The sequence below is a fragment of the Adiantum capillus-veneris genome, chromosome 5 (assembly GCF_014529385.1).
Source record: "Adiantum capillus-veneris isolate H3 chromosome 5, ASM1452938v2, whole genome shotgun sequence".
NCBI classification, from domain to species: domain Eukaryota; kingdom Viridiplantae; phylum Streptophyta; class Polypodiopsida; order Polypodiales; family Pteridaceae; genus Adiantum; species Adiantum capillus-veneris.
In genome coordinates this window covers 107,285,791-107,574,148 of record NC_140935.1, presented here as the reverse complement: position 1 = coordinate 107,574,148, position 288,358 = coordinate 107,285,791, and the positions used below count along the sequence as shown (strand labels likewise).

General features: G+C 42.9%; 1 protein-coding gene across 7 annotated transcripts; it reads right to left on the bottom strand.

Moving 5' to 3' along the window:
- Positions 1-86,035: 86,035 nt before the first annotated feature.
- LOC147457885 (putative sodium/metabolite cotransporter BASS5, chloroplastic) lies at positions 86,036-206,492 on the bottom strand. Of its 7 annotated transcripts, none has more exons than XM_086512666.1 (8): positions 206,220-206,492; positions 206,031-206,155; positions 199,775-199,905; positions 157,858-158,051; positions 126,568-126,820; positions 86,780-87,033; positions 86,527-86,620; positions 86,036-86,381 (listed from the first exon to the last, which is right to left on the bottom strand). In XM_086512666.1, the coding sequence occupies exons 1-8, from the start codon at positions 206,362-206,364 to the stop codon at positions 86,147-86,149; spliced, it is 1,431 nt and encodes a 476-aa protein (XP_086368792.1). In that variant the 5' UTR covers positions 206,365-206,492; the 3' UTR covers positions 86,036-86,146. The 7 variants fall into 7 exon arrangements, with proteins under 7 accessions (XP_086368792.1, XP_086368796.1, XP_086368797.1 ...); XM_086512670.1 differs by having other exon boundaries at positions 199,775-199,936; positions 206,330-206,429; XM_086512671.1 differs by having other exon boundaries at positions 199,775-199,936; positions 206,220-206,233.
- Between the last annotated feature and the right edge of the window lie 81,866 nt (positions 206,493-288,358).

Here is a 288,358-nt window from a genome sequence, read left to right as displayed (position 1 = left end):
ATCCTTTGAGATGGAATCAAGCATGATCCTTTGTCGCTACTCTCGCTCCTCTCTCTTCTCTTTGGCTAAAGGAGATAGGATATTGCAACCGTTTTCCACCTTCAAACATTCCATTTTCCTCTATTAGTCAATGTAGTATGTAAAATATGCAAGACTTTGTGCCTTTGGTCTATCACACCAGCTCTTTCTTTGTCTCTAATGCCCATCTCCTTGTCCATCTTGACCTTCATCTCTTCTTGGCATATCACTTGTTTACTATATAGATTGTGGGTTGCATACTACTTCTCTTCACACTTTATCCACAAGGATTCTAGCACTACATAGGCTTTGGTATCATCAACAACGACAAAGGTGGGCATGCTTAGTTCCCAAATTTCTAGGATGTTGGGTATCTTGGTGAAATTTCTTCTACTTGTCTTTATGCTCTTTTATTGAGGAGAGCTTGATGCTTTTCTTAATCTTTTGTACATAAAGATTGCATTTTCTAGTGGTGATCTGCATGAAGAAATGTATATAGAGCATGCAACTTCGTGGCTTTTTTTTCCAAAAAGAACATAAAAATAAAATTTTCAAGCTTAAGAATCCTTTTTATGGTTTGAAGATAGGTCAATTTGATTTGTCTCTTAGCTAATCTTGTGTGCTATCCACTATTCGATGCATCTTGGGAGTCCGATGAGGAGGATTTTTCTAGAGACTTGATGTATCTGTTGAACTAGGGAGAAAAACAGAGACAAGAGATGAGAGAGTGAGAGAGAGAAATACAAATCTAGATATTCAAACCACAAAGTATGTAGACTCTACACGCTGAAGAAGTTTGAAATCCAAAAATTGTAGTCACCAGTTCATTTGAAGAAGTTTGCAGTAATAGCAAACTCCCACTATTATAATCATTGACAACCATCATCAAAAACATTTAGATAGAGGAATAATATGAGTATTTTTCACTCTTTCTTACATTGACATCAAATAGCATTCCAACCTAAAAATTACACCAATATTCATCAATTAGCTCTTAGATATGCAAGTTAGTTGTGTTGCCATTTCTCTGCGATTCAACAGTAGGAAAACCACTATGAGCGAACATAAAAGTGGAGATTATTGTTAGCAAGGGTAACATCCTTGAACATGTCTTTGAAATAGTCTCTAGATAGTTGCATCCTAACTTCCTAAGCCTTTAGATGTCTTGGACTGCTACGACAACATCACAACACTATGCTTGAATAGTTGTGACGAGTAAAGATAGAGAAATCTCACAATACTTATGAAAGCATGTGAAGAAATCCAAAATATACGTTGATGGAAGTACTAGATTTATTGAATAGTGCTAAAGATAGCACAAGCGTAGACGAGAATCAAATATGGCTAAGTGCAAAAGAAGGCCAAGCACTAAACATATCTAGATGATTGCTTTTGGTTAACGAAAGAAGGAAAGTGCTATTCGCTACCTATCTACGTGCTTATCATGGAGCAGAGGTCTATGGCGAGTGCATTTTGTGTTGCTAGCCACCATATACCTCCATTAGCCCCATTGATAGCCAGCTATGAGAGTTCGGTAGAGGGTGCCACAAGGATTCTAAGGATAAAATGCACCATACCGTGTCATGCACGCTCGTCACTCTAAAAAGATAAAAAGAGCATTCTATTTTGAGCATATCAAAGTAACAATAGTGGCATTGTTGCATTCCCTTTGATCACTTGGTTGATATACATGCCAAATATGGTGTACCCATAAGGGCTTGAGAGCTACCTAAGCAAGATCGCCCTCCATATGGCCACTCAAAGGCGCGGTCCCAAGGGTTATAAAATGTGAATGGGGAAGAGGGAGCATGGAGAGCAACAAACAACATCACTGAAGGGGAGAGATGGACTCCCGCTAACCTGTGTCTTGCTCAAATAGGCTCGCCCATGAAGCAAAAATTGCATAACAGGCCATGGTGTTGCTTTTTGGGTATATTTTTGCCACGTTTGGTGTTGCTATAAAATTGTACTTGCCATGTCATCATGCTTGTTTCCCACGACCCTAGAAACAAGATTGTGGTTGTTGCTTAGGGAGGGCTATTTTAAGGGGGTTCTTTTTAGCAAAACGGAGGTAACAAGGGGGATAAGAATGCGAAGGGAAAGGGAAATGGCATGCAAGGGGAGGTAACGAGCAAGGGCATGACCTGGAAGGGATTGACAAGGAAGCGGATTGGAAGAGAAGGAAAGAGCTTGGAGTCGAAGGGAAGGTGAGATCCAAGGATTGGTGGAAGAGGAGAGCTCCAAAGAGGGGCAAGAGCTTCGAGATCCCTCACATGTGGAAAGCTACGGCAACAAGAGATTCCTGACAGGGAGTTGAAAGAGGATAAGGAGGAAAGATGGAGCTCACTCTTGGGAGGGGATGTGAAGCTCTTTTGAGCTTGCAAGGGATAAAAAGCTCTCTTCAGCTTGCAAGGTATTAAAAAAGGAAGCTTTTCTCCCTCTCTCTCTCTCTACTTAAGGGAGCAAGAAGCAGAGAAGAGCACTCATGGATGCAAGATCAGGATCTCTCTCAATTTCAAGAGGGGAGAACAAAGAAGAGTGGCATGCAAAGGGTGTGGAGAGAGGAGGAATTTGGAGCAGAAAAATAAGGCAAGCAGAAGGACAAATACCGGGATTTCTTTTGTATTGGGAGGCTACTTGAAGTAAATAAGCTCTTGGAGGTGGCTATAGACATGGAAATCAAGCAGTGCAAAGGAGATATGTTCTATAGGTTAGAGAGCAGGCATATATTAGATCACAAAGGATGAAAGGAAACATATGGAAACTAAAGAGCGCAAAATTTGTACAAGGTGGGGTTGGGTGATTACAGTTTGCATTCATCACATTGGAGTTTCTGATTAGGGGTTTGAAAATCAAAAGGCATACGAACGACGTGACGTGACACAGGAGAGAGAAATACATTGATAATAAAAAGTACAGAGTACGCAAAGAAAATAGAGGAAATAAGCAGTGTGTATTCATAATAGTTACAAGAAGAGCATAGCTCGTTCCATAACCTTTGATCACCCCCAAGCTATCTCGATCTCAATCTCAATCACACTCTCACTCTCAATCTCAATCTCAATCTTGTGCACAATCTCAATCTCAATCACACTTTCACTCTCAATCTCAATTGATGGCAACAACGATCATAATCGGAATCGCAATACGATCACAATCTGAATATCATGACACCTTGCACAGATCCTGCTTCACACATTGGTTTCTGCATCGTTTACAAAATAGCCAAAAGAACATACTCGTGAAACCAAATCAACATGATAATCAAATTAAAAACATCGTTTTGTACCATCATAAAAGAGTGCAACCACTTCTTGATTGGATGAAACAAAAGAGATATTACCTGTGTATATTTGTTTGTGAGCTAACATGTTGTTGCTTGTAGGTTATCCTGTTGCTGCATACAATTTGTTTTTGATATAATGTTGTCATAAAAACTCAGAATATAGGCTTCTAGATACTCAAAATGACAGGAACAGATCTGGTCTAAAAGGTTGCGTAGACAAAATTGCGAAAAACCTCTTTGTGTGGCTAAAAACGCAACTTTTAGGTCTCGACTCATAAAACCACTATTTTTTTGTCTCCGTTACTTTTTCAACTTATTTTAAGCTTGTCCATGTATTTTAAGCTAAAACACATGAAAATAGAACATTGATATTGATAAAAACAACAATCTTTTGAGTACATGTTTACTTTACAATCTATAGCCAAATGATATTTTATTCAATAATTATTACTAAATACATCGTTAACGTATTGTGAAGAGAATATATTTTATCCCTTGATATCTTGAACTCATTTGCGTACGACTAATACTCTCTATCTCATAAACTATTCAACAATCTTTTAGACCATATTTAACGAAAATCTAACCTATTGCATTCTTTCTAACTTTAAGAACTTGGAAAAATAGTCCTAATACATTCTCCCCTTATCAAAATTAACTCTGTCCTCAGAGTTGGAAGGAGGGATTTTTGGCATACATAATATCGAAGTCAACCCAAGATGGATCTTTTACATGATACATCTGACTTAACCAAAACTTCAAGAAGAGTCTTGTTTCTAAGCTGTCTAGCTCTACAATCAAACTAATTTCTAGATCTGCCTTCATAATGATATTTCACTATCTCATATCTTTTTCTTAGAACAAGATTATCCAAAATATATATATATTTTGGCATTCTCACAAAATTTGATGTTCCAGAGAAGAATTTATAGACACACAAGCAATCATGATAATACAAGGTACCCTTGTGTAAACAAAATTTCCTCTCAAACATCTCTCCCATATGAAAATTTGGATAAGAGATAATGCTAGGTAGAGACAATCATTATTCACTTCACATCAAACTTAATTAATCAAATCACTATGGACCACATAAATGATAGTACATATCAGTCTTTGACTAAAGGTACTGGTGACCTTGTCTCTTTTCTAGCCAAATATTTCAGATCAAAATCATACTCACAGAGTAGCTAAAGCCACAGCTTCTGCCTATTATTAAGTAATGGCTGAGTGAAAATATATTAGGATCAATATGAATGCCCTCTTTTAAGATTACCCTTCCCAAAGATTCTTTTTTTTTGGGGGCAAAGAAACACTTACTCAACTTGGCATACAATTGACGTTCACGTAGTACTTCGAGAGTTTTTCTTAGATGCAATTGATGATCCTTTTCATTCTAAATAAACAAAAATATCATCCAAAAAAAAAAAAGTCGTCAAGAAATGGATCAAATTTTTTGTTCATTAAACACATGAATATCGCGGGTGTATTGGATAAACCGAAAGTAAACTCAAAGTGTCCATATCGTGTACGAAAATCTATCTCCTTCCTTAATTCTGATCTTGTCATCGGAGATAGGCTCATTGATGCTCCTGCGCGCTCCCCTCCCCCCCGCCTGCTCCTGCTCCCCCGCGCCATAGCCCCTCCTTCGCCCTCGCCCTCGCGTTGCCCCTGTTGTGCGCTGCCCCCTGCGTGCACGCTATCTGTCCGCACGCGCTACTGAGCTTACATGCAGCCTGTGCGCAGCCCAGCCAGGGTGCAGCCTCGCCCGCTACCCCCCCTATTGTTCGCTGTTTGCTACCCTCGCCGCTCTAGCCCCTTATCCTCACGCCCCCCCCCCCCCCCCCCCCCCCCCCCCCCCCCCTCTGAAGGCCTCGTTTGAATTTCTTGGCAGTGGATTCTAGTTGGTTTCTCCTTGCCGAGATCTCAAGCGTTAGCCTTCTCGTCCACCTTTCTCCTTCAGAGCAGCAGACACTAATGGAGGCTCATGCTCCACCCTAGAGGGACGCCTCCGAAGCCCCCTCGCCCAACACCATTGAGCCCACCATTCGACTTGCACTTTCACCGACAGAGCAAGCGAGCCTAGTCGCAAAGGTAGAGTGTCTGCAGGCGACCTCAGTCATTTGCAAGATTCTCAGCACCCGACCCAGCAGAGGAGAGCTGCGTGACCTTCTCCAAGCCCGCCCTCTCGCAGAGGTGGGCAAGATCTTGGATGTCCAGATTCTCGGACGGGGGTACTACCAGATCGAGTTCGAGACCTCCGAGATGGCTTCCAAGGTCATAGCTATGAGTCCACTGGCCATCCGAGCATCACGTGGCCACTTTCGACGGTGGCGACATGGTTTTGAACCAACTTCGGATGTCCTAGTAGAGGAGGCAGACATTCCCATCTCAGTCTGCTTTCCGGGTTTATGGAGGGAGTACCTACCACTTCTCTCCAGGATTGGCTCCGCCATTGGGACTGTCCTGGAGACACCTCGTACGGAAGCATCAGTAGCTCCCAAGGCGGCTGGCATCCCCTTACTTTGACTTTTGGTCAGAGATACCCACACGCTCCCGAAGGTCATCCTTCTGCCTCGGGTGAGTGGGGGTTGGTTTAGACAGAGTGTGGAGTACTCGGGTCTTCTGAACCAGTGCTTCATTTGCAGATAGATGGGCCACCTAGCGCAGGCCTGTCCACGGAGGAGACCATGACCTGCACCTCAGCCTCAGCCCCAGCCTGCCAAGGCTGGGCCACAGCCATAGCCAGCGGCACAGCGCACAGATTCAGAGTCACCCTCCGAGCCTGGGACTCCAGCGGAGGAGGGGTGGCAGCAGGCCCGTGGCCGTCGACGCCAGGGGCCACAGCGACATCCTGACACTCAGAGTGGCCCTCAGGTGCCTACTCAGCAGCAGTGGGTTCCCACGGGGAATCGCTTTGGTCCTCTTGAGCAGGAGGAGCTCCCTACGCCAGCCTCCACCTGCACTTCACCCTCGCCAGCCACCCCCCCCTTAGAGTTTCCCTCCTCCTCCTCATCGCCCCCCCCCCCCCTTAGAGTTTCCCTCCTCCTCCTCATCGCCCCCCCCCCCCCCCCCCCCCCCCCCTGCTCTCTGCTCCCGTCCACTACCCACCTCGCCCCTCTACCTCTTTCACCCCACCCCGCTTTTCCTCCCCCGTGCCCCCTCCAGCTCCTTACCCCCCCCCCCCCCCTCCTGCTCCAGTTCCACAGTCGACTCAGGAGATTGTTCCCTCGCCGGTGGCTAGGAGATCTCTTGGCAGCGCCTTTGCCACGAGTCACCTAGCGAGAGAGGGTTAGCCCTTCTTACGGACCCCTCTGCAGATTCATACATCTTCCCTTGCAGCTATCCCTTGTGGTCTGATGAGCGTTGACCTCCGACGTCGCTGAGATTTCTTTGACTACGGGTTCACTCGCTTTCTCGGTGATTCCGCAGCATACCATGAGGCAGCCTGCTTCAGGGTCCATGCTTTGTTCCTCGCCGCTAGGGGGACAGAGGCCTTGGACTCAGTAGTTGGTTTCTCCTTCCCCCTCTATGGTAGGACCGAGACAGAGTGGTCCCTCGACTCAGTGGTGGGATGGTTGCATACACAAGTTCTCGAGTTCTCTCACCACATTGGAGAACTTGGAGTTACAGATTTACTGCAGATATTGTGGCCACTGGCCAAGTTTGCGGTGACACCCCCAAACTCAGCAGGATGTAGTCACATTGTGGTGTACTTTTTTGCTGATATGCAATGTTTGCCTTGCTATGTATACATTCATGAGGACTCCTGGACAGAGGAGGTTGCTTTATGCACGGCTCGCTCTGCTTGAGCTTGGACTAGGCACTCACTACAGTCTCGCCTATCTAGAGGACGCTCGGATGCGGATTACTCCCCATCCAAGCCAACCTCGAAGATAGCCCATCTTGCTACTGCGGCAGCATCTGTTCTCTCTCGCTCCCCATGAGGATCGTCTCGTGGAATGTACAGGGACTAGGTGGGCCCTAGTTTCAGCGACAGCGGGGCCGATTGCGTCAGGAGCTTCAGCGTTGCCTTGTGGGAGGAGAGATTGATATCCTTATGCTACAAGAGCACCATCTGTCTGAGAGCCGCATTCGGTGATGTGGTCAAATTTTGTGTGGACCATATGATACCTTTTGGTCAGCTACTTTTGGACCTGGAGGCATCCAGGGTGGGGTATGTATGACTATTGCAGACTCATTGCATCAAGCCATTGTGGGTAGAGGGATTATTGTGCCAGGCAGGGCTCAGTGGATTAATATGCACGTTCAGGGTGGCCTTGTGGGCTTCCTGAACATCTATGCGCCCAATGTGGTGAGTGCTCGTGTCACAGATTGTTGAGTCTTTGCCACAGGCTGACCATTGGTGTGTAGGGGGGGACTTCAACATGTTGGAGGACCCTTCTGATAGGATTGGAGGCAGCCATGCTACTATGCATGGAGTCGAGTTAGCATCTTGGGAGAGGTTGTGTATGACTTTGAGGGTCTCGGATACATGGCAACACTCTGGCTTTGTGAGGTCTCTAGAGAGTCTTGCCTTCTCTAGGTCAGACCGCAGAGTGGGTGGAGTGAATCTATCGCGGATAGATCGCTTCTACACCAGTGACCACTTCAGTGACATGGGGGGGTCAGTGGGCATCATGGCAGGGACATCCTTCTCGGACCATGCACCAGTGATCCTCACAGTGGCAGACAGGCAGAGGAGTGGGAGCACCATGCTTCGCATCCCAGAGCGGGTCTTGTTGGACTTAGCACTCAGAGAGAGGGTAGAGGCTCTTTGGACAGAGGGCATGGACAACCAGGATCTACCTGCAGACAGAGTGGCCTTAGGCCTAGCTCAGCTTAGCCACTTTTTTCTCCAGGAGTCTCTGGCTCGACGGGCTGCAGTGAGAGAGGAGGAGCAACGTCTCAGACAAGGCATTGCTTCACTATAGAGGATGCAGGAGCAGCATCCAGACATTCCATAGTTAGAGGAGCAGTTACAGCAGGCTCGACAGGAGCTTGCTTGCATAGAGGAGAGGCGTCATGCGTTTGCCTTTCACCGACAGGCATCTCAGTGGACTCAGGTGGGTGAGAGAGTGACAGGTGCTTTTTTTGAGACAGTGGGACCTCGGCACTTGCATGCCAAGGTCAATCAGTTGAGGAGACCCGATGGGTCAGTTGTTTGTGAGCCAGAGGATATGCGTGCAGCTTCTACTAACTTTTACCGTGAGTTACTATCGGCTGAGCCGTGGTTTGGGCACAAATGCCTTGTCTTGTGATTGAGGAGTTGCGCCAAAGACTAGAGATGTCTCTTCAGCTTGAGGAGCTGCACACGGCTCTAAGGGCCCTACCTCATGGTAGCTGTCCAGGTGAGGATGGGCTGACTCCCAGTTTCTTCTTGGAGTATTGGGACCTGCTTGGCCCAGATCTTTGTAGTGCCTTTCAATACATTCTGCACACAAGAGTGATGTCGAATAGCATGAGTGAGGGCCTGATTTACCTCATTCCAAAGGAGGGTGGCTCCTTGGATGAGATTCGACAGTGGCGTCCCATCACCATCATCAACTCAGCCTACAAAATTCTTGCCAAGGCTCTGAGAATGAGGATTCAGCCACTTTTGGAGAGCCTTAAACATGGGACTCAGACAGGTTTTGTCAAGGAACGCAATATCCTTGACAACATCTTCACTTTTTGGGAGGCTTCTGCCCTGGCACGGCTCCGTGGGGAGGACCTTGTGATTCTTCTTCTCGATTTTGAGAAGGCATACGACAAAGTTGGCTGGGACTTTCTGGAGGGCACTCTACGCAGGATGGGTTTCTCAGACGCTTGGATCAGAGGGATGTCAGCTTTGTACAGACAGGCTCACATTCAGGTGCTTTTGGCAGGAGGTAGAGGTGAGCGCTTCATGCTCACACGATCTGTCAGACAGCTTTGTCCTCTTGCCCCCTTTCTCTTTTTGTTCTATGCGAGGCGATGAGCATATTTTTGGTGTCACAGCAGGTTGGTCTGAGGGGCTTAGCACTCCCTATACGGGGAGGTGAGCTTCTGGACGCTGAGTTTGCTGAAGACTCAGCCTTGTACTTAGAGGGCCAGGAGGCCAATCTACACAGATGTGAGCAGGCTTTGGAGACCTTCTGTTGTGCATCGGGTGCACTGATCAACTGGAGAAAGATAGTGTCTTTCTTGGTTGGCAGTGCTCCTCTGCCAGATTGGATGCCAGGAGAGGGTTTCAGGTGGATTCCTCTAGGGACTGGAGTTCGGTACTTCGGTTGTCAGGTTGGTTTGGACTTGTCCCCCGAGAAGCAAATTGCTCCTCTTCTCCTGTCCATCAGGAAAAAGCTGTTACATTGGAGCTCAGCACGACTTTCGTTGGCTGGTAGAGTAGTAGTTGCCAACCAGGTGTTGTTGGCAACTATGTGGTACATCACTTCTTGCTGTATCTTCTCGAGTTCTTGTATCAGCCAAGTAGAGAGGCTTATCAGGAACTTCCTTTAGTCAGGTCGAGACACTCAGATTGCCCGAGCCAAGGTGGCTTGGTCAGTCATCACACTTCCTTGCTCTCAGGGAGGGCTTGGGATCATTGATCCAGCACAGCAGAGCAGAGCCCTTCTTGGGAAATAAATTTTTCAAGCTTAAGAATTCTTTTTATGGTTTGAAGATAGGTTAATTTGATTTGTCTCTTAGCTAATCTTGTGTGCTATCCACTATTCGATGCATCTTGGGAGTCCGATGAGGAGGATTTTTCTAGAGACTTGATGTATCTGTTGAACTAGGGAGAAAAACAGAGACAAGAGATGAGAGAGGGAGAGAGAGAAAGACAAATCTAGATATTCAAACCACAAAGTATGTAGACTCTACACACTGAAGAAGTTTGAAATCCAAAAATTATAGTCATCAGTTCATTTGAAGAAGTTTGCAGTAATAGAAAACTCCCAGCTATTATAATCATTAACAACCATCATGTAAAACATTTAGATAGAGGAATAATATGAATATTTTTCAGTCTTTCCTCTTTCTTACATTGACATCAAATAGCATTCCAACCTAAAAATTACACCGATATTCATCAAATTAGCACTTAGATATGCAAAGTTAGTTGTGTTGCCATTTCTTTGGCATTCAACAGTAAGAAAACCACTATGAGCGAACATAAAAGTGGAGATTATTGTTAGCAAGGGTAACATCCTTGAAAATGTCTTTGAAGTAGTCTCTAGCTGGTTACATCCTAACTTCCTGAGCCTTTCGATGTTGATAGCCGTTTTTCGGCTCTCCATAATTGCCATACTAAGTTACTCCACCCTACCAAATTCACCCAAACGCTATGGCTATCCCTACCATTTCACTGTACATAGGCGTGTGTGAGTTAGGGGGCTTTTCCCATATCTTCTTAAAAACCCTCAGCTAGCCAGTCACTGGGCTAGTTGAGCCAAAAAAATAAAAAAAATAAAAAAATAAAAGTATATTATGGCCTCTTTGTGTGTAAATATTTCATTGTATATATGGCCTAAATATAGGGATTTTTTATAATTATTTTGGTATTTTATTTAAATATTTCTACTTAGGTGTGTGTTTTATTAAACCTATGTACACCTTCTTTCATCCTCTTACACCATAATTATATTTTTTGCCAATATGTACATACTCTAACCTCATATTTTTCCTTTATACAAATCACTCCCACATTTTCACCCTCATCCTCGTGAAAACAAAAAATTGATTTCTACTCATTGGTTACGTTTATTATATTATTTACTTGCATACCTTTTCCTCTTTCACCCAAAATAATTCAAGGAGGGACCATATCATATGATTCCAATATCTTTCCATATCCATAAATCCTCCATATTTTTATTATTATTTTTACTCATTATTATAACACCATGTGCTCATTGAGCTAAAGTCCATGAATAGTCCATACACTAGTCCCACCATGTATATATTTCTTATTTCACCAATAATCCTCCTCCATGCATGGGTCAAGGGCAACTTGGATGCTTTGTATTATAATATGACAAAGGAGGGGCTCACTCTTGGATGCATTGTACAAATTCAACAAAGGACGGGGCCACTAAAAGACTTTTGCAGGCATAAAAAACAGGCTTTTTGGTGAGAATTTTTTCACCTATCTCCACTCTGAATTTGGAGCGGTGGTCAAAAGAGAAAATGTAGCCCACGCTCTGAATAATCACCTCAAATTTTTTCATGATTTTTGAAGCTACCAGCGGTGAGCTATGATTTTTTGAGTGGACCCCAGTCTGCCCATTTTCTCACAAGTAGCCCTTAGTCTTCTCTCACCCTTCCACACACCTACTCACTCTTACACATCCCTCCCTCTCCTTCCCTCACTCAAACCTGCAATTTCCATGGCTTCTCCCACCCTCTTCACCATTAACCTTCTCTCTCATCCCTATAGTTCTTTTATGAACCTCTACATACATACACCCTCTCCATGTCTCTCTCTATTGCTTCTATGTTACAATTTCATTTACCTCTCCTAAAAATATCTAAAATTCAGCATCTTAACCATGATAACTTCTGCAAATTGAGGATTTTTCATCAACAAATCCTCTTTTCATCGTGGTGGTCAACCGTGGCGGCGGCGTAAAGAAGCGAAGAAAAAGAAGAAGACCAGCGGTCATTTTTTCCACAATCTATACAAGGGTGAGTTCAAGCTTCTTCAAAGCTTCACCATCTCAATGATTCTCTTTTAATTCACCCCTCTTCCTTCATCAAATCAACTCACTCTACCCATTATAAATGTAACATTAACTTTCTAGTGATTACTAACGACTAACATACTAACACAAAATAGCATTGACCTAACCATAAAAGACACCTCACCTCAAGACATGTGTATAGTAACACACTCTCTCTCTCTCTCTCTTTCTCTCTCCTTACTTACTTTCACCTTATCTACCATCAATAATGCTCTCTTTTGAGCCCACACCCATGACTCAAGCAGACAAAGAAGGCCCGCAATGTTTTGATATTCAAAAAAATCATAATCCTGATTTGTTAGCTTGTAAATTAGGATTTCTAATAATCTTTATGAGGGGTCTCCAACCTATAAATAGACCCCTCTCCTTCTTGTAAAACAACCTCCAATATCTCACATAGCACCCCAACACTCTATGCGTGAGGAGAGACTTAGGTGTAGCAACCACTTGTGAGCTTCACTCTTGGTGTGAGAGAAGCCTTCAAGCTACACATTGTAAGTGAGAGAGCGTGAGTTCCACAAATCTCAAAACCACTATTGTATATGCTCCTTCATCATCAATAAATTGAGGTTTGGTGCATCAAAGGCGTGATTCGATGTTCAAATCTTCGTCCTTCCATTTGTGCAATACGGTTTGGTGAATTCAAGGTGACTTGTGTATTTTGAGTTTTTATCGGTTGATCTTGATTTTAGAAAGTGTTTTAGTGTGTTTTTCATTGCCATTTTTTTGTCCATTGTAAGAGGGTATTGTGGTGAGAGGTCTCCCACACCCTAAGACAGTGTGTGTGTGTTTTGGCAATGTTTAGCAATCACTAAGCATTGAGTGAGTTTGTACAAGCTCTATGATAGCATCATAATGAACCATCTCCATTTCCAAGTCACAAATAAGGTATTACGCAATATCCTTTCCTCTCTCTCTTCCCTTTGCTCTAGCTCTCTCTGGTCCATTTCATGTATGTCTTGGTGTGAGGTTTCTTGTGTGTGTTGTGTGGTGCATCTTCTTGGTTGTGCCAAAATCTCTCTTGCGTCCTAGCTCGCATACCATAACTAGGTGGTGCCCCTATCTTGTTTGGGTTTGGTTGTGGGTTTGTTGTTGTGTTGTGCTTGTGGTTGCCCCAGCCCCAATTGAGCAGCACGGGAGCCTTGAGGGGTGTTTAGAGGTCGCCTCTCTTGTTGCCCGCCCCAGACCGCCTCAATGTCTTGGACTGCTACGACAACATCACAACACTATGCTTGAATAATTGTGACGAGTAAAGATAGAGAAATCTCACAATACTTATGAAACCATGTGAAGAAACAAAAAGACAAAATATACGTTGATGGAAGTACTAGATTTATTAAATAGTACTAAGGATAGCATAAGCATAGACGAGCATCCAATATGGCTAAGTGCAAAAGAAGGCCAAGCACTAAACATATCTAGATGATTGCTTTTGGTTAATGACACAAGGACGAGCGCTAATAATATTCGCTACCTATCTATGTGCTTATCACGGAGCAGAGGTCTATGGCGAGCGTATTTTGTGTTGCTAGTCACCATCTACCTCCATTAGCCCCATTGATAGCCAGCTATGCGAGTTCGATAGAGGGCGCCACAAGGATTCTAAGGATAAAATGCACCATACCGTGTCACGCACGCTCGTTACTCTAAAAAGATAAAAAGAGCATTCTATTTTGAACATAGCAAAGTAACAATAGTGGCATTGTTGCATTCCCTTTGATCACTTGGTTGATATATATGCCAAATATGGTGTGCCCATAAGGGCTTGAGAGATACCAAAGCAAGACCGCCCTCCATATGGACACTCAAAGGGGGTCCCAAGGGTTATAAAATGTGAATGGGGAAAAGGAAGCATGGAGAGCAAAAAACAACATCACTGAAGGGGAGAGATGGACTCCCACCAACCTGTGTGTTGCTCAAATAGGATCGCCCATGAAGCAAAAATTGCATAACAGGCCATGGTGTTGCTTTTTGGGTATATTTTTGCCACGATTGGTGTTGCTATAAAATTGGACTTTCCATGTCATCATGCTCGTTTCCCATGACCCTAGAAACAAGATTGTGGTTGTTGCTTAGGGAGGGCTATTTTAAGGGGTTTTTTTTTAGCAAAACGGAGGTAACAAGGGGGATAAGAATGCGAAGGGAAAGGGAAATGCCATGCAAGGGGAGGTAACGAGCAAGGGCATGAGCTGGAAGGGATTGACAAGGAAGCGGAGTGGAAGAGAAGGTAAGAGCTTCGAGTCGAAGGAAAGGTGAGAGCCAAGGATTGGTGGAAGAGGAGAGCTCCAAAGAGGGGCAAGAGCTTCGAGATCCCTCACATGTGGAAAGCTAGGGCAACAAGAGATTCCTAACAGGGAGTTGAAAGAGGATAAGGAGGAAAGATGGAGCTCACTCTTGGGAGGGGATGTGAAGCTCTTTTGAGCTTGCAAGGGATAAAAAGCTCTCTTCAGCTTGCAAGGTATTAAAAAACGAAGCTTTTCTCCCTCTCTCTCTCTCTCTACTTAAGGGAGCAAGAAGCAGAGAAGAGCACTCGTGGCTGCAAGCTCAGGATCTCTCTCAATTTCAAGAGGGGAGAACAAAGAAGAGTGGCATGCAAAGGGTGTGGAGCAAGGAGGAATTTGGAGCAGAAAAAATAAGGCAAGCAGAAGGACAAATACCGGGATTTCTTTTGTATTGGGAGGCTACTTGAATTAAATAAGCTCTTGGAGGTGGCTATAGACATGGAAATCAAGCAGTGCAAAGGAGATATGTTCTATAGGTTAGAGAGCAGGCATATATTAGATCATAGAGGACGAAAGGAAAAATATGAAAACTAAAGAGCGCAAAAGTTGTACAAGGTGGGGTTGGGTGATTACAGTTTGCATTCATCACGTTGGAGTTTCTAATTAGGGGTTTGAAAATCAAAAGGCATACTGACGATGTGACGTGACACAGGAGAGCGAAATACATTGATAATAAAAAGTACATAGTACGCAAACTGAATAGATGAAATAAGGAGTCTGTATGCATAATAGTTACAAGAAGAGCATAGCTCGTTCCATAACCTCCGATCACCCCCAAGCTATCTCAATCTCAATCTCAATCACACTCTCACTCTCAATCTCAATCTCAATCTTGTGCACAATCTCAATCTCAATCACACTTTCACTCTCAATCTCAATCTCTTGATGGCAACAACGATCATAATCCGAATCGCAATACGATCACAATCCGAATATCATGACACCTTCCACAGATCCTGCTTCACACATTGGTTTCTGCATCGTTTACAAAATAGCCAAAAGAACATACTCTTGCAACCAAATCAACATGATAATCAATAAAAACATCGTTTTGTACCATCATAAAAGAGTGCAACCACTTCTTGATTGGATGAAACAAAAGAGCTATTACCTATGTATATTTGTTTGTGAGCTAACATGTTGTTGCTTGTAGGTTATCCTGCTGCTGCAGACAATTTGTTTTTGATATAATGTTGTCATACAAACTCAGAATATAGGCCTCTAGGTACTCAAAATGATAGGAACAGATCTAGTGTACAAGGTTACATAGACAAAATTGTGAAAAACCTCTTTGTGTGGCTAAAAACGCAACTTTTAGGTCTCGACTCATAAAACCACTAATTTTTTTATCTTTTGGACTTTTTCAACTTATGTTAAGCTTTTCCATGTATTTTAAGCTAAAACACATGAAAATAGAACATTGATATTGATAAAAATTGATATTGATATTGATATCCATATGAAAATTTGGATAAGAGATAATGCTAGGTAGAGACAATCATTATTCACTTCACATTAAACTTAATTAATCAAATCACTATGGACCATATAAATGATATTACATACCGGTCTTTGACTAAAGGTACTAGTGATCTTGTCTCTTTTCTAGCCAAATATTTTAGATCAAAATCATACTCACACAGTAGCTAAAGCCACATCTTCTGCCTATTATTAAGTAATGGCTGAGTGAAAATATATTAGGATCAATATGAATGCCCTCTTTTAAGATTACCCTTCCCAAAGATTCTTTTTTTTTTTGGGCAAAGAAACACTTACTCAACTTGGCATACAATTGACGTTCACATAGTACTTCGAGAGTTTTTCTTAGATGCAATTCATGATCCTTTTCATTCTAAATAAACAAAAATGTCATCCAAAAAAATGAAAATAAAGTCATCAAGAAATGGATCAAATTTTTTGTTCATTAAACACATGAATATCACGGGTGTATTGGATAAACCGAAAGCTAAAATTGTAAACTCAAAGTGTCCATATCGTGTACGAAAAGAAATTTTGACAATATCTCCTTCTTTATTTCTGATCTTGTCGTATCCAAATTGAAGGTCGAGCATTGAAAATACTTGCGCACCGCTAAGTTGACTAAAGTCAATGCACAGTCTATAAGTCCCATCCTTCTTCCTCTAAAAAAGAATAGGGTTGTCCCAAGGAGATACATTATGCCTGATTAACCATTTCTTCAACAAGTCGTCAAGTTTGAGTTTTACTTCCTTAAGTTCATCTATTTTGACTATATAAGGAGATCAAGAGTACAATTCGGATTCCAGATATAGACCTATCCTACGGTCTAATGATCTAGGAGAAGACATCCATGGCAGGACATCAAGGAAATTAACATCCCTGAATTCATCTAGAAGCTTTTCTACATACAATGTTTTATTCCTTAAGTTCATCTTTTAACTCATTTGTAGAAGTTATAAAAGAATCACACTCTTGTTTAAGTCACCTTATCAATTTCATGGACAAAATTAAATTTAGAATCTCTTTCTTTTCCATGAAGAGTGTGTCTATCGTCTTCAAATGATTACAGAGAGATTTTTCTTTATTCACAATCAATCAAAAGATGATTTTTAGTCATCTAATTGATGCCAATAATTACATCATGCATACCTATTTTTATGATATAAAATCTATATTTATGCTTATGATAGTTCAAAGAAAATGACAAATTTTCAATTAGTTCTTTCGTGGAACTTTTATTGCCACTAGATAAGTCCACAAGTCTTTTAATTTCTTAGTTTAATCTCTTAGTCAATTCAAAGGATGAGAAATAATGTGTACTACCCGAATCAATTAAGAAATTTAATTTTATTTTTTTGTTTTTTACGCATAAATTTGATCACAAAAGCTTTTGAATGACATACCAAAGAAAGCATCACAAATAAGGGCTAGATGATTTACCTTTATCATCCACATCGCTAATAGTCTCCAATTGAGCCATCTTGGTATGTATTGCCTTATCGGTTACTTTGCTCGAGCATTTGAAAGCCTAGTAGTCCTGTTCTCCATCTTGAAAGCGTAATCCAAAAGCTTCAATTTCTTCAATCTACGCTTTTAAATCTTTGCATGTCTTCCTTATGCCATCAAACTCATTGAGCTTAGATATCTTGAAGAATTATTTAGATGCCATTTCTCCCGCATCAAAGTTCTCATCATCGTTATCGATTCTTTTTTTGCTTCTTCTCTTTTGGTCATTTACCTCCACTTTTATCTTTTTCTTTCTTTAATTGTTTCTCATATCCTTTCATGGATGTCTTTGAATCAAAACTGCTATGATACCACTTGTGACGCAACACGAGAGAGCGAAACACATTGATAAGGAAAAGTACAGAGTACGCAGAGTGAATAGATGAAAGAAGGAGTCTATATGCCTAATAGTAAGAAGAAGAGCATAGCTCGTTTCATAACCTCCCGACCACCCCCAAACTATCTCAATCTCAATCACAATCACACTCTCAATCTCAATCTCTTGATGGCAACAACGATCATAATCGGAATCGCAACACGATCATAATCCCAATATCATGACACCTTGCACAGATCATGCTTCACACATTGGTTTTGCATTGTTTACACAATAGCCAAAAGAACATACTTGTGCAACCAAATCAACATGATAATCAATTTCAAAACATCATTTTGTACCATCATAACAGAGTTCAATCACTTCTTGATTGGGTGAAACGAAAGAGATATCACCTATGTACATTTGTTTGTAAGCTAACTTATTGTTGCTTGTAGGTTATCTTGCTGTTGCATACAATTTGTTTATGTCCTAACTTTGTCATACAAACTCAACATATATGCTTTCAAGTACTCAAAATGACGGGAACAAATTTAATCTACAAGGCCCCATGGCCAAAATTTTGCAAAACTCTTCGTGTGGCTAAAAATGCAACTTTTAGGTCTTGACTCATAAAACCACTACTTTTTTGTCTCCACGACTTTTTCAAATGATTTTAATACTGTCCATGTATTTTAAGCTAAAACACATGAAAATAAAACATTGATATTGATAAAAACAACAATTTTGACTACATGTTTACTTTACAATCTATAGCCAAATGATCTTTTATTCAATAGTTATTACTAGATACATCTTTCATGTATCGTGAAGAGAATATATTTTATCCCTTGATATCTCGAACTCATCTGTGTACGTCTAATACTCTCTATCTCATAAACTATTTAACAAACTTTTAGACCATATTTAACAGAAGATCTAACCTATTGCATTATTTCTAACTTTAACACTAGTCCTGTAAAAAATCAGTCACTTTTGTGGGTTCTTGAGACTTTTGTAAAAAAATTCTCAACACTGTGTTAGTTATCTAAATAGAAAATGGTTTCAGGGAATTATGACCAACACTCAATATGAGTTGATAAAAAATAGTACAGAGCTAAATAAAGGTCTAAAGGTGTCTTTCCATTGCCATCTTCTACAACTAATTTGTGCGGATGGACAAAAAAAAATTATTTTCTTTTGAAAGTAAATCAAATCATTGCTAATCAGGCCCAAACTTCTTTGAAAAATCCCTCAATAGGTATGTAATAGATGTACCCAGCTTTTTTAACCCATATACAATGACTGCCGACATTTTCTACTTCTCCAAGTTAAGTGTTGAAATGCAGTTTTATGTAAAATATACTAATTTTAGAAAAGTACCTTTTTTTGTTTTTGAGATTTTCATGTAAGTTGTGTATTTAGAAACCTTTTTCATACCTTGAACCCATATTTAAGAAGTTTCATAAAATTTTGATGTCATATACAAAAGTTATGTTTCATTTACTAGGATCCTGACGTGAGCCCCATTTTTGTGGCTTCAGCCAGTTTTGTGGCTCATTACGGGTCTAGTGTTAAGAACTTGGAAAAATAATCCTATTACAGACGATGACATATGTAACCGGTTTATAAAAGAATTATTGGAGATTAAAAAATTAATAATTTTGGAAGCAATTGTTGATTGCCAATGCCAATTAAGTATCAATATCTTGTCTCAGTTTGTTTTTAGCCATAAATTCTATTTTGATATGTGATACTCTTCCACAATTTCTCTGCCCCATGAATTGATTTGCATGCATGGCACTATTAACGGACAATGTGTTCGTATTTTAGTGAATGATGGTGCAACTCATAACTTCCTAAACTATAATCTAGTCAAGAAATTGAAGCTTACATAGACTCCCTGCTCCCACAAGTATGTGGTAGAACACATGTCTGGAAATGATAAAGAAGTATGGGACATGGTAGGTCAAGGGGTTGAACTTATCATTCATAAAATGACCCTGACTTTCAATTTATGAAAATGGCCCATGCCGATGTAGTTTTAGGACGGGAGTGCCTGTTTGGTTTAGGAAACACATTGCACATTAGTTACATACACAACTCCTTATCCTTTATGGACAATGATAAACATGTGCTCTTGCTTGGTGAGAAAAATATATTATCTGCACCTCTTGTATGTACATCCAAGCTTTCTATTTTACAGAAAGCAAATTTAATAGATGAAGTCTTTTTGTGGTACTGCTTGTCTCCAAGTCTTGTGAATTCTCAAGAGAAAAGTGTTATGGATTCTAGTTATGGTATGCAGAGTGCAATGAATTTGAATGAAAAGCAAAGTGCTAAGGGAGTTCTAACAATTCTAAAGATCAGAGTGCTCTCAATTTTGATTATGTTGAGCAAAGTGTGACTATTGTAAAACAAATATTAAAGGAATTACAAGATTCTCCATCCCAGCATAACTCTAGTTTAATTTCTCCATTTGCACGGTAAAAGCTGACTCACTTACTTGTGGAGTATAGTGATGTATTCTCAAGTGATTTACCACTAGGTTTACCCCCTACACCTGAGGTGTAGCATGGCAAAGGTATCCTGTCAGGCACTAAACCGGTGAGTAAACCACCTTATTATATGAGTGTTAGTGAGGCCAAGGAGGCTGCGCGTCAGATGTCTGACTACTTTGCCCTTGGTTTCATCAGACCTAGCACCTCGCCTTGGGCATCGCCAATTCTATTGGTAAAGAAGAAACATGGTACTATGCGCACATGCATAGATTATTGCAGATTAAATGCCATAACCATAAAGAAAAAGTATACTCTACCTCGGGTGGATGAGTTGTTTGATCAACTCCATTGGGCAAGGTACAATACAAAGATAGATCTTCGTTCAGGATACCACCACGTATGTATCCTTTTGAAAGATATCTCTAAGACTTCCTTTAGAACACGGTTTGGGAATTTTGAATGTTTGGTTATGCCTTTGGTTTAATCAATGCTCTAGCTACATTTTTGACACTCATGGATAGTGTCTTACGTCCCTATCTTGGAGAATTTGTTGTGGTCTTCCTTGATGACATTCTCATTTACAGCAAGACTGAGGATGAACACATAGAACACTTACGATTAGTGTTCGAACAGTTATGAACTCACGCCATGTATTCTAAGCCAAGCAATTGCAATTTCTTTAAAACAGTGATACATTACCTTGGCCATGTGATCTCTTAGTGTGGCATCAAGATGGGCACCGACAAGGTCGCGGCCATTCTTCGATGGCCACATCTCAACACAGTTGAGGATTTGTGATTATGGAAAAATTATTGTGCCTATAAGTATACTCTTAAAGAAAAAGGTAAGACCTTTTCTTGGGAAGAAGCCCAAAATAGTATTTTTAAATAGCTCAAGGTAGTTGTAGCCACTACTCCCATCCTAGTAATCGTTGACCCACTTAAGTTGTTTATGGTAGAGACTCATGCTAGTGTTAAATCAATTGGTGTGGTACTTCTCCAGGAGGGAAGACCTATAGCCTTTGAAAGTAAAAATTTTGACAAAGCTCAACAGAATTATTATGTCTATGAGAGGGAGCTCTATGCCATAGTCCACGCTAAAAGTGGTTTTTGACCATGAGAGTATAAAATGGTTTACTACTCAAATGGAATTGAAGGGTAGTAAAGCTAGATGGACGAAGATCCTTCAAGATTATGATTGTAAGCTACGATATCGCAAGGGGTGATATAATGTAGTAGCGGATGCACTAAGCTAGATGCCTCAAATTAATTAACTTGCTTTCACGGAAATAAAGAGTCAATTTTTGGAGTCATTTGCCAAGTGTGAGAGAAATCATATGCTAAAGTGTAGAGTATCGCTTTAATAAGGGATCACTCACACTCACATGTCTCTGCACAGCCAGATCAACATGTTTCTGCACGCTAGATAAAAACTCCCACACACTACTCATGACGAGCTTAAGAGATGGAAGAATTTTTTCATTGACGGTGGCTACTTACTCCACAAGGGTAGAGTATGTGTGCCAAAGGACTCAGACACCAGGTACCAGATATTATTTGAGCGTCATGATAGTTCAAGTGCTAGTCATCTAGGTATTTGTAAGACGTATTTCTTAGTTCAACAAAAATTTTATTGGCCAGGCTTACATCACGATGTTCAAGAGTACATACTAAATTTCCAATAGTGCCAAGTTAATAAAACCGAGCGTCTCAAGGTAGATGGCCTTCTACAATATCTTTTAGAGATTCCACAAGATATTGTAGATGGCCTTCTACAATATCTTTTAGAGATTCCACAAGGTAAATGGGAGAGTATCTCTATGGATTTTGTAGTGGGACTACCTAATACAAATCGTGGCTATGATGCCATATGGGTAATTGTAGACCGTCTAACAAATGTGTTAATTCATCCCCACTAAGACTATAGTTAAGCCACCAACATTAGCACGGCTATTTATAGAGCATATATATAGACTCTATTGTCTTCTAGCTAGTATCATTAGTGATAGAGGTCGAAAGTTCAACAATCACTTCTAGAGAGTTGTGTTCCTAAAGTTGGAAACTACACTTAATCTTAGTACGACTGATCATCCAGAAACAAATTGTCAAACCAAAAGGGTTAATCAAGTTTTAGAGGGTATGTTACGAGCATACATAAGCAAGAAGCAAACCAATTGGGAAGATTACTTGCCTATATTGAAATTTTCTTATAATAGTTCAAAGCATGTGACTACAAGGTTTAGTCCATTTATATGCTTTTATATGGTTTCCAACCTAGATCAACCATGACGGTGGGGTTGGCTACGAAGACAATACAAAAAGTGTTGATATGCTTGGAGTTTCTCGAAACAATGTTAAGCGAGCTCAAGATCGATATAAGAAGTAACCAGATGAGCATCGCTATCTTGCTACTTTCCAAGAAGGAGACAAGGTTTTCCTCAAGGTTTTGGAGCATTCAAAAAGTCTGAAGATGGGAAAAGTGGCTTAATTTTTATCATGTTATTGTGGGACGTTTACCGCTCTCAAACATATAGTCAAGTGGCATATAAGCTATCTCTTCCCGAGCACTTACGAGTTCATCTTGTTTTTCATGTTAGCCGTTTACAAAAACACCTAGGATAGAATGGTAATGTCATTGACACAGGTTTGTTAGTTGACATTATAGAACCACCAAGCATCCCTCATGAACCCAAAAAGATTTTGGATCCTCATGAGCTTCGCACCAAACATCATGTAAGACAACAAGTGTTGCTAAAATGGCTAGATAGACCTGAAGAATGTTCTACATGGGAGAATGTCTCTACAAGTAAGAAACATTTTTCTACGCTTGTCCTTTAGGATGAAAACAATTCTCCAAGGGGGGGGGGGGGGAGGGGATAATGTAAAGACATGGGTCCTATGGGCAAGGCCACCGACACGGCCGAGACATTGTGTACGCTAGGGGGAGGCTATAAGATAGCATGGTTGGGTGGAGACTAGCACACTACATTAGTCTCCTCATTTTAGATTATGATTGATGTTGAGGATGAATTGACACATGGACCAGAGTACAATGAAAAATCACGTGACCACACAACACATGGAAGGCCAAGGAAGATCATTTTCATGGAAGATTCAGGGATAATAGATGGGAGTGAGAATTCCAAAGAGAAGACAAAGTTTTGTGTTTTGGAACAAAAGGTCAATGAATCTATGTGGGAAATCAAGTGAACCCCTCTCGGCAATTGTGTGACATGCAGTGCCCCCCCCCCCCCCCCCCCCCCCCCCCCCCCCAGCAGTGGAAATGATGTGGACAAAATATAGTGTCATTTAGTAAACGGACTCCTGCACCATCCTTTGAGGGGTATAGAAAACATCCAAATGGGCTACTCAAACAATGGTTTTGGCTCTATCCAAGACATGTTATTCATTGCTATGTGGTGTATCATAATATAGAACCAAGGCCAACTCCTCCTCCAACAATTTGGTCGGTTAATCTAGAAACAAATCTCACTGATGAAGAAGTTGAGGTTCTACTTAAAGGAGGATTTCAAGTGGAGACAGCTGGAAAAGATTGAGAGAGTGCAACAACAATGCGAACTCCTCCTAGGGGTGGAGGTGATTCCTCTTTTTCATCAACAAAAGCAGGTAGCAGAGATTCAATACTAAGAAATGACATAGGAGTCAAATTTCAGACTTCCATTTCAGAGCCGGAGGCAGCTAAGAAAATTGGTCTCGCACTTTGTTTAAATTCTAAGGTGATTGAAGATAAATGCATTGTAGACAAAGCACATGGAGTCTTCAAGGTTGAACATCACATAGTAAACGGACATGTGGGGATGTATGAGCTACACCTCAAGGATGAGCCCTAATGCACATGCCCTAATTTCACTGACAGGGAGGCCAAAAAGAAATCTTATTTGGCTTTCAAGCACTTGTACTTCATTTTCTTTAGAGTTCTTGCATTGAGCCAAAATGAAAACATGTTCATACATCGACCCGTGCTAAGCAAAGTACATGTCTACAATGCTCTTAGCCATGAACGCACATATCCAAACTAAGAGTAAAGCCCCATGATTGTACAATTTGTGACACATTTTTTGCCATGTATTGTAGCCGATGCAGTTGATATGGATTGGATAGCAGTGCAGAGATTTTTTGGATTATCGTAGTTTATAAATCATTTTGAGAGAGAGAGAGAGAGAGAGAGAGAGAGAGAGAGAGAGAGAGAGAGAGAGAGAGAGAGAGAGAGAGAGAGAGAGAGAGAGGGACCATTTATGGGTGGTGTAATGTATGATGCGTGACCCACCGGATTTCTCTTAAGCCGTATGTCATAATAAATAATATCTAATTCTCCTAAATGATTTTCTCGTGTTAAAATGATCATTTAATATGGGGACATTCCAGGGGAGAAAAAGTTAGAATATTGGTTAAGCTGGAAGACCGGCCACAGTAGGGATCCAAAGGAGGGAAAATAGGGATCCAAAGGGGGGGGGCTCTACAAAAGAGCAATGTGCAACACTAGGCTTTAAAGACGTTACGGTTCAGCCCATTAATACTTCCAAAATGCTAAGGTTCCGAAATTCAAAGGTTGTGTCCAATGGTCTAAGCTTAGTTAAATTGGATGCTTAGTGTGTGTATCAAAAAAGTCTTCACAACTCCTACAAAGGAGGGGGAGACCCTTGCAAGTAGGGGATGAGAGAGAAACACACACACACTCACAATAGATGCCCACAAGGTGTACTAAAATTCTATTGGATGGCAATGCAGGTGGACCAATGAGAATTATCCTAGAGTAAATCTAGTTTAATTGATTTAAAAACACTTAATAAAAGAACCAATAAGAATTAATCTCTCTAGAAGACTATTGGACAGTCTTCCAAGGGGTCCCGTGAGCATTCAGCAGCCAAGATTCAATGCATGCTCGTCTCCTCTACCATGCTAATTACTAAGCCATGCTATGCTAATATGAGTGATTATGTGAGGAGATGTACATCTTTCTCGTAAGACTACTCCTTCTTCCTCTCAATCTACTCTCATACCCTGCTAGCTCTCACCATCTTCGAAGGTGTGTGAGGTCTTGGGTCTAAGACCGTGAGGGAATTGATGTTGTGTTTTATAAGCATTTTGCTTAGTGCTTGAAGCTTCCATCTTCATTGCACTAGCTAGTTATTGAAGGAACACTAAGAATTGTATTGTAAAATGTCTCTCTTGATGGGAGAACCTATAATACAAAGCCTTTTGGAGGGGGGACTAGATTAATTTCTCTCTCTTTTGAAGTATTGTTCATGCCTATCTAACTAGGTGCTATGCCTTTTGTTGCTCTCTCCACCCAAGCACTCTTGTTATGCTCATTTAGAATCTATTCTAATGAAACGCTCACTATGTTCATGCTATTTTACCCTACACACAATTTACTAGGCCATTAAATGTTACACCGTAATACATTAGCTTTGTAGAAAAGCTTCATTCACTTGGGAGTCAATTCAAGCATCATGTAGCAAGTGTAATGCATCCCATCTCCCAAACCACTTCTTTATGTCTTGCATCCATCCCATGCTCAAGATTTTGCTTTTATGAGGCTTTTGAACTTTTTTGCTTGCTTCCCATGCAATTGTAGGAAGGCGATGTGAGGGGTTTTGACGCATCATTATCATGTACTCCACAACCCTTTCCATGCACATAACCTCAATTGGAAGAGATCTGGACTCAAGAAGTAGGAGCATATATGGTGTTTGTGTCAAGTAACTTGGAGAAAGTTTGTAAGAAAATGGTTTTGGACATTCTCATACTCTTTCCAAGTAGACTTTGAGATGTTCCCACCCCATACTTCAACTCCATAAAGATGAACCGGTTTCAACAATGCATCAAAAAGATACTGCTTGAGAACCCAACACTTGATGTTTCTCGCATTACATATGTTCTCAAATATGCTCTCGTCCCCGCTTCTAAACGACGTATAGCACATTCGTGCCACTTGTGCTTTGACGGAACCTTAAGGCCAAGGTACTTAAATCTCTCAACAACTTCAAGAGTCTCATTCTTGTACACAATGCATGGCTTCTCCTTATGGTTGGTTTTCAAAAGTTCTCAAGGACAACCATAAGCTTTTGTGCATCTTCTAAAGTGTATGCTAGAATCACTACATCACCCTCATACAATAAAAGCATGATTACTGCTTTGCAAATAGTGACCTATTCAATGCCTTCTTCTTGCATAAAGTCAAGTACCATTTGTTTCAAATGATCGATGCATAGACCAAAGAGAGTTGGTGAGGACGGACATCCTTGTTTAACCCCAATAGTGCTTACAAAAATTTCTGAAATTTCTCTTCCCATGCGCAATTGACAAATCACCTTCTCATAGATTCAAGAAACCGGATACATAAACTCACTTGAAACTTGGAGTTCCTCCATCCTTCTCCACAAATTGTTACGTGGAATCATATCAAAGGCTTTCTTAAAGTCCACAAAACAACAATACAATCGCTTGCCTTTCAACCGACTTTCCTCCATGAGAACACGAAGAGTGACAAGATGATTAATGGTGCTATGGCATCACCAAAAACCCGCTTGTCCCTTTGCACGCTTGTCATTCTCTTCAACCCAATCGCTCAATTTCATCTCCATTATGCACCCAAGCAACTTTTCCATAAGAGATCCAATCATTATATTCCGGTAGTTGTTTACATTCTTTACAGCCCCTTCTTTATGCAAAGGCTTAACCCAATTAGTACTCCCATAATAAGGCATACCATGTTGAAGTGCAAGGCTGAACATATCACACATCCACTCATGGGTAAAATCTCCCATCCATTTGATCATCTCCGGCTTGATACCTTGGAGATCTCTTGCTTTGCGACTGGCCAACTTTTCAAGCCCACCACATACATCCTCAATAGTTAAAAAAGAGGACATACATGGGATTGAACCATAAAATGGCATTTTTTCGGTGTTTGCTTGCTCATATAATTGCCTACAATGTGTGTACATATCCACAAGACTCAAGTTACCAAAATTCTCAACTTGCTTGCCCCTCAAGTTTCTCCAAAATCTTCCACATGCATGTACCTTTTCTTGGACTTGAAAACATTGTTGCTTTACTTTGAATCTCCTTCTCTTCTTTTGAATCAATTCCTTGTATGTATGCAAATGACTTTGATAGTTTTCTTAGTCCTTAGTTGCGTCAAGCTTTATCAAGGACTTTCGAGCATCTTGACATTCTTTATCAAACCACCTTTTGTGTTATCTATCTTTGTTTATACCATGGAGATGCTTTATGGCAAAGCATTCTTCTGCACAAGAACAAATAACTTTCTTGAAAGATTCCCATTTAGTTTCCAATGGTGCATCATATTGAAGCTTTGTCATCCATAATTTTTGCTCAACCATTTTGATGTACATTGGAGCCCGTTTAAAATCCATACATAGTGATAATTTTTCTTTTCTTTGGTTGAGATTATCATGCTTAGTTGCTTCTCCACATGAAAGGTCAATACATAAGGTGCGATGGTCGGATTCCAGAGTCCATTGGCCAAACATAAAACTCTTTATGCGATACATGATGGCTTTGGAGAGTAGCATATAGTCAATCACATTGTCCCCATTATGTCTACTATATGTAAATCCATTGGTTCCACTCCACAAAGATACACCATTGGCAATGATCATATTACACAAGTGCTATTACACATGTGTAAAAGTAACTTTCCATAGTGATCCGGATCTTTCTCATCCATTGAAATACAATTATACAAGTGAAATTCCTCCAACTCCCTTGAAATGTATGGCATATCAAATTTGTTGAGTATCATGTTGCAATGTTTTTGTGCGAGCATTCATATCCCCAAATACAATAACATCACCTTCACCTTTGAAATAAGCAATGCCATCTTCTAAATCAAAAAATTCCTAATCACTATCCATGCAAGCATAAAAGGGGAAATCATGATGAAGAATGTAGCAACCGGCTACAAAAATGGGTGCTCTTTTTGGTGTCATAATTTTGAGCCATATATAACGTTTGTACTTGTCATCTTTCACAATTGATACAAAAACTTCCAATCCTTTCTCAACCATACATGCTACCCCTCCTTGTTCTCTTCATTGCTTAAGATTCTTTGACCACATCAATGAATGCATATCGTAATCCTCCAAGCCGTTAATCCTTTGTGTATCATGCACCCAAGTTTCAACAAGAAGTACAACATCGGATTTGCTTGTTGTTAGTTCATCAATGCCAACCCCGCATTCCATGGGTATCCATTACAATTCCAAAAGCATATTTTCAATTGTAACTCGGTCTCATAGGTCACGCATCCCTATTTTCTCGAGGAACTTGCCTCCTCCTTGGACACATTTTCTTCATGAGAGATCTCCTTGTTTTTCTTATTCTTTTCCTCATATACCTTGCGACGCATATTTTGTTGCTTGATAGTGCGATCTTCACATACAACACATTTTGTATCCCTCTAATAGATCTAGCTATTATCAAGGATAATCTTTTTCTTGGTCTCATCCGGCATGGTGCATACAATTGGCCGTTATCCCAAGCAAGGAGCTCCTTGCTTCCCCACTCTATGTGCTCCATATACCATACCTCCAAACATGCCAAAGTGGGTTTTGAAGAAATATTTGATAACAATGGCAAGAGAAGGAGGTGTCTCTAACTTGTCTTTGGGAATTCCATGAATAACAATGTTCTTGGAACGTCACTCCCATTCCTTCAACTCCTCCACATCCACATTCTCAACATTCTTTGTTTGAACCATAGCTTGCATGAGTGAGGAATTAGAATCCACATTGCTACCACATACATAAGCCCAAGACTTGTTTGTGCATACATTTTTCATGTCGCATACATCCCGGATCATGGTGTCAAATTTCTCCTCTTTCAATACATGGTCATGCTCTACTTTGCTCATCCGCTGCTTCAAAGCATTCAAGTGCACAAGAGAGCATTTACATTCCTTGACTTCCTCTTCAAGTTGCATCAAACGTGTTGTTTGCATCTCAAGTTTTCTCTTGAGATTCTCATTCTCAACCACAAGTACCCTTAGTGTTCCATTCTCCTTTGCAAGTGTCCGTTTGTCTTCACCTTGTTTGTTTATGGTCTCTTGCAATGATACCAAGTATACCATGATCCTGGTTTCCGATGTCGTTGGTTGGGTGGTTGGGTTGCTATCTCCACACTTAGGAGATTTTGGATCATATTCCACAATGGTTGTGGACCTTGTTGAGGAAGAAGAACCTTTACGAGTGCCGGGAGACATTTTATGTAAAATAAGAACCTCTCTCTCTCTCTCTCTCTCTCTCTCTCTCTCTCTCTCTCTCTCTCTCTCTCTCTCTCTCTCTCTCTCTCTCTCTCTCTCTCTCTCTCTCTCCGCGGTCTCCATTTCACTGAAACAAAGGGTTTTGTAAATACCATCTTGAATCAAGTTTGCCCTCACTTTTTGAAGGGTTTTCATCTCCTCCATCCACATCTCTCTCTCTCTCTCTCTCTCTCTCTCTCTCTCTCTCTCTCTCTCTCTCTCTCTCTCTCTCTCTCTCTCTCTCTCTCTCTGTGTGTGTGTGTGTGTGTGTGTGTGTGTGTGTGTGTGTGTGTGTGCGGTGTTAGTGTTTTTTGAATCATTGATGTCCGCATCCTAGCCACTCAAATCTAGGTGATGCCCCTTATTCTTTGTGAAAAAACTTGTGCTACTACCCTTGCTTTGTACTTTTCCAATGAGCCATCAGCTTTGTGTTTGACTTTGTAAACCTATTTGTTATCGATGACCTTCTTCTTTGGTATAATATCCACTATTTCACATGTGTCATTCTTTGTTATGCTTCCATACTCTAACTACACTGCTTCTTTCTACTTTGGATCAATCATGGCCTCTTAAATGGAAGATGGCTTCTTTATAGATCCCACAATTTCAGTCATTAGATCCATGATGATGATGTGTTCAGAAGCTCATTTTTTCTCCTTTATTTTCTTTGACCTTTGTAAACCATCCTGTTCTTCATGAGGATTGTGAAAATGAAGATTGTGATCATCATGAGCCCACTTTGGTGGTGGCTTCTCCTGTGATGCTACAATTGGCTGGTTAGTTTTGTTTGAGTTATCAACAGACAAGTATTCCTCCTCAATTTTTACATGACTTTGATCTAGCGCAAGCTAGGTTATTTCTTCAATTGATGAGAAAGAGGGCGAACCTATTTATAGACTAAATGTGGCCCTTTTACAAATACTACATTGTGAATAGTGAGTATCTTCTTTACCTTTGGATCATAGAGTATGTATGCCTTGCAATGATAGATGATATTTGACATGCTTAACCAAGATTTGCTAATTGTTTTATGATCAATTTATTTTGCTAAATGTAAGGCAATAAAACAAATAGTATCAATTTTTCCCACTACTTTCCCTCCCCTCTCAACCAATGCTTTAAAGAAAAGTATGTGGTAAAATGGTGATGATCCATAGGGTCTCTTCCTAGCATATCTGATGAGAATATATTTGCCTAATCTTCAATCTTGGCATGAATAATGGTTGCCTCCTATATTATCCTACCTTCCACCTCTATCTATACAGGTGAGGGATTTTCCTTCCCTCACTTAGCCTTGGATATTTTTTATTTTTCTAGTTCACACACACACAGCGTGTGCATGGATGCAGGCATGCCAATGTACGTGCGAGAACAAGAGAAGGAGAGAGTAACCTTGTGTGGGTGGAGCAAGACTCTACGAATGAGATGTGCCTTATTATTTCTATATAAAAACAAGAATAAGGTGTCAGTGGACGGGCGTTCGGGCAAGGCACATGCGTTTATACCCCAAAAATCTCCCAGTTAAAGGAAAATGTGCTAATAAGTGGGTCCTACTAGCTAAACTAATAGTATGTACAAGAAAACATGTGAGAGACTCTCTCAAACTATGCCCATGGACTCCCTCACTCGATCTACATGTAGTCGTACTAACATTGGTGGTGCATGTAAATCCTGCAGACTACTCTATATGATCTGCAAAAATCCACTATGCATCATGCTAGTGTCAATGATTACATGACTCACAATCCCTGCGGCAAATGCTCCCACTATAGCTGCTAGGTCGGGCCTCAACATTAACAAGTCGTACATGAGACGCCCAAACGCTAACAAAACCTACGCAATCCTGGCTATCCTAGCCACCTCAATGCTATGTGCATACTTTGCATCATTGGGACTAGCTGTCACAAATGGATGTGTTGACTCTAACTCCTAGAGGACCACCTCCCCCTTGTCCATAGGGACTCGATGCGTGTGTCTTGATATCACCTCATCAACCTCTAGCATGAGCATATCGAAAAACTATATATTTGTCATCTTGTCATGTGCCTTTAGGGAGCATACCCATTTTACCTCTGTATGCACACAATCGGATGATGCCTAATGTGTCTCACTGGAGAAATCCCGCTCCAGTGACATATCATGCACAGCTAAATGCCTTGTCTCTTGAGCATACTGGAGCTCACTCGCAAAGAAGACACGTTTGGTCTCTCGCTCCTCACATGTCATGGTAGTAATCGATAATTACCACATGGATTATTGTGCTAGGCAGGGTCCAGTGGATTACTATGCAGGTTCAGGGTTGCGTCATGGGCTTCCTGAACATGTATGCACCAAATGTGGTGAGTGCACGTGCAGAGTTTTGGTCCCATATTGTAGAGTCTCTGCCGAAGGCAGAGCAATAGTGCATTGGGGGTGCCTTCAACATGTTGGAGGACCCCTCTGATAGGATTGGAGGTAGCCATACTTTTGTGCATGGAGCTGAGTTAGCAACTTGGGAGATGTTATGTATGACTCTGCGGGTCTCATATGTGTGGCAACATTCTAGCTTTGTGAGGCCTCCAGACAGCCTGGCCTTGGACCGTTGAGTGGGAAGAGTGAATCTATCTCGGATATATCGCTTCTACACTAGTGACCTTTTCTATGACTTGGGCGGGTCAGTTTGCATTCTAGCTAGGACCTTTTTTTCAGACCATGCAGCTGTGATCCTCATAGTAGTGACACATAGACCGGGGGGGGGGGGGGGTCGCATCCCTGAGAGGGTGTTGCTAGACTTTGCGCTCACAAAGTGAGTCGTGGCTCTTTGGACAGAGGGCTTAGACTTGCAGGACTCTCCAGCGTGCGCGCACACACACACACACACATGCATGGATAGATGTGCATGGACATGTTTGCATGTGTATGCGCCATGTGCATGCATGGATTGCATGTGCACACATGTGGAACTAAGTTGCATTATACGTTATACGGGAAACATCTAATACATCATATACGGGCGTATTTTACCTGACCCCATATTATACAGGCATATACGGTGACACATCAACAAAAATGGGCAACGTTTTTTTCTTAGTTTTTCAATCGAAGTATCTTTTGATCAAAAAATCTTTCGATCGAAAGATTTTTAGGACAAATCATTTTGCAATCAAAAGATGTATTGATAAAAAAAAAAAAAGTATGCCGACAACGTGCCTTGTTGAGACTAGTGTTCCTCACAGAAGGTATTCCATGTCAATAGGAGACCAAAAAAAAAAGAATTTTGTTTATAGTTAAAAAAATAAAAATTAAACTTTCTTTAAACTTTTGATTAAATCTAATTTAATGTTTTGTTAAAATTTTATTTATTATTTGTTTTAAAATCAAATCATGTAAACTTTGTATGTTGTCTAGAGCTCAAACTCTCACTCATACAAGGAGTGTACTTTTTAGGAATCACTTGCTACGTGCTCAGTTTACTGACACATGGAAGGGAATTAGTGATATAATTTAGAGATTACCGTTGTGTGCAGAGTGTACTCTCACATGAGGTTATCTGTCAGCAAAATATAATAGAATAGAGGTCACTTTTATTTAGGTAAGTTCGATTTTGATGTGCAAATACTTTCTCACCTCAAAGTTAACACAGATAGAAATTTTGTTGTCCTGTGTAGAGCCATCACACTATCCTCTCACTGAATAAAAAATTAGGAATCTCACGTGCAAATACATTGATATTACATTATTGTTATTTGGATTCCTATGTCTATCATAATGTGTGATTGTACACGTGCATCAAATGCAGATAGATAAACTTTCAAAGATCTACTGTGGAGTGTGAGAACTTCATGTTCGCACTTCAAATAGATATGACAATCGTCAAAGATTACAATTAATCCTCATTTTCAATGATAATCAATTGCAAGATTTGATCTATATTATCGATTGTCGTAACGTGTGAAAGCTTTAAGCTTGCACTTTAGATAAATTGATATAGTGCAATGGATTAAAATTATCAATTATCGTAATGTGTGAAATCCAAAAGCTTGCACTTTATATGAATCAATATAGTGCAATGTGATTGAAACTTTTCATTTGAAGTGATGAAATTATTTAGTGCATCAAAATATGATTTGATTGACATGAGCTTATTGAAGAATGCAAAGACTATTTTTTGTCTATTGTTAATTGATAATGTAGGGCAAGATTAATTGATAATGTAATAGATTTTGATCATTATATTGATTAACAGAGCATTGCTTGTGTATTTTGTTGCTTTGAAGTAATTTTGACCTCAAAATTAACAAGTGGAGTTGTTGATCTGGCAACTTAAATTTATCTGTCAGCATGGTGAAAGTACATGAGTGGAGTTACGTCCATGATCTGCATGCTAGAAAGAATACATCTCGATTGAAATGCAAGACATTTGGCCATGAGTTCAATGGTAATGCAACTAGAATCAAAGAGCATTTGTTTAAAGTTTTTGCTAATGTGTCCAAGTGTACGGTGCTGCCAAGAGATATTCATGCTAGATTGCCAAAGTACTCTCGCATTGTAGAGAAAATTCTTGCAGTAAAAAGAAAAGTGTTAATGCCAAACAAACTGCAATGGATTTTGAAATGTCTTTTGTCAATGAGAGGACAGAGCATGTGCCTACAGAAGCAAATGATCACACTCCCTAGTCAACTCCTTTCCACGGACATGCTTCAACGCCCGTTCGACATCAGCAGCAGCAAATCCTAGCTCAACTAAAGCTAGTAAAGCATCATCCAATGGCCAAACGCTCTATGAAGCGATAGATAAGAAATGGTTGCTTGAGTTTCACTTGAAATGGACGCAAGCTTTTGTGGCGTGTGGTATAACATTCAATGCTATGCACAACCCCATATTTCAAGATGCTTTGATGAGCACAAAAAAAGGGTTTGTGCTTCTTGATTGTAATAAGATGCACACAGAGTATCTAGATGAAGTGAAACACAATATTCAATCCATCCTCAACCACATGGTTGTGGACTTTGTTCCTGCATATGGTTGCACCATAGTGTTGGATGGATGGACCAACTGTCAGAAGAAGCCACTCATCAACGTGATGCTTATCAATCTATGTTTGTAGAAGCCATTGACACCTCTTTAAAAGGGAAGACCGGTGATTATCTAGCAAGGATATATGAGTGTGCCATAGCAAAGTCAAGTGGACCAAAGAATATGACTGCAATTGTCACAGACAATGCATCCAGTTACAAGGCTACAGGAAGGGCTATCTAAGTTAAGTATCTGGAAATTACTTGCGTGCCATGTGCACTGCATACTTTTAATTTTCTATTAAAGACATTGGAAAATTGGCCGTTGGAGAGGGGGAATGAGGTTCGCACGAAACACACAACACAAAGCCTCCTTACAGCTCAAGGTATCCACAACACCCCTAACCTCTCAAAAAACACCTTCAAATTGGCTAATTTGCACTAACACACCCACCTTAGCACACAGAACAACTATCTCATACCTTGCAGAAACACCTTTCAGCACAAATGCACCCACACTGCTCAACTCACCCTTTTCAGCTCACAAAACACCCCAATTCTGCTCTCTTGGTAACACACTTCAGTTGTATGCATACCCTCTACAAGCACTGGCAAGTACACAAAGAGCGAGAGAAAAGGAGGGGGATGGGTAGAAGCAACACGAGAAAGAGGGTCAAATGCTTAGTAGTACTGCATAGGGAGATAGTACAATCAAGTCTACAGATCCAATGGCAAGCTTATAATACACAGGCTTGCAAGCCTCCAACAACTCTCTCTGGCCAAAAATCCCCCCGAAAAATTCACTTCTCTCCCCTTTTATAAGGCTTGGGTAAGGCTAAAAAAGAAAAAACAAGGAGCTACCAAGCTCGTGCAATCAACTGAAGCTTCATTTAGATTTTTTCTTGCATTGCTACCACTTGGCACACTTGATTTTTTTGGTAATTGCATGTACCTCTCTCTGCCCAATTTGGCCGCCTGACTCTCTTTGCATAGCCCTTTGGGAACGCTCTTTTCTCTCTCTCTCTCTTCACCTCTTGCTCCACTTGCCTTTGTGGCGGGTGGGGCTGTCCCTTTGCCATGCCCCTGGAAGCCTTCGAACTCTCTCTGTCTGTCTCTCTTGCTGTCGGACACCTGTCGTGGGGCCCTTCCCCTGCCTGAGCAATAGGGACATCTCTATTGGGGGGGGGGAGGGGGGGAAGGGGGGTACCCCTTTACCTTCAAAAGAGTAGGCCCTTAGCGGGCGCCGGAATAACCGCTTCTGATTGAGCCACATCAGCACACCAACTACCACTCGCTCAGCGCCACTGGCCACCAGCCCTTGACGCCACCGTGATGCACACCACCTCAACCATCAAAATCCACTGCCAGAACGGTAGCACGGCCGCGCAAGTCACCACGAGCAGCGCCCAATGCGGGCCGCCATCACTAAGGAGCTCCAAGCTACCTTCACTTTCACACTTTACAAAGGGCTCATGGGCCATGACTTATACCCCGGATCCCCCTCCTTGAGCCCCGCATGTGGGACTTCTCGCATGCCACATGGCGGGCAGGGGAAACATAACCCTCCAAGACCTTTAAGTTTCCAAGACCTCCCCCACAAAGCATGTATATAAAAGAATTTTTTTGTGTTCCTCCTTTTCCCGGCTCCCATGTCCTGCTCCAATGTTGAATTGCCAAGCCGCAAAGCCCAGTCAAAATTTCATCATGTTGACTTGAAAACCCCCAGCTCTAGCCGCATTTCAAAACACCTCAAGACCCCAAACTGAGGCTGCAAAAATTGAGAAAACCATTTGTGGCCACCCTCGGACAAATGCATCCAACTTTCGGCCTCTCTAACTATCTGCTCCGAGTTTCGTTTGACAAGCAATCAACTCCTACTAGCTCCATACACTACATAGCACCTTCTTGAACTCTGCTATGGTCCTAAAAATGCCAGATGGCACGACTCCCCATGTGGTCAAGTGGGCACTAACCTAGCCCCCGGCAAAAATTCAATTGGCCATAAACTGCAATCCATGGCTCTAATCTACAATCTGAAAAGATAGGTAGGCTCCATAAACTGAGCACTACACGCTTATACACTATCACCACTTGGGCCACCTGTCCTCAGCTGCCATTGATGAATGATACTAGATTTTCCTCGGTCAATGCATCTCAAAGCCACATAGCTCTATGATTGGTCACTTCCTGTGAAGCTCATGCAAGTATTGCCTATTTCAGTGCAAGCTTAGACAAAGGAGTTCATTAGCACCGGTCTGCTCTCAGGATTAGCACTCTTTTAAGCTCAAATTCAATCATCTTGATGAGCGATGGTGGTGACCCAATGCTCACCTTCTCGCCACGGCTCTACACCCACATCAAGGAGTCTCTCTATGCTTCTTATGCATAGTGCATAGCCTATTGACCAAGTCGACGGCTCGAGTCGAGACTATCGTGGAGCAGGAAGGTTGAAGGCATGCAAAGAAAGAAGGCCAAGTGCCAAAAATTTAGTGCGAAGCCACTCAAACGTACAGTGGCTCTCATAGTGAGTCTCGGCAAGGAAACTAGGAAAAGGGCATTCAAAGGGTAGAGGGCTGTCATCCGAAGGATTCTTGGTGGGAGCCCGACCTTGGTTGGGGTTTTTAAAAAAAAGAGAATGGTTTTAAAAAATAGTTGTTTACGAAGTCTGCAGGGAGATGGGCTTGCACGTTGGCCGCCGCCAGGGCTGAGAGGAGCTCTAGAACTGGAATGAGCGTGGGCAGCTAGTGGACGAGGGGGTGCTTTCGAAGCCAAGCTCGGCACGAACATAAAGGGGAGCGGCCAGGGCAAGTCCACGAAGAACGAAAGAGAGAGAGAGGGGAGACCGGTTGCAACGAGGCCGCTGTAGAGAAGCAAATCCACGAGCTCACAGGCAGTTGGAGGGGCTGGGGGCTCCCGAAGCAAGCTCAAAGATGCAGCAGTAGGGAGCCGTTCAGAAGCGAGAGCAGAAGAAGCATTGGCAGCTTGTAGCACCAAAGAGCTGGCCATGAAAGCTGGCCGGGACTACGGAGTAAAAGGACGCTGAAGGAGCTCAGCTCGCCTGGAACAAGAGAAGGGAGGCGAGGGTGGCTATACTAAGCAGGGGCTGCAGCCGTGCAGGTACCAAATTTGAAGGAGGGGATCTTGTGAGGGAAGGAGGCCATGCCGAGAAGGCTCTGCTGGCCTGCATCGGCTCATGGGGTTTGAGAAGGAGGCACACCAGGTGAGAGCTGGGGGTGGGTTGCAGCGAGGGCCAGGAGCAGGAAAACGGTGGGCTCTGAGAACGGCATTGTTGGGCCAGAAGCCGCAAGTGCTTGGCCAGCTTGAAGTAAAGGAGGGGTTCTCTAAAGCGGCCGCCTCACTACGAGCAGCTGCTCGGAGCTGCAGACAAATAGAGGGCAAGGTTGAAGGGCGGCTCTCATTACATACTGAGAAGGGGACAGCTTGCAAGGTGGAGCAGAGAGCTTGAGAGAAGCTGGTAGAACTTGATCAGTGGTTGAGAGCTTCAGTTGAAGTATAATCCTCAAAGGGAGGAGGTTCGAGGAGCACTAAAAAAGCATGAGAAGGGCTTTGCCGTGGGCTCACAAGAGGCAATTACTGCAAAAGGGCAGGTTCAGTCGAGGCCGAGAAGGGGCTCTCATTATGTTACAAAGGGGGGACCTCATAGCGCCACAAGAAGCTGGGGAACCATTGAGAAGCATTCAGGGGAAGTTTCCATTGAGGAAAGCAGGCTGCAATGCCAGATCAAATGTTAGACGTTTGGTAGAAGGACAACACCCATGCAATCAAGCATTTAGCTGAAAGTTCCTTCCACATGAGTTAATGTTTCTATGTAGATTGTGATTATTTCTGGTCTCAATATGCCTCGTAATATGCTTTTGGTTTAAGCACAAATGTTGTTTTGTATAAAGCTTGAGCATGAGGTCTATCGGGATGATCTGCACCTTGTGAGTGTGTGCAGAGAGAGAGAGAGAGAGAGAGAGAGAGAGAGAGAGAGAGAGACTCCCTTGTGTGCTCAAGAGTCAGAGCTCATTTGTTGTAAGGGTTTTCTTCTATAAGAGCCACCCAATGTGAGCGCTCAGGCTACGAGAAAGAGTGTGAGTGTTGTGTCTGGGTGTGTTTGCCCGAGCCCCATCATCTTCTGGTAAAAGGTTCAATATCTGTATTAGTCAGCCTTAAGTGAGAACATTTTGTTGGGAGATTTAGTGGGTGTGTTCTGGGTGTGTTTGTTCCGAGTCTCATCCCTGTGTCTGGCTAGAATCTGCAACACACTGATTCTTTAACCTTCGATATCTTGGGCTCCATAGCTCTGTTTGATGAGCCGTCTGGACTTGCTCCTTCAGCAACTTAAGCTCTACATTCTTGAATCCAAAGACTATATCTCGCATCTCCTTCACCTATTCCCCAAATTAGCCCTTTCTGGAGCCTTTCTTGGCCTATAGACCGCATCAGTCATACATCTCCATCCGCTGCTACCTGTCAACCCATGATCTTTCTAGCTGCTCCAGCCTTTTTCCATGCCTATGCTAGCCTGCACATATGTGTCCACTCTATCTTCTATGGTCGACACACATTGGTTGTACCATCATTGCTCACCCCTTAGTTGAGCATTTATGCTCAACCATAAAAGAGCTTTATTCATCTTCTAACTGCAAAACCTGGCACACACTATGAGAAAACCAACCCATATATACATAGTCTTATTCTGCCTACTGCCAAACCTTCAAGTGGGTTGCCCCACCCCCTGCATCACATAGCTTCCGCCTGCATCAAACACCTGCCTTTGATATCTTCCACCCATCTGTAACTGCTCATGATAGTGCCGTACCCCAGCACATAGACCACCATGTGTGTAGGCTACCCATAGCCTACCTTCAACTCCCCATGCATCCCTATGGAAATTGTCTACTCTATACCAAGAAGCTTCAAGCATTTCATCAAAAGAACATGTACCTGGCACCGAGTTCGAACACATGTCTGACCCTCCCTTCCAACCAAATAAAGAGGAGGCCTCAACCATAGACCCCTGAACCTGTTGAACCATCCACTACATAGTTGTATCTACCATAGTTTTCATCAACCATAGCTTACATACCTTCACTGGAAGTAAAACCACCATTTGGGATTCTCCTTTATCCACCATTGGACATGTCTGTTGCATCAGAATCTCCACAGTCTTTGGCAACACAACCTCCTCTTTGGCCACACACTCAATTCCAGCATCATCGAGCCCTTCCGCATCCACCGGCCCTTCAAGGTCGATCAACATCGTCTGCTCTTTAGTTTCAACCACCTATTCTTCAATCAACTCTTCTACGCATCATGCTCCACTTGGGAAGAGAGAAACTCGTTCTCTTTTGCACCCACTTCTTCTTCCTCCATAGGCACAGATGCTCTATCTCTTTTGGCAAAAATATGCACCTGTTGCACCACCATGGAACATTCCACCACTACTTTTATCAGCATAGCCATTAGCATGGCACCACACACCACCTTTACCTGCATACCATCATCTGTTGGCCTAGACCGCTCCACTTGGTATGTAGCTTCTCCTAGTTGAAAAGCTCGTCCACCCTCGATATGGAGCTTCTCCTAGTTGACAATCTCGTCCACCCTCATTGCATGCACATCACAAACTGGAAACATCCAAGGAACATAACCAACCATAGGCCTTACCTCAACAGGCTCTGCACTTCGAACACTTGGAATCACCTTTGGTCGAACCACAAGAGCACTTTGCTACCTCCACAACAGGCATATAATCTATCAGCTTCACCACGCCCAACTCCAGCTTTCGCTTTACCTTTCTGCTCTTCATCTTTGCCCGATAGACCATGTCTTCATAGGTATCCGCACAATCTTTGACCTTTTCTCTAATCCTTAGATGCAAGTACTATAGCAGCTTTGACAGCTTCAAATATTGATTTCTTTTTACCCTAGTAGCAACCTCTAACTGCTTCCAACAAACTTCAAATTGCTCAATGAAAATAGAGAATCCTTACTCACATCTTGGCGTACTTCCTTTAGCCTTGCACCAGCTTCCTCCGCCGTAATCACCTCTCAAAACCAATCAAGAAATTGACTTTGCAATCTTGGCCATGATTCACTACTCTTTAAACTCTCAAACCACGCCTTGGCTCATCCTCGCATCAACAGTTGCACCGTCTGTAGCCTTTTCGCATTTGTCCACATACGCATCGATAGCAGCCATAACTCAAAGTTTGCTAACCAGTCCTCGGGATCTTCAACGCCCGTAAATATGGGGCCAGGACCTGGCTCCACCATCTCTGCCAGCTTCAGATTTGACCATCAAACACCTCAACCATCAGCCAACAGCTTTGTTGGTTAAAAAACACAGCTTCAAACTTCAAATTGGAGGATCAAACAGCTCCTCAGTGGGGGCACTAGAAGATGAAGAGGGGGAAAGAGGTCCACACCCAACACACAACACATAACACAAAGCCTTTCTACAGCTCAGGGTATCCACAGCACCCCTAACCTCTCAAATAACACCTTCAAATTGGCTAATTTGCATTAACAGACCCACCTTAGCAGAATAACTATCTCTACCTTACAGAAACACCTTTCAGCACAGATGCACCCACACTGCTCAACTCACCCTTTCTGGCTCACAAAACACCCCAATTCTTCTCTCTTGGTAGCACACTTCAAGCTGCAGGGATACCCTCTACAAGCATTGGAGAGTACACAAAGAGTGAGACAAAAGGAGGGGGATGAGGAGAAGCAACACGAGATAGAGGGGCAAATGCTTAGTAGTACTACATAGGGAGATAGTACAATCAAGTCTGCAACTCCAATAACAAGCTTATAATACACAGGCTTGCAAGTCTCCAACAACTCTTTCTGGCCAAAAAATCCCCAAAAAATTCACTCTATCCCCTTTATAAGGCTTGGCTAAGGCTAAAAAAGGAAAAACAAGGAGCTATCAAGCTTGTGAAATCAATTGAAGCTGCATTTCTTGCATTGCTACCACTTGGCACACTTGATTTTTTTGGTAACTGCATGGTACCTCTCTCTGCCCAATTTGGCCGCCCGAGTCTCTTTGCATAGCCCTTTGGGAACGCCCTTTTCTGTCTCTTTCTTCACCTCTTGGTCCACTGGCCTTTGTGTTGGGCGGGGATGTCCCTTTGCCTTGCCCCTTGAAGCCTTCGAACTCTCTCCCTCTATATCTCTTATTGTCGGCCACCTGTCGTGGGACCCTTCCCCTGCCAAATCAATAGCGACATCGCTATGGAGAGGGGGGGGGGTGGACCCCTTTACCTTCAAAAGAGTGGGCCCTTAGCGGGCTTGAGAATAACTGCTTCTAGTCGAGCCACGTTAGCACACCAACTACCACTCGCTCAGAGCCAACGGCCACCGGCCCTTGATGCCACCGTAATGGGCACCACCTCAACCATCAAAATCCTCCGCTAGGACGGTAGCGCCGCCACGCAAGGCACTTGCACCAGGAGCGCCGGATACGGGCCGCCATCGCTGAGGAGCTCCAAGCTCCCTTCACATTCACAATTTACCATGGGTTCACAGGCCAGGACTTATACCCAAGACCACCATCCTTGAGCCCTGCATGTGGGACTTCTCACATGCCACGCGGTGGGCAGGGGCAACATAACCCTCCAAGACCTTTAAGTTTCCAAGCCCTCCCCCACAAAGAATGTATATAAAAAAACTTTTTTTTGTGCCTCCTTTTCCCGGCTCCCATGTCCTACTCCAATGTCAAATTGCCAAGCCGCAAAGCCCAGCTGAAATTTCATCATGTTGACTTGAAAACCCCGAGCTTTATCCGCATTTCAAAACACCGCAAGACCTCGAAGTGATGCTACAAATCCCAAGAAAACCATCTGTGGCCATCCTTGGACAAATGCATCCAACTTTCAGGCTTCTTTAACTTTTTGCTCCAGGTTCCGTTTGACACGTAGTCAACTCCTACTAGATCAATACATTGCATTTCACCTTCTTGGACTCTGCTATGGTCCTAAAAATGCCAGATGACACGACCCCCATGTGGTCAGGCGGGCACCAACCTAGCCCCCCACAAAACTTCAACTGGCCATAAACTGCAATCCGTGGCTCCGATTTGCAATTTGAAAAGACAATTAGGCTCCAAAAATTGAGCATTATTCACCTATACTATGTCACCCACTTGGGCCACCTGTCCTCAGCTACCCTGTCCGGCCAGAATCTACAACACACTGAATCTTTAATCTTCGATATCTTGGGTTCTGTAGCTCTGTTTGATGAGCCGCCTGGACCTACTCCTTCAGCAACTTAAGCTCTACATTCTTGGATCCAAAGACTACATCTTGAATCTCCTTCACCTGTTCCCCAAATTAGCCCCTTCTTCTGCAGCCTTTTTTGGCCTATAAACAGCATCGGTCATACATCTCCGCTGCTACTTGTCAGCCCATGATCTTCCTAGTTGCTCCAGCCTTTTACCATGCTTCTACTAGCCTGCACATATCTATCCATGCCATCTTCTATGGTCGATACACTTTGGCTGTACCACCGTCATAAAATAAACATTGCTGGATGCTAATCATTTGGTGAAATTTATTAGAGAGAGTCATTTTTTGTATGCTCTTTTTCGATTAAAATCACCTAGAAAAACTTTAAAGATATTTTTTGTGACAAGGTTTGCAACTGCATATTATTTTTCTTGCCACCTTGTAAAAAGTGAAGCCTGCATTGATTGAAACAGTAGCTGATAGATGCTGGGATGCATGGCTTAGCAAGTATCCTAGCTACGAAGAGGCAACTACAAGGTGTGTACATCTTGTGAACTCGCAATTTTTTTGGTGCAATGTAGAGAGAATTGTCACCCTGGACAAACCATTTGTAGATCTTTTGTGAATAGTAGACAAAGACGCTTTTGTCTTTGATCGAGTCTATTGGTATATTTCAGAGGCATTGCACAAAGTAAGAGAGCATGTTGGATTTGGTGCAAAGGACAAAGCTTCCATAATCACAATTGCAAAAATTAAGTGATGGGTGCAATTGCATACGCCGTTGCATGGTGATGCATTTGTATTAGATCCTTAATTTCAAATGCACCAACAATCGGCCATAAAGAAGTCATGAGTGACTTCAAAATAGTGTCCTCGCAACTATTAGGACAAGAGGATGGAAAGACTGCTTTTCATCAGTGAGTTGATTAAATGCTAATAGAACTGGCATGTTACAGCCGATCCATGGCATATAGATGCCATTGCACACACAAGTGCACCTCTATGGTGGAAGGAGTATGGTGGGGAGAAAGTGGAGCTACAACACATTGTTGTTAGGGTTCTATCTATTGCATCATCAAGTGGAAGCTGGGAGAGGAACTAGTCGGATTTTGACTTTATGCATACTAAGAAATGAAACTGGCTTCATCCTCAATGTGCTGCTGATTTGGTTTATGTTTTCTGCAACATGAGACTCATTCATAAGCCGATGAACATTGCAATAAGAGCAGCACAAAAGCACTATGGTGTTTTTCACACCCATGAAGCTATAGCTGCGGAAGAAGACGATGATGATGATATGGCATGGGAGATAGCTTCAAAGTGCTCTAATATGGATGGAATAGATGATATGATTGGTGTGTTTGATGGAGATGAAGATGTATGACTTAAGGTCTATAAGTTTTTCCCGCCGTGAGTATGTGAAAATTATGACACATTGCCATTTTACACTACAACAAGTTCACCTCTCTCTCTCTCTCTCTCTCTCTCTCTCTCTCTCTCTCTCTCTCTCTCTCTCTCTCTCTCTCTCTCTCTCTCTCGCTCTCTCGTTACTTTTGCAATAAGAGTCATAATTAAAATTAGATACAATACAATACAAATTGTTTGATCAAGAATACAAAAATGGCTAGCTAAGGGGATAAATGATGAACTATGTTTACAAAAACTATAGCCCTTTGCCAAAATAGATAGGGGTAAAGTGAGCGAAGTGCTCAACCCAAAGATTGAGTCAACTCATTGAGTAGTTTGTCTATGTCAAACTCAATACTTTCAAGCATAAGAGATGGGCCTGGAGGTCCTTGCTGCGAAGGACCAGCTTGATCTAGCAATGGCCCGTAGAGTGTTTCATACTATTGCATTTGGCTTGGGCCTCTGAATTAGCTCTATCTCAAGCTCAAGGATTTTGTCGCGCAAAATATGAAGAGTCTCTCCTTGGCTTGCAAGATCTTGCCCTTGGCTTGCCAATGCAATGAGTGCCTCTATTTCTTTGAGAAGCAGAACTATGGGCCATTTGCGTGGAGGCACTGGATTATTGGCGTGACTTGTAGCCACTTTCTCTGCAATTTGACCATGCCCAACGCCAGAGTTCTTGGGACGGTCTGACCAATCCACACATCGCCCAAGAATGTAGTGAACATAGCATTGTTGTATAAAGTAGAGTGCCATTTGGTTGTTGTTTGGAATAACTATCTCTCGACGTATGAATCTTTGTAGGAAACACTTGTGTGAGTCCTTTGTGCTGCAAATCTGATAGCTTTACAGGAGCTAATTCCTTGGCATGCCGCTGATTTGAAATAAATGTTGGCACACAAAGTGGATTGGACATAGCTTCTTGCACTCCTTAAGGGTGAGAGGCTCGCCTTGCAACCCGGACTCGTCCTCCTTGATCCGTGCAATATCTTCGAGATCTTTCTCCTGGCCATAACGCTCTCTCTCTTCTTTGTAGATGGCATGTGCTTCAATGTGGTTAAGTTCTTCTTCCATATTTGTCAACCAATCGAGCAGGTCATCATGAGAGATATTTGTTGTAAAGCTAACAGGTTATCACTTTCAAATCTTCAAAGAAATAGACATGATAACTTAATCTTGCAGCAATAAAGAGACATGATATTTATCACCATGTCGTTGATAAAGAGACAAGATAACTTGATCAATTATATATTTTACAAGCGCAACCAAACAGGATAATAAATAATTCATTACTTCAATCATCAGTTGGTCGTAGACCAGAAATCATTCAATGTTATATTCCACTCTTTGGGCACCGTTTAGACATAGGGAAAGATCAAAAGTGCTAGGTCAGGCTAAGGGATTGTTTCGCTTGCCACTCTCAAGGTGGGTAAGTACATTGCCTAAAAAATCCCTTTTGTTTTGCTCTTGTGGCACTTCAAGATTTGTTTACAAGTATGACACATGGAGTAGATATCCATGGCTGTATTCTAGGGAGGGAGATTAGTAGATATGCATTCTGGGGTAGCCCATGGAAAATCTCTCTCACTCTGCTTTCTAGTTTCTATTTGCAAGCTGCAGGGAGGAGGAAAGCATGCCGTTTTTCTGGTCTTTGTACATGACCCCCAACATCCACAATGCCTGCATAGACCCCCCTCTGTCCAAAGTGAAGCATCATGTTGCAAGAGTGAAGCTCATTGTGGAGATATTCGTGTACATGTAGGTACTTCAGGGTTCGAAGAAGAGCATTTATTATCTTCAAAATGTTATTTTGGAATAACTCTATTGTTCCTTCTGTGGTTACATAACCGCGAATGGCAGTTTGATTGTCAGTTGTAGTGCACTCTCCTATCCACTGCTCTACATGGCCGCTATTCCAAAAACATGAAACGAGCATTGGATGCTCTATGTGGCGGACCATGGCAAGTGGATAAATAATGCCGCGATGAGCAATGTCCAAAGTTGTAACTCCGTCCTTGACCTGGTGGTCTACAGTGGATCCATGCAAGTGGACTTTGAAGATTTTCACCGCATACAGTGGCTCTTTAAATGCAGGGTGTGTGACACCTACACGATTCACGTATGCCCATCTCCCTTATCCCAGTTGCGGAGCCTCTATGTTGAAGATTACAATTTCTGGCAAAAGATGTAATACAGAGGGGAGTTGAGAGTGATCAAGAGAGAGAGTGGCACTAGCAGTAGACTCTATTCTAATCGTAGTTTCTAGCTCTACAGTAGAATCAAAAGAGTTGACTTCCTTTCTCATGCGCTTTCCTTCTCTTTCTAGCTTTCCCTTGCTCTTGAACTCAGTATACAATTGTTGCACAAGTTGTATGCGAGTAGCTATGCTTGGCAAAGTAATGATTTCAAGATTTTTTAGATCCTGGAAAATCTTCGCAATCTATCCAATAGACTGCTTGACCATGTTCAATAATGAACCTGATGTCATTAGAGATATGTCAAAAGCAGCGGGCGTAAATGGATGTTGAAGCTGCTCAAAGACAGACTTCGCTAAGGCCTCTGTGAACTGGTAATACTGTTTCAGAGTAGAGGGATTTAGATAATGATGAAGCGCAGGCTCTAACATGTGATGAAAGTGACGTACTATCACTTCGAAGGCAGATTTTTGTTGATGTTTTGCGAGCTTAATATCCGCCATATCTGCGATATAATTTTATAACATAAGTGTTGTTAGAGAAGAGGGGAAACTATCAAATTCATTTCATGTTTGTTAATTCAAATTCCATACACAATTTTACTTAATTCATAGCAAATGATGATATATTATGATTGCAATACATTGTACAATAGAGAGGAGAATACACAAAGAGAGAGATGGAGAGAGGTAAACAGGCCACGAGTGTGAGGTACGCTCATCACAAGAATTGGACCTTGTTATGTGCATTACATAATACACGTAAACAATTGGAGTGTGAATGTGAATAACCCATCTTGCGGGAGGTACTCTCAACACAAGTCCTGGACGTTGTTGTAATTGATAGTTTAATCAATCTAATCCCTGATGAAGTGTGTGGAACGCACAACAAAACCATCAGTGGACAATTTAAAAATCTTGGATTGTGGTCAAACATCATACATTTTTACATCCAAGACAACACCAAGTCATCTACTAATGAGTGGCGTATCTACGGATCAGAAAAAAGTACAAGGCATATCATGCTAAGATGAAGAGGGCATAGGTATGCATCTCTCCACTCTTAGGTAGAAAAACGTATCCCTCATTTTTGTATGTAGTAAGAACGATGATGTGACATAATCCAATCCTTGATGAAGTGTGTGGAACTCACAACACAAACATCAGTAGACAACTTAACAATCTCAAATGCATGTCTGCTTAACAATCTCAGATGCAGGCCAAATATCGTATGTATCTACATCCAAGTCAACACCAAGTCATCTAGTGATGAACAATGACGTGTCTTTGGAGTTCAAAACACAAGAGTAACCAGTGCGTCACACAAAGATGAAGAGGGTATAAACTATGCATCTCTCCTCTCTCTGTTTGACGAATAGAACTCTTGTGTGTCTACATGAAACAAACGATAATTTGAGCTGATCTAAAATTGAGCAATCTATAGGTCTCTGGAGTAAGAGGTGTAGCATCATGCCTACTGCACTCCACGAGTCAACCACTAAACCCTAAACTCAGCCCTATGGTGAGAGATAGACAACTGCACCACATGAGTGAGAATCTAAGTTTGCCCTAAAACCCTTCTCTGCAGTGAGCCAAGTGGATGCACAATACGAGAAAAGTGACTAGTTTCTACACACTTATGGAGTGAGTCGGATGGCTACACATCAAGAAGTGTCCTATAACCTACAAGGCAACTCTGTGGTCAATTGAAAATTTTACCTCAAGCTCTATCTGTCCCAAAATCTTCCTCAAGCTTTGGCACTGCTTTTGATCGAAATCGATGACGATGGTTCTTATATAAATTATTTTTTGATCAAAAGTTTTTTGGATTAAAAGATATTTCGATCAAAATATCTTTCGAGCAAAAAGAAATAAAACGGCTATACAATGATTATACGGGATTTCGACGTATAATGGCGTTTTATACGTGTAATTTTTTTGGTACGGGCGTATAAATGCAATGCAAATGTGGAAGAAGAGATCCACAACCATTGAGGATCAATTCTCACTATTTTCACATCCTCAATGGTCGTTTGTAGGTTTTGAAGAACAAAGACTACATCCATGTGCAAGCTTATGCACATTGCCGACATTCATCTTCAGCCAAAATGAAACTAATGTATTCAACCTTGCAATGTAATTTAGCCTTATATTTGAGACTCGTTATTACCACATCTTATGTAGGGTTTTGAGATGTGAGCTAGAAAAGTGTACTACTTTAAACAGGCTGATACCAAAACTTGTGGAGATCAATATCCACTCAAGCGTTATTTGCTATTAATAATTCTCTTCCATTGTTCCATGTTCTTATGTGGTTGGAGTGCAAGGCCTCATTGATGAAAATGTTGATAGATTGTTAACATTTAGAGTGAAGATTTTTACCCTTTTCCACCTTTTTACTATGTGCATAATAGGTGTGTGTGTGTGTGTGTGTGTGTGTGTGTGTGTGTGTGTGTGTGTGTGTGTGTGTGTGTGTGTGTGTGTGTTTTTAAGAATATTATCTAGCAATAGTTTGATTGTAGAAACTATTGAACCATACAATGGGACTAGAGACCAGTTAATTTGTAAATAATTAAACCTTATGTGTACATTAGATAACAAGTAGAAAAATTTAAGATAAGAATTGACATTTAAACCAGATACTGATGTATAGTGTATTACATGTTTTTATCAAAGAATCCCATACAAGAGTCATCTATCACTAATCATCTAACCAAACAGTGGACAATCTTCACTTGCACCTACCACTAGAAATGTGAAAAATGCCAGCATCCACTGCAAAAAAACCATCTAGTAACAGGAAGTTTGAATCAGGTAGTAACCACCAAATGATTGACATAATTAACAAGCAAGGCAAACACCAGTGCCAATGGATACCCCAATCAGTTCTACCAAAACCATGTTGCGAGGAAAATGTTTACTTTGTTTTGTAAAGTCAACATACAAAGCCTGCAACAATTATTATTAAAATCAAAGAGAGGTAGCAACAAATGTGTGTGTCTTATTATGTATTCACATCCCTGAATTTAGCATAGATTTCTAAATTCCTTTTGTACAGCTAGTCTACAAAGTTTTCACTTTATTATGCATACCAAGAGTAGCAAAAAACGTTTTTTATAACCACAGTACTTCGAGAATCGGTATCCCAATAACATGCAACTAGTATGTATATACATATCCCATCAATATGAAAAATTCAAGCATACATTATGGATGGTAGGGAATCATCCCCAATTTCCTAGCTACAGGAACCTGATTTTGGTCGACAAAGAAAATTTAAGTAATCATGTCTGCCTATCCTCCACGGAAATATAATGTCAAAGAAGATGAAGTATGTTCAACTCGAAAACCAATTGGATTTCAATCCTAATTCAATGCATTCATATCTCAAAATCCAATACCCAATCCAAAACCACATATTATATGTAAGGCCATTTATATCTATATGTTGAGCTTATATGTGAAGCTATTCAATATATGGCTTCTCTATATATGGCACCCAGGTCCCCTCTATATATACATCATCTCATGTGTGTATTCTACACACTTTGGGGTTCTATTTCTGTGCTCTCTCCTTCTCTCTCAACACGGTATCAGAGCAGTACGTTTTTGTTTTCAATTTTTCTCCTTATCTAAAAAGATTCTGCAGAAACTACTTGCGAGAGGGATCGGAATCGATGTGGTCTACAACTTTGCAGAAGGAAGTTTTTTCAAATTCTGCACCGATTTTGAGTTATTGTTCGCGGATTGCGTACATACCTGAAAAATAGTTTCCGTTTTTTGTTTTTGATTTTTCTGCTAATTGAAAACGATTTTGCAGAAACTACCCGTCCAAAGGACTGGAATCGATGTGGTCTACAACTTTGCAGAAGAAAGTTTTTTCAAATTCCGCACTGATTTTGAGTTATCGTTCACGGACTGCGTATATACCTGAAAAGCAACTTCCGCTTTTTGTTTTTGATTTTTCTGCTAATTGAAAACGATTTTGCAGAAACTACCCGCGAAAGAGACCGGAATCGATGTGGTCTACAACTTTGCACAAGGAAGTTTTTTCAAATTCTGCACTGATTTTGAGTTATCGTTCACGGACTGCGTACATACCCGAAAAATAGTTGCCGCTTTTTGTTTTTGATTTTTCTGCTAATTGAAAACAATTTTGCAGAAACTACCCAATCGGGGGATTGGAATCGATGTGGTCTGCAATTTTGCAGAAGGAAGTTTTTTCAAATTCTACATCGATTTTGAGTTATTGTTCACGGACTGCGTATATACCTGAAAAGCAACTTTCTCTTTTTGTTTTTGATTTTTCTGCTAATTAAAAACGATTTTGCAGAAACTATCCCTCATGAGGACCGGAATCGATGTGATCTACAACTTTGCAGAAGGAAGTTTTTTCAAATTCTGCACCGATTTTGAGTTATCGTTCACGGACTACGTACATACCCGAAAAGCAAGTTTCGTTTTATGTTTTTGATTTTTCTGCTAATTGAAAACGATTTTGCAGAAACTACCCGCGAAAGGGATCGGAATCGATGTGGTCTACAAATATGCAGATAAACTAGCCGCTGCAGGCATCGGAATCGATGAGAAACTATTCGCTTGAGCCATCGGAATCGATGTGGTCTATAACCTTGCAGAAGAAAGTTTCTCTAAATTCAGCACCGTTTTTGGGTTATCGTCTCGGACTGCGAATATGTTTGAAAATCAAAATCTTTTTTTTTTTTGCTTTTGATTTTTCTCATAATTGAAAACTTCTCGATTATATTTTTTCTTCATCAATCATATATTTGTTACTGACGTAACTTTGCTGCAGAAGCCAATTACACATCGTTCCGATTCAGTCAAGCCGTTGATAATCGTCCAAATTCTATCGAGCTACTGTTGGTACATGATCTTTTGTTATATGATATACTAGTTCATTGATTCTCGTATAATTATTCTTTTAAGAGATATAGTTTACTTCGTTTTATTGATAATTTCTCATTGAGGTTATTCTCGGTGATGCCATGATGATATTTCGTTAATACCATGGTTATTCTCGGTGATTCCATGATAATATTTCGTTGATTCCATGGTGATTTTTGTTGATACCATGATGATGTTTTGTTGATACCATGGTTATTCTCGGTGATGCCATGATGTTGTTTCGTTGATACCATGGTTATTCTCGGTGATGCCATGATGATGTTTCGTTGATACCATGGTTATTCTCGGTGATGCCATGATGTTGTTTCGTTGATACATTGATTATTCTCAATGATATCATGATGATTTTCGTTGATACCATGAGGGTTTATTCATTTTTATTGATACAATGATGATATTTTGTTAATACTTTGATAGTATTCATTGATCGCTACTTTGATAAATATTGTTTTATGTAGTATATCATTTGCATCACGTAATCACACATTTTGTACTTTTACGTTCATACTTTATGTACTATATGTTGTCGTGCGTATATATGTGGTCAAAAGAGTGGCGTCGCGAACCATCTCTTATGGCATTGTGAACGTAATTATTTCATTAACGATGCTAATAATTTTCATGACTATGTTTTTTTTGAGTCTATGATCTATGTAGGATTGATCAAAGAATTGATTTTATGAAGACAAACTTGGTGAAAATAAAAGATTTATGAAGATATGTTTGGTGATGCCATATTGATGACAACATGAAGACATGTTTGGTGATGCGATATTGATGACATACTACACAGCAGATTCACGGAGACACTTTTGATTACAAGCTAATCGATAGCCTTTACACCTCTTTATTGAACCTTTGTATTCATTATTGTATTTGATAGGATAGGAGTAATGTACTCCTCATAAAACATTCATTGTAAAAGGAGTGATGTAGCTTCTCATAAAATATGTGAAGCTACTCAATATATGGCTTCTCTATATATGGCACCCAGGTCCCCTCTATATATACACCCACCGTTATATTATAAAAATCATTGAATATACATTCATTGTAAAAGGAGTGATGTAGCTCCTCATAAAATATTCATTGTAAAAGGAGTGATGTAGCTCCTCGTGAACATTTGTATATTCAATGATTTTTATAATATAACGGTGGGTGTATATAGAGCTGTGGGTTTTTCCCTTGATCCCCCAAGGGTTTTTTCATCCACAGTTAGGGACCTTATTTGAGCGGGGGTGTTGAGCTTATATGTGAAGCTACTCAATATATGGCTTCTCTATATATGGCACCCAGGTCCCCTCTATATATACATCATCTCATGTGTGTATTCTACACACTTTGGGGTTCTATTTCTATGCTCTCTCCTTCTCTCTCAACACCTAGCATGAGGCCCGTATTCCAAGCTAGATTCAAAATGTGTGTGTGTGTGTGTGTGTGTGTGTGTGTGTGTGTGTGTGTGTGTGTGTGTGTGTGTGTGTGTGTGTGTGTGTGTGTGTGTGTGTGTGGGTGGGTGGGTGCATGCAACACCTTGTGAGCCATGCACATGAGAGGGAAGAAGAAGAGGGTGATGATGTAGGTACAAACCTGCGAGGGCAGATTATACAAGAGGAAAGAGCTCGAGATCTGCAAGACCCAGCTTGCGAGGGATAACCAGTTATGTACTCATGATTGTATGTGTGTGTGTGTGTGTGTGTGTGTGTGTGCGCACGCGCATGCGTGTGTGTGTGCGCGCGCGCATGCGTGTGTGCTAACCTACCACACAAGGTAGCTAAAGTGGTTAGAAATGTATTAGTATCAACTTGGTGGATGATTGATGTGATGCAGATGGGTTTTGAGTTTAAAATAGAATATACATACTATACCACTAGCTATAGGTTGTAATCCAGTTAAAAGTATATAGTGTTGTGTATGTATGTGTGTGGTGTGCAAATTTTCCATTCATAAGGAAGTTGTGAATTGAAGTAAGCGAGAAGGGAAAAATCTCCAAGGATGTCGTGAGTCCCCATATTCAAATGGGTTGCATGTATTCATGCATGTGAGGTTCATTTTTTATAAGTGGAGTAAGAGATATAAGCCCAGTAAAGAAATATATAAGTTACTGCTTACTATTTTGACTTTTTCCCAGAAAAAGAAATATCCTTTATGTTAAGGAAAACGTGTGAGCAAGTGTATGAGACAGAAAGCTCTCATCTATTAATGATAAAAACAAAATGTCATGTATAAAAGAGTGTGTGTATGTGGGGCCCACCCCCATACTTGAAGAGAGGATCCACATGGTGCGAGGTAGGGCCCACCATGTGGAACCCTACCCCTAACCAAATATGAACAATTTAGCGATTAAAAAATCCAAATAATCAGCATGAAGTGTCCAAAAAGGCATTTATCATATGGAAAAATGTTACCATTTTGGTAAAGTGGTGCCAATAGGGATAAATTATATATGCATCACATCCCTAAAATAGCCATCTGATTAAGTATACTTAGTCAAGTATAGAGTCAAAGAGACTCTGCCAATCTAAGGTAATCAAACTATATGATATATGTGCTTGACCAGAATAGGAGCCATGGCCCCAACCCATCCCCTTGGATTAGGTGGGTCAAGTCAAAAGATTATAGCAGATCTAGGCCCATTGTATGGTGCCAACCCAACCAAAGGCTAGCTAGAGACAAGTGTGTGTGTGTTTAAGAAAGATTATCTAACAATAGTTTGATTTCACAAACTATTGAACCATACAATGGTACTAGAGACCAGTCAATATGTAAATAATCAAACCTTATGTATACATTAGATAACAAGTAGATAAAGTTAAGATTATAATTGACATTTAAACTAGATACTGAAATATAGTGTATTACATATTGTTTTTATCAAAGAATCATATACAAGGGTCATCTATCACTAATCAATTAACTGAACAGTGGACGATCTTTAGTTATTGCTGCAAATGTCATTGTAATCTCAAGAAAAGAATCTCTTACTTGTCACCATCCAAGAAACACAAGCCCGTCAAAATTGACATTATTTGGGAAGACAGGCCTAGGTGTCAACAACTCCCTCCCCTTGTTATTGGTGTCAAAAGTTACAACAAAAACTAGCACCATAACATAGATCAAATATTATGTTTAAAGAATGAGCCATTTATTTACGATAATGTTTTCATCATTTACTTCTAGAAAAAATCAGACAGCATCTCCTTTGTAAACTGAATCAATTTTCAAAAGTCCAGTCCAATGCCATCTCAACTGAGACCCTCACGTGAGAATTAAAGCTCTTTTTTTAAAAAAAACTTTGGAGTATGTTCAAAGTAAAACACTAACGCTAATTTCAAAAGTTATGTATCTATTCATCAAAGAGAAAAGTTTTGAAAAATAGTTCCTAGTACCGAATTTACTAAAGTGAATATACTTAGCTATGACCATATAGTTATAGTCTTACATCAACCACCAGAAATGTGAAAAATGTCAGCATCAATTGCCAAAAAACCATGTAGTAACAGGAAGTTTGAACCAGGTAGTAACATCTTGCTCAAGATTTTTCATTAACCAAATGATTGACGTAATTAACAACCAAGGCAAACACCAGTGCCAATGGATCCCCACATCAGTTCTACCAAAACCATGTTGCGAGGCGGATGTTTACTTTGATCTGTAAAGTCAGCATAAAAAGCCTGCAGTTATTGTTAAAATCAAAGAGAGGTAGCAGCACATGTGTGTGTCTTATTATGTATTCACATCCCTAAATTTAGCATAGATGTGTAAATTCCTCTTGTGCAGCTAGTCTACAAAGTTTGCACTTATATTATGCATACCAAGAATAGCAAAAAAAAAAAAAGACCATAATACTTCAAGATTCAGTATCCCAGCAACATGCAACTAGTATGTATATACATATCACATCAACATGCAAAAGTCAAACATACATTATGGATGGTAGGGAATCACCCCCAATTTCTAGCTTCAAGAACCTGATTTTGGTCGACGAAGAACATTTAAGTAATCTTGTCTGGCTATCCTCCACTGAAATATAATGTCAAAGAAGATAAAGTATGTTCAGCTTGAAAACCAGCAGAATTCCAATCGTGATTCAATGCATTCTCAGATCAAAATCCAATACCCAATCCAAAACCACTTCCATAAGACATAATATATGTAAGGCCATTTATATTTATATGTAGCTATAACTCAGATACCCAAAGGATAGTACTATATGTAGATGTAGAAAATTTCCTAAAAGTATTCAAAACGATGAATTGTACTGGCATATAAACCCATTTTCAAAGTAATTGAAACCAATCTCCTGAAGTATAGCTACATCACAAAGGAGGTCTACAGATCAGCCATAGCATGCAAAATTTACTCTCAACATGTATGTGTTACACTTTCTAAAAACCAAGCATCAATATTTATGATCAAGCAGGATTTGCAAAAATAGTTGGTTTGTTGCCTAAACAGAGACAACCACCACAATTGTTCATCATCTACATAATTACCATTCTAACACTATAATTAGTTTGTAATATCCAATTGTGTCTTATCATTCTCAGTAGGGTTCAACTACCCATATTATTCAAGGCCAAAACTCATCAAATTGTCGTATGCAAACATGACTGAATATAGATCCAAATGATCAGTTAAAAACCGTTTTCCGCAAAAGGGTCACCAATGTCAATATCCATTATAAATTATAGTTAGACTAGCCATGAAACCCAATCATAAACCCAGTTTTTAAATCTCAAAATTAACCAAGGTTTGATTGAATAGGTGCAACGGCACCTACTTATACTGTTGTTGTCAATAGAATAGTCAATTGGATAGTAAGTCACAGTACTTCAAGATTCTTCTAACACCATTTAGCTCGATGAGGTCGAGGCTATGTTATATGGTCACCGATTGCAACTTCATGTATGACATGTATTGTCACAAGCAGTCCAAGGAGTTATTGTTGGCTTCCGAGTTGCAAATGCCAGTGAACACAAATGCAGGTATGGGTACCCCTTAGAGAATAATACTAAGAATGCATATGTCCAGCATTCCTAGCATGAAGCCCGTATTCCAAGCTAGATTCAGAATGTGTGTATGTGTGTGTGTGTGTGTGTGTGTGTGTGTGTGTGTGTGTGTGTGTGTGTGTGTGTGTGTGTGTGTGTGTGTGTGTGTGTGTGTGTGTGTGTGTGTGTGTGTGTGTGTGTGTGTGTGTGTGTGTGTGTGTGTGTGTGTGTGTCTAGCCGATAGGGATTTCCTTAACGTAATCACGATCGGGTGATTACATAAATAACTATAGCATTTACACAAAAACATCACATGATCACGTTAATTGTTAACGTGACTTTGATGATGACATGCAAAAACCTATAGAGCCGGTCAGCCCACCGGGCTTCCATCCACAATTTCCCTGCGGGCACCGTCGGGCATTTGCGTTATACCGGCGGGCCCGCCGGGTAACTGCATTAGGCCCGCCGAGAAAATGAAAAAACCCGGCGGGCTTAATTATATATAGTAAATAGTGTGCTAACCCCGGTTTTTTATCTAGGCAAATCCTTGGGGATTGTATCCGAGTGCCAGGTATTGTCATCTCCTTGTGATTTGACCTAAGGTTACAAAGTCACAGGTCCTTTTTTGGGTTGGACATGATTCTTAATTCGGTAACCACTTTTAAAAAATTTTAATTCGTTTACCGACATAAAGGTACGAAACCAAAACAACTAAAAACTTGAGGAATCATGCTCATTGCGAAGAATCCATTGGTCCAAATGAGGGCTATAATTGGTTTTGGAAGATGGGCATATGTAAATGTCTAGTCGATATTCAAGGGTCGGATGTCCTCTACTAGTGTACCGGGCATATAAAGATCCTTGAAGTCTTATATTTGAGTTGATTTACAATATAAGAGCTATAATCCTTGATTGGGTTAAAATAGCTGTTATATATTGAATTGGTTGCATGGGTGGGCTACAATCCTTCACTGGGTTCAAGTAGTCCCCAATTGGGTGATTATATTGAAGATTTATTTGCATTAGTTCATGCATTGGTTTATATATTCGTTTGCATTATTTATTATGATAGATTATTAGTGCATGAAATGACCAATTATATATTTTATTGCTTTCGTTTGTTTTTGTAGCAAATGAAATTAGATGTGTCTTATTGTTTGCAAATCAAAGTGGATATATAAATAATCATTATAACAATAATTGCATAGAGAGATTTATAGTATTGTTATGGTTATTACACTATGTATAGATTACATTGCAATGTGTATGGTTGCTCACAATATAGGTGATTGATATGTGGATTAACTAGCGTGCATTGAAAATCTCATATTGTGCATCATGGTTACTTTCGTATTGAATGGTTTTTAAATTATAATATATATTGAAAATAAAAAAATTGTTTTCAGTTTGTAACATCTTGTTCTTTTCTCTTCAGTTTTAATTTAAAAGCAATGGAGCAAAATGTGGGCACAAGTTGTACAAAGAAGCCAAAGAATAAAAAAGCTCATGGCAAAGAGTGGGATTATGCTCACAACATATGCGGCCGATATATGGAGTGGCAATGTAAATTTTTTCTCACAACAAAATCTGGCGGTGCACCACATATTAGGGATCATTTCCTGGGTAGCGCTAAAAACAATTGTAGAAAATGTGAACATTCTCAGGCACCTGCAGTTGCAAAGCGTTTGAGAGAAGAGCTTGCCAAAAAGGGTGGCAAGAAACGACAGATATATAGCTCTGTGCCTTCGAATCAAGAGTTCCCAGAGCCAAATATTAACTCCGTAGATCTTGTAGTGACGCCAACTAACCTTGGAGAGCAACCTGCGCAAGGAGAGGAAATTCTAGGCAGTATTCCTTTTAAACGTCACAATGAAGGTGGACTTTGTCAAATGCATCAAAAATCATTGCATCAAATCTTTCGAGTGCAGTCTCTAGAAGAAGCACAAACAGCACTCGCCAAAGCAATATTCTTTACTAGAAGTGCTTTGGTCATGGTAGACAGTAATCATTCGAAGGCTGCTTGGAAGAAAATCGGTGAGTTTGGTCTAGGATTTTCAGGTCCTTCTTATCACACGATAAGAAATGTTTTCCTGGACAAATGTTACATCGAAGTCAAAGAGCGTGTTGGCAAAATAATACTTGGGAATATTTCACTTTCAGGGTGTACGATTGTGAGTGATGGCTGGTCAAATGTTCAGAGAAGACTGTTGATCAATTTAATGCTTGTTTGTCCAAGGGGAGAAATGTTTATAAAGGCGATTGATAGTTCTGGTGCAATTAAAAGTGGCAAATACATTTCTGAGGTCATGATTGATGTAATTAAAGAAATTGGTGTTGAACATGTCGTTCAGGTTGTGATGGACAACGCAAAGAATTGTAAAAACGCCAGTAAATTCATAAAGAAGTGCTTTCCACACATTTTTGCCAATGGTTGTAATACGCACAGCTTGAACTTGGTGCTGGAAGATTGGTACACTACCGAAGAAACCACATGGTTCGCTAAAATAATTGATACAGCACGTCAGGTTGTGAAATTTATCTTGAAACGATAGAGAGTGCTCAATTTGTATAGGATGCGCATGTGAGTGATGTTGAAACTTCCTGCTAAAACTCGGTATTGCACACACTTTTATACCTTGGAATCACTTCTCCGTAATAAATGTGTTGTGATTGACACATTCAGTTGCGCGTCCTTTGATGAATGGAAACTTGAGCAGAAAGAAACAGTGAAGGATAAAATTACATGTCTACGTGCAGGCAATGTAAACAAGGTTTCTTGGTGGAGGAGTGTAATGGATGCATACCATGTAATGATTCCCGTTATGTTTGTGATCCGCAATCTTGATCAAAGGGCGCCAAACTTGGGCAAAGTGTGGATGACATGGTGGTCAGTCCAACAGAGTCTTGAAAGTCCTGAAGAGCTGAAAGAGTCTATAGTAGATAAGGAGTGGCGATTACCATTCTCTGGCAAACAACAGAAAATTTTGGCTAAGTATTTTTATCTAAGGTGGAAGAGCGCTCATAGTCCACTCCATAGCGTGGCTTACATGCTAGATCCAGAGTATTGGAATTTAGATCTGATGTCCAATACAGAGGTGGTAGGAGATTTCTATCACGTGGTCAACACGTTCTACTCCAACGTTCAGGACCGAATTGATTGCATCAAAGAAATGAGTGCATTTAGATTAAAAGAAGGTCCTTTTGCGAATGATTTTGTACAAGTAATGGCAAAAGAGCAACCTGCATGGAAGTGGTGGATGATGAATGGTAGAGAGCATTACTCTACCTTACGTCCTCTTACAATGAAAGTACTCGCACAATGTGCAGCAAACTCTAGTTCAGAGAGAAACTGGAGTATGTACAAGTATGTTCACAGCACTATTCGCAACAGACTATTAGCAGATAGAGCAAAGAAATTAGTGTATATGTATTGCAACGAAAGGATACTGAATCACATAGAAAGTGCTGGCTACGAGGAGGAAATGCCAACCTGGTTGTATGATTGTCAAAACGAAAATGAAGAAGATTTCAATGTTGGTGTATCTCAATGCATTGTAGAAAAAATAGAAGATAATTTGATAATAGATGTGGAGGCTGAATTACAAGGAGAACCACAACACTCAGACTTAGAACCAGATAACAACTCAATTGATTCAATATAGCTTGAGAGTAGAATGAGCAAATGTCAAAAACCATTGTAAAAGACCTTGTATTTAAATGTGTTTTGAGTAATTACAATGCTTCATATTCTCGATAGTACATAGTTTTTCGGTCTCAATTGGGTTGCCCTAAAGCAGCATCTTGCTCATCAAACATATTTCTAATTGTGCTAGGGGTATCTAGGCGTACTTGCTTGAATTTATATTTGTTTGCCATGTCAAACGTAATATACATTCCTTGTGGAATATCTCGTGGACAAATTCCGCATTGACTATTGTTTTGCATCAAACGAATAAGACAAACTAAATGATAATAGTGACCACATGTCAATGTATAGTACCCACTCCATCCATCAAAATTCTTGAAGCAAACTGGACATTGGGAAGATGAGGATGCATCTGAAGTAGACGAAGGGACCAACTCTGGATGCAAGACAAGGTGGTTGATGTGTGTCCCTTGTACAGGTTTTGGATTCACTCATTGTGTTAGGGTTTGAACATCCTGACTTAAGCGGTGAATGCTTTTCTCCATCCGTATTTGTGAGGGTTGCGGTGTCTGGGTGGCTATAGAAAGATGTGTTATTTTTGCATGTTTCTCTGCCAACTGTGGTGTGTAAACATCCTTCTCTTTCTTTAACTATAGGTTGGCGCCTTCCACTATCAATGCCAACTCATCTCGGGTAAAAGTGATGCAACTCTCCCTTAAATCATGAGTGGCAACAGTTGTCTCCTTTGACGAGAAGTCTACTGGTCGCGGTTGCACAAAGTGAACGTATAACATTTTGGCAAAATATAGCAAACAATCTGCATTGTGCAGGGGATGGCCATAAACCTCCAAATAAATCCTCTCAACGTTATCTTTGATACCATCATGCGTGCACTTCGAAACCTTCCACCTTCCTTTCTTGATCTCTGCATCCTCACATGGCCATATTGTCTTGATCATGTCCTTTGTCACTTCTTTATTGATCTCTTTCCACTGCATATGGTTTGGATTTGCCCACTTTGAGAGTCAGCGAGCAGTACGCGTCGCTTGTTGTGACGACATGCCGTGTGCTAGAGACTTCATGCGCTAAAATGCAACTGATACGAAGGACTTTGTCATTCCTACTATTAGTGCTAACATACATTGTATTTGAGGTTTCATGTAACAAATCACCTTGTTGTTGCTTGTAGTAGCCATTTGCAGTGCTCCTCCTTTGCACGTAGTGTTCAAGGTAATGTATCCCTTGCCACTAGTTTCCTCGTTATGGTATTGATACTGCTCCATTCATGGTATCAAAAAGAAAAAAAGTTGAACAAAAACTGTGTACTTTTGTTATTCCATTTATAATATGTATACGCTTTCTTACGTTTGTCTGGCCATGTACCTGTTGGTGAGTCCTATCTTAAGTGTAACATTTGTTTCTTAAGCTCATGCATAAGTGTATGCGTGTTTGTGTGTATACCTCTTACCATGTTTTTTCCTCAACCACCATAAGTGCATCGTGTAATTCTTTTAGACACATTTATTCTAATACGAATTTCCAACAATGAAGCAGACAGTGTGTATTTGTGGAATCGTTTACTTTCCTATTAAGGTGCATGGTTTCTTCTATAATAACTTCGACATAGTATGAAAAAAACAGCTCTATTACCTTGTTGTGTTGTGCAATCAGAGCCTCAGCAGCGTTCGGTCCTTGGGGTGAGGAGTTGTTGCTTGTAGAAGGTTTACTCGTATTGCTTGTTGTCGGCACCGTGTGTGTGTGTGTGTGTGTGTGTGTGTGTGTGTGTGTGTGTGTGTGTGTGTGTGTGTGTGTGTGTGTGTGTGTGTGTGTGTGTGTGTGTGTGTGTGTGTGTGTGTGTGTGTGTGTGTGTGTGTGTGTGTGTGTGTGTGTGTGTTGTTGGCTTCGGCTTGTGTGTGCGAGTGAGAGAGATAGAGAGAGAAATCACCGGCCGTGAAAATCTCCTGTAGCTTTGGCTTGTGGGTGTGTGTGAGAGATAGAGAGAGCGCAGGTTTGCTGAGAGCGCAGGTTAGTGGTTACTACAAATAGCGCAATTTATTCACGCAGCAATAACTTAACGCTGCCTGCATTGTTTATTGCCAATATCGCAGGCTACGGCCTATTGTCGCAAGTGTTGCAACCGCAGGTTCCTACCTAAAGCTTTTTAAAAAAAGCTTATAGCAAGGATGTAAACTCTGTAGATTCTCTTTCTCAGCAAGTGCGTGCTTGCCATAGGAAAACAATCACTCCTATATAGGTGATGGGGTACGCGGCGCCTTAAAGGCCCTTGGGTGGGTTGCCATAATGGCTTGCAGGAGTGCAACTGGACGAAGGATACTCGCCATATAATATCCACCCTCTTTTCTTTTTAAAAAAACCACCGACTCTAGGTTTATGCTAAGTATAGAAGTGTTGTATTTTACTTCTTTATTGCAATCTTTTTTCCTTTTTCTATATTATCAAATTTGTTTTAATGCTCCAAGTGGTACTGGGCTAATTCCCATACAGGGAGTCCGATTGGAACCGAATCTAGTAATTGTGCCAGTACCCGACATAGGTCCGTGTACTCGTTAGTTTTTCGGATAACAACACAAGTATTTGTTATTGCCTAGTTACTCTTACTATATGCCAGGTACACTTGAGAGACATTAATTATTTACTTAATGTTGGTAAAAAACAGATACAATCCAGGGTGCATACATGCTTCCGAAACTTCTAGATTTGTTACAAGATAAAAAAACTTGTTTATAAAAAGAGGGGGTTGTTTTTTGAAATCCATCATGCTTTGGCTGTATCCGTCCTTCCATTATTCCTCCGCCAATGATGTTGTAGCCTGTAGCATGGTCAATGGAGCCATTATTAACACATTTTACTTCAATTATTTGGTTAGTACTATATGAGTATGTGTGTGTTTTTTGTGTGTTTATAATATCACAAAGTGTATCTTATCCTGTACCATGTGTTTTTCATATTATGTGTGTGTGTGTGTGTGTGTTAAAAGATGTATAATGCAGCCAGAGAACCAAGTATGTTAAACAAAGGGCCGAACCAAAAGACTAGGCCTGAAGTGCCAATCATATGCCAGAGGTCAATCTTTCCATCATGTGTGTGAGAGGGGTGGGAATTTGAGTGGGTGTTATGTGTGTAATATCCCGTCCTGCCTTCTGTGTTCCAATCATTATGTGTGTGTGTGTGTGTGTGTGTGTGTGTGTGTGTGTGTGTGTGTGTGTGTGTGTGTGTGTGTGTGTGTGTGTGTGTGTGTGTGTGTGTGTGTGCGCGCGCGCATGCTAACCTACCATGCAAGGAAGCTAAAGTGGTTAGAAATGTATTAATATCCACTTGGTGTATGATTAATGTGATGCATATGGGTTTTGAGTTTAAAATAGAACATGCACTATACCACTAGCTATAGGTTGTAATCCAGTTAAAAGTATATAATGCTGTGTATATATGTGTGTGGTGTGCAAATCTGCCATCGTAAGGAAGTTGTCAATTGAAGTAAACGAGAAGGGAAAAAACTCCAAGGATGTCGTGAGTCCCCGAGAGGGAGAGAGAGAGAGAGAGAGAGAGAGAGAGAGAGAGAGAGAGAGAGAGAGAGAGAGAGAGAGAGAGAGAGAGAGAGAGAGAGAGATGAATGAAATGAAATAAAATGACATGAGATTAAATGACATGTCATACTAATAACTTCAAGAGGCCAAAATGACTCATAAGACAAAAGTTACATCCAGATGGTAGAGTATCAATCTATGAGAAGTACAATAAATAAAAAGTATAAGTTCTAGACAACTTTGTTTTAGGGAACGACATGATACTAGTCCCAATGAGGTTGGAGGATCACCAAAATAGCCCCTAGAGATGATAATTTTAGTTAGTCTCTAGGTATAAGGAGTGGATAGGTCACTACATACAATCCCACTTAGGTCATTGAGGAATATCATTAATCTCCTTCATTATAAGTAGCTTTTTTGGTTTCTCTCTTGTCCATGTAATGATATCATGTACCCTCTTGTGCAACCTATGTCAGACTATGGATAAGCATCCTCCAATTCAGTATTCCCTCCTCCCTCTCCTTGACATAGGGAGATTCGTAAAGTTTATGGAAGCTATTCTAGTTGTCTCTAATCCCATGTAGGTGCACCATCAAGGTTATCATCATCCCTTGCTACAAAGATCTTGTTCTGATTTGAATATGATGTTCTTTCCTCCTCTTCTTGATTAAATAATTTAGTAGTCACTCTTTGTATAGATCTTTTGTAAACTTTTCTTTTTTCAATATCCACGTTTTTTCATTTGAATCCAAAACATATATACTCCAAGACATCTTTGATCATTGTAATCCACGATTCACACAAGTGGTCCAAAACCCTCACAAAATCGGTCATGGAAGGGATCATTGATCTCACAGTGGACGGGACATCTACATATGTAGTATTCCTCTATTTTAGGCTCTAAGTGAAAACTTTAACACTAGAATGGTAACAAGACACTTTTGTGTCCTTGGACACTTTTGTGTCCTGTTATGTCAGGACACCGGCAAGGCCGGACTAGACAAGGCAGGGCCAGGCTAGGCGGTGTGGAACGGGGAGTCCAACTAGGGCAAAGGGCCAGGGGCATGTCTATATAAAGGGTGGTTGGGTGGTGGACTCTCAGGCTCTAGTCACCCATGTCTTACATTGGTATCAGAGCATGGTCTGTTTTGGGCAAGAGGGCGTGGAGCCACTGAGAGCTTTTTGCATGTGAAGAGTCGCCTGCTAAGGGAGGAGCTGAAAAAAGCCAACGCGTGCAGAGCCGCTTGTGCCAAGGAGGGAGGAGACCTCGACCTCCGCCATATCACGAGTGGCCGGGCTTGGCGGATGCGCACTACGATGGGGAGCATATCCCGTCACTGTAGCGACGCCCGGGATGCAGCGGCAAAGCATCTCTCTCTCTCACTCGCCCTCGCGGCGCTAGAAGTCCAATTAAATCAAGCAAGGGTGCATGCCCACCTGGGCACACACCCCATACACAAGATTTTTGACGGTTGTCGATCGAGATTCGACATAAGCATCGGCACGGAGACACGAACTTCTTTGGTAAGCCGTCACTTCTTGGAAAATTGTCAAAAGTTCAAAAATTGTAGAAATTGGTAGTGGTTAAATTTTGAAGGAGTTGAAATTTTTGAACAAAGTATCTATTGCACCTTCTTCCTTCGAGAAGATAAAGTCGTCTAAGACGTTTCAAAGCGAACAATTACGTCTCAAACAGTACAAGTTTTTGTCAGTATCTTCAAGCCTAATTGATTCAACTATCAAGAGCTTGTGGAGTTCAATATACGGCAGACTACTCTCAATTTTGACGAAGTTAGCACGGCTACTATACTTTGCGAGTGCTTCCAATATCAGGTATTTTTTATGAGTACTTCTTTCACCGCACTGTGTAGCCATGGATTCGGATATCAATATGACATTCGATTTTGAGCAAAGTACTCCTGTTCCTACCAATGATGGCCTGCGGCCGGATCCTCTCAAGGAGAGTACCCGTGACTCTATGGCAAGAGAAGATACTTATGAATTGCTCGATATTCAAGAATTTCGTGCACTTCAGACACGCATGACAGTCATGGATGAAAATTTTAAAGCTTTAAATGAAAATGTTACTAAACTCTCCACATTAGTAATTCAATTAATGCATCAGCAGTCTGAGAGTCCTACTGACACCCACATGCATGAGTACGTTGGCACACAAGGGCAAGGCCCAACTACTGATGCATTGCATACTCTCACTGCCAAAGAGGTGAATGACTTGTTAAAGAAATTTAAACCACCAGTCTTTAGGGGAGAAGACCGAGACCGCAATAAGGATGCAGTGAATATCTTTCTCAGCAAGTGGGATGGAATTCACGCCTTACGGTGTACTCCGGACACAGTCAGAGCTCTATAGACGAGCTTAACTCTGGAAGGCAAGGCCTACAAATGGTGTATGTCTCTCAAGGAGAAGAACATCATACCACAGAGTTGGGCAGCCTTTGAAGCAATGTTTAGCAAGGAATTTTTTCCTACAAATGAGGCCAATTGGAATTGGACGGCTTGGGACACATATTCCATGCACCAATACCCATCACTCCTTGAATATATCTCTCACTATCGGGACGTTATCTTCAAGTTGGAAGGCTTGGATACTTTTCAACAAGTACAAGGGTTTATACGAGGTCTGACACCCGAGCTTAAGAAGTATGTCAAGACCCAAAACCCTAAAACACTTGAGGAAACCATAGTGAAAGCACATATTCATGATGACCCTGATGAGAAGAAAACACAAAATAATAACGTGCTTGCTAGTATACATGGTAATACGCGCACTCAGTATGGGCACAATAAAAGAAAATTTCTAGTTTCTAATTCAGATGCATCTAAAAAACCCAAGGGGTCCAGGGGTCCTCTCTCTCCTGAGGATTTTGATAAAGCCAAGAAAGAAAAGTTATGTTTTCAATGTTTAGGAAGAAGTCATGGCAAAAAGGATTGTCCCAAGGGGAAATCTGCTGCTCAGGGGAAGGAGAAAACAGTGCACACGGTACAAGTACTGCCTCTTGAGTCTTCCTCAAAATTCTCCACAGTGGAAGTAACACACACTGAGGTGGTGCATTAATGCTGTCTCATAGCTTCCATGTGGCAACAAACCTTTGTACCACATGAGTTAGTATGTATGCATGGATATTTGCAAGGGCACAAGGTGCACATCTTGGTAGATGACGATGCTACTCACAATTTCATCAATTATGGATTGGTGAAAAAGCTCAAACTGCCTCAAACTCCTAGTACCCACCGCTATAAGGTAGCAATGATGAATGGACATGATACTGAAATATGGGATACTCAATGTCGAGCTGTTTCAATGGAAGTACAAGGGTACTCTACTTGTTTGGATTTTCAGGTTATGAACATGGAAAGGGTTCATGTGGTTCTTGGTAGGGAGTGGTTGCATAGCCTAGGACCATCACTGAAGCGTAGCTACGAGCACAACAGCTTGATGTTTGAATCCCATGGCGCACATGTGTTGTTGTTAGGAGAAAAAGATATACCTTCATCACCACTGATTTGTACCGCTGAGCTTATGCAGCTCGTTTCTGATAATGAAATAGATCAGGTTTTCTTGTGTTACTCATTGTCTCATTTTCTTTCTAACATTGAGTTTGTTGAACATTCCTCAATGCCGCATGCTTCTCTCTCCTCTATTCCACCAATTGCTAATTCTAAACAATGCTAGTCAATTACAAAAATTATTAAAGGAATTTCAAGATGTGTTTCCTAATGATTTGCCATCAAGATTACCGACAACACAATCAGTACAACATAGCATTGACGTGGCTGCAGGCTGTAAACCTGTTAGTAAACCACCTTACCGTATGAGTTACTCAGAGGCTGCTGAGGTGGAACGTTAGCTTGCTGACTACCTTAGCAGAGGGTTTTTACAACCTAGTTCTTCACCATAGGCTTTGCCTATCCTTTTAATGAAGAAAAAGGATGGCAGTATGCGCATGTGCGTAGACTATCGGTGCTTAAATGAGGTTACAGTTAAGAACAAATACCCATTGCCAAGAGTAGATGAGTTATTTGATAAGTTAACTCATGCTCGCATTTTTACGATAATTGACTTGCGGTCAGGATATCATCAAGTCCGTATTCAGCTTGCCGATATACCTAAGACTGCATTTCGAACAAGGTTTGGACACTACGAGTTTTTGGTGATGCCCTTTGGGTTAACCAATGCGCCCGCAACATTCATGACACTTATGGATAGTGTTTTGAAGCCATATTTGGGCAAATTTGTCATTGTTTTCCTCGATGCCATCCTAGTCTATAGTGCTTCTGAAGAAGAACACTTACAACATCTCAAGCAAGTGTTTGAGTTGTTACGTACAAACAAGTTATATGCCAAGGAATCTAAATGTGATTTTCTAAAAGATGAAATTCATTATTTAGGGCATGTTATTTCAACTCACGGCCTATACATGGATCAATCCAAAGTGGATACCATCAGAAAATGGCCTCCTCCTAAAAATCTAGAAGAATTACAGATATTTTTAGAATTTGCATGTTTTAACCGACGATTCGTTAAAAATTATGCTCAAATTGATGTTCCTATGACGGATCAACTAAAAGGCAAAGGAAAAGCTTTTCAGTGGGGATCCGCTCAACAGCACAGTTTCGATACGCTCAAGGATGCATTAGCTACAGCTCCTATACTGGCTATTGTAGATCCTTTGAAACCATTCATTTTGGAAACGGATGCCAGTGATCGTGCTATTGGAGCAGTCCTGTTACAAGACGGACGGTCGATTGCATTTGAAAGTAAGAAGCTTGATGCAGCTCAGTAGAACTATTCTGCTTACGAACACGAACTCTATGAAATAGTGTCTGCCTTAAAAACATGGTGGCATTATCTGTATGGTGCTCAGTTCGAGATTGTGTTTGACCATGAAAGCATCAATTGGTTTACACAACAAACAGATTTAAAGGGTCGAAAACCCAGGTGGGTCGAGATCCTTCAGGAATATGACGCCAAAAGGCCGATACAATGTAGTGGCAGATGCTCTAAGTCGAATGCCAGAGATCAATTCGCTCTTGTTCATGGAACTTCGTAGTGAATTTTTAGATTCTCTCAAGGGCAAATATGAGCATGATGAAGCATATTCCAAAGTGTGGAGCCATGTTCAAAAGAGGGATCCTTCTCACTCCAATGACGGTAGTGTATAGTTAACCTCCACACCTAGTTCTCTTTTATCAAGTGATGAACTACAACGATGGAAGCATTTTACCATCGACAATGGGTACCTACTCCACAAGGGGAGAGTTTGTGTACCAATGGACACGGACATTCGGTGCCAAATTCTTTATGAATGTCATGATAGTCCAAGTGCAGGGCACCCGGGGATTACAAAAACTTATGCTCTCGTACAACGACAGTTTTACTAGCCAGGTCTACATGGTTTTGTGCAAGCTTATGTCTTGCACTGCCAAAATGTCAGGTTAACAAGGCAGAGCGCCTGAAAGCAGGAGGACTCTTACATCCTTTGGAGATTCCCCATGGAAAATGGGAAAGTATCTCTATGGATTTTATTGTAGGTTTACCAACCACTGTACCAGGTCATGACTCAGTATAGGTGGTCATAGACAAGTTTACTAAACTATGTAAGTTTATTTCGACCAAATCCACAGTTAAGACACCAGAACTAGCCAAGTTATTTGTGGACAATCTATACAAATTGGATGGTTTGCCAAGTAACATTGTTAGTGATCGTGATCCCAAGTTTAACAGCCACTTTTGGAGAGCTGTATTTAAACGATTGGGTACACAACTAAACCTCAGTATAACTGATCATCCAGAAACGGATGGTCAAACGGAACGGGTTAACCAAGTGCTAGAGGATATACTAAGAGCATACGTCAGCAAAACACAGTCAGACTGGAAAGAATACTTACCTATTCTCGAGTTTGTCTACAACACTGCTAAGCATGTCACAACAGGTTTTAGTCCTTTCATGCTCATGTATGGGTTTCAACCTAGGTCACCAATTATGGTGGGGTTGGCAACCGAAAAACTCCAACAGGTTAAGGATTTTCTCCAAGACCACATGGATAAGCTGAAACTTTCTCCTCAGAATGTTTGGCAAGCACAGGATCGGTATAAGAAATACGTTGATGAGAAACGTCGGCAAGTTATCTTCGAAGAAGGGGAGGAAGTATTTTTACGTGTGCCAGAACATTCAGAAAGTCTAAAAACTGGACCGACACCTAAATTATCTCCCCGATATTGTGGGCCTTTCAAAATGCTCAAGCGAGTAGGTGATCATGCCTACAAACTATTACTACCTTCACATTCTCGCATTCATCGGGTGTTTCATGTAAGCCGTCTATGAAAGGGGTTACATGGGGACGACAATGTCATTGACCAACAGGTTCTGGTTGATTACATTGAACCTCCTACCTTACCGCATGAACCTGAACGTGTTCTTGATTATTATGAGTTGCGTACACATCATCACGTACGACAACAAGCCTTAATCAAGTGGAAAGACCGACCTAAAGAAGGTGCCCCTTGGGAAAACATTAGTGTTCTTAAGAAGAAGTTTCCCACTTTTGTTTTCGAGGATGAAAAGTCTTCTTAAGGAGGGAGTAATGTCAAGACACCGGCAAGGCCGGACTAGACAAGGCAGGGTCGGGCTAGGCGGTGTGGAACGGGGAGTCCAACTAGGGCAAAGAGCCAGGGGCATGCCTATATAAAGGGTGGTTGGGTGGTGGACTCTCAGGCTCTAGTCACCCTTGTCTTACATGTTAAGTGACCATTTTGCTTCAAGTATTTGAAGACTATGAAAATTAATTTCTAGGTACTACATATCCACAAAGTTTCCTTATGAGCTGAAAAAACTTGAATTTTGTTTTGGAATATCAATCTCACCATTAACCTTACTCTTGCACAACATTTGTGAACCTAAACTGTGTGAAAAAACAGGTCCTGTTTTGGCTTTTTCTCAAGTTTTTGCAACTATACCACTCTAAACTTCATGTTTGTGAGGTTTATATTGCTAGAGCATAAGCCTTGATAGTTCTCAAAACATGTTTTGATTCTTCTAGGGAGGACTAAGTGTTAAAATTGAAAGTTATGACCAACTTACAAGAATTGCATTGTCAGGTTTTTTTGGTCAAAATTAGCACTCTTATGATTTATTTGGTGCCTTTCTTGATATACAAATGTAATTTTGATTGTCTAAGTGGCATGTATAACATAAATCTAATCTTCTTTGAGTTTTGGGGGACCCAATACGCTATATAGCATAATATATGATGATGGTTCAGTTTTTTGATTGCTGAAGAATACGATACATTTTAGTGTAGCAAGTATAGCTTTCTCAATACTGCTAGTTTCTTAGGCCAGTTGTGTGTATATTGTAGGTAGTAACTATATCTAATCATAAACTATAAATTTGGCTAGATGTTGAGTAGTTTCTATGGGATTCTAGAGGCCGTGATGCTAAACCCAGTTTTGTCATGTTTGTTGTATTTAGCACTTCATCATTCTTCCCAAGGCTCCACTTAGTAAGAGATCCATTATTCTTTTGACACACTCCATGGATTCTTTTGAATCCAATGGCCCAAAGGGAACTAAGAAAACATGGATATAGTATCAGTATTGAGCGTGACTATAGAAACTCTGATGATAGGTCTGTAGAATGAAAAAAATGTGACTTTTTGTACCTATTTTTTTGCCCAAAAAAAAATTAGTGAGGCAAAAGTTTGATCACCAACCCATTGAAGTTAACGAGGCATTTTATGTCACGTCCTACAAAAATCCCCACTCTTATTTATATGCAATCAACTGTAAGAAATAGCTATTTTGAGAAAAATGCATTGGTCCATCAACTTTGGAGGCTTGTTGTAACAAAGAGATGAGAAATTTTACAAGTTTCTCATTTTTTCCATAAGTAGTAGTCCTTGTACTATAAGCTCATGAAAGGATTTTTAGAAATGAGCAAATCTACTATGGTTTTGGAATTTTTTTCCAAAACCCTGAAAGAACACTTTAATGTCCTGTTAGGTTACCAAACTAGTGTTAACACATGGTATTCCTCTGATTCTACCTATCTCAATCTCGAGTTGGTGTAGTGATGTACGTATCTGGCTAAGAGTATATTTTAGGCCATGAGATAGGTGATTCATGTCCATGTAACTTGGGCATATACTCCTCATTGACGTGAATAAACTTGTCTCTATAAAATGTCATCTTCATCCCCAATGCTTGTGTAGGCATTAGCTATGTCTCGCTAATGTGAAACTAAACAAGATCTTGTCTAAAATGCAGTGTGACAATCTCAAAGCATGAAAAAAGGTGAATGATGGAGGACTGAATGAGTACTAGAAAGGAGGCAATGAAATATATCCATGGTGAACCCGTGTAGCTCAAACCATGAGGACATTTGTGCATACTAGCATGAAATGTTTCCCATCTCTCGCTATTGGCTAGAACAATCTAAATCTAGCCATGCACACTTGTGCTTGGGGATCTCCCATAGGCTATGGATGAAGGATATTTCTCTTGTTAGAGTCTCCAATACAATCGGGGTAGCTGCAAGCCCTGCAATGATGATGTCATGTGGAAATGAAATCTTAGCCCTGATCATCCGAGATATCATGGATATGAGTAGATACTCATTGGACCTACATCCATCATATGTACAACCAAACCTACTCTAATGATCTAGGCCAAGTCTGCAAATCTACATTTCAAAAGAAATCTTCGTGCGACCAATGTAGCCATAGGTTAGTACATGGCTGATGAAATTGCCCAACAAGTGAACACATCTTCTCAATGCCCCCTATAGCTTCATAATCTCAAGTCAACCGAGAGTAGCAATGTTGCATCCCTTAAAGGAGAAAGTAGGGCTAGAGAAAAATACCCCAAGGTATGTTTACAATTTGTATACTCAATTACATCTTGATGGTATATGAAGATCGATACTAACTTGTGTGCCCATTGTGAAGTAGTATTAAACACCATGTACTTGGTTTTGGCAAGATCTAATGTGAGTCCACTATCTTTTGCAAATTTTTGTAAGACATATAGGTGTCATTGTAATCCTTCTAGCGAGTTGCAATGAGTAAAGTGTCATCTACATATAATAAGAGGGGTATCCAAGTGCATAAGAGGGGTATCCAAGTGCATGATAGTTGAACAGTCAAGCCTCTATCTCCAACGATGTCATTAGCAATCATTTTGAAACATGTCAAAGAGTTTAGTGATAGTGGCTTCATTGCTTCACTCCAATAATATAGTGAGTTGGTGTTGAAAATCCTTATGGAGTACAAAATCTTCCCGTCACCATCTCATATACCAAAAAAATCCCCACATGATCTCTTTGGCTCGCGCGCGCGCGCGGCGCGGGGGGGGGGGGGGGGGGGGGGGGGGGGAGGGGGGTTGTTCACCCCAAAAATTATAACGCTTTTCAAAATTAGGGGTTTTTAATTGAAAAAAATATTTAGAGGTTAGCATAATTACATTTACAAGGAGGGGTTTTTATTGCATTTTGGGAGAAAATTCACAAGTTCTTAAAAGATGGGTTGTTTTATTACCTTAGCATGTAAGTATAGGGTTTTTAAAAATACCCTTTGAACGCATGTGATATATGTGATTTTTTGTAAGTGAACCACCCCCCCCCCCCCCCCCCCCCCCCCCCCCCCCCCCCCCCCCCCCCCGCCGCCCGCCCCGCCCCGCCTCTCCATGCGCGCGCACACACACACACACACACACACACACACACACACACACACACACAAAACACAGGCATGGTCTATAAAGGGACCCTCAAGTCTTATGAGCTACGCATCAACTTGGCTTGAGAAACTACATCAAAAGCATTCCGAAGATCTACAAAGTAGCAGTATATCCAGATTTTATTTGCTCTTCCTTCTTTGTGATTGCTCTAAGACTAAAAATGTGGTCAAGTGTAGAAATCCCTCGTCTAAATCCTACCTTCCAAGTTCTCTAAGCCCTTGTCCTTCTGCCCATTTACTTCAATCATGCTCAAGCATGGAGGCATACAACTTATATAGAGTGTGGACAACCATGATGGTTCAGACATTGTTAGATCTACAACCTTGAGTATGGGCACAATTTAGTATTGCTCAAACCCTTCACACAATGCCCTATTAAACATATATGTCAATAACTCTAGTGTGACATATTTGGCATGTGTCAAGTGTTCTCCTACCAACCCATCTTGATCGTGTGACTTGCCCGCGTGTAATCTGTCAATGGATGCACAAACCATACTACATGTGAGAAAGGTAAATGTCTAAGAAGGTGATTCTAAGGGTGATGGTATGGAGGATCATAAATTGTATATAGAGTGGTCTCATATTGCTCCCAAGTATCAACTGACATGATGGCTGTATTTGTTGGCTCGGAGAAGTCTCCGTGCCTCTCTTAAGTCTTCTCCCAAAAACTTTTTGATATAGGTCCCTCTCAAGCTGGACTAGCAAAGCTCTCTTCTTTCATCAAACTAGATGACCAAAGAGTTTCTATGATCAGCAAGGAGTATTTACTCCAAGTGTTACCTACTTTTGTAATCTAGCATGTAACTCCATGCATGCATCATCATACCAATGATTGATTGTGGGGCAAAGTAATGGGATACAAACTATTATGGGTCATATGTGGGAAAAGCGAGCAACCGTCGTGCACTTGTCAAATGTCATGTAACCTCTGCTAAGGATTGGTTGTGCATAATTTATTGTAAATGTGTATACTCCTATCTATCTAGAAAAGCGATATCATGGAAATCGATGAGGCACCTCACTAGTCTCCTCAATTGCACTATGTAAATCAACCGACAAGGAAAGATAAGAATAATCTTGACATACTTCGATTGGATGAGGTGAGATTGTGACATCTTGAATATGAGAAATTGGTGTTGTTGATGGAAGCATTATAATCCACTTTGATAGATCCATGTCTGTGTGGAAAACAAGTGTATTTTTTAAATGATGGATATCTATCCACGCCGTGAATAATTTCATGTACAGATCTCAATGAAATATATCCCATATTATGTATACTCCTCCTCACGTTGTGATCTCCTCATCATAATGACCTCATTGATGTCCACCTCTTATGTCATCTTTAATAAGTCAAAGAGAGAGGATTGGTGATAGTGTGTCCTTGCGTTGAAATTTCCAAGAAAAAATAGTTCTTCATTCCTAGAGAATTTCTATATTTCTGCATCTAAAATCTCATTTGGTGAGTGTCCTCTAGCTGGAGCTTATAATGATGTATTAACAAAATGCAATATTTAGTGCTCTACTCCCAATTGTACTCGCTCTAATCCACATGTATCGGGCATTATCTATGTAAACAACTTGGATCATGGTATGTAGCTCCTCTTTGAATAGCACTACACCACCACCCAATGTTCGGGAAAAATGTGTCTCAGCTTAATGTCGTGCCGTTTTCAATTTCAAAATGAAGGTTGAGAGCAAGGGGAAAAGGAGAAATTCCACTCCAAAATAGAGAAAAATAGAGCAACAACCCAAAAAAATAACTTAATTTTCTAAAATTTCCTTTTGGCAAATTCAAGGAAAGGAATTTGTATGTGTGGAAAAATGGACTTTCCCAGACACTGCCACCACCTGGTGTTGTGTTTCTTTTCTACAAACAAAGTGCCACTTATACCCTACCAGGCTACCACTTTTGGTAATGTGCTCTTAGGACCTGGTCGCCTTGGCCTGCTTTCTGGCCATCCAGCAGCATTTCAGTTCTCTCTCTCGGTCACGAAAAGCGGCGGCTGGACTAATCTTGGCAAAGGTTCAGTTAATCATTTCAAGCAATTTCCAGCGATTGGCAGCAAGTGTGGAGGGCACGAAAAGTCAGCCACTATCAAGGCTAGTTCCTGTCTCCGTTGTCAGAGAAAACGACAAGGGTTCATACTCTTCACCTTTACTAGACTGGTGACCAGACAGCAAACTGGACGGCAAGGCTCACACGACCAAGTCCTTAGGCTTTGGTGTAAAATGCAATGTCTCTTTCTTCAAAAATTCTTGCATCCAATGTCAATGCCCCATGACAATCAATCGAAAAAAAACCTTTAACTTTGGCTCATTAGTCTTGCACCATCATTTGGTGCATGTGACTATATTTTTATTTTTTATTTTATTTTTTTAGAGAGTACGAGAACTTTGAAACACACGCACACACCTCACGGGTAGGGAGAGAGACATCCCATCACACGTACACACCCGCATATGGGAGCAGTCCCTAAAGACTTAGAACATGTCTTCAGGTCGCCAAGGGGGATTGAACCCAAGACCTTAGGCACATAGGCTATGAGTCTACCAACTGAACTAGCACCCGTTGACACATTTGTCTAAAAAATATACGAGATGTTTAACTCTTCCTCTGCTTCATCCGCCTTATTGACACCCATGACCCTCACATGCATACCAGCACATGCCTTTCTCTTCTCCTCCTCTTCCAATGTAATATTGATAATGTGGAGGTTGGGGTAGCTTCCACTGCTTGCTCTTTGACCTCTTTTACCACCTTTATGCATTTCTATGGTTCCTCAACCTTCTTTTGAGTTTTAGTTAGTATTTGTTCAGATGTTGAACCTTTTTAACTCTTCTTCCATAATCTTTTTAACGCTATATTATTTATCCTTAATTTTACTAAGGTATTCCCTCCCTCTAAGCAAGGTTTCCATCCTCAAATTTTCTTTTTGTTCAAGATTCTTCTAATTCTTGTATCAATCGCAAAATGTCTTCTCATTACTGTTTATTGTTGTTGCTTTCTTAATCTCCCTCTCTCTTTTTGGCCTGTCCAAAGGGCTAAGGCCATAGTGATGTGTTCCCTTTTTGTTAGTGAAAAATGTCATATATATTTTTAATTGTTTTTTAATGCATTTTTTCTTCATTGGGGAGAAGTTAGTGGGCACTCATTGTGAAGCAAGAACATTATCCAGGAAATGATGAAGCACCGAGGAAGAAACAAGAAAAGCGAGAATGAAATATGAATTCTCTCTCTCTCTCTCTCTCTCTCTCTCTCTCTCTCTCTCTCTCTCTCTCTCTCTCTATATGTATATATATATATATATATATATATATATATGTGTGTGTGTGTGTGTGTGTGTGTGTGTGTGTGTGTGTGTGTGTGTGTGTGTGTGTGCACATCTATTTCCATGCACATCAGTTGTTCTTGAGTAGAGACTCAGGCGAGGCATGGCGACTCTTCCATGAGCACTCCCCTCCCCCAGTGATTACTTCTCCTGATGTGTGGGGCCAGTATGCGACATCGTTATATACGGTTCCTGGGCAGGATCCCCTTCCAGATCCTACAGAGCTATGTCCACCTACGAGCACCTTCTTTACCACTGAGATGGTAAAGAGAGCCATTGACAGGATGAGGACCAAGAGGGCTTACGATCATGACGGTCTAGTAGCGGAGCACTTTATACATGCTAGGGATATGCTGATGGAGGTTCTTGCAGTGTTGTTCAATCGTGCCATGTGTGAGGGATTACCTGAGACTTGGAGGTTGTCTACTATTGTGCCTATATTCAAGGCAGGTGATCCTACAGAGCCTGGAAATTACCGCACTATTATGGTTGGACACACACTGGCACGATTGTATGCATCCATTATTGAGCAGCAGTTGAGTAACTGGGCAGAGGGTGAGGGTGTACGGACAAAGGGACAGGCAGGTTTCAGGAGGGGTTTCTCCACTCTTGACCATATTCTGACACTCAGAGCTATCATTGAGGAGGGCAGGTCACATGGGAGACGGATTTATTGTAGCTTTGTGGATTTCCGCAAAGCATTTGACATGGTACCGAGAGCTCGACTGATGCGCAGATTGCAGGAGATGGGGGTGCCCACAGTGTTGATTTGGGGGATTATGGCTTTATACAGATCAGTGATAGGACATGTACGCACCCCAGAGGGGATATCTGACTTAGTTCACTCCACTATCGGGGTGAAACAGGGTTGCCCATTGTCTCCTACTCTACTTGGTATGTATGTTGATGAGGTGTTTGATTACATTGACAGAGAGGGTGATAGAGGTGCCCAGCTGGCAGGGACGTGGATCCCATTGTTGTTATATGCTGATGATATTGTCTTGATCTCTGACTCACCAGAGGGTATGCAGCGACAGTTGGATGCATTACACAGTTTTGCAGAGGATAGTGGATTGTCTGTAAACCTTGGTAAAACCAAGGTCATGGTGTTTAACACCACACCGCAGTGGATCAGGAGATCGGCACCGACCTTCACGTATGGTCAAGAGATTGTGGAGTATACAGATGCATACACTTACCTTGGGATAGTCTTCACTGGGCCGAGGTTTTCTTTGGGGAGAGCAGCAAAGACTAGACTGACCAGAGCTTATGCGGCCTTGGGAGGCTTGGAGAGGATGTGTTCGCAGGTTCAGTTCCAAGAACCTCGGACAAAGTTATGGCTCTTTGATACTTTAGTAGCCTCAGCTATGATGTATGGGGTACAGGTATGGGGACCTTCTGTAGGCCAGGATGGTTGGAGACGTATGGAGAGGCCCTTGGTATCTATGATCTCCCGATTGATTAGAGCCAAGGCCTCCGTACCTCACGCGATCATTCGAGCAGAGCTAGCTGCCCCCCCCATGGAGATTGAGGCGCTTACCAGATCAGTGTCCTTTGTGCACAGCCTATGGGATACTACTAGAGACAGATATGCTAGATTGGCCCTTGAGTCTTCCAGACAGTTAGCTCTACAGGGGGACACTTCATGCTGGTATGCACAGATGACTTCATGGTTTCAGACGCATGGCTTCACCATGGACAGGTTGCCCCCTTTCCAGTATTCTCTTCAGGCACCCTCGCTGTCTCTTACACGGGTGGAGATCACTAGACTCATTCGTCATGACCTGATCCAGCTCGACACCAGGAGGACATGGATAGAGCCGCCTCAGGAGTTGAGCACGAAGATGGCTTTCTATAGAGAGCATCTTCTCCACCTCACAGGAGATGGGTTTGTGATTCGACCCAGCTACATGGACACACATATGTCTCATGGTTTGCGTTGTGCCATTGGTCAGATACGCACATCCTCACATCAGCTCGAGATTGAGACTGGTAGATTCAGAGGGATACCAGCAGACAGCAGGATATGCCGATTATGCCAGAGAGAGCCAGAGACAGAGTTGCACTACATATGTCATTGCACAGTGTTCTATGAGATACGGGGGCATTTCCACTGCTTATTCAGAGAGGGTTTTGGTCCTCTATCTAGGGTCATGAGTTATGAGGATCAGAGATGTCTTGGACTATATCTACTTGAGTTACACAAGTATAGAGACACTTTACTGGGGAGAGCTAGAGAGAGGCAGTCCCAGAGACACATTACAGATTTCTTTTCACTAGATATGGGACAGCCAGAGGAGCAGCCACCACTGCAGAGCTCGTCCCACACTCATTCGACCACTACTGGCACTCTCATCGACCGAGCATTGGAGCTACAGAGATACAGACGACCGCGACTGAGGAGAGGAGCTACACAGCATCGACGAAGACTACAACAGAAGATTCGAGCCATACTCTCTCGACATCCAGAGTGCAGATGAGGATGGATCCTCACCATTTCTTCCATCTTTGTTTCACACACTGTTACATCCAGTTTACCGGGTACCTATTGTATCAGCTGCTACACCCACGTAGTTTTAGATTGTAGTAGTAGTAGTAGTATTTTGTTCCACTTCTAGTTCTTTTCTAGTTCTTTTGTACCCAGACATGGTATTAGATTCACTATTTTGTAACTGATTGGTCTCATAGGTCATTTTGGCCTTTTGAAGACGTTAATATAACATTTCATTTCATTTCATTTCATGTCTGGAATCTGCACCTATCCCAAGGGAGAGAATGAGGAACTCTGCTTAGGCACTGAAGAGAGCTTCCCACGATGGACAGAGAGAAAGAGGGGTCCTTGTGACCTTGTTGCTCTTTGAACACTGGGGCCTTGGGCTACCCGAGTTATCGTTCCGCAGCTCACATTGAAGCTTTAGAGGCAACTGGCGTTGGAGCTACAGATGCAGTCCATAGACCTGAATGAAGCGACAATGCCCCTAAAAAAGATTAAAAAATAAAATCTGACATGCAATATATCCACAGAAGCATAACACCGTTCTCCAATAGCCTGCAATGAGAAATCTCTGCTCATGCTTGGTAAGCAATTGTGCATGGGGGTTCTTTGACTTGCCTTAATGTATGCAAGCATTGAGCAAGTCTCTTCATGTGCCTGCCGCTAGGAAGATCTGTTATTAACCCTCCACTACGCGACACACACACACACACACACAGAGACTGGAAGCAAGCCACAAGGCTCATCAGGGTTTTAGCTTCTAATCTTTCTCTTGTAGGTTTTGTGCATCAACAATGGCAACCCGACCTCTCGTCACACAGACAGAGATTCCATGATATAATTAGCACCTCTTCTTGATATTATGCTTAAAGCTCCCGCCCGCCCTAACATCGTCAACTATGTGCGTGCCAATATGGCAAAAGATGAGCACTAGTCGTATCCTGTGAGTAAGAAGGCTTATCATACCTCTGTAGAGTTGTGGGACACTGGTCAAGGTAGATCTCCGAGATTCCACGTGTTCCTGGTGGTGGAACTCAGAGATTTGAGCGAAGTGGCAGTTGTTCGCTCCTACCAAGATTTGGTGGAAGTGGCACCGGAAGATCAACAACATTGGAAACATTTATGCAGTTGTATCAGCCTTCGTTGCACCTGTCATACCCTCCCTCGTTCTTGCACGTAGTCACCGAATTGAGCAAGTTCTCTGAAGTGCCCCTTGTTTATCTAAAATAGTAGGCCCAACTGTAATCATAAATCACCTTTTCACTGGCTAGGCACTGTGTTGGTAGTGAGCATCAATTAGAGTACTACCAATCTAGGAATTCAGTTGGGCTTGAGGCAGCAAAAAGCGGACATAAAAGGCCCCCTTGAGAAATTTGGAAGACATAAAAGGTCCCCATGGAGCTGATCAGGGAGGGGATCGTCACATGTATGAGAACAACATGCGTCCCGGTGTCACGTGAGGCTAATCAGAGCGGCACGGATGAGATAAGGAAGATTGGAGATGTTGACTTCAATGTGGAGAAAGAGATCACTATTGATCGACAAGGATCAGATTCGGAGGTAGCCAATGCGGTTATTAAAGGCGCAAGTGCAACAGCTCTTTCGATAGTACATATAAGTGCAAGTGTAGGGTTGGGCCTCACTATTGCAAAAGAGTAGCAGCAAATGTTAGAGGTATACTAGTGAAGAACGTGCCATTGATGGGTGCTTGTTATGGTGGTCTTATTCATTTCAACCATTGTATTTGTGTTGCCTTAACTAGTTAGTGTGATTATTCCTAGTTTCATGCATTAATGCTATTTTCGGTGCCACAGGTTGTGGACAGGTCTCAAATTTCACACTTCACTCATTTACTAACCATATATTCTCGCTCCACTTTTTGCCATTTTCTCTACCTAGTGCCTAACATTTTCCAATTGAGTGCTCAATACTTTTAGCAGCATGCGGCATGGCACTTGCAGATCTTTGCATATGCAAGGAGGTAGCAACACCTTTTTGCTAGGGCTAAGAGTCAGCACTACCAGGCCGGAAACGTCTGGGGCCAATTGTCTACAATAGGTTTACATTTTGTCCTTGAAGGGCTTTTTGAACATTGCTCTCAGCTAGTGTTGCATGCTCACAACATGTTTATCCTTAAGGAAGTCGAGTTTCTGATCACTACATGTCGCCCTTGAGGGACTTTTTTGGATTGGATGAGGGCAGCACTAGAGGGGCAAGTTTTTCTGTGCTCCCTCTTCGTTTATGGTTTGCATCCCTTCCTCCAGAGTCAAAAGCCCTCTCCCCTTTTTGTAGGCAAGTCTCGTGATTACGAGATTTTATCACTTGTTTTTCATTTCAATATAATCAACGCAGTTCAGCTGGCATTTATTTTACCTTTCACTGTCACTCGCAAGTGCAGGCCTCGTGATTTTATCTCTTTTTCCCTTGTTGATATTAGCCTTTAGAACACCACTCTCCTAAGACTTATATTCTTCCTTTTGAGGAATGCATTCTCTTCCTCAAGAGACTCTACTCATGCCTCAACTAAAGAAAACCTTTTGGCCATCCTGATTATCTCAAAATTCGACATCTTTTTGGTATCTTTAATTGTTTTTCCGACACACCAGAGGGCCCACAGAGGGAGGTGCTTGTCCCTTCCAAATATTAGCCATGTTACATGGTCGGGCAAGGGCCACGTACCATCGGGCAAGAGCCAAGCGTAGGCATCACCATGGCCACCTGATTTTGGTATCTTTTTTTTTCGACACACAAGAGGACCCACAGGGGGACGTGCTTGTCCCTTCCAAATATTAGCCATGTTAAATGGTCGGGCAAGGGCCGCGTACCATCGGGCAAGAGCCAAGCGTAGGCATCACCATGGCCACTTGATTGATGCACCACGTGCTGGGAAAGACGGAGAGAACTTGTAGAAATCAACTACGAACCTCCTCCTCGGGTGACCCACCCCAAGAGAAGGATGCACTCGAGTGTCCAAGGACAAGAGCCCTAGCAACGTGAACACCAAGTGAGCACAAGGTGTCCCTCTAGCGTGTGACCCAGCGGGGGATTTGAACCCACTACCCCTAGGTTGAGAGGCCAAAGCCTTACCGTTAGACAAACCATTTGGGGACTTTGGTATCTTTATTTGTTCACGCCAAACCAATCTTACATTCTTTTGAGCTTATTACCTACGAGTGGGTTCAGACGAGGGCGCCGGCAGCTCTCGTGGAATTCTTGGGCCTCCACCCTCCTGTTCACAAGACGCGGCACCACCTCAGCTTGCAGCGAATCAGCTGGGCGAGCAACAGTGTTAGGATTTGACAGGCAACTCAAAATGTCAAAAGACAGGTATGTAAGAAGTATGTCCTTTTGGATAAAAGGGAAAAATTTAACATTGCCCTTCCAATGACAAAAGAGTAAAAAATGTCCCCTTACACAACACAGAAAACTTAAAGAACAAACATTTTTCAGCACTACCAAATACTTGTTCATGACAAAGGCCAGCAAAGACTCGTAGCAACATTCATTTGTACAAATGCAAATTGAACGTCAAGGCATCCATTTTCCATACAAGAATCAAGTAGACTCTATTGGAGAAACTAATCAATTCTTACATTGTCCAAGGCTGAAGCTGAATAGGGGGCAAACTGAGAGCTTGAGAAGAGTCCGAAGGTTGCTCTTTTTCTGCAATTCCTTTGTTGTGTGTGGGGATGATGTTAGCCCCTTGTGACCATCGACACTCCATATGTTTCCAAATCCCCACAGGCACCTGCACAGAGGGGCTGAGAGCAAGAGTTACACTCGCGGTGCTCGCAACACGGCTCTGGAGTCTAGCTCGTTCAAAATTTTGTGTGAGCACTGAGTGGCCCATTTCCCATTAGGTTAAGTTAGAACTTAGCAATGGCCACTGACCCATTTCCCATTAGAATGTAGGAAATTACCCAATTATGAATGGCTTAACCCCACACCCTGATCCCCCTCATCTACTTTTAATTCTTGTCAATATGTAAAATGCGAATGTGAGTGAAAATGTCTCCACTCCTACCTTTGGTGGGCCTTGACCTCAGTTCAAGTCCAGGAAGGGCTTTCCTAAGGGATGCCCTTCTAATGACAGGAGAGTGGGATTAGCATCCTTCCATGAGGATGGGCATATTTTGCCTTCTCCCTTCAAAACACCGGTGTTGCCTCAAAGTGGCCTTCATACAAAGGGCTCGAGAGTCAAAGAAGGGAAGAAGGGCGTCAAATCCTAACACTGGAGAGCAATAGGCTATGACGGGCTTTGTCAGAGCAAAACATGCATCTCCGTCATTCCCGCTAAAAAGGTGAGCGGAAGTCCTCATCTTCCGAGGGGGAGGGGGAGGCGCCTATTTTACTGGTGGGGCCGGAGAACCCTCCCTTAGCTTTGTCCAATGCTCATGTGCCACCTAGCGAAGACGCCCCTGTTCATTGTTGTGTTGCCGCCCCGTCTGAACCCAGCCTACATTAAGCTGCTTCTTTTGCTTTCCATTTGATTTTTTAACTTGATGGAGTCCACATTCACGTTATCAAGTATTTTTTGTGCCTCTTAGCCTTGAGTAAACTTAATAACAGCATCTCACTTGTTGGAGAGTTAGGAGCACCAAAAGGTTGAGGGTCTTCTGCCCTATCTCTTTCCAAGTCCTCCCCTCTTTCCAATTGGTGCTCTCTCTCTCTCTCTCTCTCTCTCTCTCTCTCTCTCTCTCTCTCTCTCTCTACACACACACACACACACACACACACATCTGTGTATTTCAATTATCCAATTTGTATATAAAAGGGGTTTTTCATTTCTCACACACACACACACACACACACGCACGCACGCACGCACGCGTGCGTACGCACTAATGGAGGCTCTATATGCACAAAGACATTTGTCTAAGAGTGGCTCTATTCTTTACTTAGAAATGGCATGTAGTTGATCAAGCTTGTTTCTTGTTGGAAAAACAAATATAGAAAGGGCAATCCAACCATTCTAAGCGGATAATATCTCAAAATTGCAAAGGTATCACAATTTGATGTTGACCATCAAGTTGTATTTACCCATGCTATTGTAATAAGACTCTTGAATGCCAATCATCAAGCGCCTAGCCTAACACTTAACACAAAATATTAGCAAATTTACCAAGGTAACACTCTCCACAAGCTTCAGCTTGAAGGCAAGGACCCACACAAAGAAACTTAAGATTTTGCTACTAGAAGACTATCCTTGTTCACCTTCTACTGCCTTGCTTTTCAACAAGGCTCATTCTTGGATGCCAAGACTCTTAACGCCCCCTCCGTGACATCAATAAAAGGAACTTTTACGGGTCGCAGCTCTTTGATTCACCCCTAACCACAAGTATGTTGCCACATATGTGAGTTGAATCGTCCAAGGTCACAACAATTTCACGGGGGACACTAAGTTCAAATATAGGGGCTTGAGGCATATATGAAGTGACGGGATATGACAAACTTACCTATATGGTACTAGATGGGAGGGGGTTCAGCTAGACTGAAAATACAGTAAGGTATTTGTGAAAACAAGGAATCTCAACCCATTATTGCAAATACCTGTAAAATACAATGCCGAGGCTTTTAGGAGCTCCGTAATCGCTTGCTAACATTATGACAGCTTGCTAGTGTGATGGTAGAAGCCTTCCTGATTGTAGGAGTTACTAGTTGGAACTTGGACTAAAGTTTTGAGCACCTGTAGGTATTGCTTCTATTCCAAATGCATGTGACTATCTTCTACATGTCTGTTTCTTTTCCCGAGTGTAGAGACGTACTGGCAATTTAACATGTGTGAACTTTTTAAGGTGTAGGAAAAGGTCATTGGCCATGTAATCTAGGTGACTCATAGGGACCGGCGGATGCCAGAAGCCATGGGGAGCGTGGAGTGCAGGGAAAGGTCAACCAATGACCTTTCCCAGCCGTCAAGTGTTGGGAGAAGGGGGACGGCCAAAACTGCTCTTTCATACAGTGCATCGTACAGAGTTCAGGTGATCGCTGCAGCATCCAGTGGTGATGTGGAGCTTGCTTGATCAAGCAGTTGTTGCCATCGAACATTCTCAGCGCTGACTTGTCAGCACCCCGTTCCATTCCCAGCGCTGACTCGTCAGCACCATGGCGACTCTCAACCGCTCAGCCTCAACATTCCGTGCATTGATAATTAGCATCTCTGCTCATTGTGTGTTTGCGTTGACGTGCCAAGCATCGAACAGTGCCTCAAAGCATTATGACAGCTCAAAGCCTGCTGATGAAGGGCTAAGACGCTCTGCCCCCGGACTCCTGACCTTGATGGGGTAGGGAAAGGTACCTTTCCCTGTAATGTGGGCGACTGCATGGCGACTGGCGGAGGCCAGGAGCCATGCGTGAGCACACATTGCAGTGGAAAGGTCACTAGGTGACCTTTCCCATCCGTCATGTGGGGGGAGGTGGGCCAGATGGCAGCTAGCTTATGCAACTGCTTTGTTTTGGTTTGAGCGAAACTGGCAGATGGCAGCTACGTTGACGTCTGAACAGCGCACTGCATGACTGCAGTCACAACTGCGCTAACAGTGGCGAGACAGCACTGCGCTTTTATGATCGATGCTAACATGTTACAAATTCTCAGTGCTTTGCATGGGATGCATGGCAGAAACTCAGATTCCGTGAGCTGATGTGTCGGCCTGTGCAGTCATACCAGCAGCTGATGTGAAGAATATTGATTGGGCAATAGCTCAAATTTTTCAAGGGCTGACATGTCGATGATCGAGCAGCTGCAGCAGTGGATTCTGCAGAGGAAAGCCTACGAGATGGACGGCTGTAGTGCACTCCTGACCCTGTGACGGAATACAAACTTTGAATTACAGCAGCACATACAAAGCACGCTATAATGCAGAGAACGGGATAACTAATCACGAAACACTTCTTCTACACCACCAAACGAAATTCTCCGTTGTCTCAACTTCCCTCAAAGATAATCTCTAGAGTACATTCTAGGCTGCTTGTTGACAGAGATATGAGCTTCATGTGGTCGTAAGGAACAGTCAACGTAAAGGTGTGCTTGCATGTAAAGAATTGCATATAGACCTGGACATTTCAATGGGAGACCTGTGAAGCATCTCAAAAACCCAAAGGAGCATGCCTTGAGCCAACAAATAACTTCAATCTATTACCAAATTGACAATTTTTTCATATCAAGGCAACAAGAACTGAGAAATTACAAATCATATTATTGCTACAAATGGAAGTAAGAAAACATTGTATTGTTCCTGACAACGTTCTAATCTGAATTGAAGACTTTTTTTTTTTTGTTTTGGGGTGGGGGGGGGCGCCCTTTGAAATGCTGCTCATTAAAACCATGGGTTCCTCTGTGATGCATCCAATCAACAGTAAAAACAGCATAAAATACAGCATTCAAGTCGATTGCTCTGCATTTAAGGCCCATAAGCAGCTCTTTCTTTCTCCTTATTCCAATAAAGCACCAGTGTAAACCCCATAAGTGACATAAGAACAGTCTGGAGCACATAAACATCAGAACAAGTACTTAAAAAGTTTTCCACACGTTTACAAAAAATGCACACATCTGTTCATGCTAAAAACAGACGTGGCCACAAAAAATATGTTTTGCAGTTCTACTCTATACACAGTTCAAAATCTTACTGAGATTGCTGAAGGTAGACCAACAAGAGGGTCTGCAAAAAACCTATTCGCAAGAGCGAGGCCGAGAAGGCTGCTTTGCATACCTGCATACATGCTGCGACAGCCGTGAGAAAGCAAAACTATGAACATAAAACCAAATACACCCCCCTTGCAGACACAATTCACAAGCTCCCCAATCTAGAAGTGAGCACACAGAACAAAACACACACCACAGCATTAGGGTGCAACAGCAAAAGCCTTTTATCAATTGTACCTGTCTCAAAAGAAATGGTCTTCTGGATTTCCAGCACATCTGAAGATTTCCAAAACAAAGTTTTTGCCAATTGGAAGCCTAGCAGAAAGCTAGCTGCGTGAAACCCAAACACAAGCACGAGAACAGAAAATCCAAAAGGAGACTGCACAGCTTCAATATTCATTGCAAGTGGAGAGCCTACACACAAGCTGGTAACTATCACTGAAAGCAGTGGCATAACGGGCCTGATGCTTCTTGACAATCTATCTGCAAATCTGTACCACAACAGCTCTCTCTCTCTCTCTCTCTCTCTCTCTCTCTCTCTCTCTCTACTTCCCCCCGAGTATGTCAGTATATGCACCACCCATAGGACAGGACCCCTTTTCTATTTTGGATGATGACATATGGGAGTTCTCTAGAGATGGTGACATCATCATTCTATGGGACTTCAATGCTAGGACTGCCCATCATCAAACAGTATTTTATGATACTGCAGAGGAGATGCTGAGAGAGCTGGATGTTGCAGAGACGGGCCTATCCAGACTATCACAGGATGGGGAACATACTGAGTATGGACGACACTTGATAAACATGGGGACTGCACATGGATTGGCCATCTTGAATGGCCTACAGCGATTTCCCGCTACGGGGAGTTTTACATGCTTTCCACACAGACATGGAGCCAGCACAATGGATTATGTCATGACACAGCCGAGCCTCATCTCTAGTATCCAGGATCTCATGGTTGGACCCAGACTTGTTGATGTGGCAGTGGATCATGCTCTTGTGTCGTTGACCATCTCTTTCCAGTTTAGTGTAGAACACAGGCTACAGGCAGGCAGCAGCCCCTACTCACTACACCTTTGCGCGGGAGACGGACTCTGTATACATAGATGGGATCTATAGACGCCTGTGCGCAGAGGAGCCAGGGCGACCTCTGGAGGAGCTTACTATTATACTGACACACACATTACATGATGCAGCAGCAGAGGCATACCCACACACCCAGCCTGAGCAGAAACGCCGTTCTGTGAGCATGCCCCAGAACAGCTGATATGATGAGGAATGTCGCGAGACTAGAGCTAGACTTCAGAGGGACGTGCTTTTGGGGGACATCACTCACAGACAGTCACAGATTGACTTCTGACGCCTAGTACGGCGGAAGAAGAGGGCATTTTTGGCTCACCTAGAACAAGATCTATACCAGCTATTTCTGAGTCAGGATTCACGTGAGGCATGGCGGCTCTTTCATGAGCACTCCCCCCACCCCCCCTGCCATTACCTCTACAGAGGCCTAGGGCAAGTACGCATCATCTTTGTACAGTCCTTGGACAGCCGCCCCTTCCCGACCCCCCCGATCCATGCCCACACACATGTGCTTTTTTCACCGCTGAGATGGTGAAGAAGGCCATTGAAAGGATGAGAACTGGGAGAGCATATGATCATGATGGCTTAGTGGCTGAGCATTTCATGCGTGCCAGAGATCTACTAGCAGAGCTTCTAGCAGTTATGTTTAACCGTGCCATGTGTGAGGGCTTGCCTGATACTTGGAGCCTATCTACTATTGTACCTATTTTCAAGTCGGGAGACCCTATGGAGCCTGGAAATTATCGCACTATCATGATTGGACACACATTGGCACGGTTGTACGCATCCATTCTTGAGCAGCAACTGAGTAGATGGGCAGAGGGAGGGGATACGCGTAGCCAGGCAAGCAAGGTTCAAGAGAGGTTTTTCTACTCTTGACCATATCTTCACACTCAGAGCCATCATTGAGGAGGGCAGATCACATGGGAGACGGATCTATTGTAGCTTTGTGGACTTCCGCAAAGCATTTGACACAGTACCCAGAGCTAGATTGATGCGCAGATTACAGGAGATGGGAGTATCCACAGAGCTCATTTGGGGGCTCATGGCATTATACAGGTCAGTAGTGGGGCATGTACGCTATCACAAACTGATAACGTGTCAAAGCCCTGAAGAAGGGAGCCAACATGCAGATGTGGGCCGAGGGGCCGAAACCCTAAGTGAAGAGGCAGAGCAGTAGGAAATAAAGCTAGGCTCACACACACACAAAAGAACTTGCGAAGCAGGATGATGACGTGGCAGATTTCCAAAAATCACGCTGGCTGATGACGTGGCAGAACTGTACGGATTTCCGCTTTTTCACGCTGGCGGTGCTGACGTGGTAGGACTATACGGATTTTCGTAAATTGCGTTGGCAGCTTTTTGGCATTGCTTTTGGACCAGAAGCTTTTGAGTTTGAAGGCTTTTCATGTAAAACAGCTTTTGGTGGGGCCTAGGGCCTTTAAATATGAGGCTAGGACTCATTCTCTGGAAGCTTCCTGGAGAAGGTGCAGAGTTTGGAGTACCGGCTTGTACTGTGTTGATGCAATATAAAGAAATACCGAAAGGGGCGCCAAGGTTTGGGGCCAATACTCTCTGGGGTGGAATTCCACCACTCCATGTCACGTGTCGTCTCTCTCTTTCAGTCCAGTTGTTATTGAAGTGATAAAAGTCTGTTCAATCTGTTCTTTTCTATTGGCACGTGGTGCCCGTCTTGTGAAAGTGGTATCAGAGCATCAGGCGTGTGCTTTTCTGAAAGCATACCGGTCCTACAAAAGAGCAGACAGAGCTATTGGAAATTTATTCGAGGTATCTTCGCTCTTCAACCCGGACTCATTAGACACTCCCACCCTTACTTCATCGCGCATTGGGCGCGCTCCCGTCTTCATCGCTGTGTCTTACAGGGCATAAGCCATAAAGAACCCAAGACTTGGAATTCATGGATTCAACAGAATATTTACAGTTTCTGCTCAAAGAGCTTGACGACATTCTTTCGCGGCATCCTCAATAGAATCTTGCGATGTTGCAAAATTTTCAACAATTTTTGAGCTACATGTTACCCCCTCTGATGCCCCAGGTGATACCTCCTCTTCCGGCACCAGAAAGTATGAGAGCTTCCAACCGGCAATCTTCTCAGCCGTCTGTTCCAATCGGAGGAGTCTTCAAGAATATGGTGCACCCATCTAACCTTAATCCAATGCAACCGCCTTTGCCACCGCCATTGCCCCCACCTCTACCACCACCACCCCCAGGCTACAATGGTTGGAGCCCATATGGATACCCTTATTATCCATACCCGGGATATGCGCCTAACCAACCGAAAGATTTCAAAGATGGTGGCACGACAATCAAATTTTTCACTTTTTCCGGGGTGAAAGATCGCAAGAAAGCATTGCAGTTCCTACAGCAATTCGACAACATCTATGCTTTGGGGAACTATATAGAAGAATCCAAGATTTCTCGAGCAGCGGGATTTCTTAAAGACAATGCTATGCAATGGTGGAGTTCAATCGCGACACAACCGCATGCTCCAAGGACCTGGCAAGCTTTCAAGACAGTTTTTGCACGTAGTACATGACTTCGATGTTTGAAGTTCGGATTTTGGCAGAGTGGGGCAACTTGAAAATGCTTGCCACCAAAACCATGGACAACTACAACCAAAGGTTTCTCAACGTGTACCTTCCGGTGTCCTTCTTTACGTTCATTCCCTTGGAGGACCAATGCGCGCTACACCATTGGACTACCATCACCATTGCAGGAATATTGTCTCTCCAAGCAAGTCTCTACCATGCAGAAGCTTATGGACCATGCCGTAGTCGGCTACAAGCTCATGAAAGGAAAGTTAGAGTTTACCACAGAAGAACCTCCCAGAAGAACCTCCGGCCACTGACCATAACTCCCGGCAACAACGAACAAATTCTCGGGAATCCCGTGAAAACCAACGTCAACGGCCTCGTCTGACACAACGTCAACGAGACGCCTTGTTACAAGAAGGCCAATGCTTCGAATGTTTCCAAACAGGGTATACGTTCAATACATGTCCTGAGCGAGCCTCGACGTCCTCAGTGCAACTTCTGCTCCCACGACAAACAGATCCCAGGGGTCACCTCCGGCCAAGAAGGCTAGACCTGCTATTGGACTAGTACCCGATATTTATGGTATACACCTCGAGAGTTTTAATGAATTATGTAGAGCTTATGGAAAAGTCAACGGCTTGAAAGCCCTTATTTTCTTTGACCCCGGAGCTATGGAGAACTTCATCCATCCAGAATTCTTAAAGCAGATGCACTTTGATTATGATGCAGAGGGTGGAGAAATTGAAGCTGAGCTAGCCACGGGGCAAACTCAGAAAGTAGTACCGCTCATTGGTGCACTTCCAGTGACTATACAAGATTATCATGGAAATGCCGGTTTCCACATCATGAAGTTAGGCAATTGCGACGTTCTCTTGGGCGCCCTAGCACGACAAGAATGATGCAACTCTCCAAGTCCGGAACCGAACCATCACCGTGATGCAGAAGGGCAAGCCTGTTGTCCTTAAAGTTCGGTTGTTCGAACAAAACCATGAATGACCTCTCTACTTGTTTTCTAGTTAGATACTTTTGAACATTGTTTGAGAAAGTATTGTTTGAAATTTGTTTGAAATGGATGCTATCTGTTTTAAACTTGTCTTGGTGCTGATTTGAATTGTTTGACTCTCGTTTTAATACTGGTTTCAATAATGGGTGATTTTACTTCCGGTGGAGAAGAGAGAAATACTGTTTTGGTATTGTTTGAACCTCGGAACGACGCAGGCCGAAGCTTGGGGAGCGTTCTGTTGTATGCTAGAAAACCTCCGAACGACGCAGGCCGATGCCTGGGGAGCGTTTGGTTGTATGCTTGAACCTCCAAGCGACGCAGACTGCGGTCTGGGGAGCGTTTGGTTGTATAGTCCTCTGAGCTCATGGGCCCGGACCTTTTTAGGTTATTTGCGAGGGGAGTGACGAGGTAGACGTTGAGTAGCTTCATACCGCAGACCGTTCGTCTCAGGGAAGTGCTCAGCGGCGCTGTTTGTTGTGTCTTGTTGCATGCATATGTAAGCATTTGTGTTGCATTGTGATGTGACTAACCTGAATATTCCTAATTGGATGAGATTGCCTGGGTATGTAATTTTAGTGTATCAAGACACCCGTGGACGATCAGTATGGTCTAGGTGTGATGGCTAATTTTACTACGCCACAATATCAAGAGTTCCGATCTGGACGAAAGGAGAAGCTAACTCCTTGATCAAAAGAGTCGAAAGGAGAAGCTAACTCCTTGATCAAAAGAGCCGAATGGAGAAGCTAACTCCTTAAGAAAAAGAGCAAACTGATTGTCCCTCGGAATGTCCCTCGGGAATTTTTTTTTTGAGCTAACTTGAGTTGTTTTGCAGATATGGTGTAATCGCGGACGATTACTCTCTTTCAAGAAGGGGAGATATCACAAATTGATGACGTGTCAAAGCCCTGAAGAAGGGAGCCAACTTGCAGATGTGGGCTGAGGGGCCTAAACCCTAAGTGAAGAGGCAAAGCAACAGGAAATAAAGCACGGCTCACACACACACACAAGAACTTGCAAAGCAGGCTGATGACGTGGCAGATTTCCGTAAATCACATTGGCTGATGACGTGGCAGAACTGTACGGATTTCCGCTTTCTCACGCTGGCGTTGCTGACGTGGTAGGACTGTACGGATTTCCGTAAATTGTGCTGGCAGCTTTTTGGCTTTGCTTTTGGACCAGATGCTTTTGAGTTTGAAGGCTTTTCACTATAATTGCTTTTTAGGCCAAGGGCCTTTAAATATGACGTTAGGGCTCATTCTCTGGCATGCTTCCTGGAGAAGGTGCAGAGTCTAGAGTACCGGCTTGTACTGTCTTGATGCAATATAAAGAAATACCGAAAGGGGCGCCAAGGTTTGGGGCCCATACTCTTTGGGGTGGAATTCCACCACTCCGTGTCGCGTGTCGTCTCTCTCTTTCAGTTCAGTTGTTATTGAAGTGCTAAAAGTCTGTTCAGTCTGTTCTTTTCTATTGGCACGTGGTGCACGTCTTGTGACATACGCACCTCGGAGGGTCTATCTACACCGGTTTACTCCACTATTGGGGTGAAGCAGGGCTGCCCGCTCTCTCCTACTCTATTTGGTATGTATGTGGATGAGATTTCTGACTACATTGAGAGAGATGGTGGCAGAGGTGCATAGCTGGCAGGGACATGGATTCCACTATTGTTATATGCTGATGATATTGTGTTGATCTTTGACTCTCCAGAGGGAATGCAACGTCATTTGGATGCTTTGCATAGGTTTGCCCATGAAAGTGGTTTGTCTGTCAACCTTGGTAAAACCAAGATCATGGTATTCAATACCACCCCATAGTGGATCAAGAGGTCAGCACCCGCACACATGCGGCCAGGAGACAGTGGAGTATACAGATGCTTACACTTACCTTGGAGTGGTTTTTAGTGGAGCAAAATTTTCATTGAGGAGAGCAGCAAAGACTAGATTGACCAGAGCCCATGCAGCATTGGGTAGATTGGAGAGGATGTGTTCACAGGTTCAGTTTCAGGAGCCTCGGACAAAGCTCTGGCTCTTTGACACTTTGGTGGCTTCTGCATTGCTCTATGGAGCTGAGATATGGGGACCTTCATTGGATCATCACGGGAGGACGGGTCGCACTGATGGATGGGGAGACATGGAGAAACCTCTGGTCTCTATGATCTCGCGGCTCATTAGAGCCAAGGCTTCAGTACCACGTTCCATTATCCGAGCAGAGTTAGCTGCCCCCCCCCCCCCCCCCCCCCACCAGTGGTTGAGGCACGCACCAAATCTGTCTCCTTCATACACCGCATGCGGGAACTTCTCAGAGACAGATATGCCCGCCTTGCACTTGAGTCCTCTTGACAGTTAGCCATGCAAGGAGATACAGCATGCTGGTATGGGGAGATGACATCATGGTTTCAAGCGCATGGATTCAGCATAGACAGATTGCCCCCCTTCCAGTACTCATTGGATGCACCCTCTCTAACTCTTGCACAGTCCGAGATCACCAAGCTGATCCGCCAGGACTTGACTCAGCTAGACACCAAGAGGACATGGATACAGCTAGTACAGGAGCTGGGCACAAAGATGGCTTTCTATAGAGAGCATCGTCTCTAGCTTACAGAGGACGGTTTTGTGACGAGGCCCAGATACATGGACACCCACTTGTCTCATGGGATACGATGTGCATTTGGCCAGATACGTACATCTTCACACCAGCTACGAATCGAAACTGGGAGATACAGTGGAGTACCAGCAGAGGCCAGGACATGCCCCCTGTGTGACATGGAGCCTGAGACAGAGTTGCATGAAACATGCCACTGCCCTGTCTACTACGAGATATGAGGCTGCTTCCACTCCTTGTTCAGAGAGGGAATTGGACAACTCTCCAGAGTCATGTGGTACGAGGACCAGAGATGCCCGGGTTTGTTTTTGCTCGAGCTGCGCAGACACAGAGAGAGCCTGACGAGAGGAGAGGCTACGCAGTCTCAGAGACAGATCACAAACTTCTTTAGAGCAGACAATGGACACTTGGAGGAGCTACCACCACAGCAGAGCTCGTCGCCTCTCACCAGAAGCACATTGATCGATCGAGTGACCGAGATGGGGAGATCCAGACGCCCATGACTACGGAGGACTACACAGCATCGATGGAGGCTGCATCAAAGGATCCGGATCACGTTGGCCCCGACATGCACGACGCTCGGTCAGACTACTAACCACGGAGGAGATTGATGAGATCCGCCAGCCACCAATGCTGGATCTCTTGTGATTTAGCTATCCCAGCTAGCTGCTTAGTTCACACCTAGCAGTTTAGGATTCCATAGCATAGTTTTTCTTTTGGTCATTTTGTTACTTTTGTTACTCGGACTTTGTATCAGATCCACCACATCATAACTTTCTGGTCTCATAGGTCACTTTGGCCTTTTGAAGACGTTATATAACATTTCATTTCATTTTCATTTCTCTGTGTGTGAGTGTGTGTGTTTGTGTGAGACAAAATTGCACTCGGCATTGCTTGCTCTTGGCAAATTGCGTTCGCCTGGTTGGGACGGGCTCACGGTGGAATTTTTTATCTCCTTTTGGGAGCCTCTGAAAGAACCTATGCTTTACATGATGAACATTGCATGGGCTAAGCAGTGTTTGCCGATGTCTTGGAAAGAGGGTTTGCTGAAGTTATTGCCCAAGCAAGCGCTTCGTGAGCAATTCTCGCATTGGCGGCCGATAACTCTTATGCCGGTTATATATAAAATCTTGGCTAAAATCATTGTGAACCGTATAAGGAACCTCTTATGGCTGATATCCACTCCGTGTAGTATGGCTTTATTCCTCGTCGCCAGATTTTGGATAATCTGGCTAATGTATTGATTGGAATGGAATATGCAAAGTATACCCAGCAAGATGTTCTTGTGATGCAGGTAGACATTGAAAAGGCTTTTGATACGGCACAATGGGAGTTCATTGCTGTCACGATGCGCGCCCTTGGATTTGGTCCTAAGATGGTTAATGTGGTATACTTCTTGTATGCTCACAGTACATCTTCAGGCCTCCTTGATGGGGAGCTAACAGAACCTTGGCCTCTTGGATGCTCTGTGAGACAGGGTTGCCCGCTTAGTGCCTTATTGTATGCCATTGCCACCCACCCCTTGTTACTGCATTTGGATCATTTAATTTCGCTCGGTCGTCTTCATGGGCTGCAATTACCGACTAGCAAAGACTTCGCAGGGCAAGCCTATGCTGATGATTCGTTGTTCATGACCCGCATTAACCAGGATGATGTGCGTGAAATTATGCAGGCATTGGATACATTTGGCCTGGCAGCAAGCCACAAATCCAAACTCTTGCCTCTGGATGTTTGCGACTAGCATCATCTTCTGTATCCTGGTAAGATTCTTAATCCGCATGTGGTGATCAGGCACTTAAGATACCCTATCGACTGGCAAGTAACCAATACACAGCAAATTGATTGGGTTATGCAACGATTAAATGTCAAATTGCACTATTGGAAACTGTCTACATGGCCGCTACATGTTCGACTTCGTATTGTGCAAAGTATCATGATGGCATATGTTCAATTTTACTTGCCGTTGTTGCACTAGCCTCGCTCCCGTCTCTCATTGCTTATGTCTTATATTTTTTATTTGTAAATCTTGATTTGAATTTACAAGTGGGAAACCTCAAACCGAGGAACAAATAAGAGGTACAACAGACAAAGCACCATGATGCTCCCAAAACTAGAAACAATTAAAATAAATCCTATCAGCTTCAAGACATATGTCTCCCGCAAAGTGAAGTGCTTGTCCAAGCGAAAACTTGAAGGGAAAGGGACAATTTCCATGCCATGAAACATTTGGGAATTACGTTTATGCCATATAGTCCACATAACCCAAAATCTGACCCAACTCGAGAAGACCTCAAATGAAGCCTGTGGCTGTTCGAGCACTCCAAAAATCCAGAATTGTCTGTGAAAGATGGCAGAGGGAAACCTAAGGCGTAGCGCATGGGACACTTGTATGATGAAAGTCCTGGAGCAGAGGCAATCCCAAAGCAAATGCGTCACTGACTTGCCAGCCGCATGACAACGGACACAATGAGAGGAAGCAATGCGCAAACATACAACATAGTACCAACACGTAACGCACCCCCATGCATCTCCATAGGAAAATGGGTTCTTTGAGAGGGAGATGATTCTTCCAAATGCGAGACGGCATTCTTTGCCATGTGACCACAGCTAATTACCATGAGACACAATCCATGCATCAGACTGCAACAAAGCTTAAACTGAGCCAGCCAATATGTAGTCCAACCTGGTATGTGCAAGATTCCAATCCGAAAGCCAAGAATCCGCAAGCAATGGCGGCACTGAGGAAAGACTAGCAAGCAACTATTGAATTGGCTACCACAAGTGGCGATAATGTGGTCCCATCTCATATCGAAGAGCGGCAACGGGAAAGGAGAGAACCTGCCCTGAGTCATCCATCACTTGATCTGTAAGGTGCAATGGAAGTGAATGTTGAACTTTGCTCAAGATGAGTGCTCCGAACTGTGCTCGAGGGTTCCTTTTACTTACGGAAGGAAGAGCCTTCCGTTCCTTTAGTGAGAGAGTGCAATGGACACAAACAAAGTGGATGAACACTGTGAATGAAGGTGATCAGACTGAGAGATAGAGAGAGAAGAATACGACACCAAAATGTTCTCAAACCCTCCTCCGAAGGCCCCACTCTCTATGGCGAGAGCGGTCTACTATTGATTGCACAAATCTCTACAATGCTTGGACTTGCCGACGATGTCGATGATGATGAGGACGACGACGAGACGGGCTGAAATCTGAAAATGCTAATGGCTGAAATCTGCAAATCTTTATCTGCTGAATTCTGACTCTATGTCGATGACGATGTCGATGGCGACGATGCGACGACAATGCGCTGAAAACACAGATGCTGAAATCTGCGTTTTCCGGGCTGAACTTGCAAACTTCGCAGGATCTGAACGTGCGACGAGGATCTGCTGCGGGAAGGTGAGATCTGCGAGGTTCGGGACTTCTTCTGCGGTGTCTAGGTGCTGAAAACTGAAAACGTTGGTGCTTCTGGTGAAACCGTCGCGAAGAATCTGCAAAACGCGAAGGGCTGATCTGCAAACCAAAACGCTAGGGCTAAAAATTGTTCTGTTACGGGGAATCTGCTAACGCTAGGGCTGTTCTGTGGTCTTGCTGTGGCCAGGCTACTACAATGCAAAAACGGTGGGCTGATCTTGGTCTTGGTGCAAAAACGCTAGGCTTTGCAAATGACTGAAAACACTAGGTCTTGGGGGTCTTGCCAAGAAGGTGCCTGTTGAACCGAAGTTCCTACTGCCTCTTCTTCGAGAAAGTGCTAGCGCTAGGTTTCTATATATACTTGCTTTGCAAAATTGCCCTACCTAGTTTTCAATAAAAGTCACTTAAAAATAATAAGTGAAAAATGTCAAAAATAGGGAAAATAGGTCTATGCACTGTAAAAATGCTACTGATGGGTTTTGATGGAGATCTGATGATCATGCTGTGTTCAACTAGAGGATATGCATCTAATCTAAGTGTCTGGACATGCACGGTCTGCGAACAGACTCACAAAAGTGCCAGAACACTTCCTAATCTAGACTGACTTGACTGAACTGAACCTTGGTCATGTTGTAGCTTGTCCACGAACACATAGGGTTGGATGTGTCACGTGACATCCCCTCCTTTCCAAAGTGAGGTACTGGTAACGAACTGCATGGCATCGAGGGAGATCGCCAATAGCAGCGGGAATCCTCGAAAGGACTCTTCGCCAGTCCATTCTGATGTGTGGGCCGTGCGATACTTGAACTTTATAAAGGTCTGCAACGCTTGCTTCTTTGGGCCAGGCCGAAAGAGACACAAAGTCCTCTTAGTCTCCTTCAATGCTTCAACTTTGTCTATGGACGTAGGTCCGTCGTCTTCAAGAATCTCCGAGGTTGAAAATTCCTGAAACCACTTCCAACACAAAAACATGAACATACCTATTCCATGTAAAGTGACTGGAAAAGCACTTGTCTTCTCTAAAGACTGTGCATGCAATGTACATGAACATAGAGACGGAGTGTCAAACCGTTCATCAAACACACGCAAACAATGAAATCGAAACTTGTCTTTCTGATCTGAATCAATCAATTGTGGCAAATCACAATGGAAATGCCGATGCTTGATACTCAATCCTTCTTGTGCTCTTTCTACAACTGTGTCGTGCCAAGGAAGAGACATGAAATGTGACTTCCGTGAATGCATATTTTTCAAATTTCCATGAACAATCCGCATACATTCGTGCTCATTTATGAGTGAAACGTGCTCAACGTACAATATGGCATGCCTAGGTAAAGGGATCACATAAAGACGCTGACTAAAATACACGAAACGATCACGAATGAAACACTCGATCAATGTGTGCTGACTAATCATGCAAACACATAATAATTCCTGTGAGGGTTCTTTGGACCTAGGCTCGAGAGCCAAAATCGGTTCCTTGTGATCGATCGAAACTTCCTGTGGAGGTCTGTGGACCTCGACTCGGAAGCCAAGATCGGTTCTTCGTGATTGATCGAATCTGCAACAAGGTTAGCTTCGCTAGAAAAAGCATCAACTAAACCGTCATCCTTGTGAACAATCACAGTTTCTTCCTGCAAATTATCATGCTCGTGAGAAATCACATCTTGATCATGCAAATCATCATGCTTGTCATTGTCATCCAAATCATCATGCTCATCATTATCATTCAAATCCTCATGCTCATCATTATCATGCAATTCCTCATGCTTATCATCATGCAAATCCTATGTGTTATCCTTTGGAGAAGAAGAGACTGAGAGAGTCCCTTTTTCCCAATGCTATTCAATCTGCGCTTGCACATTAGAGAATAGTAGAACAAACTCTTGCATGCGTTGGTATGTCTATGCTTCACGCTCTAACCATCTTTCTTTGCGCTCGCGAGCCAATTCGGCTAGTCTTTCTGTGTGCTCGCGATCTAATTCTGCGTTTCTTTCTGTGGCTGCCAACATAGTTACCAGGAACCGGAAACCGGAACGGGAACGGGGCACGGGAACGCGGAACGCGGAACAAAATGCCATTCCCTGTTATGGGTACTCACGTTTGAAACACGGAACGGGGATTCAGAACGGGAACTTGGAATGGGAACGGAGAACGAAGACTTGAAAACGGCCATTCCCTGTGACTATGGCTGCCAAGCGTGCTTGCTCGCACTCACGCTCTATGGCTGCCATTCTTTCTTCGTGCCACACTTCTCGTTGTCTACCTTGTCGTACCATCATGTCCATCATCGACTTGACCAAAGCCTCCATAGGAGTTGGTGCAATCCGTGGCGTAGATGGGGAAGGAGGAGGGTCAGAAAACCTCCTGGTGGAGAATATTCTTCTTTGTCTCTTCCAGGCTCATCACCTCCATGCGAAGTATCCATTCCGCTTCAAGTGATGACCATACACTGAAGTCTTGGGTTCTTAAGTTCACGAGGAACTTGGGTCCTTGTGGGTCTTGGGAGTCTTGAGTTCTTGTGGTTCTAGAGGGTCTTGAGGTTCTTCTTTAGCTTGCAATCTGTGTTAGAGAAGAATCTTCTCCACACCCGCGTTCTTCTCTTTTCCGCGGGCGCACCCCTTGGTGGCCTTGCGCTCACACCAAGGTTGCTTTTTCCCACCTCACGTCGATTGGCCGATCGCTAAGTGTACGATCCGCTCTCAATGAGTGAAAAGAGGCACAAGGGGAGGCTGGACAAGCCCTTCTTTCTTGGGTTTCCTATCACTCTTTAAAAACACGATTAAAATCGACACACCCAAGTGGACTTGGGTTACGTGCGATCGCAACAAGCAAAAAAAGTTTCTGTGGTTCTTTCCTTGAGTGATACAGAACACTGTCAAAGCTCTAATACCAATGTAAGGTGCAACGGAAGTGAATGTTGAACTTTGCTCAAGATGAGTGCTCCGAACTGTGCTCAAGGGTTCCTTTTACTGGAAGGAAGAGCCTTCCGTTCCTTTAGTGAGAGAGTGCAATGGACACAAACAAAGTGGATAAACACTGTGAATGAAGTGCTGAGACTGAGAGATAGAGAGAGAAGAATACGACACCAGAATGTTGTCAAACACTCCTCCGAAGGCCCCACTCTCTATGGCGAGAGTTGTCTACTATTGATTGCACAAATCTCTACAATGCTTGGACTTGCCGACGATGTCGACAACGATGAGGACGACGACGAGACGGGCTCTCGTGCTTCTGGTAAAACCGTCGCGGAGAATTTGCAAAACGCCAAGGGCTGATCTGCAAACCAAAACGCTAAGGCTAAAAACGGTTCTGCTGCAAGGAATCTGCTAACGCTAGGGCTGTTCTGTGGTCTTGCTATCGCCAGGCTACTGCAATGCAAAAACGGTGGGCCGATCTTGGTCTTGGTGCAAAAACGCTAGGCTTTGCAGATGACTAAAAACGCTAGGTCTTGGGGGTCCTACTGAGAAGGTGCCTGTTGAACCTAAGTTCCTGTTGCCTCTTCTGCCAGAAAGTGCTAGCGCTAGGTTTCTATATATACTTGCTTTGCAAAATTGCCCTACCTAGTTTCCAACAAAAGTCACTTAAAAATAATAAGTAAAAATGTCAAAAATAGGGAAAATAGGTCTATGCACTGTAAAAATGCTACGGATGGGTTCTGATGGAGATATGATGATCATGCTGTGTGCAACCAGAGGATATGCATCTACGAACAGACTCACAAAAGTGTAAGAACACTTCCTAATCTAGACTGACTTGTTTGAACTGAACCCTGGTCATGCTGTAGCTTGTCCACGGACACATAGGGTTGGATATGTCACGTGACATGATCCACCTAGCACACCCTTTACGAGAAAGAAAACATGCTTGTCGAGAAGAGCTTTGAACCAAAGTGAGAGAGAACGCTTTAGTCCAGTGAATGCTCTTCAACCCGAGGGAGTAATCCTGAGAAGACTGGCGACCATGCCACAACAAGCGCAAGGTAACGGACTTCCAATCAATAACAAGAGACAAAGTAAAGGGACAGTCCGGAATACGACAATCAAGCTGCCCAAAGATGCAAGGTTGTTTCAAACCGTACGTACAGATCCATTCCATACCGTACGGCCGTACTCCAATCAGTAAAAAGAGACGAAGTAAAGGGACATCCCGGAATATGACAATCAAATTGCCCAAAGATGCAAGGTTGTTTCAAACCGTACGTACGGATCCATTCCATACCGTACGGCCGTACTGTACGATTCGTGTAGTACAAATCAATCCGTACAAGTCAAAAAATAATAATTTTGTTTTACGGGAGATAAAGCCATCGAGTGATTTCGTGAGGGTTTTCGAGCCATTCTGCACTTTTGAGCACATAAACAGAGATGTCTTCAAATGTCTCTAAAAGCTAATGCATGTAATCTTGTTTTGAATTGGAAATGTCCTAGAAAGTTAGATAAATTGAGGTTTTTTTTACAAGAGTAGGTATTTTTACATACATAAAATTTTTTATGTATGGAACAACGTACAATGCGTACATATCCGCCACGTACAGTACGTTAAGGAACCACCTTGCAAAGATGACATCCCAATATGAAGGGTGCTAGTGACCAAAAGAAGGCATGACAATACCACCACATAAAAGCGAGACCATAAGTGTCCAGGGATGTTGTTCCACCAAAACAGGCGAGAACATGTCGTAAATCCAAAATAGTAAGGCCTCCCAATTGCTTGGGTGTGCATAACTTATCCATAGATAAAAACCGTAACGCTTTCTTATGAGTGGATGTGCTCCGGAAATGCTCCAATATGTCAGACATAAGAGATAGTAACTTGGATTTACGAAAGTTGACTTGCAACTCAGCTTCCAAACCAAATAAATGTAGGGCATGCATAATCTGTTATACATCCTCCTTATGGTTCTGGGTATGAATAGAGAATCATCAATATAGACTTGTCCTATGAGTTGTTTCTCAGAAGGTAATGCCAAACCGTGCAAACGACTAGAAGAAGCAAGGGCCTCAAGATGCAACAAGGGGTGAGAAGCAACTGCATAAAGTACAGCACTAAGTGGACACCCTTGTCCGACCGAACGTCCCAAAGTCGAAGGGCCTGTGAGAGAACCACCTAGCACACAAGCAGAAGTACTTTTGAGCATACAAAAGAAAGACCACCTGTGAAATTTTTGGCCCAAATCCTAGCCTTAGCATTGTTTCCCCAATATAATCCCAAAACACAATATTGAAAGCCTTTTCAATGTCAACTTGCATAGCCAATACATGTCGCATATTCCATGCCAGTGATAACATTCGCAAGATTATCAGTTATGTGTCGACGCGGTATGAAACCATACTGGGATTGGTGCAGTCCTTGATGCAATTAATTTTAATGCGATTGACTATCATTTTGGCCATCAATTTGTAAACCGCCGGCATCAGAGTGATGGGCCACCCGTGAGAAAACTACTCACAAAAAGCTTGCTTTGGCAATAGCTTAAGCAACCCTTCCTTCCAACAAAGCGGAACATCCTACTTTTCCATGCCTTATTCATCATATCCAGTAATGGCTGCTTAAGGTGATCCCAAAAGTAGAGGAAAAATTCGACAATAAGCCCACCCAACCAGGAGACTTCCATCTACCCAGGTCCAACAAACTAGTATGCAACTATGCCTTCGTGAAAGGAACCTCTAAATTTTGCGCCTGCTATACAGACAAGATTGGAGCCACATGCGATAGAAAAAGATTGCGTGCTTATCTGGCTTCTCGTGTAAGAGGGGGCAGAGCTTCGAAGATCTTAACAAAATGAGTAACTCAAGCCTTTGCTAACTCCTGTAAAGAAGACGACCACTCCCTAGAGGGGGACTCTTTTAATATCCTACGATTGACGAGAGTAATGCAAATGCTTGAAGGACTGCTTGGAAGCACAACCCCTATCAACAAAAGCATGGTGTCCTGCACGAGTCATACATTTAGCCAATTTCTGCTCATTATGTCGTATAATCGTGCAAGTTGAAAGGAATGCATTAAGTTCACCCTCCGGAAGCCGGAACTCATTAGCCATATGTATTAATCATTGACATGCATCTCTTGCACGTTGAACATTGCCCCACAGCTGAGACATATAGTACTTTCCATAATCACTTACGACACTTTGATCACGCATAATGAAGCAGAACCACGCAGCATCCATATCCATATGCATCCGGGAGATCAACGGCATAATTACATCCATAATCTTATTGCGGAAAAGTTTGAACATTGTGCTGGAAAGTGAATCCTGCATCTCCATCGTGTAACAACAGCCACAAGTCTAATGCATTGCAAGAGTGCATCATATGATCCCGTGCCTGACATTCCACCCGCAACATATGCCATTGACGAGTAGTATTATCCACATGATTTGGAGCATTATTAAAATCTCCACAAAGGAACGCATCAGAACGCCAGCAATAAGAGATGTCACACCATAATCTCGCTAGATCGCTAGAGGCTGTGAAAGGATATACCCCTCCAAATTTAAAGGCTTTCCCATTAACAGTACATTGAACCACCATCCACCTACCAGCTGGGTCATTAAAAGCAAGAGTCAGCCGTAATTCATGACGAATAAGCATAAGCACTCCTGAATAATTAGCATTGCTTGCATAAGCTATCCAGTATCCCGCAAAGTAAGATGTCCGACCCACAAATTGATGTTGGCTATGCTCTTGAAGAATTACCACATCTACCTTGCATGTATGTACATAGTGCCAGGTTAGCCTCCACATGTTGTGCTTGCATAACCCACGCACATTATAGGAAATGCACCTCAAAGAACTATGCATACTATAAGGTATGTACAAAGGGCAAAGGAACAAGAGAATTAAGTGTTGGTGCCCATTGGCACATCCTCATCTGCTGAAGAAGCAGCCGTATGTACATCCTGGCAAGGGCTAGAAGACATGGCTTGAAGTGCATTCGGCAATGAAGGTAGTTCACCTGTGACCGCTTCCTTATACGAACGCACCACCTTATCCCATGCCTCTGCCAAGGTTTTATTGTCATTATATGGTAGCTTCGTTTGAGATGGAGCCTTCAGAGGGGGTACATAATTACGGGAAGAAGCCAAAGTACAAACCTTGACCGTCTTTTTGGGAACGATCCAGACATCTTGTGTTGTGTCCTTATCCTTGCCTTTCCCATTTCCCTTTCTTTTCCTTTTGAAGCTATGGATTGAGGTCCCGTGGACACCAATACCTGCTTTCCTTTCCCTTTATCCACAAAGGAAGGTGTTGTAGAAGTCGAAACACTATTATGCTGAAGTTCCGAAGAGGACTTCAAAGGAGGAGAAGGATATGGAGGCGGCAAAGTAAAAGGGGGAGGTTGGAGGTGAGGCTCCGGACATTCTGATTGCATATGACACTGTGGTGTTCTTCCTGTTCATCTCTTCCGTCAAGAGAGAACTCTCTACATCTGCATACTTAAGTGACGCACTTGAGTTACTAAGAGCTGTCCGGAATACATCCCAACTCTCGGGCAATGTGCATAGCAGAAAAGTAGCTTTGAACTCCTCATCAATCGTGAATTTCAGCTCTGTCAGTTGGCTGAAAATAGAATTGAATTCATTGAGGTGCACTGACATGTGCGTGCCCTCCTTCATGCGGAGATCCATAAGCTTCTTAAGCCAATACACTTTACTGGCAGCACTCTGCTGTGCATACAACTCGTCTAAACGCTTCCACATGTCCCATGCTGTCTGCTCATTCTCTACATTGAAGAGTAAATTGTCAAACACCGAAAGCATGATCGTGGAGCGAGCCAACTCGTCCACTTCTTCCCATTCTTCAACCTCCATATCAACCGGTTTCACACCCTGTAACTTAATAGGTTTCGCCTGTTTCTTCTGCAACATCACATTATAACATTGCTTCTTCCATATAGCAAAGTTATGGGCACCTTCAAGCTTGCGAATGTGCAACAAATTGCCACTTTCACTGCTAGAAGCCATTCTGAGTGATTGCAAACACTGAAACCCTGTTTTGCCGACCTAAACACGCCCAAATGTGCGCAATCGGGCAAAAAACAGCTTGCTGTTACAGAAAAACAGCGAGCAAATTTCACGCGAAATCACCCCAAAACGGCGTACATTCACTGCCAAACCCTTACCAAAGGTTTCCACAAGGTGTATACATCATTTGCTTGCTGAAATTCCCTGTTTTAGGGCAAAAATCAGACCTGTAAACACCTGTTTTGCTGAATTTTCAGAACCTCGTTGGTGGAAACACCTGTAAGATTGACCTGTGAGACTTGCCCTAATGAAATTGCATCAAATTGACCCCGAAATTGGTCAATTTCAGCAGAAATAGGCTGCTGTTCGCCAGTTTTTGAAACCCTAATTTTGGGGAAACTGTCACCGGAGGTCGATTCTACACGGTGAGAGGATCCCTTCGCGACAGAGTTGATCGAAAACGGTTGAATATCCTTCCCGCAGCGAACAAGAACAGAATTCTGATCTGTGTTGCGAGAATGGCTCTCTTGGAAACCCTAAAGCTCTGATACCATGTGTGGGGGAGCAGGAGAGAGAGCCCACTTGCTACTCTATGCAATGAGAGTGAAGGAGAAGAGGAGAGTGGCGCAGAAGAAGCACACGCAGAGAAAACGTGAGAGAGAGAGAGAACGCTCGTTGGAGTTTTTGGGAAAAGTCACGCTTATTGTTTTGGGCTTGACCTTTGAGTATATGAGTAAGTGACTAGGGGGCCATTCACACTTGGGCCCCCTCACTTATAAGTCTTTTAACTTATAAGTTAATAAGTACAAGGCACTTAGGCCTTTATTCCCTAACAAAAAGAACACACACTACTATTGATACACACTCTCACACACGCACTCACCCGCGCACACACTTTTCTTTTTGTAGGCTCACGCGCGTGCATAGAATAGAGAATGAGAGTTGTACACACACACACCCACACCCACACTCGCACCCTCACACACACAACTATATATGCCGAAACCTAACCTGCGAAAACCCACAGAAAAGATAATGTACCAAAGCACGAACACAGAAGTGTTCATCTATGAAAGAGGGCTAAAAGAAATCATAGAAAGCTGATGCATCTTTGAGGTGATATCACCAACTTCCCAGGCAAAACGTAAAGATTGCTTAGAGAAAGCTTGAAAAACTGAAAATGATCTGCATCCAAGCCGAGGAGCATGCAGCTGTTACATAGAAGTCACATGGTCCAATAGACCCAAAATCTGACCCACATAAGAGGAACGCAAGAAGGTGGGAGAATGCCAAAAGCCCAAAACCTTTTATGGAAGACCATAGAGGGGCCACGGAGCCACATACAAGCTGCTATGTGGCAAAGAAAACCTCTAGTAATGGAGCAATCCTAGAGCAGATGACTAACAATCTTTTCCACATTCGAGCAACGGACACAATGAGAAGAGCAGATATGACGTGCATTGAAAAAAGAGCCCATCGGGAGAACTCCAAGCAAGCATCGCCAAAGAAACAATCGCTCCTTCAAAGGCAAGCGGCTCTTCCAGAGAGAAAACAGTGGCTTCTTCCACCGGGTATCAGACTTGTGCATTGACCAAAGGGCATTACAGTGGTCAACAATCCAGGGTTGTGGTAGAAGAAGAGCATAAACCTGACTAGCAAATAGAGCCTCATAAGCCGTATCCCAGGAAAACCAATCAGACATGCGAGCCCCATCAACCAAAGGTGGAATGGGCAAAAAGTCAACCAGCATGTGTTGAAGCTCTCTCCAGACTAATGGTAATGCATACCCAATCCAAAACGTCGAGAGGCATGGGGAAATTGAACAATGTATGCCACAACACCAACTACTCGAATGCCATGACGAGAGAAAGTATGCCTAACGAAGCGAACGGTCGATTAAAGTAAGAGAGAATGCCTAACTCCATTGAAGACTTTCCAAGCGAAGTGAATTCCCTTCCCTTTGCGGTGGACCACGCAATGATAAATGAATTGTAACATCTTTCCAAGCGGAAGAGAACATCTAGGAATGTGTCCTTCCATCTTGCCAAACACGACCTCTCAGAGAGATGGTTGTCAATGACCAAAGGAGGAAGTAACGACATGCCAACACAAGCAGGCAAGCCGAAGAGCCAAGGCTGAGTTTGTTGCACAAGAGTAGGCAACAACATTGCTTTCCTAGCAAGGACATGCCGATGCAAGTCCAAGATGTTGAGACTGCCAAAGTGCTTAAGAATGAAAAGTTTCCCAATCGACATCAAATGCAGGCCTTTTTTGTGAGCATGACTTTGCCATAAATGAGACAAAATACTTTGCCATAAATGAGACAAAATCGATGACATAAGAGAATTGAGACAATGGCGAGGCCAATGCAACAAAGGCAAATAAAACTGAACATAATCCATCAAGATATTTTGAACAATTCGCAAGCGAGCATGTAATTACTAATGGACATGTGGATAATTACCAATAAAGCAATTTAACATTCAAGCGCTGCATAATTCAATCCACTTTTTGAGTGCGAGTGACATTCCATCCAATTGGATACCCCAAATGCCTGGCAATCACATTCGGAGGAACAATCTCTCCTGGCCACGACAAATCATGCCAATCACAAGGATTCAGCCACAGAAGTTTCGATTTGCGGAAATTGACTCTAAGACCAGCCGCAAGCCCATACAACTCCAAAGCGTCGATAATCACTTGAACATGTAGCTGCAAACCATGAAGACGACCAACGGAAATCAAATGATTGAGATGCATCAACAAACGGTGTGTGGCAATAGCATACAACAATGCACTAAGGAGGCAACCCTACCTATTTGAGCATCCAAGAGGCCAAGATTCCGTCAATTCACCTTCAAGAATCCCCGAAGACGAACTGCAAGCATACAAGGAATAAACGATGTTGGTTAGTTTAGAACCGAACCCAAGACACCGCATCGTGGCGGCAATGGAGTCCCACTACAAAGTGTCAAAAGCCTCTTTCAATGTCAACTTGCATAGCAAGTACATCTTGTTGCCTGTATTTTGCAATAATCCATGCCAATTAGAACATTAGCCAAGTTGTCGATGATTAGGCGACGTGGTATAAAACCATACTGAGCATGTTGAATTCCTGAAAAAAGGTGATCTTTCATCCGGTTCACCAACAACTTTGTTCTTGTAAACGACAGCCATCAAAATAATTGGCCGCCAATGAGAAAATTGCTTGCTTGGCAACAATTTAAGCAAACCCTCTTTCCGTGATACTAGCAAGTCTTGTTTCTCCCATGCCGCATTCATCATGAAAAGCGAAGGCTCTTTAAGAAACTCCCAAAAGGAGAGGAAGAACTCCACAATAAGCCCATTTCAACCAGAGGATCACCAAATGCCCAATGCAAGCAACACACAATGCAATTCACAATCAGTGAAAGGTTCCTCAAGGCATTGTGCATCCCGAGAAGAAATGATTGGTTGTACATGAGAGAACAACAACTATCCTGCTTGACAAACTGCTATAGATAGCCGAGAAGGAGCAACAAACACATGTCTATAATGTGAGACCCAAGGCATCAGCAAGTTCTTGTTTGGATGATATCCAAGCACTTGAAGGAAGCTTTACACGCTTAATATCTTGCAAAACGCTCGTGTTATGCAGATGCTTTAAGAATCGTTTCGAAGCACAAACTTTATCCACAAAAGCCTATTGATGAGCACATATCTGCCATTTGTCAAGCTTTTGCTTGTCATTAAGCTGTATACATACCCTAGCTTCACACAACTCCAATTCAGAGTCAGATAACCGCTATGAGTCAGCCAATACCTGCAACTGTTGACAAACCTGCTTGGCATCATTAACATTTCCTCAAGTCCAATGCATGTACTGTTTACCATAATCCTAAATAGCACATTGCACCCGCATCACAATATGAAACCAAGCAACATCAAGATCAAGATGCATGTGAGCAAGCAAGGGTGGGATAAATCTAGAGATCATATCTTGGAAAACCTGATGAGTAAGATAAGCATTGTTGATATGCAAAACAGACCCTTTCGAGAAAGAGGTCTATCACAAAGAGATTGCCCAAAGTACAAATTCAATAAACTATGGCGATGATCTGATAGCTCCAAAGTGTAATCCATACTCATATCGCATACAAAATCCTCGTACTGCTATGAGTTCATTACATACCATCTATCCAGGCGTGCACGACATGAGTAATGAGCAACATGTTGAAAAGTAAATCCCGAGACATCGAGATACAAATAACACCATAAATCAAGCATCTGTACAGAAGCGAGAAGATGATCCTATGCTTGCCTCTCCACGAGCAACATATGTGAGTTGCCTGTGGTGCTATTTTTCATATCAAGAATATTGTTGAATTCACCACAAAGGGGTGCATTGGAAGTCCATGGATAAGAAGAGATGTCTCACCATAAGGTGGCCCTTTGCCGAGAGGCTGTATATGCATAGATGCCTCCGATTTGATAAATCTAACCACAACAAACATTGCACATTCATCCAGCGACCACGTGGGTCATTACTCATAAGAACTGGTTGAAGCTCATGCCGAACCATCATCAAGACTCACGAGTAACCATGCAAGCAAGCATACACAATCCAATACAGTGTAACCGTGAAACATTTCAGACCCGGAACGTTTCACTCCGAAACATGGCGTTTCACCCCGAAACATTTCACCCTAGGCTAAGGCCTTACTGAAACGTCTGACCAAAACGCCAATTTTATGTATATAGAGATATGTATAGACAAAATAGGTGTTCATGGTGCAGTGAGTAGAGACACATGCTATGTTAACCTTGAAATAGCATATACATAATAAATAAATAACTTTTTAATGGCTAAATTCTCTAGAGGGGATTTTTTTTTTAGGCGTTTCACTCCAAGCATTTCACCTTGCAAGTGAAACGTTTCGCGTTTCATGCTTGATGAAACCGCGTTTCGCGGTTACGCTGATCCAATAACCCGCAAAATAGGAACATTGACCAATAAACTCGTGTTGATTGTGTTCTTGCAAAACAACTATATCTACCCTACATGTATTTACATAGTGCCATGTTAGCCGCCAATTATAAAGGTTACATAACCTACGCACATTGTACGAGATGCAACTAATGCAAATATGCATGGGAAACCATATATGTACAAGTGGAAAAAGAGCAAAAGGAATCAGGTAGACATATCCATGTGCACGTCTTCCTCCACCACATTTGTGCTAAAGCCGATCCGTTGATTCAATGCAGAAAAAGTTTCCATAGAAATTACATGCGAGGTGGAAGCCTCACCAATGAGTACATCTTTGTAAGAATGCATCGCTTTTTCCCATGTGTCAATCAACGTGCGATTATCATTACATGGAAGTTGCTTGAACGACACATTCTTAGCGGAAAATAGTTATGAGAGGAGAGTGGAGTGCGAATCTTCACTTTCTTTTTAGGCACCTCCCAACCACTAGAATCATTGGACCCCACATTCTTACCCTTCACAGCATGGCCATTACCAGGAACTACAGACTGGGGAGGCTTGGCTTTCCCTTTTGCCGCATTGGGAGCTACATTAACAATTGAGCCTCCATTTTGCTTAGCCTCACCAATAGGTTTACTCGTAGGGACAGGAGCAGATAACGGAACTGTTGATATAGAGGGCTGCAAAACGGATTCAAGGCATTCAGATTGCATGTGCCCAAATTTACCACATCAAAAACATGAATTTGCAAACTTACCCCATTTAAGTTTTAATGGGCACTTGACGGGTCCCCCAAATCAACCATAATGCCTTCTAGAGTAGGTTTGCCAGTATCCCATAAAACGCAAAACATTCTGGTGTTTGCATCCAATTTCAGGGGAAAGATCACCTTCCCAAGTTGTGCAACCAACAACCGTAGAAAGTGTCTCCACGTGCGAGGGACGTCCACTATTTCCACCACACCAGACATTTATGACGGATAAGACTTTGATAATCCTTTGTTAGTGCCCACGGCAGAACCTGTGTCACCTGCGTGCTAAAGAAGAGTGGAGACATTTCCACAACAAATTTCTCGCTTTGGTATCCGCCAACAGGACTTCGTAAAATCCACAAGCATCAAAAAAAACACCACCGATAACCTGGTATTTGAGAAGAAAATCGACCCAATGCCCAACATCTTGCACAACATGCATTTGCCCGAGGAAAATCAAGATGACTGCATTTATAGCATACTGCAGAATCGTGTCTATGAGTTCCTACACAGGAATATGCACTTCGAGAATAGATTCCTAAGCTTTTCGGGCCTCCTCAAAGTCCTCATACAAACAAGTCTTGATCTCAAAAATGGCCTCCAAGAAACTTCCTATGGCTTTCCCACGCTTAAACACACAAAGATTCGGACATAAATCAACGAAACCCTACCCAAAGAGAAAACGCCTAGAGAAATAAGCACTCCAAAGAAATGTGGATTTTAGCAGCCAAAAGCTCAGTACAAAGATCACAAAAGTATGTACATGAAACCACAGCGAGCATACATCAAACGGACACGACCCCTTCCACAAGTGTGTACAAATTTCACACTATGTATTCTAGCAGACCTCGCTTGAGCACTGATCCTGTGGCAATACGCAGATGACCATGCACCCTCTGGACGAGGACCAGAACTGAGCAGAACAATCCATGGGCTGATTGCAGTGAAACTGTGTGTTGCAACCTAAGTTGCATTTATAATGATTTTTACACATAAAAAACGGAATTAAACATTGTATTCCTATATTTCACTCATTTATCCATATAAAGTATAGTTCGATCGAACTATATTTCGATCGAAAGACTAAGCTTCACAAGGCTAGTGGCCGCTAGAGTAGCAAGGTCGCCCGATGTGTCCAAACTCGCTGTTCACAGAGCCACAACGTGCTCTCGGAGCTCTGTATCTAGCAAAATCCTCTTTGGGATACATAGCATGAGAGTACCACTTCATTGTCTGTCTGACAAAGCAAGAATCACTAGCACATGATCTCAAAAAGTAGTCCCTGCCAAAATGCAAACTCAACCGCACATGTCACAAATGCTATCACTAACCTAAAAACAATCTATTCCTGGATAGATTCATCTTTCCTACTCTAGGTCTGACCGAGAGAAAGAGAGGTTGCCTGAAGGCCGCACAAAGCCTACATGCTACCATTCTAAATCCTCAAAGTCATACATAGGCACTCCCAAGCAGCCAACTCAACTCCGTGTACAGTAGCATGGCTGCCCCCAATCCTATCCGAAGGGTCCTCAAGCACCTAAAGTCACCCCCAATGCACCATTGCTCTGGATGAGGCAATGACTCAACAACATATGACCAAAGCTCAACCCATGCACTCACATGGTTGGACACATAAATGTTCAAGGAACCCACAAAGCTACCTTGAATCTGCATGGTGACCCACTCGGCCCTACCTGGCACAATGATACCTCTGGCCACATTGGCCTGTTGCCAAGAGTCTGCAATAGTCATACATGCACCTCCCTAAATGCCTCCAAGCCCAAAGACAGCTGGCCAAAATGTCTCATAGCACCACACAAAATCTGTCCTTAACGCCAAATACGGCTCTCACAAAGATGATGCTCCTAAAGCATAAGAATATCTATCGTGCCACCGACAAGGCATCTCTGAAGCTTCGGTCTCAAAATATCTATCGTAGCACCCACAAGGCATCTCTGAAGCTTCGGTCTCAGTCTATTCCTCTTGCATATAAACTCGAGGCCACCAAGCCCTTGTACAATCCAAGAGACAAGCCTCATGGGGTTAGTAAGAGAAAATCGATGCTACCACAATAGCCAACGTGGCAATCTTTGAGGCCAGCTTAGATGGGGAGTTGTCTGCATCCCAAGCGACCCTAAGATAGGCGTGCCTGAAGGGTATGTCCAACCCATGCCCAAGATGAGTGTGCAGTCCGTAGAGCTACTTTCCCGTCCAAGAATTTTCATGTACATATAGATAGCAAGGTGCACTCTAGGTGTCAGCAAATAAGTATACCACAATGTGTTTACACCTTGCTGCATCACGTGGAGTCACATAGAACATGGCCAATGGCGTTAGGGTCTGTATCTACTATCAAGCTTGTCACACCCACGTCCCCGTGTGGTGAGTGTTGGGATCGAAGAGCACACACACAGAGAGCCAGCACGAAGAAGGAGATAGACACAGTGTGTGGCGGGGCGGTACTCACACTACAATGTGTAGTTATGAGTATAGTTCTTATGAATGAGTAAATGAATGGCTGTACATGGGCGGCTGAACAACGAGCATCCAGGCACACGGGCCTTTAACCCAACAATCTCCCACTGAAAGGCAGTGTGCCTTTAGAGTGGCCAAAGTACAGCAAAATAAGTCAAGCCATACCCATCAACGATCTGCAGTGTGCAAACCGTTGTGAGGCTAACGACTTCGTGAGTAGATCAATAGGGTTATCGTCAGTGTGTACCTTGACAAGCTCTATGCGCTTGTCCTCTAGCACCTCTCATATGAAGTGATACCTCACCTCAATGTGCTTTGTCTTCGCATGGAAGACAGGATTCAGTACCAACGCTATGGCACTGTGGCTATTAGAATGTAGAATCAGAGCATCACCAGCCATACCAAGATCTCCCACTAGTCTTGAGAGCCATACGGCCTCCTTGGCAGCCTCAATGGTAGCCATATATTGAATATTCAGCCTCTGTAGTGCTCAAAGCAACGCATGGCTGTAAACGTGATGCCCACGAAACCGGTCCACCTGCAACTGTGAACACATAGCCGCTAGTAGACTTCCTCGAGTCCACTGACCCTGCATAGTCTGAATCTGTATATCCGCAAACAGACATATCCTTCTCACCATAACATAGGGACAACTCTGAAGTCCCTCTCAAGTATCTGAGAATACCTCTCACTGCATCCCAATGACGCTTGCCCGGGTTAGACATGTACCTGCTAACCACACCAACTACATGAGCAAGATCTGGACGCGTAGCCACCATGGCATACATCAAGGAACCAACAGCTGACGCATAGGGAATCTGAGACATCTCTGTAGTCTCCAAATCTGTCTGAGGGCAGTCATCATGGCTGAGTTTTACATATGGAGGCAACGGGGTACTAATGGCCTTCCCCCCTTCCATATGAAAACGCTCAAGCACCCTGTCAATGTACTCTTTCTGACTAAGAAAGAGCATCCTGCGAGAACGATCACGAGTGATCCGCATACCCAAAATATGACTGGCATCCCCAAGATCCTTCATGGCAAAGGTCTCATGTAGCCTATGTTTCAAGGCATCCACATCAGAAATACACTTCCCTGCGATCAGCATGTCATCCACATACAAAACCAAAACAATAAGACTACCATCTGCAGCCTTGCGAGTATAGAGGCATGGGTCCTCATAACTGCGTACATAGCTTAATGAACTCATGAATGCATCAAACTTACGATACCATTCACGAGATGATTGCTTCAGTCCATACAAGGTCTTAAGAAGCCGGCATACCATCTTCTTTGAACCATGAATAACAAACCCACTTGGTTGCTCCATGTACAAATCCTTGTGCAAGTCCGGATGTAAGAAAGTTGTCTTTACATCCATTTGCTTCAACTCCATGTCTTCTGTAGCTACCAAAGCAAACAACATACGCAAAGTAGACATCTTCACCACTGGGGAGAAGATCTCATCAAAATCAATGCCCTTCTGTTGCTTGAATCCTTTAGCCACAAGCCTTGCTTTGTACCTAGGCTTTGCATCCATTGAACACAATTTTATCTTGTAAATCCACTTACATGGTAGTGCCTTCTTACCCTTTGGCAAAGGAGTAAGCTCCCATGTTTCATTTTGGATCAACGAATCCATCTCTGACTGCATAGCCTGCTCCCACTTGAGCTTGTCAACACTAGACATGGCCTCATCATAACATGATGGCTCCCCGCAATCAGTCAACAATACATAATCCATAGAAGGCACAAAACGCTGAGGCTGTCTTGCACGCCGCTCTGAACGCCTCAAAGACTGTGCAGGAGGTGCATCTGGCTGTCCAGCATCTACATGATCTCCCAACAAGGGCTGATCTCCCACTTGAGGGTCAATGGGCTGCCCACGAGCAGCCATGGGACCATCATACCGATGACCATCCTCCTCAAATATCACACGCCGAACCTCAACCGTTCGCGGTGATGCTCTATACATAGAGTCCTCATGAAAAACAACATCATGGCTGCGCACAATCTTCCCGTCAATAGGATCCCACAATCGATAACCCATCTCACCAGAGCTACCATAACCCAAGAAGATACATCTCTTGCTCTTTGGATCCAATTTGCTGCGTTTTGCCTTAGATACATGTACATAAGCTTCACAGCCAAAAACACGAAGGTGACCATACGAAGGTGGCAAACCTGTCCATACCTCTTCAGGCACTTTGAAGCCCAAAGGAACACTAGGTGAACGATTTATCAAATGCATAGAAGTGGCAACTGCTTCAGCCCAAAATCCATTTGACAAACCAGCCATAGAAAGCATACTACGGACTTTCTCCTGTATAGTCTTGTTCATGCGCTCTGCCACACCATTTTGAAGAGGTGTATAGGGAGCACTAAGCTCACGCCGTATACCCTTCTCAACACATAATGTAGTGACAGCATGAGACATAAATTCACCCCCATTGTCCGTACGTAAGCACTTCAACTTACCACTTGATTGGTTCTCAACAAAAGCCAACCATTGCTTAAATATATCAAACACCATATCCTTCTTACAAATGGGGTATGCCCATACCTTCCTGCTAGCATCATCAATGAACGTAACAAAGTACATAGCACCTCCAAGAGAAGCATTGGGCATCGGCCCACATACATCACTATGCACCAAAGCTAGCTTTTCCAAAGATCTGTGTGAAACACTCTTCTTATGAGAAGACCGAGCATGTCGACCAAAAAGGCAATGCTCACAAAACTCAAAACCACCAAAATCTGAAACGGGAATGTAATCCGCACGTGCCAACAACTTCAAACCTTTCAGTGACATATGCCCCAAACGCTGATGCCATAAAGAAGCAGAAGGTTGCTCAGTGATCCCCACAGTGTGATCAGCCACACTAGCTACACAAAGGGAATACAACGTATTCCTCTTAGCACCTTTAACCAAAACAAGGCTGCCCTTAGTGAGCTTCCAACCTCCCTCACCAAAAGATACATTGAAACCAAGTGAATCCAACTGACCCACACTAATCAAGCTTTTGGCAAGAGCCGGCACATGACGCACACGCTGCAAGACAAACGTAGTAGAGTTTGGCATAGCCAAATGAATATCCCCAATGCCATGAATCTGCATAGAACGCCCATCGGCAATCCTGACAGTACCTGTGCTCGAAGCATCATAGTCATGAAACCACGACCTATGAGGCGTAACGTGAAAAGAAGCACCACTGTCAATGACCCAATCCATAGGCATACTACTCTCATGAGTGAGAAGAAAAGCATCATCAAAATAGGATGCAAGCAACACATCACCAAGCTCTTCACTAGTAGCACTAGTCGGAGCACATACATGGTCATCTTGAGAGCTACACTCTCCCTGTGTTGCATTTAACTCCTCAATCTTGACATTGGACTTAGGCTTGTCCTTAGCATCATGGTCTTTCTTCTTACCATCTCCATTTTCCCTTTTCCACTTGTAGCAATCTTTTTTGAAATGGCCTTTTCTACCACGATGAAAACATTCCACATCCTTTTTACTTGTGCCTGCACGGGACTTGCTTCTAGATTTACCCCTGTTGGACTTATACTTGTCCATAGTCCTGCCTTTGACAACCATTGCACTAGAAGACTTACTACCTACATTATTCTTTCGATTAATCTCTTCCGTGAGAAGACTAGACTCCACATTAGTACTTGTCAACTCATCCGCAGGAACCGAGTTACTTATGGCTGTCCTAAATGTGTCCCATGACTCAGGCAACGTGACAAGTAAAAACATAGCTTTTACATTGTCCTCGAACGTAATTTTCTGCGTAGCAAGTTGGCTGAAAATTGTATTGAACTCATTCAAATGCGCATTCATAGAAGCACCTTCCTCCATTCGCAAATCAATAAGCTTTTTAATCCAATACACCATAGAAGCAGCCAAATGCTTATCATACATATCGCAAATCCGTTGCCATAGTTCATAGGCTCCACCCTGTGCATCTTTCACATTGTAATAAACAGACTTTGAAAGGGAAAGCCTAATGGTAGACCTGCACATCTCATCCAACTCCTCCCAATCATCCCTCTCCATGTTCTCTGGCTTAACTCCTTGCAACTTTAGAGGTCGAATCTGTTTCTTCTGCACCAAGACATCCTAAATTTGATCTTTCCAATATGAGAAGTTAGCACCATCCAACTTCTCAATATTGAAAACTGTGTCCTCTTTAGTGCCCATTACAACAAGAATGCAACAATGAGAAACCTGTAACCAACCAACAAACTGCCACAACAAAGTAGTGTTGCAAATCTGACAACACCTGCTGCTCAATCAAAGAGCAAATGCATAGAGTATAAATCAGCCCATAATATGGTCAAAAAACGTACGTAGAAATCCACAAACAAATGCATAAACCCGTGACACCTGTAACTCAACCGGCCTAGGCAAACCTTGCCACAAAATGCATCAACAATGAGCTGTCATAGAGGCATAAACATACTCCATGTCTGAATAACCACAATAGAGACATAAGCTGACCAAGCTTAAACAAATCCGTGAGCATAAATGGATCCAAGTGAGCATATAACCAATGCACAAGCTCAACGAAGTCCAATCTCTACTGTCAACCAAGTACCTGTCTGTACTCAAACCGCAACACTGCAAGCAAGAGCAAACCCGCTCTATGTATAAGTGAACCAAATCTCCACAATATCATGCATAAAGAGTGTCTGTCAAACTGCCATATTCACATCCATCAACATACATAGATGATGTAAACCTGTAGCTCAAGAATACGCATAAACAGACTGCCCAGAAAAGTAGAAGCTCCAACTCAAACCACAACCATATACATGGCTGTCCCGCAGTCAAAATACATGTTTCGTAACCACAGAAGAAACCTGTATCCAAAGCTCCCTGTAACCTGCACCTGCACCTGCACCTGTACCTGTAGTCGAAGAAGACAATGCCGCCAAACTCCCACTCTATCTGTGTGTATGAGGCCACTCCAAGAAGAGGCTACACACTCTCAAATGAGCTGTGGGCTCACGTAAGTGGAAGACACTACAGCAATGGCACCTGTAATGGCTATGGAAACTCTAGCAGCAGAAAACTACCAAAGAGGGCTGAAAAACGCAGCTCCTAGTCTGTAGCTCGGATGGGATTTCTAATCGCACGAATGGCTCCGAAAGGGGGGTTAAACCCCAGGACACCTCAGGACACCTGCTGAAAATACTCGTGGAGTGCTGAACCTTCCAATGCCAAGCTCGGAAAAACCTTCTGCTCTTTAGAAATGCGCGCGTACGCGAAACCGAAAAACGGCAATGAAACAGCAGCAATTTTCAACACACTCAACAATGATGATGAAGCTCTCAATGCTCTCACTACCAAGCTCTGATACCACTTGTTGGGATCGAAGAGCACACACACAGAGAGCCAGCACGAAGAAGGAGATAGACATCGTGTGTGGCGGAGCGGTACTCACACTACAATGTGTAGTTATGAGTATAGTTCTTATGAATGAGTAAATGAATGGCTGTACATGGGCGGCTGAACAACGGGCACATGGGCCTTTAACCCAACAGAGAGAACTCAAGAGCCTAGACATGGAGCTAATCTAGCACTATATGTGTCACGAAATTGTGATAAACACTAACCTTATTTGTTGGTTTCCTATCAAAGTCTGAGAGTTTCACCCACAGGAGTCGAGGCGAGGCAACCATGAGATGGTTGGGTGGATCGGCACTAAAATCTGACTACTAAGAGGGTGGCCATCCTCAATTAAAGTTATTTAGGCTCCTTAACCAGACTTCATAAGTTGGTGGATACAAGGAAATTAAACCAAATGGGCAAAGTGGACACTTGGTGGCTAGGAGCAATCTGCAAGACACGTCAGCAAGTGGGGACGTCCAAAATTGAGTGGAGCAAGAGAGGAGGCTGATTTTTCATCAAAAGTAACTACAAAGTGTGTGTGAGTAGTGGGTGTAGGTTGAGAGCTTTCATCGAAAGCTTGCCTTCTCCTCTTGTCTTATGTAGCACGATGATTCCACTCGTGCATCTCTCTCCCCTTTTGAATACATATTCGTGATGCCCAGCTCAAGGGCTACTCATCTATTACGTACAGTTGTGGGGATTCTAGAATCTATGCTCGATTCTATGCACAGGTACCGAATCAACTAATCACTCATTCAAAGCAGGTCCTCACGCTAACTGTCATGAGGACGTGGCAACTGCTAACCTTAGTTGTTGGTTTTTTTTCAATGATTTTTGTTTAATTTTTGAGACCCTCTTTTTAAAGTTGCAAATGGTCAGACATTGTATGGCCAATGTGAACGGTAGTTTCACCCGCAGACGGGAAGTTGATCGGCATTGGACCTCGAAAAGTAAAAAGATGTCTAGGCTCAATTCAAGATCATGTAGGTCCCCCGCCGCACTTAGCAAGTTGGTGGATACTAGGACGTGAACTCAATAAAGGCATAAAGTCAAGGTGGGACTACCAACATAAAGTATCCGACAGTTGGGCCACATTGCACTTTTGGATGCGGTCCCAATGAGGATTGATGGTTAGATGACTAGGGGAGTCTAATGGAAGCATCCCCTAAAATTTAGGGAACTGCTATTTTGGGCCATGAAATCTATTCGCGTCATTAGCTTCAGAATGACAAGGGGAACATTTTATTACTCTGCTACAAAGTCAACTGATGCACCAGCGAGAGATTTTTAAGCAGGAAGCCCAATGCGGGGAAATTGCATGCATGAGAGCCAAGTGGCACTTTTGGGCCAATTTACCAAGTCTGGGAGAACAAAACTCGTAACTGAATTTTTGGAGAAGTTTTGGAGGCTGATAAGTCTGATTTTCAGCCATTTCTCTCCATTTTTGAGCTTCCCATGACTTTACCTAGGTCCAAGGAGCTCATTTTCAGCATAGGAAGGCATCAGATGCGTGTTTACAGGGCTGTTTTGCTGCGTTTTCAGCGATACACAGGTTTTGGCAGCCATCGAAATCTTCCCCTTTTGCATCTATTTGTTCACAAATGCATTATAGGTCAAGGGCAAAAGAGGGGGCGCTCGATTTATGCTGGGGGGATGCTTCATTGAGAACCTGTCACAGGTTAAGAGCTATGGAGTGCTTGCTTTCCTCTCTATGTACAGTGTGGTGCTAGGAGTGATGCCCTGCACACTACACACTGCTCTCTCTCTCCCCTATGTGTAGTTATGTGATGCCCCACAAGAGGGCTCTTAATTTGACTGATGTACAGCTGTGTGGTTTCATGCTTTTGTGATGAGGCAAGAGCCTCCTTGAGCACGAACAAGGGTAGCTAGTTGCTACTCCAAAGCAAGCACCAATGAGGGTCATAACCTCACCGAGCGGGTGCGAATTCAGCGCTTTGTATGCGCTGTAAATTGACTGTTTTTCAGCCATACAGACGCCAGAACCCTTGGGAATTGTGCCCCACTAGCAGAGGACAGCTAGGGGATTGTTTGGGGCTAAAAACAGAGCAAACACCAGTAAATATAGCGTGCTGAATTTACTGTTTTTGGGCAGGAATCAGAGGGTATACGTCAGCGGGAGTGAATTCTAGTAGGGGAGTTGGTTTCGTGCAAGTTTCCGGGCTGGTTTACCCTCTCAAAGTATAAAGAAATACTAAAAGGGGCGCCAATTTTGGGGCCTACAGGTTGTCGGCGTCTGCCCGGAGCATTCTAGCTTCCAAGCCGTGTGTGTGCTTATGTGTTAATTCCCGTAGCAGATTTCCTTTGCACTTTATCTCTGTGTGTGTCTAAAGTAAAGAATTTTGAGTGAAAGCCAAAGCCTACCGCCCCACGGGCCGGTTTCACTAACAGGGCGATTTAGAGAGATTTCTCGCGAGAAATCTTGTCTAAATCAAAGGGCAACCCTACAAGTGCGGGAATTTGAAGGCTACCCACAAGGGTGATCGGCACGCAAATCGGAGCGCAAAACAAAGAATTACAGCTTGCTGTAATTTTTTGTTTGATGCCTACAAGTCCTAGGAGCTTTGGGGAAGCTAGGAATTATTGAACAAGTGTTTTGGTGCAAATTAGAGGCCAAAAACAGAGATTTCAGCGTGCTATAATCTCTTGCCAGCTTTATAAAAGTGCTCTCAAGTGTCTGCGAAATCACTGGCTACTTGGGTTTTTGTCCATGGAGACTACTGCCGTTATATTGCCGAAATTGGGCTAGAGTAGGAGAATTCCAGCCCAATAAAAGTGGGAAAGCTTGTAGAAGTTTAGAGGTTTTCCCAAGTGCAATAAGAATAAAGAAATGCCAAAAGGGACACCAATCTTCGGGCCAACCCAATGTTGTTGGCCTATCATGGGTCGGCCAAAAGGGGGGCCTATATGGCGTGCTTGTCCCTGCCAGCGATGGCCATGCAATAGCTGCCAGGCATCAGCTAACTCAGCACTCGTCTCTAAGGAGATGCCACCCGGTGCACCCTGAGTCTACGTTTGTTGTGCCTGGCCAGCCTTGGTAGGGAGAGTTTGTATCACGGGTGGGCTTCTCCTACAAGGAGAGGCCTTCACAAGCTAGCCTACATGTCAACATATGAAGCACTTGGTCGGGAGTCCCGATATACTCCGCGCTTTGGCGGAACCATCCACCACTCATCCTAGGCAGTAGAACTACCTTCAGAAGACACAAAACCCCTACTCTAGGTATACCTGTTGCCTTGGCAGCGACCGAAGCTGCCGTGCACAGTGTATCTAAGGCAATCCCAATCTCGGAACCGATCCTGGATAGAAGCTAACAATACTCTCTCCTTAGGCTAGGGAAACAGACTGAGGTAGGCAAATCTGCTTCCTCGACAAGAACATCGGAAGCTGGGTCGAAACCATGGTGCTACTGTCTAAAGTGGGCCCTAACCCCTCAAACGGCCAGTGGGCTCATTGAAATGACCTTTTCGCCATCTCGGGAGTCTCAAACTCAAGTAGTAGCCACGCCCGAGGAACTGTAAGTCGATGATCTTTCCCACCTCCGAGAGGACATGGGCATGGAGGAGATCTTGCACCTCGCCTGTACTGGGCCAGTTGCCGATAACCTTAGCCTCAAGGCGCTCCACCTCTGCTGCAAGGCTCGCTTGCTCCGTTAGCAAGAGCAAGTCAGATAGTGGCGCGGTCAAGCGAGGGGGCTTCGTCTCAGTCCCTTTGAGGCGGGGCAAGAGCCTCTATCTGTGTCTAAAGCCGAAGGTGGGGGCATCGATCTCGAGGGTGATGGTGCGCGCACACTTTTTTTTATAGTAAGTGCATTTGATTAATTTACAAGTGGGAAACCTCCAAAGAAGGAAAACCCACAACAAGAAGTCGATACATCAGGGTGAACACCAATGTGTTCAAGTATGAAAAGGCTCTAAAAGAAAATATATGAGAGCTGATGAAGGTCAGGCAATATATCCTTAGCAGCGAGGGCAAAGCGCAAGGATTGCCGAAGAGATATCTTGAAGTAGGGGAAAGGGTCCAAATCAATGCGGTCAAACATGCGGGAGTTGTGTTGGCGCCAAATACTCCAGAAGGTCCAATATCTGACCCATGTGAAGAAAGTAGCAAAAGGCTTTAACACCGGCAACATGAATCCAAAAAGCCAAAATTTCTTCTAAAAGACCGCTGCGGGAAAACGGAGACGCATGAGTGTAGAAACCTTAGCAATAAAGACTCTAGTACAACGACAATCCCCATTGCGAGTGTTGGGACACATTCTTCGGAAGCAGAGCAACGAACGCAACGTGAGGAGCTGATCCGACGCCTTTGCAAAAGAGAACCAACCGGCAGAACACCCATCAAGCAACGCCATAGAAATAGACGTTCCTTAAGAGGCAAATGGCTCTTCCAAATGGCAGTAAGGGGTTTTCTGTCACCACCGGGTGGAACGCTGTAGTGACCATAGGGCATTGCAGTGGTCCGCAAGCCACGGATCGGGCAACAAAATGTTGTAAACCTAGCGAGCACAAACTGTAGTGAAGTTGAATTGATGTAGTCGTCACTCCATGATGGCCTCCATCAGCCAGAGGTGGAATGGGGAGTAGGTTAGCTAGCATGAGGTGCAATTCCCGCCAGAGAGGTCGATAATGCATGCCTAAACCAAAATTGTGTGCCATCTCGTCAAAACAAAGCACATTCCCTTCTGAATTCACGACATCAGCAACCATACGCAGCCCACGATGAGAAAGAAAGTAAGCCTAGCGTGGGAAGCTGTCCACCAAAGTCAACGGGAATGCCTTGCTCCAATGAATGCTTTCCAACCTCAAAGAGTTACCTTCATGCTCGGTGCGACCAGCCCATGTCAAATGTAAGGTGACCTTTTTCCAATCCGATATCAAAGTAGAGATGAGAGGACAGCCAAGAATATGTCCATCAAGTTTCCCAAACACAAACTCCCAAAGAGATGATGCCAGTGGCCAAATGAGGAGGTAACCACATGCTCACATAAGAAAGCAACTATCACTGTCCATGGTTGTCGCTGCTCAACAAGCGTGGGCAAAAGCTATGCTTTTCGAGCAAGAGCGTACCTGCACAAATCCAAGATGTTAAGACCACCACAGCGCTTTGGACTGCAAATCTTGCCCATGGACATCAAGCGCAAACCACATTTGTTAGCCTTTGTATGCCATAAATGCGACAATATACACAACTGAAAAGAGGTAAGTCGGTGTTGCGGCCAAGGCAACAAGGGAAAATAGAACTGAACATATGCCATAATGATGCTCTCTACAATGCGGAGCTTGACATGTAGTGGCCAAGTAGACAATTTCCAATATTGGAGTTTGATATTGAGACGATGCATAACCCATTCAATCTGCTAAGTGCCGGTAACATGCCAGCCAATAGGATATCCCAAATGTCGGGTAATTTCATGCGGAGGCACAATCTTTCCAGGCCACAAAAGCTGATGCCAAGCTGTGCATGCAGAGGCAAGAGATTAGACTTGTAGAAGTTAACTTTAAGACCAAACAAGTCCAGTGCATGCATAATTTCGCGCATGTCCTCTAGAGTATTCTTGGGTGTGAACAAGGAGTCATCCGCATAGGCCTGCCCAATGAAATTTTGGCCTGAAGGTAGATGTAATCCATGAAGGCGGTCTTGGGAGATCAAGGGATCCAAGTGTAAAAGCAGAGGGTAGGTAGCAATGGCAAATAACAAGGTACTAAGCGGGCAGCCTTGTCGAACTGAGCATCCAAGAGACCAAGAATCTATCACTTCGCCTGCAAGGATCCCTGAGGTCGTACTGCGAGCAAATAAAAAATACACAATATGCGCTAACTTTGGGCCAAATCCGACACACTGCATGACATCCGCAATATAATCCCAGTGGACACTGTCACAAGCCTTATCTATGTCAACTTGCATCACAAGCACGTCCTGTTGTGTATACTTAGCAAATTCCAAAACCCACCAAGATATTGGCCAAATTGTCCATTATTTGGCGACGAGGGATAAATCCGTACTGCGCCTGATGAAGACCTGTAAAAAGATAATCTTTGATGCGAAATATTATCATTTTGGCCAAAATCTTATAAATGACGAGCATAACGGTAATAGGCCGCCACTGGGAAAAATGCTCGCAGAGTTTTTGTTTAGATAGCAATACAAGAAGACCCTCTTTCCAAGATTCTCTCAGATGCTTAGTGTCCCATGCAGCATTCATCATGAGAAGCAAAGGCTCCTTAAGAGAAACCCAGAACGAGATCAAGAATTCAACTGTGAGACCGTCCCAGCCAAGTGAACGCCATCTACCAAGAGCAAGCAAGGCCAAGTGCAACTCATCTAGCGTAAATGCTGCCTCAAGACAATTAGCAGCCTCTGCTGAAAGGATTGGCTGCACTCGAGATAACAATAATTGCCGTGCTCGGTGAGCCTCAGTAGAGGCGGAGGGAGGAGCAGCAAACACAGAACTGTAGTGAGAAATCATAGCATCAGCAAGCTCTTGTTTCGTAGAAGTCCAACAGCCTGAGGGGAGCATAACCCGCCTGACAAAGAGCGGCCTCTTGTGAAGCCGATAAGGATCTTGAGTCAACCAACTCTTGAAGACTTTGACAAACCAACTTTGCCTCATAAACATCCCCGCGCAGCTGGCGCATGTACTGCTTACCATAATCCTGGACAACGCATTGATTACGTATGACAAAACGATACCATGCAATAACCGGGTCATAATGCATCTGATTACAGAGTGGAGGAATGACCTCATTACCCATATCTCGAAAGCGGTCATGAGAAAGATAAGCATTATTCATATGCAGTAGACACTTCCGAGGAAGAGGCTGATCACACGCTGGCGGGCCGAATTGCAAGGTCAAAATAATTGGAGCATGATCAGATAACATCAATGTATAATCAATTCTCATCTCACAGACAAAGTCATCATACTGTTGCGAATTCATTAAATACCAGCGGTCCAATCGTGCACGGTAAGGTGCGCGCACGCGCACACACACACTCCACAAGAGAAGGACACGAGGAGGTGGAGGCTAGGGTGGGAATGCGGCGGAGGGAGGAGGGGTCAGGAACGGGCTGCAAGGAGCAGGCGGGGCTGAGGGCAAAGGGGTGGGCTGGGCGAGCAGCAGGTGGGGGCAACGAGGGCTTTAATGAGCTCGTCATTATGATCAGCCATACTTTTGGCCAAGTTTATACATCCATGCTTGAGCATGGGCAGAAGAATTGGATGCTCTTCAAATTCACAAGAACATCCTTTACAGCCAGTAGTGAAGCCTGAAGGCACAATTGAATGAGACTCAGTTGATACTCAAGGCCACATGGATATTGTACCAAGGATATTCTCTACAATTTCAGAGGAACATTATTTACAGCTCAAAGCCGCTAAAGAAGAGAATCCATGGTCATCCAAGCAAAGATGTATGATGTGCGAAAATACTTGAGTTCGGTGGATCTACCTCCCACCACTATAGAGACTACCTGATATGAGTAGAGATGAGAGAACACGGGAAGCCGCTACCCTAGAGCACATGAGAGCAGGATATGAGTTACCCCCTGGTTGGGCCATAAATAATGACAAGGCAATTAAGAACAGTTTGTTATGACGAATAAATTGTTGTAAAGGTGAACTTCAACACTGTGCTCACGACCTCTTGCTATTTCTCTCTCATAATGGAGCAAAAGACGGCATTATACAATCAACCCATCCCCACCAACTTATGGTGGTGGTGTTTGTACATTTAACTGCCAAAAAAAAACAACAAATTAATTAGAAAGCACTATTTTAAGCGAAGTCTTTACCTATTTAAAGCAATCCCAGCGACAATTGGAGCAACAACAATTTGAGTTATATTAATAATCATCCCATAAACATCTACTGGCAGTCGTTTGCCAAGAAGTAATAACGTCAGAGCAGGTGTAACAAAAACTGCTGTTGCTGTTGAAATGGCAGTCATCACTATGCTCAACGGAACCATATCAGGTTCCACCAGGAATGTAGCATAATTTGATAGTTGTGCACCACTTACACATGAAACAAGAATCATTCCAGATCCTGCATGAAAAATAATCTCTCTCTCTCTCTCTCTCTCTCTCTCTCTCTCTCTCTCTCTCTCTCTCTCTCTCTCTCTCTCTCTCTCTCTCTCTCTCTCTCTCTCTCTCTCTCTCTCTCTCTCTCGCGCGCGCGCGCGCGAAGATCATCTCTATAAACCTATGTATAAAAGAACCCTGCAGATGCCAGAAATAGCCTATCTTGCAAGATGTGCAGAGCTGGGAAATACCAAAGGTGGATATATGGAAGAATCCACCGAATGCAACTCCTTGAGGTGGGGTATGGGAGGAATGCACGATGAAACATTATGGTCGGGAGTAAAGCCACTGCATGTGGACTCTGACAAAATTGAAAAGTGTGTGGAACTGACCCCATCATCTGAGAAAATGAAACCTACGCTCCTCGACTGCCCTCGAGGAACCCGCTGCTTAATCCCACTGGCTACGTAGGGTGTGGATAATATATGTCTGAGGATGTCCACAGTAGAGGACAGTGCAGCATTGAGAACGTGACAGCAGCACGCTCGCATTCCGCGGCGTAATGGCAGCTAGCTTGCAGACACTTCATCTCGGGACCGAGGAGCATCATGCTGTGCATCCCCTCTGAGTATCATACTCAAGGTACCGGCGGTGAGATACCCTTAGGCTATCAATGTAAAAACCGGACCCATTGCAACATCCCCAAAAAAAAAAACAAATGATTGCAAGGACAATGCATCAAACACGAGATTGCTCAAAGCCCAACTGGACCGCGGCTCTGGAAATAAGTAATGCAGAGATCGCCAAACAAGATATGATGTGAAGCATCCCCAAGACAATGGCTAGGAGTCTCCACAATCCTACCTATACAGAATATACATAGAAGATCGAAGCCCAACTAAGCACTCCAAGAGCCAACTGGAAGACCTCCATAAGAAAGTAGCCAATGGACAGAAGGAATCCTCATGTTAAGTACATAGCTTATGCGGGATAAATTAGGCTTGTATTAATGGTGATGGTGAAAGCATCACGTGCAACCACACTAAGCACAATTAGGAGACTAAATACAAAGATAACAAGCACAAATTGGATTGATTATTAAACTAGATTTGCAAGTACATAGTGAGCCATTATATAGGCTTTTGGAGGGAGCTTCATAGGTGATGGTACACATCAAGATCAACCCAAATCTCTTATAGGTCATGCATGCCTCTCCATGAGAGTGTGTGTGGGTGTGTGTACTATGTGGAGTCAATGCAAGCATCAACTAAAAGTGGTAGGCAAGCAGATACATTGAATCTAGACCAAGTGAAATAAGGGGAGAGCTCCATGGTATGGGCTTAGGGCTTATGCACAAAACCTAACAATCCTCCCCTTTTGTGTCTGAGCACATTAAAGAAACCTTCTAATGGGGTCTAAGTCTCCCATCTAGAAAGGTGTACAAAAGAATGCCTCCCCTAGTGTCAATAGGGTGTAGGCCAAGAAAATCCCTTCCCTTGAGAATGGTGGACAATAAGGATGTAGGGCAGAAGTTCCTCCCCTAGAGAATTGTAAGCAACTAGGATGTAGGAGAATGTGAGTGTCTCAGAGTACATCTACGTAGCACAGTGCTCCGTTGTCTTCTTCACTAGATTCTTCAGTTATGTTGAGTTTGCCTTTATCTTTGTACACACACCAATTAGACCCATGATTATTTTTACCACAATGCACATAAGGGTTGATTTTGTAACATTTGTCTAATGTGTGGTTGGTGTGATTGCAATGTTTGCACCTCTTTTTTGTTGGGTTCCTTGATGATGTAGCAACAAAATCTCCTCATAAAGTCTTTGTATCTCGGATCTACTTCTCATGCTCTTGGAGCGAGTTGATGACGTCCTCCAAATTTGGTAGAAGCTCCTTTTCTTTGAGTACTATGACAATCTGACCATAATCTGCATCTAGTACCAATTTGAATAGAATGGCTACTTAGCTTCGTTTTCCATTGAGCATTTTATGTTTGCCAACTCAGTGCATATGCTCTTCATTCTATTGACAAGAAAAGGGAGATCTTTTCCTGGTTCCATGGTGAAATCATTGAGCTGCAATTTGAGAGAGATCTTGAAGTGTTTGGCTATGGTTCGAAAGTGTCTCTCAAGCGTGACCCTTGCATCATAGGAAATAGTGCACTCGTCCAGATAGTGGATGTAGTTGTCCCCTACAACGGTGAGAAAATTTTCTAAAGCTTGCTCATCTCGTGCTGTGAATTGTGCTTGAGAACGTCTAGTCTCAATCTTCTTTCCCTCTCCCAATGGCTTAACTATAGACCATAGCTGCTTTTTCATTAGGTACCCCTTGGTTTTTATTTGCCAGGATGGAATCCTTGGCCGTCAAAAATAGTGAGATTATCCTTGCTCATACACCCCAAGTGTAGTGAGGGAAAGGTCTTGCCCTAGAAGTCGGTGCAAGGCAGTGTCTAAGTCCCTTGTGAATTTACAAATGTTTTGTGAAGTCACTTTCCACTCTTGTGAAGGACCTCTTCACAAAGCAAGGTGGTACCAAACGTACTATACGTGGCATATATGTATGTACTACACGTTGTTCAGTACAAGAAAATTTTTTACATACGTAAAAATACGTACTCTTGTAAAAAAACGGCAAAGTACTAAATTTTCTAGGACATTTAAAATAAAAAACAAGAGAGAAGCCAACAACTTATAGAGACATTCAAAGACACGTTTTACAAGACAACCATATACTGTGTAACTATTGCAAGAGATTTGGATTTTTATTTTACATCAGCACTGTACAGGCTTCCCACCCACAAAAAAACAAAAAAAAAGGCGTACGGATCGTTCCGTACGATAGGGATCCGTACATAACGTACGTACGATACGGAACGGGTCAGTACGTACGTTTTGATCCAACCTTGTCACAAAGCATAAAAACTTTTGAAACTCAAGATTTACAAGAGGGTGTTGCAAAATAAAAACTTGGGCTTTATGTAAGCAAAGGGTGGTCGAATGTGGATCTTGCGAAGCGAGGCCTTCGGTGTGAAGTGTGCCCTACAAAGGCCTTGATGCTAAAGGGTGGTGTTCTCTAAAAGAGCTATGGGAAGCCTCCCCTAGCTTCCTTATCCTTCTCCAATGGCCACGGGACTACCTACCGAGTAAGAGCTTCAGATTGCAATTGCTTTGGCTCGTGGGAATCTCTGCTAAGCCAGGGTTTTGCAGATGTGCGAGAAGGTCCCTTCGTTGGGCTGAAGCTGGATTCGCAAAGGCTATAGGAATGCTTGCAATGTAAGGGCCTCGAGCTGCGAGGGATCAAGGGGAAAGCCCATGGGAGTGGTTGTTGTTGGACCCAAAAAGAGCATCAAAAACATAGTTTTGAGATCCGCCCCGGTTGCAGCGCGTGAGACCACCTTCCTACAGACCCGCAAGCATCGAGTGGCGACTGAATCAAGCAAAGAAAGAACTTGAATGGTTTACCTTAGGAGTGGCTTTGATGCAAATGCAAGCTTGCTAGGATCTAGTGCTAAATTAAAACAATCTAGATTTACCACATGTTGAGTACATAGCTTAAGGGGATGGTGAAAGCATCATGTGCAGCCACACTGAGCACAATTAGAAACTCAATACACAAATATAACAGGCACCAATTGGATTGATTATTGAACTAGATTTGCGAGTACATGGTGAGCCATTATATAGGTCTGGAGGGAGCTTTGAATGACATCATAGATGATGGTAGGCATTAAGATCAGCCGAAATCTCTCCTTGGTCATGCATGCGTCTCCATGACTGTGTGTGGGTGTGTGTACCATGTGAAGGTAATGCAAGCATCAACTAAAAGTCGTAGGCAAGTCTAGTAGGCAGATACACTCAATCTGGACAAAGTGAAGTAAGGAGAGAGCTCCATGGTGTGGGCTTAGGGCTTAGGCACAAAACTGAAGAATCCCACTGACTTCGAAGGGTATGCAGTACCTCAGTCCAACTAGATGTCAAAATGGTGGATGTAGGGGGAGGACTGTAAGCCCAAAATATGGGCACAACAAGCCTTCCACATGGTCCAAAGTGTGATGCTGCATATTGTGGTGAAAATTGTCCCGCTGGTAGAAATCCAACTGGTGACTTGCATCTCAGATCATCTGTAGAGTGCCCGGTCTATATCCCAAGTAAGCAAGCATGAAGATTGGATATGTCGTCAATCCTTGGAAAAAGGAGTGTGACCTTGGAAATTGCAAAAGCTATGCAACTGGCCCCCATGTCATGAACATGTATGCCCACTCTAATCAACAAACAACAAACTGCCATCCATACTGGCTACGCATATGGACAAACACCAAAGCAGTGCCTCAAGGACTCAGGCTCTAGAATGCCTGTCAACACAAGATCTCCTAGAGAAAGAGCCTACAAGTCTAACAGGCTGCCAATTAGCACTCAATTTCTGATCAGGTGGTACCTCTCTTTGAAACTCCATCCTAATCTGCTGCCCATGATGGCCAGTCTCAACAATGCTAAATAATAAAGTTCCTTGAAACTCCAGTCTAATCTGACGCCTTGCCCATGATGGCCAATCTCAACAATGCTAAATACTAGAGTTCCTTGTTGTGCAACAATGGGGACTCCTGTCACGAGGTTGTGGCAACCACTAACCTTAGTTGTTGGTTTCTTTCCCTTACTTTTTATTTAATTTTTGGGACCCTCTTTTTGAAGTCACAAATGGTCGGACATTGTGTGGCCAAAGGAAACGGCCGACGGTCCAGAGTTTCACCCGCAGTCGAGAAGGGCAGGTCCACGAGATGGTCGGGCCAGTCGGCACTAGTTTGAGAGAGGAGGCTGATTTTTGCTCAATAAGTGACTACTGTGTGTGTGTGTGTGTGTGTGTGTGTGTGTGTGTGTGTGTGTGTGAGAGTAGAGGGTGCAAGTGATCACAGCTTTAATGGAAAGCTTGCCTTCTCCCTTGTCTTATGTAGCGCGATGATTCCGCTCTCGTGCACCTCTCTCCCCCTTTGAATACAAAATCGTAATGCCCAACTCAAGGGCTTTTCATCTGTACGTACAGTTGTGTGGGTTCATGCGTGATTGCCGAGGCAAGAGCCTCTTGCACAGGTATTGGATTAGCTAATTGCTACCTCACACGTACAGGTGAATTCGAAGAGATTTCACGACAGAAATCTCGTCCGATTCAAAGGGCAAGTAGTCCTACGAGTGTAGGAGCTAGAGGGCTTGCTACGGATGCGACCGGCACACGAAGCGGAGCCCGAAACAGAGAATTACAGCCTGGTGTGTATTTTTGCAAGTTTAGGGTTTTGACCCTAATTGATTCCTAATACCTCCAGGAGCTCCGGGGAAGCGTTGGGATCACTTTACAGGTGATCGGTGCATTTTCGCGGCAGAAAATAGAGAATTCTGCGTGCTGCAGATTCTCGCCAGGTTTGAGAAAGTGTCCGTATGCGCCGGGAAAGTCATCTTTTACATGGGGATTTTGTCTGTGAAGCCTCCTACTGTGGTTATGCTGCCAAAATCGAGCTAGAGTAGGCCATTTTCAGCCCAATAAAAGTAGGACAGCTCGATGGAACTCGCAGGTTTTCGACCAATTTTATAAGAATAAAGAAATACTGAAAGGGGCGCCAGTCTTTGGGGCCTACAGGGTGTCATTGTTCGCTTGGTAGCACTCTAGCTGCCGAGCTGTGGTTTGTTTGGCGAAGTTGCTTCTTGATAGAATTTAAAACGGGCGCACATTGCTACTCAACCGACACATCAATGCCAAGATGGAAACCCAAAAATCTGCAAGTCTACCCTCTAGGTAGCCAAGTGAAATTATCTTGCACTCCCAGCTAATAACCCTCATCAATTCCTACAAGAAAAGAAAAACACTTGTGCCAACTCATGAGAGCATCCTTGGCCAAGCAGAAGGTAGCAAGAGCATCCCGTAGATTGTCCAAGCTGGGTGTCATAGCATACATAGATCATAGTGTCATTTGCATACTCCTGATCCAACAAATCTGGTGAGTCATCCAAAGGCATAACAAGACCTCTCAACTGCGGTGTCCTGTGGCACAATAAGAGATACATGGTCTCAGCAAAAAGTAGGTTGCGAGGGGACATCCCTATCGTACTGAACAATGTGGCCTCTAATTGTGACAGCCATAGCAGTAGTACGGTATAAACCAAATACCCCTCTCATCCACTACAAGGGGAGAAGCATCCTCTATATAGTGCCCTCCAAAAAACCCCGATCTACTCTATCATAAGCCTTCTCAAAATTGAGAAGCATGAAGGCTATCCGTTGGTATTTCTAATGAGCCTACTCAACTGCCTAACACATTGTGAAGATATTATCCAAAATACATTGATCTTGCACAAAGCTTGTGTGTGTAGCATCCATGAGATCGGGCATACAGGCATACTCATCATGCGAGTAAGATCTTATACACGGAAGACATGAGAGAGATCAGTCTCCACTGTCGGAGAATGATGCATCTCTGCCTTTCGGTATAAGACACTCTCACTCTCTCTCTCTCTCTCTCTCTCTCTCTCTCTCTCTCTCTCTCTCTCTCTCTCTCTCTCTCTCTCTGGCGTGAGGGTTCTTGCTACTGTTTCCGCCTGGCCTGCTGACCTACTGGCGCGTGAAGCAACCCCCCCTGCGTCACCACAGTCTGCCCCCGCCGCCCTCTGGCCTACGCTGCTGCGCGCTGCCTGTGTTGCCGCTGCGCGCTGACAGCCTCGTGCAGGGCACAGGAACGCACAGAGCGCAGGAGCATAATCGCTTCTCTCCACTCTCTCTCTCAGCAGTCCCGCGTAGTCCTACGCGTAGCACTTCCAGATGATCTACGCGTAGCAAGTCAAGCAGTCCTTCTACGCGTAGGAAGCCTACGTTCAAGTTTATTTCATTTTAAGCCTTAAGGTAAAATTTAAGTTTAAAGAGATTTTAAGCCTTAAGACCATTCTCTTTACGTTCAAGTTTAAAGAGATTTTAAGCCTTAAGGTAAACTAGTTAAGTTTGCCATATTCTCAGCCTCTCACCCTAGCACCCTACCCCACATTTGTAGCCCGGGTTCGATGGATCCGCCTACCGAAGGGCAAGGGCCGGGTGTAGATAGCTACACCACCCCAAAAAAAACAACGGCCACTTTCAAACGGAGAAATAGAGATATTGTACTATCACCAAGATCATTGCGAGTTGGGAAAACCTCCAGGATACATGATGAGCTACTGATGGAGAAGGTCCAGGTGATGCTCAAATCAGAGCTAAACTATATGAGGGATGACATCAGGAAGGAAATGCACGCAAACGCTGAGAGCTACAGGAACTCCATGTATGGAGACATGATGAGAGAACTAAGGAGAGAGATCCGGGGGGTACAGAATGAGGAAATTCAGATCGTGAAAACGGAATTACGAAACCTAATCAAGGCCGAAGTAAATGTAACAGAATGCATTATGCGAAAGAAACTCGATGAGATAGTAGCAAGTTTTGAAGCATGGAGAACAAATATGGAAAAGCACATGGGGGAAAAAGATGCAATAATCGAGGAGCTAAAAGGAGAACTTACGGCTTGCAAATCTGCAACGAAGGAGAAGGGAGACGACCAACCTTCGGTGCTGAAGGAGCTCGAGGACATGAAGCATCAGATGAAAGCTCTACGGGAAGGAGATGAACAAAAATCGAAAACGGCATCTTCATGGGCGGAACGTCTTGTTAAGACACAAGATAAGGTTGATGAAGCAGAGAAATGGATTGAGGATGCGAAGAAAGGGAAGGCCCAGATGCCTAAGACCACACCTACCTCCACCATTATTAATATGACCATTGAGGAAGAGCAAAAAAGGAAGAATCGGGCAATGCATGTGCGGGTCACAGGAGTCAAAGACAAAGAGAATGTAGATGAAGAAGTGACGGAATTGCTACAACACATGGGCATCACAGAGCCTACTCACACAAGTGCATGGAGAGTGGGCAAGAAAGGAATCGACGAGAAGGGAAACGTAAAGGATAGGGCACTTATTCTCCGCTTCCCGAATACAGAAATAAGGAAAGAATTTCTAAAGAAGAGGCCAACTCTTAAGAAAACCGGTATTTTCCTGGGAGATGACCTTACATTGGCACAAGTGGCACACATGCATGCCAGAGATCAGGGCAGCAAGAGAAAAGGGGAAAATCGCCTTTTATAGAGGAGGGAAAGTAGTGGTTTTGGAAAAGCGCTCATCATGACGGTGCGAGACCTATGGGGCGACGCTCCGGATAGCGGCGTGGAATTCTAATGGATCATATAGGCTAGATGTAGGTGCCTTTGAAGACAGCTTTAGGGACAGAGACATAATTTTCTACTCAGAGACACACCAGATACCGGGACAGCTTATGCCACATGTGAAGGGGTATTTATGGGAAACAGCTAATCGACCAAACAAGAGATCTATACGAGGTAGCCGGGGTTCAAGAGGAGTAGCAGTCTTATTTAAAGAGGAGCTGAAACCACTACTACAGGTTATCAGGAAAGATGAACAAGCAAGGTATATGTGGGTGAGAATGAGAGCCGAGACAAGTAGATTTCTATATATCGCTATATGCTAATTCCCTCCAAGCACATCAGTCTACTCCTCACCTAAAGGCCAGTCCCCTTTCTCCATATTGAATAATGACATATGGGAGTTCTCTAGAGATGGAGACATCGTTCTCTTAGGAGACTTTAATGCCAGAACGGCCAACTCTCAAGTAGTATTCTATGATACTTCCGAGGAAATGCTCAGAGAAGTGGATTTATCACAGGAGGGGCTTACTAGAAACTCACAGGATAAAGAACACACTGAATATGGGAGACATCTCATGGAGATGGCAACTACACATGGTTTGGCCATACTTTATGGTCTAGAGAATTTCCCTTTATCTGGGGGATTCACATGCTTCCCGCACAGGCATGGGGCCAGTACAGTGGATTATGTCATGACTTCACCAAGCTTTATTTCTAGTATCGAGGACTTTAAGGTGGGACCCAGACCGGTTGGGATTGCAGTGGATCATGCTCTCTTGACCTTATCAATCTCCTTCCAATACAATGCCTCTCAAGTACAAAGGAAGAAGACACAGACAAGATATACTTTCACGCCAGAGACTGACTCAGTCTATGTGGAAAAGATCTATAATAGGATGTGGGCAGCTGAGCCAGTATATACTGTAGAGGAGATTACTTCTCAGCTAACAGAGATACTACATGGAGCAGCACAAGAGGCATAACCACATACTCAGCCTGATCAGAAGAGAGGATCTGGGAACATGCCTCAAAACAGTTGGTACGACGAGGAATGCAGAGAGACGAGAACCCAGGTCCAGAAAGAGCTTACACTTGGGATCATCACATATAAGCAGTCTCGGATTGCTCTTCGGCGTATAGTACGTCGCAAGAAAAGGGCATTTTTAGCCAAACTGGAGAAGGATTTATATCAGCTCTTCTAGAGTCAGGACTCACATGAGGCCTGGCGTTTATTTCACGAGCACTCATCGCCTCCGACAATTACTTCTCCTGAGATTTGGGGTCAATATGTAACATCATTATATATGGTATCTGGACAGCCTCCAATACCAGATCCGCTAGAGCCATGCCCTGCTACTAGTACTTTCTTTACTACGGAAATGGTGGAAAAAGCCATTGATAAGATCAAGACAAGAAGAGCATATGATCATGAGGGTTTAGTAGCAGAACATCTGATCCATGCAAGGGATCTACTTTCAGAAGTCCTTGCTCGTCTGTTTAATCGGGTCATGTGTGACCCGATTATCTACTATCGTACCTATTTTCAAGTCGGGGGATCCTATGATACCCGGGAACTACCGTACCATTATGGTGGGTCACACATTGACCCGACTGTACGCATCCATTCTGGAACAAAAATTGAGTAGATGGGCAGAGAATGAGGGCATAAGGGCAACAGGACAAGCTGGATTCAGGAGGGGTTATTCCACGTTGGATCATATTCTTACGCTCAGAGCCATTATTGAGGAAGGAAGAGCAAGCGGGAGAAGGATGTATTGTTGCTTTTGTGGATTTTCGGAAAGCTTTTGATACAGTACCAAGGCCCAGATTGATGTGCAGAATGCAAGAGTTAGGGGTCCCCAAAGAGATTATCTGGGGGGATCATGGCCTTATACCGGTCAGTAACTGGTTATGTACGTACTCCAGAAGGGGATTCCGACATTGTTCATTCCATTGTTGGAGTAAAGCAGGGATGCCCACTGTCCCCTACTTTATTTGGTATGTATATAGATGAGGTATCAGATTACATTGATAGAGAGGGTGATAGAGGTGCTCAACTTGCAAGGTCATGGATCCCTTTGTTGTTGTATGCAGATGATATTGTATTGATAGCAGAATCACCAGATGGAATGCAGAGGCAGTTAGATGCATTACATAAATTCGCGGAAGACAGCGGACTGTCGGTAAACTTGGGTAAAGCCAAAGTTATGGTGTTTAACACCACACCGCAGTGGGTTAGGAGATCAGCACCTACATTTGCATATGGCCAGGATACAGTAGAGTACACAGATGCATACACATACCTTGGTGTGGTATTTACAGGACCGAAGTTTACTCTTAAGAAAGCAGCGGATCCTAGATTGTCCAGAGCCTCTGCGGCTTTGGGAGGGTTGGAGAGGATGTGTTCACAAGTGCAGTTTCAGGAACCACGAACAAAACTTTGGCTCTTTGATACTGTGGTGGCTTCGGCTATGCTTTATGGGGTCCAGATTTGGGGACCATCTGTGGATCAAGATAATTGGAAGTCAATGGAGAGACCTTTGGTATCTATGATTTCCCGAATGATTAGAGCCAAGGCCTCCGTACCACACGCGATTACTCGAGCGGAACTAGCTGCCCCTCCGATAGAAATTGAAGCTCTTACCAGATCAATGTCCTTTATACATGGTTTGTGGGATACAAATAATTGCCGATATACTAGATTGGCCCTCGAATCCTCTCGACAATTAGCAATGAAAGGAGATACATCATGCTGGTATGCACAACTGTCCTCGTGGTTTCAGAGACACGGGTTCAGTATGGAAAGATTACCCCCCTTCCAATACTCTCTTGAGGCTCCATCACTGGCAATCACACGAACGGAGATTATATAAAATCATCCGCCAGGATCTTATACAGTTGGACACCAAGAGGACATGGGTAGACCCTACACAAGAATTGGGCACGAAGATGGCCGACTACAAAGAAAACTTCCTACAGCTATCTGAAGATGGTTTTGTGATTCGCCCGAGCTACATGGATACCCACCTGTCTCATGGTTTGAGATGTGCTATTGGTCAGATTCGTACATCCTCACACCAGCTGGAAATTGAATTTGGCAGATTTAGGGGAATCCCACCTGAGAGCAGAATTTGCAAGTTATGCGGAATGGAGCTGAAGACAGAATTACACTACATATGTCATTGCACCGTATACTATGAGATACGTGGGCGTTTCCATTGCCTATTTAAAGAAGGCTTTGGACCTCTAGATAGAGTCATGCAATACCAAGATCAAAGGTGCTTAGGCCTGTACCTACTGGAACTACATCGGCACAGGGATAATCTAATGAGAAGACAAAGAGCACTACAGCCTCAGAGGCAGATCACAGATTTCTTCGGATCGAGAGAAGCAAGAATGGAAGGAGAAGCAAGAGGCCAGCAGCGAGCACAAAGGAGTACCCACATTCATACCAAAGGCACCCTCATTGACACGGCGATCGAGCTTAGGAAATCGAGACGATCACGACCAAGATGCAAAAGCACACTTCACCGGAGGAGACTACAACAAAGGATTAGAAGCATTCTAGCCAGACACCCAGAATGCTCCTAAGAAGTTTATCTGTATTTAGTTTTTTGCATTTATTTTCACACTTTCACACTTTTCAGACATTGTAACAGATTCACCACTTTTGTATCAGTTTGGTCTCATAGGTCACTCTGGCCTTTTGAAGATGTTAATACAACATTTCATTTCTCTCTCTCTCTCTCTCTCTCTCTCTCTCTCTCTCTCTCTCTCTCTCTCTCTCTCTCTCTCTCTCTCTCTCTCTCTCTCTCTCTCTCTCTCTCTCTCTGTGTGTGTGTGTGTGTGTGTGTGTGTGTGTGTGTGTGTGTGTGTGGCAATAAAAGTGGGGCTTGACCCTTTACACTACATAAGAATCGACCAACTGTCCGTATACAAGAAATATGGGGAAAACCCTGACGGATGTACAATGACACCATAGGGGGAAATCCCATAACAAACCATAGGAAACATCTAGGGATAAAGATATTTTAACCAAGCGGTGAAGTGTAGCTATCTGGATAGTGATCAAGTCTACACAAATCTGCCCAAAGCTCTGTCCACCTCGGGCGATGTAGCAAAAATCACAAGGTCCAGTGCTGGTAATCTGACTCATATAAAGCATCCGTTGTAAATACCTCCTATAACAACACACAAATGCCAAGGAACTGTGAAGTCCCTAGACCATGCCTCCAAGATCACCCACATTCATTCTAACATTTCCTGAGGATGTACTCCAAAAAAGGAGGCGAAACTACAGCACAACCAAATTGTAAGACAGGCAAGGGGACCCACGCAAGGGGATCCACGCATTGTCCACCTCAAAAGCCAAGGGAAGGTACCAAGATTCACTTCTCTCTGGCCAAACCAACTTCCCTAAGGCCTCTCTAAACTGGCTCTCAAAAAAATATGCAAACCATCTAGTATCCATAAAGTAATTTGCCTCACAAATTCTTTGCTCCTGTATGGTATCAAAGACAACTTCCCTCGTCCAGGAGTCAAAGTAAAACCTGTACTCTAAATCTGGTCATGGGAGCTCTCTCTGGGGTGAGAAAAATGTGACAAGTTCTTGATAACTACATGAAAAGCATATCAACACATAGTGGCCCACTCCTCAAAGAAACATCTCGAGACCTCTATAGACCAACCGCAAAGAACTGAGCTGGCAAGATATCAAAAAGCGGGACATTTGCTAGAGATGCAAAGTCTGCTCAATAGTCAAAATCCTCTGCAAACTGTGAAGACTCACTCTCCTGCTCCCCCTAAGCACTGCCTACTGCGAGAACCACCTGCAACTGAATCTCCAAGAGATCCAAAGTTTGTTGGACATGTCTATCTTGAGGCAACTCAAGCTGCTCGTGAACTACCATCGACTATTAATCCTCCTCTATCCCTCTGTCCAATTGCCCTGGTATCTCCTCTCGATCTTGGTCTGATAAGCTGATAACCTCTCCTCCAAAAGTCTATCTCGGGGCTGCTCTGCCTCTGCCAACCTCTATCTCTCTACCCTCATGTAAACAAGGATAGATTGTGCTTGTACATGTCTATCTATCAGTCCGACTCCACACATAGTGGCCCCCGACTCTGTCTCTGTCTCTATCTCTGTGTATTAGGTGCAGCGGAAGTGTTTAAGGATTTTAGCTCGGATCTAGTACTCCGCACAAACACAAGGTTACTTTACGTCAACTTGAAAAGAGAAATTGAACTGAAGACAATGAAGGGGAGAGAGGGAGAGAGAGAGAGAGAGAGAGAGAGAGAGAGAGAGAGAGAGAGAGAGAGAGAGAGAGACGAAAAGAGAGAAAAGAGAAACGACATGGCATGTCGGGTCCCAACCACCCTCAAGGGCCCCCTTGCTCTGTTTCCAGAGCAAGTACTGATTTATTATTACATTGTTACAATGACTAAATGGTGGAATGCTGACAGGAACTTGGTGCAGGTGCTTGGTACTAATGGTACTAGATACTAATGCTTGGTACTGCTAGGATGCTGAGAGGTACTTGCTACAGATGTTTGGTACTACGAGGCTAAGGCTAGGGAAACACTGGGTTGAAGGCTGGAAACGCTGATGCAGTGTGTTGTGGGTACTGCAGGTAATGAGAGTCCTTTTCCTTCTGCTTCTTTCTCCTTCTTGCCCTGAGAGAAACCTTCCCAAGCCACCTATATAGAGATCTCCATGTTGGGCCAATCAGTAAACTTTAAGCCTCCAGATCTTTGACAAATAAAGCTAAAATGTCACTTATTATAATGTTTGTAACCCAATAATAAGAGGTGTTTCATATGCGGTAATTGCCTATATGCTGACTAATTGTACTGTGCAAGAGAGGGTATGCAGCTATGACCTGCTGTCACAAACCGTTGACGTGTCAACGCCCTGAAGAAGGGAGTCAACTTGCAAATGTCGGCCGAGGGGCCTAAACGCTAAGAAGAACAAGCAACAGAAGAAGAAGTCCTACCAACTTATGGGGACCCCGTCCGAAGGGGCCCCAAGTGACATAAAGGAAATAAAGCAGGATCCACACACACACACACACACACAAGAAATTGCGTAGCTGCTAATGACATGGCAGATTTTCTAAAATTACGCTGGCTAATGATGTGGCAGGCTGTACGGATTTCCGCGTTTTGCGCTGTCTGATGACGTGGCAGGTTGTAGGGATTTCCGTAAATTACGCTGGCAGCTTTTTGGCATTGCTTTTGGACCAGAAGCTTTTGAGTTTGAAGTCTTTTCATGTAAAACTGTTTTTGGGGCCTAGGGCCTTTAAATATGAGGCTAGGGCTCATTCTCTGGATGCTTCCTGGAGAAGGTGCAGAGTCTGGAGTACCGGCTTGTACTGTGTTGATACAATATAAAGAAATAGCAAAAGGAGCGCCAAGGTTTGCAGCCAATGCTCTCTGGGGTGGAATTCCGCCACTCCGTGTCGCGTGTCGTCTCTCTCTCAATTCAGTTGTTATTGAAGTGCTAAAAGTCTGTTCAATCTATTCTTTTCTATTGGCACATGCTACCGGTCTTGTGACGTCTATCTGGGCATGCACGTCCTGCTAGAGGCTCACAAAGTGCCACTCTAGGTCCTACGCTCGATTGTAGCAAAAGCTTGTCCACGTGGTGCAATTGCAGTGCACACGTAACATCCCCCCCTGTTATAGGTGAGCCACAACTGTCGAACTTCCTTTGTATGCTTTTTGTACTTCTGATGTTGAAGGCTTCTAATACTTGTGGATGCATAAATCGATGAAAACTCCTCCAAACTATGGATACTGCGGATGGGTACTGTTGTGATGTAAACGCCGACAAGCCGAGTTACTAGGTAGCCTTACTACTGTCACAGAATACCAGCCGTGATGATGACTCTGCCTTGCAAGCAAGTAGTACCAATGGTACAAGATACTAATGCTTGGTACTGCTAGGATGGTGAGGGGTACTTGCTAAAGATGTTTGGTACTACGAGGCTAAGGCTAGCGAAATGCTGGGCTGAAGGCTGGAGACATTGATGCTCTGTGCTGTGGGTACTGCAGGTAATGAGAGTCCTTTTCCTTCTGCTTCTTTCTCCTTCTTGCCCTGAGAGAAACCCTCCCAGGCCACCTATATAGAGATCTCCATGTTGGGCCGAGCAGTAAACTTTAAGCCTCCACGATCTTTGACAAATAGAGCTAAAATGTCACTTATTATTAAGTTTGTAACCCACTAATAAGAGGTGCTTCGTATGTGGTAATTGCCTATATGCTAACTAATTGTATTGTGCAAGAGAGGGTATGCAACTATGACCTGCCTGGGCATGCATGTCCTGCTAGAGGCTCACAAAGTGCCACTCTAGGTCCTACGATAGACTGTATCAAAAGCTTGTCCACATGGCGCAATTGCAGTGCGCACGTGACATCTCCCCTTGTTAAAGGTGAGCCACAACTACCGAAATTCCTTTGTATGCTTTCTGTACTTCTGATGTTGAAGGCTTCTAATGCTTGTGGATGCATAAACCGATGAAAACTCCTCCAAACTATGGATACTGCGGATGTAGGTACTGTTGTGATGTAAACGCCCACCAACCGAGTTACTAGGTAGCCTTACTACTATCGCAGAATACCAGCCGTGATGCTGACTCTGCCTTGCAAGCAAGTAGTACCACTCGAATAGTCTTGTCGTGAAAACATTACGGGTGAAGCTGAAAGGTAAGGGCGCTCGGAGGTATTTCCAATGGTTAAATGTCAAGGGAAGTGGATGCACGCTACATGCGAATGCAAATGCAAAAGATAACTAGGGATCCTTTCTCCAACTCCTTCCATATCCACATACAAGGCTAGCAAATCTTAGTATTCAAGATCTAGATTTTCGTGTATCCAATGTTGATCTTCGTTCAAAGACATAGCGATGAAGACGGGAGCGCGCCCAATGCGCAATGGACTAAGGGTGGGAATGGCTAAGAAGTCCGGGATCGAGACACGAGGATTCCTTGAGAAAAAAACTGAGAGAGGTTCTTTGGGTTCTTGGTTCTGCTTGGGTTCTTGATGGTTTTTCCCTTGAGTTTGCGAAGCCGAAGCACGCACAAAGCTCTGATACCAATGTCAGGTGCAGCAAAAGTGTTTAAGGATTTTAGCTCAGAACACAAGGTTACTTTTTTTTTTTTTGAGAACTTCCATTAGTTAATAAAACTGCCCATAGGGCTACAACAACCTCTTACTAGAGAGGGCTACATCAACCATAAGGGGAGACTCTCCCAATGAAAAACAGCATATATACAATGGGGGCTGAATCAAGAGATGGGAGGACTCACCCGAGCTATACAACGCGCTCCCTTTTGCTGCTCCCAATCGCGCCCCCTGCCCTGCGCCCACTGCTCGCCCCCCCCCCCCCCCCCCCCTCTCCCCTTCGCGCTGCCCTACAACAGCGTGCTGCTTGCCTTCCACCCCAGCCTTCGCGACCCGCTGCCCTCAGCCCTCCCCCCGCGTTGCTCGCTGCCTTTCCCCTTTTTTCATCGCCGAACCAGCACACCCCCCCCCCCCCCCCCAACACACACACACACACTCATCCCCTGCTCGAGTGCAACTTGGACCCTCAACACTCTCATCGGCTTTTGACGGTGTGAGTGGCAGCCGAGCTCCTCCTTCGCCTTCGCTTGCAGTAGCAGACACAGATGGACGCTCGTGCTCCACCCCAGAGGGACTCAGATGAAGCCCCCTCGACCAACCCCACCGAGCCTGGCATCCGACTTGCTCTATTGCCAATAGAGCAAGCAAGCCTTGCAGCATAGGTGGAGCGCCTCCAGGCCACCTCTGTCCTTTGTAAGATCGTTGGCAGTCGCCCCAGTAGAGGGGAAGTGTGAGACCTCCTTCAGGCCCATCTCCTTGCAGAGGTGGGAAAGATCGTCGACATTGAGCTTCTCGAGCGAGCCTACTATCAGATCGAGTTGGAGAACCCCCGAGATGGCTACCAAAGTCATCTTGAAGAGCCTGCTGGCCATTCGTGCAGTCCAAGCTCACTTCAGACAATGGCACCATGGGTTCAACCCACCTACATGTTCTTGCCGAGGAAGCAGATTTTCCCATCTCGATCTGCTTCCCTGGACTGAGGAGAGAGTACCTCCCGCTCCTTTCCAAGATTGGTTCCACGATTGGAACAACCTTGAAGACTCCGCAGACGACAGCTTCAGTTGATGCCAAGGCAGCGGGCATTCCCACAGTTCGCGTTCTGGTTCGGGATACCCACGCTCTTTCGAAAGCAATCCTCCTCTCGAGGGTGAGTGGTGGCTGGTTCCGCCAGCAGGTAGAGTATCCGAATCTAAAGCTCCTGACGCAACCGACCCCTCTGACGCTAAAACTGGGGCCCTCCTAATCCCTACACATTCCATGAGATGACCTCATGGAGTCAGTGAGAGAGGAGATGCTACAACAGCAGTCAACCTCGCTATCTTAGAGGCCGGCTTGGATGGGGAGTAATCTGCATCCGAGCGACCTCTAGACAAGTGCGACTGAAGCGACTGTCCCACTTAGGCCTAGACGAGCGTGCAGTCCGTAAGGCCACCTCCTTTGTCAAAGAATCCTCATTTATAAATACATCGCAAGGGGGGGTCTGAGTGTCAACAAACAGGTGTACCACAATGTGCCTGCAACCTGCTACATCCGGCGGCATCACGCCAAACTTGGCTAGAGGCCAAAGTGTCTGTAACAGATCTGTCACCGCCAGGTCTCTTGTGTGGTGTGAGAACTCAATGGCCTGGACCTGGAGCCAGTCAAGAACTATGTGTAGAGTCCGTCGTATGGTATAGGCAAGTCTGCTTCCTCCTCAAGCACATCTATGGTAGGGTCGAAACCATGATGCCATCGTTTGAAGTAAGCTCAAGCTGCTCGGATGCGGAGCGGGCTCATCCATATCACCTTGGCCGTCATCTCTGGAGACTCAAACTCTATCTGGTAATATCCTCTCCCGAGTCAAGAACTATGTGTAGAGTCCGCTCCGTATGGTATAGGCAAGTCTGCCTCCTCCTCAAGCACATTTGTGGTAGGGTCGAAACCATGATGCCATCGTTTGAAGTAAGTACAAGCTGCTCGAATGCTGAGCGGACTCATCGATATCACCTTGGCCGTCATCTAAGGAGACTCAAACTCTATCTGGTAATATCCTCTCTCGAGGATCTAGACAACGGTGATCTTGCCCACGTCGAAGAGCAATCGGGCATGAAGCAAATCCCGAACCTCGCCACGGTTGGGTCGAGTACCAATGATCTTGCAGTAACCGAGGTGGCTTGCAAGCGTTCCACCTCGGCCATCAAGCTTGCTTGTTCTTCTCGCGAAAGAGCAAGTCCAAGGGTTGGCTCCGCGGTGTCCCTCTGAGGTGGAGCAAGGGCCGCCATTCTGTGTCTGTTGCTGTAAAGAGAAGAGCGTTGACGTCCATGCGTTTACCTGGACGCTGAAAAAACAGCCTACAAGCAGGTGGAGTAATGTGTTTGCTATTGTGGAAGAAGGAGAACGACGGAAGTGTGCGTTTGTTGGTGGGCTGAGAACAACCCACAAGCAAAGGACGCGCCGCGGCGGGGGGGGGGGGGGGGGGGGGGGGGAGAGGCTGGATGGTACTGGTCAGCGGCGCACGATGGACAGTGCGCAGGCCGAGGCAACGCGGGCTGGGAGGAGGAGAGGGGAGGAGAGAGCGATGGCAAGTTGCGGGGGGGGGGGGGGGGGGGGGGGGGGGGGAGGCAGGTACAAGGAGATGGGGATAGGGTGCATAGGGCTAGCAGGAGCAGCAGCGAGCTTTTTACCAACATCAACTTATATTTGAATTGAAGCAGATAAAAAATCAAACGTGAGGTTACTTTACTTCACTTGAGAAGAGAAACTAAACACAATGAAGGAGAGAGAGAGAGAGAGAGAGAGAGAGAGAGAGAGAGAGAGAGAGACGGCATGTCGGGTCCAACCACCCTCAAGGGGCCCCTTGCTCTATTGCCAAAGCAAGTACTTGCTTTATTATTACTTTCACAATGCTGTTACAATGACTAGATCTGGAATGCTAACGGGAACTTGATGCAAGTGCTTAATACTGATGGTACTAGATATTGATGCTTGGTATTGCTAGGATGTTGAGGGGTACATGCTAAAGATGCTTGGTACTGCGAGGCTAAGGCTAGATGCTGAAAACGCTAATGGTGCAAAGCTGAAATCTGCAAAATGCTAGCGATGGGCTGAAATTGGATGGCGCTGGTGGTGTTGGAAACGCTGGGTTGAAGGTTGAAAACGCTAATGCTGTGTGTTGTGGGTACCATAGTTACTCCGGGTCCTTCTCCTTCTGCTGCTTTCTTCTTCTTTCCCTGAGAATAATGCTCATAGGCCACCTATATAGCGATCTCCATGCTGGGTCGAGCAGTAAACTTTAAGCCTCCAAGATCTTTGACAAATAAAGCTAAAATGTCAATTATTATTAAGTTTGTAACCCACTGATAAGAGGTGCTTTGTATGCGATAATTGCATACATGCTGACTAACTGTACTGTGCAAGAGGGTATGCAACTATGACCTGCCTGGGCATGCACATCCTGCTAGAGGCTCACAAAGTGCCAGGCTAGGTCCTACGCTAGACTAAGACTGACGCTAGACTGTAGCAAAAGCTTGTCCACGTGGCGCAATTACAGTGCGCACATGACATTGTGTGTGCTCTACATTGTGCTATTGCTGAGCACTCTCCTGTTGCTGACTGCACATAGTCCCACTGTTGTGCACTACACTTCTAAGCATGTGAGGGTTGTCTCCTCCTCTGGCCAATCTGCCTCTGTTGTCGCCCTCTAGGCCAATCTCTCACCAAGCGTCCACTTGTTCGCTCTGTCCGTAATCACAGTCCTTTGCGAGTGCAGCACTCCTTTCCACTAAAAAGCGATGGTATCTGAAAAAATTGTGGAAGGGATAGTAGCCACCTTTATAGATGGCACAAATGTCTGGATCACCATCGAGCGCATGAATGGTATGCCAAAGATGAAACCCATCTGGCTCAACATGTTTGGAAACCAAAACTATGCTGGCAACTTTGGAAAAGCTATTTTTACTTATACTTCAAACCTGACATCTATCCTGAAAAGCACCTAGTGAAAAATTCTCGTATCACAGTGTAGAAAAACCAACCTCTCCCCGAAGCAGAGACGAGTACAATTGATGACCCTATTGGCAACATCCTTTGATGAAAAATAAGCAATGAGAGTACTCTGCCAAGCAAGATGATATCTTCTACTTTGCCTTCATCCAAAGCAGTTAGCGTGCACGCCAGCCACTCGCGGATGTTGATGTGAGCTTAGGAACACACCACCATGCAGCCAACAGCCCCTCTTTGAGACAAAACTTCAATACGATCACCAATCATGCGCTGTAGACCTTTTAAAATAGCTATGGAAGGTGCCATGGTGCTTACGAGAGAGCCGTCGATGAAATTGAAACCCGTTTTTGATCCCAAAGAGAGAATGGCGGTGATAGATGGCTGGTGGAAAGAGCATGAGGAGAGCGGGTGAGCTCTCCTCATGAGGAGAGCATGAGGAGAGTGGAGGAGCTCCAGGCAAGGGAGGGGCAAGGGTCTGACCACCCTTTGGAAGGCTAGGTAAGAGAGGGAACGGAGGACAGGCTCCGGCAAGTTGCTAGAGTGTGAGTAAGCGGGCAGAGCGCAGACAGGAGGAGTGAGAGGGATAAACGCAAGCACGGGGAGGGCTGCAAGGCAAGGTGCGGGAAGCTGGGCAGGGCGGGGGCACAAAGAGGAAGGGGGAGGGGGGGCTGCAACACAAGCAGCAGAGGTGGCAGCAGTAGGGCAAGGGGAGGCACAGGCTTAGAGCTAGGGTTCGACTAGGGCTCTCTCGTTGCAACTGGCAGCTACTCTCTCTCTCTCTCTCTCTCTCTCTCTCTCTCTCTCTAATAAGTACTATATATTTTTATTTAATTTTATTTTTACTTGTTTCCCCCGGAACCCTTGAAAAGGTGCAAGAGGACATTGCATGGCCAGTGTGAAACGACTGTGGCCGAACAGGTTTCTCACATCAGGACTCTAGGTCGGTCAGTTTGGGACTGGTCGGGCCAGTTAGCACTGAATTCTGATGAGTATGGAAGCCTGTGTGCGCCAAATGAGGTCTGGGCCACTCGGAAAGTCATTTATAACTTTATAAGTCAATGGGAACTAGGGAATTAACTCAAAGGGGCAAACTCGACATTTGGCAAGAGGAGAGTAGTCTGTAGCACACCTCAGCAAGAGGAGGCGCCCAAGAGAGAGAGGGCTGATTTTGGTACTAAGTGACCTACAGTGTGTGTCTGAGTAGTGGGTGCAGGTCTATAGCTTTAATGGAAAGCTTGCCTTCTATTTACTCTCGTGCATCTCTCTCTCCCCTTTGGCACATATAGTAATGCCCCACTAGTTGGGCTACTCAGATGAACATGTACAGTTATGGGGGTTTATGCGCGTTTGCCAAGGCAAGAGCCTTCTGAACAGGAACCGGATTAGCTAACTGCTAATCCCCCACAGGTACACACAGTTCCATCGCGAAAGATTGCGAGTTTGGAGAGTTTTCTCGCGTGAAAACTCGTCCAATTCACAGGGGGAATTGTCCCATTGCATACGGGAGCTCTTAGGACACGCGTAGGCGTGTTCGCTCCGCTAAAAACGATCCGAAACAAGGAATTACAGCCTACTGTGTTTTTCTGCAGGTTTAGGGTTTCGCACCTAAACTGCAAGGAAACACCAAGCCTCTGAGAGCCTTGGGATGCGTTTACAGGCTTTTGGGCACCCGGCAGTAAAAAAACAGAGAATTACAGCCCGCTGAATTTCTGTGACTGCTCACCAGAAAGCTTCCAGATAGCGAGGGAATCCGCCCTAGACAAGTACTTTTGACCTGCAGGGGATTTTGCGTCGTTATGCTGCCAAAATCAGGTCGGAAACCTGCGTTTTCAGCCCTCGCCAGGTTTGGACAGCTTTGTGAAAGCTTGTACTAAGTGGTTGGATCGTCTACTTTAAATTGAATAAAGAAATACCAAAAGGGGCACCAGTCTATGGGGCCTACGGGTGTCGGTCTCGTGTGCGCAGTGACATTCTAGTCGCTAGACGCATCTATGTTCTCTTTTCTTCTCATTGCTCTGTGTAAAGTTAGCAGGTAATTGAAATAGTACCGCCCTCTACGTTGTACAAGCCGGTTATATGGTTCCATCGATAGGATAGTCACTTTTTCTTCAAAAAGTGCAACGTGGATTGTTGTGGGTGAAAGCAACACAGAGCTTGTCGTTATGGCAGAGAAGAGAGACCAAGTACCTGACGAGGGATCTTCCTCACATGACACAGAGAAAGTTCCTTCGACTCTTCAAGAAGAGGACAGGTTGTTTAGAGCTTAACTGCGTTGCTACATGGACATGTTTCAGTAGTTGGCTAGCAACCCAAGGATGCAGGAGTTTTTACACGCTCCGACACAGGGTTTTCAGCCTCCTATACAGAGCATGACTGAGCCATTGCAGGAAAAAGAGATTTCCAATCGCAGAGGACTCATGATGCTCGAGGGAAAGCCCATGTGGTTGAGCAACTAGCGATGTCCAATGATCCAAAGAAACTTGCTTTAGCTGGACAGGAACCGTTTGTGAATGGTCAAGGGAGTAATGAACAGGCTATGCGTCAGACCCTTCCATTACCTAATACTTATCCTGGTTATTTTGGAGGTGGTTCAGTGTTTCAAGCTATGGTTGGACCTTCCACAGGTTATATGCCAAGGAATGTGTTCGAGACAATGCAAACAGGCATGGGTAACCCTATGTACGCGAACATGGGTGTCCAACCAGGTTTTCAGGTGCCTATGGCCAGTTTCGAGTGCCTGAACCACAATTTGGTACGGCTGGTTTTTCACAGTCATACATACAAAATGCAGATACGACAGGTAAAACAGTTGATGCGAGTGCTGGAATGAACAATCATGGAGCACCACAATTACAAGCACCTGTTTATGATAATGTGGCTCCTTTGAGTCAACCTAAGGATAACAAGGAAGGTGGGCAGGGAGTGAAGTTTGAAACTTTCAGAGGAACTGAGGACCAATTAAAGGCTTTGACCTTCATACAGCAATTTGATGTAGCTTATGCTGGAGGAAACTTCACGGAATCTTCAAAGATACGCAAGGCTGCCACTTTCTTGAAAGGGAATGCGCTTCAATGGTGGACCGCATTGTTGAACCAGAGTCAAGCCCCAACAACGTGGGTCCAATTCAAACAGCTTTTTGCACCTGCATGATTGACAAACACTTTCGAAGTGGATGTGATGACAGAATGGCACGAGTTGAATGCTAAACAGTGTGCGAATCTAGAAGAGTACAATAATTAGTTTTCGGCCGCACTGTTGCGAGTCACCTCTTACAGGTTTGTGCCATTGTCAGAACAGATTGAGAAGTATTGTTGCGGATTGCCCAAGAAAATCAGGGACTACTGCACAAAGTCTACTGTCATGAATATGTTTCAATTGATTGAGAATGCAAGAGTGGCCAACAATCTGTCGAAGGGAGATTCCGATGGATTTAATAGCCACAAGAAAGGGTCCCAGGGCAAACAGTTTTCAGCCAAGGCCAATGTTGCAGCAAAGCCTTCTGTGCCTCCAACAAAGAAGCCCTCCAATGAAGAAGCTGACACGTCCAAGAAGCAGTCTAAACCTTCTTCGAGACGAGGACAAGGACAAAAAAGGCATTTTTCTGGCAAAACCTTTGAAGAAAGGAAAGCTCTTAGAGAGGCCAAGAAATGCTACATTTGTGAAGAGAAAGGACATTTTGCAAATGAATGCCCACAGAAAAAGTCACAAGATAAGGATGACAAGTCAAACCATAAAGGGAAGAAGCAAAAGCCAAGTGCAGGACTTGTCCTAGATTTGGTTGGTGACCAGCCAAACTTAGATGCCACGGAACTGTGTAAAGCTTGGGACAAAGTTAGAGACCAAACAGTGTTGGTTTTCTTTGATCCAGGAGCCCGTGCAAATTTCATATCACCAAAACTGGCATCAAAGTTGGGCATTTGTGCAGAGGAGATAGGTATGACAAGGGAAGCAGGTTTGGCATGCCCAGGTCATTCAGAGCCTGTTACTCCCATTTTGGGGAAGCTTCATCTACGGAAAAATTTCATATTATGCCACTTGAGGGATGTGATGTGTTACTGGGTATCCCATGGTGTTACATGTTGCATGCTATGGTGGATACTTACAACAAAAAGATTACCCTTGTACATAAAGGAAAGACTCAGGTCCTTGATGTAAAGCTTATAGGCGAGTCTGTTCCAGTTGTTTTTGCTTCTGCTATTTCATCTTAAATAAAGAATCATCTTTCTACGTACTTGATCTTTGCAAAAGAAGTACCTGAAGTTGTATCTAATTTGTCTACCTTAGATAAAGACAGGTCAACTTTTTTGAGTGGTTTCAATGATTGTTTTTCGGACTCTTTGCCAAGGGACTTACCTCCTGAGAGACCGAGGATCATACCATAGATCTTGTGCCAGGTTGTAGTCCACCGAATAGACCACCATGCAGGGTTAGTGTAGCCCAGCAAAAAGAGATTATGAGTCAGGTCAACAAGCTTTTAGAGAAGGGGCTGATTCAGCCCAGTTCATCCCCTTTTGTTCGCCTAAACTCTTAGTGCAGAAGAAGGATGGTTCATGGCGCATGTGCATTGACTATCGCGCCTTTGATAAGAACACCATCAAGAACAAGTTCCCATATCGAGGATAGATGACATTCTTGATCGTCTTGAGGGAGCGTCATTGTTTACAAGGATAGACCTAAAGAGTGGGTACCACGAGATACGCATTACGCCAGAAGATGTCCATAAGACTACGTTCAAGACAACATTTGGTCTCTATTGAGTTTCTTGTTATGCCATTTGGTCTCACAAATGCTCCTACCACGTTTAATAGAATGATGGACAGAATTTTTAGACCACATACAAACTTCGTGGATACCTTCTTTGATGACATGATTGTCTACTCAAAGTCCGAAGAGGAGCATAAGGATCCCTTGACCGCAGTTTTCAATGAGTTACGCAAGAACAAGCTATTCATTAATGCGAAGAAGAGTGAATTCTTTTTGAAAGAGATTCACTTCCTTGGGCACATTGTTTCAAAGGATGGGATACGCATGGATCCCGCCAAAGAGGAAGCGATTAGGTCATGGCCATACTTGAAATCCGTACATGACATTCGAAGCCTTCTAGGCTTATGTTCCTACTACAGGAGATTCATCCGAAATTTTGTTGAGATTGCTTCTCCACTACATGCACTGCAAGGAAAAGGAATTACTTTCAAGTGGACAGCCAAGGAAATTTTAGCGTTCAAACACTCGAAAGAGAAACCGACTTCAAATCCGGTAATCATTTTGCCAGATCTTTCGAAACCTTTTGTGGTTCAGTGTGATGCCTGTGGCCATAGTCTTGGTGCAGTTCTAATGCAGAATGGCCGAGTAGTCGCATATGAGAGTAGAATTCTTTTGAAGACCAAAGGAACTTGCAAGTCTATGAGAAAGAATTGCTGGCAGTAATTCATGCTCTCACTAGTTGGAAACACTATCTGCTAGGGGCTGATTTTGTTGTCCAAATAGATCATCAAACCTTACAATATATTCTCACACAAACGAAGTTGTCTAAGAAGCACATGCGATGGGCAAACATCTTGTCCATGTTCCATTTTCAGATTGTGCATGTACAAGGGAAAAAGAACGTGGTGGCTGATGGGTTGTCACGAAAGCCACAAATTTCAGCAGTGTCAATTCCGTACCATTGTGAACTAGACGAAATGAAGACACAATATGCTGAAGATTCAAATTATGCAAGGATCTATGACCAGCTTGTTGATGGGCAACATCATGAGCACTATATGCTTAAGAATGACTTTCTCATGATGCATGGAAAGTTATGCGTTACTAAACAGTTACAGCCAAAGATTTTGATGGAAAGTCATGCTCCACCTTATGCTGGGCATCGTGGAATTGATGGACAATGAAAGGGGTTGAGGCATTCTGCTATTGGCCAGCTTTGCGTCAAGATGTTGACACATTTGTAAGATCATGCTTAGTTTGCCAAAAAGTCAAATTTGATAGGCAAAAGCAACCAGGATTGTTGCAGCCATTGCCGATCCCTGATAGGCCATGGAAAAGCATAGCGATGGACTTTATCTTTGATCTTCCAAGGACACAAACAGGCAATGATGGGATTTGGACTATCATTTGTAGGTTCAGTAAGCAGACCCATTTCATTCCTATTAGGAAGAAGATAAAGCCTGAACACATGGTCAAGATATTCATGAGTAATATCTTTAAATATCACGAGATGCCTCAGTCAATTGTCAGTGACAGGGATCTACGTATGACGAGTCTTTTCTAGAAGGCATTGTTTGAAAATATGGGCACTACGCTAAAATTCTCATCTTTGTTTCATCTGCAAACTGATGGACAATCAGAAGAGGCAAATTCTAATGTCTTGGATCTGCTTAAATGTTATGTGTCAGAGCACAAGGCAACTTGGGAACACCATCTTCCATTGGTTGAATATGCTTACAATAACATTGTGCATACATCAACAGGTAAGGCACAATTTGAGATAGTGGAAGGAGGGAGGAAAGTCCCGCCCATTTTGCAGACTAAGGACAAGATATTTGAGGCAGACAAGTATGTGCAAGATATGGATGAAACATACAGGAAGATAAAGATTTCCCTTGAGAAGACTCAGGCTAAGCAAAAGAAAGCTGTTGATCGTCACCGTCGTGAACTTGTATTTTCACTTGGTGATTGGGTGCTTTTGCGCTTTGAAAAGGCCAGGTTCAGGAAAAGGCAAGGCAAGGAACGTTTGTTTCCTAAGCTCAGTATGCGATATTATGGTCCTTTTCAGATTTTAGAAAAGATCAACAATGTAGCTTACAAGTTGAAGCTACCAGAAGGCTGGAAAATACATAATGCTTTTCATGTCAACCTTCTAAGACCTTTTATTGGTGATGTGCCAGAGAATATGCTTGATGAGGAACAGCCTGAAGTGGAAGAATTGGATGAGATCCTTGTTCATGAACAGATATAGGCACATAAGGAAAGAAAGGTTAGAGGAAAGGTTGCAAGACGCTACTTGGTGAAATTCAAGAACTATCCATCTTTGGATGCCAAATGGATGGAAGAGTCTGAATTGGTTGATTCCCCTCAGCTATTGCAATTGTATCTTGAAGCCTTTCAAATGAAACCCACAGTGACTTGATGTAGCCTTTTTGGAACAAGGTAAGAGCATGGTTGATGATGCTCAAGAGAGTAGTTAAGCAATTTTATCTACTCTTTCCATATAGAATTTAGCTAGAGAAGTTTGTGCTTGAGAGAACACCAGAAGACTTCTATGCTTGATATATGTATGGTAGCCAGGTTGGTGGTATTGTTTAATCGTCCAACGCTACATTTCCGGAAGCATGTATATCTTGGATTCCCATCATAGAATATATGTGATATCAGGAGATATTCGCATGCATGCAAGCGAGGTCGCTTGCGGTATTTCAAGGGTGGGATGTGTCACCAGGAGGTGTATTTTTCCTGTTGCCTTTCGTAAATAAGTACTAGATATTTTTATTTTTACTTATTTCCCCAAGAACCGTGAAAAGGTGCAAGTGGACATTGCATGGCCAGTGTGAAACAGCTGCGGCCGAACAGGTTTCTCACATCGGGAGTCTAGGTCGGTCAGTCTGCGGGCCAGTTAACACTGAATTCTGATGTGTATGGAAGCCTGTGTGCACCAAATGAGGTATGGGCCACTCGGAAAGTCACTTATAAAGCTTGCCTTCTCCTCTGTCTCATGTAGCGCGATGATTTGCTCTCGTGCATCTCTCTCTCCCCTTTGGCACATATGGTAATTCCCTACTAGTTGGGCTACTCAGATGAACATGTACAATTCTGGGGGTTTATGCGTGTTTGCTAAGGCAAGAGCCTTCTGAACAGGAATTGGATTAGTTAACTGCTAATCCCCCACATGTATGCACAGTTCCATTGAGAAAGATTGCGAGTTTGGAGAGTTTTCTTGCGTGAAAACTCGTCCAATTCACAAGGGAACTATCCCATTGCGTGCGGGAGACCTTGGGACACGCGTAGGCATGTTCGCTCCGCTAAAAACGATCCGAAACAGGGAATTACAGCCTGCTGTGTTTTTCTGCAGGTTTAGGGTTTCGCACCTAAACTGCAAGGGAACACCAGGAGAGCCTCGTGAGAGCCTTGGGATGCGTGTACAGGCTTTTGAGCACCCGGCAGTGAAAAAACCAGAGAATTACAGCCTGCTGAATTTCTGTGACAGCTGACGAGAAAGCTTCCAGATAACGAGGGAATCCGCCCTAGACAGGTACTTTTGACCTACAGGGGATTTTGCACCGTTATGCTGCCGAAATCAGGTCGGAAACCTGCGATTTCAGCCCTCGCCAGGTTTGGACAGCTGTGTAAAAGCTTGTACTAAAGTGGTCAAATCGTCTACCTTAAATTGAATAAAGAAATACCGAAAGGGGGCCAGTCTTTGGGGCACAGGGTGTCAATCTCGTGTGCACAATGACATTCTAGTCGCTGGACACATCTGAGTTCTCTTTCCTACTCAGTGCTCTGTGTAAAGTTAAAAGTAATTGAAATAGTACCGCCCTCTACGTTGTACAGGCCAGTTATAGAGGTTGACACCGTGATAAAAGCATTGACAATAGCAATGCTGGAAACCAAATTTCTACTGCGTCACTTGGCTAACGCACACAATCTAGTGAGAAAACCACTAAACTTAATGTAGAAACGTATTCACAAGCTAGAGACAGAGCTGAAATAAACGATTGTCATAAGACACCATTATGGGGTCAGTGAGAGAGTATGGATATTGCCATAGCAACCAACCTCACAATTTTCGAGGCTGCCTTGGATGGGGAGTAATCTGCATCCAAACGGCCCCGAGATAGAAATGCCTGAAGTGTCTATCCAACACATGCCCAAGATGAGCATGCAGCTCATAGAGCTACATCCTCTGTCCACGTATCCTCGTGTACATGTATATAGCAAGGCTCACTTTGACTGTCTACAAAAAAGCATATCACAATGTGTCTACAACCTGCTGCATCAGGCTGTCAAAGGTGCAGTGGAAAAGGGTGAATCGGGTGATGATCCTGTCTGCAACCGCGAGCAAACTTCCTCTGTGGACTAGGCAGCCAATGGATCTCAGATCTCCAACGACTCCACAATATGTGACCAAAACTCAGCTCGTGCACTCGCCTGGTTAGGCGCATAGATGTTCAGGAAGCCCATGAGGTTACCATGAACCTGCATAGTAATCCATTGGCCTGCATGGCACAATAATACTCTGCCCACAATGGCTTGCTGCCACACACCTCCCTGGATGCCTCCAGGCCCAAAATCAGCTGACCAAAAGGTCTTATAGCAGCCACGCAGAATCCGACCACATCGCTGAATGCGGCTCTCACAAAGATGGTGCTCTTGAAGCATAAGAAAATCAATCATACCACCCACAAGACATCTCGAAGCTCCTGACGCAAGGGACCCCTCTGGCGCTGAGACTGGGGCCGACCTAAACCCTACATATTCCATGAGACAATCCTCATGGGATCAATGAGAAAAGACCGATGCTGCAACAGCAGCCAACCTCACTATCTTCGAGGCCGGCTTGGATGGGGAGTAATCCGCATCTGAGCAACCTCGAGATAGGTGTGTCTGAAGTGATTGTCCCACCTAGGCCCAAGCAGAGCGTGCAGTCCATAGGGCTACATCCTTTGTCCAAGAATGATCATGTACATATACATAGCAAGGAGGGCTCTGAGTGCAAAAAACTGAACCACACAATGTGCCTACATCCTACTGCATCCGGTGGCGTCACACAGAACTTCACTAGAGGCTTCATATTGTGGGATAACTCTTGTACTACAATTTTGACCTAATCTGATTGCCTATCTAATGTAAGGGAGGACAATACCTATTTTCAAATGTTGAGGATTACTTTGGCTCAAGAGAGCAGTTGTTGGGAATAAGCCTCAATTATTGCTCCAGTTTGTTTATCACCTCTAGGCATGTATATCACCACGTAGGCAAAAGAAATGTTAATAGCCATTGTGTACCCATGTGAAGCCATGTGCTAGTATCCAACTAGGATTGGCAACATGTATTGACTACTGCAATGCATTCTCAGATGCCCTTCTATGCCTGCATAAGAGGCTCATCATACACGATTCTTAAGTTAATACAATCATCCTCTCTTTCTATGGTACTGCCCGAAAGTGAGCAATGCAACTCAACTGAGTTGTCACCTACGCGCACAAAGAGCACAATAAAAATCCGGTTGGCAAGGAATGTTTCGGGCCATTATCGTTCATTGCCATCAGAGGTTTACAGATTTCAGCAAAGGGCAACTCTTCACTATCATGAAAACTTAAGGGCTATAATAGTGCAACACCCCATAACAACTCTTCCACAATGAGGGGGGTATAGGAAGAGCCTAAGCCTAAATATAGGACGGCTGGGTGGTGATTTGTGAGTCTCTAGCCTACGGGTTTCTAAGGCTTGTCTTTTGGTTCGTCATGTGTTCCCTCTAAGAGGCTTCTTCAGCGATTGGCGCACAAAATTTTTAACACATTATCGCCAGAATGTCAAAGAAGCGAAATTTATTCATCTCTGCTCATGCTATGCTTGCTGACTAGGCAGCCCTATGATGTGAACCAACGAATAAAGAGCCAAGACCATCACAATCAAAACAAATGTAGCACAATGGCAGGTAGGTCTTGTTTTCATGACAACCTAGCTGACCTATTACAAGTAACCAACCAAACAAAGCGATTTTGAACTCTTACCGATGGCTGGAGGAAGATGCAGAAAAGACACCCCAATGGTTGCAAAAAGAACACCAAGTATTGGCTTAATCACAAATTGCCCCAAGTACCCTGCAGCCAAAATCCATGGTCTTTGAAATGCATGAATGAAATTTGATGGATCTAGATTGATCCCAACAGCAAACATCAAAAACCCAAGAGCTGGAGCATAATATCTGCACAGAAATCATTAAATAACGAACTAATTAGCAAGTACAGCCTGATCTAGCTTTGTAAAAACCCATCCGAATTGATTACAAACAGCACAAGCAACAATTCAGTTTAGCTCAGTTTGTAAGATTCGTTTTGCATTTACTTGATAAATTCAGAAAAATGCACAAACTACCCCTTTACATGGAAGTGCCAGTTGTACACTCATGGAAGTTATCTAAAAGGCAACATCACCAAGTTTATGTATAACATTGACTGCAGCAACCGCACTAATGTGATCTGTTCCAAAACAAGGCATTAACATACTCTTGAAGAAGACAACCAACACAACCTTTTTTGTTAGGGTTCGCACAATCTGACATGTGGCAACGCCCATGTGGCACTATCCACATGGACTGCCATTGTCACATCATTTGGAAACTGGCATTGTCGATGTGGACTGCCCGTGCGGCAGGTCCATGTGGAATGCCCATGCAACACCTCCATGTGGTACTGTCCATGTTGTTTGCTGCCCATGTGGCACTGCCCCATGTGTCACCACCTTGTGGAATTGTCCACGTGGCACTATCCATGTGGACTGCCCATGTGGATGCCTTAAGGAAGTAAAGGTACCTTCCACGAAGTTGCCTCAAGGAGGTGGAAGTAACTTCCAGGAATCCCCCCCCCGCGCGGCCCCCGCCCTAGCCAAGTTGCCCCCGTGGCTTCCTTAACCGTCATGAAAGCTGGTCCCTATTTTCCATAACCACCAACGAGGCTGCCTACGGAGCTGCTTGCAACTTGCCAACTAGTCCCTTAGGGCTGAGGTATTAAGTTCCCAACAAAGTGCTGCCAAGTTTTTTGCAAATGGCCTCTGATATGGTTTGTAATCAGCTGCCCGACGGGCCTGATACAGCTTCCCTAATAGCCCCCAAAATACAAAAAGCACTATAGGATCTGGCTGCCCTTGGCACAACCTACTGAGCTTTTTTCTTCGCCCTTGCTTCCATTACTGCACATAAGTATCGTAGTAACAAATGGCCACAGCTAGCCACGAGTGCATCTGAATGCTCCAAGGTCTAGCAACCATAAGGTGCCACCCTGCCAAGCAACACTCCGCTGGTCAAAGGGATTGGATCATATCCTGCCTAACTCGCCCAATTCGACATGTGCAAATCACCTATGAGCCACCTGCAAAAGCTAATCATCAAGTGCCATGTGCAGTCCACCAAAAAGGACTGACACTTGGTCTAGCATAGAGATATTAGGATGCCTAATCAGAAATGAGTACATGAGAGCCTCTTATATAAGCATAGGCTAGAGCTTCTTGCTTGCATCATAGATGAGGTGTAAGAGGGCTCAAGGATCAGCCCAAAAGACGATAAACAAGTGGAGAACCCGTATGCACCTCTTAAGGGACTGTTTTGACCTACTTTTTGGCCTCCTATGCACATCGAACGATGCTAGAAAGGTCCATGGGTCATATATACATACATGGTATCATTTGGAATGTGTACATGGTCATGGAGAGCTAGGGAAAGGTTCCATAAGCTAGGATAATCTAGGCAACACAAAGTACTCTAAGCCCATGGAAAAAACAATGGATGCAAGTGAGTGGCTCCCCAAAGAAGCCACTCAAAGTTCTCTCTTACTCTTTTCTCGAATCTTGATAATACACCTCATACAAGATCTAGATATGCGATGAGGAATGCTAGCATGCCTTGAGGGCTTCCTGATGATGCCAGGCTTCAATCACCATGTGCCTCATGCCAATACCAACTGCCACACACGAGAATCCATGGAAATATAGGATTAAAAAAACATATCATAGTCTCTCACCACCGGCTGGCATGTACCCCATGCCTACTCCTACTGCTAGTAGTGTCACATACCACCCTATGCAAGAGTGGAGTAGACCCGTTAGGCTGGACTGTTGCAATCCCATGAGCGCTAAATGGGTTTGCACGCATCACCAGGCCATACGCAAGAGTAAGGAAGTGGCTTTGGCACCAATGTTAGTGTTCTCCAAGGATCCATCCTGCACACAAGACATAACACAAGCAAAACACACCCGTAAAACAGCATAACGGATAGAGATCCAACTCACCTCCCAACCATAGAGCTTAACTCGCTCACCCCCAAGCCTAGGAGCCTGCAACTACTTTGGTCTAGTGCCCCACCTAAAGGACTCGCATCCTAGACCAACCCTCATGCTAGCTTGGGTGTTCAATATAGCACTCCCAAGGGTTTATAGCCCAAGTGTGGTGATCACAAGAGAAAGCTCACAAATGAGCCTAGGTTCCTATTTATAGAGCATCATAACCACCCTAACCTAAGGGCTCTGTAACAAACTTGGACTCTCCAAGTCAAGATTCTACCATGACACGGCAGAGATTCTGTTCAAAACAGTTCACAGTTCACAATTGATTTGACTCGGCCCGGCGGAGTTCCGTGCCTAGAGATATTTGCCCCAAAGACTAGCGCCCCTTTCGGTATTTCTTTTTGTACTAATCTGTAACTCAAAGTACAAGGGAGTGGGAGGGTTCTCACTCTTAGACTCTGCGTCCAGATGCTCTGCAGAGTGGGAGCCCAACCCACTTATTTAAAGGTTTACAAGGGATGCCAAAAGCAAAGCCCCAAAAGCTACCGTCTTTTTAGAAATAGGCTTAAAATAAAGCAAAGCCAAAAGCTTCTAAACAAACTTGGACACTCCAAGTCAAGATTCTACCGTGACACGGCAAAGATTCTATTCAAAACAGTTCACAGTTCACAATTGATTCGACTCGGCCCAGCGGAGTTCCGTGCCTGGAGATATTGGCCCCAAAGACTGGCGCCCCTTTCGGTATTTCTTTTTGTACTAATCTGTAACTCAAAGTACAAGGGAGTGGGAGGGTTCTCACTCTCAGACTCTGCGTCCAGATGCTCTACACAGTGGGAGCCCAACCCACTTATTTAAAGGTTTACAAGGGATGCCAAAAGCAAAGCCCCAAAAGCTGTCGTCTTTTTAGAAATAGGCTTAAAATAAAGCAAAGCCCAAAAGCTTCTAAAATTTTGCGTAGAATTCTCCTTGCGCAAAAAGCAAAGCTGCCGTACAGCTGCCAGATCCGTACGCTCAGCCACATCAGCCTGTCAATGGAAAATGCGCCGCAAATCTTGGAATCTGCCATGTCAGCCTGTACCGTGGGTTTGCTGCCAGCGGGGGTGTGTGGGTGTGTCCTCTGCTGCCCCCTTGTTCAGGGCCACGACACGTCATCAGTTTGTGGCATACCCCCCTCTTGAAAGCAATGTAATCGCCCTCGATTACGCCTGCAAAACAGACAGAAGCCTTAGCAGACACTGACTGTTAGTACCGACGCACTAGGAACATGCATCTAGCACATGTACCAATCGACAGTCACATCATAGGAAATCACAGGACATCACTTGACATCACATGACATCACATGACAAATCACATTCAACAATCATTCCAATCTCAGACCATGATTAATCGGACGTATTTAGCAATAGCATCTAGATCCAGTCGGGACCTCTCAGATGCTCGATTGACTAATCCTTATTGCAATCATGTCTATAGAGATTTATCAAACCGAAATGCCGCAATCATTTTGTCTATCATTTCCTGCACTTAAACAAGTCAAGTACAAATCAGTATCATTTTCATCATCGGAAATTCCAGTTCTTAAAGTCATTACAGCAGAATACTGTCAGCTCACAGTATCCCTGAAACTCAAAAGAGATATCAGTGACTTTAGTATCGAAAATCGGGGCAATCTGTTGACAAAGGAGCGGAGCGACTCCCCTCTTGTGCATACCCGCTACACCAAATTCCGCCCATGCTGAGTTCGGGGTTCGATTTGGAATAGACTATACTAAACCAAATGCTTCAAGGTAAAGGTTCACAATCTGAGGAGTATCTGTCACGTCCTCCATCCACTTCGCATCCAATGCGGGATAGTTCTTGAATTTAACCAAGAACCGCCTGATCACTTTACCTTTTATCTTTCTATCTTTATGTGCCAAATATCTGTTCTGGAACAAGTATCTCCTCGTTTTCCTCCACTTCGGGTTGCTCATTTGGCTCCCCATCATCGGGCACATCGCCTTTAAAAGGCTTCAGGAGACTCACATGAAAAGCATTGTGAATCCTCCAAGTATTGGGCAGTTTCAGTCTCTAGGAGACATCATTTATCTGTTCGGAAATCTGGAAAGGTCCATAGTATCTCATCCTAAGAGTTGTAAAAAGGCGCTCCTTTCCCTTTTCTTTCTCAGGCGTGCCTTCTCAAAAACGTAAGAGCACCCAATCGTTCTCCTTTAATTTCAAATTGCGACGATGTCTATCTGCTGCCTTTCTTTGTCTTTCCTGAGATTTTTCCAAAGCCTCTCGAACCTTGGCAAAAGCAATGTCCAACTCCCATGTGTACTGGTCGACTTCAAAAATCTTATCTTTCGTGCTTAGGAAGGGTGGAACCTTCGTAGAACCTTCAATAATCTCAAATGGCACCTTCCTCGTCGAAGAGTGAATCATGTTATTGTAGGCAAATGCCACCAAGGGCAAATACTTTTCCCATTGAGTCTTCTGATCCGAGATGTAAGACTTTGATAAATCCAGTATGATTGAATTTGCAATCTCCGACTGCCCATCTGTCTACGGGTGGAAAGATGACGAGAACTGCAACCGCGTGCCAATGTTCTCCCAAATAGCGTTCAAAACAAACTCGTGAATCGGGGATCTCTGTATGAAACAATTGTCTCAGGCATGCCATGTAATCTGAAAATCTGTGAAATGAACAGTCTTGCTAAATGATCCGGCTTGACTGTTTTCTTCACTGGACTGAAGTGAGCTTGCTTGCTAAATCTGTCGATGACAATCCGAATGCCATCATGCCCACTTTGTGTCTTCGGTAGATCATAAATAAAATCCATTGCAATACTTTCCCGGGGGGGGGGGGGGGGGGGTGGGTATGGGTAAAAGCTGTAACAATCCCTATTCTTTATGCCTGTCAAACTTGACCTTCTGGAATACCAAGCAGCTGCGTACAAAATCGTCCACGTCCTTCTTGAGTCTCGGCCAAAAGAAGTATCTCTTCACACCTTTCAAGGTGGTAGCAATGCCGCGGTGACCCGTAAATGGTGGACACTGGCATTCGGTTAAAACCTTTTCCCTCAACGACTGTGTAACGCACAACATTGTTTTCTTCATCAAGTAGCCATCCCGAATGGAATTCCCACTACTACATCCCCATTCTGTATTCGATCGAATACATCTGCAAAATATGGATCTGTGACATACTGATCGACCATATCCTCGAAGCTTCTATGGTGTATCGCGAAAATAGCCAGAACCAACGGCTTCCGGGACAATGCATCTGCCACCAGATTCTTATGTCCCAGCACATTGACAATCTAAAGATGAAATTGTGACAAGATATTCGCCCACCGCTTCTACTTTTCCGATAGCTGCTTTTGTGACAAGAAGTAGCGTAAACTATGGTGATCTGTGAAGACCATAAAATCGGCTCTGAGTAGGTAATGTCGCCACTGAGTAAGAGCATGGATAACCGCCAAAAGCTCTTTCTCATACATCTGTGCTGTCAATTCCAGCCTTGAGAACAATCGGCTCTCGTAGGCAATGACATGGCCTTCTTGCATTAAGACCGCACCCAAACTACGACCACAAGCATCACAATATACTTCGAATGACTTCTGCAAATCCGGCAAAGTCAAAATTGGTCTTGTAGTCAATTTTTCTTTCAATGTCTGAAAGGCAATCACCTCTTTGGGTACCCACGAGAAAGGGACTCCTTTCTGTGTCAAGATATGCAAAGGGGAAGCAACCTCTGCAAACTTTCTAATGAACCGCCGGTAGTAAGAACATAAGCCCAAGAAGCTTCTAACTTCATGGACATTCTTCAAATCGGGCCAATCACGAATAGTCTCAATCTTGGTCGGGTCCATCTACACTCCTGTTGTTATTGAGACGATGTGTCCCAAAAAGTGTATCTCTGGTAGGAAAGTTCACTCTTCTTTGCATTAATCACCAACTTGTGATCTCGCAATGCTTGAAAGACCTGTAGCAGATGTGCTCTATGTTCTGCCTCATCCTTGGAGAAGAGAATGATGTCATCAAAGAAAGTGTCAACAAAAGACCTGTACTCTCTGAAAATCATGTCCATCATTCGGTTAAAGGTCGCGGGAGCATTGGTAAGCCCAAAAGGCGTCACCAAAAACTCGAACAAACCGAAGGTCGTCCAAAAAGCTGTCTTGTAGACATCTCCCGGCGTGATTCGGATCTAATGATATCCGTTCTTCAAATCGATCCTGCTGAAACAAGAAGATCCCTGTAGGCAGTCTAGAATATCATCAATCCTAGGAATCGGAAATTTGTCTTGATGGTGATTTTGTTGAGAGCTCTATAGTCAATGCACATTCTCCAAGATCCGTCTTTCTTCAAAACCAACAATACCGGAGAGCAGTAGGGTGAAGTACTCGGCTGGATAAGACCCTTTTCCAAGAAGTCTTTCACTTGGTTCATAATCTCTTCATTCTGGGCTCGGCTCACTCGATAAGGTGGCCGGTTCGGTGGTGTGCTTCGAGGTATCAGATCAATGGTATGATCCTCAGGACGAGCTGGCAACTCGCTCGGCAGGCCCTCAGAAAAGCAATCGGCACGAGTGTTGAGAAAATCTTGGCGTTCTTTTTCTAGATCAGACATATTTGTCCTATGATCGTCATTCAACTCTTTCAAAAGATCGAGTAAACAAACAAACTGGATCTCATTAATTTGAAACGGCCGAAGCCGATACAATAGGGATAGACTCGCCCTTAAGTTTCACATCAAGTACAATGATTCGGCACTTTTCAGTAGTCAATGTCGCTTTCTTCGCCCGAGAATCGACCACGGCGTTGTTCTTATGGTACCAAGGGACTCCCAAGAGAACATCACAACCTTCCAAGGGCATTATGTAGAAGTCCTCGTGCCCCAAATACCCCTGACAATGCAACCGAAGTTTGCCAATGACCGATGTAATGGCCACGTCCCTGCCGGGTGCCGCTAGAACTGCCATTGCTTGTTGTCCCATCTGATCGGGTGTAATCTCGAGTCGCGCCGCCAATTCAAGTGAAATGAAGTTGGCCTTGGCTCCTCCATCAAAGAAAATCAAGGCTTCTTGATCTTTCACTTTGCCCCAAGCTTGGCAAAGTTCTGTACTCTCATCAATCGTGCTTGGGTCAGTACCCATGCACTCTGGAACCATTTCTGCTTTCATCTTGCCTTTTTGTCCACGTTCCTCAGCTGCCTTTGAACTTTCTGGCCTTTCTTCATCTTGTTCTTTCTGTGCCTTTTTAGGGCACTTCGCGGAGATGAGTCAAGCTTCCCCGCATCCAAAACACTTCCCCTCTTTGATGTAATTGGCTCTCTCCCGAAGAGTGAGCCGGGGTCGTGCATCCTTAACTTTCTGATCTTGGGTACTCTTCTTCTTTCTACTTTCATTTTTAGAAGTCTATTCGGTTTTCTGCGTCATGATCTCATCTATGGGGTAAGTCAAACTACCTGAATGTATGGCAAAGCCCGTTTTGCATGACTCATGGGTTCTTGAATAGAATTTGACTTTTGTTCTAAGCAGTGATCTCGGATCTTCGTAGCAAGTCCCAGCTAAACCGTTCAATCTGTCTTTAAACGAGATCTTCTTAAATAAAGAAGCGGGTAGAAAAGAGCTCCAAGATTTTTCGCAATATGCGTCCAAAGTATCTTTCTTGGTCATCCGGAGATGGTTCCGAGCAGTTCGTATGTCGCATGCGTACTCCCGAGTCAACCAAGAAGAAATAAAAAGCCTTTTAAATTTCAACCATTTAACTGGCGCTTTCTTGTTCAATAGAAGAGTGGACCACCATGTTTGAGCATTTCCCTTGAAGTAAGAGGTAGCTCTTTCCCTTGAAGTAAGAGGTAGCTCTCCGAATCTTGGAGTGCTCTGAGTAATGCCCTCCAGAGAAAGCTATATCAAACTGTTGTATGAAGGCCAAAGCCCTCGAAGCATCTCGTATGTCGCAGTTCGTATGTCGCATGCGTACTCCCGAGTCAACCAAGAAGAAATAAAAAGCCTCTTAAATTTCAACCATTTAACTGGCGCTTTCTTGTTCAATAGAAGAGTGGACCACCATGTTCGAGCATTTCCCTTGAAGTAAGAGGTAGCTCTTTCCCTTGAAGTAAGAGGTAGCTCTCCGAATCTTGGAGTGCTCTGAGTAATGCCCTCCAGAGAAAGCTATATCAAACTGCTGTATGAAGGCCAAAGCCCTCGAAGCATCTCGGAATACGAAAAAAGTGTCAAATTTAATTGACTGTCCACCTTCTTTAAATTCTCGAAATTTATTTGCTTTCATCCTCCAAAAAGTCATACTGGTTGGCTTTATAGAAATTCTTCTTCTTTGCATAAAATTTGTGATAATCGGAGTCCGAACTATCCGAAGACGAGTCCTCTGTAGAACTGTCAGAAATTGGACGAAACTTAGGCTTCTTTGCCTTTTTCTTGCCCTTTCCAAAGCTTTGCTTTTAGCTTAGCTTTTTTCCTTTCCTGTCTTCTTCGCTCGAGTCAGAAGAGCTTGAAGAACTGTAAGAAGAAGAAGAAGAAGAACTGGATACTATTTCAAATCGCACATGTTGCTTTTGCTTTCTTGCCGAGGCAAAAGTAGATTGACGACCCAAATAGCCCGGGAAGTCACTTCCTTTCTTCTGCTTTTTGTCCTGCTTTTTGGCTTTGTTGTTCGCGTCAAAAAGCTAGGTAATTCGTGTATCAACCACCTCTTCCAATTCTTGCTCTGTAAACATCCTCGGAGTAGGAGGTTTCTTGAGTGCCGGTTTGAGGGGTGGTTATGTGGCCTTCCGCCACTGAGAGTGCACTTCGTCAAAGGATGTCCGAGTCAAAAATTTTGCAAATTTCGGATCCTTCGCAAAGTTGATCATCATCTTTGTCGCATCGTCAACCAATTGTCCACGTTCCATCTCTTTAATGTCCGCTTGAGTAGGCCGAGACGGGCCGTACTCCTCGTGAGAATCTTCTTCGTGATCTCTTCCCGCATCCCCAGATGCAGAGGAAGTCGACTGATCTCTGTTTGAATCCATAAGTGTCGCGAGAAAAGGATCGGATTTCCCGGTAGAAGAGAAATCGGTCGCGCTCTGATACCACTGTAACAAACTTGGACACTCCAAGTCAAGATTCTATCGCGACACGGATTGATTCGACACTTCACAATTGATTCAACACGGCCCGGCAAAGTTCTGTGCCTAGAGATATTGGCCCCATAGACTGGTGCCCCTTTCAATATTTCTTTTTGTATTAATATAGAACTCAAAGTACAAGGGAGTGGGAGGGTTCTCACTCTCAGACTCTCCGTCCAGATGCTCTGCATAGTGGGAGCCCAACCCACTTATTTAAAGGTTTTCAAGGGATGCCAAAAGCAGAGCCCCAAAAGCTGCCCTCTTTTAAAAAATAGGCTTAAAATAAAGCAAAGCCCAAAAGCTTCTAAAAATTTGCGTAGAATTCTCCTTGCGCAAAAAGAAAAGCTGCCGTACAATTGCCGCAAATCACAGAGATCCATACACTCAACCACGTCAGCCTGTCAGCGGGAAATGCGTCGCAAATCCTGGAATCTACCACGCCTGCTTGTACCACGGGTTTGCTACTAGTCGGGGTGTGTGGGTGTGTCCTCTCCTGCCCCCTTGTTCAGAGCACAACACGTCATCAGTTTGTGACAGCTTGGTTCGCATGGCCAAACAATGCTCTTTTGAAACCAGTTTTTGCTGCTTTTTAGGGTTTTGCCACTGTTTTTTAGGGTTTCAAATCTTTGTTTAGCTGTTTTTTAAAGTTACACAAGCGTTTCCTGTTGTTTTTTAGAGTTTCTTGTACTTTTGTGCTTGTTTAGACTCTCTCTCTCTCTCTCTCTCTCTCTCTCTCTCTCTCTCTCTCTCTCTCTCTCTCTCTCTCTCTCTCTCTCTCTCTCTCTCTCTCTCTCTCTCTCTCTCTCTCACACACACACACACACACACATGGGAAGCATGGGAGAAGTGCCAACAGCTTCCCCCACGTGTAAGAAGACGCATCCCTCGTCGGCCGAACACAAAGCCTCTTTCATGTGGACACGGAAGAGGATGTCAGCAATAGAGAAGGAAATGAGAGAATGGAGAAACGAAGTAAAAGAGTGGAGGAAGGAGAGGAGCATTATTCTTCAAAGATGGACCGAAGAAAGAGATAGCATAGGTAGGAGGATCGCTTCGCTCAAGGAGAAAGTGGTCATCCAAGATTCCATCATCCGAAATCTAAAGGTGAGCTTCTTGAAGTCAAAAATGGATGACTTGAGGGAGGGGAATTTCAACCTTCCATGATGGAGGAGCTGAGCACAATCAAAGAACAAGTGCAGGTCATCAAGGAGGAGGAGGAAAAGAAGTCATCTTGGGTCGAGGTCATCACCAAGACACAAAAGAAAGTGGAGGCGGCTGAGAAATGGATCGAGGTCGCCAAGAAAGGGAAAGGTAAAGAGGCTTCTTCTACACTTGCCATCATTAACATGACCCTCGAAGAAGAGCAAAGAAGGCGGCTACGTGCCTTACATGTGAGGGTCACCGGCCTCAAGGATATCAATAATGTTGAAAAAGAGGTCACAAGCCTCAAGTCCATGATGGGAATGGAGAAGCCTTTACACACAGGCATGGAGGGCGGGCAAGAGGATAGAAGGCCCAGGAGAGTCCTCAAAGCAAAGAGCACTCATACTACGTTTCCCCTCCTTGGGAGGAGGAGGAGTTTTTGAAGAAGAGGCCAACCCTGAAGCAGACAGGCATTTTTCTCGATGATGATCTCACCCTCTCGCAACTAGCTCACATGAGAGAGGTGATGCCACAGATTGCAGCAACAAGGGAGAAGGGAAAGACTGCCTTCTATAGACATGGTCGGGTGGTGATTGTAGAGCGACGCTCTACATGACGATGTAACAAACTTGGGAACCTCAAGTCTAGAATCAGTTGCGACACGAGAGAGATTCACTTGAAACACTTCACAGAAAAATCACAATTGAGTCAATACGGCCCGACGGAATTCCGTGCCAAGAGAGATTGGCCCCAAAGACTAGCGCCCCTCTCAGTATTTCTTTTTGTATTAATTTTTGAGCACGCGGGTCCTCAGCTCTCAGACTCTGTGTCCAGATGCTCTGAGAAGTGATGCCCCTAGGGTCCTTACATTCTTACAAGGGTTGCCAAAAGCAGAGCCCCAAAAGCTTAAACTCGAAAGCAAAAAGGCCCAAAAACTGTTGGCCCCAAAAGCTGCCCCAAAAAGCTGCCAGCACTGAATACGGAAATCCGTACGCTATGCCACGTCAGCCTGCCAGTGTGATTTACGGAGATCTGTACAGTCAACGAGATTTGCGGAAATCCGTATGCCCTGCCACGTCAGCAACCTCTTCGCAACTTTTTTTATGCCTGGTGTCACTTTGGGCTCCTCGGCAATAATCCATAAGTTGGAACAACTTTAAAAAGTTATGGGCCAGGCCATGTCATCAGTTTGTGACATACCCCCCTCTTAAAAGAATTATAGTCGCCCTCGATTACGCTTGCAAAACAGACACAGGCCATAAACCGGTTCAGTAGACACTGACTCTAAGTACAGAGGCAAGACACATCTAGCACTTACACAAAGACGACAGTCACATCACTTCACATGACATCACAAGACATCACATGACAGATCAAATCAATCACTAAAAAATTCATTCCAAATCTCAGACCATGATTGCCAGCAACATATTTAGTAATCGCATCTAGATCCATCCCGGACCTCACTAATGTCAGATTAACTAATCCTTATTGCGATCATGTCTATAGAGATTTTTAAGACCGAAATGTTGTTGTCATTTCGTCTTTCAAAACCTGCACTCAAACAAGTCACATGTGAGAGTACAAATCATTCATATTCAATTTCAAGAATTCCATTTCATAAGTTATACGACAGAATACTGTCAACACAACAGCATCCCTAAAATACAAAGGAAAATCGGTGATTCTATTCCATCCAGGCAATCTGTGACAAAGGAGCGGAGTAACTCCCCTCTTGTGCAATCCCGTCTGCACCAGATTCAATCATGTTGGCAAGGCACCAGATGCCAAGCCGGTGTGTCAAAAGGCAAGATCGGGGGTAGGAAGCTCAATGCTCCCCCTCTATGCAACAAACATTGCCTTGCTATCCAAAAACGTAGCAGATTCCAAAAACGCCGATCTGGCTGAAAACGCGGATGGAGGAGAAGGGTTTTCTGGTCACGAAAGTCCCAAAAAGAGTAGTGCTGGCAGCCAGAAGCAAAAACGCCAGGTGTAGAGACAAAAACAACAAGTGGAGAAGGTCCTCCGGAGTGTAGAAAGACAAGAGCACAGCTTCAAAGAGATCTTGTCCTAGAGGTCATCAATCACAGAGTCTCGGATAGCCTTCAAGCGCCTTGTCCGACGAAAGACCCGAGCATTCCTAGCTCCAAATGAACGCGACTTATACAAGTTGTCCTTGAGTAGAGACTCAGGAGAGGCATGGTGTTTCTTTCATGAGCACTCCCCACCCCCGTGATTACTTCTCTTGATGTGTAGGGTCAGTATGCAACATCCTTATATACGATCCCTAAACAGACACCCCTTCCAGATCCTCCTGAGCCATGCCCATCTACGAGTACCTTCTTTACCACTCAGCTGGTAAAGACGCCATTGACAGCATGAGGCCAGAAGGGCATACGATCATGATAGTCTAGTAGCAGAGCACTTTATACATGCTAGAAATATGCTGCCAGGAACAGGCCGGTTTTAGGAGAGGCTTCTCCACTCTTCACCATAGTTTGACACTTAGAGTCATCATTGAGGAGGGTAGGGCACATGCGAGATGGATTTATTGTAGCTTTGTGGATTTCCGCAAAGCATTTCGCATGGTGCCCAGAGCCAGATTGATCCGCAGACTATGAGAGATAGGGAGTGCCCATTGAGTTGATTTAAAGAATTATGGCTCTATACAGATCAGTGGTGGGACATGTACGCACTCCAGAGGTGATATCTAATTTAGTTCACTCCACTATTGGAGTGAAAGAAGGTAGTCCATTGTCTCCTACTCTATTTGGTATGTATATGGATATGAGGTTTCTGATTACATTGACAGAGAGGGTGACAGAGGTGCCCAACTGGCAGGGACATGGATTCCATTGTTGTTATATGCTGATGATTTTGTGTTCATCTCTGACTCAATGGAGGGTCTACAACGACACTTCGATGCATTACATAGCTTTGCGGAGGATAGTGGATTGTGTGTAAACCTTGGTAAAACAAAGGTGATGGTGTTTAACACCAGACCACAGTGGATCAGGAGATCAACACCTCCATTCACTTATGGTCAGGAAACTGTGGAGTACGCAGATGCATACACTTATCTTGGGGTAGTCTTCACTGGGCCAAAGTTTTCTTTGAAGAGAGCAGCAGAGACTAGACTGACCAGAGCGTATGCGGCCTTGGGAGGATTGGAGAGGATGTGTTCGCAGGTTCAATTCCACAAACCCCGAGCAAAGCTCTTGCTCTTTGATACCTTGGTACCGTCAACCATGCTCTATGGGGTTCAGGCTTGGGGACCCTATGTGGGTCAAGATGGGTGGAGAGGTATGGAGAGGCCCTTGGTATATATGATCTCTCGATTGATTAGAGCCAAGACCTCCGGGCCACACGAGATCATCAGAGCGGAGTTAGCCGCCCCCCTATGGAGATAGAGATGCTTACCAAACAAGTCTCCTTTATGCACAGCTTATAGGATACTACCAGAGACAGATATGCCAGATTGGCCCTTGAGTCTTCCACACAATTAGCTTTACAGGGGGACACATCATGCTAGTATGCACAAAATCTAGATGTCATCATGGTTCCAGATGCATGACTTCAACATGGACAACTTCCCTCCCTCCAATACTCTCGCCATGCACCATCGTTGTCTCTTACACGGGCGGAGATTACTAGACTCCTTCGCCCTTGAGTCTTCCACACAATTAGCTTTACAGGGGGGGCACATCGTGCTAGTATGCATAGATGTCATCATGGTTCCAGATACATGGCTTCAGCATGGACAGCTTCCCTCCCTTCCAGTACTCCCTAAATGCACCATCGTTGTCTCTAACACGGGTGGAGATTATTAGACTCATTCGCCAAGAACTAACCCAGTTGGACACCAAGAGGACATGGATAGAGCCGACAGAGGAGTTCCGCGTAAACATGACTTTCTATTTAGATCATCGTCTTCAACTCACAGATGATGGGTTTGTGATTCGTCCCAGCTATATGGATACACATCTATCTTATGGGTTGCGGTGTGCCATTGGTCAGATACTGATATCTTCACACCAGCTTGAGATTGAGAGTGGTAGATTCAGAGGGATACTAGCAGCTAGCAGGATATGCCGCCTATGTCATACACAGCCAAAGATGGAGACACATTATATATGTCAGTGCATCGTATATTACGAGATACGCGGTCACTTCCACTATCTATTCAAAGAAGGCTTCGGACCCTTCTCAAGAGTCATGAGCTATCAGGACCAGAGGTGTGTTGGCTTGTATCTACTTGAGTTACACAGACACAGAGATAGTATACTGAGGAGATCTAGCGAGAAGAGAAGAAGAAGAAGAGAATTTTAACATCGTAGAAACTATCCCAAACAAACTAGGCTAAGCTAAGCTCATACTCACACCCGCGGTACTCTCATTGACTAAGCATTGGAACTAGGGAGATCGAGACGCCCGTGACTGAGGAGAGGAGCTTCACAGCATCGACGGAGACTACAACAGAGGATTCAAGCCATACTATCTCCACATCCAGAGTACATATGAGGTTGGATCCATCACCCATTGTATCTTTCTCTAGTATTGGGCACCCATTGTATCAGAGATCACAAATACCCCACACAATTCGAGCTAGTAGCACTTCTAGATTCATTTTAGTATTTCTTTTTTGTACCCAGACACAATACCAGATTCACAAGTTTGTAACGGATTGGTCTCATAGGTCATTTTGGCCTTTTGAAAACGTTACTATATCATTTCATTTCTCTCTCTCTCTCTCTCTCTCTCTCTCTCTCTCTCTCTCTCTCTCTCTTCAACGGAGACTATCAATCTTCACCTTTCAGGACCATCCCTAAAAGTCTCTAAATTAATTAGCCTCTCTCATGGAGCAAGCTAGAGAGAACGTTTGGTTATAGACCATCACGTTGACACAGGACGGCAATACAAGACATCAAACCTAGACATCATATTTATTGGGCTATTATCTGTTTGTTTGTTTGCCTGTATGTTCATGCACATGAATCCAAGATAACCCAGCTTCAAGCCCCAAGTCAATGGAAGCTCATTCATGTGTGACCCCTGAGAGATTGACAAGAGGGATGGATGTGTGGGCACTGGACTATTGTCACGAGCTGTAGAATTGTTTAACAATTTAGCTCGGATCTAGTACTCCGCACAAACACAAGGTTACTTTACTTCACTTGAAAAAACTGAACTGAACTGAATGAAAGAGAGAGAGAGAGAGAGAGAGAGAGAACACACACACACACAGAGACGACTCCAGATGTCGGGTCGCAACAACCTTCAAGGGTCCCCTTGCTTTGTTGAGAGAGCAAGAACTTGCTTTATTACTTGCACAATGATGATACACTGGTGCTAAGTGCTGAGATGTTAAAGGATACTTAATGCTACTGATGTTGGGTGCTGATGGGGTGCTAAGAGGTACCGCGTAGATGCTTGATCCTGCGTCGACGACGACGACGACGCTAAGGACTGGATACTGCGGGTATTGTTGGTGCTTGGTACTGTGACGATGATGACGACGAAGGCGAGGCTACGTCGTCGTCGAGGCTATGGCTGAATGTTATCGCCAAGGACGACGACACGCTAAAAATTGAAAACGCAAGAGATGAAGATGGCTTAAATCTGAAAACACTGATCTGATCTGAAATCTGAAAACACTGATCTGATCTGAATCTGAAAACGCTGAAATGAACTGAGGCTGAATCTGAAAACGCTGAACTGATCTGAGACTGAATCAGAAAACGCTAGTCTGATCTGAAATGCTGGCGATGCTGAGCTGAAAACTCCAGATGGCTACTGGGGAAAAACGTTGGGTTTTGCTGGGTAAAAAAGTTGGTCCTTCTCGTGCTTCTTGAGAGGCTCTCTACTGCTCCTCTGCCTTCTACTGGTACCCAAAGGCTTCGTTTATAGGTCCTTTAGCCATTTGCCCTACCTACTTTTAATAAATGTCATGTCAAAGTCACTTATTAATAAATGTGTAAGGTGCAGCGGAGTGAATGTTTGCGCTTTGCTCAAGATGAGTGCTCCGAACTGTGCTCAAGGTTCCTTTTGTTCTTATGGAAGGTAGAGCCTTCCGTTCTTAATGAGAGAATGCTATGATCACAAACAAAGTGAATGGACACTGTGCGTGCAAGTGTATGAGACTGAGAGATACAGAGAGAAGAGAGATACGACACCAGAGATGTTTGTAAAACCCTCCTCCGAAGGCCCCACTCTCGTTGGCGAGAATGGTCTACTATTGATGCATAATCTGGTACAAATGAATGCAAGTGACTGATGCAAGTCTAGGCTATGTCGACGATGACGACGGTGATGACGAAGTCGACCTCAAGGCTGAAATCTGCAATCTTTCTATCTGCTGAATTCTGACTCTATGTCGATGATGACGATGCGACGACGACGCGCTGAAAACGCAGATGCTGAAATCTGCGTTTTCCGGGCTGAAACTATAAACCTTTCGGAAACTGACCGTGCGGCGAGGAGCTGCTGCGGGACGGTGAGATCTGCGAGGTTCGGGACTTGATCTACGGGTACTAACTGCTGAAAACTGAAAGCACTCATGGTCCTTGACTTTCCGTCGCGGGGAATCTGCAAAACGCTAGGGTGTGTAGCAGACGCAAAAACGCTAGGGCTGAAAATCTATGTTTCCGTCGCCGTGGCTCTGCAAATGCAAAACGCTAGGGCTGATCTGAGGTGCTGCTGTTGCCGAGATCTGCAAAAGCAAAACGCTGGCTGATTTGAGGTGAAAATGCTAGGTGATGCTGGATCTGCAAAACGCTAGGTCTCCTGGGGGGGGGTCTGCTGAGAAGTTGCCTGTTGAGCGTGGAGCTCCTGCTGCCTCTTCTGCCATTTAGTGCTAACTTTGGTTTTCTTATATATTTCCTTACCCAAATTGCCCTACCTACTTTTGTTGGAAAGTCACTTAAATTAATAAGTGAAAAATGTCAAAAATAGGGAAAATAGGCTAAATCACTGGAAAATTCCTCTAACTGATTCTAATGGATTCTGATGGGAATACTGATAATCATCCTGTGTGCAACCAGACGATATGCATCTACACTAAGTGTCTGGCCATGCACGGTCTGCGCACAGAATCACAAAAGTGCCAAATCACTTCCTATTTTAGACTGACTTGACTGAACTAAACCTTGATCATGCTGTAGCTTGTACACGGACACATAGGGTTGGATGTGTCACGTGACAAAATGACTTAGTAATTGTTCATATGCCTAAAGTCGCGTAAGTGACTTAACTGTGCAAGTAAGGGTATGCAACTATGACCGGCCTGACGTGCACGTTCTGCTAGAGGCTCACAAAGTGCCAGGCTAAGTCCTAAGCTAAGAATGACGCTAGACTGTAGCAAAAGCATGTCCATGTAGCGCAACTGAAGTGCCCACGTGACTGTTAAAAGTGAGGCACAACTGTTGAACTTCTATCTTGGGATTCTTTTTGTACTTCTGATGCAGGCTGCTTCTAATGCATGTGGATACATAAATCAATGGAAACTCCTCCAAACTGGTGGATACTGCGGATGTAGGTCTGGTGCAATGTAAACACTGACCACACAAGTGACTAGGTAGACTTACTGTCGCAAAAATGCCAGCCTTCATGCTGACTCTGCCTTGCGCGCAAGTACTACCACTCGAATAGTCCTGTTGTGAAAACATTGCGGGTGAAACTAAAAGGTAAGGGTGCTCGGAGGTAATTCCAAGGGTTTCTTGTCGACGGAATTGTATGCACGCTACATGCGAATACGAATGCAGAAGAGGGTTAGGGATCCTGTCTTCAACTCCTTCCATATCTGCAAACAAGGCAATTAGATCCTCGTACTCAAGATCTGGGTTTTCGAGTATCCGACTCAAAGATGGGAGCTAATAAGTCCATGATTGGGACTCAAATATTCTTTCAGGAAAAAAAACCGGGAGAGGTTCTTTAGGTTCTTGGTTCTGTTTGGGTTCTTTGAGTTTGTCCTCGTCGTCGACGACGAGGATGAGGCCAAGCACTGGATATTGCGGGTACTTGGTACTGCTGTTGCTTGGTATTGTGACAACAACGACAACGATGACGAGGCTACATCGTCGTCAAGGCTATGGCTGAATGCTATCACCGAGGACGACGGGCTAAAAACTGAAAACGCTGGAGATGAAGATGGATAAAATCTGAAAACGTTGAACTAATCTAAGCTGAATAAAAAAACGTTGGTCTGTTCTGAAATGCTGGCAATGCTGGGCTGAAAACAAGAGATGGCTGCTGGAAAAAACGTTGACTTTTAGGGTAGTCTTCACTAGGCCAAAGTTTTCTTTGAAGAGAGCAGCAAAGACTAGACTGACGAGAGCGTATGCGGCCTTGGGAGGATTGGAGAGGATGTGTTCGCAGGTTCAATTCAAGGAACCCCGAACAAAGCTCTGGCTCTTCGATACCTGGTAGCTTCAACCATCCTCTATGGGGTTCAGGTTAGGGGTCCCTCTGTGGGTCAGGATGGGTGGAGAGGTATGGAGAGGCCCTTGGTATATATGATCTCTCGATTGATTAGAGCCAAGACCTCCGGGCCACACGAGATCATCAGAGCGGAGTTAGCGGCCCCCCTATGGAGATAGAGGCGCTTACCAGACGAGTCTCCTTTATGCACAGCTTATAGGATACTACCAGAGACAGATATCCCAGATTGGCCCTTGAGTCTTCCACACAATTAGCTTTACAGGGGGACACATCATGCTAGTATGCACAAAATCTAGATGTCATCTTGGTTCCAGATACATGACTTCAACATGGACAACTTCCCTCCCTCCAATACTCTCGCCATGCACCATTGTTGTCTCTTACACGGGCGGAGATTACTAGACTCCTTCGCCCTTGAGTCTTCCACACAATTAGCTTTACAGGGGAGCACATCATGCTAGTATGCACAGATGTCATCATGGTTCGAGATACATGGCTTCAGCATGGACAGCTTCCCTCCCTTCAAGTACTCCCTTGATGCACCATCGTTGTCTCTAACACGGGTGGAGATTATTAGACTCATTCGCCAAGAACTAACCCAGTTGGACACCAAGAGGACATGGATAGAGCCGACAGAGGAGTTCCGCGTAAACATGACTTTCTATTTAGATCATCGTCTTCAACTCACAGATGATGGGTTTGTGATTCGTCCCAGCTATATGGATACACATCTATCTTATGGGTTGCGGTGTGCCATTGGTCAGATACTGATATCTTCACACCAGCTTGAGATTGAGAGTGGTAGATTCAGAGGGATACTAGCAGCTAGCAGGATATGCCGCCTATGTCATACACAGCCAAAGATGGAGACACATTATATATGTCAGTGCATCGTATATTACGAGATACGCGGTCACTTCCACTATCTATTCAAAGAAGGCTTCGGACCCTTCTCAAGAGTCATGAGCTATCAGGACCAGAGGTGTGTTGGCTTGTATCTACTTGAGTTACACAGACACAGAGATAGTATACTGAGGAGATCTAGCGAGAAGAGAAGAAGAAGAAGAGAATTTTAACGTCGTAGAAACTATCCCAAACAAACTAGGCTAAGCTAAGCTCATACTCACACCCGCGGTACTCTCATTGACTAAGCATTGGAACTAGGGAGATCGAGACGCCCGTGATTGAGGAGAGGAGCTTCACAGCATCGACGGAGACTACAACAGAGGATTCAAGCCATACTATCTCCACATCCAGAGTACATATGAGGTTGGATCCATCACCCATTGTATCTTTCTCTAGTATTGGGCACCCATTGTATCAGAGATCACAAATACCCCACACAATTCAAGCTATTAGCACTTCTAGATTCATTTTAGTATTTCTTTTTTGTACTCAGACACGATACCAGATTCACAAGTTTGTAACGGATTTGTCTCATAGGTCATTTTGGCCTTTTGAAAACGTTACTATATCATTTCATTTCATTTCTCTCTCTCTCTCTCTCTCTCTCTCTCTCTCTCTCTCTCTCTCTCTCTCTCTCTCTCTCTCTCTCTCTCTCTCTCTCTCTAAATTGCCCTCTCTCACTTCAACGGAGACTTTCAATCTTCACCTTTCAGGACCATCCCTAAAAGTCTCTAAATTGATTCAACTCTCTCATGGAGCAAGCTAGAGAGAACGTTTGGTTATAGACCATCACATTGACACAGGACGGCAATACAAGACATCAAACCTAGACATCATATTTATTGGGCTATTATCTCTTTGTTTGTTTGCCTGTATGTTCATGCACATGAATCCAAGACAACCCAGCTTCAAGCCGCAAGTCAATGGAAGCTCCTTCATGTGTGACCCCTGAGATTGACAAGAGGGATGGATGTGTGGGCACTGGACTATTGTCGGGAGCTGCGGAAGTGTTTAACGATTTAGCTCCGATCTAGTACTCCGCACAAACACAGGGTTACTTTACTTCACTTGAAAAAATTGAGCTGAACTGAATGAAAGAGAGAAAGACACACACACACACACACACACACACACACACACACACACGACTCCAGATGTCGGGTCCCAACCACCCTCAAGGGCCCCCTTTCTTTGTTGACAGAGCAAGAACTTGCTTTATTACTTGCACAATGCTGATACAATGATGCTAAGTGCTGAGATGCTAATGGATACTTGATGCTACTGATGTTGGGTGTTGATGAGGTGCTAAGGGGTACCGCGTAGATGCTTGATACCGTCGCCGACGCTAAGGACTGGATACTGCGGTACTTGGTATTGGTGGTGCTTGGTACTGTGACGATGATGACGACAAAGACGAGGCTACGTCGTCGTCGAGCCTATGGCTGCATGCTATCGCCGAGGACGACGACAGGCTGAAAATTGAAAACGCAAGAGATGAAGATGGCTTAAATCTGAAAACATTGATCTGATCTGAAATCTAAAAACGCTAATCTGATCTGAATCTGAAAACGCTGAACTGATCTGAGGCTGAATCTGAAACCGCTGAACTGATCTGAGGCTGAATCAGAAAACGCTGGTCTGATCTGAAATGCTGGTGATGCTGAGCTGAAAACACCAGATGGCTACTGGGGAAAAACGTTGGGTTTTGGTGGATAAAAATGTTGGTTCTGCTCGTGCTTCTTGAGAGGCTCTCTACTGCTCCTTTGCCTTCTAATGGTACCCAAAGGGCTTCGTTTATATGTCCTTTAGCCATTTGCCCTGCCTACTTTTAATAAATGTCATGTCAAAGTCACTTATTAATAAATGACTTAAGTAATTGTTCATATGCCTAAAGTCCCATAAGTGACTTAACTGTGCAGGTGAGGGTATGTGTAACAGACTTGGACACTCCAAGTCAAGAATCAACCGCGACTGCACCAAATAACCACTTCAAAACAATTCGCAGATCACAATAGATTTGCACTGGCCCGGCAGAGTTCCGTGCCTAGAGATATTGGCCCCAAAGACTGGCGCCCCTTTCGGTATTTCTTTTTATATTAATCAACCATCAAAGTACAAAAGAGCGGTTAGGGTTTCACTCTCAGACTCTGCGTCCAGATGCCCTGAGAAGTGAGGCCCTCACCACTAATTTAAAGGTACAAGGGATGCCCAAAAGCACAGCCCCAAAAGCACAGCCCCAAAAGCTTCAAATCAAAAGCAACTGCTCTCTCTCTCTCACAGAGAGTCAAAACATGAAAGCAAAAGCATTCTCTCTCTCTTTCTCATTTAAGTAGAGAAAAAGCGAAATTTGCGTCGCTCATCATTTTCCAAAAAAAAATAAATAAATAAATAAATTTCAGCCTCCGCGATTTTCGGAAATTAGGGTTTGCAGGAATTTTAGGGTTTTTGGCAGAAATTAGGGTTTTTGCTGTCCGCCACGTCATCACTTTGTGACATACCCCCCTCTTGAAAGCATTGTAATCGACCGCGATTATGCCTGCAAAACCGACAAAAGCCATAAACCGTCTTAGCAGACACTGACTGTTAGTACCTACGTACTAGGAACACACATCTAGCACATGTACAAAATCGACAGTCACATCACACGACATCACAGGACATCACTAGAAATCACACGACATCACATGACATTCAACATTCATTCGGATCTTACCATGATTTATCGGCAATGTAGCTAGCAATCACATCTAGGTCCAATCGGGACCTCAACGATGTCCGATTGACTAACCCCTATTGCAACCATGTCTATTCGAGATTAATCAGACCAAAATGCTGCAGTCATTTCGGCTATCAGTTCCTGCACTCACAAGAAGTCAAGAACAAATCAGTATCATAATCAGGAATTCCATTTCAATATTTTCCCAGGGGCGGGTGGGTATGGGTAAAGGCTGTAACAATCTCTGTGCCTTATGCCTGTCAAACTTGACCTTCTGGCATACCAAGCAATTGCGCAAAAACTCTTCCACATCCTTCTTCAGTCTCCGCCAAAAGAAATCTCTCTCTACCCCTTTCATGGTGGTAGCAATGCCGCGGTGACCCGTAAAAGGTGGACAGGGGCAATCAGTCATAACCTTTTCCCTAAACGACTCTGATACCACTGTAACAGACTTGGACACTCCAAGTAAAGAATCAACCGCGACAGCACCAAATAACCACTTCAAAACAATTCACAGATCACAATAGATTTGCACTGGCCCGGCGGAGTTCCGTGCCTAGAGATATTGGCCCCAAAGACTGGCACCCCTTTCGGTATTTCTTTTTATATTAATCAATCATCAAAGTACAAGAGAGCGGTTAGGGTTTCACTCTCAAACTCTGCGTCCAGAAGCTCTGATACCACTGTCACAGACTTGGGCACTCCAAGTCAAGAATCAACCGCGACAGCACCAAATAACCACTTCAAAACAAATCACAGATCACAATAGATTTGCACTGGCCCGGCGGAGTTTCGTGCCTAGAGATATTGGCCCCAAAGACTGGCGCCCCTTTCGGTATTTCTTTTTATATTAATCAATCATCAAAGTACAAAAGAGCGGTTAGGGTTTCACTCTCAGACTCTGCGTCCAGATGCCATGAGAAGTGAGGCCCTCACCACTAATTTAAAGGTTACAAGGGATGCCCAAAAGCAGAGCCCCAAAAGCTTCAAATCAAAAGCAATTGCTCTCTCTCTCTCACAGAGAGTCCAAAGATGAAAGCAAAAGCATTCTCTCTCTCTTTCTCATTTAAGTAGAGAAAAAGCGAAATTTGCGTCGCTCATCATTTTCCAAAAAAAAAAAAAAATTCAGCCTCCGCGATTTCCGAAAATTAGGGTTTCTGTTGTCCGCCACGTCATCACTTTGTGACAGTATGCAACTATGACCGGCCTGGCCATGCACTTCCTGCTAGAGGCTCACAAAGTGCCAGGCTAGGTCCTAAGCTAAGAGTGACGCTAGACTGTAGCGAAAGCATGTCCACGTAGCGCAAGTGAAGTGCCCACGTGACTGTTAATAGTGAGGCACAACTGTTGAACTTCTATCTTGGGATTCTTTTTGTACTTCTGATGCTGACTGCTTCTAATGCATGAGGATACATAAATCAATGGAAACTCCTCCAAACTGGTGGATACTGCGGATGTAGGTCTGGTGCAATGTAAACACCGACCACACGAGTGACTAAGTAGAATTGTTGTCGCAAAAATACCAGCCTTCATGCTGACTCTGCCTTGCGAGCAAGTACTACCACTCGAATAGTCCTGTTGTGAAAACATTGCGGGTGAAACTAAAAGGTAAGGGTGCTCGGAGGTAATTCCAAAGGTTTCTTGTCGACGGAAGTGGATGCACGCTACATGCGAATGCGAATGCAGAAGAGGGTTAGGGATCCTGTCTCCAACTCCTTCCATATCTACATATGAAGCAAGTAGATCCTGGTACTCAAGATCTGAGTTTTCGTGTATCCGACTCAAAGATGGGAGCTAATAAGTCCATGATCGGGACTCAAATATTCTTTCAGGAAAAAAGATCGGGAGAGGTTCTTTAGGTTCTTGGTTTTGTTTGGGTTCTTTGGGTTTGTCGTCGTCGTCGACGACGAGGATGAGGCCAAGCATTGGATATTGCGGGTACTTTGTACTACTGTTGCTTGGTATTGTGACAATGACGACAACGATGACGAGGCTACATCGTCGTCGAGACTATGGCTGAATGCTATCACCGCGGACGACGGGCTAAAAACTGAAAACGCTCGAGATGAAGATGGCTAAAATCTGAAAACGCTGAACTAATCTAGCTAAATCAAAAAGCACTGGTTTAATCTGAAATGCTGACAATGCTGGGTTGAAAACAAGAGATGGCTACTGGGAAAAACATTGGCTTTTGGGGTAGTCTTCACTAGGCCAAAGTTTTCTTTGAAGAGAGCAGCACAGACTAGACTCATCAGAGCGTATGCGGCCTTGAGAGGATTGGAGAGGATGTGTTCGCAGATTCAATTCCAGGAACCCCGAACAAAGCCCTGGCTCTATGATACCTTGGTAGCTTCAACCATGCTCTATGGGGTTCAGGTTTGGGGAACCTCTGTGGGTCAGGATGGGTGGAGAGGTATGGAGAGGCCCTTGGTATCTATGATCTCTCGATTGATTAGAGCCAAGACCTCCGGGCCACACGAAATCATTAGAGCGGAGTTAGCGGCCCCCCTATGGAGAAAGAGGCGCTTACCAGATGAGTCTCCTTTATGCACAGCTTATGGGATACTACAAGAGGCAGATATGCCAGATTGGCCCTTGAGTCTTCCAGACAATTAGCTTTACAGGGGGAATTGATTCGACTCTTTCATGGAGCAAGCTAGAGAGAACGTTTGGTTATAGACCATCACATTGACACAGGACGGCAATACAAGACATCAAACCTAGACATCATATTTATTGGGCTATTCTCTGTTTGTTTGTTTGCCTGTATGTTCATGCACATGAATCCAAGACAACCCAGCTTCAAGCCCCAAGTCAATGGAAGCTCCTTCATGTGTGACCCCTGAGAGATTGACAAGAGGGATGGATGTGTGGGCCCTGGACTATCGTCAAGAGCTGCGGATGTGTTTAACGCTTTAGCTCGGATCTAGTACTCCGCACAAACACAGGGTTACTTTACTTCACTTGAAAGAACTGAACTGAACTGAATGAATAAGAGACACACACACACACACACACACACACGACACCGGATGTCGGGTACCAACCACCCTCAAGGGCCCCCTTGCTTTGTTGATAGAGCAAGAACTTGCTTTATTACTTGCACAATGCTGATACAATGATGCTAAGTGTTGAGATGCTATCAACAAGGAAAACGAGTGTCTCTATAGCCTTGCATGAGTCACACTATTGGAAAGAAGAACTATTGCATCGCCGAAACCACCTGTGATAAGCACTTATAAAGTTTTATAAAGAACCCTTCTAGCATGAAGCACACTTAGAATTAGGAGAAACCAAGGACATAAAGACAGCTCGTCTCGAGCAGATGTCTGTAGAGCATCCATAGGCTAAAAATAGATAAAACATGAGAGAGATATGGCCATTCAAAGTTGGGGGTGTCCTCTCTTATGCTCAAAAATGCTCTCTGGAAAGTTTGCAAGTGTTGCAGCTATAAAATGGGGCCTCTTTTTATCTTTTATCCCAAGAGATTTTGGGTAGGAAATGGGGAGTCGGTGACTTTTGGCCCAAGGGAGGAGTGGGGCTTGTGCAAGGGGACGAAAAAGGCGGCCAGACGCCTCGGCAGGCAGGTGGGAACTCAAAAAGACGCCCCCTTCTCCCCCAAATGTCCACAAGCCCCCATAGCCAAGGCTTGAGAGAGCTCCTCTCTCATTTGATACACCCCAAATGAGTACCCATTCCCCCTCTTATACCGCTTGCTTTGAGCCCAAGCTCCCCTATGTGGGATTATCCCATTGCCACATGACACATTCTCCACAGACTTCCCAACTTCCTCCTCTCCCCACAAAAAATTCTCAGCTCAACATTCTTTCTGGGCCAACTTTCCAAAAGCAATAGTACACCGCTTTGGCCACCAAATGCGATGCCGCAAAGCATGACTCGGAGCCCATTACCTCCGTTACTTCCAAAAATTTAAAATCTCAGCATTTCTAATTTAAATCATCAAGTTGGCCCAGTTGCCTGTGTCGCATGCATCTGCAACCACTTTCTAAGTCCAAGTCGAGACGGACCACTTCGGACGCACATATCTCATGATATACAAGTCCGATTGACAAGCTATAAAGCACAGCTGAAAATACTTATTGAAAACCATCTTTTGGAGACCCAAACAACCCAAAGCTCCAGTAAACAAGCCCGGAAAAATCAAACCTTTGTACATAAATTTTTACATGGTCACTCCCAAGACTCAAAACACTATGTACACATATATACATGAGACTAGTTAGCAAGCTTTTTGGCATCATCTATTGACATTATGCTCATCCAAAAAATGTCTGATATAGCTTGCCAACCTCCCCTAGCCTGCTTGATCATTCATGACAAGCAAAGGTTTCTAGGGTGAACAACTGCTGTAGCGCATTCCCAGAAACCATAGTAACAGGGAATGGCCATTTTCAGGTCCCCGTTTCCTGTTTCCATCCCAATCTCCCGTTCCGAATCACCGTTCCGTGTTTCAAACGTGAGTATCTGAAGCAGGGAATGGCATTTCCTGCATGTTGTTATTCCCCGTTCCCCGTTCCGATTTCCCGTTCCGGGTAACTATGCCAGAAACCTCATTCACACTTTCAGGTATCTTCGCATTTTCTTCTTCCATTGATAACATCTCATCCGTCACAATTGTCATCAAACATGCTAGATATTTCTTCAGTCTATAGCCATTAACACGATACTTATGCTTTGTACCACCCAAATCTGCCAACTGATATGTTCCATTGTCAAACTTATTCACAACAATAAAAGAACCTTCCCACTTAATTTGAAACTTTGTCTGGAAAGTATTGTCCACCTTAATATTGTATCGCAAAACAAGATCACCTTTTTCAATTCCCTTATCCTTCATGCATTCATTAGCCTTTATCTGAGCTTTCTTTGACACTTCCTCATAGTAGCTCAAAGCCAAAGCTCTGTCCAATTGCAAACATTGTAAATCCAACAACCTTTCCTGCCAAGTATCTCTTTGCTCTTCATCTCCCAATGACAACAATTTAAGTGCAAGAATCTCCACTTCAATTGGCAATAAAGCTTCCTTGCCATAAACCAAGTGGTAAGGGGAAAACCTTGTGCTCATTTTGATAGCAGTTCTATAGGCCCATAATGCACAAGGCAACTCTGAATCCCAAGTTTTCCCATGTGCTTGGGTCGTCTTTGTCAAGATTCTCACCAACTCTCCATTGAACCTTTCATTGAGACCATTGCATTGTGGATAATAAGGAGAACTATACATGTGCTGTATATTGAGCTTTTCACACAGGAAATCAAATAGCTCTCCTTTAAACCCCGGTCCTCTATCAGGTAGTTCCAATGGGACACCAAATCTGCAGCATTTATGTTCATATACAAATTTTCCAATTTCCTTACTAGTAATTTGTTTAACACCTTTAACTTCTGCCCATCATGACAAATAACCCACTGATATTAAAATGTAAGCATTTCTTTTATCAGTCATAGGTAGTGGTCCGATAGCATCAAGACCCCATTTTTCAAACACATCAAAAGCTAGAATTGTCTTTCATAATTGAGACTTCAAAATTCTCTTCCCCATTTTCTGACAAGATAAACAAGATTTGCACCAATGGTTAACATCCCGCTGGATACTTGGCCACACATAGCCTTCTTACAGAATCTTATGTAACATAATCTTCATGACGAAATGACCTTCACAAGATCCCTCATGATTTTCTTCCAAAATCTTATAGATTTCTTCTTTCCAGGGCACATGACGCAATACTAAATCACTTCCTTTCATGTAAAGCGCATCATCAAGCATTTTGTACTTTCTAGCTTTTCTTATAAAAGCATACTTTTTGGATGATGGTAGATCCTCAGGTAAAACACCTGTCAACAGAAAATCCACCTCCTTTGATAACACTTCCCTTCCATGATATAAAGGGCCATTTGCCTTCAACACAAACACACAAGTGATCATTTCTTGGGCAGCGTCATGAGCTTCTTCACTTTGAGACCTTTCAATATGCAGTAACTTCCATGCTTCAAACTTTTTGAGTAAAAATTTCACCTTGAAGCATAAATTTTTCAGTTTAGGATTCTTGTTCTTCCATACTCCCAATACTTAATTCACAACCAACAAGGCACTTTCAAGAGCCATGTACTCTGCTTCATTGTTACTTTTTGCATCAAGTTTCAGCCCTTGTTTCCTTACAAGTTTTCCTTGTGCATCATAGATGACAATTCCTCCACAAGCACCATAATGACTTCTTCAATAAGAGCCATCAAAACATAACAGTGAAGCATTGGATATGGCAAGAGGTTCCACCTTCTTCCTTTGCACCATCTCTTTCTTAACCAAAACAAGAGTCTCTTTATAAGTGAGTAAATTTGCCAAGGTAGCCCGAGTACTCTCTTCCACCAAAAAGGTGAACTGAAATTTTTGCAATTCAATAACCCATTGTATCACTGTCTTTTATTTATTCGAGTTATTAAACAGTTGAGGAAGCAATGAATAACTGGTGAGAAAAGTGAACGAAGTTTGCAACAGATAATGTCTAAATCGTCTGCAAGCATAAACCATACTGGTCATCACCAATTCAATTCCTACGTAATCTCTTTCATGAGGAGTCTTCACCCTACTAGCATAATGAACAGGTTTCATATACTGAGATTCCTTCCCTCTTTGCAACAACATAACCCCAATGGCATCATCTCCCACTGATGGGTTAACATAGAATTCCTTTTCCTAGTTAGGAGCTTGCATAATAGTTAGTGTGCTTAAAACTTCTTTGACTTTGTCAAAAACATCTTCAAAGTCATGTGTCCACCCCAATAATTCATTCTTAACCGCTGGCTGCAATGGATACAATAACTCTGATGCCAAAGATATGAATCGAGACAGATATTCAACCTTTTGTATGAAAGTGGCAACTATCTTGTATCCTTTGGAGATGATAGCAATAACAAAGCTTCTACTTTCTCTGGATCTGCCTCAATCCCATTTTTTGAAATCATATGTCCCAGAAGCTTCACTCTTGGCTGTGGGCTGTGCCAAATGACATTTCTTAGGGTTCAACTGACCCCCGCATTCATCATACCTTGCAAAAGTCATTTCAAGCTTTTGAAAATGCTCTTTCCTTGAACTGTATACACAAAAATCATCTATAAACCCTTTGACAAACTTCCCAAGGAACGGGGTAAGGACCCAATTTACTTTCTTTCAAAAACTCCAAGTCCATTTGTCAACCCAAAAGGAAGGCAGCAAAAGCAGAAACAACCCCATGAAGTGATAGTAGTCGTCTTTTTCCAATCTTCAAGGGCAAGGATAAGTTGGAAATACCCTGAATAACCATCACAAACACTGTAACTTTCAAAGCCAACCACTACATCCAAAAGTTGATCAATAAAAAGTAAGGGATAAAGATCTTTTTTGGTCACTGCATTTAATGGCTTGTAATCAATGCAAACTCTCGAACGCCCATCTTTCTTTAGAGTGACCACTACAGGGCTCACCCATTCAACATTATCGACTGGCAAAATGAACACTGCATCCAAAATTTTATCCACCTCTTCCTTTAAAGCATTCATTTGCTCCTTACCCATCCTTCTTAATTTTTGTCTTATTGGCTTTGCCCCTTCAACTAATTCAACCTTCACACGATCTCCAACAAAACCCCTTATTTCTTGATATGAAATGATGAAAAGATTTGGAAACCTGTCCAACATTGTTAAGTACTCCTTTCTTTCTCCTTGTGTCAAATCAATACTCAGCATGTTTTGAATCAACTCCTTCTTCACTGACAATTCTTGTTTAGGCTGCATCAACACCTCAAGTTGTTCTAAGCGGTTGGAAGCATTTATATCCCCCAACACTTGCAATACTTCACCAGTTTCTCTCTTCTCCTCGTCCAACAGTAAGAATGACACTTCACCCTCATCACTGGAACTAGAAGTGGTGCTACTTTCTGAATCTTCACTGGAACTAGAAGTAGTGCTACTTTCTGAATCTTCAGAATTGTCTTCACTGGTAACTTCGGATTCATCATTCTCACTCACACCTTCTAGTGCCAAAGGTTGCTTGGTAGTCATATCAAACACTCTCTTTTCACCCTTCTTGCCATACACGCAGATTGTGCCCTTGTCCCAATCTTGCACAGCACCAACAGCTCTCAACCAAGGTTGTCCTAAAATGAGAGAAAAAGCTCCCAGGTCAGCTGGCATAACATGAAAGTTCACAATGACCTTCACGTTAAAGACTTCAACTTCCAGATTCTTAGTCAACCCCAAACACTTTACTTTGGCATGGTTTGCTAGTCGAATCCTGAACCCAGAGCTTCCGCATGTAATGAGACCCAATCTCTCGACACATGATTGTGTGATCACACAAACTTGAGCACATCCATCAATGTGGGCCTCTCCCAAGCCCACATCTTTATCCAAGAGTTCACTACAGGACAAATGTCAGGTAACTCTCACACAACCAACACTCTGACTTGTCCATGCTTCGGCTTTTTCTTTGGATTCACTGATGACTTCCACTGCCTCTTAAGTTTTTGGGCACCATATTCATTAACTGTCCAAAAGTACAATCTACTTTCCTCCCAATCAGGTCTTCCTTTAAACTGTAAGTTGTTTGACCTTCTCCCAAAGGTAAATCTGCTACTTCAAACCGTCTACGAGCTCTTTGCTTTCTCTTAACTTTCGCATCTTCACCCTCTTTCTCTTTCCCTTTCTTCTTACTAGGACTTGGAGCAGTATAACCTTCCCTCTCTCTTTTACCTACGGACATTATATCTGCTTCTTTCCTCTCAACCCACACAATACCCACATGACCACCAGAGGTTGAGGCCTGATTTTCCTGTTCAATACGTTGATCTCCCCGTATATCCAATGCATAATCATTAGCCCTGTTAGGAATTTGTTGAGGAAGTGGAAACATATCACCTCCCATCCTTATTGACCTTGGACACTGAGTTCTGACAAGTTCACCACAATTATAACAGGTAGGGATGAACCTCCTTTGTGGCTGAAAGACACCTTGTCCATGACCCACATTAGCATTAGGCTAAGCTTCATTTGGCTGGGCCATTCCTCTACCACGACCACGACCACCTCCAAGAACATTGAGCCGTAATTCCTACGTCATCATGTCTTGCATATTTCATTGTAATTGTTCAGTGTTCGCAACCCTTTGAGCAGGTTGGGCTTCAGTTTCTGCCTAATTTCCCTCAATTTGGCCACCATTACCTTGCACATGGACCACTCTCCCATACTCATTGAGTCTTTAAGCTTTCCATTCTTTCTCCCTGGCGATGGTGACTGCTTCCTCAAAAGTAGCAGACCTTTTCAGCTCAACTTTGAACTTCGGACTTTCCTTTAAGTTTGCCACAAAACGGTCCTTCTTTAACATGGTTGGAGGGATTTCATTTCCTAAAACTCGGACCCATTTATCCCATAAACGGGTAAACTGCATGACAAAATCATCAACACTTTAATTAGCCTTCTGAGTGTACCCCAAAATCTCATGCCAAACTTGATCAGGTACTTCAATGGATCTGTATTGTGCTAGAAAAGCTTGCTTCACAAGATTGTAGTCCAAAACCACCCCTAGAGTTTGTGCCTGTACCACCTCTTCATAATTTTGTGACCAAACTTTTGCCTCATCCTGTAAATTGTATTGCAACAACCGCAATAAAATAGCTTGATCTAGTATATTTCGCAATAAGCAATTAACTTCCAATTCCGTGCATTCTCGTTATGCAAACTCGTCTGCCATGTTCGATTGCCACAAAAACACTTACATGTGACGTCGTAAGTTCAAGGGAGGTCGATGGATCTCTCGAGTACCTAATCCACCTCACACTGGCCCCAGTGCTTGGCTTCACAAAACCTCGCGACCCTCCAAAGGCTGCAATCCAATTACACGACCGCCTCAAGTGTTGTCCACAATTTGCACATACATAGGCGGCTGTCCATAAAGACCCACATCCCCTTTACATTCTCTGCGTACAGAATAGACATATTTCACAAGAATTGGAGCGCATGGGCACTTGCTCCTCAGGTGGGGGCACCAAAACGATGTTAGCATGCAACAAACAAGGAAAACGACTGCCTCTATAGCCTTGCACGAGTCACACCGTCGGAAAGAAGAACTATTGCACCGCCGAAACAACCTGTGATAAGCACCTGTAAAGTTTTATGAAGAACCCTTCTAGCATGAAGCACGCTTGGAATTAAGAGAAACCAAGGACATAAAGACGCAGCTCGTCTCGAGTAGATGTCTATAGAGCATCCATAGGCTAAAAACAGATAAAAGATGAGAGAGATATGGGCATTCGAAGTTGGGGGTGTCCTCTCTTATGCTCAAAAATGAGCTCTCTAGAAAGTTTGCAAGTGTTACAGCTATAAAATGGGGCCTCTTTTTATGTTTTATCCCAAGAGATCTTTTTTCTCTCCTCAACCGGCAAGGCTCTCTTTGAAGGCTCCATTTTATTGGTCCATTTTTGGCCTCATTTGGGTAGAAAATGGAGAGTCGGTGACTTTTGGCCCAAGGGAAGGGGTGGCGCTTGTGTCCAAGGAAGGCCACGCACCTGGGCAGAGGCAGGTGGGAACTCAAAAACGCGCCCCCTTCTCCCCCAAATGTCCACGAGCCCCCATAGCCAAGGCTTGAGAGAGCTCCTCTCTCCTTTGATACACCCCAAATGTGTACCCATTCCCCCTCTTATACCCATTGCTTTGAGCCCAAGCTCCCCTATTGTTACCATATACATGTGGTAGTGATGTGTGTGAACACACATAGGACCGCCGGGGTATTTTTTCCCTCTTTAGGAGGTTTTTTCCCCCGTGCATTGTATACACGCCCATTCATTCTAGGGCTATCAATCTTTCCATTGCACACTAAGTAATATACTATCTGTTGTGTGCCTTGAGCTTCCTTCATCTTCTCCAAGCTGTGTTTTCCTGCAACCCTAATTCCAACAATTGGTATCAGAGCAGGATGCGTCCTCCCGGGCTTAGTCGCCAGCAGCTCCAGCACATGACTACTCCCTTTCTCCGATTTCAGTGAGCTTTGGCTCAGATTTCTGATTCGGGCTCATTTCGACCTCTGTTTCTAATACAGGCAGTGCTGCACAGGCTATTTCGTCATTTTGTGCAAAATTTCTGTCAATGCCGTTTTCTGCATAACAGGTCCCTTACAGTCTTCTACGGTTTGTGTTATATAGCACGTGTTGTTCCCGCTTTGTTTCTCCTCTTTTCGGGCAGTTTTCACATCAGGTGCAGGCATTCGTAATGGCCGACAACAACACAGATTTGTTCAAGATGTTTGCTGCTGAGGACAGATTTGATGGAGACAATTACCCTCTATGGGCTTACATGATGCAACATGTTCTTGTGTCAAAGGGTGTGGAATATTGTGCAGGGCATTGATGTACATCCTGGTTCTAAGGATGTTGAGGATGTTGAGGATGTTGCCGGTTTTGTTGCAAGGATTGCTGCTGTTAGAGTTGTTTTGCCTATGGCAGAACAAGCTCGTTGGGATGTACAGGATGCGCAGGCTCATGCGTTGATTGCGTTGTCTGTGAAGCGCACCATTACTCCTCACATTCGTTCAGCGAAATCTGCAAAACAGGCTTGGGATATTCTGGCTGGTCTTTATGGAAGCCGCAATGAGGTAAAAATTGCATTGCTGCGTAAAGAGCTGGAGTCGAAGATTATGCATGAGGAAGATGATATGGACACTCGTCAAGGATAACAATGAGCAACTTATTTCTGCAGGTGAAGTCGTTTCAGATAGTTTCCTAGTGCAGATTGTTCTTGATGCCTTACCAGATTTTTACCAGGCTTTTGCTAGTACTTAGAGACTTATGACCCAAGGAAATCCTGAAGTTGTCAAGTTTGATGCATTATGCACATTGCTGTTGCAAGAGTCACTTTCCAGAAAAAACAGGACTGGATAGCATGCAATTGAACAGGCTTTTATTGTTGCTCAAAGAAAGGGTGGTAACAGCAATGAGCCACTTCTTATGGTTCTTCTACAAGTGGAAAATCACTTGTTTCTAATGCTTCTGCTGGCACCAATTCGTCTAGAAATTCTAGTGATAAGGGAAAAAAGAAGATGCGTTGTCATTATTGTAATGCTAATGATCACTTGATCAAGCAGTGTCCTAAGTTGAAGGCCAAAGAGGCTAAGAAGAAAGAGGGTGGTTCCACTGCAAATGCTGGTTCCACTACAAATGCAGCCATTGTTGAGTCTTCTGTGAAAGGAGACTGTGATGATGATGTTGATGCAGAATGGGATTTTAGTGCAGAGTACACTTATAATCCTGCTGTCCATGATGCATGCATGTCAGTTGCTGCAGATTCACGTGTGGTATTTCGACAGTGGTGCTACAAAGCACATTACCTCACATCGTGAATTGTTCACCTCTCTCGAGTTTGTCCCTCATAGAAATTCAGTCACTTGTGCCAACAATGCCTCTTATCCGGTTCAGGAAGTTGGAAAGATTGTGCTTACTGCTGCAAATGGCAGTTCTTTCACAGTTGTTGATGCACTTTATGTACCTGGGATCAAGAAGAATCTTTTGTCTGTATCTGCACTTTCTAGACTTGGACTTGTAGTCAAATTTGTGGATGACCAAATGTAAGTTCATGATCTCAGTTTCGGTGATGAAATTGTTACATCTGGCCTCTTGTGCCGTGGACTGTATAAGCTCACTTTGTATGACAAGTGTGGACAAAATTTTGCAAATGCAGTTGCAGACTCGAAGGCTGTTTCGGATGCAAAACTGTGGCATGCACGTTTTGGGCATCTGAATTTTGTCAGTTTTCTGCGTTTGCAGAAATCTGATATGGTTGCTTCTTTGCCGCCTCTTGAAGCACCTGTCAAACATATTTGTGAAGGCTGTATTTTGGATAAAATGCAACGTTCTAAGTTTCCAAAAGATGGTTCAGTTAGGGCCACATACAGGTTGCAGCTTGTGCATAGTGATGTTTGTGGACCCAAGCAAACTCCGTCCTTGGGAAATTACCTTTACTTCGTGACTTTCATTGACGATTACTCTAGACATGCATGGGTATTTCCGCTTAAAGCGAAGTCCGAAGTTTTTATGTGCTTCAAACAATTTTTGGCTATGGCTGAAAATGTCTCGAAATGTACTATGGACATCCTCTGTTCCGATCGAGGGGGGGAGTATATGTCTCATGAATTTAATGCATTTCTGGCTAGTCGTGGGATAAAACACAAAAGTACAGTGCCTTATAGACCTTAGCAAAATGGTGTTGCTGAGAGGAAAAACAGGTCACATACGGAAATGACACGATGTATGGTCAAAAGTCAAGCTTTGCCGCATTCTTTTTGGCTTGAGGCCATCATGTGTCATCCACAACCAAAACGTATTCTGGTTTCACGGGATGTTGTGTTTGTGGAAGATTCTGTTCAGCCCTTGTTGTCATGTACTAGAGACAGTAATGTAAGCTCACAGGACATTTATGACAGTTTGTTGCCTCTTTTCAGTGGTGGAAATACGAATGTAAATTCCAATGAGGCAAATGTACAACCTATGGGGGTTTCTAAAAATGTTACAGGTCAGTCTATTACTGATGCAGATATACATGATGTACTTGATGAGGAAAGGGCTGAGAATGAGCAGGCTAGAGGTATGCCAAAATGGTTGGTGCATACTTTGCGTGACAGTAAATTGGATGCACCTTTGCCTAGTCGTACTCGTTCAGGTTCTCGCCATGCATCTTATGCATCAGATTGTTATGCTTTGGCTGTGTCTAGCCTACATGATGTTGAGGAACCTTTGTCTTTTGATGAAGCACAAAATTCAGAAAATTGGATGGCTGCCATGCAATCAGAATATGATGCACTTATAGAAAATGACACGTGGACTTTGTGATTTGCCTCCTGGCAAAAAGGCCATTGGTACAAAGTGGGTTTACAAGTTGAAATGCAAGCCGGATGGTGAGGTTGATTGCCATAAGGCTCGACTTGTTGCAAAAGGCTATGCGCAACAAAAAGGCATAGATTATGAAGAAACTTTTGCTCCCACTTGTCGTATGACTACTGTTCGTTTTCTATGTGCATTGGCAACTCATTTTGGTTGGGATGTACATCAATCAGACATTGTTATTGCTTTCTAGAATAGTGACATATTTGAGAAAATTTATGTAACGCAGCCTCGCGGTTTTGTCAAGAAAGGACAAGAGGACAAAGTGTGCAGATGTAAGAAGGCTTTGTATAGGTTGAAGCAATCTCCTCGTGCTTGGTATGAGAAAATTGACACTCATTAGGTCAAATGAGGCTTTCGTAACAGTCCAACAGAAAGCACATTGTATGTCAAGCGTTAGGGCGATGTACTTCTCATTGTTGTTCTTTATGTGGATGATTTGTTGATCACTGGTCCCAATGAGGCACATATTGCTGAATTTAAGGCTGATTTGAATGCTACTTTCAAGATGAAAGATTTGGGGCTGTTGCATCATTACTTGGGCATACATTTTAAGCAATGTGATGGTGGTATTGCCTTGTGTCAGAAAAGTTACATAGAGACATTGCTATGTAAGTTTGGACTTGAGGATTGCAAACCTATTGCCACTCCCATGGAAACAGGTTTGAAGTTAAGTCTACATGATGCTAGTGATCCTGCTAATGTCACTCTTTATCAAACTGCTATTGGCTGCCTCATTTATGTATGCAACACGATGCAAGATATTCAGTTTGCAGTCTCACAGGTTAATAGATTTATGCATAGCCCAAGGTCTAAGCATTGGCAAGCTGTCAAGAGGATTTTCCGTTGCTTGAGCAGCATTTTACATCTTGGCTTGTTTTATCGCAAGGGGGATCATTGCCGCCAGATTTACATGCTTTTTCGGACTCACATTGGGCTGGTTGTTTTGACACGCGAGTGTCCACAAGTGGTTTTTGTTTCATGCTTGGCAGTTCATGTATATCATGGTTGAGCAAGAAGCAACCTACTGTGGCCACTTCTAGTTGTGAGGCTGAGTACAGGGCAGTCTCCATAGCTACGGTTGAGTGTGTATGGCTCAGACGCCTTATGGTTGATTTGGGTGTTGGACAAGACACTGCCAACACTATCTACACTGATAGTCAGAGCGCATTGGCAGTTGCGAGTGACCCAGTTTTTCATGCTCGCACAAAGCACATTGAGGTGCATTACCACTATGTCAGGGAGAGGCTCTCAACAGGAGAGATCAACTTGGCTTATGTGCCAACACAGGACAACCTTGCAGATCTTTTCACAAAGGCATTGTCTCGTGAGAAGTGAGAAGCTTTTCACAAAGCTTTGGGCTTACTCCCCTTTGTGGACGAATCATGTTCTCAGGGCATGGCACTTCCCTTTACTCATGTGTCAGCTCTCGTTCACTGCATCATTTGTTACCATATACATGTGGTAGTGATGTGTGTGAACACACTTAGGACCACCGGGGCATTTTTTTCCCTCTTTAAAGGGTTTTTTCCCCGTGCATTGTATATACGCCGATTCATTCTAGGGCTATCAATCTTTCCATTGCACACTAAGTAATATACTCTCTGTTGTGTGCCTTGAGCTTCCTTCGTCTTCTCCAAACTGTGTCTTCCTGCAACCCTAATTCCAACACCTATGTGGGATTATCCCATTGCCACATGGCACATTCTCCACAATCTTCCTAACTTCCTCCTCTCCCCACAAAAAATTATCAGCTCAACCTTCTTTCCAAGCTAACTTTCCAGAAGCAATAGTGCACAGCTCAGGCCACCAAATGTGACACCGTAAAGCACGACTCAGAGCCCATTACTTCGGCTACTTCCATAAATTTAAAATCTCAGCATTTCTAATTTAAATCATCAAGTTGGCCCAGTTGCCTTTGTCGCATGCATCTGCAACCACTTTCTAAGTCGAAACCGCCCACTTCGGACACACATCTCATTTTGTACAAGTCCGATTCACAAGCTATAAAGCACAGCTGAAAATACTTAATGAAAACCATCTTTTGGGGACTCAACCAATCCAAAGCTCCAATAAACAAGCCGGGCAAAATCAAACCTTTGTACATGAATTTTTACATGGTCACTCCCAACACTCGAAACACTATGTACACATATATACATGAGGCTAGTTAGCAAGCTTTTTGGCATGATCTATTTGCTTTATGCCCATCCAAAAAATGCATGACAACGTGTTTAGTGTTAATTCTCTCGTTTCCCCTCACCGCCCGCCCCCCCCCCCCCCCCCCCTTACTATTCTCTTCGCACCTTTTCCTTTTCTTGGTAAGTTTCGCTCGTGCTTCTTGAGAGGCTCTCTACTACTCTCTGCCTTCTATTGGTACCCAAAGGGCTTCGTTTATGCGTCCTTTAGCCATTTGCCCTACCTACTTTTAATAAATGTCATGTCAAAGTCACTTATTAATCAATGAATTAAGTGATTGCTCATATGCCTAAAGTCGTGTAAGTGACTTAACTCAGCAAGTGAGGGTATGCAACTATGACCCGCTTGGGCATGCACGTCCTGCTAGAGGCTCACAAAGTGCCAGGCTAGGTCCTAAGCTAAGACTGACGCTAGACTGTAGCAAAAGCATGTCCACGTAGCGCAAGTGAAGTGCCCACGTGACTGTCAAAGGTGAGGCACAACTGTCGAACTTCTATCTTGGGATTCTTTCTGTACTTTTAATGTTGACTGCTTCTGATGCATGTGGATACATAAACCGATGAAAACGCCTCCAAGCTGGTGGATACTGCGGATGTAGGTCTGGTGCAATGTAAACACCGACCACACGAGTGACTAGGTAAACTTACTGTCGCAAAAATACCAGCCTTCATGATGACTCTGCCTTGCGAGCAAGTACTACCACTCGAATAGTTCTGTTCTGAAAACATTGCAGGTGAAACTGAAAGGTAAGGGTGCTCGGAGGTAATTCCAAGGGTTTCTTGTCGATGGAAGGGGATGCACGCTACATGCGAATGCGAATGCAGAAGAGGGGTAGGGATCCTGTCTCCAACTCCTTCCATATCTGCATACAAGGCAAGTAGATCCCGGTACTCAAGATCAGGGTTTTCGTGTATCCGACTCAAAGATGGGAGCTAATAAGTCCATGGTCGGGACTCAAAGATTCTTTCAAGAAAAAAAGCCGGGAGAGGTTCTTTAGGTTGTTCGTTCTACTTGGGTTTCTTTGGGTTCGTCGTCGTCGACGACGACGAGGACGAGGCCAAGGATTGGATATTGTGTGTATGTGGTACTGCTGGTGCTTGGTATTGTGACGACGACAACGACGACGACGACGACGAGGAGGCTACGTCGTCATTGAGGCTATGGCTGAATGCTATCACCAAGGAGGACGACAGGCTGAAAACTGAAAACGCTGGAGATGAAGATGGCTGAAATCTGAAAACGCTGATCTGATCTGAAATCTGAAAACGCTGAACTGATCAAGCTGAATCAGAAACGCTGGTCTGATCTGAAATGCTGGCGATGCTGAGCTGGAAACACCAGATGGCTACTGGGAAAAACGTTGGCTTTTGCTGGGCAAAAACGTTGGTCCTGTTGGTGCTTCTTGAGAGGCTCTCTAATGCTCCTCTGCCTTCTACCGGTGCCCAAAGGGCTTCTTTTATAGGTTTTTTAGCCATTTGCCCTACCTACTTTTAATAAATAAATGTCATGTCAAAGTCACTTATTAATGAATGACTTAAGTGATTGTTCATATGCCTAAAGTCACGTAAGTGACTTACCTGTGCAAGTGAGGGTATGCAACTATGACCGGCATGGGCATGGGCATGCACGTCCTACTAGAGGCTCACAAAGTGCCGGGCTAGGTTCCAAGCTTAGACTGACGCTAGACTGTAGCAAATGTCCATGTAGCGCAAGGAAAGTGCAGACGTTACAACTATAGATGTTAGGAAGTATAATTTATGGAGATCTACATGCACAAAGCCCATGCAGTGTAATCACACCTAAGAGAAGAGGCTTAGGGCATTTCTATCAAATATTATCTCTACCGCAGTTGCTCAAGTTGACCAGGGCAACTGAGGACTAGACACTTTTTGGGCAAGGGTTGGCTTCTCCGATGTTCGACTGAGCCCATGTCTGAAGGATTTACTCCAAGAATGAGTCCCCAAGGTTGTCAAGGTGCAAATGAGGAAGGTAAGTAGGACAGGAGAAGGGAAGAAGAGAGACGCTGATGGAGTTTTTTCATGCATGGGGTTTTCCAGGTTTCCAGGAGGAAGCTTTGACTTCCACATCTACATGGAGGTGAACTCTTGAGAAGGCAATGAGGGCCAAAGACAGCTAGAAGTTTCGACTACATAAACTGTGCACACAGTCTTGAAACTTGAAGACAACAGCATACTGAGGAGGCTTTGACCAAACACCAGGAGAAAAATAAATTACCGATGGACTGCATATCTTAATAGCGACAGCTCTCAGGGAGGCTATCTTGCCACCATCAGTATACGACATCATGCATCCTCCCATATCAATAGTATGCACGTAAATATTCTCCAGGGCAAGCTTGTGCATCTACATAAATCATAGCCATAGGACACTCAGCTCACTGGTAATTATCCATCACTTTCACTTTGATCCTACACACCCAGGTTATAATATAAGCTCCTTCATTGTTATATTTTTTCTCTTCCTCCGTGAAAATGGATGCATTGAACATCTCAATAACACTGCCAACACCACATTCAGTGCCAGGTCAAGTACTGCCCTCCATATCTAGGAACCAAGTTTTCTAAAACCTCCTCACAGCTAACCAACTTTCACCGTCTCCACAAACAAAGCCTTCATTTCAGCAAGAGACCTCCAAGCTCAACATTCAGATAGTCTCACTATACATCTCCAGCCAATGTAGTTGACAGGCATGAGAAAAATAAAGGATGCAAGGCTACTTTAACTCAACTCTTTTAAACATTTATTGGCTGCAAAATGCTGTGAGAGCATTCAGAAGTTCTGCCCGTAATTTGTAAACAAAACTATGATCAACTACGCAACTCAAGAATCCAGAAAGGGACAAGAATAGCCACAGCTCAAATTCCCACATAACAACCTCTCTTCCACCAATCGAAATCCTCTTCACATAGAGAATCGTAAACCTTGCCGTCTACTATTCCTCATAAACTAGACACAATTCAAGGTAGTGAATTTATTAATCATACATCAATGCCAATAGAATTCCTAGCCTAGCTTGCAGGTCCATAAAGGAGCCATGAAAAGGAGAAGCCGTATGGAAAACATCGCTGGAGCTCAAGCAGCTAAATGAATCTTGTGATGAAATTAGCCTCTTCTTGTGAACGACCGTCTTGCTAATGAATTAATCTCTTCTTATGAATGAGAATCATGGTGATGAAATGGGTTAGAAGAAAAGTTAACCTGTTCGTAAACCATGTGAAAGAAGGTGGAAACATGAGCGCCAACAATGTGCTAGCCATCACAACTTGTGGAAGGAAACTGTTTGCTGTTTTCAACATCTTCCATGCTCTCTCCGCAACTCCCTCCGCAGGCTGCACAATTCAACTGACCTGGATTCACAAACTTGCAAAAACAACCAGGCGTGTCAAACTTACTCACTACAAACTAGGATGAAACATGACCTAAAGTTCCAATGCAAAGAAGCCAATGTTCTGCAAAGAAATAGAGAGATCCAAACGATAGTTTGTTTTATTATGAACATCTGGGGGCTTGCTTATAAGCTAAACCATCTGTCACAAACGGGAGCGTATAACAATATAAAATACACTCGGATAAATACAATTTATCACCTAATTACTGAAGCCAGAGGATATAGAGAGAAATAGATAGAGAGAGAGATATAGAGTGAGAAGATCGACACAGTACTGGGGACCAGAAGATGGGATTGTCCCCCCCCGTAATAGTATCTTTATTACTGAGGAGAAGTCTATACAAGCACTTGAACCGAACGTATTACCACGTTCATTCTAGAATAAGACTTTATGGTTTCTGGAAGCCTCGGCTTCCTATTCCTAGGGCAAAGCCCTATTCCAAGGAACTTTTGTTCCTTATTCCAAATCCTCAAGAACCAAGGTTCTCGCCTTTGGATCTCACCTTCCAGACTCAGGGCATGAGATCCCTGCAACTCTCTTTTCCAACTCTGTTTCTAGAGTCCTCTTCCCGCAGAACAGCTCTGCTTTCCCTGACATGAAGTCCTTACTTGGAAATCCCAACTTCCGGATCACAACTTGAGAGACTACCTCTCTCCGATCCGTGGATCTACTTCCCAAACTTGGGTACAAAACCCTTGGGCTGATCTGGCTCTAGTTCCTCAGAGCGCTTTTCTCCTACAGAGGCTCATGCCTTCCTCTGCTCCTACTCACTCACGAAGAGGAAGTACACCTGCAATCAAATACTCAGAGATCATAACATGAAAATCGTTACCTTCAGAGTCTTGACGCTCGAAACGCAACTCGATTCTCGAAAAGCAATTCCCTCGAAGAGATCTCTGCACAAAAAATCCTCTCTTCCAATCCTACACACAAAAGAGGTGTGTTCTCGGGTTCCTTCTCATAAATCAGCCCCGTCTACGACATTTCTGGGCTGAAAACAGAGAAAAACAGCAGCTTGTCGCAATGGAAACGCGCTCCGTAGGCACGTCTTCGCGAGGGAACTCGCGCACTGGGTCCTAGCGACATCTGGCACACTTGGGGCAGCCATGGGCATCACTGGCAACGTCTTCTTTGCGGATGAAATCTGCAGCAGCATCTCCTTCTTGCAAAAACTGATCCCCCCCTCTGAGTGAGGGCATGTGATGCTTTTATAGCTCCTGGCCACAGCACGAATAGCTAAACGCAAGCTGCTCGCATAGAGATCGCGGCCGTTTTTTTTATTTTATTTTTTTTCCCCGCGTCGCTGTTCTGCCAAAAAAAGAGAAAGAGAAAATGTTGGCTGATGTGTTGCCTTATTTATCAGATGGCTGCCCACTTAATAAGTGGGCAGCCGACGTATTTTAAAAAATAGTCTGAATCTGTCCAAAAACTCAATAAAACCTTATAAGTTAAAAAAACAACGCTTTCACAGCAATTCCCAGGCGTCCTTGGATGCAATCACATGCACAATTGCAATGCAGACATAGACTTCCTCGACTTCCTCGCGAGAAAGCATCTGCTTTCCCGAAAAGCAATCCCGCTTTCTTAAAAAGCATCTGTTTTTCCTCAAGTTTCCTTTGAACCCATCTTCATTCAAGTGCTTGCTTTTCCTTGTGCAGAATTGTAACACAGTTCGGAATTTCCTCTCGACTATGGATATTCCTTTTTCGATGCACCCGTCATCCACCTTGTGACGCATCAGGAATACCCATCACCTAGTCCTTTCCTACCGAACTTACGGTACAATCTCCTTCGCGATGCTCTATGTCACCCATCCTATGACGCATCAGAGATGTCCGTTCCCAGATGGTCGGATACTTCTTCCCGATCCTCACTGTCACCCATCCGATGTGACGCATCAGAAGTGCCCGTTCCTGGTGGCCTTACAGATATTCCCTTTCACAGTGCTCCCGTCATTACTCTGAATGACGCACTAGGAATATTCTATACTCGGATGTCTCCAGTGAGAAAAACCCTCTCACTTAAAATTCCAATAATTCATTTAGAATTATTTTTCTTGGTGTTTTAAGCGAGAAAACCCTCTCACTTATAAATCCAATAATTAAATGAATTATTTTTATGTCAGATAAAGCCAATTTAGCAACACCATCTTTCAATCAATTGTGGAGTATCTCTTTCTATCTATCTTATCAAATGTGGAGAAGCTCTATATCTCATGATCTGTCACAAAAGTGATGACATGGCAACCTCTACTAGACGAGGAGAGTGGGAAAAAGGCCTACAGGAGATATTATGGTGAACTGATGACATGGCACTGCTATACAACAGTCTCCATGTTTTGCAACGCATTTTTAGGGCCGTTGATGTCACAGTTTGCTGCAAGATTTAGGAAGCTTTTGGAGCGCTAACTTGGTTACTTTTGGAGCAATGCATGCTTTTGTATTATTACGGCCAATGGCCTTAATAAGAGCCTTGGGGGAGGCTCCCCTCAGCTATCAAATGCACATTGGAGAGAGGGGTAGTTAAACCTTTTGAAGATCATTATAAAAGAAATACCGAAAGGGGCGCTAGACGGGGTTCCGCTAGAACAGCCTCAGCCTGTCACCTGTGACCCCATTTCCTTGAGCGCTTCTCCATCAAAGAAGATAAGGACTTCCTAGTCTTGCACTTTGCCCCATGCTCTACAAAGTTCGGTACTTTTGTTCATATGATCAGGGTCGACGGTCCCCACAAAATCTGGTACCAATCCTGCTTTCGTCTTTCCTTTTCTTCCGCGCTTGGTTGCTGCTCTGTAACTCTCTGGCTTATCTTCTGGTGATCCTCTGGTTCAACTTCTTGTCAAGAGTTTTGTCCAGCTCTTTCTGCGAGTACTTTTATGCACTCGTCTGTCCTTTCAGCTTTCCTCCTGACCTGATAGGAGAATCAATGGCATCACACCATCTCGAGTAAATCTCATCAATCGGGTAATTCTTGAGGTGTTTCGCAAATCTCGGGTCTCTAGAGTACTTGATCAATCTTTTCACACACGTGTTAATGGAATCGGCTTGTGGGGCGGTAGGCTTTGGCTTTCACCCGAAATTCTTTACTTTAAACACACACAGAGAGAACGTGCGAAGGAAACCTGTGACAGGAATTAACACTTAAGTACACACACGAATTAACACTTAAGCACACACACGGCTCGGAAGCTAGAATGCCCCGAGCAGACGCCGACAACTTGTAGGCCCCAAAATTGGTGCCCCTTTCGGTATTTCTTTATTCTTTAACAAAGGAAATAAACCCTGTGATTTCCTACGAGCTGTCCCGCATAATGCGGGCTGAAATCCACCTATTTTGGCCCGATTTCGGTAGCATAACTGTACTAGGACGCTTCACAGTCAATATCCCCACGCAATAGATGTCACGTGACACATCCAACCCTATGTGTCCGTGGACAAGCTATAGCATGATCAGGGTTCAGTTCAGTCAACTCAGTCTAGAATAGGAAGTGATCTGGCACTTTTGTGAGACTGTTCGCAGACCGTGCATGTCCAGACACTTAGATTAGATGCATATCCTCTGGTTGCACACAACATGACCATCAGATTCGACTCAGATCCCATCAGTAGCATTTTCCAGTGCATTTATCCTATTTTACCTATTTTGACATTTTTCACTTATTATTTTTTTATGACTTTTGTTGGAAAGTAGGTAGGGCAAATTGAGTAAGTTTGTATATAAGCAATCCTAGACTAGCACTAATTGGCAGAAGAGGCAGCAGGAGCTCCACCGCTCAACAGGCAACTTCTCAAGCAAGAACCCCTTGGTTGCGTTTTTCCCTCCAAGCAGAGATCTCCTATGCTAGCGTTTTTCCTTCACATCAGCCTAGCGTTTCCATCAAGCCTCATCGCCATGCAGTCCCTGCTCTGGCGTTTTTGCATCAGCAACCCATCGCCACCTACTTCAGTACCTAGCGTTTTTCATCCCAGCAAGAAGCGCCACAAATTTCAGCCTTGGCGATATTTCAGCAAGTCCATTTCAGCGTTTTTTCCTCAGCCCATTAAGCCCCACAGTAGCAGCAGTTTTTCAGCCATAAAGACCAGCAAAAATCAGCGTTTTCCATAGCGTTTTCGGCATCAACAGATTTCAGTCATTAGCATTTTGGACAGCAGATAAAGACCATCAGATTTCACCCCTTAGATCGGTCTCGCCATCACCGTCGTCGTCGTCGATCTAGCCTACACTTGCATCAGTCATATGCATTCAGTTTGTACCAGTTTGTGTAATCAATAGTAGACCACTCTCGCCGACGAGAGTGGGGCCTTCGGAGGAGGGTTTTACAACGTCTCTAGTGTCGTATTCTCTTCTCTATCTCTCAATCTCATACACTTTCATGCACAATGTCCATTCACTTTGTTTGTGTCCATTGCACTCTCTCATTAAGAACGGAAGGCTCTCCCTTCCATAAGAACAAAAGGAACCTTGAGCACAGTACAGAGCACTCATCTTGAGAAAGAACAACATTCATTCCGCTGCACCTAACATTGGTATCAGAGCTTTGGCAGTGTTCTGTATAACTCAAGGAAAGAACCACAAGAACCACATAATTGTTTTTTGCTTGTTGAGGTCGCACGAACCCAGGCTCGCTTGGGCGTGTCGATTCCTAATCATGTTTTTGAAGAGTGATAGGAATCCCAAGAAAGAAGGGTTTGTCCAGCCTCCCCTTGTGTCTCTTTTCACTCATTGAGAACGAACCGTGCACTTAGCGGCCGGCCAATCGACGTGAGGTGGGAAAAAGCAACCTTGGTGTGAGCGCAAGGCCACCAAGGGGTGCGCCCACGGAAAAGAGTAGAACTCGGGTGAAGAGAAGATCCTTCTCAGATTGCAAGCGAAAGAAACCCTCAAGAACCTCAAGAACCCAAGACCCTCAAGACCTTCAAGAACCCAAGAACCCAAGAACCTCAAGAACCCAAGTTTCTCGTGAACTTAAGAACCAAAGATCATAGTGCATGGTCATCACCCGAAGCGGAAGGATACTTCGCATACAGGTGATGAGCATGAGAGAGGCGACGAAGAATTTTCCCCACCAAGAGATTTTTCCGACCCTCCCCCTTCGCCATCTACACCACAAAGTGTACCAAATCCTATGGAGGCAATGGTCAAGACGATGATGGACATGATGGCCAAACAAGAAGCGACTCGCATTGCCTTGGAACGCGAGCGCGACGAACGAAAAGAAAGAAAAGCACAAAGAAAGGAGGAAGCTGAAGCAAGATGAGCGGTCTGGGAGACCGAGCGTGAGGCTCAAAGAGAACTACGCACTCAAGAATTGGTTCGACAAGTACTTGCCTCGAAGTCCGAACTAACCAAAGGACCCTTAGAACAGTAAGAATGGTAAGAATGGTAAGAACGGTAATTCTTCTAACCAATCTTCCAACAGTCTCTCAGAAAAGAACTCTCAAAATGAACCTAAGGGAAAGGCTAACACAAGTGCTAAACCTATGCTTACTCAGAAGAAAAGGTAGCACAAGGAATTTTAGGAGGATACATCACATCGGAAGAGCAAAGCACTTATTCTAAGGAAGGTCGTTGTTTTCATTGTCACATTAAGGGTCACATAAACACGCAACATCATGTTGTGCTTGCTACAATCAAAGCTTATGTTCTTTGAGGTGTCAAAATGAGGAGAGAACCTCCGCATGGTGATGATTGAATTGAAAAAGTTTTCTCGTGACAAAAACTAACGGTCGAGACATAACAACTTGATCTAGTCACGCGAGGCTTAGTTATCAGTTATAGATAACTAAGCCAGCTATGCCTCGACAAAGCATTGAATGAATAACTGAGCCTCTTGCATGGTCACACAATACTTAGTTATTCATTCATCCTAGCGTCACCATAGCATTACAAGCAATGTAACAATGTAATGAGTGTCCAAGATTTTCCATGTGCCACAAAGAAGAAAGACTTCTTACGTCACCTTGCATTAGTACATGGGTAAAGCAGCATCCAGAAAAGCCAAAGTGCAACGTCAGTCCAATAACAGTACATTAAGCTAGAAAATGCCCTTCTAGTTTCCAAATCACCTGTTCTACAATTGGATCATCAGATGTTTCTTCAAATCCTTCGTCCTCCAAAGGACTGGGTGAAGAAGACGAAGAAGCAGCAGCTACAGCAGCAGAAGATACCGACTCAGATCTTTGCCCGACTCCTGAAACAGGCGCAAAATTGTCGAACCAGGCTACTTGCATAGAAGGGATCTGCAGAAGAAATACCATGCTGGGAGGAGCTGAAGCATGAGAAGGTGCGGGTTGCGCGAATGAAAGGGAGCGGAGGTTGGCCATGCTTGCGGGCGAGAGAAGAGGCGGAGGAAGAGGAGACATACACATGTGGTGGGCAACTGCAAAGAGAGCTCGCCATTGGAACTTCCTTTGAAATGGTCACTAGCCTAGCTTAGGAGCTATTGAAGTGCCAGGGCCCAGAGGTGGTGTTGTGAGGTGTTGTGTTGACATTGAAGACAGGAGCGTTGACCATGGACTGATTGAAAGGACAGAGAAAGAGATGTGACACTTTTAGTAGAGTAATGTTGTGGTTACGGGAAGCATATAGTCATCCCGCGGTGGAAGCTCAAATGCGAAGGCTCCGACTAATCACGACTCAAAACTTAGGAAAATAGAAACACGGTTCATAGCAGGCGGTGGAAGAAACAAAAGTTTTTGCCACATCATGGAAGAAGGAGTTTTTCTTTCTTCCACCCCCTCCCCCCAAGTCCAAACTCGCTTCCACCCGTGGCACAGCAAAAAGGAACCAACGGGATGCCTCCACCATCTTTGGTCCACCCTTAAGAGCATCTTGTTTCTCCACCCTTATTTGAATACTGGTAGGGTGGAAGAAAGAGAGTTTATTGCCTTCTGCTAGGCTTCAGCTCAGCTTTCTTCCACCCATTTGATGTGAACCCGGCCTTAGTGATGCAGCTATGTCAAAATCTGCATAGCTACAAAAGGCATTGCAAAGTTGCATAAAAGACAAAATTTGCATAACTACAAAGGCCATGTATAGTTGCATAAAAACAAATAATTGGTACACATGTAGCCATGCATGCATTAGGAGAAGTTTGAGGTTTCGAATTAGTCATGTAAGAAATGGTAGAGAGAGAAAATACTTTTCATTTTTGAAAATGTGAACAAGAAGTTTTAAAACCCAAAATTGGGAAAAAAAACTCCACCTATTTACTACCATGCATGAGATGTCACTTTTTGGGGCACCACATGTAGTGTCGTTTTCAAATTTCTTAGGAATGTGTCCCTTTTTCAAAAATTCTCCTTCCCAATGCATCGTTTTTCTCTTTTGGTTCAAACTTTAAATTTTTATTTGCTCATTGCGTCTTTTCTTTGCACCATATCCAACTCATCATCTCCCCCATATCTAAGCTTTGACCATGAATCCTGCTAAGAGAAGTATCTATCATCTCCATATTGAGTTGGAAGATAAATACTCCCCTTTCCCGAAAAAGACTAAGCTTTGTGAAACTCCTCTTTCTGCCATAGAAGCATTGAAATTTAAAACAAAAGAAGCACAATGACATGTGGACGGATGGTAGATTGTATCCCATAGACCCCATCATCAAATGCACCCCACCATTTTTCAATTGTTCTTCATTGATAATATTTGTAAGAGATGGTATGAAAGGGCTATTAGGCTATACACAAAAACTTGCAGTAGAAAGGGACATTCTTAAGTTGGAAAACCATTTGCTACTACAATTGAAGGACTCTCTTAATCATCAGCTTCAAGAAAGCAAGGAGAAGGTAAAGAGCCTCTAATCATCTGAATACATTAAGAAGAAAGAGGACAGAGTTTGGGCCTACACAAAGACAAAGGAAGTTGAAGAATATTGAGAGTTTCAAGCACGAAGGTGGAGGCTACAACAAAAGAATCAAAGAAGTGAGGTAAAATTGATGTTTTTTTCAAATTGTTATCTTTGTCTTGCAAGTTGGTATCTTTGGGTGCTATACTCTTTATTTGTATTTACTTCAAGTCCTTAGTTCAGCCAGAATGTTCACAAGGAAACATGAGAGGTGCATCACAATCATTTTGTGAAGTGATTCCACTTGTTGTCGTTGGCAATCTATTGGATGAAAAAGATTCAGGGTTGCTATGCGAAAATGCATGGATGGATTTTTGCAAAGTTCTACTTTGGACAAGGATGAAGTTCAAGGCACTATAGACAAATTTGGAATTAGTAGGGTAGGTTACCGAAAGCTATTCAAGATTATCGATTAAAATTTTAAGCAATCAAGAGTAAAGGTGTCCTTGCTACCAAAGCCATCAATTATTCAACATGCTAGGCTCAAAATTAATTCCAAGGTCATGGAGATGCTTGGAGAGCCTTTCCACATCAATAACATATATCCTGGTAAGAAGAAAGACCTCAAGTTTAACTCTTTCAACAATCTATTCTTTAACTTGAGAACTTTGCGGAGTGCAATGACAAAATTCTATAATCTTCAACAAATTGAGGTGAATGGGCAAGCCATTTTTTAAATTAAATTAGATGGGAGTGAAATTGTGAAGGGTAGAAAGCTTGAGAGGAAAAGCTTGAGAGAGTATCAATAAACCTCATGAATAGAGCTCTTTATACCACAAAGGAGGAAAAAAACCCTAAAAATTTTAGTGTGCAGTCAGAGAAGAATATTTTTTGGTTGGGTGCGCGCTTTTGAGGTTGACAGTGAGGATTTCAATGTGTTGAATTGGGTATCCCACCACACTAATATCCCTGCAATAATCAAAGCTCAAAAGGTTGGGGAGGAGCTAGATGTTGAGGGTTTTGGTAGGTACAAGGTGGAATGGCCCATGGGGGGAGACCTAAAGGCACTAAAGTGTATGTACAATGTGTGAAGGGGGTGCCAACTCCAAAGCCCCTCTATCTACTGCATGGGTGCAGCAAAGAAGCTGAATCCTACTAATAGGAACAAAGCCCCAGATAAACACTCTAAAGATCCAAAAATTCAAGTTGTTTTAGATATTCCTCTGTCAAATGTCCACCTTTGCACACTCCATGTACTTTGTAGAATCATTGAGAAGATTGTGCACCTCTACATAGGATTTGCATGGAAACTACAATCTTTATCAGCCAGAGAAACTGCCATAAAAATTATTGAGAGGGTATTGTCTAATATTGGACTTCATGGGGGGAATGTGGTGATTGAGTCAGACCCTAAGAGGCCATCTGGTGGAAATAATGTTCCTAGGAAAGCTTCTATTGGTGGGATAAAGTCCATAACATTTTTAGGATTCCATGGAAAACCGGGTAGGGTTTTATCTGAATTCCAGTACAACCAATAGAAGGCTCTACACAATATTGCGAAGGACCATTGAGTTAATGGTAGAGCAAGAAATGAGAAGACAGAAGTGTGGGAAGCCTTGGATGTAGTCTTTCCTTACTGTGATAAAAGTCATAGAGGAAAGAATGATCACTTCAACTTTAAGAAAGAGTTGAACAGATTTAAGAAAGCCATTACAAGTTCTTGGAGCTCACAGTACTTCACACACTACATGGTGATAATTATGAAGTTGGATTCAACTAATTTAATTATATGTGTAAGTTGCTAAAGAAATTATTTTTTTTGTGCAATACATTGTCTACAATCACACTTCTTGGTATGTAAAGAAATATGGAAGCTTGTCAATTTGGTCTACTCAAGGTATGTAGAAGTCTCACTATCATGCAAGAACCAAGTTTTTCAAACACACTAAACATTGTGGAGGAGCTTAAAAAGCTAATAGCTTGCTTGAACTATTCCAATGTTTTAACAAACAAGTGTGGCACAAAACAAGATCACAAGATGCTAAAAGGTTACTTGCTCTCCTGGATCGTTTGTATAAAGCTTGATCACAAGGATGGGCTTATGAAGCCAGGAGACTGGCACAACCATCACAATCACATCATGGGATGAGGGCGAAGACAACTGAGGAAGATGAGGAGGATTAGAGTAGAAGTTGGGAGGTCTTTGCTACCAACCCCTCCTCATCGCTCATGATCAGGGCATACCAGTGCTTACTTCTTCTTCAGCTCGTTTTGTAGATCATGGTATTATGCTACATGGAGCATCTAGTAAGCTCATTTCACAAAAACCTCTTAGTCCCACCAAGTAATCATTGCATTCTCTAGCATAATAAGGTAATTAGTTATCAATTATTTGACTAAATAATCGATCCTCAATTGTGGTCATGCAAAGGGACTTGGCGGGCACATAGTATAAGTGTGCTTTGTGAATTTGCAACTACGCCAATTTCAAGAAAGGCTTCATTCCATTAATGTTGGAAAACTGCTAGGCAGCAAAATGCAATGTGAATAACTATGCCATGCGTGACCACACTCTAAGCCAAGCCAAAGATTATTATAATCTATGTTCATGCACAACTTTATCTTGCATACATGGTAGTTGGAAGAAAATAACTTTGATGACTCATGGAACATGTCCATATGCCTTATTGGAATCCATCTTGTATCATCTCCTTATGTAGGGGCCAACAAGTAATATCTAATGTAGTCCATAAGTCACACAACCTGCTCTCTAGTCACATGCTACATTGAAGATAACCTAATGAGTAATTTTTTATTTTGATCTTGCTTATGATGTTATTGTTTAAAGCTTAGAAATATGGAGAATCCCATCAATATATAATGACAAAACTTCATGCTAAAAATTATAAATGAGAGTTTTGTTACACAACACATTTAGCCATAGTGTGTTTTTAATCAACTATATGAAACCTAGCATGGGTACAAGACCTTTCTTCACTACAACTCTTATAATCATAAGAAGGAGGGGGGGGGGGGTCATAATTAACATAGAATTCTCATAAATAGGGGGTTTTCTAAGACTCTCTACTTGCAGGTGGCATGCCCTTTTTTGTAGGCAGTGGAACCCCCAAATTTATTGAGTATACAATGACAATAGATCCTTTCTCTATTCGGCAATTGTCTATAGCCACATTCCTTGTCCAACTCAATCAGAATTCTTTCCATGGATCTTTGCTCTTTCCACTACCATTCCTTTGGGCTATCCCCTAGTTTATGTTCCTATTAATGGATACATGCTAGCCAACAAGTATGAGTGCTTGCACTCAATATGCTCTACGTGCCCTTGAGGATGACTATGTTGGGCCACCTTTGAATCTCTATTATCTAATGGCTTTGGGAAGCATATGGCTTCATGTAGAAGACATTGTGATGATATCTTCTAGGTTCTTCACTTCTTTTCTCCGAGCTATAATAACAAGTATGATGCAACAGAAGTGCTATGTTGATGTAGTTATTTACATTACCATGATTATATAATGATAAGCGTAACTTTCTCTAATACCATGTTAGGTCTTTAAGTAAGTACTTAAGCTAATCTAAAAAGTTAAAAACAAGCCTACTTTGCAATATTTGGACATAAGAGGCTAAAGAAAAAAGTAGGATTAATAAACATGGGTGGATTAAGGTCAATGATGAGGCTAACAAGATGGAGTGCAATTAATGGCTATATAAGATTGACTGCATAAAATGATAAGAGATTGGCCTTTTATACAAGCTTTGAAACATTCTAGATGAGTTCGTGAATGATGTAGGTAGGATAATGTAGAAGGGAAACCACTACCAAAATCAGACTTCTTTTGCTTTACATAAAAACAATCGTTACAAAAATCCAAGTTTTTGCCTTTTACATCAACCCTCTTCAGAGAGGAAAGCACATCAATACCGTTTTTCACATCACATTGTGGTCATGCATCTTGTATGGTTCTTTGAATCATCTTACCTATTATCCCTTTAAACTAGTGAAGAATTAGATTTTTGGATAGGCAAAAAAAAAAGAGAGAGGGAGGGAGGAAGTTTTCTCCAACAGAAACCCTCACAGAGAGTGAGACACTGAGAGAGAGAGAGAGAGAGAGAGAGAGAGAGAGAGAGAGAGCACACAATATACGTGGTCCACCCAATGTGGGCTACATCCACGGGAAAGCAGCCACTTAATGGCTAATGGCTTTAGTACTTCAAAGAAGAAGTAGATTACAAAGGGACAATGAAGTGCCAATCAAGCCTGGATTTCTCTTCCAGCTTAAGATTTTACCTTTGTGGCACTTTTTCTTTTTGCTTCCATTTCCTTTATATTCTCACTATTGTCATTTGTCGTTTAAGTGAGCAAGGTTCTCTATGCCTAAAACACTCCCAAGTTCTCAAACACACAGATAATTTTACCAACTAGGACTATTGGTTCAATAAATGAGTTAACCTAAAGTCACGGCCTCCTAACCTCAAGTCTTATCCATAAGACTTAACTCTAGTTCAAATCTAGTTCATCGACCTAAGAAAGTCCCTGGTAATGTCTCCGAGTGTATGGCTCTACCAAGAGATATTCATGCTAGATTGCCAAAGTATGCTCGCATAGCAGAGAAAATTCTTGCAACTAAAAAGAAAAGTGCTAATGCCAAACAAGTTACAATGGATGTTGAAATGTCTGTCAATGAGAGGACAGAGTATGTGCCTACGGAAGCAAATGATCACACTCCCCAGTCAACTCCTTTTCATGGACATGCTTTAGCAACAACAAATCCTAGCTCAACTAAAGTTAGTAAAACATCATCCAATGGCCATATGCTATATGAAGCGATAGATAAGCAATGGTTGCTTGAGTTGTACTTGAAATGGACGCAAGATTTTGTGGCGTGCGGTATACCATTCAATGCTATGCACAACCCAATATTTCAAGATGCACAGCCAAAAAAGGGTTTGTGCTTCCTGATTATAATAGGATGCGCACAAAGTATCTAGATAAAGTGAAAGACAATATTGAAGACATCCTCAAGCGCACGGTGGTGGACTTTGTTCCTGCATATGGTTGCACCATAGTGTTGGATGGATGGACCTACTATCAGAAGAAGCCGCTCATCAATGTGATGCTTATCAATCCTAAAGGGTCTATGTTCGTAGAAGCCATTGGCACCTCTTTAAAAGAGAATACGAGTGACTATCTAGCAAGGATATATGAGCACGACATAGCAAAGGCAGGTGGGTCCAAAGAATGTGACTGCAATTGTTACATATAATGTATCCAATTACAAGACTGTAGGAAGGGCTATCCAAGTTAAGTATCCTAAAATTACTTGGGTACCATGTGCTGCGCATACTCTTAATTTTCTATTAAAAGACATCGGAAAAATGTGTGTCATAAAACAAATGCTGCCGAATGCAAATCATGTGGTGAAATTTATTTGAGAGCATCAATTTTTATATGCTCTTTTTCGAATAGAATCACCCAACAAAACTTTGCATATATTTTTTACGACAAGGTTTGCAACCGCATACTATGTTCTTGCCACCTTGCAAGAAGTGAAGCCTGCATTGATTGAAATGGTAGCCGATAAATGATGGGATGCTTGGCTCAGCAAGTATCCTAGCTACCAGGAGGCAGCTATAAGATGTGTACAGCTTGTGAACTTACAAGTTTTTTGGCACAATGTAGAGAGAATTGTCACTTTGGCCAAACCATTTGGGGATGTTTTGCGAATAGTCAACAAAGACTCTTTTGTATTTGGTCAAGTCTATAGGTATATGTTAGAGGCAATACGCAAAGTAAGAGAGCATGCTGGCTTTGCTGCAAAGGACAAAGCTTCCATAATCACAACTGCCAACAAGCGATGGGTGCAATTGCATACGCCGTTGCATGGTGTTGCATTTGTATTAAATCGTAAATTTCAAAAGCACTAACAAACGACCAATAAAGAAGTCATGAGTGACTTCAAAAACAGTGTGCTCTCAACTATTAGGACAAGAGGATGGACGAGTCAATTATGCTAATAGAAATGGCATGTTCCAGGATCCATCGCATATAGATGCCATTGCACACACAAGTGCGTCTCTATGATGGAAGGAGTATGGTGGGGAGAAAGTGGAGCTGTAACATATTGCTGTTAGAGTTCTATCTGTTGCTGCATCAAGTGGAAGCTGTGAGAGAAATTGGTTGGCTTTTGACTTTATGCATACAAAGAAACGAATTCAGCTTCATTCTAAACGTGCTGCTGATTTGGTTTATATTTTCTACAACATGAGACTTATCAATAAGCCAATGAACATTGGTTCAAGAGTAGACATACATGTTCCTTTACCTTATTTATGATACTCGTTCGTTAAGACAGCCCTTCAAACAATAATCAAGCAAGAAGTAGCCTAATTTTAAACCAAAAACTTTTAGATTAGGTTCACTTAAGAATCGCTACTTGCTCCATCAGGTCCGATTGGTAAATAAATTATTCATAAAAATCCTTGTCATCCTGAGCGTCCCATACCGCTCAATAAGTAGTCGCTGTGCCAACCTGGGCGTAATCACGCCACAACAAAAACGATGCCAAACCAGGCGTCATCCTTATGCCATGGCCAAACATAACTGCAGTATTCAACTGGGCCATCTTGGGTGTACTCCCATCGCAGCATCAGCTGTGCCATCCTGGGCGTCATCTCACACCTCGAAAACTGCCACCTAATGCTAGCGCTAATAAGTAGAGAGTCTTGAGGGAAACCATACCAAAAGTATTGAACATACATTCTTTCCTATGGAAAACAACTTAACCAAACATTCTTTCCTACTTGTCATACATATACCAAGTTTCTTGCGGTTAAGCCCCTTGGTTTCGGTCCGTGTTTTCCTTTCTTAAGGTGATTAATATATCTCTATGGTCTTGCATATGCAATGATTCATAGCTTGAAATCACATTAACCTATACCATAGTTCCGATTGCTCCGATTGGTGGAGACATAGCATGTTTCGCAGGAGTTCCCACGTTACTTGTATCGGCTTCATGGTCATTAGCGCCTTGGGTTCAAGCATGTTTTGATGCCATTTTTTGTACTACACTTAGGTTATATACTTAGAACTTTAGAGTGGTCAATTTCTCTAGTAATTTTCTTGAAAACTAAGGTTATTTTTACATATAAGTGACCTCGTTATTTTTCTTGAATATTACTTTAGTAAAATTTTCCAGCGAGAAATTGTAATTTGACCCTCACCGATGCGGATTCGCACTTAGTGTTACTACACTACACCTAATTTCTATATATCAAAATTTCTCCTAATCCTAATTAATCAAGAATTAAGTGTGTAAACTATGAAATTGAAAGTTTAGAAATGCATGACATTTCTAATTCAGTTCTAACTTCAATTTCTATACTTCAACTAAATCAATTTTTAGTATTATTCAAAACACTAATTAATCTAATTGATAATAAAATTGGCGAGTGAGAATTTCATTATGCATAATAAGAGTGTGATGAGTACTCTTATGTATTAACTATGCATAAGTTAATAGTTAAATGTACTAACTAGATAATTAGAGAGATTAGAGTAAGAGAGAACACACACACATCCTTTCTAAAGCTAATTGAATCTTACTAATCCATTAGAGAGATTAGAGTAAGAGAGAACATAGACACATCTTTTCTAAAACTATTTGAATCTTTACTAATCCATTAGAGAGATTAGAGTACGAGAGAACACACACACACACATCTTTTCTAAAACTAATTGAATCTTACTAATCCATTAGAGCAAGTAGAGTAAAAGAGAACACACACACATCCGTTTCTAAAGCTAATTAAACTTTACTAATTCACTAGAGAGATTAGAGTAAGAGATAACACACACACATTCTTCCTAAAGCTAATTGAATCTTACTAATCCATTAGAGAAATCATAGTAAAAGATAACACACACACATCCTTTTCTAAAGCTAATTAAACTTTACTAATCCACTAGAGAGATTAGAGTAAGAGATAACACACACACATCCTTCTTAAAGATAATTGAATTTTACTAATCCATTAGAGAGATTAGAGTAAGAGAGAACACACACACATCTTTTTCTAAAGCTAATTGAACTCTATTAATCCACTAGAGAGATAAGAGTAAGAGATAACACATACACATCCTTCCTAAAGCTAATTGAATCTTACTAATTGATTAGAGAAATTAGAGTACGATAAAACATACACACATTCTTTCTAAAGCTAATTGAATGTTTACTTAAAACGTACCTTACTAATCCACTAAAGTTTTTTCTCTCTTAGTGGTTTGTGGGGACGCCTTCTCTCTAAGAGAAGAGGTAGTACTTTGTGAGCGTTATAGAGGCAATCTCTATGTCCAAAGTGTGAGTATGGCTGCTCCATTTATAGCAAAAAAGAAAACACCCAGCTTTTTTTCTATAAAAAATTAAAATTTTTATTTTTTTTAAATTTTCTCAAAATTCATACTTGTGTTTTTGGTCCCCTTGTGGTACCCATCAGCTTGACCAATTTCACATCATCATATAGAGATAAGGCCACACAACCCCCCTCATAAAGATTAGTCAAGGCTAACCTCTCCTTTCCATGTGATTGTGTGTCCCACTTTGTCCCCTCCTATGTGAGTTCAGGTGAGTTCATGTGTCATCCATGTGTATCTTTTGACTTTATAATTATTTTATTTATTCTTTAATGATAAATTACTTTACATTTTTAAATTAAACTTTACAGTCTTAGAATAACTTTACAGTAGTAAGAGAAAATTCTACAATCAATAGATAAATCTTGAAATAAGTTAGCTAGTGTTTTGTATAGATAAATATATCATACTTTTCTAGTGTAAATTTTAAATTCTAGGTTTTTTCAGCCTACGGTTCATAATTTGAATTCGAATTCTTAAATAATGAGCGATGGTTGAAAAATTGAAATGTGTAATAGAACTTGTGTGAAATTGGAAAGTAGAGACCTTACAATCTCCCTAACTTAGAATTTGAGATGCCCTCATCCAAGAACAGTGAAGGGTAATCCTTAAGAAGGGTTGTCTCATCTTTCCAAGTAGCATCTTCTACAGGGGAATCCTTCCATAAGGTAGATGTTCTTTGATAGATCTATTCTTAAGATTTCTTTCTCGAGTTTCTAGGATAGTATCAGGTTGAAGCTGTAGAACATCTTGAGTAGGTAAAATTATTTTCTCATCATCAAGGACATGGTCAGGGTTATGTACATAAGGTTTTAATAGACTTACATGAAATACATCATGCACTTTGAGATGGGAAGGAAGTTTTAGTTTATAAGTTTGATTACTTACAACCTTGATTATTTTGTAAGGTCCACAATATCGGTAGCTAAGCTTCTTATACCTTCCGAGAGATAGATTACTCTTTTTGGGCATTACTCGTAAGAAACTTTGTCACCTTCCTTGAAAATCCGATCAAATCTTTTCAAGTCTGCGTACTTCTTTTGTCGATCTTGAGCCGCTTCAATATCCTTTCGAATAGCTTTGGTTTGAGGTTCCACTTCTTCAAGCATTTTCTTTGAGGCTTCTACCCTTATAGTGGGGTCAGAAAAGTTAAGAGGTGATACACATTCTTGACTGTAAAGAGCATTAAAAGCTGTCATTCCAATACTTCTATGAGTAGAGGAATTATATGCATACTCTACTAAGGGTAGGTATTGAATCCACTTGCGAGATTCTCTATTGCAGTAGGCTCTGAGAATGTCTTCAATCACTTGATTAACTCTTTTAGCTTGGCCATCAGTTTAAGGATGATAAGCATTACTAAAACATAACTAAGTTCCAATAGCTTGAAACAATGATACCCAAAACTTTGAAGTAAACTTGGCATCTTGATCACTGACAATCCTCTTGGGTAAACCATGGATTTTGAAAATATCCTTCAGAAAGAGACGAGCAATATCTAAAGCTGTAAAGGTTGTCTTGACTGGGATTAAGTGAGCCACCTTAGTAAGCAAGTCGACTATGACCATGATTGAATCATAGCCAGCGTGAACAGAAGGAAACACAGTGATAAAGTCCATGCTAATATATTCCCATTTGCTAGTTCTCAACACCCGACCTAGCATGGAGTTTAGGCCATGAGCAAGAGTGCATCTAGAGGTACCTAGCGACTAGTGCTCCCTCTGAATGGGTGATATGAATGAAAGCGTACTCAAGGAAGATAAATTGTGGAGGGTGAATATATGTGTACATTGCATTGCCGGAAGAGAGAGAGAGAGAGAGAGAGAGAGAGAGAGAGAGAGAGAGAGAGAGAGAGAAAGAATAGTGTAGGGTGAAATAGAGTGCGCAAAGACTCAAGAGAATGACAAAAGAGAATCTTTAATGGCCCATCTAAATGGAATAGGCAATCATGTATTAATGCAATAACAAAATTTTGGTATACCATAACATCAAATATATACCATGTATAGGGATCGACCGGTCCACCCTTCCACCTCTGCTCTACTATGAATAGAGAGAATTTCATTTTCTTGAGATGGAGCCAGAACATCTCCAACCTACCTGAGCCAGACATAACCTGAGACCGCTTCGCCTCCCTCCATGAACCCAAGCTCTGAAAGGATCCCAAATACCAGCAAGTGGTAGGGTATCAACACCAACCATACCAATTTAGGTGCCACACCTCTTTGATGCCCAACATTGGGTATTTAGGCAAAGCCAAGGCAAGATCCCCAAAGTGTTAGCCGTGTAGGTCATTCACCAACGTGGGATCCAAAATTTTGAATGTGCAATGGATAGTAAGTTGTGTTTTGACCATAACTCTTAGCTCGTGTGAAATTTTCACATGATATCCAAGAGATAAAATTTTCTAAATGATGTGTTTTATCTCTTGTATAAAGGGTTTGAACTGATTCATAGCGGTTTGTGAGATCCAAATTAGTGTTCCTACCGTCTACATGACGTGAAATAAAAAGCGCTTACACACATGACCATAAACACATCATGTGCATAAATCAAAGTGTTAAACATGATGAAACAAACATGGAGCAACCTCATACACATTCTACAAATCCAATATACATGCCCTCATATACAAAAAAAAGCAACCATAAAGAGGGTAGATTCTTAGAAAAGGACGTAGAGAGGGAAAGAGACGACGATTATGGAGTTTAGAGATTTTTACCTTGCTTTAGAATTGATTATGTTATGTCGGAAGGCTTCTTGCTTTGCTGCAAGAGAGCGGTGATGAGAGCTATGTAGAGGTTTTTACCACGAAGCCATCACAGAGCACGCACCATGAAAAGATAAGAGAAGGTATGAAGCAAGTAGACAGAGAATCTTTTTCTGCTTCTTCTTCCCGCAAAAACGAGAGAGAAGATCTTATGGAGATGGTGATGTAGAGTTTGCACCACTCCGTATAATATATACGTATTACCATGCTGTAGTAGACACAATTGTTGGCATTGAAAACTCAGGCCTCTATGTGAATTTATAGCTGCTTTACTAGGCCGGCTTGCTCCCCAAGTAGAAATAGGGCGCCCCCTTCTTTGCCAAGAATAGCTTCATGCTTTTTGGGACTTTTCACTACAAGAGGTTCTTCATATTAGCGACGCTAGTAGTGCGACACTCAAATGTTAAAATCCACGGCGTCGCTATACTATTTGTTGCATAGCGACGCTTATAGCGATGTCGACAGGGGTAAAAAATAAACTGAGAGTGTCAAAAGCTCATATCTCAGATCTGAGTTTAGATGCTCTAGCAAAACAGGTAAACCCGCGCCTCTCCCTCCCTCTCTCTCTCTTCCCCCCTCTCCTCCCTCCCACAGACACACACGAGGAGAGGAATGAGAGGCAAGTATGCTCCTTCCCTCTCCTCCCTCTCATGTTCCCTTCCCCTCTTTCTCTCTCTCCCTCTCAATCTCTCTCTCTCTCTCTCACACACACACACCCACACACACACACATTGTGTCTTTGAGAGAGAGAGAGAGAGAGAGAGAGAGAGAGAGAGAGAGAGAGAGAGAGAGAGAGAGAGAGAGAGAGACATAACGTACAAATGTACACACATGCATAAACAAAACACATACACACACATTGAATGTACAAAAAATTACACACACATGCATAAAACAGAGAATGCATACACACACACATTGAGAGAAGAAGACACACACACAGAGAGAGAGAGAGAGAGAGAGAGAGAGAGAGAGAGAGAGAGAGAGAGAGAGAGAGAGAGAGAGAGAGAGAGAGAGAAAGAAACAAAGAGAGAGAGGGGGGGAGAAGACAAAAAGAGAGAGGTAAGGGGAGAAAACAAAGAGAGAGAAAAATAGATTAAAAAAAGTAGAGAAAATATGAAATGAAATGTTATATTGAGATTTAGGGTTAGGTTAGATTTAAAAATACATTTAAGATTAGGTTAGATTAAGATCTAAGATTAGGTTATATTACATTTAACTTATATTTAAAATTTATGCTAAATTTAAAATTAGGCTAGACTTAAGATTATGTTAAGATTTAAATTAAACTTAAGATTAGGTTAGATTACATTTAAGCTAGATTTAAGATTAAGTTAGATTACGTCTGGCATACATCATGTAAGAAGTAGGTGTTTGAAGGAGGTCTTGAGGTGGCAAGCTTCGCAGAAATTATACAACAAAGCAAAGTGCTAATTTGGACGCTCAGGCGCAAGCAACACTCGGAGGATTGGTCCAGGACTACTTGTGCCTTGTTGTCAGCAGAGGGTATGCCTAGGATGGGGAAAAATCTTGGCTATCGGTAACTAAGATCTCAGCAGAACATGATAATGGACCTTGTGTATCAAGGATAAGGGGGCGAGTTGGTTGGCCTGATAGCCGATGTACTTATTGTTAGGCCAAGGGCCAACCAATGGGTCACGGACTCGGCCAAGGGCCGACTACCAGTGGGAAGGGGTCCAAAAGTGGCTAGGAGCCTATTAAAGGGAGGTTGGGCGGATGGACCAGGACCTGACAGTCCTCTGGTTTTACATTGGTATCAGAGCTAAACATAGAACTGAGGCACGTTTTGCTTTTGGATGCATGTTGCATGAAACCTCAAGTCGAGGAGGAAGAAGACGGCCGAAACCGAGTGCGTGCAGGAGCCCCAAGTCAGGGAAGGAAGGAATTCTGAGCTGCACGGTTTTGGTCGAAGTCGGGCTCAGTTGGAGCGCAAGGGGAAGCTGCACAATTCCCGTCACTTCGATGCCCTCAAAATCGGGCCGAGTTGCAACCTTTTTCCTCCTTCGTCATCGCGCAGTGGGCCGCCCTCTGTTGCAGACAGAGTTCGTTAAGTTTTTTTTTTAGAACCCATAAGGGTTGGCCATTTACACTTGGCTAGCCCTAGTGGCCATTGCACAAGAGACTGTGCCTACGCAGTTTTGGATTCTCTTGCTCTCCTTTTCGATTCTCCGATTCGGTGGGAACCAGCAAGTACAATTGTTGTTGCTTATAGCAAATTCAATAGTCCAAACTTGCTGAAAACAGGTTTTGAAGTTTTGAAAGGTCGGAGATTGGCCAATCATTTGACACTGTTTGGGCTTTTTTGCATTCGATGCAAGCCCCATTGGAAACGAATGCATATTGATTCGTCTGTTCAAGCTTCTCGTCGGCTGCAAAATTTGTCGGCAAATTTCACGTTCATCTGGTGTATTGCATACGATGCAAACCAGGTCGTTGGCAACTCCAACTTGATCGAGAGCATCATCGGCTACAGACTTGATCATTAGTTTCAAGCTACTCTTCGTTTTGGATTGATGTTCGCTTTCGAATTCAACGTTTTTTCCCATCCAAGGCGTAATTATACGGTTACTTATAGCAACCTGCTACGAGCTCGTTGAAATTCAGGTATTCTTCTTTCTTTTCTCCCACAGTACGTACATAGCATGGATTCGGACATAGATATGCATCATGCATTTGATTTCGAGCAGTCCGCACCCGTTTTGTCTACCGATGCCACGCGGACGGTTCCTCTCACGGAGAGTTATCGTGCCCCAACGGCAACAGACGATGCGTATGAGTTGCTGGACATGCAAGATTTCCGTGCATTGCAAACACGCATGACTATGCTTGAAACGAATTTTGCACAATTAAATCAGAATGTCACAGCATTATCCGATTTGATTAAGTTGCATATGCGGCAGCAGACCATGGGCCCTGCTAGTTAGCCAACTCAGGAGCACGGCTCCACACCAGGCCAAGGGCCGGCTGCTGGGCAAGGCCCTCCTCCGGGACCGCTGCACTCTCTGACCCAAAAAGAGGTGGACGATTTGTTGAAAAATACAAAGCCACCAATTTTTCGGGGAGAAGACCGTGAGCGAAACAAGGACACCGTGAATATTTTTCTCAGTAAGTGGGATGGTATTCATGACCTTAGACGTACCCCGGATGCAGCCAAGGTGCTGCAGACAAGTCTGACTTTGGATGGCAAGGCCTACAAATGGTGGATGTCTCTCAAGGAGAAGGGCATGCTACCACAGACTTGGGCAGCTTTTGAGACTGTCTTCAGGAAGGAATTTCTACCTACCAATGAGAATGATAGAAATTGGACCGCCTGGGACGAATGTTCTATGTGCTAGCATAAAACATTATTGGAATATGTTTCCCATTATCGGGATGTGATCCTCAAGCTGGAAGGGATGGATACCTTTCAGCAGGTGCGTGGGTTCATCCGTGGGTTAACTCCCGAGCTTAAGAAGCACGTTAAAACCCAGGATCCACAAACACTTGAGGACGCAATAGTGCAAGCTCACATCCATGATGATCCCGATGATCGGGCATTGCATAGTTCGCATGTGCATGGCACTACACCTGTTTCAACACATCCACAGCATGTGCATCATAAAAGAAAAAATGTCTCTACTGCATCAGAGACCTCCAAAAAGCCCAAGGGGTCTAGAGGTCCTCTCTCAACGGAAGAATTTGAGAAAGCCAAAAAAGAAAAGTTGTGCTTTAAATGTTTGGGAACTGGACATAGCAAAAAGGATTTTCCCAAGAGGAAATCTGCTGCTCAAGACAAGGGGAAGAAAAAAGCAGTGCACATGGTGCAGCTTTTACCTCTTGAATCCTCTTCCCAGTTTGCTAATGTGGAAGTAACACACACCGAGGCGGTGCATGAGTGTTGTATCACGGCCTCCATGTGGCAGCAGACTTTTGGACCACATGAGTTGGTGCGTATGCATGGCTCTATCCAAGGGCACAGGGTGCGGATCTTGGTAGACGATGGTGCGTCGCACAATTTCATCAATTATAAGTTGGTGAAACGATTCAATATGCCCCATACCCCGAGTTCCCATCGCTACAAGGTAGTAATGATTAACGGCCATGCTGCTGAGATATGGGAAACTCAGGTTAAAGATGTACCTCTGGAAATTCAAGGATACCGTACCTCATTGGATTTCCAAGTCATGAATATGGAGAGGGCAGATGTGGTTCTTAGTCGTGAATGGTTGCATAGTTTAGGATCATCCCTTAGACGTAGCTATGAGCATAATAGTCGAATGTTCGAATCCAATGGTGTGCATGTGCTGCTGTTGGGGGAGAAGGATGTACCTTCCTCACCACTTATTTGTACAGCTGAGCTTATGAAGCTCACTTCTGATGATGCAATAGAAGAACTCTTTTTGTGTTACTCATTGTGCCATTTTATTTCCAATTTGGATGATGTTCTTAATGATGATAAAGTTTTGAATAAAACTTCCTCAATGCCGAATTCTTCTCTCTCTCCTCTTCCAGCTATGTCTACTAATTCAAAACAAGCAAATGTTGCTAATGAATTAAAGGAACTTTTAAGGGAATTCAAGGATGTTTTCCCAGATGATTTACTACCAGGGATACCGCCGACACGTTCTGTGCAACATGGCATAGACGTGGTTGTAGGCAGTAAGCCAATGAGTAAACCGCCTTACAGAATGAGTCATTCTGAGGCTGCTGAGGTGGAACGTCAGCTTGCTGACTATCTCAGTAGAGGGTTTATTCAACCAAGTTCTTCACCATGGGCCTCTCCCATTCTCTTGGTGAAGAAAAAGGACGGTAGTATGCGCATGTGTGTAGATTACCGTGGGTTAAATGCGGTTACTATTAAGAACAAGTACCCATTGCCACGAGTGGATGAGCTGTTTGATAAACTCACCCACGCTCATCTATTTTCAAAGATTGATTTAAGATCGGGATATCATCAAGTACGCATCAGGCTTGCGGATATACCCAAAACAGTGTTCCGAACAAGGTTTGGACATTATGAGTTTTTGGTGATTCCCTTTGGGTTAACCAATGCTCCAGCTACGTTCATGACATAGTGTCTTGTGACCATACTTGGAAAAGTTTGTTATTGTTTTCCTCGATGACATTCTTGTATATAGTGCATCTGAGGAAGAGCACTTAGTACATTTGAAACAAGTGTTTCATTTGTTACGCCAAAATCAGTTATATGCCAAGGAATCCAAATGTGATTTCCTCAAGGAGGAAATTCACTAATTGGGGCATGTTATTTCGGCTGCAGGGTTACACATGGATCAATCCAAGGTGGATGCCATTCGGAGGTGGCCTTCCCCAAAAATTTGGAAGAGCTCCAAATTTTTTTAGGCTTTGCAGGTTTTTATCGTCGATTCGTTAAAAACTATGCCCATATTGCTATTCCCATGACAGATCAACTGAAAGCCAAGGGCAAGACCTTTCAGTGGGGATTAGAACAACGGCAAAGTTTTGACAAACTTAAGGACACATTAGCCACAACTCCTGTTTTGGCTATTGTGGATCCCTTAAAGCCATTCGTTTTGGAAACGAATGCTAGTAATCGTGCGATTGGAGCAGTCCTTCTGCAGGAGGGAAGGCCAATTGCATTTGAAAGCAAGAAGCTGGATTCAACACAACAGAATTATTCTGCTTACGAACGAGAGCTCTATGCAATAGTGTCTGCTTTAAAAACATGGCGACATTATTTGTATGGTGCACAATTCAAGATTGTGTTTGACCATGAAAGCATCATGTGGTTTACACAACAAAGTGATTTGAAGGGTCGCAAGGCCAGGTGGACTGAGATTCTTCAGAGTATGATGCCAAGCTACGATATCGCAAAGGGCGGTACAATGTAGTGGCTGATGCTCTCAGCCGAATGCCAGAGATCAACTCTCTCCTTTTCACGGAATTGCAGAGTGAGTTTTTGGAATCTCTCAAAGGTAAGTGCGAGCATGATACTGCATACTCCAAGGTGTGGAGCTATGTTAGAAAGAAGGATCCTTCTCACTCCAATGTTGGTAGTGGTTTTGTTTCCTCCACACCCAGTTCTCCTCTTTCGAGTGATGAACTGCAGAGATGGAAGAATTTTTCCATCGATGATGGGTACCTACTCCACAAGGGGAGAGTGTGTGTACCGACGGACGCGGACATTCGGCGCCAAATTCTTTATGAATGTCACGATAGTCCAAGTGTAGGGCACCCGGGAATTAAGAAAACTTATGCACTCGTAAGACGACAATCTTGCTGGCCAGGTTTGCATGGGTATGTTCAAGACTATGTCTTGCATTGCCAAAAATGTCAAGTTAATAAAGCAGAGCGCCTGAAAGCAGGAGGACTCTTACATCCTTTAGAGATTCCCAATGGTAAATGGGAAAGTATCTCCATGGATTTTATTGTGGGTTTACCAACCACTATTCGAGGACATGACTCGGTATGGGTGGTCGTAGACCGGTTGACTAAAATTTGTCGGTTTATTCCAACCAAGTCAACCATTAAGACCTTAGAATTAGCGAAGTTATTTGTGGACAATCTTTACAGGTTGTATGGATTGCCAAGTAACATTGTGAGTGACCATGATCCCAAGTTTAACAGTCATTTTTGGAGGGATGTTTTTAAACTATTGGGTACACAACTTAATTTAAGTACGACTGATCACCCTGAAACAGATGGTCAGAGGGAACGAGTTAACCAAGTGCTAGAGGATATGCTACGAGAATACGTTAGCAAGAAGCAATCAGATTGGGAAGATTATCTTCCTATTCTTGAGTTTGCATATAATAGTGCTAAGCATGTTACAACTGGTTTTAGTCCATTCATGCTTATGTATGGTTTTCAACCTAGATCACCAGTGACGGTGGGGTTGGAAACTCAGAAGCTCCAACAAGTCAAGGAGTTTCTCCAAGATCATATGGAAATGCTGAGACTTGCTCGTCAAAATGTTCGACAAGCACATGATCGGTATAATAAGTATGCTGATGAGAAACGTCGGCAAGTTACCTTCACGGAAGGGGAAGAGGTATTTTTGCGTGTGCCAGAGCATTCAGAAAGTCTGAAGACTGGGCCTACACCCAAATTATCTCCACGTTATTGTGGGCCATTCAAGATACTCAAGCGAGTTGGCGATAGGGCCTACAAACTTGCGTTACCTAAGCACTCTCGTGTCCATCCGGTATTTCATGTAAGTCGTTTACGTAAACGCTTGCATGGGGACGACAATGTTATCGGCCAGCAGATATTGGTTGATTTCACTGAACCTCCCATTCCACCGCATGAACCTGAACGCATTTTAGATTTTCATGAACTTCGTACTCGTCATCATGTACGTAGTCAAGCTTTAGTCAAGTGGAAAGATCGCCCTGAAGAGGGTGCCACTTGGGAAAACATTAGTGTTCTTATGAAGAAATTCCCCACTTTTGTTTTCGAGGACGAAAACGCTTCTCCAAGGGGGGAGTAATGTCAGGCCAAGGGCCAACCAAGGGGTCACGAACTCGGCCAAGGGCCGGCTGCCAGTGGGAAGGGGTCCGAAAGTGGCTAGGAGCCTATTAAAGGGAGGTTGGGCGGATGGACCAGGACCTGGCAGTCCTCTGGTTTTACAATTGTGATTTTTGCTATTAAAAAAAAATAGATTAAGTTAGATTAGATTTAGGTTTATGTTGAGTTTAAGATTATATTAGATTTAGATTTATGTTAGATTTAAGATTATAGCAAGATTTAAGATTAGCTAGGTTAGATTTAAGATTAGATTAGATTTAGATTTAGGTTAGATTTTAAAGCATGTCAATGAAGGGGGAGTTCTAGCTAAGCTCAAGGCTTTGCCCAAAGAGCAAACACTAGGTACAACAATATGTATATTCCCATTAGAATCTGACACCTATTAACTCACCCACTAACCATGTTCAATTAGCTTAGAATCACTATATGTTCTATTAGGTTAGATTGAAGATTAGATTTTAGATTACAGTCTACCTTCGGGATTATGGAAAAAAATTAGAGTCAGGCCAACAGTGATCCCTCTCTTCCTCTCTATGGATGCGACCTTAAGTTGGAAAGCTTTCAATGGCATGATACTCAGATTGGATGCCAACATGTAATGTGCATAGTAACCCCTTGAACAAGGATCTATTGTGAATAGATGTTAAGATGCTGTGAATTGTTACAGCTAAAGAAGAGACAAAGGGGTTTTGTCCACTACATGCATTGTCATGTAGACGTGGGTGTGTAGATATCTCATACCCACAAATATAGGCACTGACCTATAAAGACAAGATTATAACCCGGTGGTTCTGATCTCCGTGCACCTCTAGACCGAGGTGTACAGGGATCGGACATGAATAGAGAATGTGAGGTAGTTTATAGTGTGATCAAAGAGAGAGATCACAGAGAGAGAGAGAGAGAGAGAGAGAGAGAGAGAGAGAGAGAGAGAGAGAGAGAGAGAGAGAGAGAGAGAGAGAGAGAGAGAGAGAGAGAGAGAGAGAGAGATAAAAGACGGAGGATGCCAATAGAAGATTAAATTTATGTCTAGGTTATAATGTTTTTACATTCATTATGAGTAGTGACGACGATGTGGGGCCGTCCAACCGAAACACCTCTCTCTCAACAAGGACCTTATGTCCTTGTAATCAATGCAAACATGCTGTGTGATGGACAAGACACATTTCTTTGCAGCACGTTCGCAAATTTGGCGAGTTTGATCCATCTATTATAGATCGAGTTGTTGCCAATTATAACTCGTCGGACTCTAATGCTGGTCAAGAAGAAGCAATCTTGCAACCCAATAGACATATTCGTAGGCGCTTTGGTCAAGCAGCATATGTGAGGCCACAAGATGTAGCCTCTGATAGCTCGGAAGATGATCATGCAGACCACATTCCCAACGAGGCGATGTTTGAGCCCAAGATCAATGAAATGATTGAGACAATCATGGATTTAGAAAGGCTTATCTATGATGATATGGAAAGTGAAGCCGATACGCCATTGTATGATGGAGCACGTTTGTCTAGATTGAAGGCGCTCCTGGTTCTTCTCAACATGCAGGAAAAGTTTGGATGGAGTGACACTAGCATCACAACTCTTTTCAGGTGATCTATTACAATGTGTTTACTTCAATAAAAAACTCTAGATGTACAATGATCTGATAGATTACTTACACAAGTGTACCGCATTTTTTTGCTGTGTAGATTGCTCAAAGAGCACATACTGCCAGCTGATAATGTGATGCCACATTCCAGAGAGGAAGCAAGAAAGATCTTGCAAAACTTGGGGATGGATTACAATTCGATTAACGCTTGTCCTAACGACTGCATTTCTTTCAGAGGGGAATACATAGACATGGAGAAGTATTCGAAATGTGATTCCGAGAGATATCGAGTAGATCTCCACAGACAAAAAATTCCAAAAAAGGTTTTGCGACATTTTCCTTTGCTTTCTTGCATCAAGCATTTCTTTGAATGTAAGTCCATGGCTGCCCTAGCATCATGGCACGAGGAGAATAGATCTTCGGATGGTGTGCTACGGATTCCTGCAGATTGCGTAGCTTGGAAACATATAGACGACACATGGATGGATTTTGCCAGGGAAGCTCAAAATTTACGGATAGGCCTGGCTATGGATGGTGTAAATCCATTTGGTTAGAGGTCAACATCTTACAGTGTATGGCCCGTTGTCATCGTCAACTACAACATTCCCCCATGGTTGACTACCAAGAAGGGGCACCTGTTTCTAAGCTTGATTGTGCCGGGCGGTATAAAGTGAAGAATATGGATGTATATCTTCATCCACTATTGGAAGAGCTACAAAAATTGTGGATTGGCATAGAAGTGGTGGATATGAGCCGACCCACAAGTCAACGGAATGCTTTGATCAGAGGAATTCTAATGTGGACCATGCATGACTATCTTGGAGTAAGAGAATGCTCAGGTGATTTATACTCAAACTCAAACAATATAAATCTTGGTTTTTCTCAAGCTTATCTATTGTCATGTGCATACATGCAGGGCTTCAAACAAGTTGATACAGAGCATGTATCACATGTGGACCTAGACTTAATGCACGTCGGGTACCTAGACTTAATGCACGTCGGGTGCCCTCACTGAAGAAGCAAATCTACGAAGGTCATCAAGCGCATCTTCCAGAGAATCATGAGTTACGCGATGGTTTTTTGGGAAGAGAGCCACCGAGGATGTCTGCACGAGCATGGTTAGAGCAGAAGGAGATGTGTGATGACGGTTTGCCCCCAGGGATGAAGGGACTCTCTCTATGGTACGAGTTACCATATTAGCCCATACTCATGATCAATCACTTGCTTGATCCAATGCACATATTCAAGAATGTGGGTAATTTGTTGTGGGACCATCTGATCGGCAAGAAAGATACTTTGGGAGCCAGAGTTGACCTTAGAAATGTGGATCGTATGGAGCAATATTGGCCGTAGACAGCACCCGATGGATCGATAAAACTCCCTGAAGCACCATGGATTTTGACAGGAGCCCAAGAACGTAAAATAAAAGAGACCATTCGATCTGTGTGGACCCCCACTGGCGTAATGCACTCGCTCCGAACGTGTTTCACTAAAGAAGGGAAGCTTACTGGTTTGAAGTCACACGATTGGCATAAAATGTATCAGGTATGTTTGAAGTGGAATATATCATAGTGGGAATTGTGTAACAAACTCGTGTGTGGACTTTAATATCATTGCTAGATGTGTTTTGCAGTTTATTTAACGGTGGCCATTGAGGGATGTGTGTCTCCTTACGTCCGTACCACAATCTACAAACTTGCGAAGTTGGTGCAATGGATCTCACAAAAGGAGATCCATGTAGACTCCATACCATTCGCCAAACTAACACGCTGCGGAGGTTGTGTGCATGTTTGAGAAACACTTTCCTACTACCATGCTAACCATTCAAGTGCATCTTCTTGTTCACATAGTTGATGAGGTGAAAATAGCTGGCACAATACATTCCAGATGGATGTTCTTTTTAGAACGTTTCATGAAAACGCTCAAGGGATATGTGCATCAGAAGGCACGTTCGAAGGGTAGCATGGTAGAAGTTTGGCTAGTATCATAGTCCCTAGTTTACATTGGAGAGTGGCTAGAAGGATTTGATAAAGCCCGAGACACGCTATGGTGAACCATAGATGATGAGCGCATATCTGGGATTGTCATGTGCAATCTCAGTATTGAGAAGAAGATGACGGAAGATCTAGAGGGCTAAAATCAATCGATTTTGCATGCTTCACAATCCAGTGATGCAAAAGTGGATTTCACAATACGAGGATGCAAAGCAAGAGTGACAAAGGGCACGAATCGAGTGGAGACGGGGAAGATGACCACCGATGCATTATCCAACAGGTCTGGAGAGCCTACCAATATTCATGAGCTTAGGATGGTTGCACAACCAATTGAAAACAGTGTGGTGAAGAAGTGACTGAGGAGGAGTAGGAGTACTCTTGGGGTTGCGCAACCAAGGTAAGTTTGCAATGTACGACTTGCGGCTTTCTAAATGTTTGAACGGCCACTCATAATCTTTGTTGGTTTTAGTATAAGTCATACACAGCAGCATGGTGTAAAGGTCAACATTTTGGGGTGGAGCGGATAGACAAAAAGCGTTCTACACAAGATTAAGGAATCGTGGCAAAATTTGAACAGACTAGTCGATGACGGTCCTTTGATGCAGATCCTGTGGTGGTGGAACTCACTTACTTCGGCACGCTACAAGAGATTTTGAGGATCGATTATAGAGGATTTTTTGTGGACTTGTTCAACGTGCAATGGTTCAAGATAAACATGGAGGGTTGCAATGCTACTGTGTGCAGAGGAGAGTCTGATTTCCTTGAGGTGGATTCAACTAAAAAATGGACCGACCTAAGAGACACTTTCGTACTATCCGAGCATTGTGAACAAGTAAGTCTGTAAATATTTAACATCCAATTTTAGAAGTTATGTGCCTAGAAGCACTCATGTAAGTTATGTGGCTCTGTTAGGTGGTATTTCATCCTACAAAGTTTGCATCAAATTGGTGGTACATCATAGAGGTAGCCCCTCGTAGTGTACGGACGTATGAGGGCTACCATGTGCCAATCACAGCGGCATTAGTGGAGGAGATCGGAGAGGATGCTAAGTCAAAAGCCGATGAGGTGGTGCTAGACGAGCATCAAGCTGCTACTCTCTATGGGGTGCATGCAGAGGATCTACAAAATGGAACGGACGACATCTGCCTAAACGGAGAGCTCTATATAGACATAGGAGTTATGTTGAGCTATGCAAGGATGAGAGAGAGACCTCTTAAAGACATAAACATTGTATTTGAACAATTTTTGTTCTTTTTATAATATAAATTGTATTCACATGGATTTTTGTTCATTATTGTCTATATGCTATACTTGAGAAATTTAAATTGTGTTTCATCGTCATCGCTTCCACTCCAAGCCGAAGGAGTCCTCAAAGGGCAGGCAGATCTTTCTCTTCTAACGAAGAAGTAGGAAGCGTTCATCGCTACTCGTTAAGGTTTAATTTGAAGTTGGCTTGAACTCCTCGTCGCAGGAATCCCTCCCCCTTTATGAGTCCTCTCTCTCTCTCTCTCTCTCTCTCTCTCTCTCTCTCTCTCTCTCTCTCTACATAGGAATCCCTCCCCCTATTATCTATAGCATAGATTATAACTTGTCCATATTTTCTTCTCCATTCAATATTAAGATTAATTGTTTGTGTGTTTAATGCAGGTATATATGATGATGAGTTTCTTTCTTCTTTGTCACCCCAGCAATGGAGGTGGTACGAGGAGAGTTATCGCTCGGGAGTACCATCATGTTGCTCCACTCCTTCAATGTCTCCCTCTGCTTTGGAGCATTCAGCACGCTCCGAGACTTCGGTGTTGACGAGACGATCTTCACACTCTTCTAAGCACTGATGCTCTAGTGGTGGCGATGGCGGTTGATGTGGGGATGCCGCCGTTGATGCCTCGACACCGCCTCGTGTTCGACGAGGCTCCTTACCTTCCCCTTCTTTGCCCGCCCCACATCAGCCATGACATCACTATCTACGCTGGAAAGGGGGAAGGGGAAAAACACCCATCACACTCCAAGCTTGCCTCTCTATAGCTTAGGATAAATTCCACACCCCTAACCACACAGAATCACATACACATGCACACTTTCTTCCAATCTTCAATGCACCGGCTCGCCTTCAAGCACCACCAGCTACACGCAATCACTTATCCACAACCCACTATCACACACTGTAAACACACCCACACCAGAAGGCTACACGTGCCTCGACTGTACACAACCCTGATCTGAAAACACAACCCCTCTTCCTCTCTTTGTACACTCACACACAACCTATCCGGAGCCAACGCGACCACAGACTCACTGCACGAGATTAGACAGAAAAGATGATTAAATTCAAACCACTCCTGACAACTACAAGCACAATATGCATCACAAAAAGCATCTAGATACAATGATGGCATCAATCGGGTGCCTGCTCTAATGCAATCCTTGATGACCACTTCTTCTCATTCAAAGGCAGCCCCCTATCTACTGCTCCCAACCCTCCTCAACATCGCAGCCTCCCTTCAATTACATGCCAGTCCTCCATGCTCAACTGGCGGCTTTCCTTCCAAACCCCGACCTGCTGCAACTCCTTTGTCCTCCGCAGTGCCTTGCACGCCTCCTTTTCCTCTTCTTGCAGTAGCATCACTTCCATCCTCTCTCATGAGCCCTCGGCCCTGCAGTTCATGGCCAGCACCCTTGCGGCCTCCAATCCCCTCATGCTTGCTTGAAGCTCCTTTTTCAGCCCTCCAAGCTCCTGCACAGGTCGCGCTTGCAACTAGCGAGCCCCTCTCCTTGGGCTCTTGAGCAGCCCCTTTGCTGGTAGCCCCTCGACTCCTTTTCTGTAGCTGCTATAAAGCCCCTAGCTCTCGGCCTTCACCTACTCCTGCAACCATCCACCCCCTATGTACATTGAGCCACCACAACTGCCGGCCTTCTCTCTTGCTCACGGCCCAGCGGCAGGCTGTAATTTGCTCTCTGGCTCTCTGTTCATACTGCAACTGGCGGCCAATGTTAGAAAAAAACCGGGGTCTAGTGTATTTTAATCGGCTGAAATTATAAAATCTTCAAATTATAATTATGAAATTATAAAATCGGCTGCAAAAGCTTCAAATTTTGACCTAAAAACCGGGAGAATTTCAAGTTTCCCCTTATTTTGATCGGTTAGGAAAAATGTATTTTTCTAGCCCTGCCAGTGGCGGCCTCCTTCAACTTGAGGCCTTTGATCGCCCCCTAGTACAACCCCAAGAGCTCCTTTTTTTGCTCATGACCTAGCTCAAGGCGGCCCTCCTACAGCCATCCCCTCCCTCTGTCCTCGAGTACCGCCCCCTTAACCTTTGGCCCACCCGCCCCCCTCAAGCATACGGATCGTGTCTCCTCTCTTCACAACTGGCCCACCTTCCCATGCAAACTCTAGCGCCTGATCTCCTTCTCGTTGCCCTCTGGCGTTGGCAACCCACACCCCTCTTTTACTCTGCATGACCAAAGTGCAAAACCACCTGTAGCATTGCATTGTGTCCGCCACCCTCAGCTGGAAAAAATCGCAGCTCTTTTAAAAAAAACCTTAGCTTGGCCTGGTTTCACATGCTCGCAAACCACCAACGCGGGAAAAGTTTGCTCTGGCATCCCTTCATATCATTAGCATGATGATCTTCTTCCCGATGCTAAAAAAATCAGCCTTTCCTCCCCTTCCAATCCCGCCTTGCCATGCAAGCCCAAACCCTCCACCATTGGCTCCAAATGCAAGGCTATAAAAACCCAAGTTGTATAGGGCATAGAGAGCTCCAAATTAAAACACTGATAGACTCTGCCCTTCAAGCACTTATAAACTTCCTCGACTGATCGAGCTTCAAAACTAACTTTAGCTTGCTAAAAGCCGCATTTGGCATACACATCACAATTGGGCCTGTTGAACATTTCATCAAGAATAACTTCAACCCCGCTGCCAACCGCCTGCAACTCTCCAAGCACCAGCTTTTCACATGTCTTCTTCAAGTATAACATGGGCCTTCAACAACCTCCAACCACTAGCCATTTCAAGAAAATGTCTCGCACACTGTCAAATAGAGTGCCCTGCAAACATCTCGCTCAAAATCCCATATCATAAATCTTGTAGTGCCTGTATCCAACATCCCTTGTCTTGTTCCCAACTTTGTGATATCAACATTTTCTCTTGTCACCTGTGATAGCAAAAAACACTTGCAACTTCTACTAGCGATTGCTCCATCCTGGTGTACCTGCCTCCTAGCTCCATCAAATACCTGCTCAATGTCCTTGTCGTTTGTCCACAAACTACCATGCCTAGGCTTCTTGCACTTCCATAGGCTGAACATCTTTAGCTGTACCCATGCCAGATTTTGCGCGGCTATCGGCCATTGTTGGCTACACACCACTAGCTACTCCTCCGAGAGTGACCCCAGTCTCGACACTCCTCGCTTTGGGGCCCAGACTCCAGTGGAGACACTTGGTGTCTGTACCCCCTTCGAGACACCACTAGAGACACCACTCGAGACCCCAATCGAGACACCCAGGTTCATGCATCACAAGCGAGAGGACTTATGGTACTCAGTCGACATCATCGGCCACATCATCTTGGATGACAAAGGCAAGAAGGTGATCTCGTGCATGCGCAGTCTTTGCTCTTAGGTGTTTTGACACTACATACTAAACACATGGAGTGATGTGCCAAATGAATTAAAAGACAGAGTCATTAGCATGCTGCACGATGTGTTTCCCATGTCAAGTCGGGACGAGCGCTTCAATGAAGACCTAATGAAGGTTCGAATGCGCTATTACTGCAAGCACAAACGTTCTGAAGTACAAAAGCAATAAAGCATGGGTGGAACAGATTAGATTGGCTAGCCAAAGAAGATTGAAAGAATGCGAAGCGAGCAGCGTGCGAGAATCCTAACAAGTGGAAGCAACAAAAGGAGGTAGCCAAAGCGCGAGTAGAGGCAGGGAGCTCACACCACTTGGGGAGCGACGGGTGGGCATCATTTGAGGTCAATTTCGTAAGTGTTTTTGCATTGCCCTTTAGGTTTGGTAGTTACGTCTATTTGTACTTCTAAATTTTAACATAATGTATTCTTTGTATGTTTTGAACAGTGGTCGATGATAACAGGACGTGGCCCCACACCGTACGAGTGCGAGTACGCGGGCAGAAAGGGTTTAAACGCCCTGATGGACATTCTCAATTCTCATGGCAGCATGGTTAGCATTTCACTTTACTCTTTTACATGTGTTGTATTTTAATGATAAGCTAAGAAAATAGATTTTTTTGTTATATGTTTATACTTACAGAAAGTCTTATTGTTTTTTTCTGCAGAACCGATAGATACGCTGCTTGGACGCGATGAGACGTCTAATTAGATGACATCAGTCTAGCCGTAGCCAGATAGCACTAGTTTTGTTTTGTCATAGCATGTATAATGAGATGACGTGTGTACGTCTTTTTGTAACTATTGAAAAATGATCCATTTTCTCAATAATGACAATTGTGTTGTAACTATTACATTTGCAAAGCTTAACAATCGAGTGATTTTGCCTATGATGTGTATAATTTTGTCATTGATTAACTTTCTTCATCCAATTCCTTTTGTCAGTTTTGTATCTTTATTCTGCAAACAATACTATGCATGATGGAGTTAATGGTTATATTGTCTTGTGGGTTACTACTTTGGATCTATACCTTGCACTTTCTTTCAAAGGTGAATCTGTGCTTATCTTGGATTCATTTAGGTATACTTTATTCTGGAAACATTCAATATGGTTGATGGGTGTGCCTTGTCACCCAATTTTTTTTACTCTCGAGCGTCGCTATAAGCGTCTCTATATAAGATTCTGCAACATCGCTATAAGCGTCGCTTCCAGAAGGACTGCAATCGTCGATATAGGCGTCGCTATATGCATCGCTATTTATCGACGCATATAGCGACGTTCCCGTAGCGACGCTTTTAGCGACGGTGGTAGTGACGCCAGGGAGTAAAAAAACCCAATGTATTTCTGTCGCTAAAAGCGTCACAAGTGCACATAACCTCTTGCATGTAGTGTTTCCAAAAACAGGGCATATTTTGGCAGTCCTTTCCCACTTACCATTCAATTTTCACAGTAAAAATTGACTGATTGGATAGTATCTTGGTAACTATCGTGATCGTGACTAGACTATGTTGCATCGTGATGCCACTGCCCGTAGTATTTACGATGTCGCTTTCCCATAAAAATCTAGTTTGATCTTATTTTTTGTGCGAGTGGTCGTTTTTAAATCTAACGATGACTAAAAATAATATTTTTATATTTAGGTTATCCTAAAAAGCACGTTGCTTTTCAAAAATGCCGAAAAGCATGAAAAGCTAATTAATAGCGTAAAAAGCAAAATTTTCTAAACTTGAACAACGGATTCTCCTCATCCACTGGAATAGAAAATGGACTCGCTTTTCACTAGCGTGAAAAGCGTTTGAAAAGAAATTTTTTACAACATTGAATCATATCTTTCTTAAGACTCGTAGATTAAAGATCTGACTCTATTTTTTGCAAAAAAGCACCGAAAAGCTAAAAAAAGTGCATTTTTTCAAAGCTAGACCAAACATCCGTCTGATCTACCAATACATGAAAACGACCTTGCTTTTCAACCTTACAACACCGTCAAACAAGCATTCTAAACCAAAATTTCACGAAGCATATATTATAAACTATTTTTCTTCTTTTTAAAAGAGACCCAAAAATTGGGGATCTTACATGGGTCCTCTCTTTCTGTGATCTTTAATTTTGTTCCGCAATATTGAGCTATCTACCAGAGAAATAGATTGGAAAATCCATATTGTTCTTTCTAGGTTGTGCTAAGATGTATCCAATAGCATAAGCCAACGTATCTACATGAATGTGGAAGATCTTGTTCTAATCAAGAGCTTTCAAAATTGGAGCAAAAATCATTCCCTACTTTAATTGTTGAAACACTTTCTCACATTCCTCATTCCACTCGAATTTCGTGATGAGAGAATAGAGAGGTTTTGCAACAATCACATACATATAAATAAACCTTCAATAATAGCTGCAATGGCCCATAAAGGCTTGCACCTCTCTAACTTTGGTGTATCTTGGAAGATAAACAATCACTTGTATCTTTTCAAGATCTGTAGAAATGCCATTTTTGGACACAATATGCCCTAAGATATTACTTTGTCTTACCATGAAGACACATTTTTCAGGATTTAGGTAAATGTGATCTGCACTTCTGGAAGATCTTTTTCAAGTGTTCGACATATTCATCTCTTCAAAGAGAAGTACACACAAGTCATCCATATAAATCTTTAAGAATTGTCTTAGATATTCCTTGAATGCATGACTCATGACCCTCTGGAATGTGGCAGGTGCATTGGTTAAGACAAATGGCATCACTCGATAATAAAACATGCCCTATTGTGTTGCAAAGATCGTTTTCTGTTGATCCTCTGGCTATATGGCGAGTTGTTTATAACCCAAAAAGCCATCAAGAAAGATGTAAGCTTCCTTGACTGCAACTCTACCATTCTTTTTGGGCACTACCACAATGGGTAACACCCACTCTGTGTGCTCTATCTCATAGATAAACTCTGCTTCCTTAAGTTTATCTATCTCCTTTTTGAATTTCTTTGCAAATGTTTCATTATAGGTATAGGGACGTTGTCTGTGCCGCTTAGCATCGCTCTTAAGGGGTATCGTATGTTGACATATACTCGGATCCACACCCTTAAGATCCTTGTACAACCAAGAAAATACATCTCTATATTGCTTGAGAGTAGCTATCAAAAGTTGCCCTTCCTCTTCTGTGAGATCCGTGGCTATGTAAGCCGGTCTTGGTTCTTTCCCTAGTTCAACAAGATCAATTCTCTTTGAATTCTTAGGCCGAGACAAGCTGTCTTAAAAATGATGAATCAAAGCTTTCCTAGTTAAACCAGACTAACCAAAACATTTCTTTCCTAGTTTAACAAACAATTGCATGATGTTTCTTAGAGGGTATCCTTTAGTTCTTAGCCAATTTAGTATCTCCTAATTACCTATGCACTTCTTAATGGATGCAATGTTATAGCTTAAAACGGATTTATGATACTTACAAACTTAATTTATAACCAAGATCCACCTGTGAGACTGATCCGCAATTTGCTGAGGCTCGGAGGCACGCACAATCTCTACTCAGACTAGCCTCATAGTCTTGAGTGGCCGGACCTCTTTGGATTGACATCATCACCTGGTTGCTGATTTTTGCAGGTCCTTTTGGGATCCATACTCTTTATCCTTATGAAAGGATGCTTAATCATTAGGTAATGTATCAAACCTCAAAACTTACCATAAAAATTTCCACGACGTGTTTCTTTCAGTTACCTTATGCTTTTTTCTAAAAGCATAAAGATGTTTGTTGGATTATAGTATTATAAATAGTTTCTTTTGGTGCAATACCATTATTGGAGATTCTCGATACCTTAATTTAGTCATATGAAGCCACATCTAATTTCTAGAAATTAAGCTACTAGCTTTTTCCTTTAATTTATAGTAAAAAATAATAACCTTTCAACATACTAATTTCTTAACTATATATATGAGCAAGGTAATTTTATCCTAGATTTCTTGTGATATTCTTAAGCTTTAGTAATTATTGTATAATTTTTGAGTTAACTTTTCGATTTTCTTCTTTTAAATATAGTAAAAAATAACTTAATTTTTACTTAAGAATTATTAAAGTACTTACTTGGTGACGATATATTTATTCTAACTTTTCAACAAAGTATTATATCTTTAGAAATTATATTAAAAATTCTTAAGTGGATTAGTTGATTATTTTTCCTACTTTTCTATTAAAAATATAAGATTTTTTGACAAAATAATTAGTAAAATTAATAAAATAATTATGAGATAACTAGAATAAATTTCTAACATTAAAATATTTCTCTAAAAATATCTCACTAATTTTTAAGCTAATTTTTTAATTATCTTGCTGTTACCATATACATGCGGTAGTGATGTGTGTGAACACACTAGGACCGCCGGGGCATTTTTTCCCTCTTTTGGAGGTTTTTTCCCCCGTGCATTGTATATACGCCCATCACTCTAGGGCTATCTATCTTTCCATTGCATACTAAGTAACACACTCTCTATTGTGTGCCTTGAGCTTCCTTTGTCTTCTCCAAGCTATGTGTGTTTCTCTACAACCCTAATTCCAACAATTGGTATCAGAGCAGGTCACGTCCTCCCGGGCTTAGTCGCCAGCTGCTCCAGCACACGCCTGCTCACCTTCTCCGATTTCAGTGAGCTTTGGCGAGCGTTCGCAGGTCGACAAAAATTTTGGGCAAGCTCGAAGAGCTTGGTCTGCTCAGAATTTTGATTTGGGCTCATTTCGACCTCCGTTTCCACTACAGGCAGTACTGCACAGGCTATTTCGTCATTTTGTGAAGAATTTCTATCAGTGCCGTTTTCTGCATAACAGGTGCCTTACAGTCTTCTACGGTTTGTCAGTACTGCACAGGCTATTTCATCATTTTGTGAAGAATTTCTGTCAGTGCCGTTTTCTGCATAACAGGTGCCTTACAGTCTTCTACGGTTTGTGCTATATAGCACAGGTTGTTCCCGCTCCGTTTCTCCTATTTTCGGGCAGTTTTCACATCAGGTGCAACATTTACCATGGCCGACAACAACAACACAGATGTGTTCAAGATGTTTGCTGCTGAGGACAGGTTGGATGGGGACAACTACCCTATGTGGGCTTATATGATGCAACATGTTCTTGTGTTAAAGGGTGTCTGGAACATTGTGCAGGGCATTGATGTACGTCCTGGTTCTGAGGATTTAGGCGATGTTGAGGATGTTGCAGGTCTTGCTGCAAGGATTGCAGCTGTTAGAGTTGTTTTGCCTACGGCAGAACAAGCTCGTTGGGATGTTAAGGATGCGCAGGCTCATGCATTGATTGCGTTGTCTGTGAAGCGCACCATTGTTCCTCACATCCGTTCTGTAAAATCTGCAAAACAGGCTTGGGATATTCTAGCAGGTCTTTATGCAAGCCGCAATGAGGCTAAAATTGCTTTGCTGCGTAAAGAGCTGGAGTCGAAGATTATGCATGAGGAAGATGATATGGACACTTTCCTTGCTAGTGTCAAGGATATCAATGAGCAACTTATTTCTGCAGGTGAAATCATTTCAGACAGTTCCCTTGTGCAGACGGTTCTTGATGCCTTACGAGATTCCTACCAGACATTTGCTAGTACTTGGAGACTGATGACCCAAGGAAATCCTGAAGTTGTCAAGTTTGATGCATTATGCACATTGCTGTTGCAAGAGTCACTTTCTAGAAAAAATAGGACTAGGCAACGTGCAATTGAACAGGCCTTTATTGCTTCTCAAAGAAAGGGTGGTAACAGTAATGTAGCCACTTCTTATGGTTCTGCTGCGAGTGGCAAAAATTATGTTCCTAATGCTTCTGCTGGCAGTACTTCATCTGGCAATTCTGGTGATAAGGGCAAAAAGAAGATGCGTTGCCATTATTGTAAAGCCAATGATCACTTGATCAAGTCGTGTCCTAAGTTGAAGGCCAAAGAGGCTAAGAAGAAAGAGGATGGTTCCACTGCAAATGCTGGTTCCACTACAAATGCACCCATTGTTGAGTCTTCTGTGAAAGGAGACTGTGTTGCTGATGTTGATGCAGAATGGGCTTTTAGCGAAGAGTGCACTTACAATTCTACTGTCCATGATGCATGCTTGTCAGTTGCTGCAGATTCACATGTGTGGTATTTCGACAGTGGTGCTACAAAGCACATTACCTCACATCGTGAATTGTTTACCTCTCTCGAGTCTGTCCCTCATGGGAATTCAGTCACTTATGCCAACAACGCCTCTTATCCAGTTCAGGGAGTTGGAAAGATTGTGCTCACTGCTGCTAATGGCAGTTCCTTCACACTTGTTGATGCACTTTATGTACCTGGGATCAAGAAGAATCTCTTATCTGTATCCGCACTTGCTAGACTTGGACTTGTAGTCAAATTTGTGGATGACAGATGTACAGTTCATGGTCTCAGTTTTGGTGATGAAATTGTTGCATCTGGGCTTCTGTGCCGTGGGCTGTATAAGCTCACTTTGTATGACAAGTGTGGATAAAATTTTGCAAATGCTGTTGCAGATTCAAGGGCTATTTTAGATGCAAAACTTTGGCATGCACGTTTTGGTCATCTGAATTTTGCCAGTTTGCTGCGTTTGCAGAAATCTGATATGGTTGCTTCTTTGCCGCCTCTTGAAGCACCTGTCAAACATGTTTGTGAAGGTTGTATTTTGGGTAAGATGCAGCGTTCTAAGTTTCCAAAGGATGGTTCAGTTAGGGCCACATGCAGGTTGCAGCTTGTGCATAGTGATGTTTGTGGGCCCATGCAAACTCCGTCCTTGGGCAATTACCTGTACTTCGTGACTTTCATTGATGATTGCTCCAGGCATGCATGGGTATTTCCGCTTAAAGCGAAGTCCGAAGTCTTTATTTATGTGCTTCAAACAATTTCTGGCTATGGCTGAAAATGTCTCAAAATGTACTATGGGCACCCTCCGTTCAGATCGAGGGGGGGAGTATATGTCTCATGAATTTAATGCATTTCTGGCTAGTCGTGAGATAAAACACCAATGTACAGTGCCTTATACACCTCAGCAAAATGGTGTTGCTGAGAGGAAAAACAGGTCACTGACGGAAATGGCAGGATGTATGGTGAAAAGTCAAGCTTTACCGCATTCTTTTTGGCTTGAGGCCATCATGTGTGCCACTTATGTACTTAACAGGTGTCCTACGAAAGCTTTGCAGTCTATTACTCCATATGAAGCATGGCATGATAGAAAACCTTCTATTGAGCACATGCGTGTTTTTGGCTGTTTGGCATATGCTTTGGTGTCACAAGTGCAGCGCAGAAAATTGGATGATAAGGCTTTCAAATGTATTTTTGTTGGTTATAGTGCTTAAAGCAAAGGTTACAGGTATCATCCGCAAACAAAACGTATTCTAGTTTCTCGGGATGTAGTGTTTGTGGAAGATTCTGTTCAGCCCTTGCTGTCATGTACTAGAGACAGTAATGTAAGCTCACATGACATTTATGACACTTTGTTGCCTCTTTTTAGTGGTGGAAATACGAATGTAAGTTCCAATGAGGCAAATGTACAGCCTATGGGGGTTTCTAAAAATGTTTTAGATCAGCCTATTACTGATGCAGATGTACATGATGTACTTGATGAGGAAAGGGCTGAAAATGAGCAGGCTAGAGGTATGCCAAAATGGCTGGTGCACACTTTGCGTGACAGTAAATTGGATGCACCTTTGTCTAGTCGTACTCGTTTAGGCTCTCGCCATGCATCTTATGCATCAGATTGTTATGCTTTGGCTGTGTCTAGTTTACATGATGTTGAGGAGCCTCTGTCTTTTGATGAAGCACAGAATTCAGAGAATTGGATGGCTGCCATGCAATTAGAATATGAGGCACTTATAGAAAATGACACATGGACTTTATGTGATTTGCCTCCTGGCAAAAAGGCCATTGGTACAAAGTGGGTTTACAAGTTGAAACGCAAACCGGATGGTGAGATCGATCGCCATAAGGCTCGACTTGTTGCAAAGGGTTATGCACAACAAAAAGGCATAGATTATGAAGAGACTTTTGCTCCCACTTGTCATATGACTACTGTGCATTTTCTATGTGCATTGGCAGCTCATTTCGGTTGGGATGTACATCAATCAGACATTGTTACTGCTTTCTTGAATGGTGACATATTTAAGGAAGTTTATGTAACGCAACCTCGCGGTTTTGTCATAAAAGGACAAGAGGACAAAGTATGCAAATGTAACAAGGCTTTGTTACGGTTGAAGCAATCTCCTCGTGCTTGGTATGAGAAAGCTGACACTCATTTGGTCAAACAAGGCTTTCGTAACAGTCCAACAGAAAGCACATTGTATGTAAAGCATGAGGGTGATGTATTTCTCATCGTGGTTCTTTATGTTGATGATTTGCTGATCACTGGACCAAATGAGAGACATATTGCTGAATTTAAGGCTGATTTGAATGCTACTTTCAAGATGAAAGATTTGGGGCTGTTGCATCATTACTTGGGTATACAGTTTAAGCACTGTGATGGTGGTATTGCCTTGTGTCAGAAAAGTTACATAGAGACATTGCTATGTAAGTTTGGACTTGAGGATTGCAAACCTATTGCCACTCCCATGGAAGCAAGTTTGAAGTTGAGTCTACATGATGCTGGCGATCCTGCTGATGTCACTCTTTACCAAACTGCTGTTGGCTGCCTCATTTATGTATGCAACACGAGGCTGGATATTCAGTTTGCAGTCTCACAGGTCATCAGATTTATGCATAGCCCAGGGTCTAAGCATTGGCAGGCTGTGAAGAGGATTTTCCGCTACCTTAGTGGTGCTTTACGTCTTGGTTTGTTTTATCCCAAGGGGGGATCATTGCCGCCAGACTTACATGCTTTTTCGAACTCAGATTGGGCTGGTTGTTTTGACACGCGAGTGTCCACAAGTGGTTTTTGTTTCATGCTTGGCATTTCATGTATATCATGGTTGAGCAAGAAGCAACCTACTGTGGCCACTTCGAGTTGTGAGGCTGAGTACAGGGCAGTCTTCACAGCTACGGTTGAGTGTGTATGGCTCAGACGCCTTATGGTTGATTTGGGTGTTGGACAGGACACTGCCAACACTATGTACACTGACAGTCAGAGCGCATTGGCAGTTGCGAGGAACCCAATTTTTCATGCTCGCACAAAGCACATTGAGGTGCATTACCACTATGTCAGGGAGAGGCTCTCAGCAGGAGAGATCAGCTTGGCTTATGTGCTAACATAGGACAACCTTGCAGATCTTTTCACAAAGGCATTGTCTCGTGAGAAGCTTGAAGCTTTCCGCAAAGCTTTGGGCTTACTCCCCTTTGTGGATTGATCCTGTCCTTAGGGCATGGCACTTCCCTTTACTCATGTGCCAGCTGTCGTTCACCGCATCACTCCAAGGGGGATTTGTTACCATATACATGTGGTAGTGATGTGTGTGAACACACGAGGACCGCTGGGGCATTTTTCCCTCTTTAGGAGGTTTTTCCCCCGTGCATTGTATATATGCCCATCACTCTAGGGCTATCTATCTTTCCATTGCACACTAAGTAACACACTGTCTATTGTGTGCCTTGAGCTTCCTTTGTCTTCTCCAAGATGTGTGTGTTTCTCTACAACCCTAATTCCAACACTTGCTTACTTTTTATCTAAAAATAGAGAATTTAAGTAATAGTAAGTAGTAAAACTAAAAAACTTTTTATGAAATAATTATCACAAGTTTTTAGCACTATAATCTTTCTTTGAAAACTATCTCATTAACTTCTAAGCTAGTTTACTAATTATCTTGATTAATTTTTAGCTAAAAATAATAAATTTAAGAAAGTGTAATTAGCAAAACAAATGAACTAATTATAGAATAATTATCACAAATTTTTAACACTATAATCTACCTCTCAAAACTAACTCATTAACTTTAAAGATGATCTACTAAGTATATCGCTTAGTTTTCTACTAAAAATAGATAATTTAAGCAAAAATAACTAGCAAAACTAATAAACTAATTATACGATAATGATCATAGGTTTATAATACTATAATATACCTTTAAAAATTATCTAATTAATTATTAAGCTACATTCTATAATTTCTCATTAGTTTTAGACTAAAAATATATAGTTGTTGCTTAAATAAATACCAAAATTAAAGGTGTTTCTAATGACTTCAAAAAAATTAAAAGGTATTTCTAATTCAAAGATTCCCTCAACAAAAACAAAAACGTTGCACTAGTCTATAACACGTAGAAACGAGCAATGACAAAGCACGTAGATTTACAACGGATTAACTGGGAAGGACGGATACAACATTGCGTGCGAGAGAGAGAGAGAGAGAGAGAGGACACTTTAAAGAGAAGAAAACGCTAAAGGAAAAATAAACACCTCTTTATATGAACAAACAAGGTTTTTTGACTTTTCACCTTCATATGTCTTTTGACTTTCCATCTTCATATGTCTTTTCATTTCCTAAACTCACCCTTCACTTATGCACTTAATATGTTTTGTAAAATTTTCTATTTTTCTAAGATTGGGAATACCTAATAGATAGAAAACTTTGATAGGTTTTATCCTTTCTAATTAATAAGATAATTAGAAAAATAGACAAAAATTAATAAGCCTTTAATTGATCTAAGATTAGTGTTAATTACCTTGGTTAACCAACTATAGTTTTTATTTTCTAGTGATTTTTGTGTAGAGTCTCTCTATGCTAGAGAGAATTTCCCTAGGTCTCCGAGTCTAAATGAAAATGTGAAGCCTAGGGCCTATTTATAAGATTTTTTGGCACGCAAGGCCTACAATTGGTAGCTTTGTATATCCCAAGCAGCCTCCTAGCTATAGAGGATGCCCCTTTACTTCTATTCCTTACCCTAGATATGGCCTAGGAGTCATTATGAGCCACCTACCCAGCTTGAGGACCAATTTTACCATTTTGGGTGTATTTTTTTTTTCTTCTGTAAATATCTAGTAATTTGTTAGGCCATGTGACTACATATCTCCTAGGCCATATGAAATAATTATCTCTCTATGTTTCCAAATTTTTTATTTAAAAGTGACCATAAAAACTTTTGGCAAAGATTCGGGGTCAGTTTTGGTCTAAATTCGATTTGAAATTTTTTGGTTGAAGTAATGTGGTGCTTAAGACTTTAAAAATACCAATCTTGATTAAGTTCAGGATAAGCATTTACTAGTTTGGATGTTGAGTGCTCTCTCAATCAAAGTTAGGGAATTATTTACATTAAAAACTTCAGTTTTCTACGTAGCATTTTCAGTATGGAATTATCTTTCAATATAAATATATGCACCTTAATTACTTTATTTTCAATAGCTCTTTATCTCTCCTGAAGAATACCATCTCGTTTGAGATTCAATAATTCCTTACTTTGGAATTACTAGTTGTTTGCTACTCAATTTATCTAAGAAACGCTCGGTGTTGAGCCCATCTTAAAATCCTTTACAAATCAAGCCTCAAATAAAAAACCACGTCAAATCTCTTCCATATAAACAAAAAGATCCCATTTATTCAACTTGTCCACATGAACGTGCTCAGTCTAACTGCCCATTTAGAGCAATCACTATTCAACAAGTATTATGCATTCCAGTTTTGCCAATTTGAACGCGGTTGGCGTGTTTTTGCCTTGTTGAGTAATGTGCATTTGGCACAAGCTACCACCGTTGCACCAAAGGTACCCTCTCTGTGTCCTAACCTGGTTGACCAAATATAATTAAAGGGTTCTAAGAGGTAACATATGAAGAATTTTTGGATTCCAATTAGTCTCTTGCATTAATACTTCTATCTCTAGGTCATTTTTCAAGGAAGGCAATCTTGTGCACAAGAAATGTGAGTTGATTTTTGGATAATTAGCTGTCATCATAGATTTTTACTGGCAAGGTGCGAGGAAAGATTAGGTGGGGATTCTTCGAGTTCTACCCTTAATTTCATACTTGAGAATTTAGAGATATCCTCTTTTCCATTTGCTAGTTCTACCCTTAATTTTAATAATTGGATACCAACACAGCTTTAGATTCCTTAAGCATTTTGGAAAAAGAAAATAATATGTACTATTACAATATATAAGTAGCTCAAAGTTTTATTGTTTCATAGTGGTTCAAATAACTACCTAATGTGGTTGAGCTCTAGGATTGCTAACTGTGGCCAAACACATCTCTTTCATCTTCCTCGTTCATTAAGGTTGGTTCTTGCACGTTTGCATAAGCTCTTACTCCTCTACCTCTTCCTCTAACCAATCCTCTATTTCTACCTTCTCTTAGATTGTCCCCTTCATTTTTTTGAGGATGAGGAATGGTTCTGAATGTAAATCCAGGGTTTTTTTTTGAAGTGCAATCAAGCCACCGTTGCCTCTTCTTGCTATTGTTTCCCTTTCCCCCCTTCTCTTTCTCCTGCTTTTATGTTTCCCCTTGGTGCCGGTTGTGTGGATGTGTGTACCCCCCCAGATCGACTGTGATTTGTGTGAGAGAGTGAGATTGAGTGGTTGTGAGTGTGTGTAAGGGTGAAGACAGGCCGTGGCAGTAGGTGTGCGTTGTGTGGTGGACTTGTGGAGTGTGTAAGCAATGAAAATTCAGCAGGCGGTGGTCTGCTACTGTAAAGTTTTTCTTTGAAGGTATTTTTCGAGAGGATAGGGGTGTTGTGAATACCCTGAGCTATAGAGAGGCCCTTGTGTTTGTGCCGGGCGTGTTCCCCCATTCCATCTCTCCAACGTGAAGTGCTACAAATTTTGCAAGGCTAGGAGCGCATGTGACGCAAAAATCATCAAGCATAAAAAACACAACTTCAAGCTTTACAAGGTAAAAGTTGATGTTTTGAGGATTGCATGCCACGCAAAAGTAACTGAGTATAAAAAACACAATGACTTCAAGATTTACAAAGTACAAGTTAACGTTTTTTTTCTCTCTACATTAGCGTGTGTTTTTTTCTCTCTCTACATTAGCGTCTGTTTACCATGGCCTCTGAGGATATCCCACATACACACACTTTTGATTTTGAGCACACACATCAAAGTCCGGCAACCACGAGTGTTGTTGACGTTAATATGCATGACGATAATGATCTAGGAGATCATGGTCTTGTAGATATGGCAGCTTCCAAGACTTTGGAAAATCGCCAAAGCGTACTTGAATGCAACCTCTCTATATTAAATGCAAATGTTACAAACCTTACTGAGCTACTTATGACATTTATGAATTCATAGATGGCTCGAGGAGCCCAAGCTGGCACGATTCAAGGAACCCATGTTTGCACAACTCAAGGAGTCCATGACGCAAGTGCTTCAGAAGATGCAACAGGTAGCAATGCATTACTTAAAAATATCACCATTCCTAAAATTCATGGTAAAGAGCGTAATCGCAACATACGTTCTTACACAAAAAATGGAGTGATATTCATATGCTGAGACACACCCCAGATATTAAGACAACTATAAAAAAAAATCTATCTCTTGTTAGTGGTGGATGACATTTCCAATAGATGCTCGTCCTCGGTCTTGGGCTACGTTTCAAGATTCTTTCTCTAAAGAGTTTTTGGACTCCAATGAAGAAGATAAGAATTGGTTAGCATGGGATGCATGTCACGTGTCTGGCCTCTATCTCACTCAATATCTTTCTAAGTATTAAGAAATCATATTAGAACTATAAGGTCTAGATGAATTCCAAAAGATACGTGGTTTCAATAGGGGTCTTGACAAAGACTATCATCTTCATGTCATGACCCCACATCCAAAAACTTTGGAAGAAGCCATCGCTCATGCCAAAACGTACGATGATGACTAAGAGAGAAAGGGAAATGTTCCCTACTCTAAGAATACTTTTGCTAAGAGAAATTTGGCTAAGAGAAAATGGTGAGGTAGATCTCCCACACATTCCAAGAGGAACAAGAGACAATCTACCTCTCCACGCCCTCAAGAGGCTAATAAGCCTAAGCCATCACAAGATACTCCACGTGGGTCTCTCAGCACTGCAGATTTTGAGCGTGCAAAGAAACACAATTTGTGTTTCAAATGTCTTTTGGACCAGCATAATAAGAAGGACTATCCTCTTTTGCAAGGCAAAGAAAAGGCCATGCACATGGTGCAACACCTCACATTAGATGCATCTCCTAGATATTGTGTTGTAGAGGTTCTTCATATGGAAGAAAATCACAAGTGTTGTGTGCCTGCTTCAATGTGGCAGCCCACCTTTGGCCCCCATGAATTGATTCGTATGCATGGCACTATTAACGGACAACGTGTTCATATTTTAGTGGATGATGGTGCAACTCATAACTTCCTGAACTATAAGCTAGTCAAGGAATTTAAGCTTACATAGACTCCCTGCTCCCACAAGTATGTGGTAGAACAGTTGTCTAGAAATGATAAAGAAGTATGGGACAGAGTAGTTCAAGCGGTTGAACTTATTGTTCAATATCATACAATGACCCTTGACTTTCAAGTTATGAATGTGGCCCGTGCTGATGTAGTTTTAGGACGGGAGTGGCTGCGTGGTTTAGGAAACACATTGCACGTTAGTTACAAACACAACTCCTTATTCTTTATGGCCAATGGTAAACATGTGCTCTTTCTTGGTGAGAAAAATATACCATCTGCACCTCTTATATGTACATCCGAGGTTTCTATTTTACAGAAAGCAGATTTAATAGATGAAGTCTTTTTGTGTTACTGCTTGTCTCCGAGTCTTGTGAATTCTCAAGAGCAAAGTGCTGTGGATTTTAGTTATGGTGCAAAGTGCAATGATTTTTTATGAAAAGCAAAGTACTAAGGGAGTGCTACCAATTCTAAAGAGCAAAGTGCTCTCAATTCTAATTATATTGAGCAATGTGCAACTATTGTAAAACAAACATTAAAGGAATTACGAGATTCTCCATCCTAGCATACTCTAGTTTACTTTCTCCTTTAAAGCAATTGGTGCAGTACTTCTCCAAGAAGGAAGACCCATAGCCTTTGAAAGTAAAAAGTTAGACAGAGCTCAACATAATTATTATGTCTATGAGAGGGAGCTCTATGCCATAGTTCATGCTTTATGAAAGTGGCGACACTATTTATATGGTGTTGAGTTTGAAGTGGTTTTTGATCATGAGAGTATAAAATGGTTTACTACTCAAACGGACTTGAAGGGTTGTAAAGCTAGATGGGTGGAGATCCTTCAAGATTATGATTGAAAGCTATGATATCGCAAGGGGTGATATAATGTAGTAGCGAATGCACTAAGTCGGATGCCTCAAATTAATTCACTCGCTTTCACGAAAATAAAGAGTGAATTTTTGGAGTCATTTAGTGGAAAGTGTACACAAGATAAATCATATGCTAAAGTGTGGAGTGAAGTTTTAAGAAGGGATCCCTCACACTCACATGTCTTTGCATGACCAAATTAACATGTTTCTGCATGCGCAAAAACTCCAACACACTACTCACAACGAGCTTAAGCGATGGAATAATTTTTCTGTTGATGATGGCTACTTACTTCACAAGGGTAGAGTATGTGTGCCAAAGTTCTCAAACACAAGGTGCCAAATATTATTTGACTGTCACGATAGTCCAAGTGCTGGTCATCCAGGTATTGATGTATACCTTAGTTTGACAATAATTTTGTTGGCCAAGCTTACATCATGATATTCAAGAGCATGTATTAAACTGCCAATAATGCCAAGTTAATAAGGCCGAGCGCCTCAAGGTAGGTGGCATTTTACATACTTTAGAGATTCCACAAGGTAAGTGGGAGAGTATCTCTATGGATTTTGTAGTAGGACTACCTAATACAAATCGTGGCGATGATGCCATATGGGTAATTGTAGACTGTCTAGCAAAGATGTGCCGATTCATTCCACTAAGACTACGGTTAAGCCACTGGAATTAGCATGGCTATTTATAGAGAATATATATAGACTCTATGGTCTTCCAGCTAGTATCATTAGTGACAGAGATCAAAAATTTGATAATCACTTTTGGAGAGTTGTGTTCCTAAAGCTGGAAACTACACTTAATCTTAGTACAACTGATCATCCACTGTTGGAATTAGGTTGCAAGAAAACACACATAGCTTGGAGACGACGAAGGAAGATCAAGGCACACAATAGAGATTATTTTACTTAGTGTGCAATGGAAAAGATAGATAGCCTTAGAGTGATGGGCGTATATACAATGCACGGGGGAAAAAACCTCCTAAAGAGGGAAAAAATGCCCCGGCAGTCCTAGTGTGTTCACACACATCACTACCACATGTATATGGTAACAAATCCCCCCTGGAGTGATGCGGTGAACGAGAGATGGCGCATGAGTAAAGGGAAGTGCCATGCCCTGTTAGTCCACAAAAGGGAGTAAGCCCAAAGTTTTGTGGAAAGCTTTGAGATTCTCACGAGACAATGCCTTTGTGAAAAGATCTGCAAGGTTGTCCTGTGTTGGCACATAAGCCAAGCTGATCTCTCCTACTGAGAGCCTCTCCCTGACATAGTGGTAATGCACCTCAATGTGCTTTGTGCGAGCATGAAAAACTGGGTTTCTTGCAACTGCCAATGCACTCTCACTGTCAATGTAGATAGTGTTGGCAGTGTCCTATCCAACACCCAAATCAGCCATAAGGCGTCGGAGCCATCCACACGCAACCGTAGCTGTGAAGATTGCCCTGTACTCAACCTCACAACTAGAAGTGGCCACAATAGGTTGCTTCTTGCTCAACTGTGATATACATGAACTGCCAAGGATCAAAACAAAAACCACTTGTGGACACACCCGTGTCAAAACAACGAATCTGAGTCCAAAAAATCATGTAAGTATGGTGACAATGATCCGCCCTTGGGATAAAACAAGCCAAGATGTAAAGTGCCACTAAGGTAGTCAAAAATCATCTTGACAGCCTGCCAATGCTTAGACCCTGAGCTATGCATAAATCTGGTAACCTGTGAGACTGCAATATGAATATCCGGCCTCGTGTTGCATACATAAATGAAGCATCCAACAGCAGTTCGGTAAAGAGTGACATCTCCAGGATCACCAACATCATAAAGACTCAATTTCAAACATGTTTCCATGGGAGTGGCAATAGGTTTGCAATCCTCGAGTCCAAACTTACATAGCAATGTCTCTATGTAACTTCAAATCACCTATATTCAATACAGATCAATTATGTGTGGCACACTTGAAGAGCTTGGTTCTGATGGGTGTGGCACTCTGCTAACCACTTATGGCGGCTTTAAAGGAATCAAAAGCATGGTTGGGAAAATCAAGCCTAATATTGAAGATGATGAAACTCAAATTTCCAAACGACCGAACACTCTTGTCTCTGCGGCGGCTTCTTACACCTCTTTCTTAACTCCCTCCTCGAGTGAATCTGTTTTTGGGAGAGGGAGAGGTAGAAGTTATGTTAGAGGACGGGGTAGAAACCTACCAATCAGAAACCTTTTGGATATGTAATGTGCAGGAACGAAGGAACACGTGTGGAAGACTTTACCTACCTCCAAAGGAAGAAACGTGTAATAAAATAATCTCACATTGCTTGTTTACTAACAAGATTTTGGATTTCTTTACTCCCCAAGATATGTTTATAGAATGTTTTGGACATACTTTTGGATCTAATCTGTTACTAAATGATGTGATGTTTGGGGAAATACTCGCCGCCTATCAAGAATCTTTTTTATTCAAATGATTTTCTCCATAATAAAGTGATTCCTATCTGCTCTTGTCATCTATTTCAGAAATTCTGTAAAAGTTTCACTAACTTTGGATTACATGTTTGTACTTCTAACTTAGAAATCATTTTTGATCCACATGTAAGGAGCCTCTTAAGTAAAGGCTTGAATCATATTCCTCCTTTTCCACTGAATCCTCAGATTTCCTTATTGGCTCAACTTGAATGCCTGGCCGACTTGGCCTTAAAACTCCAACTGGACGAGGAAGTTCACATTCAACTTACCTCAACACTCAAAGAAATTTTCTGAAAAAAGATCAGTCTTATGCCGCAAGTATGGCTAAGTACTGATACTACCTGGCTTACATCTAAAATTAAGACCTCTATTTCTGACTCTAAGGAGAAATGGCTCATTATTGGCCTAGATAAAGCTTCAAATACTGCGTCATTTATATGTAAAAGATTAGCATTTGAGGCTGCCTATTCAAGACTCAATAGTAAGGATTTTCTTAAACTTGAGACCTCTTCGCTTAGTACAGCTACACTATTAAATAATGAATTATCAGGACTTGGTTATTGTCCTAACTCTTTGAAAAATCATGTACTCTTCCCAACTTATAAGAATCATAAGCATAAATTTAGATGGATTTCTGACGCATCCAATTGCTCGTTTTGAATTACGAATGACATCACCTACTGCTTAAATTTTGTTCTACTAGAAATTGAAGCTATTTGTGCCATCAAGCATAGTGATCTAAAAAGATTCAGAAATATAGATTATTGCCCATTTTGGGTTATAAAAAACGCAGCAGAGGTGTCTATCAACCTCCCAGAAAACATTTTCTCTATCTTTACGGAAGACATAACTCAATGTTAAGAAAATATCCCTTTAAATGGACCTTATGGGCTTTTTGATACCTTATCTATTCTTATAAAGATTTCCTTTTTTCACAGAAAGAAACTAGGGTATACATGCATCTCACTAAAGAGGAATAAAGGATGGGTGAAAAAATCTAATAAGTCTACACCGTTTGCGTATATATATAGATTTAGAACTGCTACACACACACTCCAAGGCTCCCCCTTTACACAAAGGGAATACTGGACACATGTCAGGCTTCTAGGCTAGTTGCTCCCAATCTCCCCTAACATCCTAGAGGAGATTGGATGGACATAGAGGTGGACCAATGAGAATTAGGCTAGAGTAAATTTAGTCTAATCAATTTTAAAATGCTTGATAAAAGAACCAATAGAATTTAAGCTCCCTAGAAGACTGTTGGACAGTCTACCAAGGGGTCCAATGAGCATTCAACAGCCCAATGGCTTGCCCGATTCCTATTGGCCAGAAGATTAAGAGGTCCAATGAGAGTTTAGTTGAATTACTTAATTACCTAAAGCTCTCACAAAAGGGAAAGGGGGACACTTGTCAAAAGGCTATCAACTATGCTTCTAATTTGTGATTGGCTAAGCTTTACAAGAGCCAATGGGAGGCCAGCATGCGCATTTAGCAAGAGGGGTCGACCAAGATGAGAGGGAGGGCTGAATTTTAGTCTAACACAATGCTACACACACACGCGCACACACACACAACTCATGTGTGCAAGAAGAACTCCATCTCCTTCTCCAAGCTTTGAGAAATAGAGGCCTACATCAACAACTCTTGGCTATGGAATGCAAATCCAACTAAGAGCCAAGCTTCAATGGCATGCTCATCTCCTCTACCATGCTAGCTACTAAGCTAGAGTGATTATGTGAGGATAATACTTCTTTCTCGTAAGATACACCTTATTCCTCTCAATCTATCCTCATTCCCTGCTAGCTCTCACCATTTTTGAAGGTGTGTGAGGTCTTGGGACCGAGGCTAGGGACACTACGTGTGTTTTTCAAGCATAATTTGGTGTATGAAGCTTCCATCTTTATTACACCATCTAGTTTTATCAAGGAACACAAAGATTGTATTGTACAAAAGTCTCCTTTGATGTGAGAAGCTATAATACAAAGCCTTTATGGAGGGGGGACCAGCTCCATGTAAATTTGGTCCTCAATTGTTGTCAATTGTTCTATTTTTCTCTCTTTTCAAGTATTGTCAATGCCAAATTAGCTAGGTATAAATTTCTATGTTGCTTAACTCTCTCTATGCTCATTAGGAACTTGTTCCTAATGAAATGCTCACTATGTTATCAATTTCCACTACACACAAGTTACTAGTGCATTGAATGTTACATTGGTATGAGAGCTATTGGTGTCTCTTTTCTTGCTCAAGAAGAGAGGTCCTCAAGCTTGCTACAAATGATTGGTGTTATTAATTTCAAAAGAGTAAGTAGAATAGGGATTTTTCATCCTTGAAGCACGCTTGCTTTATGCAGTTAACGGGGACACCGTCGAGAGCTATGGTCTTAATAATGGAGTCCTACGGGGCTTGCCAATGGATTAACCATTATTGAGCTATTAGAAGCTTGATAGGAACCGGTGTTGTCTTGGCTCTGTTGAACCCTCTCTTCTATTCCTTGCAATTAATGATATTCAAGCCACGGGTATAGATGTTTGAGTGCCTATCTTTGAAGGTAAAGAGGAGTAACAACTAGGGCTTGAAGTGCCAAAGTACAAGTAAAAATTTTACACCTAGAATTTGCTAGTATGGCTGACAAGGGAAAAGAGATTGAAGTGAATGTTGATAGCTTTGATTTGCTAATGAAAGAGCAACTAATGATGCCACTATGATTGTAAACTATCTTGTTTCTACGCTTTAACAAGCCCTGGGCAACCCATCCCTCCAAGGTGAAGTGCTACAGGAATTGCACACCCATGGTATTCTCCAAACTTCCCACCAAGAAGAGAGAGTACCTAGGAAATCTCCAACACCCCCTAAACGAAGAAGACCATCGCATACTTCTCTACACCATAATTCAAAGAGGAAAGAGAGAAAACAAGAGAAGAAAAAGGTGAGAAAGATGTCACCCTCTTCTCCATCTTCCTCATTCTCTTCCTCTTCTGAAGAAAGTGATGGTGCAGACAAGGAGGAACAAGGGAAGAAAAAGGCGAGAAAGAGGTCACCCCCTTCTCCATCCTCCTCATACTCTTCCTCTTCTGAAGAAAGTGATGGTGCAACTCTCAAACCACCTAAAAGAAGAGGCCATAGGAAATCCTATGCCGCCTGGAAGAGCTCGTCCAAGCTCAAAAAGTTCAAAGAGGGAGGAAAGAACATCTCTTTCCTTACCTACGATGGCACCTTTGGTGCTACAGACAAAGTCTTGGCCTTTATCCAGCAATTTGATGCGGCATTTAGAGATGACGACTTCACGGAGTCCTCTAATCTACATCATGTAGCTATGCATTTTTAAAAGTCCACCAGGCAATGGTGGTCCAGCCTACGAGCAAATGGTGAAGCTCCACGAACATGGAAAGCTTTAAGAGCCTACATCATGAAGCACTTTTTGGCTACCGATGCCAAATACAAAGTACTCACCGAATGGCAAAGATTGAAGCTCTCACCCTGCGAATCTATCCACAAATATGTAGACAAGTTTTGGGATTTACATCTCAAATTCACTGTCTTCAAAAAGATGGATTTTGGAGAGCAAAAACAATAATTTTGTGCGATTTTAACTGAGGATATTGAGGAGTATGTTAACTCCCAAAGGCCACGTACCATATTTGCGGTCATACATCATACCATGGTGGCTTCAAGAATCAATTTCCAACAAGGGGCTAAGAGAAATCTTAAGCCCACAGAAAACAAGGACCATAACGTGACTAAGGGGAAGGATAATGTCCAAAAGTCTCCCAAAGGCAACACCAACAACAACAAAGCTAAGGAGAAGGGAGTTTATAAAGGTAAAAATAAACTCTCTCCTGAAGAGCTAGAGTGTTATCAAAAAGATAACCGTTGTTTCAAGTGCGGGGAGCAAGGGCATGCCTATCGTGCTTGTCCCCACAAGAATACACGTAATGAGCCTCCTAGAGCTACATTGGTCAAAATTCAAGAAGAGGATGCCTATCACAAGAACTCTTAAGAAAATGAAGTACAAGTGCTTGCAAGACAAATAAGATTTTTTCTTGGCCTCCCTATCAGTGAAATCAGGGCATGTGCATTAGGGCTCATCCTTGATGTGCACCTCATACACCCCCACATGTCTATGTCTACTTCGTGATGTTCAACCTTGAATACTTCCTATGCTTTGTCTACAATGCATTTATCTTCAATCACCTTAGACTTTAAACAAAGAGCGATAGCAATTTTCTTAACTGTCTCCTTTGAAATGAAAGTTCAAAATTTGACTCTTATGCCATTTCTTCGTATTGAATCACTGCTACCTGCTGTTGACGCGAAAGAGGAATCACCTCCACTGTGAGGTCCCCAACCCCGGAAGATTGGGGCGACTTGATAGATGGCCTTCCTTTATTCTCAAGTTCTGGTGACGATACCCTACTCTGTTTCCACGAAGTAGAGATACGAGCAACAGAAGAGAGGAAGTCCTCTATCCATAGTTATCGCAGTGATGGGGGCTTTTCACAAGCTAAGCTCCCATACCCCTCTTCTCTCGTCCCCACCCCATAAAAACCCCCTCTTATGGAGGGAGTGATAAAAGGCATTGGAAAAAGTAAGAAAAAAATAAAGTATGACTATGTAAATATATAAGAAAGGTAAAATATGCCACCTCATGCCTGCGGGGTAGCCCATCCCCATCTTGCCTCCTTTTTCTTCACTGTTGCCCCGCCGGGTGTCCCTTTTCCTCTCCTCCACTCAAAAGGTCAACCCCCTCTCTCTTCCCTTTGTCCTTTCTCCTTTCTCTCTCCCCTCAAGCTACCCCACCTCTCACCAATAATGCATTATAACTCACCAATAATGCACCCTAACTCACATGCAACTTACCCTATCTTCCAAAATAGTATACCCCACCCCCTCTTTCTCTCTCCTATCATATCCCATGACCCAAATACCCCCCTCTCTCTCTAAAGGGTGCCATGTCTCTTGTCTTGTAGCTAAATAACCTCCCCCACACTCACACACACTCAGTTTCACTGAAAAAGGTGCCCACAGACCCATCCCCACCCGGTGGTTACCTGATTTTTCTTGTGTTCACACACATCTGCACACAGATTCACCTCTGAGCACACTCCCCTCTCTCCCCTCTTGTAATTACTTTATTCTCCATGTCACCTCTCACTTTTTTTTCATCAACCCATCTCTTTCTCTTAGTCTCTCTCATGAGACTGCTGTTCTGGCACATATACACACAGCCAGACAAGTGGGGCCCACAGTCACATGGCCTATGTAGATAATGATTTCTTCATTTCTAAATTCTAAAATTTCTCCCCCCCCTCCTCCCCTATATAAAGAGGGGTCACCATCACACAAAAACACACAACATCACCAAAGAACACACTATGCATTGTGTGTGCCTAGTGCACACACACACACCCACACCATCACCATCACCACAATCACCATGCTTGTCTTGAGCATGACCTCTACACCCTTGGCTATGGAAGATGAAGGGCAAATAAATGAAGGATGATGGCCATAATCCTCGTGCGAGTCTTCGCCATCAACTCCCACCTATCCGCCATGTGCTCTACCACTCTCTCCCTTCTCATTCCCCTACCCTATGCTCCCCATTTCATCGCCTTACTCTCTAAATAAAGCTTGAGGTTTTGTGAGTATGTTTTCTTGCAATGTTTTGCCCATGTGAGGTGTGCGGAATCGCCACCTAGTCTTGTGTTTTGGAGTGAGCTTGTGTATGTGTGAAGGGTGTGCGGATTCGCCATCCTTTTGTGGTGCCTAAGTACTAAGCCGCTATACCCCCTCCCTCCCTCTCTCTCTCTCTCTCTCTCACTTGATCTCATTCCCTTTCCTCTTCATCATTACTCCCAAGCATCCATCTCTCTTGGATGAAAACTTTGTTATGGTGGTGTGTTGTTTGCGTCCTAGCCGCTGAAGCTACGTGGTGCCCCCTGTTTGCTTTACCATGACAGGCTCGAGGCGCGCCATTTGGTCCCCGGTGTTTTAGAGACCGTCGGGGTTCGGGGTTCGCTTTGCTCCCATCATTTGGTGCCCCCACTGAGGATCTTTTCATGAAACCCTTCAGTTTACAAGACTCAAACCCTTAAACTATTGTGAATGGATGAATGACTAGCAGGATTTGCTAATTGGACGACAGAAGAAGAAGAGCTCCAAGCACAACTAGACGAACTCCGCATCTCCATCGAAGCTCGAGTGCCAGGCGTAACGGTAATCGATTTGCAGTGGGAGAGTCAACCAACACGCCAAACCCAGTGGATATACATAGGCCAAGTGCCAAGAAGAAGAAGGAGAAGGTCGAAATCATGTCCGCAACCTACAACCAACCCACAACAACAAAATGGAAGGAGCTCTACACAATAGAGAATCAACACTATTCTACTTTGAGAATCGGGTAACTCAAGTCACCGAGGTAATTATCACAGTCAGTTTTCAAGTCGCACCTGATGCTGCAGCACAGATAACGGAAGCATTGGCTCACACTCTCATGAGAGAAACTAGGGATCTACTGAGTTTGTTTCAGGAAAGAACACCACCCTCTCCTACAGGCTTGGACAGTGACTAAGCACCTCTAAGCTTCACATGAATCAGTACAACCTACCTCAAGACAGATCACACATACCAACACGTGTACGCTCAATCAAGGTAATACTGGATTTGAAGGCTCACTACCAGCAGGTCATTGACACCATGCCGGGTGGGGAGCGGTTTTTGGAGGTTCTGGCATCAGATCAACCATTTGTCTTACCTTTGGTACAAGGCAATGTACCATTTGAAGTTTTAATCTATTTCCTAGTATAAGAGGGTATACACGCCTCGTTGTAAAGAAGAAAAAAAACTTTTGCAAGTTAAGCAGTGTGTCTTTCTAGCTCTCTCTCAGTAATCATGGCAAGTGTAGCATTTCCAACATTTAAAGGAAAGAAGGGGGAGGATTTGGTAACAGACTTCCTAGATGACTTTGAAGTAGCATGTGTAGTGAGCAACAAAGATACGGATGAATCCTGGGTTAGAACCTTTAAGCATCTCATGAAGCTAGAAGCTAGATCATGGTACAATGCACTTCCACAAGCAACCAAGGATGACTGGGAACCCTTAAAAACCGCTTTTAAGAGGTGCTTTGGGGGAGGTACCACTTCAGAAAAGTTGTGGGACAAGTTGAGAGACTTGAAGCAGGAGGGTCTTTTAGAATATGCCACCTATGAGTCCAAATTTGTGGATTTGTGGGAACGGTCGGTTGAGTCACTGGCTAGGGGGGAAGCTGTACCCGATTTACTAAAAAAAGATCGATTCACGCATGGCTTATGGCCGCTTCTCAAGGAGAAGGTGAAAGGTAGATTCCCAGCTACGTACGAGTTAGCCGTTGAGATTGCTCGCCTTAAAGACAAGAAGCTGCGAATGAAAGCCAAAGAAACCGAGTCAATAGAATCAGGAACATCGTGTCGACCAGCAACTACGACAACCACCATTCCACCACCACCACCAGCTCTTGGGGTAAGAGATGACCAACAAGATGTGTTGGCCCATATTACTGACCAACTGCAGAATTTGTCTGTCCACTTAATACAACAAGGGAGGAGTCAAGAAAGAGATCAAGACCCTGGAAGAGCACGACGACAAAACAGGGAGTATCATTGCTACAACTGCGGAGAAGACGGTCATGGTATGTACTTCTGTCCCAAACCACGACAAAACTATAATAGAGGAGGTAGGAGGAACCAATTGTCACCCCCTAGAGAAATAACACCCCCACCCCGAGCACCACCCCCACCAACAAAAATTCTACGTCCACCCCAAACACCACTACAAGCATACAACAAGGGAGGAGTCAAGAAAGAGATCAAGACCCTGGAAGAGCACGACGACAAAACAGGGAGTATCATTGCTACAACTGCGGAGAAGACGGTCATGGTATGTACTTCTGTCCCAAACCACGAAAAAACTATAATAGAGGAGGTAGGAGGAACCAATTGTCACCCCCTAGTGAAATAACACCCCCACCCCGAGCACCACCCCCACCAACACAAATTCTACGTCCACCCCAAACACCACTACAAGCATCCATCCCTCCTCTTTTACTAGCCCCACCACCTGATCGCCCTGTAAACATCATAAGGCTAGAAGAGAAAGGAAAAGCCATAGTAGTGGATCCACCCAGAGCAAAGGAGAGGGACAAGGGTAAGGGAAGGTAACCTTTTTAGAACCACTTGAAGCCATGACTGTGAAAAGAGCTAGGAGGGAGAAAGCTACACAATCAGATGATGAGAGAAGCATGAGAGGAGAAACTAGCAAGAGGCCATCCAGGCCACGACGGAAATTGGGCATCACCGACTTCCAGCTAGGGGAAAGTTCTAAGCCCTATGATCTAACATTGGATGTGGCAGAGCAAGGACCGAAGATTACATGGCCGCAGCTGCTACATCTTGCACCAAAAGTAAGGCGACAATGGTCTAAAATGGTAAGTACAAGACGCTCCAAAACAAAGGTAGCCGGAGCAATTTTGGGATGCAACATGGATGACATCCTTCCAATTGTCGACGTAAACATAAAAGGAAAGAGGGTTGGAAACACCTACATTGATGGAGGTGCACAAATCTGTGTAATGAGCGAAGCTATGATGCTTCGATTAGGGCTCGAGGTTGACAGGCCTTCTCCATGCAAGGCAAAGATGGCAAACAACGCAAAAGTAAAGTGTGTGGGTGTGGTAAGTGCCGTGAAAATCAAAGCTTTCAACACTGAGGTAGAGGTAGATGTTTTTGTAATGCCTACTAAGGGGGAGGGCTATCCACTAATTTTGGGAAGGCCATGGTTGATGGCCATGAAGGCAAAACAGAACTGGGGTACTGGCCTTCTACGCATGACCGGTAAGAAAGGGGAGACAATCTACTACGACATGAGGATTGGCAAGCAGAAGCAAATGAACCTGGAAACATCGGCAGATGAAACCACTAGCGAATCTTCCAGTTCTGAGGAGGAGACCACATCCACCGACGAAAGTGACAGTTCCATTGATGTGATGGGTATCATTATGAAGGATCCACAAAGGGTAAGCACAACTGGTGATCCATCACCAAAAGGGAAACCCAATGAAGAGGAGAGAAAATCACCTGGCCTAGGAGGAAGTAGGTTGAAGGGTATGTTGTCTACGGAATTAACACTTGAGGAGAAAGATAGTTTTTTGCAAATGTTGATGGGATTTCCTAACCTGTTCATTGACAACTATGAAAGAATCACAGGCATTACAGTGGTGGAACATCGTATTAAGCTGAAGGAAGGGGTAAAACCAGTTGTGCAAAAGCTACGACGACTGGGGGTCATACAAGAAAAGGCACTCTTGGCCGAGGTAAGGAAATTGCTGGAGGCGGGATTCATCTATCCTGTAGAAAACTCAGAATGGGTGTCACCCGTAGTGGTGACGCCTAAAAAGAATGGTAAGTGGAGGGTCTGTGTTGACTACAAACCACTAAATGCAGCTACAAAGAGAGACCACTTTCCTCTCCCTTTCTTGGATGAAATTCTGAATGAAGTAGCGGGTTTTGAATGCTATACCGTCTGTGATGGTTATTCTGGATACTTTCAAATACGCATAGCCTTGGAAGATCAGCTAAAAACCACTTTTATCACGCCATGGGGTTGTTTTGCATACAGGGTTATGCCATTTGGTCTCACAAATGCACCTGCCACATTCCAAAGATATGTCACATATGTTTTTCAACCGTTCTTTGGAACATCCATAAGAGTGTTCATTGATGATTTTTGTATATATAGCTCCCGTATTTCACATTTAGAAATGGTAACTGAAGGTTTGGCCAGGTTACAGAGCGTAGGTGGGCAATTAAATGTGGATAAATGCCACATTGGGGAGAGTAAAGTCATTCTACTAGGCCATGAAATTTCAGCAAAAGGTATCAACGCCGACCCAAGTAAGGTGTCCGCACTCATAGCCCTACCTTCACCAACGACCGCACGTCAAATGGTCTCTTTTCTACAGAAGGCGAGGTACTTAAGTAGATTCATACATCTACTATCACAACTTGTTCTACCACTGCAACAACTCACTCAAAGATCAACTTTCATTTGGGACGAGGAAAGCGAACAGCACTACAACAAGGTAAAGGAGGTCTTAGCCACTCTGCCAACTATCTCACCACCTAAGTGGGATGAAAAATTCTATGTCACCTCAAGTGTAGGTGATGACTCATTGGGGGCTGTGCTACTCCAAAAGGATACGACAACATCTTTCATGAGGCCAATCTAATTCTCTAGTCGAATGATGACAGCAGGAGAGAAAGGTTTCACCCATGTGGAACACTTAGTCCTAGCTCTTAGATTTGCAACTACAAAGTTTAGGTCATATTTGCTGCCTAAGCAATTTGTGATTCTAACCACGGATGAAATATTTCCCTATGTTGTACAACACATGGATGTGTCTGCTAGAATTACTAAATGTCTAGTTCGTCTGCAAGAGTTTGACTACACGGTACAGGTAGAAAGCACGACAAGGGCAAGTTTGGGAGGACTCATGACCTACCAAGTCTTTGAAAGGAAGGAGAAGCAATCTAAGGAAGGAGAAGTACGATTACCTCCAGTACCGCCGATGGTAGAAGGAGTGACCTAGTGCCGGCCTTTTGACACAACTTACATGTTTTGCACCAGTGGTGTACATCACGGTTGAGGCTAGGCCATATGAAGCCTGCTTGCAAGATTTTCCTACTTGTTATGTATAGGGAAAAGTGACCACCACAAACCCCATCGTGACAGCTAGCAATTACTCCCGTGATTTCCTGAGAGAGAGGGACCTTCCTGAGTATTTGGTCCTTACCCTTACAGTACAAACCGTCATTGATGAGTCGATACCTTGTGGCCTTCCATGTCAGCCATTGCTTCTGTCCCTTTGTTAAATCTGATGGGCATTCCCCTGTTTCCAAAAAATGCATGATGTCAGGCAAGGCATCACTGCCTTGAAATAGAGGGAGCTTTAGTTTTATTGCTCCAACCACCACTTCCTGTAGTCTTTCACTTGCTAGGGCATCTGCTTCTTGGTTTTGAGCCCTTGGGATATGGTGTATTTGAACTTCTTCAAACTTACCCAACAAGGTTTTTACACCACTTAAGTGAGTCCTTAAACTAGGATTCTTGCATGTCCATGCTCCATTTACTTGCCTTACCAGAAGTAGAGCATCCCCAAATACATTAAGGCGTTGTACACCTTGCGAGACGCACCATTGTAGACCCTTGGTTAGTGCTGCATACTCAGCTTCATTGTTAGAATGTGAATCTAACAATTGGCCCAACAAAAATACCTTTGTCCCTTTGTCATCAAAGACCACTATGCTTGCATCTGCTTTGTCGGACGCTCGCTTGTAGGCTCCATCAAAGTAGAGACCACAGACACCTATTCTCTCATATGGCCCATTTGAAAAATGGGGTATCGATGCCATTGGGCCATTACCTAGGGCCAACTCAGGAAAATTCTACATTATCATGGGGGTCGACTACATGACTAGATGGACAGAGGCTACAGCCACCACTAGAATCACAGCGGTAGAGGTAGCTAAATATATCTACGAGCACATATGTTGTAGGTTTGGCACACCTTTGGAGATCATCTCTGATAGAGGGCCAGGTTTCAGAGCAGACTTGGTAGGAGAATTAATGCAGAAACTGGGCATTACAAGGAGGCACTCTTTACCATATTACCCTCAATGTAATGGCCTAGTTGAAAAGGTAAATGGAATGGTTTCTAAAATTATTACCAAGCAGGTAAACAATCATCCTGGAGACTGGGATAAGTATCTACTACCAGCTTTATTGGCCTACAGAACTTCATTTCGTACATCCTTGGGATTCACACCGTATCATCTAGTATTTGGTAAGGAAGCAATCTTGCCCATTGAAGTGCAACTACAAAGTCTCAAAGTAATGGCAAGCCAACTTCAACAACCCAACATGCATTTGAGAGATCACATCATCAACTTGGAAAGACTGCAGCTGGACAGAGAAGAAGCAATAAATTATTATGCAGCACAAGCAGAGCATAGACGGCTTAGCTTTAACGAGCATCTCCGAAAAAAAGAATTGAAGAAAGGAATGTTGGTGCTCCGCTACGACAATCGCTTCGACACGCGCAAGGATAAGAAACTCTTGCTCCGATGGGAAGGCCCTTTTATCATCAGGAAAAAGTATGCCAATGGAAGCTACCAGCTTATGGAGGCTGATGGAAAACTTCATAAAACCAGGGTAAATGGTTGGCGACTTAAACCTTATTTTCTTCGATTTGACCAGGCTCCACCAATTGACATTCCAGATGAGGACACACCATCAGCCGCCACCTCCGACGATAATGATCAAACAGATGAGCTAATGATGGGGGCTTTTCACAAGCCAAGCTCCCATACCCCTCTTCTCTCGTCCCCACCCCATGAAAACCCCCTCTTATGGAGGGAGTGATAAAAGGCATTGGAAAAAGTAAGAAAAAAATAAAGTATGACTATGTAAATATATAAGAAAGGTAAAATAGGCCACCTCATGCCTGCGGGGTAGCCCATCTCCACCTTGCCTCCTTTTTCTTCACTGTTGCCCCGCCGGGTGTCCCTTTTCCTCTCCTCCACTCAAAAGGTCAACCCCCTCTCTCTTCCCTTTGTCCTTTCTCCTTTCTCTCTCCCCTCAAGCTACCCCACCTCTCACCAATAATGCATTATAACTCACCAATAATGCACCCTAACTCACATGCAACTTACCCTATCTTCCAAAATAGTATACCCCACCCCCTCTTTCTCTCTCCTATCATATCCCATGACCCAAATACCCTCCTCTCTCTCTAAAGGGCGCCATGTCTCTTGTCTTGTAGCTAAATAACCTCCCCCACACTCACACACACTCAGTTTCACTGAAAAAGGTGCCCACAGACCCATCCCCACCCGGTGGTTACCTGATTTTTCTTGTGTTCACACACATCTGCACACAGATTCACCTCTGAGCACACTCCCCTCTCTCCCCTCTTGTAATTACTTCATTCTCCATGTCACCTCTCACTTTTTTTTCATCAACACATCTCTCTCTCTTAGTCTCTCTCTCATGAGACTGCTGTTCTGGCACATATACACACAGCCAGACAAGTGGGGCCCACAGTCACATGCCCTATGTAGATAATGATTTCTTCATTTCTAAATTCTAGAATTTCTCCCCCCCCTCCCTTATATAAAGAGGGGTCCCCATCACACAAAAACACACAACATCACCAAAGAACACACTATGCACTGTGTGTGCCTAGTGCACACACACACACACCCACACCATCACCATCACCATCACCATCACCACAATCACCATGCTTGTCTTGAGCATGACCTCTACACCCTTGGCTATGGAAGATGAAGGGCAAATAAATGAAGGATGATGGCCATAATCCTCGTGCGAGTTTTCGCCATCAACTCCCACCTATCCGCCATGTGCTCTACCACTCTCTCCCTTCTCATTCCCCTACCCTATGCTCCCCATTTCATCGCCTTATTCTCTAAATAAAGCTTGAGGTTTTGTGAGTATGTTTTCTTGCAATGTTTTGCCCATGTGAGGTGTGCGGAATCGCCACCTAGTCTTGTGTTTTGGAGTGAGCTTGTGTATGTGTGAAGGGTGTGCGGATTCGCCATCCTTTTGTGGTGCCTAAGTACTAAGCCGCTATACCCCCTCCCTCTCTCTCTCTCTCTCTCTCTCTCTCTCTCTCTCTTGATCTCATTCCTTTTCCTCTTCATCATTACTCCCAAGAATCCATCTCTCTTGGATGAAAACTTTGTTATGGTGGTGTGTTGTTTGCGTCCTAGCCGCTGAAGCTACGTGGTGCCCCCTGTTTGCTTTACCATGACAAGCTCGAGGCGCGCCATTCGGTCCCCGGTGTTTTAGAGGCCGTCGGGGTTCGGGGTTCGCTTTGCTCCCGTCAACAGTTGTAAGGGTCATATGCCATAGGCCAGATCGATAAATCAAGGATTCAATTAGAAACTATTTTCTATAACATAAAGATAAAATCCCATAGACATATTTAAAATCATAAACAACGTCCTTTTTTCCACGTTTAGGAGGCACGGTTGCCTTTTATAAACCTTGAATATCATATAATACATAATCTAAACTAACTAGTAATCTTGTGAAAAGTACTTGACTAATCGGGTCCACATATTTCAAGGGCACGTATATTTGGGACTTCTCAGCTATATGCACAATGAGTCTCTAATTTCTCTTCTCTTAATAAGAGGGAGTGGAGAGTTTCTTGACTAATTGAGACCACCCATCCGTGACTGGCAACCTGAGCCAGCCTCCACTTTTCCACCCCACACTCACACTTTTTATCTTGTTTTCTAATTACTACCACATTGTCCTACATATACAAACAATGTTCCTTAATCAATTCCAGACACAGATTCTTTTATACAGCCCTTTAAACAATACCAAAACAATTCAAACAAGGCCTAATGAAGACATCCCTATAATTCAACAAAAATAACTTTTTCAATTTTTTATGAGTTGGCGCTACCCGTGGACTTTCTCTGTCTAACCAACTGACCAGTTGCAAATGATTTATTCACTAACCGCAAATTACATAACCTTTCCATCTCGCTAACCGCAAGACATCCCGCTAACCGTGAGGCATCTTGCTAACCGCCAGGTATCCTGCTAAGCGCGAGGCATCTTGCTAACCGCTAGAAATCCCACTACTTGCGAGGCATCTTGCTAACCGCTAGAAATCCCACTACTTGCGAGGCATCCTGCTAATCGCGAGGAATAAAAGAGAGCTGATAACCTCACCTTAATCTCCGCTAATTGTGGAATCATCTCCCTACCTGCAAGGAACAAAAGAAATTCATTCCACAATTCTTCTCTTTAAATGATTCTTCAAACACGATCAACCAACACTTCATATCAACCAGTAACAACTTATCAAACAATAACAATTTAACAAACAATGACAATTTATCAAACAGTTCTTTCACTAATCCATGAAAGCATATGCCCATATAAAAGTCAATCTAAACCTAAAATACCTCATTCTCTCATTTGTGCAATGCAAGAAGAGTGCTCTTGCTCCATCTCCTTCTTCGTCTCCTTTGTGTACTAGTGTGTGTATGTGCTTGAGAGAGAGAGAGAGAGAGAGAGAGAGAGAGAGAGAGAGAGAGAGAGAGAGAGAGAGAGAGAGCATTGTGGTGGCACAACGACGGCGAGGCAGTTGAGCGCGGCACAGTGGTGGCTCCCTCTTCTTCGCAGCGAGGAATCCTCCACGACAGCAAGCATAGAGCGGTCAGTGACACACCATTGTCATCTTTGAGCTTACTAGTTTAGGCTAGTTGCATGCTTGGAGCCATTTGTGACTCGCACACAATGTTAAGCAAGTCCCTTGCTTTGATACATGCGGCAAAAGCCCACATTTTTGGCACCGCTACCGGGGAATCACCCTACACTACGCTCAAGAGGCACTCTATGCTTCTTCTCTGAGTGTTTGTGTTAGGAACGAAGAGGAAAAAGAAGAAGTTATGTTCTGCAAGTTTTTATTTCCTGCATAATCTCTGTTTTTTTGCCAATGTCTGCTTGCATATAATCTTTTGCACAGTTAGTAGTTAGTGTGTTAGTAGTGAATGAGTAAGTAGATAAGATAGTTAGCTTGTTTTCTACCAATGTCTGCTTGCACACAGTCTTTACATAGTTAATGAATAGCTTGTTTTCTGCCAATGTCTTCTTTTACATAGTTTTTTTTATTTTGCACAGTTAGTAGTTAGTGTGTTAGCTAGTGAATGAGTAAGCAGTTAGCAGAGTAGGTAGCTTCACTGTCAGTTAGTAGTCAGCAAAGTAGTTAGCAGAGTAGTTAAGCTTAGTTAGCAGAGTAGTTAGATGTAGAGGAGATAAGGTTAGGTTAGTTAGGAGAGTAGGTAAAGGTTTAGTGTGTGTGTGGCCAAAAAGGCCACTTAAACTTTGCGCGACCGTCCACGGTACTGAAAATAAAAATAAAAAACGCTCGGATATTTGGGACCAAAAAGAAATTCGAGAATTAAAATAAAAAACTTATTATCCTAAAAGGAAGGGATTGGGATCGGGATCATTTTCCAAGCCCAAGCCTAGGCCCTAGTCCTCAGTCTTATGGTATACTACTTACACTACCTTATATATAAAGACTAGGATCTTAAGTGAAGGAAGGGCATGTGGGACAAGTTCCTCAAGTCTTCCATCATCCCCTTCACACTCACCCTTTGGACTTACTAATTCTAGTCCTCTCCCCACCTAGGAAAAAACTAGTTTTAGGATTCCAAGGGCTCTACATAACCGAATCGGGGGTTGTAAAGCACGGCATATCCCTCTAGCCAAGACGCTTGTTTTGAACTATCACACTCCATATTTTGTGACTCGGTTAAAAAAAGGGACCAAAAATACAAAAAATTGCGTTGTGAACACCTAAAAAACTAGGTGAGCAGCCTTCACGGGTACTCACCAACACCTCTAGAGTGTCAAGGTCACATGCACCTACACTCTGGTCGTGTGCTAGAGGACAAGCACATCGAGAGTGTCTTTGTTTACACGGGCACTCATTATTCCTCTACCTTAAGCTCTAGGCCCTCAGCGGGAACCAAAGGTAGCACCACTCAGGACCCACATATTGCGTCTAGTGATTCTTCCTCTAACTACGACGTCATGGAGGGTTACCTGATACCTAATCTTGATAGCTCAAGACAAGACATGCATACCATGGGCCCACGTTCCAGGCTGAGTGTGCTTAGCCGCTTGAAAGAAACCTTTAGTAGAGCCACTCGGTCCGAACATGGAGCTGACGATGTAAATGAGGGGGGTGGGGAAGTAAGTTGGCCATTCATGACCAACGCAGACCCCATACTCTTGGAGAGTGTACACGTGAATACTCCATTCGCTGCACCCCCTGACTCTTTAGAGCTATTCCCCTCGGAAGTTATATTACCTGATGGTAGAAGCCTTGTCGAAGTGCAAGAGGTTGAGAGATATATCATTGCGGCTAGGGAAAAGGAAATCGAGAGCTTATGCAAGGTGGAGCAACGAAGAGAGTTAAAAGCAAAAGCCCCTATGTCAATATCATTGCTAGGAGAGCAATCGAGTGCTCCTGAATTAGTGACCACTAAGGGTCAACCCATAGAGAGACACATTGCATCTAGCTCCAAGGACACCCCTAGCACCTCAATCCTAGATGGAGCATTCCTAAATGAGAACTGGGATTACGAACTACAAACAAAAACTCTAACCGACCTATACACAGGTCATACCTATCACATGGGTTGGTTAGATATCCTACAATCCACAACGGGCACTACTAGTGTAGAGGATCAAAAACAAAGAGTTTGCGAGGTCATCCATAGGGTTATTGAGCTAGAGAGATAGAACAAGGGGATCCACATGCCTTCAACGGGTCTCATGAGATTCTTGGATACAGGGAAGACTAAACAACCAACCTTATTGCAAATGGAGACTCCCTCGGTAAGTTCGATGGATCCTCCATATGTTGTTTCGCTAGGGTCTCAGTGCAATCTGAGCCCACAAGTGATAGATTTACCTTTCCAAGTCTAGCTCATCTTTCCCTTGATGACACCACGGCTACCATACCTACCCCAATGATGGGCATGCCAAGAAACACGCCATGGAACTCATTTGTTAGTAAAGCACTGCTACATGGTAGCTCAATGCCTACAACAGTACCTACAAGTGTGTGCCAATCATATCCACCTATGGGTCCTCATACTCATGTAGTTCCTACCCTTCCCATTCTTTCAACAACCTATGCTCCACAACCACAACACCCAAGCTCTTATTTCAATGGGACCATACCGGCTAGCATTAGCATGTCACATCCGATGTCTGCTATGCCTAGGGCCACACATATGAACTTTGGGCCGCCACATGGCACAACACCGTACCAAATGTGGAACCCAAGGGCTTCCTATGCGCCAAGCCCAATGCCAATACCTACTCCACATATAGTCTCTGGAGCGCCTTCACCCACGGTGCCTGCTCACTTAGGTGACCTGACAACGTTTTCTCAAGCTATCGGTCGATCTATTGTTGAGAATATGTGTAGCATGCTTGATATAGAACCTAGAAGTAAGGCAGTACAAATAGCCAAGCTCACACAAAAATTTAGTGGAGACGGGGATGTGAGAAAGCATATTGAAGTGTTTGAACAAATATGCGATTTTCTAGGAGAACACAATGACCTGCATAAGAGTAATGCTTTAAGCCTAACCTTAAGTGGGAAGGAAGGGGATTGGTATAGAACCCTAAGGGTGAAAGAAAAAACTATTTACCCTACTCTTAGGAGACTGTTCTTGAAAGAATACATACGAGAGGGAGTGCTTTGGGGTGTAGCCTCTTAGCTCCAAAAAGCCCAACGAGAGGAAGGAGAGTCGGTGAGAGACTTTATTAGTCGCTTCAAGAATTTGAATTCTTGTTGTAATCCAAATGAGCACTTCAATAATAATCAATTTCTTGATAGATTTATTAGGGGATGAGGATATCTACAATGGCCTAGTCATTAGAGATATCACCACTTGGAAAGCAGTCACCACCAATGAGATCCAATTGGAGGATAATTTAATGATTCAAAGAGAAAGAGTGTCTGTTGAGCCTAAATCTACTAGCTCGCAAGCATTGGGGCATCAGTCAATGACCCTAAAGCCTATTGCTAAGAAGCCAAAGATATCTGAGATGACTTTAGTAGATCTCACCAAGGCCATTCAAGAGAGTCTTGGAGACAATCGTGCTCCGCAAAACAATCATATGTATCCAAGAAGGGAACAACAATGGTGCTCAGTATGCTATGGTCCACATAGTACCAGTGAATGCCCTACTTTTATAGTAAAATTCAATAATAATTGCAATGCCTGTGGGAGGTATGGTCATCAAGCTAAGGATTGCATAGTATTTAAGCATGCAATGGCCAATAGACCAACCTTAGCATGGACAGACACACCTCGAGTGCCTGCATTGATGCCGCCGGGCCACCTCTTGAACAAACAGCACAACACATGGTCCCTAGGGCCCAAATGTTGTTCAAACAACACCCTTACCACCTCCAGTGCTAGGACCGCAACCACCACATCCGAGAATCACTTCTGTGAATCAAGTGGGTTGTGAGTCATATATTGCTTGTTTGGAAGGCTATGAGGAAGATATAGACCCTAATATTGCCTATGGGATGGATGCGCTTGAAGAAAGTCCACAATACTACATGCCAGAACTATTGGGGGAAAGTCAAACATGTCTATCAAGTAGTTGCTCTTGCTGCAAGAGGCCAAAATATCAATTACACTGCTAAGAGACCACCTCTTCAATGCTATGAGTGTGGAGGTCGACATCGTGTGGCCGAGTGTCCTATTAGGCTACAAAAGAATGCCACACTAATGCAAACCAATCAAGCGATCACGTCTACAACGCTGATACTCATGTGTAATCGATGTGGCATAGATCATTTGATTGCCCAATGTCCAAATAATCCAAATGTGCCGAAGATCATGCCATTAAACTTGATTGAGGTTACCGAGGAGCCATCACAAAGTACGCTTGTGGTACCAGTAAACTTACTCACACAATCGATGCTCCAAAAACAAATTCATATTCTTGAGGAAAGAGACATGGCATCAATTGCCCAATCTCAGAAGAAGAAGAAAACACGAAGGAAGAGATCGCAAAAAGCAGTGAAGTCAGACCCCAATTCAAAGACCAACATAGGGACTGGTGACGACCCAATATATATGAACAACACTGAAAGGGATTCTGATTCAGGTGAAACCGCAGAGACCAAAACAACCACTAAGAAAGAAACGAGCAAGGAAGATCATCATGAGCCACCATGGCCAGGATCCAAGAAGAAGATAGGAACTTATCCAAACCCTACAGAGGAGATCGAGCGGGTTAAGCAATTAAGGAGTTTGGTAGAATATATCCAAAGGGATCTAGAGCTAGCACCTAGGTAGATCCAGATTACAGACACAGGGTTCTCTACGCAACAACAACCTCAGAAAGTCCATAGACCCCTAGCCATACCTAGTGTCATCCAAGAGGAAAGTGACTTAAAGTCATGGGAAAGTGGGCGTACTCACTTCTTGTTGGAAAGAATGTTTACAGAGGGACTACCTGCCCTATCGAAGAAATGGCGATCCCATCTTTCCCATGTCAAGGGAGTGAAGCCCAAAAGGTGTCATTAAATATTGCCAAATTGATGGATTTCATGGCTTCAGAGGTTAGAACCACCATCATGTCCAAACTATATGGAGACCCTGAGCTATTCTTAGCTCTTCAAGCTTTCCTCAATGGAGAACTAAAGGTCAGGCTACCACAATTTGCACAAATAGATGGAGTTAGGGAGATGCCAATAGAGGAGGAACACTTAGATCCACAAGCCAACCTAGATGAGAATCCTATTGTAGAAATACCTATTAACAAGTTGGGACAATACTTTGAGGGACATGAATCCAATGCAACCATACCAATCACTACCAAGGGATTAACTGTGAAGGGAATCCTTGATGGTGGCACTGGGGTTAGTATTGTGACTAAAAATTGCTGGGAAACTATGGGAAGACCTCACCTTGGAACCACAACCATAGTAGTAAAGATGGCCAATGGGTCTATTAAACCTAGTACAATGCTAGAAGATCTCAAGATCAAGGTCTTTGGACATAAAATAAGAATTACCTTCATTGTTATGGATTTCTCCAAGCACACTAGGGCATCTGAGATGATCTTAGGACGTCCTTTCATGAGGGAATCAAAAATGGTGCATGACTGGTCTAAAAACCATGTCTGCTTCCAGTTTCAAGATTCTATCATTCAAGTGGATCTTGTAATTGGTTGAGCACATCCTCTAGGAAACAAGTTTATGATTGATCATAGATCTGACACCACAGTTCACTCGGCCCCATTGAAGTATTGTTACACGTGTAAAGCGGACACTGATGTTGGGGAAGATTCTCCTTATATGGATGTACTACCTGGGATGACTGAGTCGGACAATGTGGATTGGGTCCACCTAGCAGCAACCATAGACACTTGGGGAAATAGGGGGACAACCTAGGTAACACCTAAAGGGGATGAAATGCCACCATACGTACCCTTAAATACACTAGAAGCAATGCATACAGCTTTTGATGACCTACAAGATGAAGGTCTGACTGACATTGGAACTAGTAGCGTCTCACAAGACTATAGCCCACACGATTTGGGGTCAAAATCATCGATTCAAATTTACTCTGAGGACGAACAATTTGAGTTAAATCTTAGTGCAAATGTGGGGACAAACCATTCAGGGCCCAGTGGTACCCTAGATGACAATCTATCCAAGGGAGCAGAAGACACAAGTAGCGATTCATCTAGTGACTCTTCACTAGAGATCGGCCGTAATAAAAAATTAGACAAGAAGAGTAAGAGATATAAGAGGTGACAATATTGAGAAAATGTGCATGCTAGAATAAAGGAAAAGAAATCTATCGTAGAATGGCTTAATTATATGGGGGCATGTGATGCTCATTGGAAGTTGGTAGATAACTGGGGTGAATACCTTCAAAGCGTTATGTGGTGTAGTCCACAACCCATTGACATTGCACAAGTAGAGGCTACATAGAAGCCAAAGTTGAGCCATACTGTAAGGAGATGACAAAATCAAGAGCTAGCCAACAACAAAAGGAATCAGAAGTGAAATCACAGTCCACAGAACAACAGAACCCCACATACTTACACCATGCACCTGAATATTTCAAATCCTACACCACAGAGGAATGTAAATTTGTTTATAAAAAGGCTCAAAGAAAACCTATCGATGGAAGAAATGGAGTTTATGATGTTCCAACGATAGTTAAGGAAATAGAGTTAGCAGACCCAAGAGAAGAGTCCAAACCTTTTTTTTTTGCCCAAGATCTGACAGAGACTGAGGAGTGTGTACTTAAAGAACTTCTCAAGGAATTTAGGGATATATTTTCTTGAACATATCATGATATGAAAGGTGTTCCACCTTCCGTGGTGCAGCACACAATCCCCATGAATAGCATGGTTAAACCAGTTCAGTAACGACCCTACCCAATGAATCCTAAATATACAAAGATCATTCAAGAAGAGATTGAAAAGCTTGTGAAATGTGGATTCATATACCCTATTGAGCACTCAGAATGGGTGTCTCGAATGTGATTGTACCAAAAAAGAATGGGAAACTCAGAGTGTGCATGGATCTCAAGAAGGTCAATGCCGCCACTAGGAGGGACCATTACCCCTTGCCATATTCAGAACATGTGCTTGAAAGAGTTGCAGGAAAGGAAGCTTATAGCTTTTTAGATGAGTACTTTGGATACAATCAAATCAGAATTGCGCTAGAAGACCAAGCTAAAGCAACCTTTATAACCCAATTTGGAGTGTTTGCATTTTGTGTTATGGCTTTTGGCTTAACCAATGTCCCTGCTACCTTTCAAAGATTAATAAACACTACTTTTAGAGAATATTTGAGGGAGTTTTGCGAAGCTTTCTTAGATGACCTTTGTGTTTATTCCTCTTGGAAAGAACATCTATCATGCTTACAAAAAGTGTTTGAGAAGTACAGATTGTATTGCCTCTCCTTAAACCCTTTCAAATGCCAATTTTGGGGTAAACATAGAGTCATTTTAGGGCATATAGTGTCCAAAAATGGGATTTCCACATATGAGAGCAAAGTTAAAGCCATTGTTCAATTGCCACCACCTACAAACTATAAAGGAGTTTAAATATTCCTTGGCCATGTTGGTTATTAACGACGGTTTATTTTAAACTTTACCGAGATAGCTCGTCCTTTGTACAATCTTCTTACTGAGTTCCACGAGACCATGGAGTGTGACCATCTTTATGAGTCATTGAAAAAGACCTTGACAAGCTCTCCCATTTTACAGTGCCCGATTGGAATATAATTTTCCATGTGCATATTGATGCATCAAACTTTGCTATTGGCTGTGTTCTAGCTCAACCAGGAGAAAATAAATTGAACTACCCCATTATCTTTGCAAGTCGTCAATTGAATGATGCCGACAGAAACTACACCACTATGAAGCGAAAAGGTTTAGCTATGATTTACGTAGTGAAGAAATTTTTCTACTACCTTCTTGCCAACAAGTTTGTTTTCTATGTGGATCATCAAGCTTTGTTGTATCTAGTAAATAAACCTTGTTCCACGGGAAGAATTACACGATGGTTGTTATTTCTCCTTGAATTTGATTTAACATTGTGGTGAGACCTGGTAAAAGACATGTCATGGCGGATCATTTGTCTCGCATACCCAATGGTGAAGCCCCTACTGGAGTCGATGATGAATTTTCGGATACTTCTCTATTCCTAGTCGAAACCATACCTGAATGGAGTGAGAAGATTGTGAACTTTCTAGTTAATGGTTTTCCACCCAAAGAGCTTTGTAAGGACATAGCTCGAAAACTGTTAAAATAATGTAAACCTTATTCTCTCATTGCAGGAACTCTCTACATGCTAGGGAAGGATGATATTCTTAGACGTTGTGCCCATGAGGATGAGTCTTTATACATACTGCAAGAAGTCCACAGGGGTATAGACGGAGGACATTTCTCAGGGGAACTAACTGTTAGAAAGGTGTTGCAATTAGGCTATTGGTGGCCTACCTTATTCAAAGATGCATCACTTTTTGCAAAAGGATGTGATGAATACCAATGTTACAAGATCACACAACAAAAGGATAAGATGGCCTTACATCCTGTTAAAGTGACTCAACCATTTGAAAAATGGGGGTTGGACTTTGTAGGCCCAATTAGTCTGGCAGCTCGTAGCACTCAATCTTCATATATTATCGTTGCCACTGACTATGTGACAAAGTGGGCAGAAGCTAGGGTGACACGTAAGGCTGATGCAGGTCAACTGCCAAGTTTCTCTTTGAGAACATTATTACAAGATTTGGTTGTCCCTTTGAGATTGTGAGTGACAATGGCATTCAGTTTAGAAATGGAGTGATAAAAGAACTCACTACCAACTTCATGATAGCTCACCATAAGTCCACACCTTATTATCCACAACCAAATGGCCAAGCTGAGAGCTCCAACAAGACCTTAATCTCTATCTTGACCAAAACGGTGAAAGCTCATTGCACAGATTGGGATTTGAAGCTGACTTCAGCCCTATGGGTTTATCGTACTTCTTACAAAGTGGCTATTAATTGTACACCATTCAAAATGGTATATGGCCAAGAAGCAGTTATGCCATGGGAGTAGCTTCACAAGAAGGTTGGGATGGTAACCCTTTAGTTGAGCACTTATATATCCTTGAAAGGTTAGATGAAGAAAGGCAATTGGCTATGCAAAACGCACTTGTGGAGAAAGATAGGAGGAAGAAATGGTTTGACCGTCATCTAAAGAACAAGGATATCAATATTGGTGATAAAGTCCTTATGTATGGAGTGCGTAACAAAAAGAAAAAGTTGAAATATGTGGAAAAAGGACCATATAGAGTATGTGAAATCACCCCACAAGGGACCATTCGTGTGGAGACTCTTGATGGAGTTGAAACCATTGGATTCCTCAATGGGAGAAAATTTAAACGATACTATGATTCTTTAAGCCAAGAGGAACTATGTGCCATCCATTAAAAAAAAGTAGCCAAGGCACAAACAGAATTGAAGAAGATACAAGCTCAAGCCGAGGCTAAGGAGCGACAACAACACATAAGACGCCAATGAGAGGCTAGCCTTGGAGTTACACATGCATTCCACGTTGAAATCGACAAGGATTGGTTGGACTCTGACACACCTCTATGATACCCTATTGAGCTAAACATCACCTATGAAAAAGTACTATATAACACTTTATTGGACACGGGTGCTAAGTATAATCTGCTATCATATGGGGTGTAGTATCAGTTAGGAAAGCCATCTCTATCTGAGAGTATTATCCAAGTCAAGGGTGTCAACAAGAAACAGACCACATTTTTTGGTATCTGGCACACTTCTGTCAATTATGACAATGGGGTTGTAGCTCAAGACTTTTTGGTCATGCCTGCTGGAACTATGAAGGGCAACATAAACCTTGGACTCACGTGGATGTTGGCAACCAACTGCACTATTGATTGGGGTACTGGTAGTTTCACGACATGACCACCAACTCTTACCCCTATCCTTGAAGCAAAGTCACCTATGTTGCAAACTCTAGCAAAGTTGCAGGATAGCCAAGATTCACAAACCAAAGTGGTTAGCTCGTTCTTGTCGGCTACCCATGAACCTACCACTTCAAGACTTGTAGTTGCAGCAAGCAGTAATATTGCAAGTACTCAACCTGCACAGCCTAAGAGTACATATCAATGGGTCCCCAAGGCCTTACTTCCAGATACCTCAACCCTTCCTTCCATTTCAAGAAAAACTTCTCATGAAAAACCAAGAGCATGCTCTAGGAGAGTCAAGACCAAATCACGATGGATTCCAAAACGACTATTAGAAGCCCAAGGCTACTATGATGGAAATGATTAAATTTGGTACCTAAACGTAGAATCTGTCTTTCCCTATCACCTACAAAACCATGTGAGTCAATCGGTGTAACTCCAAAGCCAATGGCAGACTGTGGAAAGGGAAAGATCACAAAATGCTACACACCCATTCCAGAGCTAGTTTGGGTTTCAAGGCAAAACCAAATTATTCCACCTAGCTCAGGAAGGGGGGAGTCCCATGAAGCTTCTAGCTCCTCCTGTAATGCATCCATAGAGGTAAAAGCTTCTCCACAACCTCCACCTACAATAGTGGACCTCCATGAAGCTACAAAGGAATCCACACCTCCTAGTGTTCAACAATCACATGATGAACCACTTCAAGTTCGATCCTGGGAGAGTACCTTACCACCCTTGCAACTCCATGAGGCACCTAAGGTAATAGAAAAATAATGGCAAAAATCCTCACCTATTACGAACTGGAATAATTGGTTTCAAAGGGTGAGAAGCACATTTCAAACAGTATAACCTACCCAACAAAGGGGGGAGTCCTCACTCATGTCAATATTTTGGATCCCCATCCTCTTAAATTTTCTTCCCTGACATCTGAACTCTGCAATTGAGGGACTGTATATACATAGCCTTATACTAGTTCTAGCAAAAAAAAAAAGTAAAAGTAAAAGAGCAAGAGCGACTAGCAACGAGAGAGCACCCTATCAGATCCTACATATAAGTCCAAATTCACCATGTCACATCAAGAAGCACATGAAAACAACACTTACATTTTAAAGACCTAACCAAATCTATATGGTACCCTTTTTATTTTTCTCAAGTGTTTCACATATGCTACCCTGTACTTTCTTGCGAATGGGATTTGGTAGAGAGACTTGCGCGTGAGAGAAATTTTGAGGAGTTAGAATGGGTGATACGTCTATGGATAACTAGTGATCCCTACCCAGTAGCGAATGTGTCTCCAATGGCACATGCTTATTCTTTTGCACAGATGAGTATCCACGCATAGCGAGGTTTTTGATTAACACGCTTGTGCAAGAGGATGATGAAGAAGAGATAATAGAGACCGAGGAAGACTATGACCTCACGAAAAATGATTTTTTTTATCTAGATGATAAGGATAGATGCCTAGCCTTAGGGATGCCACCCGGTTTATATAATATCCTCTTTTCTTGATTCTAAAAGGGATGACAGATAAGTAGGTTAGGGGTCTGGATTGTGTTTTGAGTTTGTTTTCTAGGGAAAAAAAAAATCACACTGACATGCCTCCTAGAGGTATAGTGCCTTGTTGTTTGATATTGTTATGTAGGACTTATATGGATTTCCATCCACATGGTTGAGGACATCTGCTTTGACGAAATGAGCAACTCCATACCTCCACGTCTACTACTTTCCATGATTCATGCTGTTGGATATGTATAATTGCTAATTGTGGTTTTTCATGTTTGTTTAAGTGCAATACTTATGTTTGTTATCTACCATTATAGATGTATAAATTTGTCTTTGCTTAAGTTGATTGAGCTAGAGTTTAATCTTATAGATGAGCCTTGAGATTAGGAGACCGTGACTTTAGGTTAACTCATTTCCTTGACCACTAGTCCTCGTTGATAAAATTATCTGAGTGTTTGAGACCTTAGGAATGTTCTAGGCATAGAGAAGCTTGCTCACTTAAACAACAAAAGACACTAGTGAGAATACCAAGGAAATGGAAGCAAAAAACATAAGTGCCACAAATGAAAAATCTTATGCTGGAAGAGAAATCCTGGCTTGATTTGGTACTTCACTCACATGTATTGTCTATGGTACTAGAGCCCTAGAGGTTCCCAATGTGGACACTTTTCCTTGAGAAGCAAAAAGCCCCGGATATACAAAATAAGCACACACATCAAATGATTGTGAACCAAAGTAAAAGAAAAAAGAAAAAAAAAGACGTTTAAAAGACTTCCATCGAGCTTACAGTTAAAATTTCAAGCTTTTGTTTGGAGTTGTGAGAGCTAGTTAGCTAATCAAAGCTGAAAAGCACAATTAGGGAATCTTGTATTTAGATAATCTTCTTAGCTTAGCTAGTACTAGAGTAGTTTTTTTAACCTTAGTCATAGCTAGCTAATTGATAAACTCACCCATAAGCCCAAAACTCTTGATTAATTAATTTCATCAAAGTGCAATTTATTTGTCCTTAATGGCAGTTTAGCATTTCATAAATCTTGCATTTACTCATTTCCACATGTACTTTACATTCCTCTCATCATTTATTGTCATATCATTCCGCTTGCATAAAACAGTGAATTTGCCTTGCAGATTCAAATCCAGATGCTCTACAACATGGACAAAATGGGCTTTCTCTCACTAGCTTCGGAGGGCGGAATCTACATCAGGAAGGGAGGCATGTTACCACCAAACGACCACCTTTTATGTAGCCCTTGGCCGGGCTTGTCGGACCCGGTAGTAGTGTATTATGTTATTGGCCGGGCTTGTTAGTCAGGTAGGAATGGTTAAGAGTGATCGCCAATGAGAGGCGCACTCTAAAACTGGAACCTATAATGTTTGGGTAAGATTGGCTAAGTGTGGACGCCCAAATGTGAACGGGCAAGCCCATATAAAAGTCAACCTAAACCAAAAATACCTCATTATCTCATTTGTGCAATGTAAGAAGGGTGGTCTTGCTCCATCTCCTTCTCCGTCTCCTTTGTGTACTAGTGTGTGTGTGTGCGCGCTGTCGAGAAATTTGCGGTCTTGCCAAGAAAGCACCGGGCTTATAGCTGTGAGAGTTTGTGAGAGAACTCAACAAAAACTATATGAAGGAGTTAAACCATAGATGCCATGAAGAATAGGGTTTGGAAAGAAGTGCAATCAAAGAAGACTCACTCTTTCTCTCTTGCATTCACACACACAAAGAAAGAACGCAAAAGAGAATGTCAAAACAATACGAAGATGAAAACATCAAGGCTATGGTCATATCGTATCATGGGTAATGTGAAAGGGTTAATGGATGAGTTAATGGCATTCAATCTTGGCTGGCCAAATAGGCTACGAATTGTTCTTTGGAATTGTAGTTTTGTGCTTACCATAATATATATATTTTGTCTAGTGATTGGGATTAATTGTGTGTACAAATCCTCTTGGTTCATAGCAAGATAACTACGCTTACGTCAAAAGAAAAGTTATAGTCTATGAGAGGTAGTATGATGGGATTCGGTGATAGAAGTATTTCATTGAGCCTTTCTGGGCCAAAGAGAAACACTATACGTTGTTGAAAGTGTATTTTACGGCTAATCCATACGTTAATTCTAATAGATCGTACAGAGTGAAAGCGATAGAAATGATCATCATGTGGGTTATTCATCTAGGATAGTATGTGAGAAATGTAGATATGAGAGAAGTGAAGAGATGAGAAGTTTCCCTCCCAAGCCCTATTTTTGCCCGTAGGCAATAAGGATACTGCGGGGAGAGATGTACCTGTAGCAAAGAGAACCTAGAGAGGATGAATTACGAGGAATGAGAGAGATAGGTTTGGTTAAGGAGATGAGATTAGATACATATATATATATATATATATATATATATATATATATATATATATATATATATATATATATATATATATATATATATATATATATATATATATATATATATATATATATATATATATATATATGTTGGATTAGAGATGAAAATGAAAACAACAAGAAATCAAGAAAAAATCAATGTAGAACACATCTTACTTGAAACCCTTCGGCACTTTTATTGATGGGAGAGAGAAGAAGAGTGGATAATTCCACTTTGATTGATACACCAAGTGCAAGACCTTCTTTGATTAGAGTTGATCTTCCAAGGTTAGCTTGTTGCAAGAATGACTAGTCTCCCTCTAGGAGAAAGTGTAGGCTTGGGCTTATGTTAATGGCTAAGTACAATTAGGCATTACTACTCACTCCCTCGAGAATTCCTCTCATCAATGGCTTGAATGCTTGAGTTCTTTCCAAGGAAGAAGAGGTCCCTTTTTATAGGTGAAGGGAACCCCCAAGGGTTTACACAAGAAGAGAGGAGCCAGTGTGAACAGAAATTGGAAAAGTTGGAAATGAGTTGTCCCTGCATGATGTGGGCAGACTGAGGTCCAGTATTTTGATCATATCTCCTCAACCGTGGCTCCAAATAAAAAAGTAAAAATATGAGCAGAAACTTCAGCTCATTAGCTACGATTTTCATTTTAAAATCATTCTCCAATTCGGATTGGAACCTTGTGTAAAAAATTCATCAAAATAGGGTCCATTTATGGCAGCAAAAGTCTTCATGTGGTCTCCTTAGCCTTGACTTTCATTTAATTCCAAAGGACACCTCATGCCATATGAAAGCATGACATTGCTCCTTGACAAAGTTTTGTAATCATGCTTGCAATAATGCATTAAAATAAGTGTATCTTTGAAATCATGCCACCTAGTGTTCCACTAGGATTTGATTCTCTCCTAGTAGCTATTTAAAGAAAAATATAAGAAAAGTATAAAAAATACATAGAATATATATATATTGGAGTTTACCCTAGATATAGGATCTAGCTAGGGTGTGAGATGATAATGAAATAGTAGAAATAAAGAATCAATGCTTTTTGCCCCAAGTTAAAGAGGCGGAGCTATTGATGCTTTTCCCATAGTATTTTCTGATGGTAAAGTAAGGATTTGTTACCCTTGAGAAAAATAACAGGATGAGATAGAAGGCTTATTATTATACTTAAATATGCATATGTACACTATAGGAAATATAATTATGTATCTAAAAAAAATACAAGATAGATCTTGTAGCATGCGTTCCCACTATGTACGTGTCACAGCACGACATCCACCCCCTCTAAACCTGCACATCCTCCGGTATGTGCCACATTGTCTCTTTGTAAGATTAGACCTCTTGTACATCTTTCTTGTCTTCTTCTTCACTGGATGATTCCAGAGCTTCATGTTCACTTTGATCTTCACCTGTGTTTTTCTCTTCTTCCTCATCCATATCTTCTAGATTATTGTCTCCTCTTCTCTTAAACATTTTAATCCTTTTTCCTGCAATGGGAATCTTTACTTCTGTACCATCTAGTTCAGACAAGCTGTAAGTAGCATTTTCATGCACATGCTTTACAACATACGGTCCAAACCATCTTTTTGAGAACGTACGCATGACTGTATGCTGGTTATCAAGGCTACTATCATACACTAAAATCCAGTCACCTTTGTCAATTGCTTTGCTCCTGAGTCGATGTCGCTTATCAAAATAGTCCTTGTTTTTCAACCTTGCATTTTTGAGTCGTTCTTTTGCAGCTTCAATGTCTCCAGGTCTTCTCTCTAGCTGCCTTATACGCAGTGCAAGGAGATCTTCCCTACTAAGCCCCTCTTGCCAAGGTAGTGCATTCCATGTAGGAATTGTATCTTCAATCGGCATCACTGGCTTTTGACCATACATTAGCTCCGCAGGCATGTAGCCAGTTACTGAGCTATGTGTTGTACGATCAGCCCATAAAGCATATGATAACAGTTTTGGCCACTCACCAACTCTTCCTTCGCAAGCCTTGGCCAAAGCTTTGATGATAGGAGGATGCCCTCTTTCACTCTTTCCATTGCCTTCAGGGTTGTAAGCTGTAGTAAGAGAAAGCTTGACCCCTAATCTAGAAAAGAACTCCCTTGCTTCTTCGGCATCCAATTCACCTCGATCTGCAGTGATTTTTCCCACACAACCATAACGGCAAATCACCTCATCAAGAAGGAATTTGCACACAGCTTCTGTGGTCTTAGCTCTTAATACTCTTCCTTCAACCTGTTAGTTAGGTCCTCTCGTGCAAAAACCAAGTATCTCATCTGCCAGAGTCCTAAAGGCATCGTGACTAGATCCACAACCCATTTATAGTGCATGGCTAGTGGATATGTAGGGTGCAATCCATCACGATGTCGAACATTTGAATACATTTGACAAATTACACATGACTCTACAAACTGAGATACATCTTTATACATACCCTTCCACCAGTATTTTTCTTTCAACTTGGAGAAGGTTGCCCACACACCCCTGTGTCCAGCCCATAGACTCTCATGAAACTCTTGCATGAGCTTTACTTGAGTCTCTTTTTTACATATAACCCGTTGTGGTGTAGCACCCTTTTGTTTAGGATGCTTCCACAAGTAACCATCCCTTAAAAAGTACCCATATGCTTTCCTGCGTATCCTCTTGAATTCTTGTTCAGACCAATCATCCTGTTTTGTTAGAGTACTCAAGTACCTTCCAATAGAAAGCCAATCACCTTCATAAAGATCTTTCAAGAACAATTCAAGTGAATTAGTCATGCAGACATTGTTACCTTTGACATGAGAGATAGAATAGAATTTTGTGCCTACATCATCTCCCTCATCAATCATTTGTGACTCATCTTCATACCTTGCCCTTGATAGCATATCTGCCACTGTATTGTCTTTACCTGCAATGTGCTTAAACTCGGGATTTAAGGACTTAATGTAGGCAATCCACCGCAACATAGCAATGTCTGGTGTTGAGCAGCTTGTAATCATCCCAAGAAGTGGTAGACAATCTGTTTCTACAACCACACATGCACCAATTAGGTACTCTTTCCCACTTTTCAAGGCTGTAACCATACCCCATAACTCTCTCTTTATCTGTGGATAGTTTCTTTGGCGAGCACTTAGTACCTTTGCTCCAAATCTTACCACATACCTGTGTCCTTCTTTGTCATCTTGCCCTATTGCCCATCCAATCCCTGTAGGACTGGTATCTACTGTCACAATCACTGGCCTTTGACACTCATAGTCTACCTTTCTTAAAGTCGTTGCTGACTGGAGTAACTCCTTTAGCTTTTTCATGGATTTTACATGTGCTTCTGTCCATTTAAACTTTTGATTCTTTCTAAGCAGCTGATAAAGAGGATCAGCTACATGTGCATAATGTGGAATCCAAATAACATAGAAGACACATGCTCCCAGAAACCTTCTAACCTCAGTGATGCTAGTGCATGTTTCTTTCATTCTTTGGATGGCATCTACCTTTGATGGACAAGGTTTCCTACCATATGGCCCGCACATGTGCCCCACAATGAGCACTTCTTTGACACCAAACATAGACTTTTTCCCTGACAATGTAAGATTCACTTCTTCCAACCTAGACAAAATTTTATCACAATCATTTATGTGATTTACCACAAACCTGCGACATCCCTTGAGATCCAAAGCTTCATCTTTGTCATTTTCTTCACATCCTTTGATAGGCAAATCATCAATGAAAGGCATTGTGATTTGAAATAAAGTCACGTAAGACCTTATTCATCCCATTCATCATATGTGCAACCGAGTTGGTTGCTCCCTGTGGCAAGGTACACATCCTTACCAAACCCAAAGGTGTCCTCATGGTTGTCAAGTCTCTGCTTTCGATTGCAAGCTGAAATTGATCATACCCTGAGTAGAGATCCCCCATTGAGTAGATTGCCCTCCTTGCAAACGCCTCTGCAAATTCATCCACAATTGGACCTGTACCTACATTTCTAATTGTCACCTTGTTCACTGGTTGCATATCTTGGATGAAGCGTAGAGAACCATTCTTCTTTGGAACTGTGAACCACCTGTTTGAGTATGGAGCACAAGAAGGCTCCAAGATTCCCATTTTGATTTTCTCATTCAGTAGCTCTACTAACTTTGGCAAATGAGCCTTTGGAACCGGAATAGGCCGCAGATTCCAAGGCACATGAGGTATTGTGAAAATTACCATAGGAGCTACAATATAAGGATCAACACATCCTATCTCATGTGGCTCAAATGCAAAAGCCTTACCATGCTTTGAAAGCATTTCTTTGAAGCACTTTGTCTCCTCCTGTGTTAGAAAATCCTCGCAACCAATCTGCAACTCTTGAAAAGACTCCTTTGTGAAGGTATGCCCGATCTTTTTAGGATTCCGCAAACTTGGTTGTAAAGAAGCATGTTCAATCTTTTCCCTGTTGTTGGGTGGTAAGGGTGAAGCTACTGGTTTTACCTTCTTTGCTACACTCCTGTATTTAGTTTCAACATGGACTTCTGGGCCAACTGTTTGGCTTTCTTTGAAGGCTTCTATTACTTGATACATTTCCATAGAGCAAACTTCTACAACTTCATTTTCAATATGCAAACTAGACCTCATTATAGCATCAAGCTCACCCATAGTATCTACAAAAGAAACTTGTTCACACAAACCCAAAACATTTTCAGCAGGCTTTAGCAACCCACTCTTTTTCATGCCTATTTGTACATTATGCACATATTGCCTCTCATATCTCTTCAAATCTTCAAGTTTTGTAAAACATACTGATCCATTCCTTGTTACCAAGGAGCTCATCAGAAAGTTTCATCTATTTTTGGATCAAGCGAGACCCTTTTTCTTTCTGTACCACTGCAATCCCGCTTTACAATGGTACTTGGACAAAACCCATCATTTCTCTATGATCATGAAACTCTTTGCTCACCTTTGGTAGAGGATGTTCTCTGAGGTTGTCATGATTTCTTTCATGGTTCACACAAACTGTGAGAAATTGGACAGCTCGTTTACCATCTTTGCTACGTATCCTAGCATATGTTGAACCATCATCCATTACCTTTGTTTCCATTCGAACTCCCATAATGTAGGGCTGTCCAAGGATGAGATGATATGAAGATGTATCCTGTACAAAGAAGTTTTGGTCAATCTTTACATCACCTATTGTTACCTTCACACCTGGACATGCTGCATACAATTCACCGGATGAATTGTTTGCCACTTTTACCATCCAGCCATGATCTGTGTCCATCGGCCATTTGCACTTGTTGTAGAGACTCTTTGACATTATGTTTATTTCTGAACCATGGTCAATCAAGGCAACAAATGGCTCTTCAAGATCACCTACCTTGACCAAAGTTTCTGTAGTAGCCCTTGCCCAATGACTTCGTGAATAGTAACTCCTAGGAATATCTTCAACTTCTTCATCATCATTTGAGAAATACACTTGCTTCACTCTCCCACTAGATTGGTAGCATCCTACCATAGCTCCATCATTCTCCTTATTTTGCAGTTGCATCCCTTGTGTCTTTGAGGTTTCCCCTTCAACCTGTGGACGAGAAACTTCAGCAAGGGTTTGCCTCTTTCTCTTGATGATGTCAATGATCTCCTCATGGAATTCACGCTTTGCAATGCCAAGAACTTCTCCCAGAGTAAACTCAATCTTGCTATTCAAGATCCTTTCCTCCAAGACTTTCTTTAAATCTGTAGCAACCTCAATATCAGATTGTAGTTTATAAGTTGGGCCTTTTGTCTTACCTTTCGTTGGCTCTTTCTTCTTTCCTGTTGTAGACTCCTCCATGAGTACTTCAGGTGGAGATGCTCCTTGTGTTGAGGGTGTTTGAGAAGGCATTGAGTCGCTTCTTCCCCCACTTCTAGAAGCTCTTTTTGATGGTCCTTCATCAGCATTCTCACGTCTGCACTTCTCTTCTACAATTGCCTCATTTTGTTGGCATTTTGTAATGTAGGCATGCACTGACAATGAGTCCACTGGATCATTCCATCCTGTTTCTAGACGTATGCAATCACCTGCTTCATGTAGAATCTCTTTTGTAAGCTTTCCCTTTTTAGCTAATTGCATGACATTTGGCCAAATTTGACCATGATGGTCACTCACCTCTTCATCACAAAAATGTTCAATTTTTACTCCATAAGTAGCTGCCTCAACTGAAGAGGTGGCATGCTTGGTTGCCATATCTTCAACTAAGGTTTGCATTCCCCCCTTCCCAAAGTTAGTTCTCAAGGGTAGACCTGTCTCTCTTAAGTGGATTTTACCATCCTTAAAAAAGACAACATCTTTTGACAAAGCATCACTAAAATCATCACAATCCCTTCTTACATGGTCTGTACTATCACACCAAATACATCTATTAACAAACCCTTCTTTGGGCTGTTGTCTTTGCCTAGGAAGTGGCCCTGATGGTTGGCCTTTTTCTTCAAGCTTTGCAAACTTCACCTTCAAGTCACGCATTCCCTTCACAAGCTCATCTAGCATGGACTCATCAAACTTAGGAGCGATAAAAGTAGGCTTTACCATTTTGTCAGAAGTTGAGGTGGAAGGACTTGTAGTGTTTACTACCATCTTGTCCCTTCTTCTTTGTCGTTTGGCAAGCAGTGAGACAGCACCTTCAACCTCATTCCAGTCGGTCTTTAGTCCTTGCTCAGCATCTTTATCTTCAAGAAGAAGCTCCAAATTTTCTTGAAACTCTTTACCTGCAGCTTGTAAGAAAAGATCTGTCTTCTCTGCATCTAGTGTGGCCCTTTCTGTCCTAGTGAGTTGTGCATAGCGCCGCTCAAATTCCCTAAGTAGCTCTGTTATTGATAGTCCTTGCTTTGGCTTGACTACCCATTCTAAGAATGTCCTTTTGGTCACTCTCTCCGAGTCCTCCATGAAATATTCCTCCTTTAAAGCTACTTTGAGTTCTTCCCAATTTCTCCCATGCCCATCTTTAATTGCCCTAACATGCTCCCTAATTTCTGGAGCAACAACTAGCTCAAAGCTTTGAATCATCTCACCTTCTGACACGCGATGCAGCTCCATCTCCTTCACATACTCGCGTAAGTACTTGGTTACATCTTTGCCATTGAACTGATC

What these genes read in the sequence shown, in the direction of transcription:
- LOC147457885 (XM_086512665.1), bottom strand. Translation starts at nt 206,333, where the DNA reads ATGTGTATGTCTCCTCTTCCTCCGCCTCTTCTCTCGCCCGCAAGCATG. An exon ending in TTCACATGGTTTACGAACAG is followed by an intron (nt 158,052 to 199,774) that starts GTTAACTTTTCT and finishes ATTTCTGTGCAG; the next exon opens with ATATTATGCTCCAGCTCTTG. An exon ending in GACCATTTCTTTTGAGACAG is followed by an intron (nt 86,621 to 86,779) that starts GTACAATTGATA and finishes CGGCTGTCGCAG; the next exon opens with CATGTATGCAGGTATGCAAA.